This window comes from Dipodomys merriami, unplaced genomic scaffold (genome assembly GCF_024711535.1).
Source record: "Dipodomys merriami isolate MVZ:Mamm:240054 unplaced genomic scaffold, mDipMer1.0.p SCAF_2, whole genome shotgun sequence".
In the NCBI taxonomy this organism is placed as follows: domain Eukaryota; kingdom Metazoa; phylum Chordata; class Mammalia; order Rodentia; family Heteromyidae; genus Dipodomys; species Dipodomys merriami.
The window spans coordinates 104,082,689-104,371,046 of record NW_027203381.1 but is presented as its reverse complement, the minus strand read 5'-3'; the positions used below and the strand labels follow the sequence as shown (position 1 = coordinate 104,371,046).

Here is a 288,358-nt window from a genome sequence, read left to right as displayed (position 1 = left end):
AAAGAACCCTAACAAAACGGAAGAGTCCTTCATTGAGTTTTGGCAAGATCATCACAAACCATACAAAATGGATTGTGTGATTCTCAGCATTTCTAATCAGGAGCAGTGTAATAGTGTGTTATTTTTTTTTCTAGAGAGCTGATTCTACTGTTCTACTGAACTAAGGCAGTGAGAGTCAAAACTTTTTCCTCATATTTTATTTTTGGTTAGACTTTAAAATAAAAACTGACAACAGACTAACAGGAGAAAGGCATAGTGATACCTTTAATATCAGTTTTATGTGATAGAGGAAATGAAGACCCCCAAAGACACAAAATCTCAATGCTTTTATGTTAGGTTAAACAAAGAGACACAATCATAGAGCAGGAGCAAAAGTATGTAGGAGGCTAAAGAAAGATAAGAGTTATTTGAACAGGGCCTCTTGGAACAGAGTTTTCTTGGTGTCAATTTCCTGTTCTTGATAAGAATGTTACTTTCATTCTGGTATACACAGGATATCTTCCATGTGAGAATTTTATCTCCTTTCAGGAAGGAAAAGGAGAATCAGCGCATCATTTTTGCATCTGATTTTTTTAATGCCTTCAACTCAAAATAATTCTTGGACCAAAATGATATATTTTAATGTGGTATAGTCAGTGTGCACCAGGGCTTTACTTGGTGAGGTTATTTTTCCTATAATTGCTAGGAAGCAAAATTTGTAGGCCACTACTTTAAGACACAAAAGTGTCCTCTTTATCAAATGTTTATTCATTATTTTAGAATCCAGTAGGATTACTAATGCTGGATTATTGATGTCATTACAATATTAGTTGGCACTTTAAGGAAGAATTTATCCCGCCCTTCCCTTCCCCTCTCCTCTTCATTCCCTTCTTTGCTATCTTCTCTCCTCCTTTTGCCTCTCTCCCCCTCTCTTTCCCCTTTTCTCCCCTTCACTGTCTTCCTTTCTCATCTTCAGTCTTCTGAGAAATTAGGGATTTTTTTCATTTTAATCAATGAGTTACAAATTATTATCATTATTTTTACATATTTTGAGCTGAAGGTGACCATATTTGGTCTGTAAGTCTCCTTAAATCTTTTGCTCTCTTTATGTGTTCTGATTACTTCTGAAGAACTTCCCTTCCTTCCTGGACAGAAGATGTCTTTTTTCTTTCACCAAAATATTCTGAAATCCAGACATCCTTGGCACTTCAAGCTAGTGAGCTTCTAGTCTTCTATAGCTTCTCTGTTCCCTTTCTTTTGCCTTTGTGCTGGATATCAATCAGGAGAACTCCTCATTTGAACTCTAGTTCTCCATCCTCATGAAGTCATTTCCATTACATTTAGCAGATTCAGTATACAATCTGGAAGGTTTGGGACATCTTTCTTAGAATCCTCAGAAGATGAATATTGTATTTTCTTCAAGTGCTATCACTTTTGCCACGGAGATTAAATAAGACAGACAACGTTGCTGACAGTGGTTTCTAATGGAGGACAATTAGCATCAGGTGGACCCATTGCAACAATGAGAAGTACAAGTCATTATGTCAAAAACGAACTTTACAACTTTGGTGGGGGCGGTGGGGGGGAGGGTGGGAGTGGATGGGAAGGGGAAACAAAGGAGGAGGCTACAATGCTTGATAAGAAATGTACTCATTATTTTGCCCATGTAATTGTAACCCCTCTGTACATTATTTTCACAATAAAAAAACCTGTAGCTAAAGGATTATTTTATTCAAGTGAGCATATATTAAAAGAAGGAAGAGAGAAAGGAAGGATAGGAAGAAAATAAGGGAAAGACAATGAAAAGAAGGAAAATGAAGAAGGGAAGGAAGGAAAGTAAGCAGTAAGGCAGACAGACGTGGTTGTGTTCTCTGTTATTAAAGTCCAGGAAGACATAGTATGCATTTCAGATGATTACATAAAACAGTTTAAGGGAGGAACAGTGTATAGAGTGTGAGCAGGGATAGGAAGCGAATAAAATCTGATGAGACTCACCAGTACTAGTAAAAGTAGAGAGATATAGTTCTCTGAGGACAAAGGGACATAGGAAACTCTCAGAGCTGGGGTGGATTAGTAGAATGAGTACTATAGAGGATGACTGTCTGGTGCAAACATTAGTTTTGGAGAGACACAATCACTGTCACATTAGTGGCCCAGATACAGAAGGAAGGCAGAGTTAATGTAGATTATTCTCAGGCTTTTCTGCCTGGAGTTCTTATTGGCCACACCTAACTGAAGGGCAGCTGAAAAAGAGATGAAAACAGGAAGTTCCTAGCAGTCGTATCCAAGAACACCAAGAAAACACAGAGGGGAAAGTGGTTCAATGGGCAACAGCGGCTGAGCAGATGCATATTTTCCCACCTAGCCCCCTTCACTATTATGCCTTCTTCAGCCTCTTTCTTTCTTTCTCTTTCTCTCTCTCTCTTTCTTTCTTTCTTTCTTTCTTTCTTTCTTTCTTTCTTTCTTTCTTTCTTTCTTTCTTTCTTTCTTTCTTTCTTTCTTCTCTCTCTCTCTCTCTCTCTCTTCTCTCTCTCTCTCTCTCTCTCTCTTTCTTTCTTTCTTTCTTTCTTTCTTTCTTTCTTTCTTTCTTTCTTTCTTTCTTTCTTTCTTTCTTTCTTTCTTTCTTTCTTTCTTTCTTTCCACTTGTGGGACTTGAACTCTGGGCCTGGGCTCTGTCCCTCAGCTCTTCAGCTCAAGGCAAGTGCTATGCCACTTGAGCCATAGCACCACTTGAGCCATAGCGCCACTTCCAGTGGTTTACTGGAGATAAGAGTCTTGCAAACTTTCCTGACCAGGCTGGCTTTGAACTGTGATCCTGAGAACTCAGCCTCCTGAGTAGCTAGGATTACAGACATGAGCCACCAGCACCTGGCATAGATGCTAAGTTTTCTTATGCTTAATGCCTTAAAAATACACTTAAACATACATAATTCAGCTCCAAACTTCTGCTATTCACAAGTGAAATCCCATCTACTTTATTAGATAGTGCTGGTACCTCTTTCCTGCTCTTGAAAAATCCAATTTGTTATTCCGTGGAGAGAAAATATGTCAGGTGCATATGTGGATAAGGCAGTCATCAGCAAGTCTGCATTCAGCTCACACAGTCTAACCCTGTTAGAGACTATCAGTTAGGGTATTTTCAAGGGGACTGAAGTTGATTATGAGAGAACAAAGAAGAAGCAGCAAAAGTCATGCAACATAATAAAAATGGAAATTAGTTTAAATTCTCAATTCTGTTTTCTTTGCCAATGAACATAAAGTTCATGTTCTGCACATCTGTTTGCAGAGATGGAAGCTACAGTTATGTGAGAGTAAACTAAAATAAACCCTAAATAGATTTCTCAGATCTTCTTCAGTAATGAAAATCTATATCTTGGTTCATCTGTGGATAGATTTTTTTGAGACATGCTACTTGGAGTTTTCATGCTGGCTGCAATTTTCTTCTTTTTCACCTGAACTATGAAATCACACTGTTTTCCTCTTATGTTTTTCCTTCTTAAGCACGGCTAGCAAGCTATCCTGATCTGGTGACAATATTACTTCTGTAAGATATTTACAGGCACACATCTGCATTAAAAACATTATAAAATTAGTATAAAGAAAATATAAAATATTATAAAGAAGAGATTTTATAAAAGTCTGCTACAGATAGAGCGTTTCTAAGTACATTTTCACTAGACTATAAGCAAGGTCCTTTTTTATTCTGTTTATTTTTCCTTCTCGTTCTCTGAACCATTTTGCTGCTGTCTGCAGCCTGAGACTGCAACGCCGCGAAAGGCGACTAGCAAGCAGACGTGACTAGACACAAAGGTGATAAAGGCACGTCTCATTTCAATGTTCACCCAGAGTGGAATGCAAATGGTAAGCAGTGCATGACAAAAAGTAAATTAGATCTTTCAAACCTCCCTTTAAAAAATATAATCTTAGATTGTATTGGCAGTCTGGTAGGGCTTTTCTGTGAATATAGGATTTTTAGCTCAGCAAAATCCCCTTAAAAGCCAGAGAAGAAGTAATACAACTCTGTCCCTTCCACATATATATATATTTATATATTTATGTATTATTTATATTTTTATATAATATGTATTTCTTCCATTTCACACAGCTTTATGAAATCCATATCTATATATGTTTTTCTGATAGATTCTTTTGAATGTATCACTTAATTACTCATTCTCATAGCTATACCTTTTTATATCTACTAGTCTAAAATACCTAACTCCATGTTGTAAATTTGAAGGTCAACAAGAAATTTCTTTGTTCTTGGGTGATCACCAGTGGCAGGGAGCCATATTAGGAGACACATGATCTAGATCTAGACAAATGACTTAGACAATATGGCATACCTGCTTTATTACAGGTATGTGTATAGCATCTGGAGGTTGTAACTAGTTCTGCCTTTTGGAATTAAAGTGTTTCCAAAACAAACACATTAGAATTAGATTTTGGAAGATAAGATGGAAGGAATTTGTCAGATGCATTGTAGAGAGAAATACATTCTAGGCAGAAGGCACAAAATGTTCCAACACATTACTTTCTTGAGTTCAATTCAGTAGGAGTTTTAGACAAATATTGAGATATGTGTTAAGGTAAAAACATGTTTGAATTTTGACTGAGTCTTGGACAAGCTGTCTGCTAAAAGCTTTAGTGTTTTAATATCTGAAATAAGACATCATCAGTACATTTATACTGCGTTGATTAAATGATAACAACTGTACCAGTTAAGGTATGAAGGAATGAAGGTAAAACAGTGCAGTGTGATTAGGACAGGCTTTGCCATGAGATCATCAAAAGTGTTAAATTGTTCTTATACTTACTTGCAGAGTGATCTTTGACAACTCATCTGCTGTGAATTTCAGTATTCTCATCTGTAAGATGAACACAGTGGAGCCTTGTAGAACTGCTGGAAGATTGGCTTATAGCACATGGTCTAGCTCATATCAGCTGCTCAATAACTAATAGTACAAAGAAGAAAGTTAATCTAAAGCCACAGGGCAGGGACTGTTCTATTTATAGAAGAAGTTGTCCATTTCACTTTTTAACAAATCAAGACCTTCCTACTTTATAAAATAGTATTTTGCAGTCGCCATCACTTGAGATATGCAATTTTCATATATTCCCTCTGTATGCCATAATTCGTGGGTACAGTGGGACAAGTGGGTATGAAGGGACAGGTGGGTATGAAGTGTTAAGTAGAGGCAAAGGGAAGACATGTGCATAAAAAGCAAGTTCTTTATGCCATTCTAGAACCTTTATCCCGATGCCCACTTTCAGCAAAGGTTTCCAATATAAGACAATGTAATTACAATATAGCAAGTCCTAAAACATGCATCTGAGATAGATTGAAATCAGGATGAGGCTAGTGTTTTTCTCATGGAACAGATTTCTTTGTCTCCTGCCACCATACACAAGCAGAGCACGTCAGCAGTAGCAGAGGGAGATTTGTGATCTGAATCTCCAGCATGAAGTTGTTTACTGTTGAGTATAGTCAAGCATCATTGCGTTTTCTTCTCTCTTTAATACAGTACTGGCAGTCAGATGGCTTAAAGCATCTCTGTCCAAATGGAATCTTTCTTTGCTTTGTTCTCTCTTCCCTCTGGCTCAGACACATGGCCACCTGGCATATGCTGTGTGTTCTCTGGGCAGAGACTGCCAGCAAGCAAACAAAGCCTGTATGGACATGCAGGATAGATTTGCCTTGATGGCTGTGAATTCAGTCAAACCACTGGTCATTCGGTCAGACCTGCCTGCAGATCAAATGTTTTCTTTGACAGAACTAATGGTAGGAACAGTAGAGCTTGTCATGTAGAGACACAGAAAAGAAGGCTAGTAATTCACAAGTTTCCCTTCAATGTCCCACATCTCTAAAACACAATTCCTTAACAACTTTGATATTTTTTTAATTTCTAATTAGATAATTATTGGCCTAAGCTATCCAATTACTTTAGACTTCAGAGGAGAGAGGAAAAAAATCAAAACCTCTATCTGTCCTTAGACATTACAGTGTTTTTTAAAAAACAATAGCTATTTTAGATATAACAAGCAGTACTTAAGATTAGTATAATCCAGGAGGTCATTTCTTGATATATCTAAATTACAATAAAAACAATTTAGAAGGAGAAAGAGAAAACTTGCAAATAGAAATGGCTAATAGGCCTTTTTTAAAAGTTGTAGAAGTTGTAGTCTTTCATATTTTTGCATTCTATCTCTTTCTCTCTTTTTTTTTTGGTGAGGGGATACTCCATGGATCTTTCTTTCTAAAAAGTACCAAACAGTATAAAGGACAGAAAAGAGTCAGTTTCTTAATTTCATGAGTTTTCTAAAATGATAAAATGTTTAAATGCATGATTATTGCTGCTGTTATCTCTGTGGGTTTACCAAAAACCAATATATTTATGGTTATGAGAGAACAGTGACTCCCCAAGCTGGTTCCTTTTCTGTTGTTTTCCATACACAATACATGGCTACCTGTTACATGAACACACTGAAATTAAAGGGTGCTCTTTCTTCAGAGGTACAGTGTATACATTTGATTTGTGATATAAATTTCAGAGGACAGACTACAGAGAATTGGAGGTATTTCAGCTTCTGAGACAACTAATCCAAAGCACAATATTATATAGTATTTTTATATGATGTAGGATATCCAAATATTTTAAAGCCAGGTATTGTGGTACACACAAGCTCTATGCCGACTCAGGCAGTGGTACCAAGGCTACTTCAAAATAAAGGCAGAACAAAACAGCTAAAGTTCAAGCTGTAGAACTCTACCACTTCAAATATATATACTAAAATATGATATTAAAATTGAATTATCTCCAATTTATATTTATACATGTATATAATTGAAATCACACAGAAATGGAACTAATTGGGAACATTTATGTAGGAAATTCTGATTCAAATTGTAACATAAGATTTAGTTACTTGCCTACATAAAAGGTCACAGTTTCAGGGAGATCTTCTTGGGAAAGAGAATATTTAGATTAAAGAAAGAAGAAATGTAGTAAGACAGTCTACCCCAAAGGGCACATATCCACCATTTTCACTGCTTCAGAGAGTAAATGGATGAATGTCGCCATCATACTCTCCAGGAACTTCTTCATTCTGCATCTTGAGACAAAGGCTATTCATAAAAATCAGTTGTTCTGCTCTTGATTTGATGGGAAATACCTGGACATCAAATTCTCCTTTGTTCGGACAGTGAAAACATTCTATTTTGTGATCCAGTTTCATTGGGTAAATGGTAGGTTCTCCAAGTTGGTGTACTGATTCTCTTTAGGAAGGGCTATTGATCTTGTAGATCAAAAAGACTTTGCTTATTTTTCTCACGTACTCATTTGCATCAAGGAAGGAGTATTTAATAGTCATTAACTTCTAAGAGTCATGCACCTGACCTCTCTTCCTCATATCTATGGTTATACCAAAAGCCAGTCAAGTTAGGAACACATTTGAGCAAATATTAGAATAGAATCCTGTTGTATGTGTATGCAAGTACTCAAAGAAGGAAATGAGACCTTACTGTAAAGAATTCATTCCCCCAAATGCAAATATGTGGTCCAAACTTGACATAAATAACTTCTAGGCTAATATAAGTCCTATCGTATCATGAATTGCTAGGTAGCATAAAGGGAAGGAATACTTTACTCACAGTTTTAATTGAATTTAGTCTTATGATGAACAGAAAGTTTCCTGCTGTTTACTTAAAAGTCAGATCACAATCTAAAACATCATAAAAAGAATTTTCTTTGTAGATTGACATTAAATGTATATATTAAAATAGGTTATGAATGGCTTGCTATTCAATTTTTTGGAAACTTTCTCTAATCATTTTATTTGAATCCCTTTGAAAACATGCCATCTGTTGAATTTTCTAATATTTATTCTATACATGATTCTTATTAAATAATTTTTAAATTGGAAAGTTATTCATTTGTATGTTTCATAGAAGCAGCAGACAAGAGTGTAGATAGTAAGATTGAGTAATGGCTAGACTTCAAAACTATTTTCCCAGGTTACAGTTTAGTGAACATTATATTAAGCCAGACCCACAGAATATTAAAAGAAGGAAAAACTTGCAGGTCATTTTATCCAGATCCATCAATTTTACAGATCAAGAAACTAAGTGGAGGGAATTAGGTGGCTCATGTCTAGACAATATCAAGTTGTTAGGTGAACCTGAACCAAATCTAAATATTCTGTATCATGATACATGTTTTCTACTCAAATTATGCTAATTTTCTAATTGTTTTTAATGTTGTTTGAAATTTACTATAATCACATGATTAAAAATTTATAAAAGATATAGACTAGTCTCTTGTAACTACTTCTAACCTCTCCTTTCTCCATGTCTTCCAAGTCGTTGAAAATGTATTAAAAAAAAGTCATCTTATCAATGTCCCTTCTGAGAATCTCACTTCAAATCAAACCCCACGTCTTTACCACTCTCTAACCCACTTACTATTTTTATAATTCCAAAGTTAAGTTAAAACAAATAGAGCAACTTTTTGTTGTTTTGGGACTTGAACCCAGAGCCTGGGTGCTGTCCCTGAGCTTCTTTGCTCAAGGCTAGCACTCTGCTACTTTGAGTCACAGCTCTACTTCTGTTTTTTTAGGTCCTTAATTGGAGATAGAGTCTTAGCATGCTCAGACTGGCTTCTAATTACGATCCTTTGCTTCCTGACTCTTATGAGGTAGGCAGTTTTTATCTTCTGTGGATTTCCTGCCATAATGCTCTGCTTTGCTTTGCTGTAGGCCAGAAAGCAAGCAAGAGACTACTATAGACTGAAACCTCGAATACCAGCAGAACAACACCTTCAGATCTCTCTCAGTCTGTCACTCTAACCCTTTTCTGACTCTGATCCCTCTACTTTAAAAGGACCCTTCACATCAGATTGAGAACATGTCAAGAGAATCTCCCTATCTCAGGATGCTCAATGGAGTCAATCTCTGAAACCTCTTTTGCTATAGAATGTAAAACATTCACAGGTCATAGTAATTAGGATGCAGACCCCACATCTTATACATGGGAACAATATTTAGTAAAATTAGCCTTACTTTAAATAGAAAAAAATTATAAATGATATAGCCAGTGATTGTGTATTCCAGCCAGAATGGAAGCCTGGGGAAAATGGATTCAGGTAGAATGTAAGAAACCTATTTTGATAGTTTTCAGATACATGTGTTAAGGTACGATAAGGAAAAGATGAGCTCAGGAAAGTGAGGGTTATTTCAGGGATAACCATTGTTTACCACTGTCCTCAAAGAGTTGAAATTGTATGGAGGTGTTGTATCCAACTTTGTATAGATTATTTCACTTTCTTTTGTATTACCCATCACTAAATGAAGTGAAATTCTCTGGAAAAGTTATTTGTAAGAGATACCTATAGGGTTAGACATGTGGAATATATTCTAGATTTCAAACCCTCATCTATTCTGCTGATCAATGTCTCTCAAGTTTGCTTCTTACTAAAATTCTTATAAATCTACAAGTAAACACACTAGATGGTAAAGGATAAAAAAATTGTACTTCGACATGATAAACAGGGCTCTAAACATTCACACATTGAGATCAAAGGAGGCTATTTTAGGAAAAGATCAAAAGGCTCAATAGCTATGTACATATGATCATATAAAACGTTGTTTATCAAAATGATCTCCAAAAAAGGGAAACGAGAGGTTTTTTATTATTTTGCTTTTTTTTTCTTTTTATAAAAAATCTTTTTTTTATTTTGCTTTTCTTCTTTTTGGTTTTTTTCCTTTTTTTCCTTTGTCATTGTTTCGATTTCTGTCTTTTGGATGTAAGTTTATGCGTTTTGGGGAAGGGAAAGGGAAGCAAAAAAATGGGAGGACAAAGGGTGAACAAATTGCAGCAGTGATACTCACTAGACACTGTGGAAAATGTACTATACCACTTGTAGGGGAGGGGCCAGAAGGGAAAAACTAGGAGAAAATGAGGGAAGAGGTGACACTATATCCAACTGTAACCTGTCTGTACATCACCTTTACAATAAAAATAAATAAATAAATAGTTCTATGAGACTGTGTGTGTGTGTGTGTGTGTGTGTGTGTGTGTGTGTGTGTGTGTGTGTGTTCCAAACTTTAGCGAGCTAAATAACACCCTTTCCACCAGCACTACTCAGACCAGTTACCATTCCTGTGGATGCAGAGAAGGGATCTAATTCATGATTCACAGTGAGCATCTCACCTGCAGGAAATATGCTTTGGTTGGTATTTTCTGAAATATGCCTCCATTGAGCAATTTTATTACTTCCATATTATTTCTTGCAATTTCTTCTATGTAGTTTCTACTCGACACATACATTTCAGTCTGCACTCAAGAATACTTGCAAATGTGGTTAGAGTCAGTTTTATTTTCCTTGTGGCTTTTGCATGATTTCTAAAAGAGGAAAAGGAATGGTACTGACTTATGCAAAGAAATCCCCTTAATAGTTTCTTATATAAGATCCAGAAAGTAATATGTTTCAAGTTGGGGAACAAATAACCCTCACGTGATGGTATATATTATTGAGGTAAGTTTCCATTATACATAGTGTGATTCATCCGTAGCTTTGCGAATTACCTTTGTGTCTTTTTATTTATTGCATTATCCACTGAGTTCCTACAACAGTATCCACTGAATATTAAGAACGTCACCAATATTTTCTGAAATCTAATGGATAAATTCAGAGTGAAATTGAATATCAAAAGAATAGTGTGATTCTTTTTCTGCTAAAATTACATAAAATATATGGAAGTGCTAGTTATTCAATATTTTTTTGCCTACTCAATAAATCTCTCTACTCAGTCAGCACTTTATCTACTCACTTGTTTCTGAAATAATTTTGTTAAACATTAAGGCAATAATTTTAAATACAACTATTGATAGACAACATATTTCTACAGTACTGGTAATATACAAAGATATTACCTATGTGTTACCTCATCATATGTAATTAATTGAATATACAGAATAGCTTGATAAAATAATGTTGCAAATGTTTCGATCTAGATCAGAATATTGGCACAATGATTTATTTGCAGTGTTTCAATATGTCTGTTCTTTTTACCTAGTTCAACATTTTATCATTATAGAAATTAGCTGATCAATAAAGAATTAGAACTTTTCAATAATTTCTTAATAGAAAGGACAGTATGTTAGAAAGTTATGTCTTTTTTTTTTTTAAAAAAAAACAACTTTAGTTTTGTTGTTTTATCTTCCTGAAACATTAAAAGTGACATGATATTAGAGAGGCAATTCATGTAATTACAAAGAGTTTTCTAATCTCTGAATTTACTCTGATATGTAATCTTCTCAAGATGAAATAAAAGCCTTGGGTTAGTATGCTGGTTAAGAAGACATCAATTTTCAATTATTATCCAGTATACAGTAACCCTACTGAGCATGAATACTGTACTTTGTATTAATTATCTTAATTGCTCTTTTATTAATCTTAACAACTAGGATGATATCTACAATGAATTTATAAGAAGATTTACATAAGTTTATTTTCATTCCCCTTGGAATTTTATTATATCAGATAAGAAATATAAAAATATCTCACATTCTTCATTTGCCTTTGATTTTTTTGCAAAGTATTTCAATTATTTCTTAAAAATAATTGTTTTATTTAGTTGTAAAAACATAGAAGAGAAATTCTCAAATATTATTTATATTTATTGCTTTTAGAACATTCACATTGCCAAATATAGACATTATTTTCTTTATCTTCAAGGAAGGAGAAAAGTATTTTCTCACCTCTCATTTTGTAATATGGAAAAAATATATACCAATTTGCACACATCTATGGATTCAGCTATAACTGCATTTATATATCTGATAGCAATTGTTCCTTCCTTCTATTGATCTGTCTGTAAGATCTAATACTAGTTGACATTTGAAATTGAGAAATTCATAGCCCCGTTGTTTTAGTGGGCAGTCCTAGAAGTCTAATTCCATATTTATATTCATGTCCTATAAAATATTTATTTTAATTTAATGGGAATTATAACTTGCCAAAAATTTAGAAATGGACTACTTGAAGAATCATCCTAAAGCCACATTCTTAAAATGGTTCTTGGTTACTGCAGAAGTCAGCCTCAACTTTGGTGGGCTCCCAATAATCCTACAGTCTTTGTCGATCTTATCTTCTCAAGGGAGCAGAGTTGTCTCACTCATTTTAATAAGCAGAGCATAGCAGAAACAATGGGTTAGTAGCTTCACATTTAGGTGTTTTAAAAAAGCTACATGCTAATAAAAATCATCAAAAATTTCCCCATGAACATCTAATTATCCCTACTTGTTACATATCAAAGTTAATAGCTCCTCAATGTAGTCAAGTTGAAGTATTCTCACAATATCAGTCCGTGTATGATGTTGTACTAAGAAGACTAAGAGGTACTTTTAACTGTTCTGATGCTGTCCAAACAGAATTTTGTTTCACTGTCTCTGGAAATATAAGCAGACGTATCACTTTCCTTCTTAATAGTCCTTTGAGAACAATCTTTCTCATGAGCACCAAAGCATTTCCTTAAACAGTTTGTAGCAAATGTCCTCCTTGTTGGCAGAAGACATCACATGGAGCCTTTCCGATATTTTTTCTAAGTCATAAATATATTGTGAGTTCTTATACTATTCATCTGCAAGTGCTTTTGTGTTTTCTCTTCTTCAAGTCTGATTTCTGAATTTCCAACTGCCTTCTTCCCTTTTCTGTCTTTTCATTTTATAAGGCTTTATGAATCTGGTTACTGAGCATAGATCCTGTAACCAATGTATGTTGTATCCGATACGTTCTCTTTTAAACAGACAAGAATGTATTTCTCTTTGGAGCGATCAAAGGGACAAAGCAGTTCAGAAATTTCAGACAATGATTGTGAAGAAGTACATTTATAACATATACAATTATGGGTTGAACATTTTCCTGTTCCTTCTCTGGACAAATACTGAAAAAAATATTGGTTAAGAAAGAGTCTTAGGTACTTTGTTTGGATGAAGCTCATATTTTATTTATTTGGGCAGTTATAAAATGCAATTCTTTCTTGTGGTTCATGAAATAATAAATTTCAAATCTATATGTCAATGGGAAATGAAAACATTAAAATATATATTACATTTTCTGGGAACCAAGGAGCTGGCATTTTGCTGAGGTATCCATTGTTCAAAGCCACAGCTTAAACTTCTCTGGTGATTCTTAGTCAGAAGCAAATGCTAACACATTTTCCTAGAAAAGGCAAATTCTTCAGAAAAGACAGATGTAGGGCTCTTCATTATTGTAGATCCCTACTTACCTTTGTAGAAGAATCTGGAAAGAATCAGTAGCACCAAAGTAATCACACATTTAATTTATATGACTAAAAATAAAATAACAACAAGGAGGCAACAATGCCTGATAAGAAATGTACTTGTTATCTTGCCCATGTAATTGTAACTCCTCTGTATGGTATTCTCACAATAAAATAAAATAAAATAAAATAGTATACCCTTCTTGAGCCTAAGATAAGTCAGACATATTGCATCTTACTAGGCAGGTGGATAGTGACTCCTAGTCCTTATCTGGTAATGTTTTACCTCCCTTTACAAATCATGGATGGATTTATAAACTAAGAAAAATGAAAAGATTATTACTTATGCTTCTTATTTTTTTCCCTAAAAACAAAACAAACAAAAAAGTAAAGAGAAGTTGAGTAGGAATATCTTGTTAATGTGCCAAACTCATTTATAGTCATTTAATGTCATTTTACTCCTCATCTTTTAAGGGAAAGCGGTGTTACTTGTTGACATTGTTATTTGTGTCAAGTAGTAAAGTCTAGAATTTGAATCTACAGAGGTGCAAGAATAGAAGCTAGAAGGATCTGTGTCTGGATGTGCATTTATCTCTATGGGAAATAGTACACATATTTATGTGGTTGACTAATTCACTCAAAAATGGAAAAAAAATAGAAGTGATTGCAAATCTAGACTTTCATGTTTGGAGTCAGCATAGCCTGGAATCAAATCCTGGGTTATTCGATAGGAGTCCAGCATGGCTTGGGATCTGTTACTTAGGTTCTTCAGGCCCTATTTGCTCTCTCCCTATAAGGAGGATCAGGTTACATATTTCTCATGGTGACTATGAATATTTCACTATTGGAGTAAAAAAAGAAATCAGAAATATGCTTTCCATGACTAATGATGTATTTAAGTTATAAAAACTTTAGCTAAACTGATGTGGACCTGACCACACCTTACTAAAAAATTCATAGCTCAATTCAGAAAATACTTCCTTAAATGTTAGCATTTCCCAGAATAGAAGTTTTACTACATCTAAATTGTCAAGTTATTACAAAGAATATGCATCTGGCTAAGCCAGGTTAAAATTTTAAGACAAAACTTTAGAAACATTTTAAGATGATTTGTACTTTTCCTGGTGTGAGGCTGTGTAGCTACTATGAGATGTTTAAGTGTCCACTTAGATATGAGTATTTTGTTCATCACAAAGACACATGTTTGGAATCAAACAAAACTAACTGCAACTTTCTGAATTTCCTGGACTTACTTTATTTGAAAAGAGACCTTATGAAAGGCTAATAAAATGCAATGTAATGATGGCATTTTAATTTGAACAAATTATAACCCAATGGTGCCTGCATCTTTTGTATAATGGTACTCAAATCACAAGTTATACTGTAAACATAGAAGGTATAAAAACATTGTCCATATGATCATTAGAAAGGGCACTTTCTAATAGTATCACATTCTGCTTCCTGATTATGCTTAGTATTTAATTTACTGCATTTAGTTCTATAAGGTTATTTAAGAGAGTTATTAAATATCTGTATATATATATATTTTTTGAAACTCCACTAAAGGATTAAAATTCAACACTGGAAATACCTATGCTAAAATAAAATAATGTCATTTTTTTCTGATGGAGGTGTAGAATTCCATTGTATTTCCTCTTTTGTTAGGAAACGGAAAGACTTGGAAACAATCATATTAAGTGAAGTAAGCCAGGCCCAAAGAAACATAGGACCCATGGTTTCCCTTGTTTGCAGCGACTAGTACATGTCTAGGACAAGCAGAGTAGGTCAAAGGCTATGCACATATGACCACATGAGATAATGTTAAGCAAAATGTACACCAAGACAGGGACACAAGAGGTTTTTTTGTTTTTGTTTTTGTTTTCTTGCTAGTGTTTTGAATGTACTGACAGTACACTAGGTGATTCTTTTGTTTCTATTGTATGTTCTTCAGCCATGGTATAACCCCTGTTTTCACTGTATTTTTGCTAGTGCTCTGCACCTTGTATATATTTTTGTAATTTGGGGAGCGGAAGGAATATTGCAGAACGCTTAAATGAGGATGCAGCCTGACCCAGTGTGACGACGAGTTGTACAGGACAGTATATTGAAAACGAACTTTACAATGTCGAGATGGAGGGCGGCGGGAGGAGTTGGGGAGGAGGGGTGGGAATTGATGGTAGGGGGATAATAAAGGAGGAGGTAACAATGTTCTCTATGAAATGTACTCATTACTAAAACAAGTAGTTTAAATAAGGATACAGGCGGACCCGTTGCAACAATGAGAAGTACAAGTTGATATGTCGAAAAACGAACTTTACAACTTTGGTAGTGGGGTGGGGGGCGGGAGATTGAGTGGGAGGGCAGGGGGAGGATGGGAAGGGATGGGAAGGGGAAACAAAGGAGGATGCTACAATGCTTGATAAGAAATGTACTCATTATCTTGCCCATGTAATTGTAACCCCTCTGTACAGTATTTTCACAATAATAAATAAATAAATATTAAAAAATGTACTCATTACCCTACTCATGTAACTGTAACCCCTTTGTACAACATTTTTACAATAAAAATTAATAAAAATAAAATGGCAGGAAAAGCAAAATGTTGACAGGAACAAAAGTATTGATATATTTCTCTATATTTAGTATATTTCTATGGGAAGTGGCTGGAAATTTTGTATCTGATGAGCTTGTCCTTACTAACATGATGATAGGTTGGAGACCTTTAAACCTAGGAATTACGCTCTATTACTTAAGCCACTAGCCAAAACAAAATATTACATGAGCACATATATTAGTAACAGCAGACACAACCCATACCTCTTTAGTTAATTGCAATCTCTATTTGCTTATTACTTTTCCCCAAAGCTAGAAAGGAATAAGAAACAGGCAGGGTGTATAGGCACATTCTAGTAAAAGACAAAAAACAATACACTGAGACATGATAAACTAGACAGGACTCTAGGCATTCACACAGTGAGACAAAAAGTAGGATATTCTTAGAAAAGGATCCCATAAGCCCTATAGCTATGTGCATCTGACCATATAAAATATATCTATCAAAATGAATTCCAGGAAATGGAAACAAGAGGCTTTTTCTTTCCTTCCCTCTGTTTCTGTTTCTGTTTTCGTTTCCTTTTATCTTGCTTGTTCATTCATCTGCTTGGGGGAGGGTAAGGAGAGGCACAGAAATGACAGGACAGAGTGACCAAATGTAGCAGTGATTCTCACTAGACATTATGATAAAAATGAACTGTAAAACTCGTGGATGGAAACAGGAGGGAAAAACTGGGGAACAGGGAGTAGGGGTGACATTGTTCAAAAAGGAAATTTATTCCTAATCTGACTTCTGTAGCTAACTGTAACCCCTCTGCACATCATCTTTAAAATAACAATAAATAACTCAAAAAAAGCAATAGGCAGGACAGGTGAATGACTGGTGAACGATAGAAGTTCCTCTATTAATTAAACTATGGTTTAATTGAAATCTAATCTTATAACAAAAATTTGGAAAGTTTCTATCACTTTGGGGAAATACTTGACTCAGAGAATAACAATTTGTTATATGAGAAATATGTTATATAGAGAAAAATGAATAATAAAATACACAACTTTTTGGAAATTTTCATTTATCCATCAACCACTAAGAAATGGGTTCATTATACAATACTCCGCTGAAAGAAATGTCGTTTTTTTTTTTTTTTTAAGAATCAGAAAAAGAAACCAGCCTAACTTAGATTTACAACTAGTAAGTTGGAAGGATGACAAACTAAATTTCCAATGTTTGAATTTGGGCAAATGGCAATAATTGCTTTGTAAATTTGGATTCAACTACTGAAAGTAAAATTGACTGGGTTAACATATCAAATGTAACTATAATACAAAAATAGCAATAATAAAATGTATATGTGTTTTATTAATTTGAAAATAAGTGCTAATGTTAAATTATAAAGGTATTTTTAATGAACAATTTACTTATTTATGCATATAAAAGACAGAAGGATATTTCCATCTCCTTAAAAGAAGATGGTTATATAGAAAATCAAGTCAGAAAAAAAAGAAATCAAGTCAGGAAAGATTGGTCACAAAATAATCAGGCACCAAAAGGTTTTAAGCTTGTAAAGTCATTTTAGGAAGATGACTATTAAAAGTTGAAACTCAGGTATAAGCATTATTCTTATAGCTACATGTTTAAAGGATTTCAGTGAACAAACAAACAATAAACTGGCACAAACATCATTTGAATAGTTGTTGACATGTGGTCAAGACAAAAGGAAACAGTAAGGAAAGAACCACTGGAGAGAGAAAGCTGGAGACCTCTAAGCAGATGGGTCATGGACCAGCTGAATTTCTCCATGGCGCAGTGACTCTCAGAGGGATGTTAGGCATCTTAGTAGTAATGGAAATCAGGAAAGCCAAGCTCTCCGTCAGTGTTTTTGTTTGGTTAGTAGGGGAGAAGCTGGATTAAATCAGGTCTGTGGAAAAGAAGTCTATGGTTTAATTTGGTAGTGGAGTTTTCAAGCTTTCTAATTGTGCTGTGTTTGGAAAAGATAGTATGTGATTGGGAGATGATATGAAGTGTCATTTAAAAAATATTTACCTCACCTTGGTACAGAGGTACCTAATTTCTAACATCTTCATCTATTTGCTATATCAGTTAGCCTTTAGTAGCCTATGGTGATAGGTTCTAGGAAATCCCAGAGATATAAAGACCTTTACAAAGATGACATAATATTTCACTATACCCTACACACTTCTATATACTTTAAATTATCTCTACATTTTAATGTCTATGAACTCATATGAAACTATAAAGAGGTCTGACTTTGTATACATGCACACTTAGAAATGTGCATACATACATATATGTACATGAATATACACAACATAGCTGTGCATTTACTTCTCGCTATACATGTGCATAATATATATGTATGTGTTAAATCATCTAAGGATTCCTTAATTTCTTCATATAAAAGTGATGTGATTATTTATGGTGTTTTGTTATGAATAAAATATATGGCAGTTTTTAAGGATTAATGTATGAAAATGCATTGTGTTTCTCCCCAAAAAGATCACTTTAAGATTGCTTGGATTGTATTTTTAAAAATATCTTCTTGCCTTTGTAAGATTTTTTAAAAATATAAACTGAAGTGAAGACAAAAAAGGAAAATAATGATCTAAACAGCAAAAGCCTTAGCTCCATTATGTTACTTAAGGTTTCTCATCTTAGAGAAATAGGCATCAAAATAGTACAAAACTATCTCGACATTAAAGGATCATACAATATTCATTACCCTGGCTAAAATAATGCATAATGGAGGCATTCAGCAGTTTTTACCCTAGTACACTTTCAGTTTTACTGATAGCTTTTGAGTCATTGTTTATGCAAGTGTACCAACTTTGAAGTAGATAATTCGTATCATTAAGCCATTATTTGTGTATCTGTGTAAGCCACCCAGTGGGGAAGGTATATTGGGACATCTCAATTAAATTAATTATTTTGAAACCTACTCTAAATAATAGTTATCTGAAAAATCATGTACTGAAAAATATCTGTTCTTTTCAATTTTTCCCTTTAATTTCAGAAGAAAGATTCCAATTGTAGAAAGGACCATGTTTTTAAATCATTTAGTCCACTAATAGCCAGGGTGTAGCTCTGTTCAGGTTCAGTGCCATCTAATATTAAACATAGGGAAAGAACACTAAATAATTTCACCCTTACTTATCAATTTAATGTATAATAAAGAAATAGAAAAACACAATTAAATGCACTTAAAATGTATCATTACCTTTTACAAATCAAATAATGTGGAAAGTAAATAATGATGAACAATTCCTCTTTATTCACTTATTAGTAAACATATTTTTCACTTATTAATAAATGTATTCCTTGATCACAGAAATCCTAACATTTTAAACTGCATCTAAAACCTGTACTAACACATCAAATACACCTAGGTGTAGGTTTTATTTTTCAGCAAGAGAGATATGCAGAGCAATGTAAATTGGCTTTAATTCTGTTGAACTTAATGTCTGGATATTGTGTAATGAAATGGAAGCAGAGAAGGAAATTATAAATGGGCTTTTTTGGCCAGTCTGGTAGGATGAATGAGGCTATAAATATTGATGCTGGCAATACTGACAACTAACTGCATTTAAAACAGGAAGCAACAGAAACAAAACAATCAAGAATTGGGTGCAAAAGTTAAGATCAGGCATTTTAGGTCAAAATTTATAAACCTAAGCTTTTCTCTCTATTTGATCCAATGTATTATATTAGAGTCAGAATAGTTCCCCTGAAAAATGTAGTTAATCTGAAGGTGGCTGGGAAACTCAGCTGTAACAAAAATATTTGGAATGTAGTATCCACAGAGAACGTAATTAGGAGAGAGTTTTGTGTTCAATTTGTGGGGAAAAAAGATGAGGTGAACCTAGTAAATAGAGCATAGAGAGAAAAATAATTTTATGAGATATTAGCAACATGTCATCTTATATATATTCTATTATCAGGATAGGCTGGACTACAGTAAGTGCTAGAAATAATGGCAATATTTTGCATCCATACTCAATTTATGTACAATCAGATTCATATACATAGGTTTTCAGGGAAAGAATGGTAAAAATTGTGGATTATATTTTTTAGAAGAATATTAGAAACTCTGACAAGATCATACTATTCAATCCTAAATTCATTCTTTCATTAAAAATTAAGCTTTCAGGCCCTGGAATGCTAATTTGTATTTGTTAAAGAAGCCTCAACTTCATGACTGCTAAGATGTCACAAATTTTTTTGTATAAATAGAACAAACATAACCATGTTTTGTTAAAAGTAACTTAATGCTTTAATAATAGCAATACATAAAAATTTTAAAACTCTTAAATTCAATTAAATCATGAAAAAATGTTTCTTGAATATTCTCATTAATCTTGCAGTACATGGTACATCACAAAATGTACTATATTTGATGTTGGTATAATTTGTGGAGGGGAAGGGAAAATTGTTTAAGTGGGGATATAGGTGGACCCATTGCAACAATGAGATGTATAAGATGTATAAGATGGAAAAACGAACTTTACAACTTTGACGTGGGTGGTGGGAGGCAATGGTAAGGGATGGTAAGGGGAAACAAAGGAGGAGGTAACAATGCTTGATAAGAAATGTACTCATTACCTTGCTCATGTAATTGTCTGTACAGTATTTTCACAATAAAAAAATTTAAAAAATTTAAAAAAATGGTGAAGACTTCCAGTTTAATGTACAGTGTCCAAATCCCAAGTATTAAATCAATGAATTCTATGGTCTGCTGGGAAGTACTAAATTTAAAGATATTTTATGAAAGTGCATTTTGCTTTTCACCAGTTTTCAGTTTCCAATGAAATTAAACAGTATTTGGAAGATTATGTACTACATTGCAGAGAATTTATTTAAAAAATTGAGACAGGTGCTTATGGCTATAATCCAATCTACTCAGGATCTGTTCTTATTAGAGTTCTTGATTCTAGCCATTTTAACTGGGGTAAGGTGGTATCTCAATGTTGTTTTGATTTGCATTTCTTTTATGGCTAAGGAGGTTGAGCATTTCTTCATGTGTCTATTGGCCATCCTCCTTTCCTCTTCAGAGAAGTTTCTCTTTAAGTCTTTAGCCCACTTATTTATTGGGCAGTTGTTTCTTTGAGGACAGAAGGGAACCTTATTGCATTGTTGGTAGTGTAAACTTTTTTTTTTTTAATTGTGAAATACTGTACAGAGGAGTTACAATTACATGGGCAAGAAAATGAGTATATTTCTTATCAAGCATTGTAGCCTCCTCCTTTGTTTCTCCTTCCCATCCCTTCCTATCCTCCTCCCGCCCCCTCTACCCAATCCTCCCCCCCCCCCCCCCCCCCCCCCCCCCGCCCGCACGAAAGTTGTAAAGTTCGTTTTCGACATAACGACTTGTACATCTCATTGTTGCAATGGGTCCACCTGTATCCCTATTTAAACGATTTGTTTTTCCCCTTCCCCTCCACAAATTATACCAACATCAAATACAGTGAAAGCATGGGTTATACTGTGGGGGAGGGACATACAAAGCAACAAAGAAATAATATTATGAATGTGTTAGAAACAATCGCATGAAAGAAAAAAAACATTTGAATACATATCTTAGGGTTCATTTCCTTAACATCAGCTTCCCTGTGACCCAGCAATCCCACTTTTGGGCATTTACCCAAATGATCACAAACAAGACCATACTAAAGCTACCAGCACAACTATGTTTAATGCAGCCTATTTACCATAGCTAAGATATGGAACCAACCCAGATGTCCCTCAGTAGATGAATGGATCAAGAAAATGTGGTATATATACACAATGGAATTCTATGCCTCCATCAGAAAGAATGACATTGCCCCATTTATTAGGAAATGGAAAGACTTGGAAAAAATTATATCAAGTGAAGTAAGCCAAAGAAACATAGGTCCCACGGTTTCCCTCATTTACAATAACTAATATATGTCTGAGACAAGCAGAAACGGTCAGATAAGTTGATGTTAGGGAAATGAATCCTAAGATAAGGATTCAAATGTTTTTTTTCTTTCTTGCTATTGTTTCTAACATATTTATAAGATATTTCTTTGTTGCTTTGTATGTTCCTCCCCCACGGTATAACCCCTGTTTTCACTGTATTTGATGTTGGTATACTTTGTGGAGGGGTAGGGAAAAAATTTGTTTAAATAGGGATACAGGTTGGACCCATTGCAACAATGGGTACAAGACCATTATGTCAAAAAATGAACTTCACAACTTTGGCAGGGGGAGAGGGAAAGGAGAGGGTAGATAGGAGATGGGAAGGGATGGGGAGGGGAAACAAAGGAGGAGGCAACAATGCTTGATAAGAAATGTACTCATTACCTTGCCCATGTAATTGTAACCCTTCTCTACAGTATTTTCACAATAAAAAACTAAAGAACAACAACAACAAAAGATCTGAGGATTGCAATTCAAATCCAGCCTGGGCAGGAAAATCCCCATGAAACTCTTATCTCCAATTAACCACTTAAAAACCAGAAGTGGCACTGTGGCTCAAGTGGAAGAGTACTAGCCTTGAGCACAGAGAGGCTCAGGGACAGCACCCAGACCCTGAGTTCAAGCCCTACAACACACACACACACACACACACACACACACTGGAAGTGGTAGTATGTTAGCCTTGAGCAAATAAAAGAAAGAGAAAAAAGAATGAATGAATGAAAGGAAGAAAGAAAAAGAAGAAAACAAGCTCAGGGTTATCTCCCAGGCCCTGAGTTCAAGACCCAACATTGGAAAAAAAAAATTCTTCCTGAAATGGAGGTAGAGAAAGCAATGATATTAGATGAATGGTTTATTTTGATAATGCAATGAAATTCTCTGCATAGTATTGCACTTTGCATCTGTAGTCACAACTCTGTATTGTAATGCATATATGCACTCATAAATATATAAACTATTGCATCCATCACTGAACACTTTTGGGTTTTTGTTGTTGTTATTATTGTTGGTTGTGGGGTTTGAACTCTGGACTGGGTGCTGTTCCTCAGCTCTTCAGCTCAAGGTTAGCCCTCTACCACTTGAGCCAGTGTGCCACTTCTGGTTTTCTGGTGTTTAATTGGAGATAAGAGTCTCACGGATTTTCCTGCCTGGGCTGCTTTGAACTTTGATTCCCAGATCTCAGCCTCCTGAGTAGCTAAGATTATAGGGATTACAAGCATGAGCCACTGGTGCCCAGCCTGAAGGGTGTTTGTTGTTGTTGTTTGTTTGTTTTTGAGTGTATCCCAAATAACTTTTCTTTACCAACGATTTTTACTATTCATATTTATTCTTAGCGTGAGAATAGAATCTTAGGAAAGAAATCCAATGTACTTGCAAGGTTCATATCATTCATGCCATACAGTTAGCAATACAATCATAAATGAATGGAGTTGAGAATAATACCTCATAACCCTCATTAGTCCATTTAACATTGAGTCCTAACTGCAACATTCCACACAGTGAGTTATCCAGTCTCTGTCTGAACATACCCAGACAAAAATGCTCTACCCTGTGAGTGAGAAGTGTAAGTATCTGAGGTCAAGTTTCAAGCTGCCAACCTCTGACCCTTTCCTGTTGTGATCAAAGAATGTGCTGGAGAGATAACTTCTAAGATCTTGTCTGACTCATTTTATGAAAATCCCACTCTCTTGAAAGCAGAGAATCTATCCCAAACTCATACTGTTCTTATGTTAGACAGTTCTTCCTCTGGTCCGGCTGAAATTTTGTGCTCTATAATTGTAACCTCCATCCTCTGAGTTTTCTCTCAATCCTGAGAATCTCAGTCAGAATCTGAGTGTTCCCACTACTAAAGAGCAAGGTCTAAATTCTACCATTCTTTTAAGAGCCAGGGCATTTTTATTGATGTGTAACTTAATATTCTTTTGATGAAAGTGAAGTCAATCTTTGGCTCTCTTCTTAAAGAAACTAAAACAAAAGGGGCCATCAAATACACTCTCTGCTGGATTGCCTAAACTATTATGTATGATTCAGGAAACTCCCATCAGTAGGCATGGAGATTACCTGGAATGTCCAGATGGTTCCTCCGAATGGAGGTTTTCAAAAGACCATTGCTAGACATATGTGTCTGGTTAGAATGTTTAACCTTCATGGTCTTTAATCATGTAGCATTATGTGAAATGCCACCGGCTGAATGGCTTGATGGAGTGTTCTGAGGCTGTAGAGTTTCCAGTCCCCTGACCACCACCACCACCACAGGCCTTGCAACCACTGGGAACATGGTCTGTATGATCGGAGTGCTTCATGATTGGTCTGTGAGAAAAAAAAGAGCATGGGGAAAAGTAGGGTTGTGTTGCTATGAATGAGAGTTGTACAAACACAGAGAGAGACACAATACAGAGAAGACACAGAATGGGGAGAATGAGGGAAGAGAAGGAGAGAGAGACTCCATTCTACTGGAAAGCATACAGAATAGGGTTGGGAGTGATGAGCGAAAATGGTGACAGGTGACATTGATCAAGATGCATTGTGCTGGTAAACTGATGTTAAATTAAAACCCTTTTGTATATCTACTCAAAAATAATTTTTTTAAAAAGAGTACTGCTATGATAAGAGAAATAACTGGTGTGGTGATTTTGTCCTAATTCTTCCATTAATGTTGATAATCCCAAAGCTTTTTTAAAGAAACATTCTGTGAGGGTAAAATTGGCATCATCATTTGTCACGAAAGTTCATGCTAACTGCTGTTAAAAACAATGAGGATGAAAAGCCTGTAATTGCTTATCTTAAAGGCAACCGGACTGGATGGGAAGCGGGGTTGCAGGAAGGAGACACTGGAATTAGCCTGGATCTGAGTTGAAGTGCTGACTATCTACGAGAGTGTCTAAACTTCAGGATTCTCATCAAGTGACACTAGCTTCAGAATTGTGAGAATTAGACAAGCAATACAAATGCTTATCTCTGTGCCAGAAACTTAGCAAACAGTAAGGGGATGCTAACATTCTTTATTAGGGTAAGGGATGTGGAGGATATCCCTGCAGTACAATATGACCCAGGACCCTTGTTTGTATGTACACGAGGCCTATGATCATTTGGGTTCTCTCAGTATTTATCTGACAGAAGTTTTTCTGCCTTGATTGATTATTTTTAAGTGTGAATCATCAGACTTCCCCTGTGATACTTCTGCAGAGGACGGGCCTGGTGGAAACACTGCATCCTTACTTGCTTTGTATAGCCCTGGTTCTATCTAAATAGCAGCATATGAACCCCTTCTTGTATTCACTTGGGGTCAGCCTCTTTGTGTGGCTGAAACTCTGGAAAGAGAGCAGTACGTGGGGCTGTGCTGGCCAATTTGGCAGCATACATTTTCAGCCCTCTTGGCTGTGCATGGTATTCTGTCTGAGATTGGGAAGATCGTCTGCTTTATTCTTTTGTAGGGAGGCTATGAGAAATGAGGCAATGGATTTGCCTTATACAACAGCCTGGAAAAATAGGCCATGGCCTCACAAATAATGAGAGTTCCATGGCCTCCTTCCAGTGAGTTTCTGGCTGGAGACTCGAGGACAGGTTGAGACGCCTTCTGATAGATTTTTGTACTAATTGTCTTCTTCCCCAAAAGAAGTTGTATTTAAAAATGAAAGGCAGGGAATAAATGGGGAAAGTAAGAACCTTTCTACAGAAATCCTTGTATGAAGACTCAATTTTATACAAACTCCAAGGACAAAGGTCAAATCATACACTCCCAGAATATAACAGGAAATGATGCAATTCTCAAATACAGCAGTAAAGTGTGATAAACTGTAGGTTTGTGTCCCAGCACTAAAATGCTCCTCATTTGGAGATCGGCCCCAAACCTTTTCTTTGTCACAGAATTTCAAATAACCCTATAACATTCAGCTTTGCTCTGTTTATCTATATAAAAAACATTTTCTACAGAGCCTGCCTGCTTCTGAATGCTTGTAATATTTTGCTCTTTGGTCTTTCCTTTTTGAATGAGGAAGCCTCGGACATGAAGCTAAGTGGGTGTTTCCCGCTGTGTACTTAGTCTACCTCTCTACAGACTGCATTTTAATTGCCTTTCCCAATGATGTCATCTCCATTGGGCACACTGTGTCATTTTGGTTTAGAAAATGAGGAATGAGAAAGGTTGGGACATCATTTATCTTGAGAGCAGTTGAAGTGATGACTCGGCATCTGCACTGAAATTATCTGTCTGACAGAGATGTAATCCCTTCACTCTCTGGCTTCCATATTCTCTGTGCACACTTCCTATAACTCCTGGACTGCTTGTGTTGCTCATGATGGTCATAGAGTGAATCCATCTCTTCATCTCAGAATACTATTCCCCAGAGCTGCTTTATGGAGCTGTTCATAGATAAGAATAATCATGAGCCCAAGAGCATTGCTTCCTTTTCTGTATTCTGTGACATTCTCATCTCAGCCGACTGTGTCTGGCAGCCACACAATGAGGCCCTGCGTGTGTCAGAGAGATGGATGATATCTGCAGTGTGTGCATCTCCGTGCTGACTATGAGCTCCTGCTGAACCTTACCTCAGGGATGTTTGCTTCTGTGCCATTGAATTAGAAAGGCAATCCTCCCCCTTCTAAGAAATGTCTTATTTTCTCTCGATACACAAAACCTCTCCATAATGGAAATAATGGCACACATTAGAGTTTTGATGGATAGCACATCACAGTTTCATTCTCCATATTCCTGACCGTACTACTTTATGTCTTTGTCTCACTGCTCTGTTATTTTTCAAAGCTAAAACAAAGAGAACACTACTCATACAGATCATACTCTTTACATGCTACTTTTGCCTATTTTTTGCCCTCCTCTCTTTCACTGAAGGGAATTGAGAAAAATACATTATAAAGGCTTTCAAGGAGACTTTGTGTCCTCATCAACAAAATACATGGTTTACTTAGAAAAGACTGCTCTGACTTAAATTGATGAGTTTTTGTTTCAGCATGGAATCAGTTCTGAGTCGTGCTCTAATGTGTGGCAGTGGGGTCATTGGTGATGGATCATTAGCAGGAATCTCAGAAGGTCAATCATATACCTCTGCGAGAACTGGTATTAAACGGGAAGAGAACCAAAGGGCTGGCAGCAATGACCATCTGTTTTCTAGAACTGATTCTATGAGCATAAGACCTGGGCCATCGCAGAGGACTCCACACAGAGAGATAGTCCATTGGATGCTCTACTCTTAAGATCCTGAAAGTTTAATTATTTTTGAGCAAGAGGACCTGAATATTCGTTTTTGCACTTGGCCTAGCAAATTATGTAGCCAGCCTTGGTGCCAACCAAGACATGCTCTAAGCTTTGTAAATTACCACAGGATTCTAGAATGGGGCCTTTCTCCTCTGATGTACCTCTTGATGGAGGTACAATAGATAGGTATCAGAGGGAGCATGAGACCAACATCTTCCTCTATGTAATGAGTTACACTGTTAGTGACTGAGAACTTCAGTTATTGGATCCCTCAGCCAGATAAAGGGTCTAAAATAATCCAGTGAGAGCAAATGACCTGTAAATCCATTTCACAGCACCCTTTCTTTTGTGTGGAAGATATGACCTACGTGGAGCACAAATGATTGATCTTTAGCTACTGCCTGAGAGAACTGTAGTGGACAGCGGCTTCTATCTATTTCATACATGGAAAATATAGAAACCAAAGATTGATCCCCTAGTAGGGGACTCAAAGGGAGATGACCTAGTCAGTGGAAAAGTGACAATGTTTGAGATTTGGCTTTGGGCCACTGGGAAAGAGCTGTATTGTAATATCACCTTCAGTCTTGCAAGGTTTGTCTCAGGGCTTCTGAGAGCATGCATAGACCCCAGAGGAAAGATATTTAGCAGTGAGTAGGAGTTCATGTCAGGTTCTAACACCCTGAAACAGAGATGACTCTTGTAACAACTATGAGAGAGACTGGCCAAAGAAAACAACCCCAAAACCCTCGAAGTAATGTCTTAGTAAATTCTGGCAGCCATAGCAAACTACCATGGATTGGGTGGTTTAAACAACAAACATATGTTTCCCACAGTTTGGGAGACTTTCCACAGTCCAATCCAAGATAGCAATGCCAGCATGGTCAGGTTTTCACCGGGACTGAACAGGACCTGCTCCCTGATTTCCAGATAGCCATCTTCTCACTGTATCGTCATATGGCCAGGAGCAAGCACTGGGCTCTTCATTTCTTTCTATGAACCCTAATCCAGATGTGTATTCTGTGTCCTCATGACCTCATCTAAGTCTCCCAGAATCCCCACTTCCAAATACTAGTACATTGGCAATTAGGCTTTCACATAAAATTTGGCTCCTATACAAAACATTCAGACTATACCAGCAACCATGAGTCATCTATAATTATCTATATGGTTCTTTCCCTCTGAGCCACCAGATTTAATAACCTTCTGGAAACTAGAAATCTTAATGCCACCTAGGCATTCCCTCTGCTCATTAAGTCAAATTCGGATCCTTAAGTGCAGTTGAGGACAGGAAGAGATGGTGAGCAGGTAGCCAGAACAGAGTCATTATGCCATTGTAAATTCCAGCCTGACCCAGAAGCCAACAGTTGAAACGCTGAGGTTCATGGTCAATCAGGTTTGAGGTTTACAATGCTCTATCAGACTGCATATTCTGATGACTGAATTGGACATGTGTTTTTCATTTAAAATAATAGTTGGGTCTACTTTTACTTCACAATGAAATGAAAAATCAAGGGAAGCTGCCTTACTGTTTCCCTCCAGGGATAGAAGGTTATGTCTCTTTCACCATCCCATTTAGCTTTATTTATCAATCACACTTCATGCACATCATACTTGTCAACATATTGGTCATGTGACCACATCCTTATTGCTCATTCAGTTCCAAGGTTTTGCAGAAATTAACATTTTGGAATGGAGAAAAATAAGGAAGAGAGAGGTCAAGAAACTTTAGCAAATAACAAAGTAATCAAGGTAGAACTTGGTCAGATTTGTATATTTCTTAAAATTCTGTTTCTTAATTTTTATGCTTACTCATTCCTCAACTGGAAAAAAGTGCCATTAAGTACAAACTATATACCAGAAAATGAGGCTTCCAGGGTTTTATTAGTAAGTCAATAGTCTGAAGTCACAGGGAGGACTTTTGTCTGCTAGACACTCAAATGTGTTCAAGTGATTAATAGAGAGAGGGAAACAGAAAATATAAGTGTGAAATAGAGAAAAGGAGACATTTCCTCTAGTTTTCTTCTTAAATAAACCATAGCTTTGCTAAAATGAAACATACATGGACATCTTTCTAACTATGGAACCAGTAGTAAGCATAGAAACTAAAACCTAATTATTACCCATGTTCTCACCAAGAACAAAGGCTGGTAACTGCTTATTCAATATTGAAGTTACTGACAAGGTGTAATTCTAGGGAGAGGACTACTCTTTCCTGTCTTCATAATATTTAGAGAAGATTTTTTTTATCAAAAAAGTAAGATATTGATAATAGGATTCTTTCTGTAGTTCAATAAAGCAAAAATTATACAGCTAGAATATAGTAAAAGGAAAGTAAAATCATAGAGCTGGTGCTAAACACAAGTGATATGAGGAGAAGACAATGAACGAATCAACTTTCTTAAAAGCATTCTGTTTCTCTAGGATAGTGACACAAGTAGTGGCTACTTTATATATTTGGAAACCTGAAATCAGGTAAATAAATAGGTTGTACTAGGAAGTGAATGTCTTTTGTAAGTTTTTCATCAAGTAATAAAGCAATAAAACACTCAAATATAGGTCTGAGAAGGATGTGTGATCCAGATAAGAGCAGAGAACCTTGTGAGTGATTGGTACAATTGTCCTGGTTCAAAGTATTTCCTTTTTACAGAGTATAAAGTTATCAGCAATATATACACGTATGCATACATATTTGTGTATACACATACAATATAGTGGTTTCTTGGTATATAGAAAAGATTGATTTATTACAGGATTCCCTACATGGCACTAAAATCACAGATGTCCAAGTCCTTTACATAAGATGGTTGACTAGTTGCATATAACCAATTTATATCCCTCTTGTATACTTTAAATTATATAGAGAGTACCTGTAATATCCAAGAAAATGTAAAAGGAATTTAAGTAGATGTTATATCTTATTCTTTTTATTTGTACTACTTTTACTGGTATATTGTTAATATTGGGTTAGTTGTATATTGTTAATATTTTCTAGATATTTTATGTGCATTTTCATTCCATTGATTCTGAGTTGGCAAAAGGCCAACCTTATGAATAAATATATTCCACATATATGTACATATATACTACATGAATCTATATACCAACTAAAGGATAAAAACTATAGTGCTGTAACAATGTATTTATTACTATATATTACATAGTGATTATAAAACTCATTGCTTAATGAATGAAAATAATTCACAGTGAGAACAAAGGAGGATCTTCTTAGGAGAGAATCTCAAGGGCTCAATAGCTATGTGCATATGATCATATAAAATGATGCTTATCAAAATGAACTCAAAGAAATGGAAGTAAGAGGCTTTTATTATACTGTTTGTGATTCTTTGTGGTTTCTTACCTTCTGTCACTGTCTTTGCTTTCTGAACCCTCTGTCGTGATATAAGTTTATCTGATTTGGGGAGAGGAAGTAGAAGCACAGAAATGGTGGGACAAAGAGTGAACCAATTCAGCAGGGAAACCCACTAGACACTATGTGAGAAATGAATTATACAACTTTGGGGAGAGGGAAGTTAGCAGAGGAAAAACTGGAAAAGAATAGAGGAGAAGGTGACACTATTCAAGAGGAAATGTACTCATTACCTGATGTATGTAACTATAACCCCTCTGTATATCACCTTTACAATAAAAGTTTTTAAAAAAGAAAATATGACCATATTACGTAGCAAATTTCCAATATCTATTACACTGCAGAGAAAAATTGTAAAACTGCGAAGGAATAATGTGTCGAAACAGCAGTAATTTAGGAATCACATTAATGTATTTACATTCAAAGCATCATATTGCAATATAGAGGAAACTTTTCTCCTCTTCATTTTAAAACCAGAATACAATTTTAGTCTGTTAGGTGCTATGCTTGTAGGCTTTGGAATAAAATAAATCATATGATGAATACCTGTAAGCAAATAACTTGTACTGAAAATTCCTTAACAGACTTCTGGGACTTGGAATGACTGAAAATTTTCACTGAAGGCTAAACGAGTACAAGGATATGATTGAAAAAGGAAACAATGGGACAGAGAAGGGATTCAATTTGTACACATGTTTTCTTGCAGTATCTTGAGAAAAAGAAAAAAAATCTCTGGCATACTCTGGGGAAGGTAGGAGTTGGAGGAAGGTAGTTTTGTGAGTCATTGTGTGTCACATTTTCCAAACATCTCACTGGTAATATCATATCACAGTTACTGTTTGAAGTGTTGACAATAGAAGAAACGTAACTAGGAATGGCTGTGAAGGATCAGCCAATGGAGCTCACGTTACCCTTTCCTTTCATGTCCACTTGTCTAATGGGTCTCTGACAGGACACAGAATCAACTCTAAAGGGTGAAGTAAGGTTACGTAGGCTGCCAGACAAATTTCTTTTAAAGTTTGGCTTAGTCCTTTGGCAGATTTCTTAAAGATTGACCTTACTGTTGAGGCATTTTCTAGAACAGTAGGATATCTTACTGAAGTGTGCCTATTGAATCTTTGAACTACTTTTTTTTATTATTCTCACAGCTGCACAAGTCTACTTGGGCTTTTGAACAGGAAAAAAATACGTTGTAATATTTTTACTCCTCTGTAACATTTGATTTCCCTCCTCATGAATTATAATTGATTTGAAATAATGAAATAGAAAGACATTTTTAGAATCACATGTAAATTTGTGCTTGCCCTTTCAAAATCATTTTGTTTTTCTAAAAGTTTTCAGTCAGTCATATAATCATGCGGGCATAATGGATACATGGCACATTTATTCAAGGCTTTATATCTGGAATAAATATATACTGCTCTCACAAGCTTGGTTATGAGTTGATAAAATAGTCAGATATTTTGGGGACAAAGTTAAAACTTTGTCCTCAAGCCTATCTTACTGTGCAGATTTTAAAAAATCTATTGAGATTATTATGCAGTTATTTTTTAAATCAAAGAAACTTCTGATGACAACTTCTCACTATAATTTGCCCAGAGACTGTGAAGTGCCATACCCAACAAGTCTTCCTGTAGCAGTTTCAGTATAATGTAATTATTTTGGATTTTTAAAATGGCTTAATTTTTATAAGAAATTACTTTGTTTGAAGCAGTGATGTAGGCTTATTTGAATTCTATAAAATTCTACGTATAATGTTCAAAAAAAGCTTAGTGATATTGTGACTCAATATGCTATTCCTTTGAAATAGGCCATGTGACAAATGTTACTGGCATACATAGTATATTAACCACGGGAAAGGGAAAGAATACAAGTATGATGTAAGCAGAGAAGCTCGAGAACGAATTTCAGAGTGCGTTGGTCTAGGCCAAGCAGACCAAGAGTCATAACCCAGATGTGCCATTGGCTATGCATGCAATAATAAATAATTCCTTTACCCATTTTAAGTTTGGTTTCCTTATCTGTAAAGTAGTTATTAAGGTTTATTTGCCTTAGAATCATAGGAAAATTGTTTACTTATTTAAGACATTTAACATTTGAACAAGTCCCCGTCTCACCCTTTTGAGGTCATTGGCACACTGATAAATAAGAAAAAAACATGCGGTTGTATCAAATTACTACCTGACAGCTGTTTGATTTTTTTTTTTTGATTCTTGAGATGATGATAGAAAATAATTAGTAGAAGAAGAACCAACATTAGGTTAGGAAAAATAACTTTTGGTAACCAAAACAAACTAAACAAAAATATTATCAAGAAAATGGCTTAATTATTAACAATAGTTATTATTCATTCTGTATAACTATCCTGAGTTAGAAAAAATAAACCAGACTACTCCCTATCACTAAGAGATTGAGCTGGTGCCAAAAAAATCTAGTCTACAAGAGACAAAAGAAATGTTACTAAGAGATAGATAATGTAAGTATATAAAAATGTTGTTTATGCCTCACTAATATGACCTTTAAAATCAATAGATACTATATGTATATCTATCTCAGTGGTATTGTAGTATATTAGCATAGTAGTAGTTACATATCACCTATAAACATTAATGTATTACAGATATGTGCTCACATTTTAATATGAATGGATTTGCATTAAACAAAATGCTTGAATAACTATAACTAAATCCATATTATATTTGTCCTTGAATATATGTGCATATATATATTTATATAATATGTGTGTTGTTGTTGTTGTTGTTTTTGCATCTTGTTGAGTAACAATGTGATGTCAGGTAAGAGTTCTTCTTTTTCCCATAGTTGTCCATATTCTGAGTGTGGTTTCCCTTCTGTAATCTTCCTCTGAAGGAACTGAAAAATTTAGTAAAGAAAATAATGTTTACATGCTGATAATACCCTAAAAGTTTTCAAGTTCTAACTTTTTCTAGTCAGAAATAAGAGGACAATAGAAGCGGCAGATAGTGAGAGAAGAAGACAAGGACTGATATAGACCTGTTATGGGAGCTGCAGTCATTCTCTATACTGTCTTCCAATCAACTAAACACCAACGTGAATATCTGAAATAAATATCTGAAATGTGCATTTGGCCAACGTATGCAACTGTAGAGAGCATGTCTCTCTACAGTTCGATTTTTCTGCACCACATAAGCAGAAAAAGCTGGAAGTGGCTCTTTGGCTCAAGTGATAGAGCCCAAAAAAAGGAAAAGGAAAAAGAAAACAATAACTTTATTCTTCTAATTGCTATAAGAGAATATGCACGTTAAGCTATTACCTTAAGGGGCTGGGAATGTGGCTTAGTGGTAGAGTGCTTGCCTTAGCATGCGTAAAGCCCTTGGTTTGATTCCTCAGTACCACATCAAGAGAAAAAGCCAGAAGTGGTGCTGTGGTACAAGTTGTAGAATTCTAGCCTTGAGCAAAAATAGTGCCCAGGCCCTGAGTTCAAGCCCCAGGACTGGCAATGAATACATACATACAAACATACATACATACATACATACATGAAAAGATAATTACCTTAAATTTAGTTTTATACTGGAATATTAACTTTTTAATTTAATTTTATTGTCAAAGTAATGCACAGAGGGGTTACCATTACGTAATTGTATTCAATTATATGTTGACATCATGGTTTTCTCACATTCTCTCTTTTTCCTTTCTCCCACCAGAGACTTAGGCAACTGCTTCCTTCTCCTATTATGTTTCTCTTCTTGGTTATCACACACACACCTCTCAAATTCAACATGTTCAAGATGAACCAATTATGTGTTCCTCAGACTCCATCTCTAATGATTTGATAAGCTTTATTTATACTCCACCACCTTCCACCACCTCTTCTGGGCCAAGCATTCCACCATCAAGTAAGTCACCATATTATTTTTATATTTTTGTCCCAGATAGTATGTAAAATCTATCTCCATCAGGTTTCAGGCATCTATCTTTTGTGTATATGTCTCTCTCTCTCTCTCTCTCTCTCTCTCTCTCTCTCTCTCTCTCTATATATATATATATATATATATATATATAGACACACACATCTATCTATCTATCTATCTATCTATCTATCTATCTATCTATCTATCTATCTATCTATATCTATATCTATCTATCTATCTATCTATCTATCTATCTATCTATCTATCTATCTATCTATCTATCTATCTATCTATCTATCTATCTATATCTATCTATCTATATCTATCTATCTATCTATCTATCTATCTATCTATCTATCTATCTATCTATCTATCTATCTATCTATCTATCTATCTATCTATCTATCTATCTATCTATCTATGCACCCTCGGTTGCCACTTGTTAGATTCAGTTCATTTTGTGAGTGTAAGTAGCTGAATTCAACTCCAATATGGCCATCCTTTCTTTTATTCTAGCTTCACTGAGTGGTTTTATTTCTAAAAATTTGTCTCTTCTCACTAAAATCCTTCCATAGTTCCTTGGTTCTTCAGAAAAAGAAGGAAAAAAAATGAACCCGATAATACACACATTGCCCTTGCTACATTCTAGTTTCGTCTTCTCTTCCCCCCTACACTTTACATAAAGATGCAGGAATGCTTGTAATACCTGAATGTATTGAGGGCTTTTCATGTGTAAGAAGTGCTCTTCCCTGATTTGGCTTGTGTTTGATTATTGTAAAGCTCTGTTATTAATTTATCACATTCTCCATTCAATTCAGAGATGTTGAATTCCAGTTTTAATGTATTCTCTGGAGTTACTTAGAGTTTAGGTCCATAAATATATGATGGCAAAGTTACCTATAGGCTAAAGTATTTTACAAATAATGAAGATAACACCAAGTGTCAATACTCGTAACACACACACACTACATAAATCGTTGAACATACAATCTGCTTTGCTTTTTGATTAAGTAGTTGCACAAAGGCATTTTAATTCCAGCAATCAGGTTATAAGCACAATGCATTTTGATCAACATCACCTGATCAATGTCACATATTCTTGATGGTAAATTCTGACATAAGAAGGAAACTAGGTGTGCAGGCAAGACAGATTTTTCAGTGCTAAAAAGATTGAAGTTGACCTGGCCCCCCTGGATTAAGAAAAGCAGCCAGGAGGAAAAGCACATTGGAGAGAGGAGAGCACCTCTCAGCCTTCTTAGTAAGTTAGTTCTACATTATGGTCTCTAGGCTAATTCCTTCATGGCATTCAGAAAATGTACTTTTTTTTTTTTTTTTTTTTTTTTTTGCAAAATTCTCTTTGGTGCCAGAACCCTTCTCAAATGTCTTGCCTTGAGACAGATGGATATTCATAATCATGATGATTTGTGACACTTCTGACCTCCTCAAGCTACAAATAACTCAAGTATTTGGACTAAAATAAAACCTACTCAAAAATAGTTTTGATTGTCCAGAAATTTTCAAGATATTGAAAATCTTCTGTGTCATGTTGTTCTCTACTTCTCATGCTTTCGGTGTTTTAAATGTGTTACCTTAAAGAGCTATCTTCAGTAAGTATTGTTGTAGTTATCTAGAATGGCTACTTTTATCTGTGGGGAAAATGACTACAGACAAATGGGTCCCGTTGGTGTGCCTTAAAATAAGTTATACTTTACAGAAGCATGTATTTTCAAGAGCTAGCAATCTCTTACTGAGGTCAGATTTTTAAAGTCAAGTGGAATTAAATGACTGAAATATTTGGAATGTAATTGCTCTTCAGAAATCTGCAAATGGAAGCACTTTAGAACAAACAGCCAAAATTTAAAAATAAATGTTTTGCTGAAATTAGAAGTGAAGGAGTCACAATGTGAAGTATAAAACATTTGTGACAATATGTCTCTGGAGCCAAAGTATGTACTTATTATAAGGAGTTTGTGGAATGATATGACAATTTTCCCAACTATGATTATATAATTTCTGTTGTGGTTTCTGATGTAGAATAAGTTTAAAGTATTTTCTAGTCCAGAATATATGAAACATCCCAGAATCTCTCACTACTTTGTCTAAACTGAAAATGCATTTGTTGTGTAAAGATGTAAGCCTCTATCTCAGTGATGGACAAAGAATGACATGAAAAATTCCTCCAGCAACACCAGTATCACCATTGACCTTCACCTTTTCTTTTATATATACTTTATATGTATACACACATATGCATAAATATATACACACATATACAAACATGTATGCATATATTTGTATTATCCTTAAGTAATTTTACAAATGTGTTTCAATTAAACATGCTAATTTATGAGTACAATGCCTCCTTGATCATGGTCACCCAGTCCACCGTTCTTTCCCATCTTAGCTTTTCCAGAGTAAACTTTTCCCTCTATGCATTTTAAAAAATATTTGTCATAATAGAATTGAGAAAACACAAATCCCAATGTTAAATCATGTGTTTCATGAGTTCAGAAAGCATTAGTATCTTTCTTCTGTATCCTCAGAACTTTCATAATGCATTTGTACATAATGTGTACCTTCATACATTTATTGAATCATTTCTCTAAAACTATACATACTAATGCTTTCTGTCAGCTACTTCTTTTCTGTGTCTCTTGTCATTCTTCTCCTCTTGGATTCTTGAATTTTCTTTCTACATTTTCACCCATGCCTCTACCAAATTTACCCCTTGGGTCCCAAATTCACATCTGGAAAGTACAGAATTTTATTTTTGTAACAGTTCACGTTTCCTTTCCAGGTCCTAGTATATTAGGTGGTGACAATTTAATTTCTTTTGTAGAGTATTGCTGTTTCCTCTAAGGCTTTATCTAACTTCAATTAATTTCAATATTGAATCTCTAGGCTGATGGGGAAAATCTGACATGGTTTGCAGAATTTCTGCCAATGTTAGCGTTTACTGGGAGGATATTTCAGCCTGTTCTCCGCCGTGCTGACTTGTTTCACGTTTCCACATGTTGTGTTCCATTCAGAACTTTACCTTGTCACAATAACTTGGGTAACAATTTAGATACCTCAGAGAACATTCAGCAGCTCAGAGGCATCCTGGAGTAATAGAGAATTTGATAGACTGTCTTCCATTTTCATCATTCCATGTTTCCTTTTGGAGCACAGGCATCAAGCACTCTTCCTTGTGTCTGGCCAACAGAAAACCTCATGCATGCCAGGCAAACACTCTACCACTGAGCTACCTTCCCAGCCCCTAAAGTTATTGTTTTCATTAATCTTCTCTAACATTCTAAGGAGTCAGGAAAGGGAACAGTTTGAAAATATCAATAATCACCAGCGTTTCCCAGAAAAAACAAAACAGAGTACTTATTAATTAAATTTAAAAGTTAATATTTTATATTACTAAAATTATGTAAAATAATTTAGGGTACAGAATGTTCTGGTAGAATGTATATAGATCCTAGTAAAGTTTATTAGAAAGTATTATTTAAGTTGAAATCTGGAAAATGAAAAAGAGCTAGTCAAAGGCATGCAGCATTTCTACTGTTAAATTGAATATTCAACCCTAAAAAATCACACTACTTTGTGGAAATTATTCTCCCCAACCTCAAGGAAATATTTAGAAAAAAATTATTTCAGTACCATGCCTTCTAGGAATGAAAGCCAAGTGATCAAATATAAAATTCAGCTTCCTAATCCTATTCAAAGAACTGAGTGTTGGGAAAAAGACTAACCAACAACTGAAGCCTAGACTTTGGTTAATTATGAAAATGTCAAAATTCCACAGACGAAGGGATAAAAATTACCCATGGAATTCATTAGAGTAACTTGTGGTATTCATTAATCTACTGAAATGTCCTAACAGTATGGGTAAACACAAAACTAAATACATTATAAGACATACAATTTTATTTCCCAGGCTATATTCCATGGGTATAATTTATTCTATACCAAAACCAGAGGACTAGTATCAAATGAATATATAATCTATGACCTACATAATTTTTTTTTACAGCATGAAAAATTAAATAAGTCTATTACAGCCACACAAGCCAAATTTAGAGGTATAAAAATATGAAGTTTCTCCACTGCCATTTTCTTTGGCAGAGATGGTATCAGTTCTAAAATAAATACCAGTAAACAGTCTTCCCCATTAATAACATGTGTAACCACGAGCTCTTGTTCCAGAACAAATGCTACTTGCATTTGGTTTTCCATATCACAATCTCATAATCATGCAAAATAACAAGAAATAATTAAAGATAATAGAAATAAGATACTCAAATACTTCAACATAATTTTGATTAGTGAGCTCTTGAAAAATATAATGTATATGCTTTTATACTGAGCGGTAGTTTTGTCTATCAGTTATTATATTAAAATGCACATAATAATTGGTGCTGTGTGTATGTTATATGAAATGCTAAAATAAAATTACAGTATTATAGGTCTCCAGGAGGTTTCAGTCTAGTAAGCCTTCATTTGAAGTTCTTGGGGCTAATTCTTTTAAATTTAATAAGAGATGCACTAGTTATTCCCAGAATGGAAATGGTTCACTAGTCACAGAAATGTTAAGAAATAGTAAATTTACTTAGGTATTGTCCTGGTGACTGAACCATTGAAAATATCAGATTACATAATTAATGGATATGATGTTTAGAAGCAAGCAGAATGGAAAGCCAGTATATAGTTACAAGTTGTGTACATTAATTCATCTGAACCCCAAAACAAAGAATTAGTTGCTACCCATACTACAGAAAAACCTTGACCATCACAAATGTCTATTTATAAACTAATTGTTAACCTGGACTGGAAGGTATTTTTTTCAAAGAAAAAGATTTTTAAAGTTTTTATACAGAAGTAAAATTTATTTATAAATTGATCATTTTCTTATCATACTAGTAGTCATGCAAAATTTTCCTGTTTACTTCTTTAAGTAAGTTTGTGGATGCACTAGCTTCTTAATATTCTCAACAAATATTTCATTGTTTCATTTTTTCTAAAACAAATCATCTGAAAGTATTTATTCTTTTTTGTCATTTTGTTTTGTTTTCTTTAATGTTTTTTTTGTCATCATAGATTGATCCACTATGAACACATTTTGCAAAGACTAATACAGTTTAAACGTCTCATTATCCATTAATTACCACATTTCTTTATGAGAAAATGATTATACAACTATGAATATGCTCCAACAAGACTTTCAAAGGATGACATTAAACAGGAGTATCTGGAGGTCTCACCTCCAGGCCAGAGCTAAAAGTTACTTTTAAAATAATGGGCAAGTAACGAAACAACTATCGTAACTGGAGCACTGGATTAGAAAAAGAATTAGAAGCTGAATTAGAAAATGAATCTATTCCCCAGATATCAGTGAAAATATTACCTTCACAAGCCATGAATGAAATATTGTAATGGGATTATTGGGGAAGAATAAGCAGATTAAAGTTAATGTGATAGGAACATACAAAATAACTATATCATAAATCGAATATAAAGCATTTAAATCACTAAACTGGGAATAGAAGGTTAATAAGGTTTTCCTTAGCCAACTCAAGGCAATTTTAAATAAGCATTGACAAGTATGGACAGGCATTTATCAAAATGAGAATACAGATAACAGAGTGGTTCTGAAGTAATGAGAGTGGAGGATATATACTATTCTGTGATAAAAGTAAAATTTCCTAAGGCAGGATTCAGATTTGATTCCTGCTCATAGGGAAAAATGAGATGGGCTTCTATTAGCAGAAGTGAACCTCAAGGAAACAATCACAAGTTGATGAAATTGAATTTCCTTCCCTAAGGGCAAAGATTGGAAATGTCAGCAAGATTAAGAAAATTAACTTGAGGACGCTAATTGTGTCAAAATTGAAAACTAATCCAGTGAATCTCTAGATTTCTTTTAGAAAAAGGAGTTAAATGAAACTGGGTATCATAAAGAACACAGTCTTGATCATTCACCACAAACAATAGTAGGATATTTGAAAGCCAAGAAAAAAAACAAGAAGCCGATGAGCATATTTAGAACGTCACAAGTTCAGGGAGGAGTGTGAAAGTCATGCATAGTAAAATGTAGAAGGAAATCACAAAAGGAAATAGAAAAACAAAATAGATACCAAAAAATAAAATAGTTAAAGAAAATAATCTATTTTCAAAGGATGATGAAAATCACAAGTAAGATGTTTGGAAAAAATTATACTAAGCAAAGTAAGCCAGACCCAAAGAAACATTGGCTGCAGTTTCCCTCATTTGTGGTAGCTAGAATGTGCCTATAAATCTGTAAGTAAACACATTGGATAGTAAGCAAGAGGTTGCAAATGAATTAACTGAAATGTAATAGACTGTATGGAGGGTACAAATAGTATAATTCTTTGAAAAGACAAAATCAAAGCCCAACAAAATAAGTACTAGGAAATGGGTACTTAGACAATGGGAATAGAATGATGGGGAACAAAAAGAATGATAGTGGGAAGGGGGAAGGAATGCAGGCAAGAATTAATAAAGGGAAAGAATGGGCCCAAGGGGGTGTGAAGATGTTGAAGTAATGACACAGATCAAGATGCATCGTAAACACAAACTGCTTTGTTAATTAGCAAAAACAAGTCAAAAATTACGATAAATGAGGGATGGGAGAGTAGGAGGGGTGGGTGAGAATGTTGAAAGGGGTGACGTTGATCAAGATACATTATATTCAAAAACTGCCTTGATGAATTGCAACTCCTTTGTACAATTACTTAAAGCTAATAAAATTTTTCTAGATGATCTTCATTTATCCATTCCACAGATATTTACAGAGGAAAAAATTGTGTTATGTGTATCAATTTAGATCTGAGCATTCACTGTTGACAAGAAAACATTTCTTTCTTGTAATTTTTGATTTCTTAATATATCAAAAATCTCATTAAGATATTTTCTGATGTATTCATTGGTGGTTTTATATTCAGCTAAATTGTCCATACTTTCTAGATGCATATTTTTGATAAGTGTGATTCATGCTAATTCAAAATTATATCTTTTGGAAGAAAATCCTTGGTAAATTCTATTTATGTGGGAAAAAAAGAACAGCATGCAATACTTAAGGTTCAAATGAAACTATTTCACTTTGTTTTTGATAATGTTCCTTGTTCACTTAACTAGATTACCGTGACTGTTAGCAGAAACTTGTTCATCTTTAAAGTAGACATTCATTTATTTACAAGAGAGTTCTGATGTTTTTCAGTTAATCAACTTTTACCCAACATGCTCACAGCTAAATGTTTTGGTGAGGTAAATTGTATTCTTTCTCCACAAAGAGAATAAAGGATCCAATGATAACCACATGCCTCTTGCATGTGATTGACTCAAAATTAAACATGTGATTTAACATTTAACTATTTAACTATGGATGATTCCACATTCTTCATAAGAAAGGAAAAGTAAAATATAGAATTAAAAATAAAACTTTACCTTTAATCTTGTCTCTGAAAGTTCAATAAGATATTTTTCAAAACTCTACTGAGACATGAGATTTTTTTTTTCTTTTTCTTTTCCTCATCTGTTATTTAAAGTTTAAAATTTTGGTTAGCTCGTTTTGGACATGACAACTTGTACTTTTCATTGTTGCAACAGGTCCACCTGTATCCTGAAACAACTGGTTTTTCCCCATCTCCTCCACAAGTTATACTGACATCAAATATAGTGAAAGCAGGGGTTATACTGTGGGGGAGGGATATACAAAGCAACAAAGAGATAATCTTATAAATGCGTTAGAAACACAGGCATGAAAGAAAAAAAACATTAAAATACACATCTAAGGGTTCATTTTCCTGACATCACATTATCTGACCTTTTCCGCTTGACTCATACATATACTAGATATTACAAATAAGGGAAACCATGGGACCTATGTTTCTTTGGGCCTGGCTTACTTCACTTAATACAAGTTTTTCCATTTCCTAACAAGGGGGGGAAGGGGGAGGAGGAGAAGGATTGGGATTGGGGGGGAGGGGGGAGGCTGGGAAGGGATGTGAAGGGTAAACAAAGGAGGAGGCTGCAATGCTTGGTAAGAAATGTATGCATTATCCTGCCCACGTAATTGTAACTCCTCTGTACAGTATGTTCACAAATAAAATAAAATTAAATTAAAAAAAATTTTGGTTAGCTTTGGATGGTCATGATTGCTCAGAGGAATGAACAATAAGTAAATAAACAAATAAATAAACTTTAAAGTTTACTCATGTTTTGTTTGACAAAACATCATCTCAACTGCTTTTACTCACACTTTCATTTAGATTGCAGAAGACCGAGGACTCAAACGTTGGCCATTTCTTCAGTTTCCAATTAACACCATCAACTGTTTCTAGAATGTTAATAAATATTGTGCCTATATATCAAGCCTATAACACTTCAAATCGAATCTACTCTTCTATGTTCACTGGCTTTATTTTCTACTATGACATCCTCTAGACTAACCAATCAGAAACCATCATCCTTCAGGTTAACGAATCAGCTCCTTCTCTCATTGTTTTCCTGAAACATACTGGCTATAATGAGATATTTCTACACTTTGATTCTTTCTCTAATTAACCCACTTCTTTTTTTTCATAGCTATGGCTGTTTGGTCAGGAGCTTATCCACTTTCGTATGCTTGCAATAGAGATTTATCTCTGTCTCTTCTCTCTTCCACATGGTGGTTGTTCCACCATCAAGTAATTTTCTTCTTAGAGATGATGAATATGTGTGAGTATCAAAAACTTGGCAGACCATAACGGCCATCCATGACCTTTGTGCAATTTTGACAGACTTGATCTTTGTTTAATTAATTAATTAATTAATTAATTCCTCTGTATCATCAGCTCAGGACATTCAGAACTTCCAGGATATGCTTTTCCTTTGTGCCTTTGTTCACACGGTTCTCTGGATGCCATTTATTTAGGGGTTTAGTTGATAAGATATTGTAATTCCTAGCTTGTAGCCCAGGTTTTAAGCCACCTAGAGATCATTTTCAATTTCAAGGAAAATTAGAAAAAAATCATGTTTCATTGCTATTTTATGTGTTTATACCAAGTCCCCAGATCAAGCACATCTGGACATTTGCTTTTCTATTTGGCTTTGTGTATTGTTCTCTCATTGTCCATCTGCCTGGCCTGCTTCACCCTATAGGATTCAGGCTTCTACAATTTAACAGTTAGACAGATTCTGAATATTATTTTAAATATCAGAAAAGATTGTTTTTGTATGGCAGTATATAAAATTATAACTGGATATATGTAAATGTGGGTGTGAATGTGTTCCTGGACAATTTTTAAAAGAAATCTTTTCCAAGTAATCATTTTAGTAAAAATAAATCCTTTAATAAAATGCTCCCAAATGACACATTCTGGAGGGAAATATAACTTATTTTAAGAATCTGCAAAATTATATGAATTTGCTTTCCTCAGAAATACTAGGGCTGCTGGGTACCAGTAATTCTCACCTATAATCTTAACTAGTCAGGAGTTTGAAGCCAGTTTGAAGCCAGCTCAGACAGGAAAGTCCATGAGACTCTTATCTCTAATTAAGCACCAAACATTAGGAAGTAGGGCCATGGATCAAGTGGTAGCACTAGCCTTAAGAAAAAAGGTCAGGGACTGTGCCCAGCACCAACACAAAACAAAACAAGAAAAGTAATTGTCACGACCACCTCGACCAGCAAGGAAGACGCGACCCGGGATTCTTCTCAATGCGGTTTATTCAGGAACCTTGTAACAAGCTTCTCTCCCACTTCTCTCCTGCCCGCTTCTTCCTGGTTCTTCCTGCTTCTCCTTCCCCTCCACCCCCGCGCTCCGGTTATAAGCCTCCTGGATGGCCAATCCCGAAGCGCCACGTGGCATATACCAATAGGGCTGCAAACACGGAAGCAAACTAGAAGCCAAGTCATAGCCATATAAGGAGTTGTTTTTACAGAGAGCACTCGTCACAGGGAAGACGGAAGGCGGGAGCCAGCACCATCTTACCAAGGAGATACAATGTTGCTTTTGGGGCCACGCCGTCTTTGGTCGCGGCTCCCGCAGCTCTCCACAGCTCCCCCTTTTTTGTTTTGTTAAGCAACAGGTAAGAGTAGAGGTTGAGCCTCTGTCTAAAACATTAATGAGAGGACCTTGCACTGGTCTTCGCCTGAGGGGCGCCTTCCCCAGTGATGACCAGGCCTGTCCGGATGCCTTTTTTGCAGAGGTGGGATCTTGGGCATCAACCCACTTGCAACCCAACATGCTCTTCTTGGGCTCACGCCAGGGAGTGATTCCCAAGTGCAGTGCGTTTGCCTCGCATCCTGTGCTATTCCTTTAACGTGGCAAGCCACGCGTAGGGGGACTGTCCGGCCTCAAAGGCAGTGAAGGCCTGGACCACTGTAGCCATACTTCTGCGCTGCGAGCTCCTAATCCGGTATATGCACCACAGGCACAGCAAGATCACCAATGCCAGGATACCAATAAGGGAGCCCATTCCCGCCCACTCCTTCAAATGATCCACAGCTGTCAAAATCCAGGAGGAAACATCTTGTAACAGGGCATCATCCATCCGGGCAGAGTTTATCGTGACAATGGCCGATCGTAGCTGCAACATCAATTGGTCGAATTCCCCCGTCCAGTTGCCTAAAAGATAACTTGACAGTTGTTTAGACAAATTTGCTGCTTGGGTATAGTTATAATACTGAATAGCAGTAATACAAAGCCCTTCATATTTTTGAACACATCCCAGCTGAGCCAACTGCCACAGGACATCAACCTGCTCCTGCACAATGTCAACCCTTTGATTTAGCAGCATCAGTCCTCCTTTTAATTGTGCATTGGCCGCTTGTTGTAAATCCAGAGCTCTGGCTGTAGTAGCCGACAAGTTATTTAAAGTCTGAGCCGTCTGCACAGTATGTGACATGGTGACAGCGGTAGCCGTCGCACCCGCAGCAGCCACAGCTATAGCAGTTACAATGGCCTCAGTGATGCCAAAATCTCTCTTATGCCTAAACAAGGTTACAGCTTGAGAAGCATCTACTGGCACAGGCACCTAACGTGGGATGCGTGCAACTATAGCTAACGGATACTGAGAACTCCAGCAGGTAGCATAATAGCAGGTTTCATTAGTGCAAGCCCATACATCATCTGAGCACACAGAGGTATTGTTAATTACCAAAAACACAAAAGGGGAAACCACACACATGGGTGTAGGCTGATAGCTAAATACCGTATAATTCTTACTAAAATGACAATTGGCACCCACAGTACGGGCAGTACTAGTCAAATTGCAAGTCATGTTTGCTATAAAAAAGTGACCTCCTTGCAGCATAACCATAGGTTCGGCCTGCAAGCAACTTCCATTAAGACCACATAACAGCCAAATATTAAAGGGATTAATTCCAGCCCAGAATTGTACACTAGCATTGGACAAAACACTAGGGGAGAATGAAAAACGCTCAGACTCATCAGCCCAAACAGCGCATCGTGATTGGCAACCTGTCCAAGGCCAAGCCTCCCCTATACGGTCAGGCGAGCAAAAAGGGGCCCATTTAGGTTGTTTTACAATCCACGGGTCAGTACTTAGCTTTAAGCTTTCATAATGTCTGCCTAAGACAGTACCGATAAATCCAGTAACATTTGCCCAAACCTCAGTTGATCCCGGATTACCATACCAATATCTAAAATAAGCGGCCAGGGAACGAGTCAAGGCCATGCAACTACCATTAAGGGTCACATCACTTAAGTAAAAGCAAAGCGTACCCATCAAGCTAATTTTTCTAGCTTCACCTATCCCTGCTATTTGTTTATCCTCTGGGTAAAAGGGAAGGTTAAGAGTCTTATTTGTAGTGAAAAATCTAGGGAAAAGAGAGGCATCATGTCTCACGGGCATGGGCCTCGGGAATGCAGACAGGATCCCCCATCTCTCTACCGTCTGCCCCTGTTGGATCATCAGGAGCTGTATGATCAGCAACGCAATCTTTTGTTTCTTCCATGTTCCGTTCATCTTAGACTCGCCACACAAGTCGTTCAGGCACCCACACTGGATCCGAGCGATTCTGGGGAAAAACACAAACAGATCCTCGTGCCCATACCAGCATGGGGTCAGGCCCGTTCCAGAGGCCCGTTAGCACATCCTTCCACAAAGCCGATCCTAAGGCCATCCACTGCTGAGCAACCAGCGTTATGCAAATTCAAAAAATTTAGGGTGAAAAGTGTCATGGCTATTCTTTGTCTTGCTGTGGCCATCAGGGGTCCAGCTCCCCCTTTTTGTTTTATTAACATTTCCTTGATAGTACAATGAGCTCTTTCCACAATTCCTTGTCCTTGAGGGTTATAGGGCAGTCCATGCACAGAGTAACACCCATTTGAGTGCAAAAGGGCCACCAGCTGTCGCGACCACCTCGACTAGCAAGGAAGACGCGACCCGGGATTCTTCTCAATGCGGTTTATTCAGGAACCTTGTAACAAGCTTCTCTCCCACTTCTCTCCTGCCCGCTTCTTCCTGGTTCTTCCTGCTTCTCCTTCCCCTCCGCCCCCGCGCTCCTGTTATAAGCCTCCTGGATGGCCAATCCCGAAGCGCCAGGTGGCATATACCAATAGGGCTGCAAACACGGAAGCAAACTAGGAGCCAAGTCATAGCCATATAAGGAGTTGTTTTTACAGAGAGCACTCGTCACTGGGAAGATGGAAGGTGGGAGCCAGCGCCATCTTACCAAGGAGCTACAATGTTGCTTTTGCGGCCGCGCCGTCTTTGGTCGCGGCAGTCTTTGGTCGCGGCTCCCGCAGCTCTCCACAAGGAAGGAAGAAAGAAGTGAAAAAGAAATTATCTATAGTGAATACTACTGAAATAACTCAGTAATGTCAGAGGAAAAATTTGGAAAATTTGATGAATAAATTAATTAGTATTGCATACTACTAATTGATTGCAAGCAAGCAACCAATACTCATGGAAATTATGTCATAAAATTATGTCCAAGTATAAAGAGGTATTCACTCAGACTATGTCTATACTCCAGTCAGTCAGATTCCTTTTTGAATGTAGTTTATGTTTGTTTGGTGGATAGGGTTTTTCCTGGATTTTGAGCTTTTCTTGACATGTACATGGGACACTGTTAAAGGACATTTATCACAGCATCCATAAGCTGATGGTACAGTCTGGGAAAAAAAGGATGGTTTACGGTAAAAGCTTCAATGAGAGAGCCGCAGTTGCTATTTTTGTTGTTGTTATGGAAGTATGTCTAAATATACAATGTATCAATTAGCTGGATAAAAAAATGACTTAATAGGGCTGTTTCTAAGATTAAAATCTCACCTTTTTAGCATATGGAAAAAGTTCCAGTTGAAACAAAGACGGGTTTCTTAGTATTTTTAGAGTTAGAAAGAAACAACTAATTTTGGATTATTTGGTGTTCACAATTTTTGTTATATATCTAGAAAAGCTTATTTATAAAGAATCTGGTTCTTTGACAGTTCACATGAATGCTATGTACATTCTGAACAGGAATGGAATAGTATTAATCATAATTTGGCAATTTTAGAATAAAATTTGTCATTTCTCACCCACATTCTCCTCTTAACTCATCATCAGAAACAATAGAAAATACTGCAAAACAAATTTAGAGGTCATTGCTCCAGTAAGGCACTGTGTAGGGTGCATTTACATGTAAATAAAGACAAAGAGCAAATAAAAATGTTATATACTCTAGTAAGTCCACTTTCCTATGCTATAGATATTGGTTCTAACCTATACAAGAAATTTATATAAATAAATATAATGGATAAAGTTAAATGAAGATAATGGGTAAAATTAAATTTGTAAATGTCTGGGTATTGCTTTATATGGGCTAACATGTTAAGTTGTTTTTTGGGTTGTTTTTTTTTTTTGGTCATGGGGCCTGTACTCTGGGCCTGGGTGTTGTCCCTCAGCTCTCCAGCTCAAGGCTAGCACTCTACCACTTGAACCACAGCACCACTTCTTGTTTTTTCTGCTTATATAGTACTGAGGAATCAAACCAAAGGCCTCATGCATGCAAGGCAAGCATTCTACCACTGAGCCACCTTCCCAGATCCATTTTAAAATTTAAAATTTTCTCCTGTTTTATATCCTGTCACTACAATTTTATTGAAAAAAATGCCTTCCATTTAAATACTAGGAAATTGAAGAGTAATTATATTTATTTACTATCAGTTTTATGAAAGTACATGTATTTTAGCAATATTTCGCTTTCTATACTTTTATTTTCGATAGCTTCATTGCATTTTATTTTCCTTATTTCTTTGTTTTCATCTTGTAATATGCAAATTGTCCTTTCTTTCTCATGATTTCTCTTTTTTTAGGGTAAAATTTTAATGCCATGACCTTTTTGTATTGATACCTAAGTTTAAAAGTACTAATAATCTCTTTCTAAATAAAGCCACGATTTACCATACTTTTATTTGTTTTTTTATTTGATTTTTCTCCCATACCAATACTCGTGCTGCAATCCTGTTGCTTTTTTAGTTCTCGTTGATGTAGGTGGTCATTAATGTGCACCAATGTTTATCTGTATTAGGTGTGTTAGACTTTGAAAAAAATATTTTGTGGCCTACTTTGTATCCCAATTCATCTTTCTTTAATTTGTTTATTTTGTTTTCTGTAGAAATAATTTCAAGAGGTCTCTGTGCTTTTGGTACTTCTTTTTTATATTTCTTTTTCACTGTGGAATGCCCAGAATCCTTCTCTACTTATAACATTAGTATGTTCTGGCTTATTAACAATTTTTAAAGCTAAACCCAATACCAAAACCCAAGATCTAGTCAATCTCAAGATCTACTATTCAAATACATTTCAGAATTTTCATAGTCATCAGAAGAAATTCCCAAAAAGATAGTTTGATTTTTGTGAGTTAGAAGCAAGAATATAGAGCATAAAGACATAAAACCTAATTCAAATGCTCAGTATTCAAGCCAATACTGTGATACTGTGAAAATTACTTTAGACTCTTATAAATCTAAATATCCTCATATGAAAATAGATAATTTAAACTTTCTAGTATCTTCATTAATCTAAAATGGAATATAGTATCAGGGGAGGATGCTACATTATATTAAATGTTGCTTCATCTGGATGCCTAAAACTTTTGCTGCTCTAGTTTAATAATGCTCCTGTTATTTGCTAGCAGAAATACACATTATAAAGAGCACAATAAAAACATGAGACAATATCCTAGCACTCAATATTTTTACATAATATGAGTTTATGATAAGTAGTCAAGAAGGTTTTGAATAATATTTGTTTCAAATAACATTTTATTGAATATGTATGTATCATTAAATCAGTTGAAAAATTTATTAAACCTTTGACATTCTACATATATTAAAATAGTATCAGGCTCAAACCAAAAACAGAGAGCAAAAAAATACTCAAATCTTTAGTAAGGTAAAGGAAGAGAATTACCCTACAAATCTTTTTCTAGGATGAATTTGTAATACTAACATTTTCTCCTAAAAATGTGACAAAATGTATTGTATTTAACAAAGAATTAGAACAGTATGACACTTTATTTACCAGAATCCTTGTTGATCCGCAGATAGTACAAAAATGAAACAATTAGTTCTAATTAGGATTAGTTCTAACAGTATATGCATAAATTAAAGTAGAGCATGAGAGGATAGCTCTTAAAAATATCTACCCGTGTTATTTGTTTCCTTGTCATGTCTTCTCAAATATTTTCTTTAGCCAGAATGTCTGGAAAGCCTCTCATTCTATAATAAAATTGTCTGACTTTCAGCAAATCTATGCAATTTTATAATCAAAGTAAATATTACAATTTTTAATAAAGATAGACAACACCTTGTCTGAGTCATATTGGGTCATTTATACCCTTCTGAGAGTGGATAGAGCTAGTACCCTCCCAGTTTATTATATCAGAGGGTTCACAAACAAAAATAACCTAAATAGTCTCATTTCTACTTCTCTTTTCTACACCTTATTCTACACCTGTTCTGATTCTTTATTACAAATATATCAATCTGAATTTTACAATTAGTTACTTAAGTATTACAAAATGATGGCGATCTTAATCAATTTTCACTTTAAAATATTTTTAGATCTAATATTGAATACATCTAATAATTAGAATTCTCAAATTAACTTCTACTGTCATCTATTTTGTAAGCTGAAATAAAGTAAAACAACATGCCTTAAGTTTTAAATGTAACAAATAAATTTGAAATATACATTTAGTTTTCCTAACAATTTATAATAAAATAATAATATATCAATGGGAAATAGAAATATCAACACAAAACTTTTGTTTTCATTGACAAGGTCATTTTAGAAGAAGATTGAAAATGATTGGATATATTTACATGTGGATCTACTTGAATTAACTTATGAAGAATAACAAGCACAAAATTAAAAAGAATTTTATTGTAGAAGTGATGTACAGAGGCATGATAGTTACATAAATCAGGTAAAGAGTAGATTTCTTTTTGAACAGTGTCACCTCCTCCCTCATTTTCTCCCAGTTATTTTTCCTTCCCTTCCAAGTTGAATAGTTCGCTTCCAACATAGAAGAATAACATTTTTTTAAATGCTAGGAAGAATAAACTTTAAGAAAAAAATCAAATGTATTTAGAAATGTTCATCATATGGAATGGGCATTTGGGGGTAAAAATACATTAACCATAATTACATGAGATTTGAATAAGAAAAATAAAAGAGAAAGCACAATTTTACTAAATCAAAACATAAAATCTGATATCATGTGTTGCTTGCTAAAATTCAGAACTCCGGGGGAAAGATGTTGTAGGATGAGTTATATATTTTCCCTAGACTTGTTGAAGGAATACTAGAAAATTACTTCTAAATCAAGTTGCAATAAACAAGTTGTAATAAAAATTCGATCTCACTTAAAGTAACAGAGTCAGTTATTAAATGTACATTAAAATATATTCAATTACTTAATATGAGTCTTTACAAGTTAGTACATTCAGACAAATATTTAAGATTTTTACCCTAGTCTTCAACTTTTCTCTTGGGTTTATATATAGTTGATAATAATAATTAAAAACACTTCCTCCAACCAGAGCATCATTTTATTTAAAGTTTGTAATAACAATCCTCCAAATAGCAGGTACAGATTCAATTCTGCTATGTTGAAAGACTTAATTGAATATGCTAAGCATTAGATTAAAAAATTAAAAATATCATTCCCTTCATCTCACAGGGATATTCTAAATTTAATTACATGAACCAAAGAAGAAAAAAACAATCAGGCTCATCATGCATTGGAAATTGTTTCTATCAACACAAACCAGAGACTAGGAATCATGACATGTTTCATTTTGTACTACGTACAAAAATATTTGTTTGCTATCTATAGAATGTAGATTCAAACATATATTTGAATAAGAACCTAGAAAAGTTTGTTTTGTGCTAGATCCTTCTAGAAGCAAGAATGGTCTGGAAGTGAAGGAAAAGAATCCCTCTTATGCCTTCCCACAGCTGAGGGTCATCCTTGGGATGCCAAGTTTAACCATGGGACCTAAACTCATTTCAAGGGAGATGTACTTCTTTGATGTTGTTTTTTGAGACAGTGAATAAAATTTTCTCTTTGCTTTTGCATTGTTTATTTTTCATGTTTTAACATTTTATGAAAGTAATCAATACATACAGTTTTGAAGATATTAAAACCCTTGTAGTAACAACCAGCAGCCTCTTACCATTTCTACCCTTGCTTTCAAATTCTGATGATCAAAAGTGATTTGCCTTCACCAAGAGTTTTCATGAAGAAAGTTGGTATGATTCACTTTGGAATATATTGGGTTCATCTAAGGAAAACAGTACAGCAAATTATATATATATATTTATTTATTTATTTATTTATACATATAATACGCACTTCCATACATACATATATATGTATATATACATATGTACTTATATACATGTATACATACATACAAATATACATACATACATACATGTTTGATATTTGGAAGAGAAACCTTGCTGCCTATAAAGCTGAAAATTCTCAGTAGTTGAAAATTCAATATTTCTTATTTTAAGCTATGAAACATTTTTGTAACGAGATGCAAAAATATTATATAAATTTAGCACTTTCTACATCATGACCTGTAGTGAATACCTGGGTGTAATTGTGGCTATAAGAGGCCTAATAACAATAAACTTCAGCTGATTATTGGATATCCTGAATGTAAGAGAAGCCATGAGCAAAGAGAACAGAAGAATCGTACCTGGTGAAGAAAAGTGCTAGAGGTAATGACTGGATGAGGAGAAACTGTGTCCAACTCCAGATTGCTTAAGGAGACCTAATTCAGGCTTCATGCTCTACAGCAGTTCAAAATTGAAAAGAGGTATTGAAGACAATACTTCCCAATGCAGAATTCACAGAATTTTATATAAACTGAAATGTCTAAAATAGAATATTTTTACATGGGACTCAATAAGTTGTGTCTTTGCTGCTTTTATCCATAAATACTCTTTATTGTTATACTGCAGTTTCCCAGAATCCCCTCATTCAATTCTATTGCCTGAGAACACTGTCTCTCCTCTCTCCTTTGCTAGCAAAACGTGTCAAATTTCCACTACCCGTGAAAAAAATTCCTATGGAAATTATTTTTCTCTGTACCATTTTACAAGACTGGACATAATATTGGACACATTTATTTACTTATACATTGGACAATAGGCAGTGTAGAAACTATGATTTCAGAAAGTAAGAAAATACTTAGCTATGACTTACATTCACATGGCATTTGAAAATCATGATGTACCATGGATGAAGTAAAAAAGAGCTTAGATTTTTTTATCAATTAGAAAATTAAAAAATTAGCTGCATTAAAAATGTGACTGAATGGGGGGGGGATGAAACGAAAGAAAAGAAAAGAAAGAAAATATAATTACTGGACATTCTAAAAGGCCAAACCAGCTAGAAGCAAAAAGTAATAAACAGAAACAAAGCCTCATGTGACGTGAATGCCTGGGACAGCGTGCATTTGGCATCTATCAGAAATCTTACAATATGCTCATGTTAATATAAACATGATGAAGTGAGAAACAGAAGTTGCCAAGTGAGAAATTTTCAACTTCTGGAGATCAAAGAAGATATATAAAAGTTAAAAAATATACTGATACAATTAGTTACAGATCAGATGCTGCAGAATAAAACATCAATGAACTTGAAGACATTCAAATGGAAGTCATTTACAATAAAGCACAGAAAAAGAAAAGGTGGTTCATCTGAGACCTGTGAGAAAATACCAGGTTCAATTTCAGTGAAATTCCAGTACTAAAATAGAGACTAGACAGTTAAAGAAATAATGATTAAAGATTAACATATGCTAAATGAAAAAAAGACCTTTCTGGTTAAAAAGAATAATTAAGGTGAATAGTATAAGTAAAATTATCTATCACTAATTGTAATCAAGTTACTGAAAGCCAATGATTAAATGAGCCAGGAGTGGTGGGTTGCACATTCTTGTAGTCTATCAGAATTCTGGAGGTTAAGGGGAAAAAATCAAGACTTTGAAGAACTTGAAGCCAAGCTGGGTTACACATTGAGACCCAGTAGCAATCATTCAATCAATTGATCAATCAGAAAATTAAAGAGAAAACATAAAAAAGATACATCACATACTAAAATAATGAAATACAAACGTTAGAGCACACTTTTCATTGTTACCAAATAAATATGTTTAGAAACTTTTTATTGCATAACTCATTAAACAAACATCAACTCTATCATTATATACTATAAATGACTTGCAAGAAATTGAAATTAAATAGCCATAATTACATCATCACAATATGAAATACTTAGGAATAATGTATGAATTATGTAAAAGATGCATGTAAAACAAGTTCAAAACATTTTCTGAAACTTAAAAATATTGTTAAAAGGAACAAAGAAATAATCTTATAAATATGTTAGAAACAATCGCAAGAAAGAAAAAAAATTTGAATACATATCTTAGGGTTCATTTCCCTAACATCAACTTATCTGACCTTTTCTGCTTGACTCAAACATATTCTAGTTATTGCAAATAAGGGAAACCATGGGACCTATGTTTCTTTGGGCCTGGCTTACTTCACTTAATATTTTTTCCAAGTCTTTCCATTTCCTAACAAATGGGACAATGTCATTCTTTCTGTTGGAGGCATAGAATTCCATTGCGTATATATACCACATTTTCTTGATCCATTCATCTACTGAGGGGCAAAAGGAAAGACCAAAATCTAGAAGAATACATCACATTAATTCATCAGAATAATTAATATTTTTAGTATCGGTATCCTCTAAAGGGATCTACAAATACACTGCAGTTAAACTAATCACCACAGTTTTGTTATTGGCACTAAAAGTATACAAACTTGTAAAAGAAAATCTTCTTTGTGTTGAGATAAATAATGATATTTTTAGCTGACATCAAAGAGCACTAAACTTAAAATTAATTTTTACAACTTAGACTATGTCAAGAAAATGAAAGAAATAGAAAACTTGCTTTTCAGAATAACTTTTAGAAAAAAGTAAAACAGTACGCCACAAGTGGACTAAAGAAGACAGATGTCTCTAGTTAAAAGTGGACACCTATCTGAGTAGACATTTTTTTAATCAAAAGTGGAATAAAGTGGATCACAAGGTGAAAATAATCAACCTTTTTAATCACTAAGGAAATGGAAGTAAAATGAGGCGTCTATTGCCACTATCATAGAAGAGATTAAAGACAATACCAAGTATTGGTAAAAAGGCAAAGCAGCTACAATTCTCATATACTGCTGGGGGAAAAGTAAAATTGTATGGCCATGCTAGAATATAGCTTGACAGCTTTTCATAACTTTTAATATACACTTGTATGGAATATCAGTCCAATTATGGCTATTTCCCTAGAGGAATGAAAGTGAGTGAACACATACATAAGCATTCAAGAGCTTAAATTCTTATAGTTTCAATAAATGAATGAAAGCCAGCCTCTGGAATGCATAAAAGGAATCACATTTTTTGTGATGTGATTCCATTTATATATAATTCTGTGAGATATAATTCTTCAGCTGTAAAGAAGATAGCTGATTGAACCGGAAATGAGTTCATGTGTTTGAACTTCAAGAGCCAGAAGATAATAGTAACACATTTTATAAAACTCCAAATGTTATATCAAAATAGAGAAAAAACTATTTCATGTAAATTTTTTGAGTTATGGTGATCATTTAATTTTTTATTGTTCTATAGTATATAATTTTTTATCTACTTGACAAATAATTATATAAAGGACTAAGATAAACCCACATTTTCCAGAGTACTGTTATTTTCAAAGCAGATATTTTTGAGTGAATGTGCTCACCTTGAACAGACAGAAATTTTAATGGCAGTGATTTATTATGCTGAAATATTAACTGTGATAATGGTATTTAGACATAAGAGAGGTTTTCTTGTACTAATCAAGTCTCATCATAGCAAGACCTGAGACGATCTGGTCCTACAAAATAAACTGGCCAGATTAAAAATGTAGATTCAATCATAGAAAGAAAACTTAATTGAGGTGTGTTGCCACTTCTCAGTGATTTAGCTGATGAAAAACAAAGTAGTGCTAACATTTCATAACAGCCTCAGCCATAAGGTAATTTCTGTTGGGTTTTTAGTGTATCTCATGAATTTTAGTATTATTTGTCATAAACTTTAGTTTTCTAAAACAATAGGCATAGAGATATCACTCACTGTATTTGATGTTAGTATAATTTGCAGAGCCGAAGGGAAAAAAATAGTTTAAACAGGGGTACAGATTGACCCATTGCAACAATGAGTTGCACAAGATGCTATGTCGAAAAATGAACTTAACAATTTAGGCAGGGGTGGGGGGGAGTGTAGTTGTGGAGATGGGAGGGAAGGGATGGTAGGAGAAAAACAAAGGAGGAGGCAACAATGCTTGATAAGAAATGTACTCATTACCTTGCTTATGTGATTGTAACGCCTCTGTACAGTATTTTCACAATAAAAAACTTATTAAAAAAAGAGAAGGAAATGTTGTAAACAGCTTCCATCATGGGGCTTTGTGGAAAACATTGGGGATTTAAAGGAGTATTTTCTTTTCTTTTCACCCAGAGCTGAGGACTGAACTCAGGGCCTTGCACTTGCCAGGCAGGCGCTCTTCTGCTGAGCTAAACCCTCAGCCCCTAAAAGGCATAATTTCGGAATGCCATAATACTTGACACATCAAGTAAGCAAAATATGACATAGAACAAAAGGCATAGAAAACAATAATGTGTGTTTCATTTTATACAGAAGGATAGTATTACAATAGCTTAGGAAAATTGCAAAGAGAAGGCATTTCCTTGGATGACAAAACATAGATTAGAATGCCTATTTTCATTATGAATAGACATCTCTCTATGTGAAAAATTTTGTGCTCTTCCAAATCATCTTGGTATGAAACATTTACTTTACAAAATCTTCAGTATGGAAAATTTGAATTTGAATGCTCAAGAATTAGTACTCAAGTGGCAAAAATTAAATTCTGATCCAATCATGTCAGGATGTATCTATGTGACTGGAAGATAAAATTGATTATGTTTAAGACCCTGTCAACATCTACATGTACATTTTAAGATTAATTTGCAAATAGTACCAACCATACTGGAAAGACATGGTTTGTTAAATTGCAATTAAACACATAGCTATCTTCAAAGAGATGGATGCCTTATAGATGTTAAGCACAATAAGTGTGAGATAAAGTTAGCATTTGTTTCTTTTTTTTTTTCCTGCTTATGTGGTGCTGAGGAATGGAACTCAGGGCCTCAAGCATGCAAGGCAAGTGCTTTGCCACTGAGCCACCTTCCCAGACCCAGCATTTGTTTCTTTTAACAGGCTATATTTCCAAGCAAACAACTGAAAGAAACACCTTGACATTGTTGGGAGGTGGCATACAAGTATAACTTTTCTAGAATGACTTAGAGTAATGCTACAGAAAAAACATCCAGTTCATTACTGGAATGGCTTGGTTATAACATGTTTTCAAGAAATTAGCAGTCTGAGTGGAAAAATAACAGCTGAAAATTTTCAGTGTTCAGTAATGACTATGACTACAAAAAATTAGAATTTCTATCACAAAAACCTTTATCAGAAACTTGATAATACCTTTTGAGTTTAACATTCTGCTTTTCATAATATACCTAGGGTACTTAAAGAAATGACTTTTGACCTAAGTAATTTTCCTCTAAGATGATGGTAAATTGATGGCAAAGACTGGACAGAAAACATTAATTGAATTCAATTATATTCTCTGGCTTAACCAGTCTTATAAATCTAGCTATTATTCTATGTGTGATATGAGCAGCAGTTAAATTATTTAGAAAGTTTCTCAGAGTAAATATTGCTGACAGAATTAGAAAGCCACAGTGTTTCTTTTCTCTATTTTTATTATGGATTCAAAGGACTGCACATAGTTTTAGCAGGATTTCATTTGGATAAAGTAAGTAACTTATAACCCAAACCACTGATGTTATAAAACTCACTGCACACATAAAACTCACTGCACTACATATCTGCCACACATCAGGAGTTCAGCACATTTGCATAGCATACTTGCTATACACATTTACATATATAAGATCCATTCACTGAGATTTAGTAAACTTATTGACCCAACGAACATATAAAGTGTATACTGGATTTATAGAATGGATGCTTCAGTTAAGAAACAGCCTCTGGCCAAACAGTGCTGCAGGTTTACAATATGCTCACTTGACTAAAGACTTGGGTATCATTTTCCTGTCCCATGGCTGCCAGCTTGCCACAGCACAAGCAATAGAATGGTAGTAAAAAAAATAATGACAATACAAAACTTACAAATCTGGGAGTGTGGCTCAAGAGGTAGAGTGTCAACCAAGCCAGCACAAGGCCTGGAGTTAAATTCCACTACTGAAGAAAAGTGATAAAAACAAGAGAAAACCACTCCTTAGAAAACAGATTGCCCATCTGAAATTAGTTTTTGCCAAACACTGAAAAAAACTTGGATCATTGGGACTCATCTTTGTGATATGGGCCATAATTTTGAGTTTTTAAATGAAGTTTTAAAAGCACCAGAGATAATTTTAATGTGCAACAAAATAAGTAGTAGTTCTTTATCTTGTCTGCCTTTTAAAAGATCCTGGCATTCTTTAAAATGTGGATGCCAAGTTCTCCAATTTTATGGAACCGAATTGAGGAACAGGAACACCAGGACCCTCACTTCCACCCCCACTTGCTTCTACTAAACAGCAAATGCTGAGATGAGCAACAAGATTTTCACATTTATAAAGTTTATCACATTGAACTGACGCCAGGCCATTAATAAGTCCTGAAATAGACTTTCAGTCTCATTTAATAAATTGAAAGCAAAGAATAACTGACAATTATACAGAAAGATCTTTCAGAAGAAATATCTCATCTTCATTTTAAAAGGGTGACATTCAAGGTTAATGCTGTTCTACTTCAAAAGACAAAAAAACAATCATGAAAACTATAATCCAGGGGAGTTATTTCATTTGACAATTAGGATGGTCCTCGGGACAACTTAATGACTCACAAATAAAAATGAAGGAGGAAGAGAAAAGGCAGTTTTTGACAGCTTTGCAATGTTTAAAAGGAATGTGATCAGTTTTCAAATAAATGTTTTCAGACATTTAGAAGTCATTTATAAATGTTTACTCTACTTAGAATCTTTTTAAAAACACAAGTGCTTGACAACTAATGTAAACTGTCAAATGCTTAGCAGTAGAAATGTAAAAGAGGAACATCTATTTAAAGATTATAGCATGCTTCGTTATGGAAGGTACAGTGCTACACTTTCTTTTAGTGAGAGACTTGATGCACATTCAGAGAGAATCCAGGTGTTAAACTGTTAAATTCGTTCCATACTTGTGCAATGGTTTATATGGCTCTGTTGGTACAGCTTATTGAAGCATTGGGTAAACATGTGATGATTCATTTCTTATAACTTCATTGATGCAGTATTTTTACCCCTCAACTTCTCAACTACTCAAAATAACTAGTAGACAGTGCTAAATTCTTATTCTCCAAGATCAGTAAGAATTTAACACTTGGGTAGGGTGTGTATGTATGTGTATATTATTTTTCAAGATGAAGATCTCACTTCTCAAAGAGCTGGTTTTCCTTAAAATTTACACTAAAATTCTATCAATATATTGTGGAATGGATATTTTGCAATCAAAACTAATATGTTAGCACGTTAATGTCTTATTATGAATTATAAGAGTGTCTATAATACATGGTGAAATTAAAAGTTTATTTTGTACTCACAAAGAAAATGACAAAGGAAAAGAAAAAGAGTAGAGGAAAAAATAGGCAAAAGAGTATTGGCAAGTAATTTAATCAATGTTGATAAAAAATGAAGCTACAACATGATTTTGTTGAGAACATAAGTTCTCACAGAAATTTTGTATGAAAGAAAACGTACTAAAAGTGCAACTTAAATTAAGCAGAAAAAATACAAATTTGGATGAAATTCAGCCAAGATAACGACTATATTTTCATGAAAAAACGTGACAGTTACTTTGAATTTGAATAGTTTTATTTATTTATTTTTAATCCTGTCACATTGTTTATCTAGCTAGTTGGTTTAATCTAGAAAGTAACTGAAAGTACCATAATGCACCACAGTGAAATTATTGTGTATTATGGACATAATTGCAGTAACTGGAAAATGTCATAAGTTCATAATTCAATAGATGATTTTTGGTCACAAGTAGTATGCTGACACTAGAAATACAACAAGGAGATACTAGAAACCAGAAAGATTCTTCACTCAGTAAGGTCACAAGCCAATGTAGTAGAGTGAATGATGAGTAATTGCAAAGCAGAATGAGGTTCAGGGTAGACATGCTACCCTGGATCATAGAGCAAGATTAGCTAACCTAAACTGAAAGCCAATAGGAAAATTTCATGCAGGATGTAGTGGCTAAATTGGAATCTGAAACAAGTGTTTCAGAATATCCAGAAGTAACATTTCCAAGAATAAGGGAGCTTGGATATAAGAAGGTCTTAAACATTTCTCATGATAGATAAATGATGCTAGATTAATACAGAGGACTGTTTGAGAGGCATAACATATTGAAGATAGCACGGTCAAATATGCCATCATAGCAGCGAACAAATGAAAGCCATTTGTGAGAGGAAAGGTAGCAGTAATAAAAATCAATAAAAAAATCACCATCTTTGCATTTAGAAAAGACAGTTAATTCTGGTAGCAGAAGGGTGGTCAGAGAAGAGAGAGAGCTGATTGGAGGATTGTGACAAGCAGCAATTCAAAGTCCAGAATGAATCCCAAGAACACTCTCTCTTAAATAATTTTTGGTTTAGAGATATAGGTAAATGCAGTGAAATATTTATACATTATTCACCAGAGAATTTAGGAATTTTTTAGACAAAATTAAGTCTCCAAAAGGTTTTAAAAAGGGGGATTATGCTGGGTGGGCTGGACAATTTGATTGTACTCTAGGCCAGAGATTAGAAGATTAAAGTGATTGAATGACAGAAATGCTATGTTTCTGGATTTAAAGATGAAGAAGGTTACTTGGCAAGGAATGTAGGTGGCTTCTAGGATCTGAGGATGACCACCAAGATAGCCAGCAAGAGAGCAAAGACTCTCTTGGAAAGAAATCCTGACCTATCTCCGAAGAGTCAAAGTCCATTGAGTCCTGTAAGATTCTCAGCAGGGACCCTGAAGAGACCACATCCATATTTCTAACAGAACAGTGAGATAATAAATGGGGTAATAATGCTCAACAAGAAATGTATTCATACTTATAATAATGTACTATGTGATTTCTTTTGTTTCTCTTGTATGTTTTCCCCCCATGGTCTAACCCCTGTTTTCACTGTATTAGATTCCGGTACCCTGCTTCTTGTATATACGTTCTTCTAATTTGGGGAGGGGAAGGGAAATAACAAAATGCTGAAACAAGGATACAGGTTGACCCATTGTAATGATGAAATGTACAAGACACTGCTGAAAATGAACTTTACAACTTGGGGGGAAGAGCTGGAGAAGTGGGGAGCGAAGGAGTGGTAAAGAGAAAACAAAGGAAGGGATAACAATGTTCCATAGGAAATGTACTCATTACCTTACTCATCTAACTGTAACTCCTCTGTACAGTATCTTTACAATACAAATATAAATTAAAAAAAGAAAGGTACTCATTACCTTACTCATGTAACTCTAACCCCTCTGTAGAGCATCTTTACAATAAAATAAAATTTTAAAAAAGAAAAAAAATGAGAATTGTTTCATGCTACTAAATTTATAGAAAGTGTTACTCAGCAACAGACATTCACCAAGGAAAAATGACATTTACCATTCAACAAATGTGCTCTTGTTATAACTTACATCCAAATAAAGGCATTTTCAGTAGTAGTTTATAACTCATGCAAAAATTAGTCTCATCACCATTAAAATCAAAATGTAACAATATGAAAGTTCAATTGAGTTGCTCAATTACTTGTTAGATGTTTTATTTCTTCTTCTTCTTTTTTTTTTTTTGGTCCGGTCGTGGGGCCTGAACTCTGGGCCTGGGTGCTGTCCCTCAGCTCTTCAGCTCAAGGCTAGCACTCTACCACTTGAGCCACAGTGCCACTTCCGGCTTTTTTCTTTTTGCTTATGTGGTGCTGAGGAATTGAACCCAGGGTCTCAGGCATACAAGGCAAGCGCTCTACTACTGAGCCACCTTCCCAGCCCTAGATGTTTTATTTCTATGTTTAAATTTCCTTACGAATTGAAAAAATGATTAGTTTTTAATAATTTTATGTGCCTTGTCATCTCCTCCAATCAAAGCTAGTTCTAATTGTATAAAAATGCAAATAGTGTAATTCCTTAGAAAGACAAAATCAGTAAGAAAATGAACACCAATAATCAGGTACTTGAAAGAGATGGGGGGGTCAAGGGGAAAGGCTGGAGGAGGAAAAGGCATGAGGAGAAGAGGGGGAGAATGTAGGCAAGTATTCAGTGTATTATGAACGTAAATACATTGGTTATGGAAATAAGGTGATAAATGGACTTACAGTTTTAGACACAGATATTGAGTAATACAAGCAAAATGAAAATTGGTGAATTAGCAATCCCTTATTAATTTCCCTGGAGGACTTTGATATGTCTTTTAACATTATAAGTGTTACTCTCTTTCCTACCCAAGCAGTTTGGAAATAAAATACCTTCTGAAGGCTTAAAAAAAATAATGTTTATGGGGAAGGGAGAAAGTAGGAGAGGGAGCAATGGTAGAGAATGTTGAAAGGGGTGACACTGACCAAAATGCATTGGATTCATAAACTGATTTAAGTAGCAATTCCTTTGCATAATTAAAGGTTTTTTTTAAAGCAAGAAACACCCTCAGATACATATGCACTCACAACTGAAAAATAAAAATAAAAGAGTTGTTGCTAAAAACAAAACAAAACTGTATGACTTTTCACTCAAGGAGCTGCATTCATGTTTCATATTTTCATAGTTGTTTTTTTAATTGAAAAGAACTTTTTTGAAAAAATTTTTTCAGAAAGTCTTCTTATCATGTGCCTTTGAAATTAATACAAAATTTGAATTTTGTGGCACAAAAAGTCTTTCTTTTGGGATGAGACCCAGTCTTTAATTTTCTGCCCTTCCCAAGTTCTTTTCCGGTGGCAAATGACAAGAACAATTTTAAAAAGAACAAATACCACATAATCTGACATACAGAAAATATAAATGATTTTCTTCTTAATTTCTGATTTTACAAATATTTATCATTGCTATTATTACTGATGGGATATTTACTTTAACAATTTATATGCATTATATATATATATTTAATTTAAAAGCATTGCTAGGTTTTTTTTACACTACAAGGAAAGCTATTTGCTGAAATATCACAAGTTCTATTAATAGTTTTGAAAAGGATGACATTAATCAAGATGAATTCATAAATTGACATGTTGAATTAAAATCCCTTTGTATAATTGATTAAAGATAACTTAAAAATAAAGTAAAAATAATAACATTAAGGAATACATTCTAACATTTATATGATAATTGTGACATCTGTAGTATTTTGTATTTAGTTTTTGACACACAAGTTTACTTGGCTACCTTTAAATTAATATTATCACTATCCTAAGATAGCAGGATTTTACTATTCTAAAATGCTATCTCCTTTGCTTTCTTTGTAATAAAAACCTTCCCCACCATTTTTATCTGTAATCATTACATAATTTCTATTCTGTGCCAAACACTTTGCTCCATTTGGAAATCACCAGCAAATGAAATTCTTTTTAAGTGTAGCATGCACTTTAATTTTTGGCCAAATAAATTTTCCCTGAAAATAACAGACAGGCATTCTTTTTCTTTTTTCTTTTTCTTTCTTTCTTTCTTTTTTTGCTTCTTTTGCTCAAGGCTAGCATTCTACCACTTGAGCCATACTGCATTTCCGGCTTTTTCTGTTTATGCTGCCCTGAGGAATTGAATCCAGGGCTTCATGAATGTTAGGCAAGTATTGTATCACTAGCTACATTCCCAGCCCCAGACAGGCATTCTTATACATGGGGAATCAAATTATTATTAGATTTTATTGTCCAGAATAGACTTATTAAGCAAGAGACTTGGAACTAAGTAATAAAAATATGAACGAAAAGTGGAAGGATAATATCACATATATTATTTATTTTTATTTTATTTATTTATGTTTTTTGTCAGTCGTGGGGCTTGAACTCTGGGCTTGGGCACTGTCCTTGTGCTCTTCAGCTCAAGGTGAGTGCTCTACCACTTGAGTTTCAGCGCCACTTCTGGTTTTCTAGTGGTTTTATTGGAGATAAGGGTCTCACGGACTTTCCTGCATGGGCTGGCTTTGAACCATGATTCTGAGATCTCAGCCTCCTGAGTAGCTAGTATTACAGGCCTGAGCCACCGGCGCCCGGCTTTATTCATTTTATTTTTGAAGTGAACATGCTTTCGGTTTGTTACTGTGTTCAGAATAATTCATTTATCAGAGGTCTGTCACTGTATTTGGACATCTGGATCCCATCACCCTGAGCAATTTTGCCAGTGCTCATAACCAATAAATGAAGGCTTACTGTGAAGGAATAAGCATTAACAACATGATATGAGTTCTGATATGGTGCTTATGTGATGGAAATATTTTGTTTCAGATCCTTTTAATATTTGGCTGTCTGAAAAAATTGATATTGCCACTCTTTTAAAACCTAAAACATTATCAATCATTTTACTCACAAATCTAATTTATATAGATTTTTTTAAAAAAATTCATAATGATTGTATAAATGTTGTCTCATAATATCTTTCCTGCTCCCCAAAATAAGACGAATGTGGTAAGAATATTAGAACTTTAAGTAGAAGTCTTGAGTGAGAGAATTCATGCAATTAACTTCTAAAACTTTGGCTTTAGTATTTCAGGAAACCACTTAAAACAAAAGAGCTTTTTAACTGCTCTCAACAGAATTTTATTCTGCTTTTATCTCTGGAGAGGCTTTTCCTATAATTCAAGCTCTTCAGCCAGATTTGTTTGCACACGGCTGAGCAGAAATAACATATATTTTTACATCAGCATATTTAATATCACAGGTTCTTCAATGTACTGACACAATGTTGGCAGTCTTAACAATATAGACATCATTAGCTCTCCAAAAGATCCATAATTGAAAAGTCAGACAACTGAAAAATGTCACCTTGTGTGTATTATTTGAGGGGAATGGAGCTTTGCATAAGTCCTACAAAGGGCAAATAAAAACTCAATTATTGCTTGTGCTGATTCTGAAGGTAGGAAGTTCTGTTTACTCTTCCCATGCTGCTTGGAATTTTTATCCCTGATAAAGAATTCCCCCATCATAAGAAGAGTTCAACCCCCATTCCACCTCCTCTTTACATATTCTATCTATAATTTATAAGTTTCAATATGTTAAGGTCCCAAGTATAAAATGTTTGTTCACTTAGGAAGGAAAGAATTATTAGCATACATTAAATTATACATAGTAAAAGGTTTTGTCCTAACAGGAAGACATCTTTATATATTGTAAAGATTTCTATAAAGTATATCTTCATAGATTTGTTTATTAGAAGTAGAATTCTTGGCATAATTTAATTATTTGGCTGATTTAAATGATACACGATTTTAGAATTTAATCTAAAAATGAAAGGCTTTAAGACTTTAAATTGCAATTGAAGTTATACATATCTAACTATTTTAAACAGGAAAATGTGCTCTTAAGTATAATATTCAGCTTATATTTTTCCTTTTCTGTGATCACTCTTTCCTTAGATTCTCTTATCTAATTTCCCTTGTTTTATGTAAACTATACATTGATAGTAGGAAGATAGTAGAAAGTAAAATTCTCTCTAGAGAAGTTAGAATTTGGAATTTAGAAAATAACCACAGATTTCAAAGCTATTCCCCTAAAAGCTCTGTGGGTGCTCTGATTTAGAGACCTTTAAGCTTATAATCATGGTAGTTTGATTATACACGAGCTATCTGAAGACACAGGTAGGGTTGAATGAACGGAGATATGCCAGATCTAATTTCAAATATGTTTTAAAAAGGCAGAAGGTGATGGTTGCTGGTAGCTCATGATTCCAATCCTAACTACTCAGGAGGCTGAGATCTGAGGATTTCTGTTTGAATGTCCTCGGGACTCTTATCTCTAATCAGCTTCAAAAGACCAGAGCAGATCTGTGGGCTTGACTGGTGGAGTGCCAACCTAGAAAGAAAAAGCTAAGGACTCCTAGGCCCAGTACTGGCACAATGAATGAGTGAATGAATGAATGAATTTTTAAAGGAAGAAGGTATTGAATCTATCCTTTTGCTATTAATTTCACCCCCCAAATATGACATCAGTTTTTAAAAAGTGATATGTCTTGCTTCCACTGATATGAGGGAAGGGCTCCTCCACTATTGTAAATCTTTTCCCAACACTCACTATGTAAAGAGATTATTGATCTTTTTCTAAAAAAATGAACATAATGGGAACATCTAGTCATCTTTATCTGACTTGTTTATTTAGATTAATTCGACAAACCCTCACATTTAATTCAACTCAAAGTGCAATCATTTGGAGTAAAACTCACAATGTGAGTGAAAATTCAGAAATCAGGATGCGTGGGCGTACATCTTAGCTTTAACATTTACAGTTGTGTGTGTCTCTTCCTAATCAATCACTGCCACCTTCCTTCCCTTATCTGTCAAGGGGTAATGATCATTCCTATTAAATAAAGAGCAATTGATCTGAAGTAAGAAAAGAGTTGGATCTGAAGACTAAATTTAGATGAACTCATGGAGTGGTTCACACCATGCATGGGTCCTGTTCACGCCCCCAGCTCCCAGCCAAGGTGACATTCACCCATACTTGAAAATAATTTTGCTTCTCATAAATGCTGTAGGTGTGCCTGCACGCGCGCACACACACACACACTCACACACACACACACACACAAAACTGGCACTTAGGCAATGGAACTGTACACATGCGCACATCTGGCACTTAGCCAATAGAAGTGTTGTGCAGCCTGAAAGGCACCAGGTGGCCCACGCAAGAAAGAATTCTTTCTATGAACGTCAGCAGAATAGTGGTTAAGAAACCCAGGTAGAAAACACTTGAGACAGTGTCTCATGCAGATGAACAGTACAAAAAATATTAAATCTTCTTTGAAAGCTGTTGAAGTCTACTTACTTGGACTTACTGTAGACTATTTTCCCCAGTACTTTTCTGTTTTTCCATTGTTTCTATATTTCATATTTTGTTTGGGGTGTTTGATCTAGCAGAGTCCACAACTTCTTAAGCAGTTGGCTTCAAAGGAAAACATCTCCAGCATTTAAATTTTTCCCTAGAGAAATGCAGTCACAGAACACTAGAACATGGATTTAAGGGCAATAATAGCTGATTTCTACATTGACCTCTTACACTAGAAATGCTTCATAAAATTAATAAAGGAAAACCAAGCTTATATTAGTCATATTTAATCTTTCACCCTCCTTGTTGATACACAAATTCAGCACTCAGAACACTAGGAGTGATGAGGACAAAGGAAAATTGTACATCTGTATAAAAAACTTATCTATGCAAAATGAGAATTTGCCAAGTTTACATTGCCAAAATAAAATACCAGAGTCTTGGTACTTTGTAAATACAAAACATTTGTTTAGCTTATAGATTTGTAGGCTGAACGTCCAAATAGCATTGTCCTTTGTCCAATAAAGACCTCAATGGTCGGCACCAATCACAGCAGGTGGCATCCTAGTGAGAGAATATAAGAGAAGAATAGATCATAGCTGAGAAAGGAAGCTATGGAGTATGAGGGGCTAGCCTGTGCTTGCAATACAGGTCAGTTTCGTGGGATGAGATCAGTATTCTAGCTGCAGCATTTCTAGTGACTAGTCTCGTACTAGGTCTTACCTCTTATCTGCCCAATGTCGCTACACTGGGGACCAGGCTTTCAACCTATTTGAAGAGGCAAATCCAAGCCATATCCCACTCATATCAATATGAGAACAAATAATTTTTAGAAGATACGTTTTAATAATTGGTGCTTTACTTTCAAGGTGAGATATTATATGAGTTACACTTCATTGCAGGGGACACAGACAGATTCTATTCTGTACTGAAAGTGTTATCTTAAAGGGGATTTGATAGCCTGAAATTGTATGTTTTTTTTTCTTTTAAACCAGGGCTGAGAACCGAACCAAGGGCCTTGCGCGCGCCAGGCAGGTGCCCTTCCGCTGGGCTAAACCCCCAGCCCCAGCCTGAAATTGTATAGGAGCATCCAATGTACAAGAATGGGGGAAGGAGAAGGATTGGGATTGGGGGGGAGGGGGGAGGCTGGGAAGGGATGTGAAGGGTAAACAAAGGAGGAGGCTGCAATGCTTGGTAAGAAATGTACGCATTATCCTGCCCATGCAATTGTAACCCCTCTGTACAGTATGTTCACAAATAAAATAAAATTAAATTTAAAAAAAAAAGAATGAGCAAGATGAAAAAACAAGGAAACAGAATGGCCATCTCCAGATGAGTTAGTTTGGGCAAGGTAGATTATCATCAGCACCTCTGTCATGAAAATGCAAGACCACAGCTGGTATACGTTCAACCACACAGTTAACTCCTAATCCTACCACTAAGGAAATAAATAAGAAAACAAAGAAGTCAGAGATTGTATTTACTAGGATATTTAAAATAACTAAGTAAAACCTAGACTAGGTAAAACTTTCTGATCGTTATTTTCAGAAAAAAGAGATATCCGAAGAGAAGATGGGAGAAAAGTTACTTTGTAAGCTTTTAATAGGTATTTCAAGGAAAGCAAACCTAAGCACACAACATTTTAAAATGCAGTTGTAGTCTACTGGCTGGGACCATCATTTGTGTCGCTATCGCCTGTTCAGTAGATGTGCAGTGGAGACTTTCTCAAGATTGCATGAAGGGGTTGTGGTTTGCATAGATGGCTCCTTTAATTTATAGATTTGTTTCCATGTAGGGCAATTTGTGTTGTTGCTTATAAATCTGTGGATGTAAGGCAATCTATTTTTGTTTGGTTCATTTTAAAGGTCCCATGCGCTTTGTTCAACAGAAATTTCACATTGGGTGAAAAAAGGTAACAGAGTTTGACCAACCCGTTAAAGCTAGAGGAACAGATGCTGCTACCTCAGAGAAATAAGAAGACAGAGGGCCAGAAGAAATGTTGCAATGTCATTTTGCATTTTTATGTTAATTTCAGCACACGAAAACCTTTTAACCAGCTGTAAAGTTTATACAGTCTATTGCTAACAGATGTAATTGTTGGCCATCCATAAATTTTTTTAACTTGAAATGTGTCTCCAGGCAATATTAGCTATGATGATAGCCAAGGGTGTACAAATCTATCATTAGTCTCACTGGTAAAATGAAAAGGACCTTTACATAATGCTTAGCTGAAGTTGGCAAATGTGAGGAAAGGCTAGCATTCAGATTATGGTTTTAAAGAACAATTTTCCTGGACAGGTGACAAGTAATTGCTCTTAAAAGAGAGCAGTTAAAGTAAAATTTTGTCTGATGGAAATAGAGGTGTAACACTTGTTACCACCACACAGTCTGTGTGAGAGACGTTAGTTGGACTTAAAAAAATCATTTTGTATTTTGACATTTTCATCACAGTAAGAAGTATCCTAGAGGTACCGTGTTTGCAATGGCTCAAGTGTTGGCCAGCCCAAAGAAGTTACCATTCAACAAATCGTTTTACGAGTACAATGCATCTTGACCCTTTCATCATTTTCTTTCAATCCTCCCAGCCCAACCCCTCCTCTCAACTTTCTTAATTTCATAGGATATACATCCTGCTTCCTGTCTTCATTCATCTATCCCTCTCCCCTTGGCCTTCACCCTATACCTTTCCAGTGCCAGTTTCCTAGTTTTCATTTTGTTGCACTGTGAGTTAGTTATCCTAAGGAATTTTATTGTTTGAATTCTTCTCTGCACATACCATACTTTAGTTAGTACATGGGATGTTTTAATTATTAGAGGTTCTTGATATTTTACTTTTTTGCTTAGTCAATTTGCCTGAAATACTTGATAGATACATATTTTACATTAGTTTTTCTAATTACCCCATATTTGGTATCCCAATATCCTTTGTTGGGTCTTTTGTCTTTGATCACAGTAACATTTTGTTGTGTTTATTTTACATTGATTACAATGATGTTTTATTTTTGGTTTCAATCACTGAAAATTCTGTGTGAGTATATTCTGGATCTCCAGAGAAAAACTGAAGGTGGCCTTGTTATTGGAAAAGGATTTTGTTAACCCAAAACTTTAACTTCTCAACTTGAGGGGTGCTTACCCACGCAGGAAGTATCAACTAATACATAGGATACAGCTTAATAATTTCAGGGAATGCTTTTACCTCATTCAGAGCTGTACCAAAGCAGAAAGGTCTTTTTCTGACCCCACTGTCCACACACTTGTTGTTCAAACAAAGCTTATCACTAAGTTTATGATATATAAACAAGCCTTGTATAGGGATTTCAAATTGGATGTTTGTCTTATGAGAACCCATAGAAATGATTAGTAATTTCCTCAAAACTTAGGGCTCTAAATAATAGCATTTTTCTCTTAGTGCTTTGGTTTTCAGCTGTGTGTGTGTGTGTGTGTGTGTGTGTGTGTGTGTGTCTGTGTGTGTGTGTGTGTGTGTGTGCGTGTGTGTGTAGTGAGAGAGAGAGATTCTAAATGAGACAGCACTACTTTGGGTACTGGAAAATTGGGCTTGCATTTTATATTCAGGAAATAATTTTATTTAATATCAAGTAACATTCATTCATTGTGATACTTCAGCCTTTCATATATTACTTATTTTGTGATTATTCAAACTATTTATGGATAGAGAAATAAGTAAAACTTTATGCTCATGAACACATATCACATTCTTTAAGTATTTTCTTTCTTGGATGACTGTCGCTCACTTTTTATGCATAGGATTTTATTCTTATTCATGGATGCATTCTAAATGTAAGTCTAACATTCTTACATTGACATCCCTGGTAGTACTAGGAGGTAGGACATTTGGGAAGTGATTGAATCATGAAGGGTATGTTCTCATAAATGGATCAATGACCTTTAAGAAGTGGCTCATGGGAGCTCATTAGCCCTTTCCTCTATGTAAAGACACAATGACATCTTTGCACATATATAGATATACTGATATGTACTGAATCTGTATCTATGTCATGGGCATAGGAACTGTAAGTAATCATTTCTTCTCTCTCAGTCTCCTAGTATAATGTACTTTGTAACAGCATTTGAACAGATTGAGATATTTACTATATTATGATATGCTGAAAGTTGTTTGTGCTTATTCCTTTATATTATTTTTTGCCTGATATCAAGATTGTGACTCTTGATTATTATTAGATTTTTTCTGCTTTACACCTCACCTCACATTTAAACAATCCAAATCAGTTTGTTTTAGGTGACTCTCCAACACACCATTTATTCATGAATATTAATCATAATTTACATTAGATATTATCATTTTAATCAGTGAGTTAGCTTTATTTATGCTTTTAAATCAAGAGGTGTTTGCTTCATCTTAATTTTATTCGAATATACATATTTATATATATAATTCTTGAAATTATCTTTCTACATACTTACCTATATTTTGCTTATCATTTTTATTTTACTTTTGTTGCTTTGGGGCAATTTCACAATTAAGGCTATTATGCTATGATCCCATGCTGTCTAACCACTGAACAAAACAAGAAAGTTCACTATGATTAAAATGGGTGGCCACCAAACTTCTCTGCCAGCTTGAAACTAATTGTAGGACCTGAGTGAAAAATACAGAATTCTATGGGCCCAGTGATTCCATTTTGGGGCATTTATCCAACAGTGTGCAAGTCAGGAAATAATAAAGTCTCTGCACATCCATGTTCATGCAGTACTATTCACAAAAGGCCCGGATGCCCTACACTCAATGGATGAATCAAGAAAATGTATTTATATAGATATAATGGAATTTTATTCATCCATCAGGTAAAATAACATGTCATTTACAGGAAATGGATTGACCTGGAAAAAAACCATATTGAGTAAGGTAAGGCTCAGAGAGATAAAAAGCCTGTTTTCTCTCATATGGGAAAGTTAGACCTAAAATATAAACCTGTATGGGAATACGAACAGGGCCATATACATGCATCCATGATGGCAGAATAAGACATCACCTCAACTACCCAAGTGCTCATAATCCTTTCATGCATAAAACTTTAATGTTATATAAAAACAAACATTATCATTAATTTGATAAGTTATGTTTTGTTAGCTATAAGTGTAATTGGCAAAGACAACCCAAATGTGTGGGTTAAAGGAGACATGAGAATTCACACCAGAGAGTTAACAGAAAATTCTAGAAGAAACAAGCAAATGCTAGACAAAAAATAACATGTTCCAAATCTAGAGAAAAACAACATGACTGAAATGGTAACTTAACAAATTGATGATAAATGAGAATTGGTTGTTTTGGACAAAATGGCAAAGATGTGATTACAAAAGATGCTTCTTAAGATTTTTTTTTTTGTTTCTTTGTATGTTCCTCCCCACGGTATAACCCCTGTTTTCACTGAATTTGAAGTTGGTGCCCTGCATCTTGTATATACACTTCTCTAATTTGGGGAGGGGAAGGGAAAAAAGAAAATGCTTAAATAGGGATACGGGTTGACCCATTGTAACTATGAGATGTACAAAACACTAGGTTGAAAAACAAACTTTACAATTTAGGTGGGGGGAAGGGAGGGGGAGTGTAGTTGTAGAGGTGGGAGGGAAGGGATGGTAGGGGAAAAACAAAAGAGGAGGTAACAATGCTGGACAGGAAATGTACTCATTACCTTGCTCATGTAACTGTAACCCCTCTGTACAGTATTTTTACAATAAAAACGTATTAAAAAATAGCTAAACAGCTAACAGCTTTGGTGATTGATGAAGTTTTTAAAAGACTGAAAGAAACTGGGTTTTAATTGCTCACACCTGTAATCTCAGCTACTCAAGTGACAGAGATCTGAAGATACGATTGGAAGCCAGGCAGGGCAGGAAAGCTCATGAGACTCATCTCCAATTAACTGCCAAAATGCAGGAAGTGGATGTGTGTGGAGCACTAGCTTTGAGTCAAAGAAGTTCAGGGACAGAGTTCAGTCCTTAAGTTTAAGCTCTAGGACCAACACAAAACATAAAACAAAGCAAAAAAAAAAGAGAAAGGAACATGTTTTGTTTATTAAAAATTTTCCTTGAGGATTTTCACAATGAAGGATCTAGTACTTTTGCTTATAAGTTTGTAACATTTGAGGAAATTAGAAAATGATGAGCTAAATGAACTTCACAAAGGTCATGTTGGAGTACATACTGTGTTCCCTGTGATTTGGTGGTGGTGGGGAAATATAGATGTTTTTGCTTAATTTAGAGTTAAAATAAGCAAGATCTTTATTGGCAACTGTAAAATCTTATAAGGAATAGAATGTTCTGGTAACAAGCCTGGGCCTAGTAAATGGAAGACTATAAAAACATGCAAGGCTTTCAATTTTCATGACTTATGTTTAAAGACATAGTATGAAAGGAGATCTTCTTTTTAATTACTTTTGGAGATTGTAATTCATCTCAGAATTCCAGAAATCTTTTGAATTATAATGTGTGAAAATTAACACATGCTAATTACAAAGCCCTGTTTGTGTATTACTGAAAAAAATGAGGGAAATGAATATTAGCAAATGAAGACAAAATTTAACTCCTAGCATATTTTCATGACTATTTGGTTGTTCAAAGCTGCATCAGTTTAAGCAATATGATGAACAAATGATTTCAGTGACTCCATTCCAGCAATGAGCTAACATAGCACATTTCAGGTGCATTGTGGAAAAGCCCTCAGCAGAGAATCCTTAACATGAGTTTAAAACCAGAATCAAATTTTTTGAAGTGCTTTTACTACTCAGGCTTTCTTTACGTTATTATTACTGTTATTTACCATCACTTGAATTTTCCGGAAGGCCTACTTCTAAAAAGTCTACTGCCAAGTTCAGATGCAGCACTTGTGCTGTCTTTTCAATTATAAAATTTTCCTAAAGCTAATTTAACTGAATCTTTTATTTGAGAGCTCCCCTAGTCCATTATTTGACACTTTTAACACAAAATTTTATTTTTATTGTAGACTCAGATTTGTAAAAGGTTACACTGAAGGCTGTTTACAGGTATTGCACTTAGACTCTGGTATGGGTTAAGTGCAGTAGCTTACATTATTTCTCTGCTAAATTACAAAAAAATAAAAAAGAATATTATCTTTATATAGTTGATTAGAATCCAACGTTATTACCAGTACTATTTACATTTAATGAAATGTAATTTCCTTCTGTTAAGTGAAAGGTACTTGATAAAAGTCATTTGTAATCTGCCACCATTATTCAAATAAGATCATGCTGGGAAGAAAATATAAAACCACCCACTGGCTTTGGCAGGGAAGACCTTCTGACTTTTTGTATGTCTGTGTTATGAAAGTAGAAATGCCAATGATTCCTTTGTCTCTTCCTAGTAATTTCAGATGCAGGTTGTGAAAGGAAAAGGACTACAGTAAAGACAAAGAGAAAATCTGCATTCTTTTCTATAGTGTTAGGAAAAGGAGAAACTAAGGAGAATAAAGTCTTTACATATTTTGGTCCAAAACCAAATGAAAAAGAAAACAAAAGAACAAATAACCAGCCCAATTGATCAGACTCTGCCATTTCTCTAACTTTGGATGAGATCTTTATTAAAAAGAGGATCTAACTTAACTTCAAAAACTTTGGACATTTTGCAACAAATGTTCTTAAAATTAAGCCTCATTGAACACCTGAAATCCAGAGACCCAATGAATAACTTCTAACCAACTTCTTGTAGAATAAGGAAAGTTGCTAATTTCCATCTTGACAAAATCAGATTTTCCTTGAAACTGATCAAAGTTCCATTTTATGGTCTTCTTTTTTTCAGCATAGCTTCTGAAATTCTTTTCAATCTCAGATTTTGCTTGGTTGAAGTAACCAGAAATCCATCTCAAATTAGAAAAAGAATAATTTTATTCATTTATGTAGCAGGGGAAAACAGTGAAGAAATAGGAACACAGAATGGCAACTGAAAAATAAATGCCTCTTATTCCTTTATTTACCTTTCTCCTTCTCTCCCTCTGTTGTTCAATGTTTGCCTATATGTATGTAACGCATGTTCTTTTGACTTGACTATCTTGTTCCCATTCGCTTCTTCATCAAAGTGGGTGTTTCCATATGGTACTAAATATGGGCACAGATGACACCACAATTGTAAACTACCTCCATAAAAGGCAAATAATGATTTTAAATACTTCTAATTCTATCATTAGCAAATTACTCATGGAATAGTATTTAAGTGTAATTTTAGAATAATAATCAAGACTGAGAATGATCTATAAAATAATAGTGTATTTTAGCTGACAATTTACTGAGACCAGGACAATTTTGACATATATTTATTGAATAATATATGTTTTGTTGACACACAAGCTTGCAACTTTATTTTGGTGAACTGTAAAATATTGCTAACTGCTAACACAGAGGAAAATCTACTATTTCCTTTGGTGAAACTTACTGAAAGAGTAGGGTGTGTGTGTATGTGTGTGTGTGTGTGTGTGTATGTGTGTGTGTGTGTGTGTGTGTGTGTGTGTGTGTGTGTGTGTGTGAACCCACAAGTAAAAATGTAGTAAATTTACAGGAAAGAAAAGGCTGTACATTTTCTTCCACATTAATATATCTTTGATTTGCAATGCAACAAAAGCACATAAAAATATAATACTTGTGATATTATAAACAAACTAAAAGTACATATTTATCATGACTAAAGAGAACATATCTTTTAATTACCTCGAAAGATAATACATGAGAAAATGCTATAAAAGATATAAGATGCTCTTATTAAGATATCATTAACACTTTTATTTCATCTTGAAAAAAGATGTGACCTTCAATATTATCTAATGAAAATAAATGAAAGATTGCTACAAACAAAGCAATCTTTATGTTAGTTAAGACTGGGTGTTAATACAGTGGGAAATCATTGTGACTTCAATTAAAGAAACATTTGATTGATAATAGCAATAAATCACATAATGACCTTTATGTCCAAATGAACTTGATATGGTGGTAATCTTCTAAGATTATTAAAAATAGGAGAATTCTTATTCTCCAATTAAATCATAGCAATGACCCATGTGTTTCTGGTGATGTTGGTGTAAATAAATCTAACATGTTCATACCAAATATGTATAATATATGACATAGTATGTCACATTTGATAAAGACAATAACTACTTTGTTACTGCTTTATGCATATACTATATAATACTATTTTTTTTTACTGTGGTTTCAGAATGTGATTTTTTTCTATTTGTTATAAAAAGATGTGTAGTTAGGGCAATGGCATATGCCTATAGTCTCAATTTTTTGGGAGACTGAGTCAGAAAGATAGCTAAGACCAAAGAGTTAAAAGCCAGTGTGAATAATTTAATGAGATCCATTCACCAAAACAAGCCACAACATTTATTATAACAAATATGTTATAATGATGGAGGCATCAGCTCACAATTGTGTAAATGTGTTCACTGATGTTAGCACAAGGAAGAAACCAACTAATAATGCATTTCTAAAAACATGTCTTCATTGAAAACACATAGCTACTTTTCAGGAAAACGTTTTCTAAAAAAGGAAAAGGAAAAGAAGTGTACTTTAAATAATATATAAAATATAGTATGTAAATAAAAGTTTAAACTAAATGATGTTTATTACCTCAGCTAAACAATCATGTTAATAACAAGAGTTACTGGTCATGATACTGTATAATTTTGATATGATGTTCTAGAACTTTAAAGTTATCTGTGCTCTGAAGACATAGAACCACAGCCCATGAGATAAACCTAAGAACATTGAGAATTAAGGAACATTCCACAAAATACTTGATAGCAGTCATCAATTTCATCCATGACAAAAATCTCTGAAAACTGTTCTCAACTAAGAGCAGCCTAAGAAAACCTAATAGTAATGTAGTGATAACTGAGTGGCTATTGGAACATCAAAATGACATTGGAAGAAAACTATGGAAATCTAAAGTAACTATGGACATGGTATGCTAGTATTATTTTATAGGGTATGATACTATACCATGACCATAATAGTATAAGTTATTCATAATTTAATGTAAGATATTTATAATAGGGAAAATTGACTGTAGCATATAGTGAAACTCAGTGTAATATATTGAAAATATACAAAAATATCTGTTAATCTCAAGCTACTATAAAGAAAAGGCTTATTTTAAAATAAAAAATGTATTATTAAACAATCTAGTAGCAGGAATTTTGTTTTTATTACTATCAATAATCAGCTTGGTTGGTTTTAATGTTGGTCAATGGAGAATTTATTGGTGAGTTCCTGCTTTTCCAATTCAGTAGTTGCTGAGTAATTAATTCAGAAGTTTTGAGAAGTTTTAATCACATCTAATCATTCAAGATAACCCTAGTTGATACATGTAATCAAACTTGTTTCCTGGAGAAAACTCCATGTGTGTACTGGATTTCTTTTCCTTCTCCCATACTCAACAGTTAGTTTTGACTTCCTCCGACTAACTCTGTATTAAGACACATCAAAATTGAGCAGAACATTTTGACCTGATTCTGTCAGCCCAACCTCAACTGCATCTGAGCTCCCGAGTTCCAGATAGAAAAGCATACAGTTTTCAGGCAGCTCCAATATTCCACTAATCTCTTCCCAACTCTATAAAAGCACTGCTTCTATTTTATGATGCACTTTAAGCCTTCTCTCTTCCACAGGTCTAATCTTCAGTATTAACCAGTCAAATAACTGCTTAGACCTGGTGTGATTCTAGACGATTTCATGCCAGTAATAGAAAAACCTCAATATTTCTATAGTTTGTATTTAATAGCCATTGTGAGGGTTGCGGAAATTAACCACAAAACATACTGAATTCAAAGCTATCTTCTTTAAATCAAGAATTTTAAATCATATTCTCAGAGATACTGCTTTTGGATCTTAAAATAGGAGACATCCATTTACTTCCTGCATTAATTTGCAGAAAGTAAAATATTTTCACAAGAGATCCTGCAAAAACTTCTTGGAAGCCTTTTGCTCTGAGTATTTTTGTGCAGTGATGAATCTCATGATTTTCCCAGAAAATATATTTTTGTTTTATAATTATTTTTGGTACAATAGGAATACATAAAACAGGATTTTCCAACCTCCTTACCACTGATGTTTTGGTGAGCTATGTTTTGGTCTAGGGGCTGCCTTGTGTGTTGGACATTGTTCAAGAGAATTTTTGGTCTGTACTCACTAGATACCAGAAGCACCCTTTCCCCAGAAGGACCACAAAAATTTGTCAAGATGTGTCACCACATAACCTCTGGAGGAGAAAATAAAGCTAGTGAGAACTACCGCGATAGTGCAAGTATAAGAATCCAGTTTTATGGAAACTGCTGAAATACCTCGATTTGACATTTACATTCCATTCTCAACATGCAGGAAAGGTCACTAAATCATTTCCTCTGTTTGGTGAATATTCTCAGTATCTTTGCGTGTCATGAAACTTGCAAGATTGCCAGTCACATTTGTTGACTCCAAGGCAACAAACTGTTTAGAAGGATTCTTGTGAGATTTGCTCTGGTGCTCGATTTGCACTCCCACTGCACATATCCTTAAAGAGATGCTTACGACTAGAAACTAGATAGATTAGAATTTAGTCTTCTCTTTTGACAACAACATCAGCCTCTTCCATTTCTCACCCCCATCTCTAGTAAATGATATTAATAATTCAGAGTAGCTCTTGGCAGCACATATTCCATAGAAACCTAGCTGCGCCCATGATTTTACATATGTTCTGTTACTTCTTTCCTGGTCTATCAGCGGATGTCTGTATTGTGACAGATAATATCCCCCGAAAGAAAGCCTAAAACACTTACTATCTGTCTGATGGTAGACACAAATTGACAGCTCCTGTTTTTAAACATGATATCTGCAAATTATTTAAACTTCAACTTAAACCCTCATATACATGGGATCAGATTAGCCGTAACAGCAGCTGCCACATTGGTAATCGTAGCTGATTCTTTAAAATTCATGCCAGGGGCAGGATTAATTTAGACACAATCTTTATCCTCATGGGAATAAGCAGCCTGCCACTTCACATCTAAAGATGCTTTTTTCCACTCTGCTTATACTATCTTACCATAAACTCAGCAACTGCAACACCGGTTACCAATCTTGTAGTTTTCTTCCTTGGGCTCTTAGGATCATTGTTATCATTCTGAGGGAATACAGAAGGACAGAGAGGCCATGTAAGAGCCAGTTTATTGTTGCTGGATATACTTATTTGCCCTTAGGAAGGATTAGGATATGGAGAAAAGCAGGAGGTTTCTGTGCAGTCAAGAGTAGCTTCAAACGTTAATTGACCTCCAGTTAGTGGCCATTCTTACATATTTACCCATTGGTTTGTCTCTGTTATTTAAAAAGGAAAGATGAGTCTGCAAATGTTTTGTAGCAAGTTGTAGCACATTAATACTGTTTTCTTTCCTTGTGTTGGGATCATTTTCCTATTGCAACAAATCACATTACCACCTTCAATTCAAATGTGTTTGAAAATCAAAGCAAGTATATGATATCTGATTTTTGTAGTCATGTGATTTCTGATAGAATATGCTCAGTAATGGAGATACAGATATAATACAAAACATACCTCATTCCACAGATTGTGCTACCAAACTGTTTTGATTATATGAGAGATCATTAATGTGACAGTACGGTGAAAGCTTGCAATCCTCATTTGTGTTCTTTTCCAGAAATGACTACATTGGAAATACGAGACTAGACATAGTATTAAAGGCATCTTTGCATATGCTGTTTATTTCCTCTATTACTTGTATTTTTCCCAATGAACTACTAAACTGCTGAGAATATATTCCAGTGGCAGTGCTTAGAGAATAAATACATGGTAGAATCATAGGGTTTATCAGCTATTTGTGCTGCACTATTGTGTTCCTAAGGTAAATAAAGATAGCCACAGTGGACAAGACCAGCAGCAGCAAAGAGCTCAGGGCCTGTACAATGTGTATCCTACTCCCTCACCCAAAATTTCACACACAGTTCGAACAGATTTTTGCTAAATATATACTTAAATCTGTTTGCATTTCCTTAGAGTAGTAGGATTAAATTTGTATCAAATATAGAAACTCTCACAATTAATCAAAAAAAATCTTTACCATCAACATCTTAGTAGACTTAGTATGAAGGGAAAGAAAAATGTCTTTCAGGGGAACAACTGTGAACAGGCTACTTGCAAACATCAGATCTAAATGGCAATACTGTTATATTTGCAACACTGTTTAGAGAAAGAAAGAGAAGAACAGAGAGAGTTTGAGGGAGGAGCTGAGGAGATTCAAAGATGGTGGATAAATTTTGAATGAGCAAACCTAAATCTTGGAAAGACTGTCTGTGAACAGCACTGAAGGTGGAGCACATGTAGGTGAAGAAAACTCAACACAAAGAGCTAAGCTCATCCACAACTCTTTGCTCTAATCACGAGTGGATTTCCATTTCCTGTTTATTAAAGGTCCAAACCTAGACAGCATTTAATTCGAAGTGTGCTAATTCAAAGTTATCTAATTGGCTACTTTTTCTTCTTGACCTAGTTATATAAATGACTACTTTTTCCTTAGTCTTACAATCATCTTTGAGCATTAATCCATAATGGTATTTTTCCTTCTCTTCCTTCTAGAATGTTTTCAGTTCTGTCCTTTACACTATATAGTCCTTCCCAAATTTCTTATGATTTATGGAATCTTTCCAATTAAATCTATCCCTAACTTTCCTCAACCTTTTAACAACTACATAATTACTGCCTTTAAACATTTATTTATTTGCTCTGCTGAACTATGGTAATTTTTATGTGTATATTCATGATTTTTCTCAGTAAAAAAAAAGCAACTACTCCAATAGAGAATACTATGTCATTTTGTATGTGTGTGTGACTGTTATTGCATACATTAAAAACCTGTGCATAATGTTTTTTTCATGGAATTTTAGACACTTCTTGGAAAGTTGTTTTTCAGTCACAGTTTCTGGTCATTCTGGAACATAAAATTCAAAAGTCCATGCTTCCAAAAAACATGCTTCCAAAAGATTATGTCCAGAGTTTTATCTGGACATAATCTTTTGGAAGCATGTTTTTTTTAGGTTGGCCAGGTGCTGGTGGCTCATACCTGTAATCCTAGCTACTCAGGAGTCTGAGATCTGAGGATCACATTCAAAGCCAGCCCAGGCAGAAACGTCCGTGAGACTCCTATCTCCAATAAACTACTAGAAAAGCAGAAGTGGTTCTGTGGCTCAAGGGGTAGAGTGCTCGCCTTGAGCTGAAGAGCGCAGGGACAGTGCCCAGGCCCAGAGTTCAAGCCCCATGACTGACCAAAAACAAACAAACAAACAAAACTTGAGGTTGTAAATTTATTGGGAATAAAAATCTTTGTAAATATAATAAAGGAATATCAGAAACCATCCAGAGCCTAGAAGGAGTTTCCTCTAGAGTTTTCAGATTAGAGTATAGGTCTGCTGACATTTTGACTCAAATGACAGCTTTCCCAAGCATGAGCGGAAAAAAAAAATCTCTGTACATTCAAGTCAACAAGGTTGTAGTAGTTTGTCATGTTGGCTTCAGGATTAGAGCTTCTTGTTCTCAACTGGATGAGGCATTATTGTCTTTTTAAAAATGAATTGTTGGGGCTGGGAAGGTGGCTCAGTGGTACAGTGCTTGCCTTGCATGCACGAGGCCCTGGGTTCAATTCCTCAGCACCACATAAGCAAAAAGAAAAAAGCCAGAAGTGGCATTGTGTCTCAAGTGGTAGAGCGCTAGCCTTGAGCTGAAGAGCTGAGGGACAGCGCCCAGGCCCAGAGTTCAGGCCACACGACTGGACCCAAAAATAAAAATAAAAATAAAAATGAATTGTTATATGTAATGTATTTCTCTCTTTCCCGACTGCTGTAACAAAAATACCGTATGTGGGATGACTTATAGACAGCAAAAAGTGTAGTCTTAAGAGTTCTGTTTTTTTCTTAAGGATTTAAATCTTGGTTCATAGATGACTGTAAGCTGCTAGCTTTCACATAGAAAAAGAAAGGAAGAGTCTCTGATGAGTACTTATTGCAGTCATGAGTGCCTTGCTTTTGTGACCTTACCATCTTCTAGGACCCCATTTTTAATGCTATCTCAGCTTCTGGTTGATTTTAATACATAAAATCTGGAAACACATAAATACTCAGAATAGAGCAGTCTATATTGAAGAAGTTCAGGATTGTGAAAAGAAGTATAACATACCCCGACATATACTTTAAGTAAATACAAATAAGATTTATTTGAAGACACATTGCAGAACTTACCATTGGTGATTTTATAGTCACTTCTTGGAAAAGTAGGTTTCACAATCACAGCTTCTGGCCAGCTTGTAACATACAATTCAAGATGTGTCATTACTTAGAAATGCCATTTTCATTAGATGTTATAATATGTTGACTTGTTGCCTCTAAAAAATATGTTCGTGTGAAACTTCAGGATGCAATAATTTTGGAACAATTTGGCATACTCTACAAATGCAGACACATCTATGCTACACAACAACACAAAGTAGATTTCTCAAGCCTGAATGTAATAGCTACTCTTGGTGCCCAACTTGACTGGATCGGGAGACTGCTATAAAACTGATAAGGCATATTTCTGGATATATCCATACACGTGTTTCCAGAAAAGGCTTGTATGTGGTTTAGGGAACTGAGTGTGGAAGATGTGCCTTCAGTGGTAGTAGCACTTTATAATAAGCTAGGGCCCTGGATGGAACACAACCTGGAAGAGGGAATGGTCATTCTCTTGAGTGGCATTTTTTCCTATATTCTTTGCCTATAGACTTCAGAACACAAACTTGAAATAGTGACTCTGTAAAGGGGCTAACCATCTTCAGCTTTGAATGGAGGCTTCATCATCAGTTCTTATTCTGAGATGTCTAGCTTAGTTTGAGCAGCTACAGGTTTTCCTGGCTCTCTATCTTGCCAGCAGCTATTGTGGGATGAATTAGCATCTGATCATGTTAATAAACCCAATAATAAATTACCCTGTTTTCTCTGTATGTATTCTATTCATTTTATTGCCCTGGGGAACTTTGACATTCCTTTTTTCTTTTGTGTTTACACCCCCCCTATGGTTTATCCTCTGTTGTCACTGCACTCGATTTCGGTACCCTGGGTATTGTATATACGTTTATCTGAACCAGGAAAGGGAAGGGGCACAATAAAATGGTGAGACAAAGGACAAAGGGAGAACGTATTCAACAGTGATACTCAGAAGACAATATGTTGGAAATGATTTGTACAACTTGGGGGGTGAGTTGGGAGGGGGAGGGAAAAAGAGGGAAAAATGAGAGAAGAGGTAACAAGTTAGACAAGAAATGTAATCACTACCTTACTTATGTAACTCTAACCCCTCTTTACATCTCCTTGACAATAAAATAAAAAATTAAATACCTTAAAGCAGTTTCAGAAAATTATCAAGAACTTCATAAGTGTGTTTTCCAGAGCAGTGGCAGCAACAAAAGGAAAGGTAGGAGAAGAAAGAGGAGGAGGTGAAAGATGACAAGGAGAGGGTAGAAGTGTTTATAGATATGATTAAATAAAGGGCACCAAGCTTTCTCTTCTGCCCTTAACAATCAAAAAATTGGATAAAGTGCATTTAGCTACTGCTTTTGTTTATTGCACAACAGCCAATTCAAGACTAAGAGAAGCAAGACAGTTCAGATAAATTTTATGATAGCCCTGGATTTCTACCAAGAATGATATTCTAGAATCTGGAGCAGGGAATAATGAATCTGAACTATGTCTTCAGGAGCGACTGGAATTCAGGAAAAGGGTAGAAGGAGTGAATCCACAGTTCCAAAGAGGACAGAAAGAGCTATGCTCTATTAGATTTAGCTAAACACTAAGATGACATTTGGGTATCTAAAGAAACATCTAAATGGAATGTAGAGAAACAGGAGACATTTGAAAAATAGCCAAATGGAAAATCTATGACAGAAAGTTGAATGTGCTTAGTGCCAGTGTCTCATGCAGGTAAACCTAGCTACTCAGGAATCTGAGATCTGAGGAACACAGTTGGAGGCCAGTCAAGCACGACCCGCTTATCTCCACCAGAAAAGTGGAAATGACATTGTGGTTCAACACTGGCCTTCAGGGAAAAAGCTCAGGGACAACACCCAGGCCCTGAATTCAAGCCCTGCGACCAACCAAAAAACAAAGAACACAAATGGTGGGACAAAGGGTGAACCAAATCACCAGTGAAACCCACTAGACCCTAAGTTGGAAAGGAACTATACAATTTTGCTGGGTGGACAATCAAGGGGATACAAACTGGGAGGGAATTAAGGAGGGGCTGACACCTTCAAAAGATAATGTACTCATTTCCTGACTCACCTAACTGTAACCTCTCTGTACATCACATTTACCATAAAAATTTAAAAACCAAGACATAAAAATGTTACACCATACGTTTAAGAGTGGATTAAACATTGCAAAAGATAAAGACTGGAAAACCCTAAAAAACAAAACAAACAAACAAAAACGTGCCGGGCACGTTTGGCTCACTCCTGTAATCCTAGCTACTCAGGAGGCTGAGATCTGAGGATCACGGTTCAAAGCCAGCCCAGACAGGAAAGTCTGTGAGACTCTTATCTCCAATAAACCACTAGAAAACCAGAAGTGGTCCTGTGGGTCAAGCGGTAGAGTGTTCGCCTTGAGCTGAAGAGCCCAGAGAAAGTGCCCAGGCCCAGAGTTCAAGCCCCACGACTGAATAAAAATTTAACATAACCTACAGAAATGAAACACAGAGAGTGAAAACAATTTAAGTGATCCTAATGCCCTCTGGGACATAACAATCTAATGGCTGCAAAATTAAAGGGCCAGAAAAATATGGTGGCAGAGGAAATATGTGAGCTAGAACAAAACATGTTTTTCCAAACTAAAGAAAAAATTATATACATAAAAAGAAAATATACATAAAATTCTCCATGAACACTCAGGAAGAAAAATACAAAGAAAGACATACCGCATCAAAGAAAGAAGATATATGTGGATAATATAAACTTAAAAAGGTACGAAAGGGGATGGGATGGTGGCTGAGTGGTAGGGTGCTTGATTTGCATACATGAAGCCCTGGGTTCAATTCTCCAGCACCACATGAGTAGAAAAAGCTGGACGTGGTGTTATGGCTCAAATGGTAGAGTGCTAGCCTTGAACTGAAGAGCTGAGGGACAGTGCTCAGGCCCCATGACTGACAAAAATGAATAAATAAATAAGGAACAAAAATTTAAATTCTACTTTTAATAAAAGGACAATAAGAAACAACTTTGACCAGTGTTAAATAGATTAAATAATAAGTAAATAATTAAATAAAATAAAGTAGATTAAAAATGTAAAATGAATAAATTTCTTAAAAACTAAAACCTGACTCAAAAACAAATAGAAGCTGGGAGCCAGTGGCTTATGCCTATAATCGTAGCTACTCAGGAGGCTGAGATCTGAGAATTGTGGTTTGAAGCCAGTCTGGGTATAAAAGTCTCTTGAGACTCTTATCTCTCATAAACTACTTTAAAAAGCCAGAAATAGTGCTGTGGCTCAAGTGGTAGAATGCTAGCCTTGAGCACAAATAGGGTCAAGGATAGTGCCCAGGCCCAAGTTCAAGCTCCAAGACCAGCTCCTCCTCCCCCAAAAAGGAAATAGAAACAGAACACCCAAATATTACAATATTAATTAAAATTAGGAATTTTAGTTTTAAAATGTCCAACAATGTGGTATTTTCATAGGTAGTTCAAAAATCATTAATTATAACAGAAAAATAAAATGGACTGCATTCAATACAGAAACCTCTTTAATAAGTGTAAAAATAAAAATGCACATTAAAATCTGAAAAAGACTTTTAATACATATACATTACAAAAGATATTCAAAATAAGAACTCTTATGACTATAATCTAGGTGTGAAAGCGAATCCAGATATTTCACCAAAGAAAGCGTACAAAATGGTTACACAAACATAAAAAGATGCTTAACATAACTGGACCTTCTTAACCTTAAAAAACATACTGTGATCCTAGTAATTTCAATGTACAACCATTCAAGTGGTCACAATGACACTTACTGGCCCTGCCACACACTTGGGAGATATGGAGCAACAGAACTGTCATGTATAGTTGCCAATTCTTCCAAGTGTGAAACAGTGCGATCATATTGAAAGTTTCTTGTAAAGCTAAATACGTTTTTTAAATTCTGTCAATTCACAGAAATGAAATATATCCCCCTTGAATGTTCAATTTTTTCCCTCTAAATGCAAATTTTTGTCTATATTTGAATAGATAAATTTTGATGGACTCATATAATGAAGCATTACTTATTGATTTTCTTTACTCCCAAAATTATTCTGTTAAAAAAAAGAAATATCTGAAATTACCCCTCTGTGTAATTTCTTTCTGATAAATAAGGTAGTTGATTGCTGAGAGACACCCGTCTATGGGTATGGTACAAAAGATGGCAGCATCTTGCTGGCAGATATTCTGCCATTTGGGTTCTGATAAAATAAATTGCCATCTCAAATTGACTCATGTGAACAAACTGGTAGTTTTCCAGATACCTAGTACCTGCGGTCATCCATACAATGACCAGAAAGAGAGCGACTGCTGTCAACAGTCACACTATGTGAGGCTGAGCCCATCCCCCATTTACTTTCCAATGAATCCCAGGTTCTGACATAGAGACCTGTGAGCAGTCCTGGATCAGAAAAATTACACAGCCATGACCAGAATTCTGCGCCACAGAAACCAAATGGTTATATTTGCTGTTTTAATACACTGGTAACTTATTAGGAAATAATAGACAATTAATATACTAACCAATTAAAAACAATCTAAGGGCGTGTACCATATGTTAGTTTGGGGTTGAGAATCACCACATACTTTGCAGCTTCAAGTAATACTCATTTATTAAATCATAGATCTGGTTGTGATATAACTGAGTTCTCTACTCAGTTCTTACCAAGCTCAATTCCATTAACTTTCCAGAGCTGCAATTTCTTCTGAAGATGAGGGATCTTCTTCAAGTTCCTGTGATTGTTAACAGGATTTCTCTCCTTATGATTGTGAAACTATAGACTCTGCTTCCTTTTTGCCTGTCACCATAGGATTGTTCTCTCATTCTCAGCTTAGAGAAACTTTTGAGTCTCAGCTACAAGGCTTCTTCTACCATATAGAATTTTTCTCTGTATAGACATCAGATTGACTCCCATACTTCAAATGGTTCTAACTTCTCCTAAAAGCTCATTGGCTTAGGTATAGCTTATCTAGGGAAATCTCCTTAACTAAACATATTAGGAACTTCTGTTTTTACTTGAAGATTGTCTTTGTTCCATATATAGATTAATGTTGGGCTGAACAGCAGAGGACACGTGTAACAGCAGAAAAGAATCTTGAAGGCTATCTTAGATTTCTGCCTATTTTTATCAACTGTATGAATAAATTTCAGTCATCATATACTGAGTGAAGATACACTATTTGATCCTATTTATTTGAATATCTAAGAATGATAAGTAAAATCAATGGTAAGAAAAGGCAAATCAATAGTTGCCTGGACATCAGGGTTGGGCATTGTCTGGAAAAAGGCACAAGGACCTATCCTGGAGTAAGAGTATTACTAGATATACTAAGATGGAAGCTGATTGATTACACAGGCTGAAAAGCTTATCAGAAATCATCAAACTATATATTTACAATGTGCACATTGTATTATATTTTTTTAATGCCCCAGTAAAGCCCTTTAGAAACTGAGTCAGTGGGCCAAGTGAACTTTCCTTCCTAATCCTTTTCTGAATGGGATACAGGGCTATCAAACTGGCCAAACATGATCTGTGAAAGAAACCTATTTGGAAAGGAATCTAGCTAGTGAATTTAGTATTATATTCCAGGTTTCATAGTAAATAAATGTATACTAGATGGCAAATAGCGCCAGGTCTTTCAGTTGTAGCCATAAATATTTCTTCTCATTTAGTCAGCACATTCTGCAAGAGGTAATGTGTCAAACATTTATAACTATGCACACACAAGTGTACACATACACACAACCGGTCCACATGGACAGGCATGATGTTCAGAGACAATGAACTAGAATTCATCAAGGGAAGATAAACTATACAATGAGAGCTATTCATAACAAAGTTCTCCTTTATATATAGAGCAGTTCAAATCCTTTCTTTATTGTTGTACCAGCTAAGAGAAAGCTCAGATCTGGCTTCTGGTCCTGAAATTCAATATCTAGAGATGTCATCATTGTGGATATATCCACATGGATACCAGGAAGATCACCACTTCCTGCTTTCAAACTGTGCTCCAGTTTGGAAACTGTGGAATGAAATCTTCGGTTGATTCTTACTGAGAAACTTTTAAAAAACATGAGTCATACATAGACTCTGCAGAAATCTTGGAAATAATAGTTGTTTCAGGTCCATGTTTATAATCAGCTGACTTTGTCTTTATAAAGAGATTTGCTCAGTAATATCTATTTAAATAACAAGGGTGGAGTGGGGAAGGACTCAAATCGATTATTGTCAAGGCCAAATAATCCTCTGGGATTAAACAGGGAGTGTTTCTCCTTCAAGTCAAAAGCATATGTGCTTAATCACAAAGAAATGAAATAAAGTATACGAATAAATGAAAAATTTTCAGCACATCTGGAAGGGTTTTCAGATGACGAGTTGTAGGAGCACACCACTTGAGAATCCCTGGCACAATAAATCAGGCAAATAGGACAAAGAGCAAGATTTAAGCAAGTTGTCAATGTTCATTGGTTATGCCTTTGCAATGTGTAACACACCCAGAGAGGAACAAAGTAAAAATCCTATGGTGATATTATGGGAGAGATATTCTATATTTTGTGCCAAACCTTGGCATAAAATTACAATTGCGTCTATTGGCCTTTTTTTTTTTGGTTGGTCGTGGGGCCTGAACTCTGGGCCTGGTGCTGTCCCTCAGCTCTTCAGCTCAAGGCCAAGGCTAGCGCTCTACCACTTGAGCCACAGCACCACTTCCAGTTTTCTGAGTGGTTTACTGCAGAAAAGTCTCCCGGACTTTCGTGCCTGTGCTGGCTTTGAACCACGATTGCGATCCTCAAATCTCAGCCTCCTGAATTGCTAGGATTACAGGCGTGAGGCACCAGCATCCAGCACCCGGCTTATTGGCCATTCTTATTTCCTCTTCAGAGAAGTCTCCCTTTAAGTTTTTAGCCCCTTATTAGGGGGGCAGTTGTTTCCTTGAGGATTTGTTGTTGGAGAATTTAAGTTTTTTTTAAAATATATATTTTCTATTGTAAAGGTACTGTACAAAGGGGTTACAGTTACATGAGTAAGGTAATGAGTACACTTCCTATCGAGCACTGTTATCTCCTCCTTTGTTTTGCCCTACCATCCTATCCCTCCCCACCTCTGGAACCTTTCCCTTCCCCTGCCCCAAAAGCTGTAAAGTTCATTTTCAACACAGTGTCTTGTAAATCTAATTGTAACAATGGGTCAACCTGTATCCTTATTTTAGCATTTTGTTATTTCCCTTCCCCTCCCCAAATTAGAAAAATGTATATACAAGATGCAGGGCACCAGAATCAACAGGGCTAAACCTTGGGGGAAGAACATACAAAAGAAACAAAAAAAATCACACAGTACTCTATTGTCCCTATTTTGGGGTTCATTTTGCTTAGCATCATCTTATATGGTCATATGTACATAGCTTTTGAGCTTTTCTGCTTGTCCTAGACATATACTAATTATTTAAAATAAGGGAAATCATGGGGCCTATGTTTCTGGATTACTTCACTTAATAAGATTTTTTCCAAATCTTTCCATTTCCTAACAAATGGGGCAGTGTCAGGAACCCTACTGCATTGTTGGTGGTAGTGTAAACTTGTTCAACCATGCTGGAAAGCAGTATGGAGGTTCCTCAAAAGACCACATATAGAGCTCCCCTGTGACCCAGCAATCCCACTTTTGGGCATTTACCCAAATGATCACAAACAAGACCATGCTAAAGCTACCACCACGACTATGTTTATTGCAGCATTATTTACCATAGCTAAGATATGGAACCAACCCAGATGCCCCTCAGTAGATGAATGTATATATATATATATATATATATATATATATATATATATATATACTGGATATATATATTATACACACACACACACACAATGGAATTCTATGCCTCCTTCAGAAAGAATGGCATTGCTCCATTTGTTAGGAAATGGAAAGACATGGAAAAAAATATATTAAGTGAAGTAAGCCAGGCCCAAAGAAACATCCCTTATTTGCAAGAACCTATATAGGTCTAAGATCATCTTACCAGACAAGCAGAAAAGGTCAAAAGCTACGTACATATGACCATATAAAATGATGCTAAGTGAAATGAACCCTGAGATATGGACACAAGAGCTTTTTTTTCTTTGTTGTTGTTGTTTTTAATACACTATGTGATTTGTTTTGCTTCTTTTATATGTTCTTCCCCTGCCATATAACCTCTGCTGTCACTTTATTTGATTTTGATGCCCTGTACCTTGTATATACATTTTTCTAATTTGGGGAGGGGAAGGGAAATAACAAAATGCTGAAATAAGGATATAGGTTGACCCATTGTAACAATGAGTCCTATAAGACACTAGGTTGAAAACGAACTTTACAAGTTGGGGCAGTGAGAGGGAGGAATAAGGGAGGTAGGGAGGGAAGGGATGGTAGAGGAAAAACAAAGGAGGGCAGACCAATGCTCCATAGGAAATGTAGTCATTACCTTACTCTGTACAGTATCTTTACAGTAAAAAAATTAAAAAGAACATCAAGAAAGAAAAAAATATATAATGGTGCCCTTCATCAACTGAAGGCCACAAAAAATGAAAATTGTACTCTTGAGGTAACTTTTCTGGGCTTTCTAAACCTAAGTTTTAGGAAAAATCTCAAAAGAAAATGATCAGATGTCATAAGTCATTCATGGCAATCCCTTTTCACCCAGGCTACATAGTTGCTTGGCCACACAGGAACATCATCAGACAGGGAGGGCAGGCACTATTTTTTTCCCACCAGAATGGCAAAAGTATCATGTATTATGTTTCAAGAAAACTTAACAGTGAATTCAAGAAGTTAATTGCATTCATGTACGTGCACACTGGTTCACTGCCAAGAGATTTCTTCTGTATTCTTATTTAACTAACACTAATCGGAAAATGTGGTTCTACTCCTCACAATTGTAAGATGGCTACTTCAGCATCTATATTGAAGGTAATGAATGGGACTGAAAGATCATTCCACCACTTTATTTATTTATTTATTTATTTATTTATTTATTTATTTATTTATTTATTCAATAAAGCTCTCTTGGAAGTCCTATCCAGGGGTTTTCATTGTTGGCAAGAACTGAGATCTTCGACTAGTTCTTTCTGCAGTGGAGACTATGAAAAACACTTCTGAGCTCAACAAATTTCAGTTTACTTGTCATAAATCTTGAGAAAGAAAAGGGATGTGTATACTGAATAGATGTTAGGCTGTATCTATCATTGCTAGTAATTACTGAACCAAATCTGCTCTCTTGACATAACTATTTCCCATTTACCCCTCAAATTACACATACATTTGAGCCACTTCATTTGCCCATTTATATTCAGTTTCTACTAATGTTCACAATAGATTTATTCCAGAGAGGATTAGATAATCATTTAAGGAATATAAGGATAGAAGTATTTATTTTTAAAAGTTTCTACATCTTTAAATCAAGGACAGAATTTTTGAGGTTCAAATTATAGTTTAGTCTGTTGATATAATAATACTGCAGAGAAATTTGTCTTTAGCATTTTTTTTACAGTATTCATTAAGGGTTAAGTGATATGCTAGGCCCTTGTCTAATGATAGAAAATACTAGAATAGTTGTCTCCCTTCAGAGAATTCACGACCTGCTACAAAACACAGGAATGTGAGCACATAGCTACACAGAGGTCGCCACAGGAGTAAATTAGAGGATAACAGAGAAAGAAGACTTGGAAGGGGTTCAGAGAGTAAGCAGATATGTGATACCCAAATTGGATGAGTGAAATTCAGGAGCAGTTCCCATGTTTGCTGATTCTTAGCCTAGTATAATTTCCAATCTATGTAAAAATAAAGGAAATCGACAAACTATAAGTAAATAGTGTTACATTATATATAACATGTACATGTAGCCATGCATTACTTAACAATGTGTACATTTCTTAATAATGTGTACATTACTTAATAACATGCTACTAGGTGACTTTGTCATTGCGAGAACACTGAAGAATATTTATGCAAACCTAAATGGTATCACTGTCACACACCTAGGCTATATGCCAGCATACATGTACGTCTGCCATTAACCAAAACACCATTATATAGCACATAATAACTAACACATTGTCAGTGTAAAGCTTGCCTTCCAAAACATTTAAATCTACTTCCAAATATAAATACAACATAGTGTGTCAGTCTGACTTTTAATGAATTATTTTAGACTATAGCTAGAACTCATCCAGAATGTATTCTTCTATCTTCACAGTTTGTTGTAAGTTTCACAAATGCAGAACATCTCACAATATGCTTATGGCCTCCTGAAAAACAAATAGCAAAGATGATAATAATCCAAGAAATTGCTCTTCACAAAATATGGTGCACTCTTTCATGATGATCCCGAGAAATAAAAATCCTATTTTCTAACAAAGGAGGAGGCTACAATGCTTGATAAGAAATGTACTCATTATCTTGCCCATCTAATTGTAACCCCTCTGTACAGAATTTTCACAATAAAAAATAAATAAAAATTTTAAAAATCCTATTTTCTTTCTGAACTGCACTACCTGAGAATTTTACTATTTTATAATTGCCTTTACCACACAATCATATCCTAAACTTTAACTATGCTGTGGCACTGTAGTTGAACTTCTTGATGATGAAGATATACATTTTGGATGGCACATTAGTCATTTCAGGTTTGGAGGAGGGAAATGTTTCATGGCCATCTTTAATGACTAGGAATTAGGACATGTTTCCTTTCTTTCAAAAACTCATAGGTACCCTCCCCAGAATTCAATCCTGTTCCACCAGAAAAATACGAAACATTCAGCAAAATGGATCAATGTCCTTTCAAATATTTCAAATATTCTCATGACATCTCTGTAAGGTATGAGATTTTGTTTGGATTCCACAATGCCTAAAGTTATAAACCAATGCCTCAAAGTCTATTTTTCATACTCTGGTCTCAGGCTTTTTCCAGCACTTTCTATTAGTATCTATGTGGCATATTGTATACTAGAGTTTATTGTATGCTGGAGTATACTGTAGGCATATAATTTCAGGTGATTTGTATTGCAGATATGACTATTTTCAGTGATCTAAAAATAACCAAGTTTCACTAAGTTCTCTTCAAAAGGTCCTGTAGTGCAATGAATCTTCTATTTCATAAATCCACAGTTGTTAAATTTCCATTCTAATAGGTCTTCTGAAAAGTTCCTACTATTTAACTATCTTACAGATTTTAATAATCCAAGAGAGTTTATTAAACACATACTCATCTGAGTTCCCCAGTCTCTACAAAGAATAATGCAGTCACCATAAACTTCAGTTTCTGCCTTCTAGAAAATTACAGTTTACTTCACTATCAGCATAATGATGACAGTGGCTCTTATAACCACTGTGTCTAAATCCCTAGAACAGTGCCTGACACTCAATATTGTTAATCAGCAAATCAAACCACCAAAACAGCTCAGTGAATTTTCAAGATTAGAAGTATGATGCATGTAACTGTGAAGAAACAAGAATAGTCAATATAATATGGAATGTAAAACAGAAAGTCAAAATTCTGGGCAAACCGATAAAAGATTATCAGAGACACTCCTGGGAAAACTAACAATTCCTATGTGGGAGTTGGAAGCCATGCTTGAGAGATACCATACTTCCATTCAACTGTTCAAGCTATTCACATTATTTTTAGAAAAATTCTCCACAAACATGTGCTTACAGGTATGTTAAGACATACACAAGATCTCAGGCCAATCTATCTTAAAACATGATGAAATCTGAATCTATGGAAGTAGAAAAGAATTAGCTCCTCATTCTAGAAGAATACTTGAATTCAAAGGAAAAAAAATAACACAGAAGCACCATGACTATCACCTGAGTCAATGTTAGGACGAGTTTTTGGCTTTTGATGAAGGGAACTATACTAAATCTTATTGACTAAGAACTAAATTTTGCACTGGGATTGGGTATATTCTGCAATTTTTTGGAGGGGAGGTTCCGGTTGTGGGCCTGAATTCTGGGCCTGGGTGCTGTCCCTCAGCTCTTCAGCTCAAGGCTAGAGCTCTACCACGTGAGCCACAGTGCCACTTCCGGCTTTTTTCTTTTTGCTTATGTGGTGCTGAGAAATCGACCCCAGGGCCTCATACATGCAAGGCAAGCGCTCTACCACTGAGCCACCTTCCCAGTCCCCATATTCTGCAAATTTTGTAAGAACTATTCAGTGTTTACATTTCTTAGTATGAAGTTAGTCATTCCTGACCAGTTCTCTTTGTCTTCAAAATATTAACTTTAGGTATGCTTTAAGAGTTCAACATTGACTTGGTTTTCTGAGTTTTGTGTTGGGCAGAAAAAGGCTGAGGCAGAGAGTTTGCTTAACAAACATTTCTCACAGATTTAGAAACTAAAAAGTCCAAAATCAGTGTATCAGCAGAGTCAGTCTCTGATGAAGGACCATTTATTCACAGAGCCATCTTCCTAGTCTTAATTTCTCCTGACAAAAGGGAAAGGGGAATTCTCTTGGGCTTCATGGCTAAGAGCATGAATCTCATTCATGAAGTACCTCCTAAATGGTCTTGTTTGGTATTATCAAACTGAAGATTTCATAGGACTTTTGGGAAACCCAAACTCTTAGAATATAATACTCTAGTGCTATTTTATAATGAGTATTATTTACTTAAGCTGTTTCGGCACAAAAAAAGTTTTGATAATACTGCTGTGGTAGTAACACAAAGTAACTCAAGGATAAAAAAATAGGTCACATATTTTTCCAGTCATTTCTATAATGATCCTCAGAAAAAGAAACTCGTGGTGATTTAACAATGAAATCAGGAGCACAAAGCTAGCAGCCTCAAAAGTTAGGTTGTTACTAAAGTGGCTTCCACGTTTTAAGGCAGTAAAGGGGAAGAAGAAAAAGTAATTATGGTGGCTTTCACAGGGTCTTAGGTCTCCTCCACCATAACCCTGTCCCTCCTAACAATCCAATGATCTAGATCTACTGATTTCTTTTTCTTTCTTTTTTTTTTTTTTTTGATGGTTCAAATTCAGCTTTTTAATTTTTTTAAATAATCTTTAGTTGTACAAGAGTTTATGAATAAAATATATCTTCATCAATCTCATCCCTTTCAACATTCTTGTCCTTCCCTCCCTACCCACCACTTGCCTCACACTTCTTAATTTTGTAGAATATACAAGGAATTTTGGACTGAATTTTTCCCTGTTTGCTTCTCCTCATTTGCTAACTTACCTCTTTCCAGTCCCTGCTTCCCAATGTTCTATTTTACTGAAGTTCGACTTTGCCTTTATAAAGAATTACACTATTTGAGTTCTCCCTTGAATCGACTGTATTTCTTTTAATACATTTGTATATGTTGGGTGGTAACTCAATGTATGTACTTACAAGTTTATAAGCGAAATCTAGCTTCCATATATAAGACTGACTCTACTTGCTTTCTTTTCTTCTTTGTTGAGAATTGTATTTTTAAAAATCTTTTTATTATCTTTAAGTAGTTGTACAAAGGAGTTGCCATTCACCAAAGCAGTTTATGAATACAATATCCCCCTTTCAACATTTTCCACCCATCCCTCCCAACCCACCCCTTCCCTTACTTATCTTAATTTTAGGTTATGGATTGAATGGCTCATGCCACTTGACAATGCAGTTTATGTGAACAATGCATCTTGATCTGTGTCCTCATTTCGACATCTTCACCCCCACTTTCCCTCCAAACACCCCTTTCCTTCCATTTCTCAATTCTGTGGTATACACAATGACTTCTTGTCTGCAATCTCCCTGCTCTCACGTCATCTATCTATCCCTCACCCGCTAGCCCCTTCCTCCCCTCTAGCAAGTACGGATTTCCTGGTACTTATTTTGCTGGGCTTTGACTTATTTCTTCACTGTTGTTTGAGGTCAGGGTTCAGTAGGTGTAAAATCATTACCAAAACCGCCTTCGATACTGCATTGCTCATGAGTTCAGCCTTCATTATATCTACTCAGAGACATGCATTGGAAAAAGAAAAAGGAGCCAAATGTTATCATGAATGCTTTACCTTCAATCCTCTATTTCGGAGAGACACAGAAATAAACTCTGGGACTGAATTTTTTTTATGTAGTTTTGGTGCAACCGTTTAGTTAGCTTTCAAGACCCAGATTTTTAACTAAAGCTCAGAAATGAGCTTGTGATCGTCCCATGGTTCACAAGATCCCACACCGGGCAGAGGATGGCCTGGTTGGAACCAATTCTGGCACAAATCCAGCGAGAAAATAGTGTAAGCCAGGCTTGTGTTCAGTTTTCCAGTTTCTTGCTTTTAGTTCTCTGACTAAAAAAAAATTATTAAGTACAAGAAAATCTAATAAAAAGCTAAGTAATGTTATTTAGGAGAAATGTTAGCTGTTAAGCGCACCATTCTGGAACTGCACAAAGACGATTTTAAAAGCCAAGTTTGTGAGTGAGACATGCAGCTCTGGGTCTGCAACATATTCTGACAAGATTTCACACACTGTCAGAGAGGTTCTTTTCTTTTGCCTGGCTCCCCTGTAGTGGGAGAAGGGACTGAGCCAAAGCCCCAACCTCCCTGCACTTAAGGAGCCACTTTGACCCAATTCCAGAAGCCCAAGGGCTGTCCTTAATTAGCATTGTAATTTATATTGCACAATTATGCAAATTGGGTACATAAACAAAATTATCCTTTCAGTTTGGCCTTGCTACCGGGGAAATGCAAAGCCAGTTACAGATAAGAATAAAAACAACAACAAAAAAGCAGAATACATTTGCTCTAATGCAATGCACCATTTCTTAATATAGCCATTCTTTTGTTTTCTTCTTTCACCTTGTACTTGGGATTTGAATTTTTTTCCCTTTTCCCTGTTTTGATTTTTCTTTCCTTTATGCTGTTTATTTCTTCCTTTATCTATACTTGGCTCTTTTCCTTGAGAAATTTTCCATCTCATTAATTCCTCTGCAGAGATTCATAACTCTTTGGAACATTCCTTTGTTTTGGATATAGCCACTATCTGGAGTTTCCCTTTTCTCTCTCTTTTTCCTCCCCAAATCTCTCCCTTCTGCTGGCATCCCTTTTCATTTTATTCTGTTTTCTCCAGTAAGTTTGACTTGCTTTAATAGCTGCGTGAGGCTCTTTGCCAGCCATGTAGCAAACGCCCTCAGGATCCAATCGTGTTTGTGTAAGAAAGCTGAATATAAGCATGGCAAATAACAAAGCCTGGAAGACAGGAAATTTTAAAACACAAAGCTTAGTAAAATCGAACTAGAAGCCAGTGCCTAGAGGCAATAGTCAGTGTTGAAGTAGGTATTAACCACCAGGTAATCAATCAATAATTCAGCATAACAAAGATAATTTCTCCAATATTGAATCCGATGCCAATTTAGTCTGCACTTTTGAACAGCTTTAAAATGATGAGGGAAGATAAGAACATTTCAAATAGTTAAGACTCATGGAAAACACAATCTTCTAGAACAGAGCAGGCTCTGCAAGAACAGAGAGTACTGTGATTGACAGTGTGAGGGGACTAACTGCGGAGGGGATTTCTAACAGAAGTGCTTGAACAGAATGGGGACGAGAACAGAATTGTGTGCATTGCTTTATCTGCTCAGAACCACAGCTCCCAAGGGGGAACATTCCTTTTCATTTTCCAGCCCTCTGGCTGCAGCAACAGCAGTCAAATTAAAATATAACCCAAGGGGCACCCAGCCCATCTTGGGCAAATCATAGTCCTCTCCCCCTGGCTACAACTTTCTTCAGTATGAATAGCATTCAGATGTCTCCTAGAGCTTCCCATGCATATTTTTAGTCCTTGTCTGTGTTTCTGCCTCTAAATTATCTCTCATTTGCTTACTAATACTCTTACTTCCTTGCTTGACACTTTTCATCTTCTCTGCATCATTGGTCCTGCTTTTGTTTCTGTGTGTGGTGATGGGATTTGAACACAGGGCCTTGCACAGGCGAAGTAAGAGCTCTTGCACTGAGCTACGTACCCAGCCTTTTCCATTATTAATTACTATTACTATTACTATTTTGATAACTTCCTGTCACTTGGGTCTTTATTCAATTGTCATTTCAGAGAAATCTCTTACATTGCGATCTGATGTCGATCTCTACTCAGTCATCTTGTCACTTATCACTTATTCTGTTTTATATAGTAATATTTGAAATACGTGCATGTGTTTTCCTGTGTTCTTGCTTCTCAGATATTTATCCTGTATCTTAACTTATTTTGTACTGTTGTTTTCCCTAGTAGAATGTAAGATCTTGTCTGTCTGCTGCCAGCATTATTCCCAATATTCAGTGTTAGATAGATACAGATAACATTCTCAAATGATTGTTATTATTACTGGCTATTTGGCAGTACTGAGATTTGAACTTAAAGCCTTGAGCTTAGTAAGTAGTTGCTTTACCACTTAAGTCTCCTCTTGTTTCCATTTCTGGGAGCTCATTATGGTAAATATTATTTTATATATTCAGATCCATATAGAGTATCCTCCTTTGGTCTCATTGTGTATGTATACCTAGAGACTTGTATAATGATTTATCATGACCCAGTGTATTTTATTTTATTTTTATTTTATTTTATTTTGTGAACATACTGTACAGAGGGGTTACAATTACATGGGCAGGATAATGCGTACATTTCTTATCAAGCATTGCAGCCTCCTCCTTTGTTTACCCTTCACATCCCTTGACCCAGTGTATTTTAGACCTATTAGTTGCATTCTTAATTTTGATTTCTGTTAAACCCTTCAGCATCCATTTGGTGATGTATCTTTCAATTCAACTAACATGAATTGTGCTTTAGTCCTTTGTAGTCAATAAAAGAAGCATCTAACTACATAAAATACATAAGCATATTATGCTTAAAACATAAAATTTGGGGCAAATTTGGGTTTGAATCAAAATTTGAAATTAAATTTACATCAAAACCTAAACTCATCTCTTCTTTGGTTTTTGGTAATGGTTAACGTGCCTACTCTACGATGTGCTGTCTTATACTAGAAGAAAAAACTGCACACAAACATGACACTGAGAAGAGCTTGGACTGTATCAGTCCTTGTGATTGATGTTTGAGACACCACTTTCTCTACCATGGTTAAAGCCTGTATTTTAATGTATGTATAGACTGCCAAGATTGTATAAGTCAGCTAAAAGCTGGATGGCTAGATGATCTCCAGTAGCTCAGAACTGTGTGTGTGTGTGTGTGTGTGTGTGTGTGTGTGTGTGTGTGTGTGTGTGTGTGTGTGTGTGTGTGTGTGTGTGGAGGGGGGTGGTATCTGAAAGTAGATTGGGAGGTAGCAGAGTGTAGATTCATAAGGGACTAAATACCTGGTTTCTCTGCTCAGTTTGCAGTGTGGAATTCAGAGAAAGGCCAGATTATGGTTACTCTATTTTCAAGGATATCCAGTAGTGTATGGGTTAAATTTTATGACTCTCCTGATTAAGCAACAAACAGGGAAAATATATAATTAAAAACTCATTCAAACTTTTCCCAAGCCACAAGTTTAAGATATATGTTTAGGTACATGCCAGTAATCTCAGTTATTTGGGAGGTAAAGAGAAACAGACAGACAGACCAAGACAGAGACAGAGAGGGACGGAGACAGAGACACACACAGAGAGAGAGAGACAGACACAGAGATGTTTAGAAAGCATTTATGGGCCCGGTCAGTAAACTTGAATACCTAGAAAGACAGTGCTTTTTTATAAACTCAAATGTCATAAATTGGGTATTTAAATCATCTACATGTTTAGAGGCAAATTTAAGTCTTGACAGATTATTGAGTATTCTTTTAATATCTTATACAAAATGCAGTTTTAATATCCCTTCTAGAAATTTGCAATTACCTTCTTTAAAAATACTAACCAGAATACCATGTACCCATCCAGGGGCTTGAACTCAGAGCCTGGATGCTGACCCTGAGCTTTTCTGTTCAAAGCTATCACTCTACCATTTGAGCCACTTCTAAGAGTTTCACAGACTGTCCTACCTGGGCTGGCTTTGAACTGTGAACCTCAGATATCTACCTCCTGAGTAGCTAGGATTACAGGTGTGAGCCACCAGTGCCTGGCCATCATGCTATATTGTTTTCTTCTTCTGTATTCTCTTCCACTTTTTAAAATATTTATTATATTACTAACATATCCTTCACTAAACATTAATTTTTCTTCTTAAAAAGTTTAGTATTAAGGGAGACAGATGAATGAAAAGAGAAAAGGCAGGAATACACAGGCATTATATTCAATGTTTAACTATGTAACTTGAGGGTATGGATAGGTGTGGTAAAGATGGGGAGAATGTAGGAAGAGGTGACGTTGATCCAGATACATTGCAGTCATAATCTGACTTACTGAACTGAAACCGTTTGTTTTTTTTAACAACTACTTTAAACAGTTTAGTTCCATAGTTTGATTGTTGATTCTGTAATTTCTCTAATTGGATTAAACTTATAGCCCTTTAATTTTTGTCTTTGTTTTCTTGTAGTGTGGTTACATTCTTCAGATAAAAGACAGTTTGCTGGAATTTATTTTGGGTACAATAAATACCACTTATTGTCCATGAATTTGTCTCTAAGAATAGCTTTGAAAATCTGGGGCTATAATTTTCCTAGGTTCCTTAATACCTTACAACTACGGTTTTTGCCTTCCAAGTATCCTAGTAGTTATTAAAGCAAATAAGTTTCCTTATTATATTACTAACATATCCTTTTATATTTTAACATATCCTTTTATATTATATTATATTTACTAACATATCCTTATATTACTAACATATGCTTTTGTTTTGTTGTTTGCTTCTATCATTTGGGGAGACTTTTTAGAAAAATATTTCTTGGTAACTGTAAATTGTAATTAAATATTATCGCTGCAATTTCTATTATTTTTCCCCTGGAAAAATACAAATCTACTTTGGCAAAAGAAACCCCAAAACTATAGATATTTGGGGAAAAAGATGTAATTTCTGTTTGTCGTATTCAAATCTTTATACATCTGTTGTTAAATCTTTTATTGTCTTGATTTTAATTATTTAAATTCTATCATTCTCCACTGATTTGGGAGAGAGTACATAGTTCACAGTTATTATACGTTTCTCATTAAAATGTTGACATAAATATTTTGCACTTGCACAGTTATCAAAGACAAGAGTTAACTATCATAATTGGCCTCTCCCAGTTATGGCTCTTTTGTGCTCTTTCTCCTCATTCTCTTTCCAGTTTTTGTATGTATAACCTATATTTTAATGTCAAGTCAAGGTTAATTTTAACAACTTAAAGATGAGTCTCTTCTGTCAATGACTTTGGTTTTTGTATTTCACTTCCTAAATATTTCTAAAAATCTAACTTTATGCTTTGGTCACCACTGTGTTTCTGTTCTCTTCTCTATACAGGGTCTGGCACATAAAACCATTGTGGAAAAATGTGAGAAAGAAAGGAAGAACCTAAATCAATGGAAACTTCTACCTCCAAAAGAAGCATTGCTTCTGCAAGCACATCCTCTCATCAAGTATGTTACCACCAAGAATATGGTAGATACATCGAGTGGACTTCTAGTCTCAGCTCTACATAGTCAAAAATGAACATGCATGTTTTCCCTCATTTGTGGCAACTAGAATGTGCCTGTCAATGTTCAAGTAAACATGCTGGATGGCTAATAAAAGCCCTAAAGACAAACAAAAAACCACACTGGGACATGATAATATATAGGTCTTTAGGCATTCACATACAGTGAGACCGAAGGAAGATATTCTTAGGAGAGGAACACAAAGGCAGAGTATCTATGCATATCTGAACATATAAAATAATATTTACTAAAATGAGCTCCAGGAAATGGAAACAAGAGGTTTCATTCTTTGTTGCTGTTTTTGTTTTCCTTTTGTCTTTTTTATTCATTTATGTGTTTTTGGAAGGGTAAGGAGGGGCACAGAAATGTTTGGACAAAGGGTGAACAAATGCAGCAGTGTCATTCACTAGACACTATGTTAAAAATGAACTATACAACTTGTGGGTGGGGGCTGGAAGGAAAAACTGGGAGAGAGCCAGGGAAGAGGTGACTGTTCAAAAGGAAATGTACTATTTATCTGACCTATATAACTGTAACCCCTCTGTTTATAACCTTTACAATAATAATAACAAATGTACAAATGGACTATAATGAGAACACAAACTTCACTATGTATTAATACTCCAAGTATGTGAGACACATGCATTAGTTTATTGTGACTATTTCTTTTTAATGAGTTTATCTGTAAAAAAAATTTAAACATTGGCCTCAAACTCAATTGCACATTGTAATCATAGGAGGTATCTTTAAAAGATACTAATGACCTGGCTACTCACCAGCCTAATTAAATCCAAATATTTCTGGTTGAGTCCCAGACTTCAGTATTTTTTTTAAAAACTCTTCTTGTGACTGCAGAGTACAGTGAAGAATAAGACTATAGGAGAGTGAAAGAATTAAATACATAAACCCTAAGTCTAGCACTTAAATACAAGAAAGATCTTTTTCTGGACACTTAAAATTTGACCCTGGGAAATAGATCTTCGAACCAAGATGACTATCAAGATAAGCCAAAAGCACTTACATAATTGCTATACCCATTTCATCATTTCTAGCCTGCCGCTGAGCCAAGTGTTCAGCTTTGTTTGGGGATAAGAATCGAAATAACAACATTTTGTTAGAAAGTTCAGCTAAAAAAATAACATAGTAAACATAGTAAAATCCAATTTTTCAAAGCTAAGAATTCAGATATTTTATAAATTTGGCTTGACCCCTCTTTTTATTTTTTTATTTTTTTATTTTTATTTATTTATTATTGTGAAAATACTGTACAGAGGCATTACAATTACATGGGCAAGATAATGAGTACATTTCTTTTTTTCTTTTTTTTTATATTTTATTTTATTTTATTTGAGAACATACTGTACAGAGGGGTTACAATTACATGGGCAGGATAATGCATACATTTCTTACCAAGCATTGCAGCCTCCTCCTTTGTTTACCCTTCACCTCCCTTCCCAGCCTCCCCCCTCCCCCCACCCAAACATACCCCCCTCCCCCCCCCCCCCACACCGACATTGTAAAGCTGGTTTTAAGGATTCAGGTGGATCTGTTGCAACAATGAGAAGTACAAAATGAGTACATTTCTTATCAAGCATTGTAGCCTCTTCCTTTGTTTCTCCTTCCTATCCCTTCCCATCCTCCTCCCGCCCCCCCCCAATCCTCCCCTGGCTTGACCCCCCTTACACCAGAAAAATTCAAGTTATTCTTTTAATATGTGAGTTCAACAATTGTTTTTTCTTCATCGTAAGGATGCTTATCACATAGATGTTTATTGATTTTTATGGAGTGCCAGAGATTGGAGTTTAGAATTTCATTGAAACTCTAATTTTGAATGCTAGGTGAATGTAGAGACAAAATATTTTTCCCTGAAAATTTTCCTTGAATGTGAATTATTACTATAACAATTTTTATGCTTGAGTCTGGGTTAAAAATACGATTAATAACTAAAAATCAAAATTCACATATGAACTTTTTAAATGGCATTTTAATTATATGTATCTTTCTAAATATGCCAGCTGGTAACAAACTTGGAAAACTATGTAAGCTATGGTTAGCATTATTTTATAGTGATAGAAGCCAATTAGCTGTTTTATCTAAGATAATAAAGAATCTTGATTCCATTTATTTTAATATTAATATTTTTTTTAGCGAGAACCACCTTAGGAAACACAGCTAGGAAAGAGATAAAGTCTACAGATTAAAATAATCTAAATTATCCTCACAGAGCTAAAATTTCAAATTCTTTTTGTCCTCTTTCTTGGCTTTGTACCTTCTTGGTAAGTAAATTACAAAACTAGTAATGTCTAAATATGTTTAGACTATTACTTATAAATATATTCTTATAAGTATGTCCAATGTAATTGGTAGGCAGATTGCCTTAGTTGATTGTAATAGAATTTGCATTTCCACAGATACATAGTTAGAGTGAAACCTACCAAGCAGTATAGGATCCTTGGACTTCTATCTATAGAAAAATAATCAAGAAGATAATGTGAGTTGTCTTCTTCAGTGATTTTTACACAGTCCAATGATCCTCAAATAGTGCACCTGAACCAGTTGCTTCTGAGTCACTTTGAATTTTCAAACTGCAAATCTGTAGGCACAATTCAATGCTACTGATAGAAAGTCCCCATTATCTCTGACTATTTTATATCACCTAATTTGAGAATCTCTGACATACTAGAAGTTCCAAGCAAACAAGCAAGCAAACATCCTCGTTTTAGTAAGATTAAAGAAAAATCTTATCTGTATTACATGAAAGCATTTGCCCAGAAAGTTCATGTTTTTCTCCAGTAGGAATAATTGGGGTACTTCCCATCTATGTCCCTTACATGTCAGGTTTATCATTGGTTTGCACCAGCTTTCAGCACTGAAGTGATCATTAATTCATTCCACTGGCTTTCAGAAATTCTTTCAAGCAATAGAGTGTTAGATTTCACATGTGCTTTACTTACCTCATTGGGATAATGTTGCTATAATGATCTCACTTATATGTTACATAATTAGGTCTAATATCTCTCTAATGAGATACACCATGGTATTTGGTAGCAGCTGTTCTATCATGGATAGCAAAGGATCTTCTATGTTAAATTTTCCAAGAGACTAAAGAACAGCCCAAGTGGTTATTTCATGTATGAATTGTTTTATTTCCTTTTCTTTTCCAGTTGCTTTAGGATTAATATTAATATTCAAAATAACTCCAAGGACTAAAAGAGTTGTCTGGTTTGCTCAGAAAATTCAGTGTGTAATAATCATTAGACTTGGAGAATAAAAGTTTACTCGTCAATAAAATACAGTAAACAAGAAATGCAAAATGAGTTGTTGTAGTATCCTTGCATTTATCTATTTGTATTACAAGTAAATGTTTCAACAATATACTCTATGAAAGAATGTTTTTCACATAATGAATGTATTCAGTTTTTAAGAAAGTACAAGTAGCCTTAAGTATGTAGGAGTCACTTTTACAGGAAATGATTGTATTCAATTTAAAATGATGGAAATCAGTACACACGTATCCATCATCTATCTCATCTATATCTATTTCTATCTCTATCTAGCTCATCTATGTCTACCTATATACGCCTCACATCTATATCTTCTGTGTCTCTCTATCTCACTTTTATCTTTATATGTGTATCCATGATCACTCTCTGTCTGTCTGTCTGTCTGTCTGCATGGAGCTTGAGTCATTGACTTGGTCACTTACATAAACATACCTGTGTGCATTTTTTAATCTGAGCAAATGAATACACAATACACAAAGTGAACTACCCGGAGGCATACCCAGGAGTTTCCCTTTTATAGTAGTCTCCTCTCTCTGCCCAGTGTATACACATAACTGTTACCTAAGCTGTATGTGCTTGTTAATGACACCAGACCATACAGCAGTTTATGAAACTGTAGTGAATTAATGGATCGGATTACCTCACCTCCCTGCAGTCTGTCTCTCTTCAGAAGAGGAAATTAAGGGAGACAAACGGAACTGTGATGCTTAGGGACTCCCTTGATTCTGCCTGTCACTGTTTTAAAGCTGGCTGCAGGCCTCAGGGGAGTCTGGCTGCTCTAGCTTTCCTCAGCCAGCCAGACGGTAACGGCCCACTGCTTTTATTCATTACCCTGAATGTAATGCACTAAATTTAACAAGTAACACACTCAGCGGGAATTTATTGGTCTTTTGCAGCATGATTGCAAGGTAGGATATGGATATGGATTCCAATTATTGTTGACACCCAGATAAGAAGAACAAAGCCTGTGTGTAATTATTAATCAAAGGTGATATTTTAGGGAAATGAAAATAAATAAATAATTACCTTGGTGGTATTTGAAGCAAACATTTTCAGGTTTAAAGAACTCTCTCTGCTCACGTAATAGGAGCATTCCAATTAAGTATAGCAATAATGAATTGCTTTGATAAAGCAAGTTTTCACATAAAAATAGCTATATGGCGCAGATGTCCAGTACAGGAAAAGCTTACAAAGTTCAAGCATATTAAAAATATGTAAACAATTCATTTTCCACATAGTGTCTACTGCATGACTGTATTGTTTCACCTGACTTCCTCTATTTTTGTTTTTTGTTTTGGTCAGTGATGGGCTTGAATTCTGGGCCTGGGTGCTGTCCCTGAACTCTTCAGCTCAAAGCGAGCACTCTACCACTTGAGCCACAGCACCACTTCAGTATGACCCACTGCAACAATGATACCCACAAGACAGTATATGGGAAATGAACTTTACAACTTCGGGAGGGGAGGGTTTGGGGAGAATGTAAGAATGTAGGGGAGGGAAGGGATAGTGGGAGAATAACAAGGTAGGGGGTACCAATGCTCAACAAGAAATGTACTCATTACCTTACTCATGTAACCCTTCTGTACAGCATCTGTACAATAAAATAATGTTTTAAAAAAATAAGTAAATAAGTGGTACTAGTTAAATAATTTCTTACTCTTTTAATTAGCAAAATAATTCCATGTAATCTTGTTACTCCAGAAGTTAAGTATATATGCAGAACTATGAAAATATGGTTGATGTGATTTTTCTAAAATCTGGTATTTTATTTCCCTATCTATGATACTAGAATTAGCAGATGATGAACACTAAATATTATCAACCTACAGATATTTATGAATAACCTCAAAATCCTCAGGTTGCAATAATAGAAGGGAGGAGGAGACAAAATTAAGTCACTGTAGGCAGGGGTTTGTGTTATGAAGGTTTGATTTACTTACAAAGACCATAGAAGCACAATAAATACAAATGCACAAAAAGAAACTATGATTTTATTCAACTACACAGAGAGTGAGAGGAAAATGTAGGAGGGCAAAGGCATTGAAAACAAAAGCAACATCACCTTCTCCATGATTAACTCAAATGAGCAACTTCCATTATTGAAATAAAGCTAGCAGATATCACTGGAAAATGTTTGAAACCTCACATTACCCAGAATCATATCCTGATTCTAATAATTACTAGCTCTCTGACCTTGAGCCATTAATTTAATCTCTCTTAGTCTGCTTCCTCAAGAGTAAAATAGGTACAATTATAGTAACTACCTGTGTTGCTATAATAACATAAGAATAATCCTAGTATTTTGCTAAAGTGCTGTTCACAAATCAAATCAGAGATATTAAGAACTTTAGTTATTTTGCATTATTTTAACTCACTGACTTAAAATCAAGAAGAAACTATCATATTTCTTTTTCAAATTAATAGGGTTCAGTATAAATATTTCAGTGGAAAGAAGAGACATTTGGATTCGTTTTAATTTGAGGGAATTTTATGGTGTACTCTTCCCATAGGATGTGTGGATGATAAATGACACTTCTGATACTCGGCCTGTCTTTGAGGACATATAGAAAGATTAAAGAAGATGATAGATATTCAGCATGCAGCCTGGTAGCTGATGATGTTTATGTATTAGCATTCTAAAGATGCATCTCTGTATTTACTGATCAGTCCATTTTTTTCTAGAACATCAGTACAGTTCTGACAGAAATCAACCCTTTTATACAGCATATGAAATGTAAGTGGCCCTTTAAGAGCACAGGGTTAATGTACTAATAGAGCAAGAGCCCCGGTCACACTGGGTCAAAGTGACCTTAGTAACTACCCTCAATAAATGAAAAGATTAAAGTGGATAAATAACAAAATGTGTCTATGTGCATGTATGTGTGTGTGTGTGTGTGTGTGTGTGTGTGTGTGTGTGTGTGTATGTGCACATGCATGGCAAAGGATTTGTGCTGTTGTTAGCAATTGTTGGTGTAAAGTTTAGATTTTAAACTTATAACAATCAAATAAAAATCATTTATGTCATGCATTGGGTTTTCCTGCCTTCCTCAAGAATGTTATAGACCTTACTTAATTAAGACTTTAAATAATTGGAAGACTGAGATATAAATATCGGCAGAAGTATTATGAAGAACTCTATGAGACTGTCATGTACTGAAAATTTCAAGGATCTATTTCCAAAAAGCACAGGAAGCCAACAAAAGCAGTTAGGTAACATGATGCTTTTCAACTATAGGGAATTCCAGGATGAAATGAAATGATCAGTTAAACTGAAGAGCTTACACAAAACCATCAGTCAAACAGTAGTATTCTAGTCTATACATGTTTTAGTATTTTTACTATAGAATTTTTTAATTTTCTTTTTTTTAATTTAATTTAATTTTATTTGTGAACATACTGTACAGAGGGGCTACAATTACATGGGCAGGATAATGCGTACAAGCATTGCATCCTCCTCCTTTGTTAATTTTCTTTTTGACAGTATTGGGGGTTTGAACTCAGAGCCTTGTGCTTGTGAGCCTGGCACTCTATCACAAGAGCCATCTTCCAGACCATGTTGCTTTAGATTATTTTTCATTTATCTTTTCAGGTTGTTTTAAATTATTAAAAATTAAAGAGAACTTTAATCAAATAATACCTTAAATTAATCATATATAAATGCTTACATTAAAGGCAATTTGTTCATTCAATTTGTTTGTTCATTTGTTTGCTCACTCAGTCACCAACTGAAATATAAGGATTTGCATATATTTTTAACATTTGTATTATGCACATTAAAGTTAAGAATTTTCTAGTAAAACTAAATGTACAATCACCCTATGACCCTTAAACCTTAATCATTTACCTCAAATGAAAACATATGCTCACACACACACACACACACAGAGAAAACCTACACAAGAATATCTACATAAACTCTTATAATAGCAAAATGTGATACCAACCTCAGTCTTCTTTAATAAGTGAAAATTGAGAAAAATACTCATGGTACATCCATACCATGGAAAACTATATTGTCCTGGATCAATTTGCAGAGAAATTATGCTAAGGAGAAAATCATACTGTATGATTTGCTTACCATTGTTGAAATAACAAAATTTTGTAAATAAAGACTAGACTAGTAGTAGTTTCAGGCTCCTAAGCATGCGGAAGGACAGGATACAAGAAGAAGGTGGGTGCAGTTATAAAAGAGCGATTCAAGGAATCTTCCAGTGGAGAAACATTTCTGTATTTTGATGTGGTATTGGGCACACAAACCTATACTAGAACAAAATTCCATGTGAGTAAATGCATACACAAATAACTGTCAATATTTAGTAAAAATAAAATAACGACCATTTGTGACTTCTATGTATAGTTGTTTCCAACTGTATGTGAATTAAGTTAGCCTTAAAAGCTACTAATTATAAGAAAATACACATGGATTTAATTTTAGCATACTTACCCCAATATATCTGAAAAATCCATTTTTACATATTAAACAGTATAAAATTATTAAAATATCTTTTCCACTGTCCATTTGAACTTAGTCATATCCCAACTTCTCTAGGGCCATACATGCTCATAGCTCCCATGTTTTATAGAACCGTTTAGTGTAACACAAACAACAGATAAAAGGAGAGGCTTAAGGGAAAGGCCTGGCTTGGGTAACAAAGATGACACAGTATAATCCAGTCTTTCCAATAGTTCATAAGGCCTGTTGATGGAGCAACCTTCCAGGACTTCTCCCTCCCTCATCATCACAAAGTCATCCTGTATTCCTTTTCTTCTAGAAAATTCAAGCCTCAGGAATCTTGCTCTTGCTGGAATTCTCATGAACAGTGTTGCTCTAGCATGCTCTCACTCTGGGAATTGTTTCTGCTTAGGTGACTGTAACTGATTTGCACAAAAATAGTCCCCTTCTTCAACATTATCTATTACTTAATTAGACTGTTTCTTGTTCTGGATAGTACTTTACTTGTACCTCTGCTAGTCTATGTCTTTCTTCCTTTGTCTATTTGTCAGTCTCCCACAGAGGGTGGGGTTATCTGCCCATCTACATGGGTTTCTTAGAGCTTGGAATAGTTCCTGACACATAGAGTTCATTCAGTGAATATTTGATGAATGAATTGTTTTCTCTATTAATAAATGTTTTAATGTTTTCAGAGTTTGCAAACTGCAGCAAATAAAATCTGTATTTCCCTTCAATTAAAACACTGGCATGATGTATTTTAAAAACTGAATAAAGTCATCTGAATTTTATATGACACGCTGAATCCATCACTTTGTATACCCATAAAAATAGCAAGTTTTAATACAAAAGTACACTTTTAGCTACAAGTTTTTTTTAATACTACCATATATTTAGAGAGCTCTTCTTTCTCATGCATTTTTTGTATGGTTAATTTACTTGTATCTTATTGATAACTTCACCTTTCCATAAAATAAATGTCTAAGTTATGAAAAAATGGCATTCATTATTCACCAAAAATACTATCAAAACTATGCTAAACTGGGTTAGCAGTTAGCAGTTACACATTATTGGAGAATTCCTCTTTTTTTCTCTCCCCTCCTGCCCGGGATGCTATCTTCTCTCTCACACACACCAGTTATATGCTTAAATTCAGCAGCTATTCAAGCTAGTTATGTCAAAGATATTTATGAAAATGCACTCAATCTAGTAAGACAGAAGCTACCTCTTTCCTTTCTACAGTGATGTGTAGCCAGTGGGACTGGGTCAATATTTGATGAACTGAATTGAATTCTTTCTTCAGAATAATGTACGTGTACATCTAATCTAGAAGACTTAAAGGACAAATATTGTTTAAGATAACCTCTCAAACACTGTTTCATATTTGTCTCAGAAAAGAACAAATATTTATGAAGCTCCTATGATACCTTAAGGATTTTATATGTGATCTTATTTAATCTCTAGAAAATATGGAGTATTATTTATAACACTGTATCTATATGGAACTGGACAATTAGAAGGACTTTCGAGTATTTCCAGTATCCAGTGGCCATATCATCTCTCCATGTCAATGGATTCCCAGGTGCAAAGCATTCTTTTACACTTCCTACTGGTTTCCATACTTCCATAAAGAGATAGCTTCTGAAGATTAAAAAAAATAGGAGTTACATATTTTTACAGGAAAAAAACACTGATAAATTATAGGTTATCCAGAGAATGATAACAAAGAAGCCCAAGCATAGTGGCTTACGCTTGTAATGTCAGAGACTTAGGAGGCAAGAATTAGGGCAATCATAGTTTTAGGCTGGCAGAGGCAATAATTAGCAAGACTCAGTCTCAACCAGGAAGCTGGGAGTAGTGGTCATCCCTGCTCCAGCAGGTAAACTTGTGAGACCTCATTGAAAAATAAAAGCAAATAGAATGAGAGACGTGGAAGAGTGTCTGCCTGACAAGAGTGAGGCCTGGAGTTGAAACTCCAGTGCTGCCCTCCCCAAATAATAAATACAATAAAGAAAGCTAGGCTGAGATTCTGAATGATAGCTCACATGACAGGAAGGAAATGGGGGTGATTTTTGCCAAGAAAACTGCACATAATAAGGCATAGAAAGGAATTTGACCTTTGAACCTGGCTATTGGAAGGTAACTGGTTAAACACTGACATTTTCCCAAGTGATAGGAATTATCTGGTTATTTATGATATGTCATTTGGACAATCTGACATGTCTATCAATTCATCATGTTTGTATAATAAAACCCCAATATAACTGAAGACTGAAGTTTATTTAGGTGGGCTTCCTTTATTGCCCACACTCTCTCGGCATATATTGTTAAAGGCTCAAAGTGTCACACCAAAAGCAGAAATTGTATCACTGTTGGGAGAGTGTAGGTCATGAGGGTGGAGGGAAAGTACTGATAATACTATATAAATGGGTTCATGGTAAAATTAAGTCTGTCTCTCTCTTTCTCTCTCTCTCCCTCTTTATTGATGCATGATGCAAACTCTGCATCATGCAATTCTTCCTTCTAGTGATTACTGTACACATCCCTATCACAAATGGAACTGTGGGGATAAAAAGTGTCAACAAGGCTCTCTAGGAAACTAATGAACTTGAATGTGGTTTTGCAGCTCATTTGAGAACTAAGATTGTGTGGATTCTATCTGTCACTTAGAGTAGGGGCCCATATTCATTGCCATTGGACTAAAGAATTTCAGGCAGATCTTATGATTGGAAAGACTGACCTCCTTATACACACACAATGAAAAAACTATAAAGTAGACATTCTTGATAATATACCACAATAAATGAAAGGTTTGTAGGTGAGCAATGCATGGAAATTGACCTATAATATTCAAAGTACCAATTGGTTGTATCTTTGGTGTTGCTCCAGAGATAAGATTTGTTTCATTATAACAAAGACCCTTCTAAAAATTAGAGCTAAAAATTAGATGTCATTTATTTGCTTATCAAAGTATTAAGCTTGCTGTCTACCTTACAAAAATAATTCTGAGAGCAGAATACTCTTTTTGTCAGATCTATTGATAAGGGAGTTCACTCTCAGGGAGACAATGGCTGAATTTTGGGGGGATGGAGGGTCATAGTGCTGATTTGAACCCAGGACTTATTCACTAGCTTGGGGCCACATATCTGCCCCCAACACACACATTCTTTCTCTCTTTCCTTCTTTTTCTCTGTCTGTCTGTCTGTCTGTCTGTCTGTCTGTCTGTCTCTCTCTCTCTCTCTCTCTCTTTCTCTCTCTCACACACACACACACATCCTTTTTCCACAGCAACTAGGCCTACAGACACATATTATTATTTCCCACCTATTCACTGAGATAGTGGCTTGCTAAATTTTTGCCTTGGTCTGGTCTGAAACTTCTCTCATTCTCATCTCCAACTCCCAAGTAGATGGGACAACAGACACGAGCCACTCACTACATGTGACTGGTGGCTGATTTACAAAGTATCATTTATGTCCTAAAATTTTGGCGTTATTTGGTCACCATCACGCTTTCTCCCCAATGGCAAACAACCAAACCCAACTTATATATTAAATAGGGTGAAATTTTAGACATGGCTGTTACAAGGATCTTTTACATTTTATATATATAAATTATTTATATCATATATATCATATAGCTTTTATATTCTTTAAGAATGCTGGGTACAATGGCTCATGTCTGTAATTCTAGCTACCTGGAAGACTGAGATTGCTGGGAATCAAAAGTTGAAGACGGTGCAGACAGAAAAGTGTTACAGAGACCTCTTCTGAAGAAAGAGCTGGATTCAGTGGCACATGCTGTGATCCTAGTTACCAGGAAGCCTAACGTAGGTGGGTCACACCCAGGAGCCTCTGCAGGAGGAAGTGAGAATTTCTCTCAAAAAATAACCAGCAACCATCAGAGCTGGAGATGTGGCTCAGTGTGAAAGGTATTTCTCTAACAAGTGCATAGATGTCAGTTCAAAACCAAGTCTGGCCAAAGCAAACAAACAAAAACCCAACTTACTCATATTTTGATTCAATTAGCCGAATATGTGCTTACAAAAAAGAGAAAAACAGAAAACAGAAATGGAGAAGTGGTACTTCCTAGCATGTATAAGGCTCTGGGTTGGCTCCCTATTTCCTAAAAAAAGAAAAGAAATGAAAGAGTGCTGTAGGAAAGAATATTTCAAGCTGTGGATCATTGACAACATCCTATACAAATGTGTGACATTACTAGGGGAAAAGCTAAGAAATGTGTACATTCAAATATTCTAATAGTCATAGAAGATTAGACTTTCTTCTGAAAAAAATGGTGAAATTGCTTACAGAGAATTTCAATAATGTACCAGGAGAATTGGTCTTCTGTTACAAATCAATCAAATTAGAGAAAAACTTTTTTAAATGATTCATACAGGATTATTTTACTGTGAAATTTTCACACAAAAACTGAAACTACACTCTTGATAACAATTGAATTTAATGCAAAATATATTTACTTGCATATTCAAAAGGAAATTCATTTCATAAAACTTTTTTCTTGCTATAATTGCCACTAAATGCCATCACATCAAACATTTACTGAAATCTACCTTCCAAAGCTTTTAAAGTAAATGCCATTTATTTCTACTCAACTGAATTCAACATGCTTCAGTAAAAGTCTTGTGATTTTAGCTGTACTAATGCCATATTGTGTAACCTGTTTCTTCCTATAAATTAAAATCCACACATTTCAGTAAGTTTTCTATCAGTATTATCACAAAACACCTTAAGAGAGTTATTTTTCATAGATCTTATGTATTAGGAAATGTAAAATTAGAAAAATGAGTCTTCTGTGACAAGGTATTAACCACTAAAGAGTATAAGGAACTCAAACAATTCAATAAGACAACACAACGGAGAAATGACATCAGATCCCTGAATGGATGTTTTCTCAAAGACATAAAAATAGTCAACAGGTTTATGAATGATGCTATGTTCAGTGACAGGAAAATGTAAGTCAAAGTCACAATAAAATGTCACCTCACAACTGTAAAGATGATGACTCTCAAAACAAAAGGAAACAGTGTTGATGAAGACATGGAAATGTTACACCATGCCTTCACTGGCCATGAAAAATGATGCAGCTGGTATAGAATACAGTATGCAGCTTCCTTCCTGAGGTTTAAGTAAACCTAGCATAAGATCCACCAATCAGACTTTCTGCTAATTTTCCAAAGTGATGAAAATTGGGATCTAGTACTTCATTTGGGGTATTATCACTCCTGTCGTCAATATAATATTATTGATAATATGAAGGGTAAACAAAGGAGGAGGCTGCAATGCTTGATAAGAAATGTACTCATTATCTTGCCCATGTAATTGTAACCCCTCTGTACAGTATGTTCACAAAAAATAAAAATAAAAATTTAAAAAATATATATAATATTATTGATAATAGTAAAGTGTGGGGGGGGAACTAAACATGTATTAACATATGAATATAGATTGACAGCAGAGCTAATGGACAGGGTTTGACTTACTATACCACCATCAAAATGTATCTTCTAGAACAGAGGACATAGGAAGTGGAACTGTACAAATGCTATAAAACCCAATGTGTTAGGTTAATTGCATTAATATTAGAAATAAGCTATAAAGAAATAGTCCCCTTACTTTAGTTGACAGATAAGACTTGGTTATACCTTTTACACGGGTGCAAAAGCTTTATAGTTTAAATGAAATGGATGAAGGAGATTAGAGGATAGTTAAAAAATCACATTGGTAGTATTTTCTAGATAACCTTTAAGTAGTTGTACAGGAAGAGATACCATTTATTGAAGCAGTATATAAATAAATGCATCTGGATCTGTCACTCCTTTAACAATCTCATCCCCTTCTACCTATTCCTTCCCTTACATTTCCTTTTTTGAATATTTTTATTATCTTGAAGTAGTTGTATAAAAGAGTTGTCATTCACCAAAGCAGTTTATGAATATAATACCTCTTAAGTGTTCGATAAAACAAGATGTTTTTATTGTACTGTTTGCAGTTCTTTTTTTAATCCTTTGGTTTATTCTCTGTTGTCATTGTTTTTTTTTTTGCACCCTTTATCTAGTATATAAGTTTTTCAGATTTGGGGACAGGAAGGGGACTCACAGAATCAGTGGGACAAAGTGTGAACCAATTCAGCAGTGATACTCACCAGACACTATGTTGGAAATGAACTTTACCACTTGGGGGGAAGGGAGTGGGAGGGCAGTGGGAGAAAATGAGGGAGGGGTAACACTGTTCAAAAACAATGTACACATAAGATAATATACCTTATGTAACTTATGTAGTGTATATAACATAACCCCTCTATACATTACCCTTACAATAAAAGTTAAATTAAAAAGAATTCTCATCCACCCCCCCCCAACTCACTTCTTAGTTTACTGATCATAATTTTAGGTTATTCATTTATTGATTTAGGTTATGCATTTATTGATTTACTGCTTTTGAACAGTTGACGTGTACAATGCATTTTGATCTGTGTCACCACTTCAACATCTTCCCCCACTTGGCCCAACCCTTTCCTTGTATTTCTCAGGTCCATGCTATATACACTTCCCTGCTTTACTCTTCTATTCTTCTCCCCTCGGCCCCACCCTATTTATACATTTCTTAATTTCCTCCCTTCCTATCTTCATTGCCTACCACTTTCCCCTTAGCCCTGCTCCCTGGTAATATTTAAAACAGCATATTAACTGGGAGAACAACATTTCATATTAATTTCGATTGCATATATCTAGATATATATTTGTTTTCTGTCAGATCAGAGTCCATTGGAATTTGGTTATTCAAATTAGTATTTTGTCCAACATTTCACCAGTGTGGAATTACTGGGCTGGAAGGGAATTCTATGTGGGCACACAATATGAGAGCCATACATGTAACTAATTCAACCTGAATGTTTGCCTAGAGACTTGAGTGAAACTATTGCCCTTTGTTGGCCCATTCTGGATCTTGAACTCATTGGAGTGTATTTGTTTGGATTATAGTTGATGTGAACCATTCTTCAATCAATAGTTGAACTCTGCCCCTAAGATGCATTCTGCTTAACACCGAGAGAAAATAACACAGCTTGACCCTAGTGAAGTGTTATGAAGAGCTGTAGTCAAGTGGTGACTTTTTTTATTCTGCTTGGAGTATTTTATTGCTATCTTAACCTTGAGCTGGGCAGAACTGTGAATAACATATAAAATTCTTTTATCTTCATTTCAATGATGTTGAGTTCTTATTAACAGACATACTAAAATTGGATTGAGTCTGTAGCTAAACATTTAATTTTAATGCTTGCAATAACCAAGAAGATAATAGCTACCAGTTACCAAGTATATATTTTATACAAATGTTATCTACAGCAATGCATTTTCATACTTTCTCTGTATTTATTGACATTGTGAAAGGCTATCCAGACAGTTAACCTCATCAAACCTACCATTCTTTCTTCTAGTTAACATATCCAGGGGTGGACCAGAGTCAGCTTATTTTTAACTCAGGAGACTCTTTTCTTTCCCAACTCAACATTACATGACATCATACTAGTTGTCTAAAATGGTCATGGCCAATTTATCCTAGAGATGTCAATGATTGCCCTTTTCTTCCCCCTATATAGCCGTTGTATGATATTTGCCAACACCTTTCCATATACATCCTTTATTCATTCATCAAGAAGCAATTTTGTCCTTGGAAATGACTGACCTGCCCTATTTTGTGCTACTGGAAAGGAATTTAAAATGAGAAACTGACTAATATTAAGTGAGTAGGGGGGACAGAAAGAAACTGCTTCCCCTGCCACTCACATGGGAGTTAATACGTTCCATCCTCCAGCCTTCCCCAATGACTTTCATTCCTGAAAAAAAAAACAGATGAGGGAACCATGATCATTTGGGTATTATCTCTCTTAACAGTGGGAGGATTTGGGGTCAGCAAACTATAGCTCGTCTAATTCTGGTTTTTATACCTAACATTTTCTTGGAATATAGCCAGGCTCATTTGCTTATATGTGGTCTATGACTGCTTTGTGACTTCAAACAAAGTGCTGAGTACTCACAGCACAGACTGTGGATAGCAACAATATTCACTATCTGATTCTTTTCAGGAAAAGGTTTCCAGGAATGGCTAGGTTATACTGCTTTGTATATAAATAATGCTTATCTTTAGAGTTTTTAACTCATGCAAATGTACGATGTGAATAAGCTGGATTTCTTTTTCTTACTTCCATTTGATGGAAAGACCTGTAGAAACTTGTCTTTAAGTGATATCTAGATATGCTTATGTAATTCCATTTTGTAGAGAAAGAGTTTATCCATGATGTAAACATTTATCCATGATGTAAACATTTGCATCTTGTTTTCTCAAACAAGACACTTTCCTGAACCTCAACATTCAATTATGCATACATTTACTTATTCAAATACTTATTAAAGGTGTACTTGGGTCCAGTGTCATAGGTTCTAGACACTAGAGAGATTCTCATGACAATCAAAGCTCTTGTTCAAACACAGTTTATATTTTAATGGAAATTCATATACATTTTTGCTTTTCATTTAATATAATATCAAGAAGTGATAAGCACCGAGAAACAAACAAAGTAGAAAAGATGTTGGACAGTGGAGTATATACTTTTTTAAAGATGTATGTCTAAGGAGATGACATTTGAGAAGAGAGATGAGAAGGAAGAAAATCAGTAAGCCATGTGTTCCTGGTGGAAGGAAGAGCAAGCACTAAGATTCTAGAGTGAACGTATGCTTAGATTGAGAAGAGGTAGAGGTTGAGAAAAGGTAGAGTGAGTAGGGGAGAGGGGAGAGACGGGGGTTGTGAACAAGGTAGGAAAAGGCAAGGTCCTATCAGGGCATGAAATACTGTGTTGAAAAACCACGGGGAAGTTGTAAGGAGGTTTAGAATAGCACCCTCTTAACCTCTTTGCAATAGAGACCACAGTGCTAATCAAGGCGACAAGACCAGTTGCAGGGCACTGCAGTAATGCAGGCACAAGATAATCTTTGTGTAGAACTAAGGGGTTTCTTGAATTGAGAATGAGAGTGTACATAGATTTCCTAAGTGCTCTCTATAATCAAAGGCTATCTTGGTTGTTCTTGCACGTTAGAGAGAATGGGGAAGAATTCATACATGCATCAACATTTATCAATCATTAGTAAGAGAACCCCACATGCCCTGTTCGTGACATGACAGATTAAAAGCATCCTAACTAACTGGAAAATAATGTGCAACTTCCCTCTCCTACCTCTCACCTCAGCCCTGTTCACAGAGTTCCATTCACTCATGTTCTCTTGCCCCATGGCTGCTCAGAGCAGCTGAAGCTGTTGCCATTGACAAATTCTTCTCCTTTGAAGTTTATGAATAGAAGGACTAGGTTAAAATAGTGTGATCTATGAGCCACATGCACACACTCCAGTGGATAAATGTTGAATACTCTAATTTCTCATATAAAATTTACCTATTGGTATGAACACAGAGGATCCTCTGATTAAGACAAAGAATTTCATGTGTTTTGGATTACTCATTGCCTTCCTGGTACTTTATACATTTATGTAAGGGTCGAGGCAACATTAGCTAAAATTGTCAAATGTCCTGTTTTTTTCTATCACTTGGGATATAAAGACACCTTCTTTCACATACCTCACAGTTCTCTGTGTTTTCTTGAACACTGTAATTTCTATATTCATTCACAAAATTGTGCTTTTATTCCCCTTTGTTCTACACAAAGACATTTTCCAAATACTATCTGCAAGAGTAGCTAATTTCCAAGCCAGTAAGGTTCAAGGATTTGAGTGAGTGAACATTTTGGCATTTTAGAAGAGTAAACGGTGGTTCTCTCTGTCACAGGAATCTGCCTGTGACTCCAAGGCAACCTTTTCAGTATCAGCTGTAATTTGCAATACATGATACAAGGAGAGAGGGGGACAGAGGTGAGTGGCAGACAGGTTTCAGGACCATGAAGCCCTGACATTGTAAGTAATAGACTTTTTGGAATTTAAATACTTGTAGGTTCCAATTTTAAAAGCAGACACATCAGTGTGTCTTTAAAATTATTAATGGAATAGAGAAGTAATGATAGCTAGAAACAGTTTTGTCTATTTTATATAAAATATGTACATATTTATCATATTGTTGACATATTTTTTAAATTTTGAAAATGCCCAATGTGTTCAACTTTGATTTTTTTATGGTATGCGTGAGCTGTGTTGGATTCCCTTTACCTCCGAAGCTAGGTTTAGAAGTGTGCAGAGGGAGCTTGGAAGGGTTAAAGTTTTGTCTGTGACACTGAAATTGAGGCCAGCTGTAGGTCATATTCACGTCCCAGTCACAGGAAAATGAACCTGTGAGACAGAACCTAATTATCTGCTAAACCAAAAGCCAGTCTCAGTTCAATAACTTACGACAGAGCCAGCAGCCAGATATAGTGTTACCATGGCAACTTTGGAAAAAGCTCCACTGCGGTTGAGAATAAGGAGGAAGGGAAGGAGACTGTAACCCTAAATATGCTGTAGCTGTTTGATCTCAGACAAGTGGGCTTGTCTAGAAATCCAAGTAATTCCACACATGGCTACCATTGTCTATCCACCTTCATATCTGCTACAATTACCAAAAAGAAAAAGACAATTATGATACTCTCTAGGCCTAAAAGTGATCCACTTGTTCACAGATAGAGAAGGATTAAATTTTGGACAAAAAATATCTAACTTTTCACTCTCTCCTCCTACACAACATCCTCAAATACAGATAAAATAGGACAAAGAAGATTCTAGAATAGCACATCACGGTAATGAGTTAGTTTTATCCATAAAATTCCCTGCAACTCATATTTCTGTCTGATTTCCAAAAGCTAAGATTTTTTTTCAAGAGAAAACTTTAGAGAATTGTTGCAATAATGTTTGCTTTTCCACAGATTAGGAGTTGAGCTTATGAGAAGAGAAAAAGTCCCCCCCCCTTGTGAAGCTTTCCTAAAATTTCAAGTGAAAAAAATTCCTGGGATACTGAGAAGAAAAGAACCAAACATTAGAGAGAGGTAAGCCTTGCCCGGCTGGTATTTTTCTTCTTGTCAGTTCACCTATGTAGTAGTTATTTCTGGAAGGACAATGGATTTCTGAATTTTGGAATTGATAGGGTTTAATGCACATAAAATTGTACAGTACAAATAGCATCTCAGTAAAAGTATTAGCAGACAAAGAAACAAGAGTTTGCTGTAAAATAATTTGCACTTAGAGGAAGAATTCAGAAGCACATTCCTTTATTTAAAAAAAATCATTCCCAGTGGAGACAAATCACGCTAAGGGTTGTCAGCTACAATTATTGGATTTCAGCATATTTGACAATTTTAACATGTCATTAATGATGTAATAAGACACATGTAACACATGATGTTGTCACTGAAGGTTGCTATCCCGTTGTAGTACCAAAATGGAATCCCTTAGATATCTATGTACAAATATATAGATTCGGTAGCTAATAAACACATCAGTTTTGAATAAAGAGGGAAAGAAATACAGAGATGAATTTTTTTCATCTCCATGAATAACTGTGGTAATACAAATGAAAAAGCACAAAATGGAAAGTAGGTTTCTTAAGAGGGAAGCTAAAATTTGTCAATACATTAGAGTCATTTATGCTCTCTATAGATTTTCTTAAAGATGTCACATCTTTGAGAAAATACCTTATCCTGCCTTGTATATTATACATTGAAAATAGAATTTGTAACTCTGGAAATCTGAGCTCAAGTTCCATTAAGCTACCATGGTAAATAAAAGGGAGTTTTAGGATTAAAAGATAAAGGTTTGTATAAAGGATGAGGACATAGAAAAGCAACACTACATGGCCAAATGAATTTTCTGATTAATTTCCAGGTAGAAGTAACCTAACCTCCATTCATAACCCTAATGTAATTCCTTTTCAAGTAAATGGAAGTCCTTTCTAAGACAGATGTTTCTGAGATCTGATTACTAAAAGGCTTGCAAAGATGCCAACTAAAACAATAAAGTCTAATACACTATTTGGATCTTGTTACTCCTAATATAAGTATTTTTTCTTAATCATTCCACTCATGTGAATTAATGAGTTAGGAAAGAAAATGAAGCAATTTTACCAGAAAAGCATCTGCATGAACTATTGATTCAAATGCTTGTTACATTTCAGCCTTATCACACATGATTAGCTTGCAGATATGAGAGCTTAGTAATGATGCAAAACACCAAATTTCACTGAATTCTCCATTCCATTTGAATTCCCAGAGAGGATATTAGAAGCACCAACAAAGAAATCATGCTATTTTCTCACAATGTTAGTCTATGATTTTGAAGATATATGTGACAAGTACACAGTACCATCTTTTCCCACTGTTTCATCTCACAATCTCTTTAGTATTTTAGTCAATATGTTCTATATATGTAGCTATGTGTGTGAGTGTTCTGTATGTGAGATGGTTCATGCGAGTGTGCTTTGTTGATTCCTATTTGGAATTCTAAAATATGTGAGAATTGTATGAAACATATGCTTTATTCTGTATAAAGGTTTTTATGCTTTATATGTGTGAATATATATATATAGCATGTATATGATTATATGTATGCTTTATTCTGTATATTCAATTACTATCAAGTATAATAAATTATAAGTGAAAATAATTACATGACTTTAAATAATCTGCTTGCCAGATGGAATGTATTTAATGTGTTTGTTGACTGAGAATAAATAAAGGAGCCTATATGTTAAGGAGCAGGAGTTTGATTATCTGCATAAAGACAAAAGGACAGAGTAGTCGAAAAAAAAGTACAAACAGAGATTAAATCCTATAGTACTCTTGGATACACTACTTGGAAGACATTTCTCAATTTCAAAAGTCTTCATTTACTCACTAAGAAAGGAAAGGGAAAGGGAATCTAGAAGCATAGTTATTTGATCTATCATTTAAAACATAGGATGTTTTAGTTTCTACTAAAAGACACACACACACACACACACACACACACACACACACACACACACACACACACACACACACACACACACACCCCACATATATTCTACTTCCTCTCCATTAATGTTGGTTGCTAATGGGCATTGGTGGCTCACAGCTACTCAGTAGGCTGAGAATTAAGAATCTCACTTTGAAGCAAGAAGAGTAGGCAGGAAAGTCTGTTCAACTGTTATTTCCAAGTAACCATAAAAAAAAGTACAGAAGTAAAGCAGTGGCTTAAAAGTGGTAGAGCACTACCCTTGAGCAAAAAAAAATCTCAGAGACCACACCTAGGCAATAATTTCAAGTTCTAGTACTGGATCTCAAAAAAGAAAAACTAAAGTTGGCTGTTATTTCTGCTTTCTATTAACTTCATCTCAACAGTATAACTCTATACTATTGTTCTTAGGCATCTCATTTTGCTTGTTTTAGAGGTTTTGAAACTCTATAGATGTTTTCATTATTATCACTTGTCTCCATTCTATTTAAGGTCCTTATCTATTTGCTTCACTGTCCCCCAACTAAGAAGTTTTATAATTTTCCTGATGATAGGCAACTGCCTATCATTAGCCTCTATGATATGGTTAACCTTATATAAATTTATTATATCCTCAGCCTTTATTGTTTGGTTAAACTTATATAAATTCTATGATCCACATCTCTAGTTGAATATTTCTAGCCATGAACTTTAGAAATTAAAGGCAAAATCATTTCCTTTTCAAGAACTTGTTTCTTCCCAATCAGAGCTGGGTTTTTTTTGAATTCATTATATTTGATATAAATTAAAAAAATAATCTAATGGATAGTTTTATCTTGATTTTATTTTTACCTTAATTGTTCATTTCCTTTCACTGAAACAATAGATGCCATTAATGAAATTAACAAAGTAAAGTAAAAAGTATAATTTAAGGAGATGATAACAGTTTAAATTACTCAGAGAAGTCACTTGGCTCAGTCAATTCTATGGTCTAAATCTCTCTGTTGTCCATCCTGATCTTTCTCTTTCCACTTCAGTTATCTTCATTCAAGTCATTATTATGTCTCAAGTAATACTTCACAAAAATCATTTAATTAAATATGAGTATATTTATCAGAGTACTCTTTATATTATTTAAGAATGGAATATTTACACCTGTGAGCCAGATTGCTAAATAAAAGATACAGTAATACAATAACATGACTAGCATATGTTAATATAGTTGTAAAAGTATTTGTTTAGTATTTACCCATAAAATAACAAATTAAATGAAATGCTTATGTACTGACAGAAGTAAACATAAGTTCACACTGTATGACAACAGGATTTTTTCTTGGGACCTTTAAAATTAATAACTGCTTTTGCTTTTCCACTTATCTGAATTAAAAAAATTAAGGCTAATATTTGTTACCATTGTGCACTAAGAGTTTAAAATAAGATATATTGATACATTATAAAATAATGTTGTAAATAATGTGCTCCTATTTCCAAACAGAATATATTATGTAAGCAAATGACAAGGACAAAATATCCCCATATCCTACTTCTACTTCACTGATTATTCAATGCTTCCAGGTCATTAGTGTTCATTAGATTAATTTTTCTGTAATACCTATTCATCCCCCTTATCCTGTTTGTTGTTGTTGTTGTTGTTATTTTTATTGGATGAATGACTACCCAGAATAAAGTATGCATCCTAATGCACACCTATCCCACACTTGTCTGTGAATAACATTTAAACATATAGTAGATGGTGTTAATGCAAATTCCACGTATTTTCTTTTCAAAGGAAATTGAAGTGCATTGGTTTTCTCTTCTTATTCCTATTGACTGAAAGTAGACAACAAGTTGAAGATCCAATGGTTATTTTGAGGTTATTTTGGAAATGGAGATCATTCAAACAGAGCAACAAGATACAAGCTCAGATTCCCAACTTCAGCTGAGACCAAGTATATTTCTACTAGCAGAAGGATTTTAAAGCTATGAAATCACCTCTCAGTTTTTTGATACGATCTGATGTTTTTCTATAGGGTCACAGTCATACTATAGTCCCTAACTTTAAAAAATGAAAAACAAAATCATCAATTTATAAAAAGCAGAGTTTATTTTGGCTTACAATTTTGGAGGTTTTGTCCATAATCATTGCTCTTGTTGCTTTTGTGTCTCTGGCGAAAGTGCCACATCAGTGCTTGGCAGAGCTCAGCTGTTATGCCATGCCAGGAGGACACAAAAGAATGAGGGAGAGGAAGGAGCTGGGGAATTACTACCCCTTCTAATGGCAATGTCTCCAGTAACCTCGAGACCTTCCATTAGGCTATGTCTCTTAAAGGTTTCATCACATCCTAATGGCACTGAGCTGAAGACCATGTCTTTCGAATTTGAGACTTTGGGGGAAGGTCTCAGATTTAAATTACAGTATTATGATGATAACAAACTTCTGTTGATTGATATAAAAGGCCAAGAAGAGATGATGCTGGCTCATAGAAGGAACATAATAATTCCCACTCTTATAGTCTCCATAATATAGAAAAACTTTATCACTTTCTCTTCTTCAATTCCTTGTCACAATTGCATTTTTATGTGGTCTACTCAGTCATCAAAATTTCTCAGTTGTACATTCATGAGATTTCTTCCATTTATCTTATTCCTTTGATACTATCAGCCCTTGTGCTTCTTAATTTAGTAAAGATCTGATCTTCTTTTGAGCATCTTTCCAACACTATTGGATCACCTCTCTCCTTGCCAAAATGTTATCCACTCAAATTTTTAATTTTATTGAAATATGCAACCACACAAATTCAGAACTTAAGTTATACATTTATTGTTATATTCCCAATTATTTCTTGTATGGTTACAATCGTTTTTAAACATGCCTAGTAATCCCTTACACCCTCTTATTTCAGCATTCTCTACTTAGCTAATGGAAGTGTCCAGAAGTTATCCAGTCAATTTTATAAATTATACCTCAATGATCTCTAACCTAAACACACTGGATGATGAGGAAGCTTTTCAAGCGTTCTCAGTAGATGTAATACATTGTCTGGAGTTAAGGAGTCTTAAGCTACACTGACTGAAAACAGAGGAATCTTACCTCTTAGAATCTTGCATCCACACCTAAATATTTAAAGACTTCCGGTCTATCAGAACATACAATGGGCAGGATCACCCAGAAAGCCTCTGTGAACATTTGTGACCCTTTCACTAAGTCATCTCAGTTTATCTTTTAACAAGTTGTTCAAAGGAGTTGCCATTTAACAAAGCAGTTTATATCTTTGTCAATGTCACCCCTTTCAAAATTTTACCCATCTCTTTCCTACCATCCCTTCCCTCATCTTTTTAATTGTGTAGGATCTTAGAGTGGATTCTTTTTTTGTTGTTTTTTTATCGGTTGTGGGGCTTGAACTCTGAGCCTGGGTGCTTGCCCCTCAGCTCTTCAGCTCAAGGTGAGTGCCCTATCACTTGAGCCACAGCACCACTTCTAGGTCTCTGGTGGTTAATTGGAGAGAAGAGTCTCACAGACTTTCTTGCCCAGGCTGGCTCTGAACAGAGATCCTCAGATCTCAGCCTCCTGAGTAGCTAGGATTATAGGCATGAGCCACCAGCGCCCAGCTTACATTGAATTCTTAACTGCCTTTCTCCCCTTCTCTCCTCTTCATTTCTCACTCCTTTCGAGTTGTTACATTTTGCTCAACTTTGCCTTGTCCTTTCTAAGGCCTACCTTTCAATTGGTACCTATCTTTTAACTTACCAACTAATGAACTATCTTTTCAACAAAATTCCGCAAATATCAAAAGAAAGCATAAGCTTAACCCTTCTGATCCTGCACTTTGTACATGCTGAGTTTTCCCATTGAAGCATCAGCATTTCCATCTCAGGGGAAACGTTTTACCTGACTTCTCTTTAAAGAAAGAGTTAATTATAGTCTCCTTGTGGATTTTTTCCCTTGGTTTATGACTAAAGCTTCTTCTGTAATTCCAAAACCTGCTTATATCTACTTTGTGGGTCTGTCATAGTTTGAGGGCAATCGTTTTCTTCAATTATTATAAGAATATAGTATCTTGCCTGGTGTCAGTGGTTCACACCTGTTAATTAATCCTAGCTACTTGGGAGACTGAGATCTAAGGATCCTGGGTTTGGAGCCAACCTGTGAAGGAAAGTCTGTGATGCTTATTTCCAAGTAAGCACCAAAAAAAGCCAGAAGTGGAGCTGTGGCTCAAGTAGTAGAGCAGCTCAAGGCAGCTGCTGCTACTACTACTATCTTAAATAGAAAATGTTCTAATCAAACTTTCTTAACCTATCAGAAAATTATGGTTTTTTTGTATATTATGAGGTGTATGTGTATATGGATGGATAAAATGTTAAGGAATAGGAATACCCTGCCTATAACTGACCATAATTCCACTTGTTCCTTGAATTTTCTAAAAACAGTGTAGTAATAAAGGAACATGATCTGAGAGAAAATTGAGAGCTAATAACAAAGGTGAAGAAAAATAACTACTGTACATTCTGGTAGTCATTCCAGACTGGATGAAAACAGACACAAGATGGTCAAATTCCCCATTAATACTGTGCTTAGGAGATCTAGACTGAAGTGAGTTGAGTTGACATCACTTTTGGAGAGGGATCAAATAAAAATACTAAGAATGGGGGTGGGGAGTGTGTTTGTGGACATGGAAGGGAAGGGTGGGAAAAATACTAAGAATATAGAAGTTTCTTCTCCTCTGTATTTTCAAATTCATACTAGTGGTCCCTGAAAAGTAGAAGTAATGATAGAGTAAATTAAAAATTTTAAATATTCTAAAAAGCCCCAAAAGGAACTTCTTCACATTAGTTAAGTATGGAGCTTTTTCACCTGTGTTGAATGATCCAAAAAGCTGCTGCAGTTGTTTAATTCCTGCTCAAATATAATTAAATACTTGTTATTCACTATTGACTCTAGAAGCGTTAAAATTTAATAGTAAAAATATTTTTATTAATGTGTAGGATCATAAAAATACAAAGTCTAATTTTTGAGAATTTCAGTCTTCAGAATTGCTAAAATAAACCTTGAAATCATTCAATTATTGATATCAATTTTTATTATGTATACAAATCATATGAGTGTATGCACTCTGTATTTTTAAATGCATATAATATTGAACAAAAGTTTTACAAACCTGAAAAGAAAATGATGCTTTTATCACTTTCAAACCATCAATGTATCATAGCTAAAATAAATTCTAACTTAACTAGTGATATTTTCCTCACATACAACTCCAAGTAGCAATTTTACAATGTTAAGAATGAGGACTAAAGTTAGAATAAGATTTCATAGCTAGAAGAAGCCATGATATAAAATGTAAATGATTCTCTGATGAGAAGGATCGGAAGACACAAGAAAAGGCTTGAAGTTGTGACCTGAGATTTGTGAAATGAAATTGATTTCCATTCAAATCAGGTCTTTTACTCTTCTTGAAAATGTCAAGGTGTCAGCCTTGGCCATTAGAGAACTGTGATTTATAGTTGAGACAAAGTGATAGTACCAGATGACTGTCTGGAGCCACAGTATAGTGTCTGGAAAGGTACCCAGTGACAACCATCTTTCTTTAAACCAATCAGCAAGCCTTTACTGAGATCTGAATCTTTTGCTTCCATCTTGATAAGGGAATGATAAAATGCAATCTGGAAGATTTACTGAGTAGACAATAAACAAGCATCGTGAAGGGAAGTAGGTACCATCATTCCGCAGAATAAATTACTAATATTATTTATGGCAATGTATATTTTAGCCTTTTAGAAACACAAATTTATTACAGGGCTATAAACAGATGTTGCAAATATGACAACTTATTTTAATATACTAGAAACCACAGCACAATTTCACATTGTGATTAATTAGCAAGAAGAATTGTGAATGTTAAAACAAATCTTTAAAGTCTTTAAAGTATTTTATAGTTTTGTTCATCTACACCATAAAATGTTTTACATTATAATTGTTGTTCATAGTAAATTAGTATTTTCTCATAGAAGAAGACCAGTAAATAGCAGTTACTGATGGTAACATGTAAAAACTGGTTAGGGTACATCATGATAAACAACAGAGTTAAAAGGCAAATGAAGCTGTGCACTAGTGGCTCATGCCTATAATTGTAACTCCTCAGGAGGCTAAGATTTGAGGATCACACTTCAAAGCCAACCTAGGCACGAAAGTCTATGAAACGCTTACCTCTAATGCACTACCAGAAAACCAGAAGTGGTGCTGTGGCTCAAAGTAGTAGAGGACAGCTATAAGCAAAAAGAGCTCATAGATAGCATCCAGGCCCTGAGATCAAGCCCCATTACCTGTCCCCAACCTCCCCCCACCAAAAAAAAAGAGAAAGGAAAAAGCTAAAGAATCTAACATCCTCATCAGATAATTTTTAGCCATCATAAATACAACATACACATCAAAAAGGGAAAGAAATCAATTCATAACCCAAATTAAAAGATTTTTAAGAAATAGTAAGATAAATCTTCCTAACATTGAAAGTTACATCGAAAGGATATAAAACTTGCTCCCATAGAATTTTCAAATTATATGGTGGCTAAGGATCTGCAAGTGAGAATGTAGAATAAATTCATCATCCCTTATTTATGAAGTTCTCTTTTTCCAGTACTCCTAATTAAGTGATAAATATTTTAAATTCCAAAGTGAGACCAAATGCTGACTATCCTGATCTATACCACAAACAAAATGATCATAGAAACTGTTAAGAAAATAGAATTAATCTCCATGAAGTCTAGAGTTGAGATTTGGCGTAGTATTTATTTCATCGTTTTTCACCATACAGAACATGTTTGGCTGAGTAACCTAATAGCATCTACATGTTGATAAGGACTACTAAGTTTATTATGGCAACATACTTAACCAATTTGGAAACTAGTAGTGGTGGTTGTAAGTCATGGTATGTGTTTTCCTGTTATGAATTTCTCTGTCTGTATTGACAGAGCCTCCCTTGCTAGATTATTTTTCTTTTCTTGCTTTCTTACAGTGGATGTTCAGTTAAAAAGCATCCCTGATTTAGACAGAGACATGGATCTGCTGCTGGTCATGTGACCAAAACAGAGTCAATCACAGCCTTCCTGATCATTAAACTTGATGGTTAGTTTGTTTATTTTTCCTTCATGAATCTAAAGGGATAGGAATGATGTCCCATGATGTAAGTATGGAGATGCGAGAGCTATCATCTTTCCACCATGTGGCAAGACCCTACCAAAGTCTGAAATCAATACAATAGAGAAAGAAGAAAAGAGGGAGCAACATGGAGTGGGAAAGACAAAGGCAGGGGAGGCCAAGAGAGTATAGGAAGAATGGTAAATGGATAAATTAGTAAAAAGACATCTTATTTGAAGAGGATGGATTTTAATAGGTGAATTCTATGGATTTTTCTCAGGATTTATCCATAGTGGCAGGAAAGATGGGCATTGGTTGATGCTTCTGATGTGTGCCACAAACTAAATGGTCAAATTTGCAATTCCTGATGACAAACAATGCCAACCACCAATCTCAGTATTAATTTTAAAAGACGATAGGAAATATGCTATGAGGAGTTTCATCCCGGAGTCCACACTGGTCTTAAATTGACTTTATGAGCAGTTTCAATTCTTTATATTTGCATTTGCAACTAATAAAATACATATTCTTCTAGATGTGAGTATTCCTTCAGATGTATATATGTAGTAGATGAGTAACTCAAAAGGGAAATTTCCTAACAACATCTAAGAGAGATAAACTTGGGATCACTCTTCTATCTCTCAACGTCACATAGTACTATTATTTGGCAGTAATTTGCCTTTTGAGAGTTGCCTCATTACATTGATTTAAGGTGTTTTAAATCGCAGAATTGAAAGTGAACAGATGAGCTGGGGAAAAAAAACAATCAAGTTAACCACTTTCCTTCCAAGGTAGGACAATTATTAAAAAATATCCAATTGTTTTTATAAAGTACATCACTTCTTTGTTCCATGTAGATATTTAGTTGTTTTTAGCCAGTGGACCACGTGACCCTCACTAGAGTATATCCTATGAAAAGAAAACACATTTTCTTCAAAAGAATAAGATACAATTCCTTTAAGATTCTATTAACCATTTTCTCCCTTTAATTGAAGAAGTCACCACATAAATGAGAGTACCATTTTCATTCTTCTAGAAAGAACCTTAAAAGTTGACATTTCTTTGAACAATTGTTGTAGAAATCCTTTTTAAAGTACATTTTCATTTTCTGGCATAGCTTGAATTGAATTCTAAACTTTTCTGCTGCTTGTCTTCTAAGCCCCTTTGGTGAATTTAAATAGGCTTCCCTATATATTTAGTACATTCAAGAATTCTTTGTCGCGCTGCCTACCCTGCTTTATTATTAGAAGGCTGCCTCGGAAATCCAGCAGCCAGTTTGTTTTCTGCCATTAATAAAGAGTCTACTTTTTTTCCCCACTTCTTTGAAGAATTTGAAAAGGCTCCATGTTGGGTGGAGGGGGGCCAGGAAGAGAGGGAGAAATGGAGGGAACTGAGTGTGGCATAATCCCCCAACAAAAAATATTGTCTAATGTAGAAATCTCCCTAAGATTTACAAATGCCCAGGCTGGGCTTTTAGTGTGATGTGTCACATGGCAATAACTTATCCATAGCCTGGTTCCCTGTCCTATGACTAGTACATCTATTACAATGACAGACAGATTGCATTTAAAAAAATTCTACAAAATCCGTTTCTTTGGTTGACTAGTGATTCAACATCACACTCATTTCTTACTGAAGTTGTTCAGGAGCTGGAAAACAAACACAGTGAAAATCTCAAATTTCCAACACTTTATTTATATGTCTACAAAACTATCTAGAGGATTTCAAGAAAGACTTACGTTTGGATGTATAAGATATTGATGTTGACTCATGGCCTTGGGAAAGCTAATTCAAAGGCAGGGAAAGATGACTGCACAGCAAAATCACATAGAGCTCACAAATTTTCAGGCATCAAACTGACAAAGGGTTAGCAAACTTCTTAGAAAAAGAGGAATGGTTAAGTTAGCCTACATAAAAGAACCCCAAATACCTCCAAGCCTTACATGAACAAGAAGGACTCCTAGGAGTCATTAGCCCTTAATTTCTTGATAAAACAAACCCAAGATTTTTTTTAACACTTGGTTTGTTTGTTTAGGAATTAATTATTAAGGTGAGAGTCTTTCATTCACTTTATTTATATTAATAATGAAACAGTTCATATAATCAGATTTTTCCAATTTTAAAATCATCCATAAAATATGCATAGAATTAGCTGAATGACTATAGAAAATGAAGCTATTTCATCTTTAAATGCATGAATCTCAATTACCTACTTCTGCTTATCGCATATAGTTTAGTATTAGCTAGTAATGCATTTCATATGATAATACAATACACTATTTGATAAGGAGGGATGTCAAATGGAAGCTAGCTTACAAGAGTAAGGGTAGATGATTTCATGAAAATGTCTAAAATTTTAAACTGTTTTCACTAAACTGTAAAGAAATGAAGATAGGCATACGGGTGATAAATAGATTGATAGATGATAAATGGATACAGTCACAGATAATCAATAGATAGATAGATGACAGACAGACAGACAGATAGACAGACAGACAGACAGACAGACAGACAGACAGATAGATAGATAGATAGATAGATAGATAGATAGATAGATAGATAGATAGACAGACAGACAGACAGACAGACAGACAGACAGACAGACAGATAGATAGATAGATAGATAGATAGATAGATAGATAGATAGATAGATAGATAGATGTAGGTCTGCATATACAGCATAGGCATTTGTATACACATATGAATGAACCATTGTGTATTTATTTAGATATTGATAGATAAGAAAATTAAACATAGAACTAAATATGTATTGTAGAGCTACAAAAAAAGGAGAAACTATTTTCAAATGCTCATAAATGCTTGGGAAATTTGTTAAAATTTCTCTCTACCAGGAAATTTGTTTTCTTTTTTTTTTTCAAATACAGTCACTAAGGACTAAGTGGGATTGGAGTGCTCAGTTAAATGCCTAGTAAGAAATTAAACAAAAGAATTCCAAGCAATCAAAATGATGCCTGCATTTTCTGCCTACAGAAATGTAGGCTGCACTGCATGTGTAAATGGCAAATTTGGGCGTTAGATAACCTTTTAGGCACTTTTTTCCCCTCAAAACTCATACAAACGTGACAGCTTGCAAAACCATTTACATACTTAAGGTGGACTACAACAAGCTTAGGCTTTGCATATTATTTAAAGAACAAGTGAAGGTAAAATATTCTTTTTCTAATTACATTTGTAATTAATTTGTTCTATAAATCCCTTGAGATACTTTATTCCTTTTCTAGACATTATTAATGGGGCCTAATGCTCAAATGCTTTTAGAATATCTGTAACTTTTCCTGCAGGTCTACTGGAATACTGAAGTGTTTAGGACTTTCAAAGTGGGAAAAATATTGATTCCATGAACCCTGGTATGAAATATAATTGCATTTAGACTTGGCAAAATTCCAGAGCAATTTCTTTGACAAATGCTATAAAGCACTATAAAAATTGTCATTTTGGAAAATTGATGCTTTGCTTACAGAGACTTAAACATGACTATCCTGATATTATCAGAGTAACACAAAAGAAAAACGAAAAATGAATACATCATTGGTCTTTGGTAGATGCTTACGATGAGTAATGATTTTTGTTTTTAAAGGGAACTCAAAGTTTATAATAAATTGACCAAAAATATGTGTACAAGAAAGACTCAAGCAGAAGTTAGTACATTTCTGTAAAGCAGTAACTTGCTATTTCAAAATTAAAATGAACAAATAAGTTGGTGACAGAGAGAAAGTGATCCCTCATTTCCAGTGCATTGAGCAAGCTCACATCCGCAGCAGACAGCTTAATGTATGCGTCTGGCTCAGGCTAGTCTTCCAACCAAGAAGCAATCGAATTGTTAATATCACTGCTTTTGGTATGCATCACACATCATTTTCTTGCTCTTTGTTGTAGATCTCTCCTTTATTTTAAGCTCAGTATGATCTGATTTTTTAAATCATATTATAAGGCCTGAAAACAACATTATCCTATGATAGCTGTGCCAGAAATTCAGAAAAAGTGGCATTCATCTATGCATATACAGCATAAAGTAGTTTATATCACAAAGTCAATCATTTACATTCACACATACACCTTTAGGGAGCAGAAGAAAAGCTTTTTCAGTGATATTCTCACAAAAGACAGTTCACAGAGGAAATTTATATATAGAGGGCTCAAAAATGTACTATCAGCAAAATACTTGTGTAGATATGCATATATATATATAATTGGGAGTAATGAACAAATGCTATTTGCATTCTAAATTTAGCTGTGATATATTTCTTATCACAGAACATAAATTGACATAAAGATAACACAAGAGAAAATTTTTGCATTTAAAATGTTCTGCTTGACTTTCCTATAGCTAATAAACATTTTTCACATTATTTGAAAAAGCTGGTTTTGAAAATACTGAGCTATCTAGTATGTACTATGTATGATTATGCTAAAACAGGTATCAGTATATATACCTATATATAATAATTGTTTTCTACAACAGGTAGCATCTGATTCATTATGTGACATTGTTATTAAATATAATCAAGTTTCTGCATTCAAAGAGGTGCACATATACAGAGTCCTTTGCACTATGAAACTTCTGGCTTTTACAAAAGTTTTATTCCAAGAAGAATAAGGTTTAAATTTCATAAAACATGTATACATCTAGAAGTATTTACTGTTCATATTTTCTCCTTATATTTAGAGTTTTCAAACATTCATACATACAGAGATACACATAAACTTATAAAGCTCTACGTAAGTGCAATGATAATGCAAATTAAAAATCTGCATACACCGTATAAATACACACTTAAACATATTCTGTTTCTTATATAAATGGATGCTTTGTTCATAATACTGTGATATTAACAATTGGGGAAACATCTCATGCTAATTTATATTCTATCATATTTCAAATCCTAAGTAGCTATAACAAGTCAAACAGGCGAACAAAGCCTGTATACAATATTTTGTAATGCATTCACACAGATATTTTTACAGTACAGCAATTTGTGGCACTCAGGCAAAGCAGCAGTTAAAAAGAAAAGTCAATTTATTTCTTCTGTCATGGGCAGGAACTCATCTCCATTTTGAATAGTTTTAATGTTATTGTAAAGTTCATGAATAGATTTAGTATTTTTATTCTATCTCTAAAAATAGATGTTTGATCAAATAAGACACATCAATTGTGGTTGGAATAGGTTTCTACAAAGCTAAAATTCGTATAAGGCTCTGTAGTTTAGAATAAGTTGACAGATGAGTGAGGGCAGGTCCATTTCCTAGGTAGTGATACTGCTTTATCTCATATTGGTCCATAGGATTCACAAAGCAAGAGGGAAAGAAAGAAAAGGTACCCTATTTTACCAAATTCCTGATGTATATTCTTACTCTTGGCCTTTTATAACAAAGGAATACTTGACACACCTAATGATTTTTGGTTGGATAAAAGAATGAGGAAAACTCTGGCAATAAATTCCAAGTACAAAACAGCATTCTTCTTAAATCGGTAATAAAACCTAATAGGGCCAGTAAAGAAGATTGTAAATCATTTTCTTTCCAGGCCTCATGCATGGTTAGCACTGTACATTACATATTCTGAGCCACAGTTGTACGGAGACATGGAGGATTTAGTTAGGTAGTTAATGTATATACATTCCAGGCATACAAAAAAAGTTGCAAATAAACAACTCTCTTCATTAATGAAAGAGGTATTTTCTTATTCTAACCACTTCAAAATACACTCAAAGGATCATTTTAAAACACCTGTACTTTAGTTCTGCTTCTGACACAGCCACCTTCTGTTGCTTTGTATGCTCATTATAATCTCATACAAATGCTATTTCAGCGCAACTGTGTAATCACTTTAGACTACAGTTTCTGACCATGGTATATTTGGGGGTGGGTCATGAAGAAAACATTGCTGGTTATAAAGAAAAGCATTGTTCTTTTTTTCTCCTGGGCAGTCTATGTATGTTCTTTTGTTCTGGTGATAACTGCAGACAATCAATAAAGGTCCAAAGCTGCTGTTTCCCCTCCGCCTAGGTCCCAAGAGCCTGACTTGTGATGTTACTAAAATATCTCACAAGTTAGGGTCTCAGGGACTAGGAAAAGTCTGGCTTGATGCAGGAGGATTCTTCTTCCAGTAGTAAGCATAGCTTAGAAATAGCATTTGGTTTCCGATATACTTTTTCCTTCTAAATACTAATAAAATATACATAAGTAAAAACATATATATGATATATAAAAGGATTAGTCGAATTATCATGACGGGCATTTATAGATTAATTCTATACCTTACAATAATGAAAAAAGATGAGAAATCATGCAGACAACCAACAGTTAAGAGCCATTCTACTCGATCCATAGAAAGAGATGAAATAAATGGGTTAAAACTGGCTGCTCCCATACTGCACAGCAACACCATACCTTCTATTACATTAAAGAAGGGTTGTGCAGCAGTGAATGGGACCCTAACTGAAATTTTGCTTCCCAGAAATTTTGCTTTCCATTATACCTCTACACAATATAACTGTAAAGGTGGGCCCAGGACATACAACACTTTAAGCCTAATATATATCTATATATCTATATATCATATATCATATGTCATATATATATATATACTGTTGCAGTTCAGAATAAAACAAAAACTTTTTGCATGTCATAATTTAATATCTATAAACCTTGCTTTTTCTTATTAAAGCTCAAACTCCTCAGACAGCAAATATTTCCATACACCCTCTGGAACTATCTGAGGCAGACACTCAACAAGCACGTAACTTAAAATTCTGGCAACATCATAAGGAAATTAAAAAGAAAAGAATTCTATTTCTTGAATCATTGCACTAACAAGCTACTTTTGAAAACACACACTTGTAATCCCGCATATTCACTCTATCTCTCCACCGATCTTTTTGCCTTGCTTGTGGTTCGACACCAGAATTTGTACTTTAGGAATGATCCAAGGTTTAGTAGCATAGAACGCAGGGTAAAACAATCGGACCAGCCATAATAATACACAAGTCCTGGCCACAGAAGTGAATCTGGTTCTTCTGAAGTGGTTGATCTTAAAAGGGGGGGGGGGGGAAGGGAGGAAAACAAAACAAAACAAAACAGGGAAAGAATTAGAACGTTTTCCTGCAGAACAGGTGAATCATACATTTCCAAGTAAGCTGCAAAGGACAGCTATGCTGAACAAAATATTTGCTAACTGGCCCCCTCCTCCACCCTAGTACCACACCCCTTTCCAACCCCCACATCCCTGTCCAGATCTTTACTTTGCCTTCTAAGACTTTAAATAAATATTCTGCTCATGATGTAATGCATCATTATATAAGATCTCTTTCTGTTTATCATTTGCTTTCCCATACTGAATCAGTTATGACTTAAAATAGATAGTTTTATAAAACCCCAAACAAAAAGAACCAAAACAAAACCAAAAAAAGCATTCACCAAAAGAAGAAAAAGAAAACACCCCCAAATAAAAACCAATCCACATATATTATATATATATATATATATAAAATATCTATATGTCCATGCTTTTCCTTAAAACTGAATATGGCTTTACAATTTTTGACCATAGTATCCAACCAATTATTAGAATGAAAAATCTCACCCCTCCATAAATATGACATTAACATAATTATACCACCCCCATCACGGAGACCCATCCTCCTTAGGGAATACATCTGATGCTCCAAAGATGGAAATCAGTCAGATTTTAGTTGCTCTCCAACGTACCTTTGCTTCTCACTGACTGACTGGCTTTTACCCTTCACGCACTCACACGCCACCCCCTCCCCTCGGCTAGACACGGATGCCCGAGCGAGCAGGCGCGCGCACAGGCATACAGACACCCGGCGAGAGGCGAGCAAAGCATCTGATGCTGACTCAGAGCGCTTTCTGTGTGCAGGGGGTGGCAGCGGCTGGCTGGAATTTTCACTGCGCTCGCTCATCATTAACATTAACTCACAGTCTAGCATCCACCCTCTCCCAGACCTGCTGGACTGCAGCATTTGCATGACGCTGTCACTCTAGCCTTTGCAGGTCAGATGATGGAAGTGAGGGAAAGGAAGAGGAAACAAGAGGGAAATTTAAAAAGAGAGAGAGAGAGAGAGAGAAGAAAAAGGAAAAGGAAAAAAAAAGCCTCAAGACTCTCAAGAAATGCCTTCATTTCTTCCAGGGTCTCCTTAGTTTTTCCACCTTTCTAGTTCCTCTGGGGTTGTTTCTCAGTTGTTTGAACATCATTCAGGAAGAAAACGTCTGGTGCTTCAATGAGCTAGTCTTGTCAGTTAGTCCTCTGTTCCCCTCCCCTCCCCTCCCTTTCCTTCCCCCCTCCTCATCTTATCCCTCCCTCCCCACCATCCTCCCACTCCCCCCCCCCCCCCCCGCCGATCAATAAGACAAATCTCCAAATGCAGTTGTGGAAACAGGCTCCCAGTTTTCATGCTGGATTCCCTAACTCAGGGAGCAGGCAGCCAGACTCACACGTGATAGAGAAAGCAATAATGCCTGCAATTCGTTAATGGCTCTAGACTTTATTCTCTCTCTCTCTCTCTCTCTCTCTCTCTCTCTCTCTCTCTCTCTCTCTCTCTCTCTCTCTCTCTCTCTCTGTCTGTCTCTCTCTCCCTCTCCTCTCTCTCTCCCTCTCTCTCTCTCTCTCTCTCTCTCTCTCTCTCTCTCTCTCTCTCTCTCTCTCTCTCTCTCTCTCTCTCTCTCTCTCCCTCTCTCCCTCCCTCCCTCTCCTTCCCTCCCTACCTCCCTTTCTCTTTTTCTCTCCCTTTCTCTCTCTCTTTCTCTCTCTCTCTCTTCCCTCTCTCCCCGCCCTTCCTCTCTCCTTCTCCTAGGCAGAAGAAAGAGCAAAAGAGAGACCACTTTTCCTATTTCTACATGAAGGTCCCAAACAGCCAAAGAGACAGGAGTGATACTGATAGATAGATGCCGATAGTGTACCAGATCAATCGCTTCGACTAACAATAATAAATACAGCTTAAAAGTAATTGTTTCACATTTTATTAGCTATGCTCTCATCTCAGAGGAATTAGAAGACCTGCCAGGATTGAGATCATCCTTATGATTGAAATCTTTAGGGACTCGAATAAAATCAAATAACAGTAGTTTATTTTAATGTTTTGTAAATGCTTTTAAAAAATACCTGTGCTTTAGAGAATATGTAAAGGTTACTGTTTTCAGATTTTAGATATTAATGATTGAATATATATGTATGTCTGAGTAAAATATGGATTCCTGTATGTATATCAAAACAATCTAGTATATGCATTATTATTACACAAGTCAAATATTTGGCTGAACACATTCGTGGTGTTTCATAACCCGAAAGGCAGTATGTAGGAATTTCCCCATTTCCTTTGTTCTTTGATCCCTCCCTGTAGTGACAAGAGTAAAACTGCCCACCTTTCCCTTCTACATGAGCAGTATTTCTTAATTATTTGCCAGACAGACCTGACCATCGGTGACTTCAGCCCACAAGAAATACATACAAAGGGAAGAAAAGTACGCCATCCACAAGCCAACTCTAATGCTGTCTCCTGCTGTAGACTTTTCAATTTATTCTCCCAGACAGATCCCAGCATGCAGTGCAGCACTGCAGGACCAACTAAGGTAGCAATTTGGCAACAGATCTGTGGCAACAAACGTGGAGAACAACCATTTGCAGAGGTTCCAAAGAAAACATCACACAAACCCATAAAGAGAGGGAAGCATCTGTACTTAGAATATGTACTTCTAAAATCAGCTCCTACTGGGTCCTGGTTTGAAAGAAAGAGGAAAAGGAAATGGGAGGGGGGCTGGGAACCTAAAACACAAAAACAAAAATAGAAGAAAGAAATGGGCACCAGAAAGAATGGAATTTAGTACATTCTCTCACGCAGGAAGGAAAAGAACAGGAAAGAGAGAGAGAGAAGAAGAAAGGGAACCAGAAACATAAAAAAAAAGAAGGAAGAGAGGAAAAAAGGGAACACAGGTAAAAAAAGAATTACTTTGTATTGAATCAACAAATGAAATACAAAGTTTGAATTCAGAGACTAAGGCTTTAGGAAGTGTCCATGCATAGACTAATAAAAAATTAAAACAAATATCGATATGCACAGGAGAGCTTACAATACTTGTCCATAACAGCATGATGCCTGTTGAATTCTTCTGTGGGCTATATGTGTTAAATTCATCATCTCTCAATCTCTCTTTTTTACATTGTTTACTTGATTTTTATTTTTGAACCCCTCTGAATCTCTATCCTCTTGCTATTTTTAACCCTAGACAGTTGCCCACAATACTCTGAATAACTTCATGTCACGACCTCTTTATCGAACATATGCTTACAGGACTTTCTGTTGAAATCCCAGCTCCATGGATTGTCTCCATTCCTAGATCTGTGAATCCCAAGCAACAGTTGCAAAGGCAACTTTGTTCCCTTGATTTCTGCCCTTTCTTTAAATTACATCTAGAGACAGACAACCAGAGATGACTGAGCTTTACAAAAAGCATAAAAATATTAACTGACTGGGGAAAATCAAAAGCAACTAGAGTTTGAGGAAAAGCAATATTAGTAGTAGTAATAATAATAGCAACTGCATGGCCACACATTTAAAAAATTATATCCAAACTTAGTTTAGCTAGTTCCAAGTGGCCAGGCTTCTGTCCTAATCTGTTTGGGCCAACTTTAAAAAAAGCAGGTTTAATTAAGGCAATTCTTGAAAGGAGTTGTTGTAACCAATCAATTTAGTTACCAGTGTCACAGATATAATCATTAACATGAAAAGCTTCCCTAAGTCAGAGTTTATATTTCATGGAAAAAGACAAAAGATTGACTATTAATTAAGAGACAATACATGTTAATTCAACCAGTTTTATATGTTATTGGCGATTTCTATTGTTAACATACAAAGTTAGCCAAGATAGATCTGAATAGAGAGCCAATGATATATTAAGTTTAACGAAAGCAATAACTATTCTAAAATCTACCTTGCCTCCTTCTACTTTCTAAGTCAGGAATATTTTCTCTTATAAAGGCCATTTTAAATCAGTGTGATGTAAGTATCATTTAATTTAATAAGTAGGGCTGAGAATAAGGAGAGTGGAGGACAGAAAATTATCTGAAGCTGTACCTTTGACTCAAAATTTAAGGAATTGCAGAAAATACTGTTTTTCAATTGTGTAAATTTTTGTTGCTTAACCTACATTCTCCACCTACGTGTTGCTACAACCAGCTACATGCAGCTATTTAAATAAAAAAAATTAAAAATAAATAAGTTTTTTTCTGTTTCCCTAGCATTATTTCAAAGGCATAACAGTACATATAGCTGGCAACCATTATTTTGGACAAATTGGATCAAAAACATTTCCAACCTTGAAGAAAGTTTTATAGGACAATGTTGACTTAACCTGTCCTTGTGAAAAGTTTTATAGTATAGTAGATCATTGGAACCCAATATTTTCTTTCTACACCGTATTGAGAGAATGATACACAAGTCAATTGATTATCCAAAGATGTAAAAGAAAATTTCTGCTGACTGAAGAGCATCTAGTTCTTTTGTTTACTAATACCTTTGAAACATGCAAGATTACCCGAAGGGAAAGTTTATACAGAAACCAGCAGGCATATAGTTGATTTGGGGGAAAAATAGCAGATACAAAAACACTATCCAAGACTTAAAAGTCTCCAAGTACAACTGAGATGATGATTTGTTTAACTTTTCCAAAAATGAGGGTCTTCTTAGTGCCACATAACACATAGCACATATTCCTGTTTCCTTTCATAAAGAAGGGATATATTCGTGTGAGCATCAAAAATTTAAATAAAACTATTCTTTTCAAATTTCTATGCATATAAGAAAAGAATACCAGGTAGAAACCAAAATAACCATTTTTTTAGAAAAATTAAGAGAAAATGAAAAAAATGAGAGTAGAATGCATAAGAATCAGATGCCAATAAGCTGATAGTGATCTGGCTGGAATTTTTTTTGCAAACTATAATACTGAAAGGAGTGAAAATTCAGAAAGATGAGATCGGGAATGTGGCTTATTGGTAGAGTGTTTGCCTAGCATGCATGAAGCCCTGGGTTTGATTCCTCAGTACCACACAAACACTAAAAACTGGAAGTGGCACTGCGGCTCAAGTGGTAGGGTGTTCTCCTTGAGCAAAAACATAAACTAATGCTGGTTTTTAAAGAAGGGCTATAAGTAGAAAAATGATATCAAATAGCATTACAATGATTATTTTATTTAGAATTGGTATGTTATGGCAGAAGATTAATTACAATTCATATTTTAACTAGAGTGACTAGAAAAATGCTAACATTTGTATTTTAATATACATAAATACCTTGAAATAAAGTAAACAAGAGAGCAGGACACAGACCTAAGAGAAAGAAAAAAACTGGTTTTATAAATAACAGTGCCCTGGCCCTGAGTTCAAGCCCCAGGACTGGCAAAGAAATTCAGAAAGAGTATATGTATATGTATTTTGTAAGATTTTTTTGAATCATAAAACAGATTGGAGACTAATATTTAATTAAAGTTAAAGCAAAATATAAACATATGTTAGTTATTACTTTCAAAATCTTCTAGTGAAGGAGAAAGCTGGTTTTAACCAAGAAAAGAAATCTATTCTAGATAGAATTGTATATTATTGTTTAGACTACAGTGTTTCACTCAGGCAGATTATTACAAATCATGGGCAGCAATCTCTTTTTCCCTCAGCCCTTCAATCCTTTCTTCTTTCCCTCCTCTTTGTTGAAAAGGTGCAACCAACTTTCAGGTCCAGTCTACCATGAACATCCACCAGGGGATCTCATTCAAAGTCACAACACAGACACTAGCTTGTACAGAGCGTGCTTCAGACAGGGGGAATCAGGACAAGAACAGGAACTTGAAAAGATAGTGACACAAGTTTTTTTTTCTTGATTGCTATTGTTTCTAATGTATTTATAAGGTACAATTTGATTTTTTTTTGTTGCTTTGTATGTTTCTCTCCCACGGTATAACCCATTTTCACTGTATTTGATGTCAGTATAATTTGGGGAGGGGAAGGGAAAAAAACAAAATGTTTAAATAGGGATACAGGTTGACCCATTGTAACAATGAGATGTACAAGACACTATGTTGAACTTTACAATTTAGGTGGAGGGAGGTGGGAAGTGTAGTTGTGGAGGTGGGAGAAAAACAAAGGAGGAGGCAACAATGCTTGATAAGAAATGTACTCATTACCTTGTTCATGTAACTGTAACCCCTCTGTACAGTATTTTCACAATAAAAAAACATTAAAAAAAGAAAACAGTGATTTGCACCTTGTAGTGCAGCTCCTCCACACATTTGGCTCTCAGGTAGGATGGAAAAGTTTCTTTTTCATGCATATGCAGGGTATGATAAGGAGGGGGAAATTTAAAGACCACAAAGATTATCCAATTATACCCAAGTATGGAAGAGCTGTTTTCAGTACCTGGCAGGAGTATACATATTAAAAATAAGTGAATGTGATTGAAGTATTGTTATCCTACCTAAAACAAAAACAATTTAATCCTGGCTTTTAAAGAAGGGCTATAAGTAGAAAAAATTATATCAAATAGCATTACAATGATTATTTTATTTAGAATTGGTATGTTATGGCAGAAGATTAATTGCAATTCATGTTTTAACTAGACTAACTAGAAAATGCTAATTTTTGTATTTTAATATACATCAATACCTTGAAATGAAGTAAACAAGAGAGCAGGATACGGATCTAAGAGAAAGAAAAAACTGATTTTATAACTGACAGTACAATTAATAAAACTTAGTATGTTAGATAAGTCATTTAACTTTTAGAATTTTAGTTTCTCCTGTCTTTAAGCTTAGGTTATCACTAGGCATAAAATTGTTGTAAATTATGAAAGGGGAGTGAATTGTAACATGTGTTGTGATCACTATTAGTTAAGCATGTGTTTACATAATTATCTCATTTAATTTTCACAATAGGTTTCTAGTAGCATTTATTTTCAGAATGACTGGCAGATTCTCTTCTTCTTTCTCTATGATGGCTGAATAAAATCTCAAAGATACAAGCATTCATATATTAACTGCAGAACATGGCAAAATCAAAGTGCTGTAGATCTCTTGTGTGCATTAAATTAATATATTTAAAGTTTGGTTTATTTGAATAAATTCATAAAGTATTTTTATTTTGGATCTACAGAGGATAATAATTTTCTTCAATTTAAAGAACAATGTATATAGACTGCTAATGTAAGTGTACTAACACTATTTCCTTGGATAACTTAAAATACACACAGGATTCATTGGGAGAATAAACATACTTTATCTCTAATAATTTCCTTTTAAAGTCTCCTTGAGTGCATTATTGATATTTTTGAATGTAAAAGAAATCAAAATCAAGTGACTCATTGGTTAAAATATCTGTCACAGTAAGCCTTATAAAACTTTGTTCTTCAGGGTTTTTTTTTTTGAAATCCTGCTTAAGTAGATTATAATAAAGTTACTAGTGGATGGGCATTATCCTACTTGTGCATAATTAGTTTTTCTAGAGTTTTTAAGTTTTCTTTAATATAAAAAATAAGTTAATTTAGTGGGGATTATTTTATCATAAGGAAAAGTGTTTTATCTACTGATTGTGTCATATTGGAGTAAACCTTGAAAGACAAAAGAAATTATTTTAAATTAAAAAAGTGGGGCTGGGATGTAGCTCAGTGGCAAAGCGCTTGCCTAGCAAAGGCAATGTCCTGGGTTCAATCCCCAGTACCAAAAAAGAAAAGACAAAAAAAATTAGTTAAAAAAGTGTTCTCTCTTTATAAATGCATCTATTTGCTTTCCTGAGCGTTTGTTATTAAAGCAATTCATACATGTTCATTTTAAAACTGAATTTCATTTTGCTTTCTCTATGCTCAGTGATAGAAATTATTTCCTTACTAATATACCTTGTGAAGCATAAATACTATGAAGTAAATTCAACCATATGTTCAAACTCAAGTATTCAAACTCCCTGGCAGGATCTTCCATTTCTTGAGATTAGTGAGAAATGCTTTTAAGCACTGTGCACATCATTTAAATATTTCTGAGCAGTAAAGGTTCAAGTGTGTCCTACATTCCCATGAGGTGTTCTCATCATTTCCAATCTCTTATATTGATTTTGTTAAGGCTGTACTTCCATTGATCAAGGAAATAACCTGACACAGCATAACTGCCAATTGTAGCCAGATCAATCCTATGCTCATCTCTTTCTGTATACATAATGGATATTCAGAATTACTAAACTCCATTTTCCTGCATGTTATGATACAACCCTAGGTATTCCTTATACTGAGGTGCTTACTTCAGGTGGACATTGTGACACCTGCTCAAATTGTGACGCCTCATTTTCAACTGGATTGAAGTGTCTGGTCCCTATTCAGGATTGTAGAAAGCAGCTGCACAAAGAAAACACTTTTAAAGTGTTGGGCTGATTTGGAAAGTCTATTTGAGAAGATAATAGTAAAAAGATCATTGCAGCCACCTTTTCCACAGCCATATTTCATTTCTGAATGAGTTAAGGGAACTGGTTGACCTACAACCAACCCATTGATTCTGACAGCTTTCTCACTTATACTGAATGATTCAACTTAAGAAACCTTAGGAAAAAAATGAAAAAAAAAAGCCTTTCACATAATAGTGTATTAGTACAGGAAGCTTCTTGGAAGTGCTATTGATATTAGTCTCCTTAAGGATGAAACTATATATGAAAAGTACAAGAGACAGCATTTTGACTTTTGCTAATTTGAGAATTGACATGCTTTCCCAAAGACTTTAAAGTGCTATCGATAAAGCTGACTTATAGAGCAAAGAAATCCTCACAAATTCAAACCTCTCTTACTCTAAGTGGCCAAAAGCATGTTAATATTTCATAGTAATGCTTGATTGCATTTCTTTATTTAGCAATTTAATTAATTTGTATTCTTCCATGTGCCACAATTCACTAAAAAAAAGTGTTAAATTAGAACTTGTGTTTGGATACTATGACATCATAGGGAAATAACAGTGAAATTCAAGAGAAAATATTTTTCACCTCTACCCTTTGGCAGACGTATTTAAGGTGCACGTTGAACAAAAGAAAACTAGTTTTCAATTGCTAAATGCAGTGCTAAGTAGGACATAAACCATACTGCTTCTCTTAAAGGCTAGATCTTTAAAACATTTTCTGGATGACAGCTTCATAAAAAAATACAGTTTCTTCAGTACAGAATTAAAGCTGACTATGCAACATTTCTTAGGAGTGTTGAATAAGTCTATTTGTCCAGCTTACTTTGCAAAGACTGCGTAGAAAACAGCACCATAAACAGTTTCAGTCCCCACACAAGGGCTAAACAAAGAGTCCTCTTTCTAGCCATCTAATCGGGTAATTTATTTTTTCAACCATCACATAAATCGAAACACAGCTGTAACCAATGACTTGCAGATCCAGTTCCCAGCCAGCTGGAACCAGTTCTGCTGAAACAGCAAGATTTTTACATTGTTCACTTCTGTACATCTGGAGAAATCATCGAGGTTCAAAGGTGACCAAAAAAGCTCTTTAAATAAATTCAACCGACAGTGAAAATTTGCCTAAGGATCTACATTCACTTCTACAAAACGTTCCTGTCATGAAATTAATGCTTAGAGGAGCCATTTCCATCCCCATCAATATAGACCTTATGAGATGCTAATTGAATTAAGCACTTAAATGCCCATTTCTTTCAAACAACTTACTTGCTTAGACTTCTCCAAAACTTTTCCCCCCCCACTTTGGAATTGTTACTGTTTAAGGACTGTTACAGTAAAGTACTCCATTATACCACTAAGAACCTGTAGCAAAAGCAAATATAGTAGCAGGAATGCTCCTTTTCATATCTCAAGTTTAATCCTGTTCAGCTAAAGGTAATTCTTTGTTTAGATAAAATGAATGAAAAAATAGTCTCCAAAAGAAACTAAGACTGGAAGACCTTCACTGAAATAGGCAGGCACACCCCTCTGGGAGCCAGAATCCTGAAGAAATAGATTCTGGTTGGGAGTGTTCCCACAGTGTTTGAGAAGGGACAAGTCCGGCCCAACAAGGAGAGAAATTCAAAGGTAGCATCTATTTAGATCCTACCTTAGAGACATATACTTTCAAGGAACATAAAGGCCAAGACTCCTTAAAACAAAAACTAGGGCTGGGAAGGTGGCTCAGTGGTAGAGTGCTTGCCTTGCATGCATGAGGCCCTGGGTTCGATTCCCCAGCACCACATAAACAGAAAAAGCCGTAAGTAGTGCTGTGGCTCAAGAGGTAGAGCACTAGCCTTGAGCTGAAGAGCTCAGGGGCAGTGCCCAGGTCCAGAGTTCAAGCCTCATGACCGACCAAAAAAATGCCCCCAAAACACAAAAAACTAAGCAGTCAAGAGCCTGCCATAAAAGTTGTAGCTGACTTCCAGAACTAATGTATTCATAATAATATAATTGTTCACAATCTCTCAGTTCAAACAAATCATTCCACCTTGAGGGATTCTGTTTGAAACAACAAAAAAAGATACTCATCTGGAGAAAATGAAATTATCTTTCTGACTATCATATAGATAGAAATATATCAGAGACCTCTCAAGACAGCTCTTACAGGCTCATGCCTGTAATCCTAAGTACTCAGGAGGCTGAGACCTGAGGATCACAGTTCTAAGCCAGCCCAGGCAAGAAAGTCCAATTAAGCACTAAAAAAAAAAAAAAAAAAAAAAAGCCAGAAATGAAGCTGAGGCTCAAATGATAGAGTGCTAGCTTTGAGCAAATAAAAGCTCAGGGACAGCACCCAGTCTCTGAATTCAAGCCCCTGGACTGGACCACACACACACATAAAAATACATCTACAAATTACAAATACATTGTTTTTCAGTTAAATCAATATGTCACACAGCAAATTATGTTCATTAACTCTCAAAAGTGTGCCCATTTCAACTGCACTAATGAGCAATTACTAATGTCTTTACATCTACATGAAAGAGTGAAGTGATAAACAGTCACCAAGTTCAGGGTGGCAAAAGGCAGTAAGCACCCATTCCTCATTAGATAGTAAAGTCACATAAAGGCTTTACAGAACACTTGTTCTATATGTGTTTGAGCCTATGTGTCAATCACTATACGCTCTATAGTAGCATGGTCTGGAGCAATTTGAAATGTTATTTAACAAATAATGAAGTTCTCCATGCAGTGGAAAGATGTACCTAACTAGAAGTCAGACACTCTGCATTCTTATCCACCACTGCTGCGGAGTCCATGTGGAATCTAGATAAAGCACTGAACTTCACTGGAATAAAGAGCATCTTTAGAATAACGATTCTTTTTTAAAATAGTTAAAAAAAATTTGTGAATGGACAGTTTAATTTCATAATACATTATTTAAATAAATCAACCAGTTAAATGTATCCATTTTAAAAATTGACAGACAATTCCCATAGTCCATAGTCTACTGCAATATTAAAGAGCTTTTTTACAAGTAAATTCTCATGACTGAATTTTGTGCTATTTATGACCATCACAATTATATTAATTCAAAGATATCTGAGAGCCTGTGGTGGTCAAATTTGTATTATTGATAAAACTTTTGTAATGTGATGTGATTATATATATATACTTATATAAATACAGCTTTAAGAAAAATGCTGAAGACATTTTATGTGCTGTGATAGAACATCAGTCACAATCATAAACTTGCCCACCAATATTTGCTCAGATAAAAATCAAACAAGCATGAAACAACTTTCCATGACAACTTCAGACAAAGGAAAATTAGGGAACAATATGGATTTTAATCAGAAAATAGTATTTTAGATATTTTCCCAACTAATGTTGTCTTAAATATTTCCAGTTGACAACTTCACAAACTAGCTCTTTATTTAAGTTGGGTAATATCGTTTGTTTCAATTTAATGTTTTTACTAAGTTTATTTCTCCATCATCTGTCTGGACTTTAAGTTATAAAATATGTATCTAATATGTCATCTATGATTATGGGTTGTCAATATGATAGAAAACTGCTATATTGGTGTCATGCAGAGTTGGCCAAATGTTAAAAATGTAAGTCTGCCTTTATCATTCTGTAAGAGCCGTAAGTAGTTTGGGATAGATGGTTCAATATAGGCAAACATTCCACATCTATTTGTGAATATATTTTCCTCTTATTATCTAGTTGATCAATATTAGCTTGACTAAGTGCTAGAAAAAATATGGCATTTCATTAATATTTATAAGTCCTTAATGTATACAAACTTTTGTGCTAAGTTTTAATTATTTAGAGGTAGGTGTCAGATGATAAAATAAATTTGTGAGTGACTAAGTATACTTACTATTAAGCTAGCCAAAAGAATTATATTTGATTGTTACTCAGAAAAGACTTCTTAATCCTAACAACTTTTAATCCTGGTAATTTATTTGCAATCACTTCATTTAGGAAATCTGAAGATGCTTGTTTTCATAGAATGGAACTTGACTTTGCACCCTTTTCTGAGTGTATGTTTTACTATTTTACCTTGTCAAATTCCAAACCTGCTTATTTAAAAAAAAATTTTTTTTTTAGCCAAGACTGGAGTTTGAACTCAAGGCCTCACAGATGTTAAGCAGTTACTTGGCTATGATGCACCCATTTCTGCACTAAGTTGTTTTGAGATAGGGTCGCACTTGGTGTGCAGGCCATGACACTGTGGTTTCATCCTGTTTTAAGTTGCATTGAGATAGAATCTTGTGTATGTTTTTGCCCATGCTGCTCTATAACCATGATTTCCTGATCTCAGCCTTCCACATAGCTATGATAACAGTTAAGTGCCACTGTACCCAGGTATGAGTTGAGAATGGGTCTTGCAAACTTTTCTGTCTGGCCTGGAACTGCACTCGTCCTGGTCTCAGACTTCCGTGAAGCAGGAATGGCAGGCACATGTAACCAAACCCTGTTATTGGCTGAGAAGGTGTGGTGAACTTTTTTCTGCCCTGGCTTCAAACCAGGATCCTCTCCATCTCAGTCCCCCAAGTAGCGAAGAGTGTGAGCTACCAAGTTTTGCTCCAAATCTTTTTTTTTCTTTTGTTGGTTGTGGGGCCTGAACTCGGGGCCTGGGCGCTGCCCCTTAGCTCTTCAGCTCAAAGCTAGTGCTCTACCACTTGAGCCACAGCACCACTTCTGGCCTTTTCTGCTTATGTGGTGTTGAGGAACCCAGGGCCTCATGCATGCGAGGCAAGCACTCTACCACTGAGCTAACTTCCCAGCCCCCAAATCATTCTTAAATATATACAATTTACCATTACTCATGGAGGCTTGTATACTGTTTCAGGAAATATATGCTTATGAACAAATAACTCATATAAATAAATGCCAGAGAGTGTTGATCTCTTTCCTGAATTCTCATAATGCTTTGTTTTTCATGGGAGGTTTCATTACATTCTCTCTGTTCCCACAATATTATGCAAGGAATGCACTAGAAAACGTGACCACATAGATTGTTGGAGCTTGGGGGTGGAGAATGTTTAATGTGTGACTTGAAATGAACAATTTAGGCAAAAATAGCAATGGAAATGCCTTTGAGTAGCGGTTTGGTTTTAGGTAAGTATTATGATTCACAGCGGTGACAACAGTGACCATTTTTTAAATACCTAATCTCTACCTAGCTACATATCAGTAGATGCAGTGTCACTTTGTCAACACAATGACCCCTCTAGGTAAGTGCTGTAATTATTTGCAGGTTTTTGCCAAGAAATTTGAGCCTCAAAGAAGTTGGATAATGTACCCAATGTGATACAGCTGACAGCTGATTGTGGCCTATCTGATTCCAAAGTCCCCCTCTCCCCCTCTCTCTCCCTTTTTCTTTCTTCCTTCCCCTTCCTCCTCCCTCTCTCTTTCCTCTCTCCCTCTCTTCTCCCCCCCTCCCCCATCATTCTTTCTTTCTTTTTTGTAAGCTGGCTCTGGGGCTTGAACTCAGGAACTGGGCAATGTCCCTAAGCTTTTGTGCTCAGGGCTAGCACAGTACTTAACTGAAGCTAAGAGCCTCATGGACTTTCCTGCCTGGGCTGTCTTCCAACCGTGACCCTCAGATCTCAGATTTCTGAGTAGCTAGAATTACTGGTGGCTGGTGGTGAGAGCCAACAGTGCTCAGCCATCTTTCTTTTTGTGTGTGTGTGTGAAAATACTGTACAGAGTGGTTACAGTTACATGAGCAAGGTAATGAGTACATTTCTTATCAAGCATTGTTGCCTCCTCAGACATCTTTCTTGAGTGCTTGTCACCTACCTCTCAAAATCCAGTCAGTCTCTGAGAGGATAATGCTGAATGTTACTCATTCTACTAAACAGCCTACACAATGTAGATCATATAATGGAGGAAGCTACAAGATTTGAAGAAGAGGGTTTCCAGACCTGTTTTGTATTTGGAATATTTTGGTAATGTTTTACTGCAAGTGTGTCTGATCTCAGCACTCATGTTCTTTACCTTAGCCCTTAGCTTGTTATTGTTGTCAAATTAATAATTGAAGTAGGTGTACAAAATTTCATCTTGTGAAGGTGTCATAATTTACTAAACTGTTTTCTAAATGTTGAGATTCTCTAAAAGTTCTCAATTATGGCTGTTACCTGTTCAGTTGAATACCTGTTTTTAGGCCTCTTATTACTCCATTCAAATTTTGTCCTTTGCGTGACATTGCAGAAGAGGGAAGATTATAATATTTAAAAATACTTAAATACCCTTGGATTCTCTCTATAACTGATGGTCTATAGACAGTATCTCTCTTAATTTTAATTTTGCAATACATTACACATAGCTCATGACCTCGTTAGAGCCTGTGCTTGTAAGTTTCACTCATTCATTCCTTCACTTCCCATTGATATTTTATTACCCATCTAATCCTAGTCTGACTACACCTGATAATACTGAAAGTCAGCAAAAGACAAAGCTTTCCTTAATTGGATAGCCCTGTGAGAGCAGCCACTACACACTTTAATGTTTATTCATATTCTACACAGAATATCAACAAAATATTTTATTCTCCTTGAGGTAGTCAGTAGTTACATGATGCAGTGGAACACTTGGCAGAATACCACTATGTGTATTTAAGAGAATGGAGGTACCAAAGTCTGTACAACAGAAGGCCAGTGGCGATGAAATCACATCTCTCAGCCTGGAAGCATCTACTAACATTTCTATTTCATTTGTATTTCTAGCATTTGGGGGTGGGGGGGGGAGAGCACTGCAATTACATAAGAAGAAATAGAAGTGTATCATGGGACAAGTATTTCTCAAATGTCTACATTAGATTTAAAAATATATAGCACTTCAAACTTGAGACTTTAATATAGAAAAGAGAAGCAGATGTAAACAAACACTGAAATTCTAATTTTGTCTCAACCATGCTCATTGTATAAGTACTGAAAAGATACTTAAGAATTGAAAGTTTTAGATTCCTCATGTCTACATGTTGAGATACCACACTGGAATATAATGTCAAGAGTGAAACTTTAAGCCCAATAGAGACAAAGAGTGCTGTACTATTTATTGTACAATAACATTGTGAGACTGGTTTGGAATTGTTTTACCTACTATTACAGGGCACTGCTATCTTTAGTTGAAGAATAGTAAGATAAACAGAATTTCTAAACTGGAACACCATCATTAAGGTACATATCCCTCCTCACAAAGTTTTAGATCTAAAAAGCCAAACAAAAATATGAAAAACATTTTAAAACCCTCAAGAAAAGTATTTTAAAATAACTATTCACAGGGACACTGGTGGCTCATAGTTATAATCCTAATTACTCAGGAGGTTAAGATCTGAGGACTGAGGTTTGAAATTAGCCTGGGCAGACAAATCCAAGGGACTCTTATCTCTAATTAGCCAGCAAAAAGTCAGAACTAGAGGCATGACTCAAGTGTGTAGAGCACTACTATGAGTGTAAAAGCTGAGGAAGAGCATGAAGCCCAGAGTTCAAGACCCATTACTGGCAGCACACACACACACACACACACACACACACACACACACACACACACACACACACACACACACACACACACACACACACACACACACACACACACACACCACCCTCTCTCTCCCTCTTCCAAATCTTTGCACGAAGACATTAAAATATTTATGGGAAGGAGGAGGCAGTATGTCAACAGAAAAACGAGATACTTACAGCTCCTTTTCCTGTTCTTCTATGCATCAAGTTCTTTCTGTTCTGAGTAGTGGCAATGAGGACTTCTTCAAGTGAGAAGAGGATCCTTCAGGTATGTTCTCAAATAATCCAGACAATTCTTGAAATTGTGGCTTTCAGTATTTAATCCATATCTTACAAATCAGCTTTTACAAATGCAAAGTCAGAGTGCATGCCCATATATCATGAGCAATTAAAAAAATTTTATTTCCTCTTCTAGTTAGTACTTATCTAATGACTAGCATGAAGAAATAGAAGGCATCTTTCTATTTCCAGCTACTCCTATCTCTATGTGCAGTCAGCAGGGAGGGTATTTTGAGTAATCATTACCATATTCTAGACAATACTCCTACATACAAGTCCTCTAAATAAAAGAAAATTTTAAATAGCTTTATCATATTGTTTAGAAATGAACATATTTTACTGAGCTTATTTATTATGGAGAAGAAAAACATGCTGTGTAATGCATAAATTAGAAGCATATATTACACAACAAAAAGCAGCAGCAACAGAACAGCATTGGGCTTGCTGAGTAAATCATGTTTACCCATTCACTCCTTCTGGTCAAAAACCCTTTCTACAAAAGCATTAACTTGCACAATTCTTAGAAGTAGTATTTGATGTCCCTTGTTTTTAGGACAGCTACCGGAACTGTGTCCACAATTCTTTGCCAGGAAGGTATTCTAGAGTGTTTTTATACTTCAATCACGTTCGCAAGTTTGTGTTTCTTTATTTGAAATATTTTGCCTGGACAAACACTGACATTTTGAATTTAAAGAAATATTATAACTTTTTTTAGGGTTAGTATTTTTAAAACTACTCAGATGAGGAAAGAAAGTTACTGAATTGCCTGTTCTTAAAGTGAAACAATAGAGCATAATTATGAAAGAAAAATTGGATAATAGGAATCTTATTACACTTGACCCATCTACCTTGATTTCACCCACATTCAGGATGCTTTTATCTGGCGTTCTCAACATTCGTAATGGTAGTTTTGGTTTGTTTTTTGCTTTGTTTTGTTTTTGGGACAGAGCCTTGCTATATAGTCTGAGCTAATCTAACCAAGCCTTCTGATCATTCTGCATCCAGGCTTAGTTGTGTCGATCATAAGTGTCATTTTGTGACTGCCTCTTTTTTCCTTTGAGACATTTTTAGTGCTCATTTCAGAGAACACCTTAATTTTACTCTATTGTTTTCAGTTGAAGTGCAGATGGAAGTAGTTTGTCTGGTGTGTTTCAGTACAGGCTGGACCTAGTTATAATAGTAACTTTTAATAATAAGTTAGACTTTGTTTTGAAGCAGTCATATACTTATCTATCTACTTCATTTTCTTTCCTATAATAGTCCTTAGTTAAGATCTAGTCAAATTAAAGCCAAAAATCCTTTACAAGAGGAACAATAAGAGAGACATAAGGAAAAATAGCTTAAATAGGTAGAAATAGTCAGATAATTGAAGCTCACTGCATAGTAATAATTTGGGGTATAGGTCATATTAACCATATTTCTTACATGAAAGAAAGTTCAGAGACTTTCAGAGAAAATAGATTACTTCTAGGTTGGGTATAGAACAAGAAGGTTTCTATTAGCCTCATCTGAAATTAGCAATTATTTTTTTAAAAATATTATTATTTGCTTTAGAACTTTTATTGGGGCATGGAGCTAACTCAAGGATAGATGGTGTAATATGTGCATCTTTACAAACAAAAATATATCAAGGTGAACATTGAAAGCCTGTCTCTTCCATGGTGAAAATAGTAAAATGGCAAAGAAAATGACAGCTATGATGAAAAAGGTAAAATATTCATCAAGAGTGAAGGTAAGTGCCTATAGTTTACAATGTATCTCCCTAGTTCTGTTGGTGCCACATGCAGACTCAAGAAAGATGTGGGAGTCCGGATTTGGTGTACCTGAACAAATACTGGATTCTGCTACTACCATCTAATCAGCAATTGATAGAGGGTAGAATAATGTTGAAATATGTGAAAATATATAGTACTGGTAAATGTAAGGACAGCTTAAAAATCTGAGCTTCAAAAAACTATTATAAAAAATAAAACTATTATATATATATGAGCAACATCAGTCTAAATAGTCCTTTGTAACTGAACCTAACATGAGCAAAGAATAGAAAACTCAAGTTAGAAACATTATATTAAATATATTAATAAAATGTGAGGGCATAGTTTCTTCTACAAGATCATAATAACTTGGTATCTTGTCTCTGCATACTGATGATATGATATGGATTTTGGCTGCTGTAATAATATGAATATTTCTGAGCATAAGGCAACCAAACAATTAAAGCCATTCCCATATGACATTTAATCTTCTGAGTTTGTATAAAACCATAATATAGACTAGAATTTGTATATTAATATTTTGGAGGGATTACATATTTTTGTCATTGGAATATAATCTTTCGTAGCTTTATAAAAAGTGTTATGTTTTACTTGAAAAGGTAGGCCTAATATCTATTAATATCTAATATCTATTATCTCAGAAAAGGTACAAATTATACAAACAAAACAATTAAACAAAAAGGACAGAACAGATAACACAATCTAGTTCATTTGGAAACATCACTATTTCCCTGAAACTAGATAATGCATATCAAAATGCCTATTCAAAATCTCAGCATAAAATGTCAATGGAACCCAGAGAAAAGAAATAAAAATAGGATCTGGGCACCAATGCCCATGCTTATAATCCAAGCTACTCAGGAGGCTGAGATTTGAGGATTGTAGTTTGAAGCCAACTGGGACAGGAAAGTCTTTGAGACTCTCTTCTCCTTCTCCTTCCCCCCTCTCCTCCAAAGAAAGAAAACCAGAGGTGGAGTTGTTGCTGAACTGGTAGAGTGCTAGCCTTCAGCAAAAGAAGCTCAAGAACAGTATCCAGACCCTGAGTTGAAGCTCAGGATCAGCACAAAGAAGAAAAAAGAAATAAAGAATAAATAAGAATAAAAATTTCCCCCAAATCTATGCTTAAAAAGGTAGAAAACTTTGCATGTATGGTTATAATAATTACAAAATTCAATGTAAGTATTACTTACACAAAGAATCTACTATACCAGCATATTCTTACAATCCTCAGTAGATCTTATGTTTATGTAAGGACAACTTTTTATCATCTTACTGCCTTATTTCTTTTCTTTTTTTTTTTTTTGGGTCCGGTTGTGGGGCCTGAACTCTGGGCCTGGGCGCTGTCCCTCAGCTCTTCAGCTCAAGGCTAGCGCTCTACCACTTGAGCCACAGCACCACTTCCGGCTTTTTTCTTTTTGCTTATATGGTGCTGAGGAATCGAACCCAGGGCCTCAGGCTTGCAAGGCAAGCGCTCTACCACTGAGCCACCTTCCCAGCCCCTTCTTTTCTTTTTTTGAATTCAGATAGTTGCAGGTTTTTTTAAAGCTCATTAGGCAGGTTTAGGGGGGAAATATTCCTGTGAACTGATCTTTACCCTAAGATTCAGCAGAAGGAAAGTATATACAAGCAACAGTTTTTGAGGCATTGAAAGTAGCAGCCTCAGGATGGATAAACACAGACTAGGGAAGTTCACACTACATATTGTGAAGCGCTAATTGAAGAATGTTTATTTGGCACAAGACACACCCCTTTTGTGCATTCCAGAAGATGGCAGTGTCATGTTTGCATGCTATGCCACCTTGCAGCAATGCATTCTTCACAACAATTTCTAAATACTTTCCATTACTTTTCTTCCCACGTTGCCTGGGAATTCTCTCTAAATTCTACCCAATTCTCTCTAAGATTTGGAAACTGGGTGCCAACAGGATATTATCAAATAAATATGACTCTTTCTTACCTTTTGCTTATGAGATCTGGAAAGCAGACCTCAAAAGTAAACTAGAGGTGGGGAGGGAAGGGATAGTGGGATAGTCGGAGAACAATAAAAGAGGGGGTAACAATGCTCCACAAGAAATGTACTCATTACCTTACTCACGTAACTGTAACCCCTCTGCACAGCATTTTTACAGTAAAATAATTCTTTCAATATCTGGACTTTATCAGCCTTGCCGTACATGTCTATCTATGTTCAACCACCTACAGGAAAGATCTATGGCAAAATTTAAAATTTTCTTATGTGTTATACAAATCCTGGAGTCTTTGATTTATATAACTGAACAAGAAAATTAGAGGAATTCATATAAATGTGAACATACATACATCTATAAGGAGAAACTCTCCTCTACAGAGAAACTTTAATGTGCAATGCTGAAGACATTAATTTAAGGAAAAACTTTTTTATGATTTTTTTTTATTGTGAACATACTGTACAGAGAGGTTACAATTACATGGGCAAGGTAATGAGTACATTTCTTATCAAGCATTGTAGCCTCCTCCTTTGTTTCCCCTTCCCATCCCATCCTCCCACTCCCCCACCCAACCCTCCTCCCCCCTCCCTACCAAAGTTGAAGAACTTTTTATACAAATAAATTATTTTAAGGAACAGCTTCTGGTATTGATGATGTTAGTGATGAAAATGAGAAGAATAAATCTGATAGTGCTGGATTATGTGATCTCTGTGTAAATCCCTCAAGCCCTAAGGGTTACAAACTGATCACAAGTAAGATTATCTAGTAAATTTCTGGAGGTTTTCGAAATGGTTACCATAATATCTACTTCTAGTGCCCTTCTTGCCATCTCTATCAGAACCTGGGGAACATAACTTTCCTCCTGACAATGGAGGTGTGACTTTTTTCGTAATTCATGACAAAGGGATAAGAGGATGGATAACTGGCACAAATCCAGAAAAGCATCTCTATTTGGTTTGGATACTAACTTATTGATAGAATTTGCTTCTGGGTGGATAGCCACTGGGCGGAGCCATCATCAGAAAACCAGTGGAAGAAGTGTTCCTGGAATGTGCACAGCTTAGATGCTTGCAAGGGGTGACTGCCTTCTTACTGGCTTTTGAATGTTTTCATTGGTATGTTCTCTGCATTATAGCTTCTGAAATTGTTTAGTAAGTTTAAGACACTTTGTTCGTTAATCCTCCCTGACAATGCTCCAGTAGGAAACAAACCCTATTTTAAACGGTGATTTTGAGAACTATTAACTACTTTCTACTGGCTTCTCTTTGATATTTGAAATTAGGCTCTTCAAATGAGCTTAATTATATCTACATTGATTTATGTCTTTTCCATGTCTGTTGGATTTACTCTACTTTTAATCTAAAGACTGAGGCATCAGATAAGAGTCTCTCCACGTAGATGCCTTTCAACTATGAACAATCTATCAGTGAGCACTGGAAATACACTGATTAATTAGGTAAGGTCCCATTAAAAAAGCATGAAATTAAGTCATTTTGCCACCATGATTGAATGTGGGATGAATTATGTTAGATGAAATTAATCAGGCAAAGAAAGACAAACATTATATAATCTCAAACATGGGGAATTTGAGGAAATTGAACTCACTGAAGAGAATATAGCAAGTGGTTCCCTGAGGCTGTTCAGGAAGAAGCAGAAATTGGGAGATGTCCTGCTTCTGGAAAGAATCAATTCTGATGTTTTATGACAATAGAGTGAATATAGTTAATAGTAATGTAAATGTATATATGATTTATGGAAGCAAATATATTTTATATATTGATCAAAAATAAAGTGTAAAAAAATTTAAAAAGAATATTAAAAAGTCAATATCTCTTCTTTCAAAAGCTAGATAGTTTCCTAGTATGTTCATGGATTGTTCTTTAGAAATTTGTCATTTGAAACACTTGGTGATTATTGAGAAATGCAAATAGACTTATGTTGTTTCTTAATAGTTATTCATCATTATGCAATAAAATATTTTTAATTGCCTTTATTAAATTCCACATTTTCCATGGTTATTTCCTTTTGTCTGAAGAATAATTAATAAAAACTATGACAAATGAAATAAATCTATTCATATAGCTAATTCATTTTGAAAAAGATATTTTTAAAATAGCATATGAGCTTTTACTTAAAACTTGGGCCTTCAGTTGCTTTCTTCATTTTTGCAAGTTCCTGACTCATCTTTAACGAACTTCAAACCATATTGAACTTCAATTCCAGTTCTTTTACTCATCTACTTTTGTAATACATAATGATAATTCTCTTTGATAATTCTTTATAGATTCCAAAGTTACATAAATGGTAATAATCATGAAGTTTTCTAAGCAAGAAATTTAAAACTATCCTCAGTTATGCTTTACATAGACTTTTGTTTTATATTCAAATTAGCATATAATAAGAACAATAAAGAACACTAATCAGTTTAGAAATAGTATTACAATATTTAAACTTTCATTAATTTGCATAGGCCTTTGCCTACATTTTTATGAATTAAGGTGGTTATATACTAAACAATCAGCTATAAAAGGGTATTAAAATAAAATGGAACAATTTACTACGTAGTCATTTATTTCTTCCTTAAAAATCCCATAGCTCAGAGTACATTATTCTGTCAAAGCCCGTATCCCATTGTATTATAATTACTGTTTATAGTCTATCTCTCTGACAAGGCAGAGAGCTTCAAGAGATCTTAACCTATTTATCTTTGGATCTTCAGCTCTGACATAATGTCTGACAGAAAATGTTCAGCATAAATTTGCTGAATGCAAGAATAAGTGAAGAAAGGAAATGGACTTAATATCCTCCAGTCTGTCTAGGGGTATGGCCTCTTAGCCTGGCCTGACTTTCCACCCTTAACTGTCATGTGAGTGAAATTAAATGTTGCAAGAACCCTGGAAGAGCTAGGAAGGATTTACACAAAGCCTCATTAACTTCAGTATCTCAGTCAGAGTTGATTACTTAGTATGAGTGAAGCACAGAGCTAGACAATTGGACACTAGTTCCTGTCCTCATGAAGTTGAATGCCAGGTAAATAAGTCTGCTAATCATATTATGACAGCTGTTGGGCAAAGAACAGATGTTAAGGAGTATATTGGAGTTTCCTTACCACAGACATCAGGGGTCTGGAGAGATTTGTTGAAAAAGCTGATAGTTAAGAACTGATGCACATCAGGTAAATATTTCAGATAATAGAAAAAGAATGATGTACTATGAAGAAAGGAAGCATAGGGCCTTACATTCTAGTCTTATCCAAAGATGATATAATGGCCTTACTTCTACCATTTTCTAGAGTTCACCTGTCTCCAGACTGACAGATAAAAGTTCCAAATGGATTCAGTCCTTTATTTCTTCATTTAGGAAGTTTTCTATTTGCATCTCCATTTCTAAACATCAGCTAACATCAATCACCTAATTTTTTTTCTTTTTTCTTTTTGCTTATGTAATGCTGAGGAATTGAATCCAGGGCCTCATACATGCAAGGCAAGCACTCTCCCACTGAGCCACTTCCCAGCCCCAATTCATGATTTTCTACATGTTCTATTTAAATAAATAGCACAATGCCATGGTGGTAATGAGGAAAAAGAAATCCTAATGACACACCTGATTTTATATTAGTAAATTAGTTTTAAAAATTGGAAAATAATCCATCTCTTGTTAATTGCATTAATTGCTATTATGTGACTTCCTGAAGGTAAAAAGAATACTTTCACTGGGAATATTTATATTGACAAGATTAGCAGTTTGGTGAATGTTAGTCACATTACATTTCTATTTATGGTTAATCCTCACATATTGAACATCATCGTAGTGTTTATCTTTTTGGAAGTTTTAAGTACCATAGTGGCTTGGAGTGTACTTTATATTGATAAGTAGATATATAGAACAGGTCCTTACATCAGTTGGTATGAAATACTGAGTTCTTTATAATGGTGAAAACAGTGTGGGCAAACCAGGAAATCCAGATCTGATTCTTGGTACAGTCTTGAACTAGCTCTGAGTCTTCAGGTGGAACATTTAACCGCTATTATATTTAATAACCATTTTCTTTAGACTATCATTTTCACTTTAAACAACATGGGAATTCTGTTGGAAGAGATTTCAGCAAGGATTAGCTATGAAATGAATACTTAAAGTTCAGTTGTATATAAGAGATCAATTTTTTCTTTTTCTTTTTCTTTTTTGCCAGCCTGAACTCTGAGCCCGGATGCTATCCCTTCAGCTCTTCAACTCAAGGCCAGCGCTCTACCGCTTGAGCCACAGCACCACTTCTGGCTTTTTTCTGCTTATGTGGTGCTGAGGAATTGAACTCAGGGCCTCATGCATGCAAGGCAAGCACTCTACCACTGACTGAACCACCTCCTCAGCTCTGAGAGATCAATTAACTTCTTATCACCTTGCTTTTAAGGGCATGAATATATGACTAAGAAATACATGTCTTTGAGCAATATTTTCTTCTTGTTTTTTAATATATATTTTTATTGTAAGGATACTGTACAGAGGGGTTACAGTTACATGAATAGGGTAATGAGTACATTTCCTATCGAGCATCGTTACCCTCTCCTTTGTTTTTCCCCTACTATCCCTTCCCTCATTACCTCCCCAACTCCTCCCAAAGTTGTAAAGTTCATTTACAACATAGTGTCTTGTATGTCTCATAGTTACAATGGGTCAACCTATATCCTTGTTTCAGCATTTTGTTATATCCCTTCCCCTCCCCAAATTAGAAAAATGTATATACAAGATGCAGGGTACAAGAATGAAATACAATGACCACAGGAGTTCTACCATGGGGGAAGAACATGAAAAAGAAACAAAAAAATCACACAGTACATTATAAGTACATTAAAAAACAACAGCAACAAAGATAAAACCTCTTGTGTTCCTATCCTGGGGTTCATTTTGCTTAGCATCATCTTATATGCTCATAAGTACATAGCTTTTGACCTCTTCTGCTTGTCTGGAAGGATTATACTAGACATATATTAGTTATTGCAAATAGGGGAAACCATGGGACCTGTGTTTCTTTGGGCCTGGTTTACTTCACTTAATATAATTTTTCCAAGTATTTCCACTTTGGAAAGCAGTATGGACGTTCCTCAAAAGACTACACATATAGCTCCCCTGTGACCCAGCAATCCCACTTTTGGGCACTTACCCAAACGATCACAAACAAGGCCATACTAAAGCTACCAGCACAACTATGTTTATCACAGCATTATTCACCATAGCTAAGATATGGAACCAACCCAGATGCCTCCCAGTAGATGAATGGATCAAGAAAATGTGACACACATACACACACACACACACACACACATATATGTACAATGCCTCCATTAGAAAGAATGGCGTTGCCCCATATGTTAGGAAATGGAATATTTACTTCTGAACTATCCCTAGAGATCCATGTTTGAAATAGACTACAGAAAGAAATTAATAGATCTAGATATCTCACATGCCTGATTTAAATGTGATACTAAGAATGATGATGAAAATATAAGATCCTTAGCCCTTTTTCTAGAAATTCAGTTTTCAAAATATTTCTGAAAGAACAGTTTCACGGATTAAGGGGATAAGATAAATTGTGGAATGACTTCTATTATGTTTATAACATACATCAAGGAGTTCCTTTGCTCAGTTTGGCCATCAAGTATTGTAACAATTGTTCTGTGGAAATATTTTCTATTAGAAAAAAAAATCTGTTGCTTTCCTGTTTCCTGAAAAAACAGAATTACTAATTATACTGAAGAATGAATATGGCTTCAGCTCATACATTTATTACATAAACTATTATTATTTTTTCCATTTCTGAGCTTCCTAATGATAAGAAATAACCTATTTCCATCAAATTGGTTTTCTTTCTGAAACATAGGGCAAGAGACAAACCATCTGGGCCTGGAGATAATGGTGCCATGAAATGGAAATCTAACTTTTAGGCCACAGTCTAGGCAGACTGTCTAAAAACAAGTGGCCATTAAAATGCTTCCATTTCTAGTTTTGCGAATCTGTCCTCATGTAACAAATAATCATTTTTTGTGCAAAAGTTAGTCATAAAATTCTCCATTAGTGGTTAGTAATGGACCATAACATTACATGTTTTTAGAAACTGCACTTAGAAAGTGGAGTGTTGGAAATGATGGCCACATAAGGAATATTAATGTTCATATAACATAAATTTGTGATGACAGATTTTCTTTTTTTATTGGTAAATGCTGGCACATAATATATTCTACCTTTTTGAGAAGGTCCTTTGAAACCACATCAGAGGGCTGTGTTAGTTTTTTAAAAAGTTTATCACTTGTACAACTGTATTAATTTTCTGCCCTGACTGTTTTAACAGAAAAAATATGAATAATTGTTAGTTTTAGAATAGATATGATAAAAAACAGAAAGCTGTCTTGTAATGTTAAGTATATTGTAGGCAAACAATATTAACCTGTGTTTAAGTCAAATTTATATGGTTACAAGAAATTTACTTCCTTTATTATTAACACACCACTCAACAGGGATGAAATTCAAATAAGTGTGAAGGCAGAATTAAACACTTGAAATTTCACTTTCAACATAAACTTTTATATGTCCCCAAATGGGTGTTAAGGATGGTCGGCAGAGATGTGTTCCTTTTTCAACATGGCCAAACTGACAATAGTGAAAAAGTGTAAGAAACTAAAATAACCTACTTCTTAAATTTTTATTTTATTATAAAGATGCTGTACAGAGGAGTTACAGTTACATGAGTAAGGCAATGAGTATATTTCTTTTAAATAGAGAAGTTGTCAGTGTAATAAATTAAAACAATCCACTTTTATCTAAAGAAACTAATTTTATCTCTCTTATTTCCTATTTTAAAGGGAATTTGTCTTTTCTTACATAATGAAATATATCTTCATGATGAACTCAAATTGTATGAAGCTCCGTTTAATTTTCACAAAATACTCAGTAATAATAAGGATTGGTATTTAGCATTTTATTGAGCACTCCTAGGAGTCAGGTACTGTTCTATTAGATTTATTAGTTTATCTAATCTTTTCAAGAACCTATGTGGCTCATGCTACTGAAAAATGAAGCATAAAGAAGTTACACAAGTCTTCTGAAATACGTATGAGATTCAAACTCCCACTATCTGACATTGGAGCATGGTCAATCTATGTTTGGTGATCTCATCTGAGCAGAGAAATCAAAAATTCATTATAGGTTACCTCCCAGTTGAAGTGCTAATTAGTAAAGGCAAACTATCCCTAGGCCACAATTTGAGTTGTTAGATGGCGAACACCTGTGGGCTCTAGCAGAAGGACTCAATGGTCCTCTGGCTCACAGGTGTTCTAGAAACTTTGTTTGAACTTACATAGAAAATACGATGTGTGTCTCTCACAGATGTAGAATCGCTCAGGCAAAGGTCTGAAGCATCCTCCTAGAATGTCAGGAGGAATATTTGTGCCCAAGGTAAGAATGCTGAGATATAAGAGAGAAAATCTGAATTTGAACAAAGACTTAATTTCTTTATCTGTAATATGGACTCTAGTGGATACTGGTGCTCACACCTATAATGCTAGCTACTCAGGAGGCTGAGTTTTGAGGCGTGAGTTTCGAAGCTAGACTTGATAAGAAAGTTCATGAGACTCTTATCTCCAATTAACCACTGGGAGAACAAAAGTGGAGCTGTGGCTCAAAGTGGGAGAGCCCTGGCCTAGAGCAAAAAAAAGCTCACGGACAGTGCCCAGGACCACCACCAAACAAACAAACAAACAAAAGCTGTGCGCAGTGGCTCGAGCCTGTAATCCTAGCTACTCAGGAGGCTGAGATCTGAGGATCCTGTTTCAAAGCCAGCCCCAGAAGTTAAGGCCTTGTGATTCTTATTCTTTATCTCCAATAAACCACTCAAGAAATGGGAAGTGGCACTGTGGCTCAAGCGATAGAGCGCTCGCTTTGAGCTGAAGAGCACAGGCACAGCGCCCAAGCCCAGAGTTCAAGCCCAAGGACTGACCAAACAAAAACAAAACAACAACAAAAAACAAACAAACAGGTTCTATACTTTTCTTCATCTCTCTGGGTTATCATGCAGGGAAAATAAGGTGGCTATCTTTAGTCTGTTTTCCCACAGCCAAGATCAGCAGGAACTGAAACAACCAATTCTTTGCAAAAGAAGAAAACATAGACCCTAAAGAAATACAGTTTGAATTTCATTTTTTCCTTGGGCTATCACTAAGAATATGTGTCAGTAGAACCCCAAAGATAAGCCAGTGCATTATGGAATCAAAAGAATTCTTACATCTTATAATGACTAATTGTATGTGGACCACCCCTGGATGGCCAAAGGATTTCAATGAAGATCTCTGTAAGTGAATCTACAAAAAAATAAAATAAAGTGTGATGGTGGATACAATGGACACACATATAATCCCGGCCTTTGGAAGGCTGAGGCAAGAGGATTTTTAGTTTGATGGATGAAGTATATAGCATGCAAATACTGCCTAGTTTTCAGAAGTTTGGCTGGAAGTAGTTCCAAGTCATTCCTTTATTACAGAAATAACAGTTTCTGTGCTTCTATTCTGTGTCATCCATTGTGCATACTACAACAGTCAGACAGTTTATGTGTGTGTGTGGCTATGTGTGTGTATGTATATATATATATGTATATATGGAATTCAGAGATTACTAATTAGGCACACAATGTCCAAATAATCTCATAAGAATGATATTATCTGTGACTTTGAACTTCAGTTCAAAGACACTCAGTTACATTGTTGTTAAATGAGGATTTTAGTGTAAATGATTGTCAAAGTCCTCTTCACTGTTATTACCTATGACTGTTCTTTTGAAAGTTGATAATCTAGTGAGCAAGATGGAAAGAAAAGGATAAAATGTCACTGAATAAATAGAACCGGAATGACAGACCATGTGTCTTGAACAGTATTGATTACATCTTAACATGAATAGAGGAGATAAGCAAAATTTAAAGAATAAATGAATTTTGGCCAAAAACGAAATAACTGAAAAAACATTTTTGATAGAAGACAAAGTAGCAACAAAAAGTATTCATGTTCTTCATCTTATCACAATAGCTTGCACATTTTTGTCCTTTCTGCACTAAGCAACTTGTAACCTACTTTGAATGCTTTTATCTCATTTAGTTCTACAAGTGCCCTATACTATCTTAATTATGCTGGTTACAAATAAAAAATTGAAGTTCAGACAAGACCTCAGCAGCTATAAAATGACATAGTCACATCTGTATGCTAGTTGTCTCAAACCAAAGCTGAGCCATGCACATTAGTGACTATTCTTTATACCATATATATATATATATATATATATATATATATATATATACACACACACACACACACACACACACACACACACACACACACACACACACACTTTGGGCATAGATCCTCAGTGTCAGTAAAATATAGGTGATGCAAGTGTATGGGCTGAAGAAATAAGGGGCCTGGTGATGGTAGGACAGCCTGATATACACAAGTTTATGCTGGTCCACTAGAAGATGATTGCAAAGTCCTTACAGAAGACAGTGATCTTTCTTCCTTCTATAGGACATCAGTAAGGAAGCAACATTATATAACATTTATCCATAGTTATTCCTAAAACAGCTATTCTTTGAGTAAGAGAGAGAAGGAAAGGAGAGGAGCTTAATAAGTTTAAAGAAAGCACGAGTTTCACAGGACAGTCAACGTGAAATAGTATACGACTAAGAAGAAATCTAACACATCTATAGCATAAAAAATTAGAATCCAATTACTTTAGAACTGCCTATGATTTATTTTAATGTATCCATGGAAAGCATGTACTGCCTATATATCTCTCTCAAAGATGTCACTAAACAGCCAGGTTATCGTAACAACATTGGATGCTATTTACTCTTGCATTTATTAACTTGAAAATACTAAGTTACAGCTACTTACCAATTAATGAGTCAAACCCTAACCTTAAGATGAGAGAATCATGAAGTCACAGAATATTATCTAAACCATATTACCTAGGTGTTATTCACACAATATAAGTGCTAAAACAAATTTGTCACCACATACCCTAGTTCGTAAGTGACATAAAATGTGTACTCTGGAATAGGAGAGTTATGCTTCTTAGTGTTGGAGAGATTACCAATCTTAGTCCCAGTAAAAATAATGATGGGAAGAAACAACAAATATATTCTGAATGGCATTTCAGCTTGGAACTTTTAACTTCTCATTAAATTCTTAGCAACTCCCTGATCATAATCATCCTGTATCATTTCTGAAGAAAGCCTAACTGATTTTTGTGACAGTGTCTGTGGCCCAACCTTGACCTGTACCTTTGTGGCTGAAAACAAATCTCTCCATCATTATGTGTTTATATTCTTCTATTTAAATAAGGTGAATGGGACCTTGTTTATGGAATGCATTTGCTCAATGAAATCAAAGGATACACTGTGTGAACATGCAGATGAGCATATGGCTGGGGTGGCTTGATGGGTGACACTGAAAGCTTCCAAGTTCACCTCAACTTACACTGTCAAGAACAGGAGGGAACTGGGGCCGGGGATAATAAAGAAACAACCAAGCTGGGGAGCTCAGCCTTGGAAGTACAGTGGAGAAAGATGGGGGTCACTTGACTGGCAATAGTTGTCATGGCCAGAAAGAATCAAGCTGGGTAAAAGGATACATGGGACATGAACTGTGAGTTATGTGTTACATGAACACGGTGGGCCTTGCATAGTTCACAGTCCCATGTGAAAATAATTCCTTCCATCTAGGACAAGCAGACTTCGTGTAACTTACATTAAAAGTATTTGCCTTCTTATGCTTATAAATGCTCAAAAAAACAATGATTTGAGACTAGCTGACAGCAACAGATCACATGAAAAAGAAGTGGAGCTATCTATTAACTGAGAAGTGAAATGGCTTTCATCTCCTAGAAAATGTTTCTTTGTAATGCATTTAAAAGACTGTGGGAGTTATTGCAAAGACAATTTAGCATATCATGGAACCCACTAGATAATGTGACTTTTCTACTAATAATTTTTTGATCCCATAAGATTTATGTTGCTGTTATTAGATGTAATTTGTTTATTTATTTAGATGCATTTTATTATTTATTAGATGTAATTTGCTAACTACTCTGTTTATTATATGAAGTAATAGAGTCCAATATTAGTTTCATATAATACTAACATTTGGGGAGATTTTTCTTCTATTCAATTTTCTAGACACTTAATGTAAGTTATTACTTTTTGCAAATTTCCATCTATTTCATAAATTTTAGTTTATTTCTAAACCAGCTTCTAAACTCTTATTTAAGAAGGGGGCATAAATGAAAACACATTATTCTCTCTCTCTCTCTTTCTCTCTCTCACTTTCTCTCTCTCTCTACACACACACACACACACACACACACACACACACACACACACATTTTTACATATGCTTTCTTTTCTTTTAAATTGAGCTGCCAAACCAACATTTAAATACAGTCAAATTTGAAATTAAAATAAAGAAGAAAAACACAAGGCATTTTAGACATATTAATATTTTAAAAATTATCTAAAATTCAATTTTACTAGTGTTCCTTATTTTTAGTCACTAAATTTAATAGCTCTATATCTAAAGTTCATGCATTGCAATGTAACAATCTAAGGGGAAAAATTTGTCTGTCTGCTCCTGATTATCTAGCAAGAATCAGTTTGGTTGAAATTTCCCATTTCCCCAAATCTTGTCTGACAACACTAACAGGGAATTAGAAGAAGGACAAAAGTAAGTAAAGATGGGGCTGGGAAGGTGGCTCAGTGGTAGAGTGCTTGCCTTGCATGCATGAGGCCCTGGGTTCGATTCCTCAGCACCACATAAGCAAAAAAGAAAAAAGCCGGAAGTGGCCCTGTGGCTCAAGTGGTAGAGCGCTAGCCTTGAGCTGAAGAGCTGAGGGACAGCGCCCAGGCCCAGAGTTCAGGCCCCATGACCGGACCAAAAAAAAAAAAAAAAAGTAAGTAAAGATGCTATTTACTGTCCTAGGGAGGTGATATTTGTGGGCCTGGATCCTAGAAGAGATGTAAGTGCATTCTATCAAACTTTAAGTGTCTATGTTGCATCCCTATTGAAATCTGTTCTACTTTTGTCAACTATCCAATATTCAACCTGAAGAAAAGAGAGTAAAAAAAATCATGTTTAAAAACCTCACAAACTTTTGAATCTAGTTCAGAAACCCCTAGTTTATTACTTGAAATAAAAATAGTTACAATATAATTACTGAGTATATTTTAACTAGACTAGCATGGAAAATTAATTAATTTAATCTGAGAAGTATTAAGATGTAACATAGAGACACCCATTTTTCTGTGAGAAAGTTTAATGTAGTTAATCTTACTAAAAAGGCTTGGCATGCATAGCTCATATGGAAACAATTGACTTTACAAAGAAAAAAAACCCAAGTGGGGAAGAAACCTATAAGAGAAATCTAGCTTTCTCTGAGATGACTCAACCAAGATGATGAACATCTCCAAAAACTATTGTATGTTAATGACAATATAGCCATTTCCCTTTCATTTCCATAGAAATAAAATTTACTTTTCTGTAGTTTCTTATTAAGTGCCTTAATTAATTCAGCAGTTTGTTAATTTGCCCATTAATTAAACGCCATAAAATCTTACATTTACACTCGCTAGATCTGATAAAAAATGACATGCAGACATGGAACATGCAGGTAACAGAGTTAAGGAAGAGAAATATAAGCAAGATCTAGAAACAAAACACAAAGCAGGAGACAAAGGCAAATGTAAAGCAGAGTATTTGGATAGGACAGGAGAGAGGAGGGAGGGAAAAGCAGAAGGAAGGAGAGAGGGCCAGAAGGGAGGGCAGAATGAGAGGGAGGAGGAGATGGAAGGGGAGAGAGGAAGATTGAAAGAGAGAAGAGTGGAGGAAAGAGTAAAGGAGGAGAGGGGAATAGAAGGAAAGGGAGAGGAGAGGGGAGTTGAAGGGAGGGAAAGGGAAAAGGTTGAAGAATGGAGAGAAGAGTGGAGAGAAGGGGAAGGGAAGGAGGATGGAAGAATGGAGGAGAGTGGACAGAAGGACAGGCAAGAGAAGAGGGAAATGAGGTAGGGAGAAGGGAAGAGCAGAGTGGAGGAGAGAAGAGAGTGGAGGAGAAGAGAATAGAAAGGAGGGGAAAAGAGAGGAGAGGGGAGGGGGCAAGAAGGAAGAAGAGGGAAGGGGAGGTGGGGAAAGGAGCAAAGTCCCTTTCTCTGGTGATGGAGCAGTTTATATCACTTCTTCCTTCAGTGCCTATTTATAAAAACATCTGAGTCTAAATATCTTTATTTTCTGTTTATAAGATTGCTGATGCTCTTTTTTTCTCAATTGCATAATTTTATTCTCTTAGCAGCCTGCAGTTAACTAATGAGAAAAGACTATTGTTTTTATTTTAGAGTCAGGAAAATGGAGACACCTCAGCAAGTTATTATTTGACCATTTACCATATATCACGTGGCATGATTGTATGTTCCTCAGAACTATGATCAAAAAGGGAAAAAAATAAGTTTGGACACACAAAGAGAAAGTGTCCTTGCAGAAGGGAAAGGTGTGAGACTTACTGAATCTACCATGACTTGACAATGAAAGGAATGTCTGAAATGTGATCTATTTAAAACAATAAGACCAGGCATTAATACTGGGATGTTTATTTTTTTTTCAAGGAAAGTCTCAAAAATGCAACCACCTCCCTAAATTTCCTATGGCCTCCTCTGTCTACATATCTTCTGTAACCATGAACATATGGGATCTTTAAAAAAAAACCCACTTCACTCTATATTGTGTGTCATGATAATAATAATTATTCCACTATTATTACTTATGAGGGCCCATGCTTGCCAAATGCCAAATACACATAATCTTTTAATCCTTTCAAAAATCTTGTCATATTGGCATTATGCTTTCCACTTCACAGATGAAGATCACAAAGCACTGATAAAAAGTCAGATTTTCTAGCCCTGGATGATTCAGATTTGTTCTAAATCCAGAGGTGTTTGACTCCCAGGCTGGGATTAAGTCCCCGTATTAGTGCATATTACTGGGAAGAATTGCACACTTAATGTGCAATGAAATCCAAGCTATTTTGGAGGATAGCTGATCTTTGTAAGGCCTCTGAAGTTAGATCAAAAGATGAAAGTCTATCAAAATGGGTGCATTTCTTAATGAGGACTTTTGTAAACTATATTCATCCCATTCCCACTTACATTTTCCTCCTGCTTTATGGTCTCAGAAACGAAATTGAAAATAACTCTTCTGAAGAAGAGAATCATATACAAAGGCTTACCTGAACATGATTAGAAAATCAGAGAAGTGAGTTTTCCTATCTCTGAATCCTGGATTATGTGAAGGCCAACATTAGATACTTCCCAAATATAAACATGATAATCTTAAATATTCTGTAAGCCAATGCTTACTGTCTCAATCTGTTTTCAAATACTTAGGGCTAAAGGGAAATAGTCATAATATGAAAAAAGGTGAGATATTGACAATAGTTTTCTTTATCCTTTGAAAAATTTTTGCCACACTGAACTAGTAAATTCCCAGATAGATGCAACTGCTTGTAGATAGGTTACATCATTTTGTATTTCTAATTATTTAGACACAGGATTTTATTATATGAGTCTCTAAACTTAAATAGACACTAGGAAAAGTCTTTAGAAATGTGGGCAGGGTTGACCAGTTGGAACAATGATGCTTCTCTCTCCTTCCAAACAAAGTAGAATGGTTTGTGCTTTCCAACTTCAGCTGTACATGCCTAATTCTTTCAAATTGCCAAGCTTGTGTTAGCAGAGGACAAGTAGTTGAAATCAAAAGCTTTGATTTAAGACACCTCTGCCTCAGTCCTAGTAGTTTCCATTTAAGAAGCTATAAGGATTTCTTTTTTTGTTGGGGGAGGGGAGGTCAGGGCCTTTAGCTCTTTTACTCCAGGCTAGCACTCTACCAGTTTGAGCCACAGTGCCACTTCCAGTTTTCTGGTGGTTAACTGGAGATAAGAGTCTCATGGATTTTTTTTCCTGCCCAGGATGGCTTTGAACTACCATCCTGAGAACTCAGCTTCCTGAGTAGCTAGGATTACAGGCTTAAGCCACCAGTGCCTGGCCTAGGGAATATTTTATCTATACTTTCTGAACTCAGTTTTCTTACTTGGAAAACACATCTAATACACTTACACTACAAGTCACTGTATCTGATGTGTTTGAGCTATAATTTTTTTAAAGAAAGAATACATAAGGGCACAAATACATTATCTTTTCAACATAAAAATAAGATTTCTATAATTTTTCTGGTACCTTCATATGCGATATAGCCTATTATAGAGAGTAAGACTGGTGACAGCTTTGGGAAATTCATACATACAGTAATAATGTACAGTAACATGACAGTGATTTTCACTCTCTAATTTTATTGAATCCTACCAAAGAATAATTCTATTTTTTTTTCTTTTCAACATTATTCCATAAAATGGGCATTGGTGGCTCATACCTGTAAATCCCAGCTACTCAGGAGTCTGAGATCTGAGGATCATGGTTCAAAGCCAGCCCGGGTAGGAAAGTCCATGAGACTCTTACCTCCAATTGACAACCAGAAAACTGAAAGTGGTGTAGTGGCTCAAGTAGTAGAGCTCTCAACTTGAGCTGACAAGCTCAGGGACAGTGCCCAGGACGAGAGTTCAAGTCCCAGGCCCGACAAAAAAAATGTTCCATAGGTGTAGCTGATTAAATATACATCTATTATTAACAAAATTCAATTTTTTGTTTTGTGTAATATTTTAATTTTTATAATTTATTTTTTCTAATTACATAGAAATTATTTAATTTGAAATATGTGTGGCTGAAGAGGTACATGACCAGTCTATACTATTTGTAAGATTTTGTTTCAATTCTATCAGAATTGGCTACTACATTAAATTAGCAAACCTTAAAATTATTAAACAGTAATCTAACACATTTGTTTTTAACTGTTTCAGATTTTCTTATGAAAATCTAACAAGATTTGTGACTTTTTCCTACAAAAAAGATAACGTATTTAAACTAATTCAGTGTCTTACAAGGTCAAGAAATGTATTTAATAGTTTGTGTGGATCTATGATTCAAAATTAAGAATGTATGGATCTATGATTCAAAATTAAGAATAAGATCATGATTTTCTAATTACGTTTCTGTTGAATTAACTGCTACAAAAACATTTCATATCTCTGTATTCTGGTGCTTTACTATTAGACCTCAATAAATTTTTAAAATTCCAAACAGAAGATATATGGACAAAAAAGAAATAGTGCATTTCTAATCAATCTGAGTTTCCCATCCAATTTTTTATCCAAAACTTAGTTTTACAGGAAGGACCCATTTGCCACTTTTGCAGATATTGGGTTTTGCTGAATAGATACTCTAGCTTGTGAAATGCAAGGAAACTTAGGGTTCTAAGTCTAACATGTAAGCTACTAGTCACAGGTAGTAATTTAATTTTTAGTTTTGATATTTTGCCAGTCCTACAGTTTGAATTCAGGGCCTTTGCCTTGTCTCTCTGCTTTTGTACTCAATGCTAGCACTATACTACTTGTACCACATTTCCACTTCTTTTTTTTTTTTTTTTTTCTGTAGCCTATTATAGATAAGACTCTCACAGCCCTGGCTGGCTTCTAACCATCATCCTCAGATCTTAGGCTCCTGAGTAGTTAGTATTGCAGGTATGAGCCACTGATGCCCAGCTAACTTAAATTTTTTATTCCCTAAAATTCAAAACTAGTTACTCTAGACATGTAGAGAGCTGCGAGAGGCCGCACCTGGAAGATGGCGCCGGCTTCTGCCCTCTGCCTTCCCGATGGCGAGTGCTCTCTGTGGTAAACAACTCCTTATATGGCTAAGGCAAAGAATCTGGCTTGCTTTCGCGCACCTGAACCTATTGGTGGTTCCCACGTGGCGTATCAGGGTTGGCTACCCAGCGGGTACTTAAGGCTGTGGGGAATTCTTCCCGGGGTTGGGGTCAGAAGATTACTCAAAGGTCCTCAATAAACTGCAGAGAGAAGAGTTCGGTGTTGCATCTTCCTTGCTGGTCGAGGCGGTAGCGACACTCAGTTACTCAAAACCCAACAGGTAGCTAATTTTGTATAAGATATTATGGGAAAAACTCAAGAAATTACAAGGAACTTCAAGCCATTGTTTTTCATTTTTGTTCCTGTCAGGGATGATGATGGTGATGATGATAATGATGATGACAATAGTAATAATAATAATTATTATTATTTTTATTATTATTATTAGTAGTAGTAGTAGTAGGTATTTTGGAGTGCTGAAGATTGAACCCAGACTCTTAAACCTACTAGGTAAATTCACTATTTCAACCCTCCTAACACTTTACCAAATAGTTAATGTACTTGTTTGAAATCAGTTATGTCTTTATCAAACCAGTTAGGGTTATATGCCACTACATAATTTAACTATTACATAAACTAATTGAAGTGTAGGTGTAAAAAGGACTGATAGACATTGTCCTAAATACTAAAGAATTGGATTCAGATAAGGCTATTTTAAAAGATGAGAAATCGGCTGGGATCCTGTGGCTCAGGCTACTCAGGACGTTGAGATCTGAGGATCGCAGTTCCAACTTAGCCCAAGCAGGAAAATCCATGAGACTCTTATCGTCAATTAAACTTTATAAGTGAAGCTGTAGATCAAGTGTGAGCCTTGAGCACAGAAGCTCAGGCACCACATCTAGACCTTGAGTTTAAGCCCCAACACAAGCACACATACACAAAAAAGAAAAGATGAGAAAAAAATCAGACAAAATAGATTTGTTTTGCACTGAATTTCTACTTAAAGACATCATTAAGCAACCAGAAAATAGAAATCATAGATGATGTTTCATAGGATTTACAGACAGAAAGAAGATTAAGATCTATAATCTATAGATGAAGATTATTTTTAGAACTAGATAATCTTAGATATAGATATAGAATAATCTTCATCTATAGATTAAGATCTATAACCCAAACACACAAAAATTGTTCTTAGCTTACAGAAAATCAATGGCAAACAAATATATAATTAAGCACTCATGGTTTTTTAAAAAATGTACTCTGCATGAATGTGTGTTAATTTTTTTTAAATTTATTTCTTTATAAATCTCTATGGATGAAATGATCAGATATATTAAAGAGGAAAGCCTCTACTACACAGCTAAATTGCAAACACATGCATATGTTTTATTATTAGAAACATAGTATTTTCATAAATTGTCTTGTTGTCTGTTTTACAAATATAAATTCATTGAATTAAATTATGTTGAAAACTTATGAACAGGAACTTGATTTAATTTCACAATAATACAGAACTGGCCTCTTATAATGTAATAAAATATAATTAACAACAATATCAGTGCTACTTTTCTCTTGAATTCTACTCAGTAGCTAGACTTTAAAACTATATGGAGATGAGTGTACTTAAATAATAACCAGGTTCACTCTAATCTTTCAATATTTTTACTTGAAAATGTTATATTTCCATTGACTTATAGCATCAATTGCCTTAAAAATAAGAACCTTCAAATATTTTACTTTTCCACACTGAGGTTTAGAAAAAAATGTAAAACCGAAATTCATACTACAACTGAAACTATTACAATGAATATTATTACATTTATTTTATTAACATAACATCAAAATAATACTGTAATTATGATTATCACTTTATCAGTTTTGTTGGTCATGAATAGCTACTGAAAAATAACAGCCTAAGGTTGAACACATCAAGAAGAAATTTTGTCCTTGGGAATGTCTGACCTGGTCTGGTTTGTGCTACTGCAGAGGACTTTAAAATGAGGATCTGATGCTAGACATTGGTAACTTGAACCTGTAATCCTAACTACTCAGAAGGCTGAGATTTGATGGTTGTGGTTGGAAGACAACCCTAAGCAGAAAAGTCCATGAGATTCTGTCTTCTCTCCACTATGTTATCAAATAGCTGGAAGTGCAATTGTGGCTCAAGTGGTAGAGTGCTAGCCTTGAGCAAAAGAAGCTCAGGGACAGTCCCCAGGCTCCAAGTTCAAAGCCTAGAACTAGCATACACACACACACACACACACACACACACACACACACACACACACACACACCACACAGAGAGATACAAATCATGGTATTAATATAATATTATGTAAAAAATTATCATTGTTATGCATCATAGAATTACTTCAAATGTTGTAGATACTCAAATTATGTATAAGAATAGATATATTGTTAGGTTCATCAAAAGAACAGAGTAATTATTTTACTATGTGATGCACTCATATCTCAAATGGAAAACTGGTTGCCTTTGGATGTTGAATTCACAATGACTGAGAACGTCATTTTGGAATACTTCAAAAATAAGTACACTCTTTGAAGTACTATAGTTCCCATTACTTTCCCTTTTCTTAAATTCTGCTTCATTAAAGACTCCAGGATCCTATGGTTAATAAACTACATACTCTCTTGTTAAGTCATCTTACACCCATGTCTTGAAGACCTTGTTGGTGACATGAGCAAGTGAATTCTAAATTTGAACTTATTAATGGCTATCATCTTATATTAGTTTTTCTTCTCTTAAGGAAAATAGTGCTTGTAACCACCTACTAGTTTTCTTCTTTTTTCTTAAGTTAGCCATAGTACTAGACCATATTTTCTTCCCCTAGATGAGGTTTCTGGAAGAAGGGGAAATATTAGAAGGGGAAATATTAGGCTGGAATTGGGGAAGGTGACTTCCTCTTTATAACTAGAAGAGTAAGACTGCACACAAAATTGCTAAGAAATAGCTGAGAGGATAATCTAAATTATATATATATATATATATATATATATATTATACATAATGTACTTGATGCTGAAGATAAATTACTGTGTAATGTTTCAAAAGTAAAGCCAATATTATAAATTCAACTTATTAAAGTATTTTATCCACATATTAAAGTTGATACCTACCTAGAATCTTCCTGACAGAAATTGTAAAATATTTCTCCTTTGATACATCATTGACCTAGATAGAAATCTAGATTGTATCCACTATTACAAATGGATATTGGAAAAAATAATTAAATAATATGAACTGCAGTTTGCTTGTCTAAAAAATAGACAAACCTCTGAGTTTCTTGTCTTTAATCAATCCTACTTTATTCTTAATTTAGATCAAACACGTATTAAGTGACTAGGAGTAAAGATAAATAGGACTTCTACAGCTCACAATCTAACTTTACCATATATTTTATATGTTTATGTAAATTACTGGCCTCTATAAATTAACTTGAAAGAGACTCCATATGGCAAATAAATGTTCTAAGTTCAGACAGAAGAGAAAGGTCATTGGGATTTAAGAGTTGTGCAATGTAAATTGTTGTAAAAATGTTTACATTTAACTCACACTTTCCACACCAAAAGAGTAGTAAAGTGTACAAGAAGGACCATGCAGATGATGCCAACTAGCCAAGACTATGAACAAACATCAAACAGAATTCCCAAGTGAAAAAGGCTCTTCCTAAATTTTCTTAAATGCTAATCTTCTTTGAAGTCTATTCCAATATAGAATTTTTCTGTTATATCACTAAGTGTACATATTGCATTGAAAAATGTTCTCCAGAGGTCTTAACTCCGTACCATAAGCTGAACAATGTGGTAGGAAAAGTAAGATTAAAAGATCCATTGTTCTGTATACAAGGGTTGAGATTTATTATAAATGATGGTGTTGGCGTGTTTCATAAATCACCTTCAAGCAGTACACATTGCACGCTTAATCAAGACTGGCCTGTAGACCTTTCAGAAGCCATTAGAATACTCCTAACACCACAATAATGGATTCCAGAGGTCTAGAAATGCCTCATATTACACAGGACTTTGCTGTGAAATACAGGTTATTATTAAAGTTGTATGGGATGTATGGGGTTTTCACTGTTGCCCATATATAACCTAAAGTTCAACTCAATATACTAGATGTTAATTCTATTTTAGTCAATAAAATATGCATTCTAAAAAGTACAAACTGAAGTCACCGTCCCTTTGCTCATTTGTAAGTATTACTAATGGAAGCCAGAGAGAACACTGTGCAAACAGAAGTTGTGGGGATTTTGAAAAATCTCTCTTCAGGAATCAGTAGGGGCTTTTTGAGTGTGGTATCACCTTTTTTTTTTCTTTTTTAAACTCTTTTCTGAAGAGGTAGCAGTTTTTCTTGAGAATGGGGGAGGGTAGGAAAGTAAAAAGAAAAAAAAGTGAAAAATACAATAATCTACTGTGTCAAAAGTCTTCACCTAGCCATCTTTCACAGTGATTCCCAAGAGTCAAAGGGTCAAACTGAAGTATAGTCAAGGTAGTTACACCTAGTTACAAATCTTTTGTGCCATGAAGGTAATCTGGGCATGAGTGTGAAATAATAGTCAGGGATAGGATTGGATCCCCTATCATATCATCTGGGGAGCCACCTATGACCATTAGTCATCCTTTGATAATAGAGAGTAAGAGGAACCAAATGATTATTTACACAAAATGACTCATTTATTCTAACACAGTTCATGTACTGCTGGATTGTTTTCAAGAAGACTCATGCCAATTGCCAAGTCATTCATCTGAGTCCCTCATAGTTATTCTGGCCAATTTAATTCATCATATGGTGAACTAATATTATGAACTAAAATGGTCTTTTCTCAAGAGTCACAATCTATTAATTTGCGCTTGGTTTTACTTTGCTTTCTTCCCTCCTTCCTTTCCACTCTAACTTCTCCCTCATCTCATAAAGAATTTAAAATGAATAAGACCCTGTGAACATAAAAGGTATGTCTAATTAAGATGCCCAAATTACATGCTAGTAAAGTATGATTCATTGATAATTTAATACTTATTTGAATTTCCACATTTCCTCTGATACAACATGTGCAAACCTGAGCTTACAGTAAAATTCTACCACTGAAAATTTCTAAGAAAATTATTCAGTCTGAATAGTTAATGCCTTTATAACTGAATGTCAGCCCCCTAAATAAATCAGGCTTTCCTCTGTTTCTTAGATATTAATTGTATTTTCCTGCAGTACTAGGGATTGAACCCAGGGCTTTTGTACTAGTTAAGTAGGCACTCTTCCACTTGAGCCAGCTCCCAGTTGTTTCTGCTTGAGTTTGATTTTCAGATAAGCCATCCCAGTTTCTGCTCAAGATTTCTATTGTCCTACTTTGCCTTCCTAACAGCTGCAACTCTAGGCATTCTCTACCCAGATCTTCATTATTTCTAATTAGTATCAGCATTGGTCAGATGTATTGGTTTGTTTTTATTAAAAATCCTATCTGAATGAGTATTTATCATTTTTCACTTACTCAAAAACTGTAAGAATTTAAAAAGCCCCCTACGCTTATTCAGGAAATTTATTATGAATCAAAGGCAAAAGTATAATTTTTCCATGGAATGTTGTCATTCTATAGAGTCATTTAAAAATGTACCTTCACTAATGCTGTTGCTTGTCTTTCAGAATTCTTCTCACAATTTCTGTATGAGTAGCATCACGTCTCAGAGCTACATGTTTATGACTCTTCAACTGCTCTTCTGTCTAGTTTGCTTTAGAAAGCATATGAAAGAGACTGTAGTTCTATGATTTTGTGGTGGCATTTTACAATATTACTCTTAAGCTGCACTTTATAGCTGACCTTTGCAATACCCTTAACTCTACTTCATGGAGAGGAATTTACAAACATACATGTACACACGTAAAGAAATGAACTATACAACTTGGGGGAGGGGGAGGAGAATCGGAGGGGAAAAACTAGGAGAGAACTAGGAGTAGGTAACACTGTTCAATAGGAAATGCACTCATTTACCTGACTTACAATTACCTGTAATGCCTTTGTACCTCATCTTTACAATAAAATTTGTAAAAAAAAAAAAAAAAAAAAAAGAGAGAGAGAGAGAGAGAGAGAGAGACTAAAGATCCCAGAGGAATAAAACAAGAAAATGGTCTTAGGTTAGCATGAGCTAAACTATTCTAATATAGTTGTTGGCGTGTCTGCTTTTCCCACTTTGGGATTGAACGGACACCACGAAACAGTCCATATCTCTTGGCCTGACACACTTTTCCTTTCCTTCTTTTTTCCATACTTTTTCTGGGTAGATGCTTCTTGAGCAGTCCGTGCAAAACATTTTTCTTTCATAGGTATTCATAGTATACCTCGTATATATGAGTCAAATAGTTTTTCTTGAGATAATTAGTATTAGCTGATGTGTCATCACATATTAGAAGTTCCTTGCTTATTACTTTGATTAGCAAGTTTAGATAATGAGATATTTTATATGTCTGAATATTCCAGAAAGCTCACTAACATATAGCTACTGTCTTAACATCTCTAATATTAATTTCACATATGTATATATGACATATATAGTTTGTTTATAAAATTTCTGCCATGTACATTATGACTCACAGCATATAGAGAAGTTTTAATGTCAGCAGCTAAATTAGTTCCATAGCTCAAAGATGACATATGTAAGATAATATTTCCCACACAAGTTATATCACTAAATGATGTGCAAATTGACAGAAAACTAATGGATTCTAAAAAGACCTATTTGTAACATAACGGGAACAATATAGACTGTTTGTCCTTTAAACAAAACTGTGTCCACATTTTCAAATTATATTTTGTGAACTTATTTATTATTAATTTCTTTTTTTTAATGTGTGTGCCAGTCCTGGGTGGGGCTTGTACTCGGGGCCTGGGTACTATCTCTGTGTTTTGTTGATGTTGCTATTATCACTCAAGCTCTATTACTTGAGTCATGTGTCTACTTTTGTTTCTTTTGGTAGTTTATTAGAGATAAGAGTCTCATAGACTTTCTTGCCCAGGCTGGCTTTGAACAGCAATACTCAGATCTCAGCCTCTTGAGTAGCTAGAATTACAGGCGTGAGCCACTGGTGCGTGGCTATAATTAAGTTCTTGACATGTATCTGGTTTAGTTGTTTGTAGTTTTTTTTTTTTAAGATTTGTACAAAAAACTAAAGAAGATAAGTGCAACACACAAAATACAGAAATATTATTTTAAAATACATTAAGTGAAACTTAAAATCTTTAGTTAAAATTGATGTCAAAAATTCATCTGGAAATAAAGATACTTAAAAGGTATCATCTCCATTTAAGATTATAATCTAATCAAGTAATCAGTAAGACTGAATTTTTTCCATGTTTTTTACTGAGTTCTCCCAACCAAGTTTTAATTTGTATGTCTACAATGAGTTAATACACTCAAAACAGTAAAATATCAAGTCAAATACACTACTGACTAGAACCACTTTTAGAATTCAAGTTTTGCAATTTTAGGATCAATAAACAAGACTCAAATTTTAATCACTATTGCAATCATGTATTCAATAGAAACTCATATAACATTTTGAGAGCTTATATTCCATTAATTCATCCCATAAACATTTACTATTTATTATGTGTAAGACCTTTCAGGTAATACAATGAAGACCAAAGCATGTGCTTTGCCCTCAAGGGGCTTACAGTCTAGTATGGAAAAAATAAACAAATGCACAAATAGCTAAAACATAAGATAGAAAGTGATGTGTCATAAGAAAAACTACGGTGATGTACATTTGAATGTATTAACTTCAGCCTAGATAGCTAGTTAAAACAGGCCAAAGGTAGTTTGAAAACTAAATGCTCAATTTAAAAAAATCTATAGATTGTTTTTTAAATCCAGTTTAAGCCATCACCCACCATTTGTTAGAAGTGCTCAACACAGAGTAACAACCCGCTAGCAACACTATGTTACCACTGCTTGTAAGTAGATATAAATGGAATAATATAATCATTTAACTGTAATCAAGGTTAAAATAAATTGCCTAAAATGCTTATGACACATTCCTTTCTGGCACAGAAATTAGCTCAGACATATTAAAATGATGAAGAATTCCTCCTCGATGGCTCAAGTGTGCTCCAAGGAAAGCTAGAAGGTTGTACAGTTAACTCCCAGGGTGTAACTCTAAACCATACAACCTACTACCTCAACCTGGATGCACACAGCTCCCAGAGTTGCTTCAAACTCCTTATCAATCTTCAGTCAGCTCTTCCAATATGGCAGCCAGTCACCCAAGGGCTTGGCTATGTTGTAGATATAATGTTCTACCATTTTACCCATACATTTTCAATGTGTCCCTTAGGATTATTCTAACATCTTGGATTTCTAGTATAGGTAACATAAAATTTCTTCTGAGGTTTCTCTTTCCATAGTTCTACTAGTAATCAATCATGTTAAAAGTCAACAGGATCCCACCTTGTTTTTGAGGGTAAACATCCTCAATAGTAATATTCAAATGTAGTTATAGTCTCTAATTTTCTTGTTGAAGTTGATAAGGTACACTAACTGGTATGCACTGACATTTCTTGAACAGGGTTTATTCATGTCTCAGGACAAGCCCTGCTCTAAAATATTCATGTGCATAAAGTACCTCACTGCACTTGGAATCAAGCTTGAATGACAGTGCTATAAATGTTTCCAAGTGGTCAACAATCAAGGCTTGCCTTGAAAGACAGAGGAGAAGGATTCATAAATACATGAAAAATAAAGGGAAATATAAATACTTCAAGTATGGAATAAGCTAGAATCTCACAGGGATCTACTGAAATATGGAACAGCATTGTGTACATGTTTAGTCAGACCACCACACTGACACAGACCCATAGAAGCGAGCTTGTGAGGTTCACCTCACCACAAGATCGGATCTACGGGTTTATGCCAACGGGCACCATCTCACAGGGGCTTCTTATGAGTGCTTTAAGACATGTGCTGTAAATGTCTACTGCAATCCAGAATTAAAAATAATATTGGTACTATTTTAGTATAAGTATTTTCAATGTTAAACTATAAGGATATATATATATATATATATATATATATATATATATATATATATCCCCAGTTGAGGATCTTGAGACATATATATGTATATATATATATGTGTGTATATATATATATATATATATATATATACATATATATATGTTAAATACAGGTTTAGGTACATGAGGATTGAAAATTAGTTTTCAACAGATTGCTTCTGTTTTGAACAACGAGTTTTAAAAGAAAAACTCCATACATGCATGCATGCATGCATGCATGCATGCATGAACCATGTGTTTGAGAGGCATGAGTCTATCATTATGTACAATTATGAGTCTATCATTAAAAAGGCTAAATTAACTATTGTTAATTTTATATTAGTTGAATTGTTTAAGCTTTTAAACATTTTAGTTACTGACTCTAATTGGTGACATTGCTAGTTTCTCACAAAACAAATAAAATCTTGTTGACTAGGCGGGGCACACAGAAAGTTACACATCCTAAATATATACATGTCAGCAGTTGGAATGAAAGTAAATGTTGCAATGTTGGAATTAGGACCAGAAAACTAAAAACAATGACACATTAACATTGTCATTATTGCTATTCTGCCCTAATATTAATATTGGGGCATATTATATATCAAAGAGGGTATCTTGTCTCTTAACATCAAATATATTAAATTCCTTTTTTTTTTAAAAAAAAAAGAAGCTATATTCCAAACAAAATAAATGTCTACATACAACTGTCATCTGGTCAACAGGTTGGGCAAAAGTAAACTGGTCTTAGTTTTGTAAAAAGCACCAGACAATAAGCAAAAGCACGAATTAGTAACACAAGGCCAGTCATGTATACTCTTTTAAGATTCTAAAAGCAACTGCAACAAAATTATTAGTTGTATAATCATTAATCCTTTCATTCACAATATTTTAGTTTTTTATAATGATATCATCATTGTGAAAAACACTAAATAGTAATTACTTCATGATTTTGTGTGTTTTGAAATAAATAAAATAAAATGCATTTCATAGATATTATACAGATGGTTTGGTATAAATTTTCATTATTATTTATAATTTTCCCATACTTGTTAAAAACTATACTAAGCTACTAATAATGTGATTATAGTAAAATATTTCAACATATATTTAGATATTTAGATGTGAACTAAAGGGAAACATTGATTTAAGGTTTTATCCCTGGAAGAATGTAAGTTTGGGTTTTGTAATCTTATGAAATGGTGGAAAAAAATAGAATTTAAGGGGCACAATTACATACTTTTTTCTAGGTTTCAAATCCTTTATATGATAGAACAAATGAAAAATGTAATTTTTCTTTCATTAAATAGCTTTCTAGTCAACCATTATTGCATCTGTTATATGAATGGACAGATACAGATACATATTCAAAGTGATACAAATTGAACATTGATCACAAAATCAGGCCATAAACATGCACAAAGCCAGATAAGATTATAAATTCTCAATTCAAAACCATCATTGAAAAATCCCAATGCCACATTTATAAGGAATATGAAAAGACTTCTTATAAATCAACACAGTACCACGAATTTGGATCTTTTTTTTAAAGCATATATTACTGGCTCTTTTGTTTTTTATTTTTACCTGAGATGATTTTCTGCTAAGATCACTTTTCTTCACTTCTCACATCCACGTTAGGAGTTTCCCCTAAAACAATCACAAAAGAAGAAATATCAGAGCACTGCTGTCTAGAAAGAGCATCTGAGTGGATGAATGGTGGAAATGAAGGTAGACAATTGAGAAGAAAACACAATTATCAAAAGTATTTTTTAAAAAGGCTTCGAAGACTCATAAGGCCCCACCCCAGCCTACTCATATGACATGTAATATGGTTTCATAGTTTGCATTTATGGGCTCATTTTGGTTGGTGTTGTTTTTCACAGTAACAGTTTTGAAAGTGAAAGGAGATGGCTGTTAAAAGAAGCGACTAGGATTTTCACAATGAAGTAGTGAGTGCTGAAAAGGAGCTTTGGATTTGGCATGGAGCTTAATAAGATAATTAAGAGTGTAGAGATTAATGGCTCCTAAAAATAACATTTAAAATAAATGTTTTTTTAACTAAAGGATCTTGAAACATGAAAACAGGTTTATCAATATTAATTAAGCCTTTGAAAGTTGGCTTTCCATTAGCTGAGGCAGAATGGAAGAACAAGAGCAATTTCGTAAATAATTAGTGAACAGTAACCAACAAACCTGATAAAAAAAATTTATTTAAATGTTGTCAGTATATAAGTTTTTGTAATTTCCCATACTTCTTTGTAGAGTAACAAAGAAGAAACAGAATTACTGAGTTCCATAATATGTCTTTGTTTTCCTTTCATAGTTTTAGTACAACATATACAATTTTAAAAATGTAAGTTTGTTTAAGATTTATTTTTCTATTGGAAAAATATTTGAACATCAGTTTCTCATATGAAAATTTTACATTTCATTGATGTGTACTTCAAAAGCGCTTTCTTTTTAAAAATGATTTTCACACATTTTTAGAAACATGTTTTATTATAATTAAAAGAAGTGTGATGCATTTGCTAATCCTTTCACGTGGAACCAAGCAAAAATATGTTTTGTTCTAAAATGCTTAAATTGCTTAACAATTTGCTTCAACCAACAGGCAAAATAATTAGACTGCACTTAGTTTATCTGCTGAGCCAATACATTGCTTTGAACTTAAAACTAGTCTGTATGTACTTTTTCCACTAAAATACTTAATAGAATTTTCCAGCCCTCTTTGCAACTGCTGGAGGACAAATACTTCTTTTAAAATGTACTTAGCAACTGAGAAGATGATTTTTTCATTCCTGTTTCTATACTATGGAAATCTTTGTAAATAATTTAAATATAACTTCTCCAAACTATTTTTATTTATCATTACTTGAATATGTAGTCCTTCAGAAGTCCAAAAAAGTTCCTTGTTTCCCATTTTAAACTATAAGTCACATGAAAGACTTTTACTTTCATTACCAATAAGGATAAAATTCTCACTTCTATAACAAAAAGTAATATTGGACACAAAAATAACCACAGATAACACATATTAATGTCTAAAATGCTACTGGACAGGAAAAGTAAAGGTACATTTCTATAGAGATTTTCCTGCTTCTATTTTACTTTCTATTCGACTCAGGAGGAAAGCAAGAAAGCAAAAAGGAAAAAGTTTGAAGGGGATGAGGAGTTAAGCAAGAGTAAATTGAAAGGACTTAGTTTTATCTAACAGTAGGCTTTAAGAAAAACCAAAACCATAACAACAACAACAAAAAGTTATACCTGGTCTGAAAGGTGCGATTTCACCAAGTGCAATGTTTTGCTAATAATGCCATTTGCTTTTGAAATCATAAAAATATAGAAGGCTCATTTGGTTATGCTGCCTTCAAAAAGCTGCTTTACAAAGCCCGAAGTCTCTGGAGTTAAGACAAGCCAATGTTAGCTTTTTTGTTTTGTTTTGTTTTGTTTGTTTGTTTTGGATTTTTGTTTCTTTTTATATTTGTTTTTGAGCAGGAGCCCTCTCACTCTGTTTCTCTCTCTTGTTCTTGCCCTCTCTCAAAACTCTTGCATGGAGTAAGGCAAATTCAGGTATTATTATTTTTGTCTTCTTCAAGGCTGCTGCTATTTCTGAGAAGAGAAGGACCAGAGTGCTTGTCGGCATCTTCGTCCTTCATGGTATTCCAGGCACACAGCCCTGCGCAGAAGCTCACCAATCCTTGCCGTCCCTGGCAGAGAGAGGTAGAAGGTGCGAGAGACCAGGAATCCTTCCGGGCTGTGCTCTGCACACGTTTGTCTCCTGAACCAAAGGGGTGAAAAGGCAGGAGACCAGTTTGCTACACGGCTGCAATGATCTTCTACTCACTGCTGCTGTCGTCCTTTTTTTTTTTTTCCCAGTTCAAATGCCTGCTCACTATCATCCAAAATAAATAAATAAATACAGAATAGCCAACTACTTGCCTTCTCCAAGCAGGCAGAAAGAGTACGAACATTAAAAAAAATCAGTCAGAAAAAGCAGAACCAAAACCAAAGGACAGCAAAAAGAAAACCAATCAAACCCAAGTGGGGAAAAGCCCAGAGCACATCCAATTTTAGGATTCACTAGTTGCCTTATTACTATTATTATTAATATTATTTTCCTTTTCCTCCTCCCTTTCCTCCCTCCCTCTCCTCTCCTCTCCTCTCTCTTCCTCTCTTTCTCTTTCTCTCTCTCCTCTCTCTCTTTCTCTCTCTGTCTGTCTGTCTCTCTCTTTCTCTCTCTCTCCCTCTCAGAGATAAGCAGCAAAATTTATCAGGCGTGAAAGGGACAGCCTCCTGGTGGCCTGCCAAAAACCCAGAATAAAGGCGAAGTTGTGCTTCAAAGCTCAGTTGCTTGCTGAGTCTGGCTAAAGTCAAGTATTAAGATCCACCATTTTCAGAGCCATGCTAGCAAAAGAAGAAACAAGACAGGACCGTTTGCTGCTTTCCAAGTCTCCGTTGGCACCATCACAAAATCTCAGTCGTAAGGTCACATGATTCTCTGCCAAATGTAGAGTGCATTCCCATCAACCATTCTGCTGATACTGCGAAGGCAGCTATTGTCTCGTTTAGACCCAAAGTTCAGCCCACTCTTCATTGAATTAGCTGGAGAAAAAAAAAAGCATCACCTTTGGGGGCTGGGAGTCATGGAAACGTCTACCTGGCAAGCTGCCCACTTTTTCTGCCCATCAACCAGAGATGGAATTGTGCTGCCTAACGCAATGATGACTTGGAATGTTAAGAGTCGTCCAAAGTGAATCTGATTCTTGCAACGCCTGTTTCATTTGCACAGAAAACTCTGGCTTCTTGTAGTTAAAAGGGGAGGGGGGGAAGGATAAAAATCTTTCAAACTAAAAGTAGCAAATCAAGGTCTGAACATGCCTGTTCTGCAACTTTATTTCTCAACACACCCAAACGGTTCTCAAATGAAAAGGCTGAATTCAGCCCTGCAACTTTCCTCCTTCCTCTGTCTCCTTTTCCTTACAAGTGAATGTAACAAGCCAAGGACATTTGTTTTAATCTCTCACTTTAAGATTACATATATTATATATAATATATGTATATTCATATATATGTGAGTTTTTTCCCTTGCTTCTGGCACCGATTTTGCCACAATATCCACTAGCAAGAGTTAGGATGCATTATTCCTGCAATCGCCAACAAAGTGGTCCCCTGAGAGAAATTTTATTCTTCCACCCTGCAACCCTGCAACTGGGTCCTGTGGTAATCCGCATAGGCACCTAGCACAGCTGCTGTGCAAGTTTGCTGAGATTGACACATGTGAGCAGTGTTCTTTCTGTCCCTTCCCTGTCTACAGTCTGCCTGTGTGGCATGAAAGATGGCTCTGAAAGATGCAGGGAGTATACCAACAGTTCTGAGGCAAGCAAATAAAATAGTTGCCCCTCCCCAGTGAGTTTCCATTCCAGCATGCCATGAGAAGTTCCCATGTGCAAACATTTCCGTACTTCTAACAAAAGTGGAGTGAATTAAATCTTTCACAATTTCCTTGAGCAGAATCTAATGCCAAGTAGCAAAGCAAGCGTTGTTAGTATTTAAGGCAAGCATACTGAGTAGTGCTAAAAAGAAGCATGTTTTCATACTTAATTTTTTTAAAAAAAGCCTTTTGTTTTAGTGATTGGATATTCTCTATTTAAAGTACAACTGTGTTTGGGAGAAAAGAATCTAAACTTATGTCTAGTGTTGCTTTACAATGATGGATTAATGTCACTGTCGCCAGTGACTTGCCCAATAAAACTATCAAAAATTTCAGATATCGAGGAAACAACACCCAATATGGTTTGTGGTCTTTTCAGCGGCATCGCCATCAGACCTAGAGTGGCAGGAGTGGGTGTGTATGTGCCTACACATGTACGGGAACGTTTATGATATTCTCCCCCTTTGCATTTTAAAATAGACACAATTGTACATCATAAAACCTAGCCTTACATCTGTGCTGAAATTTAAAATGGCTTTCTTTCTGGATCGAAAAATCCTAGGCAAAATTTTTGCTGGTGTCCCAACCATGTGAATAAGGCATGGCGATGAATTAAGCATGACAGATACAAATGCCCTGTACTTCAGCACAGCACAAAAGAAAGTAAGTAACCCACTCATAAAAAGAGAAATTTAAATTTCCAGTATCTATTCACTTATTCAACAGATATTAAGGGCCATTATGTGGTGAGTCTTGTGATAGGCACAGGGGAATAGCAATGAACCAAATGGATAAGACTCCCATGGGGAAGTCATTCAGTAACTACTTTTAAGTGAGAAAAGCTCACTGCTAAACTGAAGCCTTGCAGGCCCTAAAAGAATATTTATTGAAGAGAAAGTCATCATGAACCAAAGTAGGAGAAACTACAAACATGGAAATGAAATGGATGTTAAAGTATAAATTATAGATGGAGATGCTTTCTCTAAATTTTCCCTTAGAAATATAAAAAAATCACCAATTCATTTTTAATGATCCTGATTAATTTCTTTCAAGAGACTAATATGAAAATTATGTGTTGTCCTTTTAATGTAAAAATTAACTGAAAAAAGAGAGAAATAAACAGGAAACTTGCTTTCAAGGGGATTGAATAGACACACTTTTCTTAATGCTCTTGCTAGATTCTAATATCTCTGGATATGTTATTTAAAACACATGTACGGAAAAAGAATGACAAACAAATTAGGGACTATAGGACCTAAGAAATGGCAAGTTGGTGAAATTCTTCATTTTCCTTTTGCCACATATATTTAATAACCTGAGCTAACAACACTATAACCCAGAAATGCCAATAGGTACAGAAGAAAACAATCACAGCTTACCACAAAAGCTTGTTCTCTTTAGCCAAGGAACCAAGAAAGTGGCTTTCCAGATGGAAAGCATTGGGACAATATCATATTTCTCTATCAAAATCCAGAGAATACATTACAATCCCATCCAACCCAAAGCTGAAAATGTCAAATGGGGAGCCTAGGTACTGTCTCTTGTCAAGCTAAAGCAGTGTCCAATTCTGCCCCACCTTCCATTCCCAAGAATGGTAGCGATAAGTACAAGTAGGTTAGCAGGAGGTCATTTCTGATATCCAGTGAAGTAAGTTAACAAGTTCTCTCTCTTCCTATGCAATGTCAACAAAGTCTACACAGACAGCTTGCTTTTCACTATTCAATCCAATAATGATGATGCAACCTAGAAAATAGCAGAGATTTTCATTTGCTGTGTACCTGATCTCAATTCATGGATAGCAAAATATACAGGTTTAAAGCACAAGAAGGAAGTCTATATCTATATCTATATCATCCAAATATTAATCAAAAGAAATAAGAATAGCATTATTATAATGTAAAATGGAATGTTGGGATTAAGAGATATCATATCAAGATTAAAGAATCCAGTAACAACACCAAAAGCAGCAATTGTGTATGTATATGCAATAAACAAAGACCTGAAAAATAGTAGAGTAAAAGCTAATATAACAGAGAAGGATAAAGGATTAGTTCACAATTATAGCTGTTTTCCCAACAAACCTTTGTTAATAATAGATTTAAAAAAAAAATTAGTAAGGATATCAAGCTCTGCAAATAATCAACCAGCAAGATCTTAGTGACTGTTTTAAAATACTCTACCAAAAGGCACCAGAAAAATAAGTCCGATTATCCTACTACACATAATTAGAAACATTTTTGTGGGCTGGGAAGGTGGCTCAGTGGTAGAGTGCTTGCCTTGCATGCATGAGGCCCTGGGTTCGATTTCTCAGCACCACAAAAGCAGGAAAAAAAAGCCAGAAGTGGTGCTGTGGCTCAAGGGGTAGAGCGCTAGCCTTGAGCTGAAGAGCTGAGGGACAGCGCCCAGGCCCAGAGTTCAGGTCTCACAACCGGCAAAAAAAAAGAGAAAGAAACATTCTTAATTGAAAATGAACTTATTAAAATGTATATCTTCAAAGATGTGAATTGGTTGATTTAGTCTATTTACTTGTTTGCTTGTGTTGAGATGGGGTCCTCTGTCACTTGAATGCTGGAGTATCATGGCCATCTCATGCAAGGGTATTTTTCATAACTCCATAGTCAAAGTAGAATTAATGATCAGAAAGATACTTTAAACAAATCAATACATTTCAACAAAAGAAATCATGGATTTGATAGAAAAATCTCCAGTAAAAAATATTTAACATATTGGGATGAATCAAAAAGAGGTTACAGGTATGGCTGTGTTCAGAGGGAAATTAATAGCATGCAAGCCAGATATTTAAAAAGAGAAATCTCAAACATATAACCAAAGTGCTAGCCTCAAAAATCAAAAGTAGTAAGAGTAAAAATAAAACTAATGGTGAAGAAGAAGAAGGAGGAGGAGGTGCAGAAGCAGGAGAAGGAGGAGGAGGGAGAGGAGGAGGAGGAGGAGGAGGAGGAGGGGGAGGAGGAGGAGGAGGGGGAGGAGGGGGGGAGGAGGAGGAGGAGGAGGAGGAGGAGGAGGAGGAGGAGGAGAGGCAGCGGCGGAGGCAGCAGCAGAGGAGGAGGAGAAAAGAGCCCAAACAAATAAAATGTAAAAATAGAGAAAAATAAAAAAACTAGAGAAAATCAATGATTCACTGGTTTGGTTATTCGATAATATTAACAAAATTAAATCCTGCAAGACTGGCAATATAAAACACACAATCAACATTATGAATATGATAATTAAAACATGGCATCATTACAGACACTGCAGATATGAGAAGATATAAAATCACAGTCAACATAAATTAGACATCTTTGTTAAAATGGATTAACACTTCAAAACATAGCCTACTGTAATTCACCCAAAATGAAATGTTTATTAAAATAGCCCTATCATATTGAGGAAATTAAATGTATAATTTAATAATTCCCTTCAAAAGAAGGCTTGGACATAGTTTCATTGGAAAATTCTAGCATACATTTAACACTAATTCAATCTAATCTTTTTGAAAATTAGAAAACAATGTCAATTGACACAGAAAATAGTCTGGTAAAATTCAGCATCTATTCATGATTTTAAAACACTCAGACAACTAAGGAGAGAGGAGACCCTTTTCAACTTCTTATAGCAACCCCTTCTGCAAAAAATAAGACAGCAACTCCAAATAAACATTGTAGTTAATATTATCCCTATACTCTCTTCCTCAAGATCAAAAAGATCAAGACAAGATACAAAAGACAAGATAGCCCACTCTGAGTCACCCTTATTCAGTAGAGTGCTAAGAGTCCCAGACATAGAAAGGAACACGGAAAGTGTGAAAGGGAGGGAAGGGGGAGAGGGAGAGAAGGAAAGAAGGAGCATGAGAGAAAGTAAGAGAACACGGTTTAACATCAGTCAAAAAATGGATGTAAATATAGACCTTAAAAAGAAGCATGAAGAAGCCTTGTATGTTGAAAAGTGCGAAATAATGTGGAGAACTCTAATGATCTGCAAGTCTCAACATATTCAGGAATTTCAAGTCTTAGCATGTTAAACATGTCATTTCTCCCAAGCTGATACACAAGTTTCATGCCATTCCTACCAAAAACTCAGTAAGATTTTTTTTTAATTTTAAAATGTAGTACTTTATATGAAATCGCATAGAAACTAGAATGTCTAAAGCAATTTAGAGGGGGGAAAATATATCATAGGAAGAATTAGTCTATCTGATTTCAGTACTGATTATATTGCTATCATACAGTTTCTGGGTATACTACATAATGCAAAAGTAATAATAAATGTAATAATCAGATATCTTTTGACACTAGTGAAGACTGTAGATGAATAGATATATCAATGAATGGAATAGAACAAGGGGTCTAGGAATAAACTCACACATACATAATTGCCCAACTGATTTTTGATCAAGTTCAAGCCTATTCAGCAAATAAGAATAGTTCCATTAATGTATTCATTACCTTACTGATGTAACTGTAACCTCTCTACAGCATCTTTACAAGAAAATAATATTTTAAAAAATTAAAAAAGAATAGTAACAGACATCCACAGGCAAAAGAAAAAAAGAAAAGAGACAAAGCAGAGAAAGAGAAATTTTTGACCCATTTCTTACCCCTATATTTAATTCAAAGTGAATCAAAGATTTAAATTTAAGACATGAGACTATAAAAATTTTAGAAAATGACATACGACAAAGTCTAACATTTTTGGTCCCTAAAAAGTCCACTAAGTGATTAAGAATATAAGCAATAGATTGGGAGAAAATATTTCAACCCCCCTATTACACTGGCTAGTATCCAGAAAATATAAAGGTATCTCATAACTCGATTTAAAAAAATCAAATATACTAGTTATTGCAAATAAGGGAAACCATGGGACCTAAGTTTCTTTGGGCCTGGCTTACTTCACTTAATATAATTTTTTCCAAATCTTTCCATTTCCTAACAAATGGGGCAATGTCATTCTTTCTGATGGAGGCATAGAATTCCATTGTGTATATATACCACATTTTCTTGATCCATTCAGCTACTGAGGGACATCTGGGTTGGTTCCATAACTTAGCTATGGTAAGTAATGATGCAATAAACATAGGTGTGCTGGTATCTTTAGTATGGTCTTGTTTGTGATCATTTGGGTAAATGCCCAAAAGTGGGATTGCTGGGTCATAGGGGAGCTCTATGTGGAGTCTTTTGAGGAACCTCCATATTGCTTTCCAGAATGGTTGAACAAATTTACACTCCCACCAACAATGCAATAAGGTTCCCTTCTGTCCACATCCCCTCCAGCAGCTGTTGTTATTAGAGTTCTTGATTATAGCCATTCTAACTGGGGTGAAGCGGTATCTCAATGTTGTTTTGATTTGCATTTCTTTTATGGCTAGGGAGGTTGAGCATTTCTTCATGTGTCTATTGTCCATCCTTCTTTCCTCTTCGAAAATGAACCCCAAGATAAGGACTCAAATGGTTTTTCTTTCTTGCTATTGTTTCTAACATATTTATAATATAATTTCTTTGTTGCTTTGTATGTCCCTCCCCCACGGTATATCCCCTGTTTTCACTGTATTTGATGTTGGTATAAAGTGGGGAGGGGAAGGGAAAAAACAAATTGTTTAAATAGGGATACAGGTGGACCCATTGCAACAATGAGATGTACAAGATGTTATGTCGAAAAACGAACTTCACAACTTTGGCGCGGGACGGGGGCGGTTGGAGGGGAGGGGGAGATGGGAAGGGATGGGAAGGGGCAACAAAAGAGGAAGCAACAATGCTTGATCAGAAATGTACTCATTACCTTGCTCATGTAATTGTAACCCCTCTATACAGTATTTTCACAATACAAAAGTGTAAAAAAATTAAATAATCCAAAAGGACAGTGAGAAAAAGAAACGAGGAGACATTACATCCTAAAGGATAAACAGATATCAAATAAATACATTGAAGAATTTTCAACATCATTAAGCATTAGGGAAAAGGAAAATTAAAACCACAATTCAATTGTATTACATCATTATTATACAGCTCAAAAATTAAACAAAACACACAGCAACAATTCTAAATGTCATTCTGGAAATGATGTTTAATAATTTTTATTATAGCACTGGGGACTTTACTTCTGCCCTACACTTGCTAACTGGCACTCTATCACTGCAACGACACTCCAGCACTGTTTGTCTTGGTTTTTTTCTAAGTAGAGTCTCATTTTGTGCAATCTTCCTACTTGTGCTTTTCCATATTACTAGGGAGGACAGGCACCCGCCACTTAGCCCAGCCACTGATTGATAAAATGTCTTGAAAACTTGTCATGCCTCATTTTGGGCAAGCCTCAACCTACAATCCCTAAATCCAAAGTAGCTAAGATTATAAACTCAATTCTTCTAAAGGCCTCTCATTATTTGCCATGTGATTTACCCATATGACTCCTTGGAATTTATTACAAAGTAGTGAAAATTTATGTGCATACCAAATCTGAATGCTTATAAAGCTTTAATCACAATAGTAAAAAAGAAAAAAAAAAACCCTGGGAAGAACACAGTTGTCCTTCAACTGGAGAAAGGTTAAATAAACTGTAGTATATCCACATAGTGGAATACTGTTCATCAATAATGAGAAAGAATCCACTGAAATATTCAACACTCTGGAGGATTTTTTTATCAGAAATATTTTTTTAAGCCACAGAAGTAGAAAGCACAAACTTTTTAAAATTGTAAAGGCAGGGACAGGAGTGGGGGGAAAGTTTGTGTGATTATAAAATGGCGTCATTAAGGACTAGTAGCATGCTTAAATGGCAAAGGATGAGAAAGCTCAGAGCCCTGAGTTCAAACTCCAGTATTGCCAAAAAATAAAAATAAAGAAAAAAAACCAAAAAGAGCAAACGTGAGGAATACTTATGGTGCTGGATTTTTTTTAGTTGCTTGTTCTTTTCTTTTCATTTTATTGTCAAGGTAATGTACAGATGGGGTTATAGTTCCATACATAGGTTAGTGAGTACATTTGTTGTCAAACTTGTTACTCCCTTCCTCATTTTTCTCCCACTTTCCTTCTCCCCCAATATGTTGACCATATCTTGATTGTAATGTTTTAACCAAGGTTCTAGTTATTAACATTGGGGATAGTTGGATAAATTAGAACATATGGTACTACTCTTTTTTCATTGCTTACAACTGTACATCTAATTTTTTACATACAGATAACTGCTTTTTGTCATTATTTCGTCTGCTTATATTATTATGAAGAAAAAGGAAAACTGAAAGGCCTGAGATGCCCACTGGCTCACTTAAATTTAAGTTACAGAGTAGTTTTAAGGAAGCATTAGGAATTTTCAAAATCAGAAACCAGAAAACTTATTTAAGGAGCTGGATAGGGAATGTCTCTCATGTTACATGGTATCTGTCTCCACTGCTCAACTCTGGTGTTGAAACTTAAATCTCATTAGCAATATACAACTGAAAGAGTGTGACAAGGTTCTTATAGACATTTACTTACGGACAACAAATTGTAACTTCATCAGTTTCCACTTATGTGAAATCATCATTATTTTTCAAGAATATTTTTAATGAATAGACTATACAAACCCAAGACCCTGAATATGTCTTCTGGGATGTAGTTTGCTGATTCCTGAGTAACACTAAAATTGGGTGAAATTATGTCTCCAAAGACTACCTTTAGTTTTAAATTTAATTTTAAATTGAGAAATAATGCTGCATTTGAAAGGGTCTCTCTGAAGCATGTCTTGGTAATAATTAAAAGAAGAAATTAAAGGAAACAAAGTGGTTAAAAATACATCCTTATTTGGACCAGAAGCTTTAAACATACAACCACATAAACACACACACAAACATACACATACACATCCCTCCCTCCACAGAAGATGGTGGACATCTGAGTAATGATGGCTAGAACAACACAGATAACATGGAAATCAGGGAAATATAGCTGGTTACAATAATACAGAGCATGAAGTTAAACCACTTGCCATGTGCAAACTAAAACCATGTTAATCCTCAAGTGAAATTCACAAGCAGAATGTAGCTGAGTCAAGTAAAGGTTAGTAACTCATATTTTTGAAGTCATAGCTCTCAATGTTTTCATAAACATAGTACAGTTGGCTTGTAAAGGATTTATATGTTTCCAAAAAATACATTTTTTCCGGAAGTTATGATTCAAGACATATATAAAAGAACTTTTTAAATTTAATTTTATTGTAACCATAATATACAGAGGGGTTACACTTACATATGTAAGGTAATGAGTGTATTTCTTGTCCAGCATTGTTATCTCCTTTCCCATTTTCCTCTCATTTTCCCTCTCCCCTCCACTCCCTTCCCCAAGTTGTAAAGTTCATTTCCAACATAGTGTCTTGTGAGTATCACCCTTTGATCTTTGTCTCACTATTTTTTGTTGCCTTTCCCTTCCCTAATTCAGATAAACACAGGGTACCAAAATTAAAGAAACAAAACAGTGATAAGGGGATAAACCAAAGGAAAAAGCAATTACTTCACACAGTATATTAAAAACAACAACAACAAAGAAACTCTCTTGTTTCCTTATCTTGGAAATCATTTCGATTAGCATCATTTTAAATGGTCATATACATAAACTATTGAAGTACTGTGATCCACTGCTAAGACTATCCTGGACATACACTAATTATTACAAATAAGGGAAACCATGGAGCCTATGTTTCTTGGGGGCTGGCTTACTTCACTTAATGACTTTTTCCAAGTCTTTCCATTTCCTTACATATGGGATGATGTCATTCTTTCTGATGGAAGCATCCTATCAATGAACATTCTACAGTCTTCCGGAAATTGTATCTTTGGATTTCTTTAGAAAGTTAGAATGACTAGACACATACTTTTTCCCCCAATTAACTGACTTCAAATAATGTAGGAAATTAAATTGCTCATTATTTTCTCTTTTATCAGCAATTAAAATCCAAGACTCATTAAGAAATCATGACTATCATTTTTCCAAAGGAAAAGATCTGATGAAAGACTTTAATTGAATGCCAACTCTTTTACCAAAGTAAAATGAGGTTTTGTTACTACTAACACAAGTTCATATGTTCACTTAAAATGTCATCCTCAACTTTTTTCAGTAGACATGAGATAACATCAAGACTTGTATGCACAGTGCTGAGCAATTTATATGTATGGATTCAATAAATGAATATAAAATTATCCTAATCCTATCTATATGAGCTTAAATAACTTCATATATGTACAGATATCTTTGCTAATGTAGCCAAATTCATTGGGAAACAAGGTGTTAACTTATCTGCGTAGTAATACTGATGTTCTAAATGGCTTGGGGTTCTAATCATTACTATGGAGTCATAAATTAAAATGTCAATGTTTTTGTTTTTCCAAAAGGGGGAAGCAATACATGATTCTTAATATAAGTGTTTCATTCAATAACTTTCAAGTAGTGCCTCTAGAGATTTAGGATTTAAACAATTAAATGTTTAAATTATATATTAAAATCAATTTGAATAATTAGCTGATTCCTTTAGGATTTGGATGGCTTAAGAATTTGGGTTATGAAGGTTACCCCTGTGAGACAAAGGAGGATTGCAATGGTGTGAAATAAATTGAATAGTTATTTTTGTATATGTTTTTATTGTAAAAATGCTGTACAGAGGAGTTACAGTTATATGAATAAGGTAATGAGTACATTTCCTATTGAGCATGGTTACCTCCTCCTTTGTTTTTCCCCTACCATCCCTTCCCTCCCCACTTCCCCAACTCCTCCTCAATCAGTTATTTATAAAACATCAAACTAATACATTCAAAGTATATATTTTATTTTTTCTATGAGTATTTATAGGTTTTACTACTATATCACATTAAAAGAGATAAATCATGTCAAATTTAAAGTTAATAAAATTAGGTACAGATGTTATAGACTAATAAAACTGTCTTCAGTTTTATTAATTTGACTTTGTTTAAGAAGAACACTATGTTAACTATGCATGGTGTTTTATTTCCTTGTTCCCATCCTTAAATGAGACTTACACATTAAGCATGACAGTCTTAGAAACCTGGCATCTTTCTTTATTATACGAAATTATGTCCTTTGTCTTAAGTGATTTCAGGTTCCATAAGGAATGGAGGGTTATAAAAATCTCCAATTACTAAAATGGAAGATTTTTATTACTAGTTAAGTATCAAAGTCATAAATATATAAGATGTTCTCTTCTCTTAACAGCTTCAGCAGTATTCCTTGACTTGATATCTAAATGTACATATAATCACAACTTCACCATCTGAAATTAGTTCTGTCTTTGGAAAGAAATAGCCAGTGGGCCAAGCCAAACATCAATACCAAATCTAAGACAATAATTTAGAAGAAAGTCATTTCTTACTATCCATTGAGGATCAATTCTAAGACCGCCTTGAAAATCTACAAATGTTTTGTGTCTTAAGAAAAATAGTGTAGAAAGCTGAGTGTGGTTATATATGACTGTAGATCTAGTACTTAGGGAACTGAGGCTGGAGAACTGTATGTGTTTAAAGCCAGTCTTGGGCTACATAGTGAAATCCTATGCTAAGGAAAACTGAATGAAAAAGAGAAGTGTGTGATTTACTTATAACACACACATTTCGTGTTATACTTTAGATCATCTCTAATGCCTAATGCAATGTAAATGTTATAAGACAGGTGTTCTACTGAATTGCCTAGAGAATAATGGGGAAAATGGCAGCATGTGTGCAGTCAAATATAATTTTTCTTAACAAATGTTCACAGTTAAAAGTTTGTTTGAATGGTATATGTAGAATTTATGGGTTCAGAGTGTTGAATATATTTCTGAGATGTGCATGAGTCTTAGAATGGAGAACACCTGCTAATTATTCCTTCTTAGTGACTGGATTATTTCATAGGAGTGTATCTCACCAATCAAATGAGTATCCTTAAAAAGAGTCTAAGTATAATGCAGGATGCTATAAAGAATCAACAAAGCAAGAATGGTTGATTAATGACATCCAAAAAGATAGAGGGAGTCACTTTAGAATCTTCTAAAGTGTTGGAAAGCTCAACTAAAGGACTGCTCACATTTGCTTCCATCTCCCCAGACTTTCTACCTCTGTTCTCAAAAGGATACAGCTAATGATATTTTTGAGAAGACATATGTGTGTGTGTGTGTGTGTGTGTGTGTGTGTGTGTGGTGTTGGTCCAGGGGCTTGAACTCAGGGCTTGGACACTATCCCTAAGCTTTTTCACTCAAGGCTCTACTCCTTGAGCCACACCACCACTTCAGAATTTTTGGTGGCAAATTGGAGATAAAAGTCTCCCAGACTTTCCTGCTTGGGCTGGTTTGAACTATGATGCTCAATTCTCACTTTCATAAATAGCAAGGATTACAGGCATGACTTACCAGAGTCAAGCCAAAGACACTTATTTTAGATGAGTGACAAAGCATACACAACATTCCCATGAATTTGTAGCTATGCTAGTGTCATCTGTCCACCACGTTTGTACTTCTCACAAGCATGGTTGAAATGAAAAGAGGAAGAGTTAACAAAGCACACAGATTATTCACATATTGCCTTCTATAGTCAATTGTTTTATGTTTATTCTGGGTCCTCAATGAGATTTCTGGAGATTATCATGATATTGGTGTCCACAACTCTGACTATACCAAATCATCTCTGCCATATCTTTAAAGTAGCCAACTGAACATCTGTTTAGATTATGTCTGTTTCATGGGGTACAGAAGGAGTTTAATATCTATATTTTCATTCACATTTCTCTTAATCATGATAATAATATGGATGACAACCTTAAATTTTATCAAATTTTATTTCATGTGTAATGCAATCATTTTTCTATCAATTTGTTTAAGGAGGCATTTGTTTACTAAAACATCATATATCAAGGGAAGGGGTGACATAGATCAAGAAGCATTGTACTCATAACCTTTTAGAGAATTATAACTTCTTTTTACAACTACTTAATTTTTTAAAGCCTTAGGAGGAGCTTGTGGCTCAATTGGTAGAGCCCAGTCTCATTTGAGAAAGCTGAGCAGAAGCACTTACATAACCTGAGTTCAAGCCCCAGTACCAGAAAAAAAAATCATACATATAACTAAGAAAGTAGACTGGAAGCATTTTGTACTTGATTGAATTCATTTCCAGCACTTCTCTCTTCTTTGTCCTTCAATAGTTCAGCTAAAAAATATATTACAGGTGTACATCTCATATGCATTATCAATAAAGAATTAAATATGCCACAAATTTTGGATTTTGATATCCTACAAACTATACCTCTAAAGGATTTTATTCTGTGGCAAAAACATTTTAATAAAATATAGATATTTAGAGAACATTATAAAAGAGAGGGAAAGTGGGAGAAAAATGAGGGAAGGGGTAACAAGTTTGAAAAGATGTATTTATTACCTCACTTAGATAACTGTAACCCCTTTGTACATCATCTTCACAATAAAAAGAAAGCATTTCTACTAAAATAAAGAAAATGTTATCATTTTAGATAGAATTTAGATATAATTAGATTAGATTTTAGATATTAGATATAATTAGATTTTTAGATCAAATTTTCTAGATAGAATTAGTTTTCTAGAGTCTGCTATTGAAGCAAGATTTTTTTCTTTATGAATTTTTTAGAGGTCTTGCCCTTGGCGGCAGGTCTGCTTCCACTTGGCATGTCTCTGCCACATAGCATTATTATGAGTTTTGGTTTGAATTCTTAAGGATGCTTTTCTATAACCTATACAGGACTCTAGACATTCACATGCCAACAATCAGAGTAAAGAAGGACTCCCTTATGATATAGGAAAAAGGAATCCAAAGGTGTAATACCTGTGGATATTTAAAATATTATTTGTCAAAACAAATTCCAGGAATTGAAAGCACTGGTTTTGGTAGTGGTGGCAGTGGTGGTAGTATTTGCTTCTGATTCAGGGGTTGTTTTTCTTTTTGGAAGTGCAAAGGGGGAATGCAGAAAGGAAGAGTGAACAAATGCAATTGTGCTATTCAGCAATTCAGGAAATTGAACTATGTAACTTTTGAGCAGGGTCAGAAGGGGGAAACTGGGAGAAAGCAAAAGAAGGGGTGGAATTTTCCAAAAAAGAAATGTATTCAGTATCTGATTTACAAAATGGTAAGCCCTCTGTATACCACCTTAATAATAACAACAAATTTGTATTTTTAAAAATACCTGCATAGCTAAGATTACAGGAGTGAGCCACTGGCGCCTGGCTTTACTTTTAGTTATTTTTAAAACGTCAGAACTATATACTCCTTTGAAAATATTTTTTCACAAGAAGCTATCTAGCAAAATTCCCCAACAGCACTTGCTATAAAGGTCAATGATGCTACCATTATTGTCTGCTTACATGATGCTGTATTTCACATCTATATGTCAGTGAATAATTAAAAGTTAAGCAAGGTAAATATTCCTTTTCTCTCCTATAACTCAATAAACTAAAGGTCAGTGTAATTAAAATGTTTACAATAATTCTTAATATTAGCCCAAGAACTCAAGGAGCCAAGCCACTTGATTCACATCCAAGAACTAGTTCTATTTTTTTTTTTAACGTAAATCTTTGTAGGCGCCAGTGGCTCATGCCTGTAATCCTTGCTACTCAGGAAGCTGAGACCTGGAGGGATCATGGTTTGAAGCCAACTGGAGAATAAGTCTGTAAAACTCCTCCAATTAACCATTAAATATTTTGGTATATTATTCTGGTATAGAATAGTATTCAAATGGCAGTAGGCCAGCCAAGAGCAAGGAAGCCAAATGAGAGTGTAGGATCTTCACTTCAAACCTAATTATTGACCCTCCCCCACAAATACAATAAAAATAAAAATTAATAAATAAAAGTAACTTAGCTTATTGCTAATGAGAGAGGGAGGCATAAAATACAACATTATTTTTCCTGAATAATTGTAATGAACACTTAGTTTAGAATATTAGATTTTTGGGAAGTAGAGAATAAAATCTAATGAAAAGCAAAACTAAGTAGTTTTCAGTTTAATGAAATGTTGGTTATTTGTATTATTTACTTTATGCAGAGTACAGGAAGAATGTATAGAGTTCTTTGTCTTTTTAATGATGTTTGGGAAATCATTGAGCTTTTAATCAAGGTAATAAACACAGACCAAAACATGCTATTTGTGATCATTTTTATTAACAAAAGCCTCATTATAAAAAGGGGGTTAATATATATTTACTGATAAAAATTTGAACATTCATAATTAAATTTTATTCCTTTCAAATATAGTTGAATACATTTTGTCAAAACTTCTCTAAATCAAATTGAATTTGTAAAACTCAACTTCCCAGGATGGGGGGCCTTTCTAATTTTAGCTATGTGAAAGTTGGAGGTCATGATTGGAGTTCTAGGACAGGACAGGCAAAAAAGGAATCTGAGAGACTCCATCTCAATCACTGACAGGGTTTGGGGGTGTAGCCTGATAGTCCCAGTGACATGGGCCTTGGGAAGCCTATAGGAGTATATAAGCCCACACCAACTCTGTGGCAATACAGATAGAAAATAACCAGTATGAAAGGGAGTAGGAGGACCACAGCACCTGCCATGCAAGATGAGGACCTGAGTACAATCCCAAGGAGAAAGAAAAGAAACGGAAAGAAGGGAAGGTAGGAGAGAAGAGGGGGAGGAAGGTGTGTTTGATGGAATTCAAGATTCATATAAAGATGAAGAGGGGAGAGGGAAAAGGAGGGAGGAGGGGAAGAAAAAGGGGAGGGGAAGGAAGTTAACTTTGGAACAAAATACAATGGAAGGGAAAGAGGGAAGGAGGAAAGAAGGGAAGGAAGAGAGGAAGGAAGAAAAAAAGAAGGAAGGAAGGAAAGAAGGAAGGAAGGAAGGAAGGACAGGAAAGGGAAATAAGGAAAAAGATGAAGGAGAGACAGAAGAAGGAAGAAAGAGAAAGAAAGGAGGATATGGGAAGAGAAGGGAAAGGAAATGAGGAAAGAGATTAAGAAAGAAAGGAGGAAAAGACAAACAGGGAAGAGAGAAGGAAAGAAAGAAGGGAAGGAAGGAGGGAGGGAAGGAAGGAAAGAGAGAGAAAGAAAGAAAGAAAGAAAGAAAGAAAGAAAGAAAGAAAGAAAGAGAAAGAAAGAAAGAAAGAAAGAAAGAAAGAAAGAAAGAAAGAAAGAAAGAAAGAAAGAAAGACAAACAAAGGGACTGTATGAATGAATGAATGAAGGCTACGTGAATTTTGATATCTACCAACCTTGGATTTCATCAATCTCCTATTATCTGTCCAGTTAAAGAAATTGATATAAATATTTAAGTTTAAGGAGCAACTATACAGGAACTTAAATGGTTAAAAGATTTTGTGTAAACTACAATCAACATGTAATATTATTAAGAACTTTCACATAAAAAAGCCTACTTCTACTTAAGTAAAATCTTATTTATTAAAAACATGCAGTGTTGTATGATATTTCATTTTTGAAGAAGTTTAATCTTTAGTGTAACATCTTTTAAACCAAATTAGAAATCTGGAAAAGCTAAAAGAAAGCATACAATTATCCTATAAGACCACACTGACATTTACTTAAATAGTAATTATAACTTAGTCTTTTGATGGAAAATTGTGACTCTGGGGTAATTATCCGAGTTTTTTCTTCCCTAGGGGAATAAAATATTCTTTCTTCTAATCTATATTAATTCAAGATGAGTGAAAACATATGGAGTCTAGATAAAATGTGTTTGCACTTGGTGGATGTCATGAAACCTCATAGTTAGATAAGATGCCACTTTATGCCTTATGACAAGCCTGGGCATTTTAGAGTCCAAATCATGAAATTAATGTAATTAATTTAGATTGTTTTAATGACTGAGAAGCCAATTATATTCAGACAGACACTGAAGGGGAATTAAATAATATAAATGACAAAGATGAATTGATTATAGAAATCTTGAGATACGGAAGTGTATAAAAGATTAAAAAAAATCATTCCAAGAATAAGCAGAACAACAATGCTCAATAGGAAATGTACTCATTACCTTACTCATGTAACTGTAACTCCATTGTATAGTATCTTTACAATAAAAATATATATTAAAAAAGAATAAACAGAACAGAAATATTTAATGGCTTGATTTCATATGGAGAGAATTATCCAGATCTTCAAATATATTTACAGGCTCTGTAGTGATTAAATCCTTTGCTTGAAAAAATAATAAATGAATGTGTTTTACCACCTTCTTCAATTCACTGAGTTAGGAAACTTTGATGTATCCGAGTTTTTTTTATTTCAACGTGGAGAGATATTTACTCAAGATATTTCAGAAGTAGAGGAATTATCTCCTCCCATTAGAAAGTTAATTCATCTAGGACAGGAATCTATGTTTCTCTCTGTTTAAGTCAAAATCTCACTGCTGAGAACCTTGTTGAACTATGGCTTTAAAGAAGACTTCCAAAATTGATTTACCAAAAATCAGTTTCTGGTGATTACCCATCAAATCATGAGAAATGCTGAGATAAAGCCAAACATTAAGGAGCTAAATACCTAAAGATAATTGTTACATAGCGCTTAAAAGATGCACAGAACTTGTTTTTCTTTTTTGAAACAGGGTAGGTCAGTATGTCACCTATTTACGTAATATTGTTGAGTTTATCATGAGTAAGCTATATAATTAACTATTTCTGCTAAATATTTAATTTTAACATGGCTTGTCACCATGAGGTATAGATGTCTGTTAGCAAAACAGAATTATGATGGCGATCTTTATTATCAGGGTGTGGAAGACATAGAGTGCAGAAAGAAATTTGGGAGAGTCTGAGGAAAGATCGCTGTATCACAGAATTGTATTGATTCTCAATAAACTTACTACCATGTGCATGATTAACTTAAGCTTCTACAACTTTTTTTTCCTACCTTTTGTCTTATACTAGCCAGTTATTTAATTTTTTAAAGTGATACTAAGACATAGCTTAGTGAAAAAGCACATGCCTTTCACGCACAATGCCTTGGGATCTGATCTACAGCACCAAAATATTAATGAATTGATTAATTTTAAAAATTGTAAGTGAAGCAGGAGTGGCAGGTATCCTTTTTTATATTTTGATTTTTAATATATTTTTCATTTTAAATTTTAAGATTTTTTTATATATTCTGGATATAAAGTTTACACCTGATACATGATTTACAACATATTTTTCAATGTCACAGACTGACTTCTTGTATTGACTATGTCCTTTGATGTAAAACAAAAAGTTATTGTTTCTTATAGTCTCCAGTTCTTCATATTTCATTGTGTTTCTTATAGTTTCAGTACAGAAATTTTGGCCAAGTCCAATGTAGCAAACATTTTCTTTTGTTTTTGTTTTTGTTGCTGTTATTGTTTCCTTTTATTCTAAATCCAAGACTGGGACTCAAACACAGTACCTGCAGATTAAGACCTAAATAAAATACCTAAAGTTTGAAACCCTAAGAAAACAAAATGGGTTGGATTTATGGCTCAGCTGGTAGAGGGCAGGTATCCTTTTTTTAAAAAATTCCAGGAGCCTAATCTGACTGATATGTTTGTAAAAAAAAAAAAAAAAAGTCCATGCATGGATAAACTCTTTTTGTTCTTAGAGAACAGAAAGATTCTTTCTATAGGAAGTATCATGGCGCAGTAAAATCCAGCCATTGAAGAGCCTCATGCTTTCCCAGTTTGAATGGATAGGTAAATTTCTCTCATTTTTAAGTTGAGTGTTATGGACCATTTATCTGTGGGTCTAAGCTACATCTTCCAAGCTGTTTTGCAAACTCCCTCAGTAATTCTTAGTATGGCATATTCTTCAATATGTCATGTGCGGCCACAGAAGGTCTCCTGTGTGTCCTCTTGTATAGAAGTAATGTGTCTCTTCATACAGGACCATCACTAACTGCATCCAAACATATAATTAGTACAGAATCAAAATTATACTAATTAGTCCTTCCTTTTCATATCCCTCCCCTCATCCATGTATAGACATATGTCAAATGTGCTGTGGCATTTATAAGCTTTCCTGTGGATGTCTATTAGTAAATGGTTGTAGTAACGATATATTTACAATCAATTCCCTTTTTCATTGTTTCTCCTGTTTATGAAACAATTACTAAAATCATCCTACAGATCTTCACATTTCATTCAAAGCTGAATTAGAATACAAAAATTCTAATTTTCAAAATTTAAGTAGAGTTCTCATTTGGTATTTATTGGCACTTATGGGAAAAATCATTTACATAAGCAATTTTCAGGTAAACATTACATTCATATTCAGGGCAAGAGTTTTATGCCTCTGATTTAAACTACACCAATTCATATAAAATGAACATAGTTGGAATTTTAAAAACTTAATCTCAAGGCTTCATCTAAAATAGCAAGCTCATTTATGGTTTTGCTTTTAGTATGGTGTAATCTACTGTAGTCCATCATTTGTCTTTGCATTTTGATCTAGTAGTTGAAATACGCTTAATGTTTTCTTCCCAATAGTTTTCAATTTCTGAAGAATTCAGGAAAAAAAAAACTATTAAAATACTTAAGTGCTGTTGTGCCCTTTATGGACCATTTGTTATCTTTAGTGTTTGTATGAGACTGTATAACCAGAATCCACTTTTTTCTTAATGGATTCGTGTGTGTGTGTGTGTGTGTGTGTGTGTGTGTGTGTGTGTGCTTACCAGTATAAGCTCTGGAACTCAGACCTGGGTGCTATGGATTTGTGTGTGTGTGTGTGTGTGTGTGTGTGTGTGTGTGTGTGTGTGTGTGTGTGTGTGTGTGTGTGTGTGTGTATGTGTGTGTGTGTGTGTGTGTGTGTGTGTGTGTGTGTGTGTGTGTGCTTACCAGTATAAGCTCTGGAACTCAGACCTGGGTGCTATCCCTTAGCTTTTTTGCTGAAAGATAGAGTGCTACCACTTAAGCTACAATTCCACTTCTGGCTTTTTTGATGGTTAATTGGAGGTTAAGTGGAGGTAAAGTCTCACAGACTTCATGCCCAGGTTGGCTTCAAACTGTGGTCCTTTGATCTCAGCCATCTGAGTAGCTAGAATATAGCTGTGAGCCTAGCTGGAGGATTCACCTTAAAGTCCTCAACTGAGCTGTTTACAACTTTCTGTCCTCATTAGGAACAAAGAAGTCTCAATTTTTTTCTTCAGCTAAGGCAATCCCCAGAATGATGATTCTGTTTAAGTTATCAGTATATCTACAAGAAAAGCATGAAAATTAGCCCAAAGAACTAAACTCTCTTTACACTTGAAGTCTATTCCTTTCAGGTTTTGTTAGGTATTCTAAAATCAAAGATGATTAGACTACTTGTCAGGATCATACGATTTTTCTTTAGGCAAGTTCAACTTAGAAAGTGAAGTTTTACTTTTCCTCTTTTGAAAATGAAAGTGTTACATTGCCCTGAGCAAATTCCTAGAGATTTTCAAATGTAGGTCCCCAGTGTCTTTCTAAAGTAGAAGCTGTAACCACAGGTTTAAAGAGCCTGTTGTTTCATTAAATAAAACAATTTACTATTTTGCATATATCTCTGGAATTTTTCCTTGATTTATAACATATTGATAATTTAAGAAAAGCAACATAGCCCATAAATATCTATTATGTAAACAGCATTATTTTCAAAAAGCTCTAAATGGCTAAAATATACAAATAGACACCCAGAGATTTGGTATACAGATATTTAAATATCCAAAGGGAAAAATATGTAACATTCAGTTTCTTCTGGGTTGGTTATTTGGATTACTTGTTAATGTATATATCTGAGGTAATCAGATGTTACAGGACAATTAGAATGAAATTAGATATTAATGATATAATTTATGTGATATTGACCTTTGAGAGCTATTTTATATTGATTTCTTCAGTCAAAGTACTTAGTAAAAGCAATATATACAATAAAAAGATTGTACAGTGGTTACAGATCTTTGACTAACCCAATTATAAAGCAACATTGGAAATATTAAAGCAGAATATTGTTTTCCCTCTATGTTCAAACTGGGCCTCATACTTTTAACAAACATGAATGAAATTTACTTTATTTAAAAAGGTTTGTACTGTTGAATTAAATAACAGGCAGACTATATGACCTCTAAAAGTCATGAATGACCTCTAACTGGTTCACCTAGTTTGAGATAAAACTTTAGAAACAGAAAATGGACAGTTTTATGGGTTTTTTTTTTTCCTGTACCAGTACTAGTCTTGAACTCAAGGCCTGGTGCTGTCTCTTAGCGTTTTTGTTCAAGGCTAGCTCTCTCCCCCTTGAGCACCTGGACTTTTGGCTTTTGGATGGTTAATTGGAGGTAAGAGTTCACAGATGTTCCTGGCTGGACTGTCTTTTTACCTTGATCCCCAGACCTCAACCACCTGAGTAATTTAGGATTACAGGCATAAACCACTGGTGTCCAGCAGAAAATGCTCTTTTACAATTGAATAAATTAATTTTGTACCTAATGAACCTTATATAGATAGTAAATTTGTTATTTGTTTAATTTGGAATTTGTGTTCCAAAATGTACCAATTAGGAAATAAATCTTTTTTATTGTTTTATTGTAATTGTGATATATAAAGGAGTTACAGTTATACACGTCAGGTAATGAGTAGATTCCTTTTTGAACAGTATTACATCTTCCTTGGCTTTCTTTCTGTTTTCTCTCCTGTTCCTACCCACAAGTTGCATAGTTTATTTTCAACTTAGTGTCTAGTGAGTATTTGTTCACCTTTTGTCCCACCATTTCTATGTCCCCTTACCCTCCTTCAAACAGATAAACTTACATATAAGGCACAAGGCACAGACAACAAAAACAGTGACAAAGAAGAATACAAAAACAAAAATTAAAAAAGGCAAAAAACTCTTGTTTCTCTTTCGTGGAGTTCATTTCAACAAAAGTCATTTTATATAATCATATGCTCATAGTCATTACACTTTTGTGATCATCTCTTAAGAATATTCTCACTGTGGTCTTACTGTCTAGAGGATATATCATTTATAATGTTCAAGTGTATTTTCTTTGGTCTTTTACCATCCAGTGTGTTTACTTGTAGATTTATAAGTACATTCTAGGTACCACAAATGAGGGACGCATGCAAACTCTGTTTTTTTGGGTCTAGCTTACTTTGCTTAATATGATTGTTTTCCAAGTCTTTCCATTTCCTTACAAATGAGCAATATCATTCTTTTTGATGGAAGCATAGAATTCCATTTCGTAGGTAAACCACATTTTTCTCAAGCCATTTGTCTATTGAGGGGCATATCTTGGTTATGGTAAACAATGCTGCAGTGAACATGGTTGTACTGGTAGATTTACTATGGCTTGCCATAGTAAATATACCACAGTATATTGGATAAATGCCCACGAGTGGAATTGCTGGGTCACAGTGAAGCTCCATGTTTAGTCTTTTGCGGAACCTCAATACTGTTCTCCAGAGTGCTTGAACAAGTTTACAACCCCACCCATAGTGTAGTAGCATTCCCTTTTGGCCAAACTCCTTGCCTCCATCCGTTATTGTTAGTTTTCTTGATAATGACCACAATACTTCCCCAAACTATTCACAAACTCAATGCAATAGTCATCAAAATCCCAACAATATTCGTCAATGATATAGAGAATGCAATCCAAAAATTCATATAGAATAACACAAGACTCCAAATAATAAAAACAATCCCTAGAAGGAAAAACAGTGTAGGAAGAATATCAATACCAAACGTCAAATTCTATGACAAAACCATAAAAACACCTTAGTACTAGCAATAAGAATAGGCCTGAGGATCAATGGAACAGAATAGAAGAAATCCTTTGGACTTTTGCCAACTTTCTGGACGACAGCTAACCTTCCCTCCTATACATGATAAGTTGGTGCAGTTGCTTAATAGGTAGCATTAATAATATTGTTGGAAAATAAGTGCCCTTTAGGTACTAGCTATATTTTGTTTGATATATACACAGGTTTCAGTTCCAGAGCATGAAATGTGCTACTCAACCTTAGCAGCAATCTCAAAAGTGAAATATTGTTTATGACTGAGAAGGAATGAGAACATGTGACTGTTTCAGCAGATTCTACTACCACTAAGAAAACAATTCTAAGTCCAAGCTCTTAGTGAATTCCTAATATAATATATTGCTATCATTATATTGGCAGAACATTCTCGATTTATAATAGTACCTTTAACTGGGAGGTAAGGAATACATTAGTGGTGACATTTTTTTTTGGGGGGGGGGGTGGTCTGGTCATGGCCCTGAACTCTGGGCCTGGGCACTGTTCCTCAGCTCTTCAGCTCAAGGTGAGTGCTCTACCACTTGAGACACAACGCCACTTCCGGCTTTTTTTCTTTTTGCTTATGTGGTGTTGAGGAATCGAACTCAGGGCCTCAGGCATGCAAGGTAAGCGCTCTACCACTGAGCCACCTTCCCAGCCCCTTAGTGGTGACATTTTGCTCACAGAACTAAACCAACAATTGTGGTGCTACTTATAAGATTAAAACACAAATACTGAGTGTTACTGTAAATTGAATGTACCAGGTATCCTCTTCTCTTATTCCTTTCCAATTCTACCTCAAGCAAAAAAATGCTTATCGCTCACTCCATACATATATTACTGGAAATGTTTTCTATAGTCAGTCTTTCCTGATTTCAGGCTGCCTCCAGACTTTCTTCACACTCTCCAACAGTCACTAATTTAAAGTGCTGCTTTTCTGGTATTATACCTCTGCCTTGTTTTCTTTTTTCTTTACGCCTGTCTTGGGGCTTGAACTCAGGCCTGGGCATTGTTCCTTAGCATTTTCTTGGTCAAGGTTAGTGCTGGGGCTCCAGCTTCATTTTCCTTTTTTTTTGGTGGTTAAAGATAAGAATCTTATGAGCTTTTCTTGCCCCAGCTAGTTTCAACCCATGTTAGTCACATCTCAGTCTCCTGACAAGCTAGAATTACAGACATGAGACATAGGTGCCCAGCTACAACTCTGCTTTAAAAAATCAATTTTGGATCCCTCTGGAGTGAGACCACACCAAACCTAAAATTTTCTATCTAGATGTCAAAGACATACAGGAATGCTTTTCACTCAATGTCATGTAAATCTTTTTACTAGCACTCATCAAAGAATATTTCTGAATTAAAATGCCTTCCAAGTCTCTCATTAATGGGTATACCCACTGGAAATTAATTAATTAATTCAATTCACAATGACCTCCACCTTTCACCTTGTTTCACTAAGAAAGTTCTATATAGTCCTTAACATTATAGTTTCAGTACTTGTTGAGCCACTTGTTCATTATTGCCACCAGCTTAAGACTTCTATCCTTGTTCCCTCCCTTCCTACTTCCTTAACGACTTCCTGGTTAATAGCTTTGTATTATTCAAGATTCTTGGGTGTGTTTTAGAGATATTCGTATAATTATATCAAATACTTGAGGAGAAATGCGACATTAATTACTTCAGTACCTTTTACTATGACAAAAGAATCCTAAAATACAGCAGCACAAAAAAATTATTGATCAATTGCAGTGCATTTCCATCAGCAATAAAATGTTAGAATATTATATTTCCACAGTTCTGAAAATGAAAATGCATTTTCTCCTTGATTTTCCAGCAATAAAGATGGTTTTTCAAAATTCAAAAATAAAATATGGTTTTGCCTTGAAAGCTACTATTTGTGACATGGTTCAGTTGAAAGTAAAACTCTTGAATTTCTATATAAATATGTAGTTCACTCTTCCAGAACCATGAGAGTCCATGTAAATAGCTTGATTTCTGTGAGCCTTGAAGAGTTCACCTACCCCTTACCTAAAAATGTAGAAAGTAAGCTCTCTATACCACGTTCCATTTAAAATGTTTGACATTTTATTTAAAATATGCATAACTTCTATTAATACTACAAAGAAATTTAGCAACAAATGTGTTTTTAACAATTCTTCATTAAAATGTTACTTTTAGATTATTGAGGACATTTTATTTTGTTCCTAATTTCTTTTCATTCTCTTCAACTAAATAAACTAGCAGCTAAAGTTTTTCAAGCTCCATGATCAGTAACTATGTCACACACCTCAGGGATGATCAATTCTTATTAAACTGAACTCATGAGTGTTGTGTAGACTTAAATGTTAACATTTTCACTGCTTTGTATAATATTCAATATATTAAATTGCCTGTCAATTTCTTTGAATGCCATTTAAGTTCTAGGAAAGAGATACAACCATAATTCTTGTATAATTTTTATAAATGTTTGAAGAAATGACATGCTAACATCAAAAGTTACAGCATTTCCATGTTTAAGTACTTAAAAGAATAGGACTCAATGGTAAATTATCCTATCAAAAATCAACACTGGTCCAATAGAAGTTCTTCTAGGTATAGTTTTCAACTTTTCTAGACCTCATTATTTCCTTGTGTCCAAACAGCTCTGCCCTGTAATGTCTACCTATTTGAATACCTTGACGTTTGTATATTTTTTGAAGAGCGAGGTGTAATGAATATAGACATTAATATGGTGAACATTGATCATGTTGCAATAATTTTTAATAATAATGATGCTATGTTTATATCTTACCATATATTCAGATGGCTAATATTCTAGAAAGAAATCCAGAGTTACAAATTATTTGAACCACAAAAAAGTGGAGGCTGGGGAATATGAGAGATCATATGAAATGAAATGGAAAGATTAAAGTCATAGACACTCTAGAGTTACTAGTAGAATGTGTTTTCATTGTGTCTGCACACAATATAAGTGTGCAAATTAAGAGGACATCTGTGAAAGCTAATTTTTTTTTTTTGGTCCGGTCGTGGGGCCTGAACTCTGGGCCTGGGCGCTGTCCCTCAGCTCTTCAGCTCAAGGCTAGCGCTCTACCACTTGAGCCACAGCGCCACTTCCGGCTTTTTTCTTTTTGCTTATGTGGTGCTGAGGAATCAAACCCAGGGCCTCAGGCATGCAAGGCAAGCGCTCTACCACTGAGCCACCTTCCCAGCCCTGAAATCTAATTTTTAATGTGTTCATTTTAGCGTTGGAAGAAATCTCATATTTTTCTCAGTTCAAAACTATCTAATGCATTTTCAATGACAAAAGGGCTATATTCTAGATCTTCATCCAATACAAAGTTTCTATTTTTGTTATATGCTACTTTACTGCATAGGAGAAGCTCAGAGCATAGAAGTAGTTCAACAACATTCCCATAATCTAAAGTATGTCTTCCTTCTATTTCTTCAAGTTATTCTAGGTATTAAATTAAGATTTCTATTTTTCTTGCTCTCAATTTTCTTACTTAAATATTATTTTATGGTAACAGGAGATACTATATGTGTTTCTATTTCACTTTCCATGAGGAAAAGCTCAACAATTAATGATGCCAGTCTCATCATCTCCTTTCTTAATCTATGTTCAGCTTGGAAGCTTTTTAATGAAAGTCCAAGTTCAATAATATGAGGGCATCCATTTCCTTGGAATTGACTACACCTAAATAATTTCTTTAATAAACTAAGTGCACTGGTGCCTGAACCTCAAGTCATTGACTTAGTATAATGACGTCTGTTATTTTTTTCCTCTTAGCAATATTGTACATAATTATATTCATGAATTCCATTTTGTGACTTCTATCTTCTACTATCCTCACGGAAGGAATAGCAGTGTTTAGTTTTGTCTTATGAATTTAGTTCCCATTTCCAAGTATCAACGTAGGAACAATGGCAGCCTTCACATAATAGATGCTGTCCTTTAGAGTGAATAAGTGCTGGTCTCCTTGCTTCAGGATCTGCATGAATCTCTAGCTCTTGTGGGAAAATTTTTATTTTATTTTTTCTAGCTAATTGGCATCAACTGTCCTTCCACAAGAAAGACATTTCTTGTTGATTGAACCACATATGCTTGATTCCAAAAATAGAGTGCCAACAAAATAAGAAATTAAAATACTTTTGGAAGATTAGGTTTTGGCTATAGAATATGGAAAAAAAAACACCAAAAGGCCTTGAGATAAAGTATATTGTGTGGTCTCAACTAGTGTGGTTTGGTGTCAACAAAGCCAGATGGGCTATTTTTTTGTACTTAGGTCCCCAGATATTTCTGTGTTCCATGACTTGAGAGAGAGTATATTTTCTGTACAGTATCTCCCTTCTTTTCATTTCCTTTGGTTTTATTTGTTTCCTTTTTTCATCTCTTTCTTTCTCTGTGCCTGTCTCTTTTCTGCCTCCCTCTGTGAGTGTGTATCTCTTTCTCTCTCTTTAGAGGCTACTGGGATCTGAAACCAAGGCTTCATGCTTGCTAGGCATGTGCTCTACATCTTGAGTCATACCACCACTGGTCTTTTTGTTCTGTTGTTCTGTTGTATTTTTGAGATTAATTCTCAGTTTTTTCTGGGTTGGGTTAGCCTATACCACAATTCCTTACTTATGGTTTCCTCTATAGCTTAGATGTCTGCACATAACATCATTTTGTTGGTTAAGATGGGATCTCAAAATTTTTGACTGGCTGACCTCAAATCATCTTTCTGATCTTAGCCTCCCAATTATCTGGGATTATAAATGAGAGGGAATGGTACCTGGTTAATATTTCTTTTCTTGAGTAAGCAAAAATAATTCACAGTGGCATGAGATAAAGTTCTATAAACACATAATTTAAAAATGGAAACTTTCACTTCTCTAAGAAATAAATGTTCTAATAGTATCCTTAATGGCGAGGATACAAATAACAGCACAAGTTGGTACTGAGAATTACAGGAGATGGAATTTATGTGTTGAGAACATTGACCTAAATTTCAGCTACTCTAGTTTCATAAGTTATGCACAAAGTGGAAGTTGAAGAAGGCACTACCTTTACTTTACCTTCACTTTTATCTGCTTATTTCAAGCAGGTAAAGTAAATTTTAGAGAGGACATCTAAACATTGGACTCAACTATGAAGATATAGGAAAGGATGTAGGAAAAAATCAGAGAGAAAAAGAAACTTCATAGGAACAAAAGAAAATTAATAGGGAATGAGATCAAAGAAAATAATAGACGCAGGAGAAAGGTTGATGAAAAGGAAAAATGCTGGCAGGAAGGAAACCAAACTCTTATAACACACAGCACTTAGATTTGGCAAACTTTGTTTAGTTTCAAATGGGAGTTACCCTGCAAAACTGAGGTTTGAACTGTTGAAAAGCCATCCAAGAGGGATTAGAATTTAATTTCAGACCTAGCTTTCCCTTATTGTCTAGCTTGGAGGTTTTCTCTCTTTATTTCTATTTTTTTTTTTTAAAAGAGACTTTGATCTTTCGCCTTAATGAGTCTGCTCAATATGTAAGGAATCAAAATCGTGAGGGCTAATGCTTGTATTTTGTCAAACCAAGTATTAAACATTGTACAATTTGTGTGGCCTGAAGACTATTGGAATTGAACCTATTGTGAATGATATGTTTGAAAAGAGCAAATAAAATGACTAACAGGAAGCCAAAGTCATAACTGTGGATAAAGACACTGTATTTTTTGATGAATTAATCTGAATAATACAAAAAAATCCATCAGTTCCCTGCAATAGGAAGTTAATCAGTAATTGCCTTTGAATAATAAAGCATGGGGTCTGAGATTCAAATGTAATATTTTACAGACTAAGTGCTACTAAACCAGTAACTTAATTGTCTTTTAGCTACCGATCAATAACTACTCTGAAAGTTCTAAATATCTAGGCAAGAGGGACAGAAATCTGCTTCAGAGTTACATAAAAGAGAAGTGTGAAAACAATGTAAAATCACCTAATTATTTTCCTATGTAAACACATTTTACAATTTACTCCTTCATTTTTTTTTTATTTTACAACGGAATGATACAGTATTTTGATTACTAGGAATAAACAGTCTGCTAAGATATAAATACAAATTCAAATGTAACATAACTATAAATGTATATATAAATATATCCAAATGAGATAGATGGAATTAACACATGGAAAAATATATCCTTGGTTTATTTTCTAGTTTTGAAGTTACAGCTTTTATACATAGCAAGAAAACTGATTGTCAAAGCAATTGGTCTATCCATTAATTATTTACATACAAATTTAGTGCATATTTTGATTATTATGTTTCTAGTTTTGTTTTTGGGAACAAACATTTGAATGCCTGTATTCTTAGAATGCTACAAACATAAATAGAATTTATTATTCTATTTGGTGATAGGCAGTGTGCATAATTTTAATTCAATTTATATATGTATATGCTTATATAGAACATAACTGATTTAGTTAAATTTGAGTTCATTCAGAAACTTATTTACATATCTGTATGCCATTTTTAAAGACTCAAATCAAAATTTTAGAAATATTTATTAAAAGTTCTGATATGCAGAGCTGAATTATTTTTAGATTTAAGGAGTCATAATTTATGACATGGTATTTGGACACTTTCAGAAGTCTTTTGAAATGTCAGAGTCAGGGACTTTCCAAGTACAAATGATCATCTAAAACAGGAAAATGGAAACTAGTGAGAATTAGAAATTTCACATGGACAGCCCAGATATGTACCAAATATATCTTTCAATTGGTAGAAATTGGAAAGATAAAAAAAGAAATTGGAAAGAAAATAGTTGTAAGTAGAAGGGAATGAAAATACACCGATCTGAAACACTTGTAATTGTGTAATTAAGAATTTAACATTTCAGTGAGAAGAAAGATTAGGGCCATAAAGGTTCTGGTGATTGAGACATCTGACATTTCTTTAGTGGCTGGCTACATCAAGATTATTTGTATTCTTTGTATAATGTAGTCAGGTGCATGCTAGAGGGTAGCCTGTGTTAATAATGTGATAGAAGGAGTGAGTAGAATGACCAGAGACAAGAAAACTATGGCCAAATGGGATCAAACATTCAAAACCTTGTTTACTCACTTGTGTAATGAAATAAATCTAGCTCAAAATAGAAAAAAATTATTTTATGCATATCAAATTAGCAGACATAAAACACTAAAACATTTTTCAATATCAACAAAAGACAAGCAATTTTGGAAGTCTCACAAATTTCTTATAGAAATATACGATTTTTCTTACTGCCATTTATTGTTGACTGAGACTATGACTCATGTCTGTCATTTTAGCAAGTAGGAATTTGGAGATTGGGAAAATTGTGGTTTGAGGCTAGCCTAAGCAAATAATTAGCAAGACCCTGTCTCAAACAATGAAAATAAAACATCCAGGAGTATGCTTACTTGCCTATCACCCCAACTATGGAAAAAATAAATAGAAGGATTTCATTGTAGGCCATTCCAGACATAATTGTGGAACTATTCAAAAAGAAAAAAAAAAGTTTATACTCCTGGTTCAAATAATATCCCTACCTACCAAGCACAAGACCCTGAATTTACTTATAAAAAAAAGTGCTCTAAAAATTTCATCTACATGCCAAATAGAAAAAAATTTCTATTTTCAACTTAAAATATCCAAAGCATTTACATTCTAATGTATGCTTGTTACCAAAAAAAAAAAAAAACTTATTTTTTTTACTTACGTAATTCTAAGCTGTTACAAGATATTTGTAATTAAATTTAAGAGCATTGAATTAATTTTGGATACTACATTAAAGACATGGGCTATAAAAGAGAATACATACCTTTTTTGCTAAATGTAAATTCAACCAATATTAAAATTAGAAATCACATTCTTAAAGTAAATATTTCTTTAAGAAGCTCATTAAAGCCAGTATGTAATTTCTTTTTACTCCCATGTATCATTAATTCATTGGTATACTTCTTAATGTTTTAGAATCAGAAGATTTGGGGGTAAAATGGGCCAGGGAAAATGTCACACACTTTGAGAGGCTTATTCTCAAGTGAGTTGAGTACTTTAGAATTACAAGCAAACAAAAGTCTGATAGGATAGTTGGGAAGATATCAGATGAAAACACAAATCTGGTCCATGTATGCTATTTTATATTTGTTCATTAATCATTTGCAGTCATTAAAACTTAGTTCAGAGTTGGTAACATTACATCAAAATCTCCTGGTAATCAGAGGCATGCCTACCCTCCACCTTCCAAAAATACTAAATCATTATTGCTTAAATGTGTTTTCCTTCCCATCCTGACTACTAAGACATTTTCAATTGTTTCTGTGCTTACAGGTGAACAAAAAGGAGTGGATATTTTTGGGTCAAATTATAAAGAATATTTTAAAAGTAAGATGTGAAGAAATATAACAAAAATGGACTGCTTTGTCGTTTATTTGGAAAAGATTTTTAACAGATCTCAACCTCTTGTCTTCCAAAATACAATTCAATCATTTCTATTAAAGACAGCATCTTGCTTTAATATTCAATATATCGAGATTATAAGATGTTCATATCAGTCTTTTTTTATTTGAAAATACTGTACAGAGGGGTTACAATTACGTGGGCAAGATAATGAGTACATTTCTTATCAAGCATTGTAGCCTCCTCCTTTGTTTCCCCTTCCCATCCCTTCCCATCCTCCCCTGCCCCCCAACTCAATCCTCCCCTCCACTCCCCCCTTCCCCCGCACCAAAGTTGTAAAATTCATTTTTCCACATAATAACTTGTACATCTCATTGTTGCAATAGGTCCACCTGTATCCCTATTTAAACGATTTGTTTTTCCCCTTCCCCTCCACAAATTATACCGACATCAAATACAGTGAAAGCAGGGATTATACTGTGGGGGAGGGACATACAAAGCAACAAAGAAACAATCTTATAAATGCGTTAGAAACAATCGCATTAAAGAAAAAAAAACATCTGAATACATATCTTAGGGTTCATTTCCCTACATATCAGTCTTACATTTACAATTTTGTGTAATTTACTGGGTTACTCCATTTATGAGCTCTGTTTACTCTGTCCCTTAAATATACTACTGGATTATTTTGCTTCTATCAATGAATTAACTTTATATTTTTTGTAGCAGTTCCATCATAGTCTCTATTTCAACTCTTTTTTGGGGGTCCGGTCGTGGGGCCTGAACTCTGGGCCTGGGCGCTGTCCCTCAGCTCTTCAGCTCAAGGTTAGCACTCTACCACTTGAGCCACAACACCACTTCCGGCTTTTTCCTTTTTGCTTATGTGGTGCTGAGTAATCAAACCCAGGACCTCAGGCATGCAAGGCAAGCACTCTACCACCGAGCCACCTTCCCGGCCCCTCTATTTCCACTCTTAAATGTCTATTGCATAGTGTACATGCATAGCTACCTAAGTGTCCCACAGATATAGTGCGACATGTTCTTAATTGAACTCACAGTCTTTTTCCAAAATCTGTTTTTCTTGTCAGTTATTGGCATTTGCATCTACTCAGCTTTTTTTTTTTTTTTTGCAAAGTTTTAGGAGTTATTCAAGACTTCTAGCTTTGACTATTTTCCCAAACACATACTGTGAAGTCCTATCAATTTTACATCTATAATTCATCTTCTGCTTGAGATTTTTCTTGGATCAGTCTTGTCTTCCTTTACCTGTTTGATTGACCAATTTACATAACGTTCATAGTTGGGAAAACTTTAAAATGAAAAAACAGATGTAAAACAAATCTGGTCCATGTATGCTAATTTTTATATTTGTTCATTAGTCATTTGCTGTCATTAAAACTTAGTTCACAGTTGTAATATTACATCAAAATCTCCTGATAATCGAAGGCATGCCTACTTATACAGCCTCCCATGTGTACTCTCTACTTCCAAGAATACTAAATCTGTATTGCTTAAATGTGTTTTCCTTCCCATCATGACTTTAACAGTGATTTGAATTACCCTATCTATTTAACAGTTATGGTGCCTAACTCTTGAAATCTCCTTCCACACCTCTCCTACTCTGGAAGCTATACTTGAAAATTAGATCATGCTCTTACATATGCCTATATACCTTTTAAGACATAATTCAATGTAACTATTCTCCAAAGCCTAGCATAGTACCTAATATCTAATATTATGTAATATAAAATCAGTGTTCATTGATTAAGTCCAGAAAGGAATAAACACATTAACAGATTTTTAAAAAATGTAATGGGCAGCAATTTACATTCTTAATGAATCTGAGCTATTAAATGAATGACTTTTAAAATGTCTATATATATCTATATATTTCTATATCAAATTCTATGCATTTTAAAAGTTTAAGTTTTAAAGTGAAACTGACTACCAAGAGTTGACATCTACTTTCAGTGTTACAGAACAAAGAAATGGCATCACATAAATTTTATCTACCCCTCTCACAAAAGATGATCCAACAAGATTATTTGAAATAATCATAATATATTCATGGACTGCCTTACCATTCTAGATTTACCACTAATTAAGGTGAAGAAAGTGAGTAAGTAAACCATATGAATGGGGCATTAAAGATAAGCTATAGCTGTGCTGTCAGGCTCTCTATCCATTTGAAATCCTTAGTACTGGAGGTGATAGAAAAACTGAGCTTGAGTGTCAGGAAGAGAAAGATTAAATAAGTCTTCTCATGGACTTTAAGCCAGTTCAAGTTTCACTGTAGATACTTCACAGCACTGACTCATGGAGAGTTTAAGAATATTTGGTCTCGTGAATGTTGGGCTGGGAAGGTGGCTCAGTGGTAGAGTGCTTGCCTTGCATGCATGAGGCCCTGGGTTTGATTCCTCAGCACCATATAAGGTGTGGCTCAAGTGGTAGAGTGCAAACCTTGAGCTGAGGAGCTGAGGGACAGCGCCCAGGCCCAGAGTTCAGACCCCACGACCAGACCAAAAAAAAAAAAAAAAAAAGGAGAAAAAAAAAAAGAATATTTGGTCTTGTGAATGTCTTAAATCCAGAGATTCACCACACTCATTACTGATAAGATTGAGATACTGGTTTTTGTTATAAAAAGGGATTAGGAGATAAGCGACCATGGTATCAGGGCAGTACATTGGTTAAATGTCTTCTATTGGCTCAGCAGATTGATTTCTACATAAAGAAAAGCTATTCAAAGTTCTATAAATCTCAAAGCATACTGCATTTTTTAAAATAATGGAACCACCAACAAAGGAAAAGTCATTTTCCTTTCTAATAATAGTAGAATGTGAGGCAAAACAGAAGACAAAGACAATTATAAGGGTAAATCAGGAACAAAAGTTGTTTTAACCTCAATAATTCAGGTAATTGAAACCAAAAGAGGTTCGGGCATGTAACAGGCATGGTTTTCCTACTATATATGATGTTCCTGCAAGTCTGGAACTAGTTTTAAGCTACAGCATTCTTCTCTGCGGTACATTTTGAAATATGAAATGAATTACTGGCGTTTCAAATGATATATTCAAACAATAAATTAATGTGACAGTAATATGCCAATGAGAAAATAAATATCTTACAGGACTGTGCACATAGCATTGGCACATAGAACTCTTGCTATATGTGCATAGAAAAATATACACATACAAATAGACAATGATCAACATGATAACATTCTACAAAGCTGAGAGCATATAAAGATCACCTGTTATCAAAAAGCCATGGCCATTCATTACACAGTCATACAATGCTTCATCACTACTAAATCTGTAGACTAGAATTATGATAACAGCAACAAAGTGGTGCTGCAGCTCTAGTGGTAGAGCATGAACTTGAGCAAAAATAGTGTCCAGGCCTGAATTCAAACTCCAGGACAGACATAAAGTAAACAGCAAGAAAAAAAATAAAGGATTTTGCCAACTGGACTGCATCTGAGGCAGAGGTGGCTTCTGCAAGAGCTGCCTCTAGTCTTCTTGCCCATTAGAGATCTGAAGCCCAGTCCTCTGTCACTCAAGCAAATTAGCAAACAGCAGGTGTTTTCTCTATATGGACTTCAAGAAGTCACTTTGCAGCACTTTCTTTATTTTAAATTTGATTCTCATTTCAGTTCAATGACTACACAAAAATGATGTTATTAGGTGGGCTTTATAAATAAGGAATAGAACACTGTAGAGGCATGATAATTTTCTGGCCCCAACTCTCCTGAACAGTGAGGAAAATATTGTCTACAAACACACAGCAAGCCTAAGAAGTCATCAACCACTGTATAAATAAATGTAGCCAGCCTTTGAAATTTTGTAAAATTACTGACTCCTTGAGCCCTGTTAATAATTATGGATTTAAAAAAATTGTGGTTTCTGTCATGTATCACTGAACTGCATCACTCTGCTCCTCTAGGCATGAAGTAGTCTGTTTTGAATTAGAAAAGAGGTGCTAGAATGTGGGAGTGGGGGTTGACCTACATCTGAACAATTTGCATATGATTCACCACAATTAAACAATTTGGTTTGAAATAGCTACAATTAAGTTATTACAGGAGAACTATTTACTAGACTAGAAACTCTAAATTTATCTTCACATCCGCCCTTACCAAGAATAGGGCCACGTTTTTCTGCTCTTTTAAGTAAAGCAAATATTAAAATAAATCCCTCCAAGTGAACGTTTATATTGCTAAATTATTGACAGCTGATTATACATATAGTTATTTGCATTACTTCCTTTAAAATTTTTGACTTAGAATAGCAAGAAAAATAGACAAGACACAGAATCTAAGAACATATAATATACATTGAAGTATGTATACATTAAGTTGCTTTCCTGATATATGCAAATTTCATAAGTATGTCAAGCTCCACAAAATTATGGAAGGTAGTAAGTATAATAGTATGGAAGAAAAATTGAAACTGACAGTTCAACACCATGTGTTGGATGATTTCAAGGTAAGCACCAAGTAGAGATAATACACACTTCATTTACACAGGATAACCAATACCACTTCTATTTGTATCATTTAAGGCAATAAATTTAACACATATTATAATAAAACATATTTCATGTTCCTACCTTTACTGGTGAATAAAATGTTCTGTGGGAATCTTTAAAGCCTTCCTGCAAAATCAAATAGAAAATAAATGACATAGAGAATAATGGAAGGTCAGGATTACATTAACATCATAGTCAACACTGAGTGTTAGTGGCCTATTTGTTGGATACCACACTCAGAGGCCAGATATCTTGTGTTCCCTCTTCACACATACATGAGCATGCCAGTACTCATGGTGATAAAGGGCACATAGCAGTGGAATAAAATCATTCTATATGGATTAGGCATTTTTACACTGTATAGAGAATGAATGTAGTCATTAAGACTCTTTCTTGATCACAATTATTACCTAATTTATTCATTGTACTTCTAACTTTTGGTAAAGGTGCAAAGGCAAAAGGAAAATTACACCATTTTATGAAATGAAGCAAAGCAACAATGAAAAAAAAACAAAATTAAAAATACTGAATCCTGATATGGTAGTATCTTTTTATATACTAAGATTATAATTAACTCTGTAGATATGAACAACTTTAGCCCAGAGTCCCCCATGTCCTGTATCTTTAGGGTTTCAGAGAGATATCATCTGCCACAAGAAAGTGTTATCAGGAAGTGTTTGCACCCTTCATTAAGGTAGACTTAGACTTAGAACTAGCAGGTAATTTTAAAAATTAACTGATCCAACTGCCTCACTATATAGATAAGCAAAGCAATGTGGCTTAGCTAGTTTTTGCAAGAACTCAGGGTAGAACTTTGGTGGGAGGGAGGAGGGGGTAGAAGGACGGGGGGGGGAGGATGGGAAGGGGAAACAAAGGAGGAGGCTACAATGCTTGATAAGAAATGTACTCATTATCTTGCCCATGTAATTGTAACCCCTCTGTACAGTATTTTCACAATAAAAAACGATTCTTTTTTTTTCCAAGCCCTGCTTTATTTTTATCTCCAAGCTTCATTCTACAGTACTGAGTTACTGAATTCATTGCACCTTCCAAAACTGAAAAGTAGGGGGTGGAGTCCTGTGGTCTGTTTTTGATAATTACAACCCTTTCCCTGAACTTTATATTCCTGCTTGAATATGAGTCATCAAGATTTATTGCATCTACCTTCTTACATAAAAACTCCTAGCCTGTGTGAAGAGAAATACCAAAGAGTCCCATGATAGGATTCTAGATATTGAAAAAAAGCAAGGGGAAAATAAAAGAAATCAAAAAGCAAATGTGCTACAAGGATGGAAAAACTAGTCAACAACACAACCATGATTTAAAGAAACCACCCATTAGATCTTCACATGAAATCTGCTTTCTGTGCAGACTTTCAGACTTTACACAAAGAAAAGCTATCATTTGCTCTTTTAATCTATGCTACCCATTGTAAATTCTAATGTGTATTATTACAGATATGAATATTTAAGTCCTTCTTTTGCTTCATGGATAGTTTTCATACATAGGAAGGTAGAGATACACATGCATATATATGTATATAGGAAAATATATTCTTTCATATATTAAATATACATATGTACTCAAGTATATATACATATACTTGAGTATTTATATTATATATACATGAATATTGAGTATTTATATATAAATACATCGGTTATAATAGAAGATATTGGATAAAAAAGTGTGAGTCTTAAAAACTTAAGAGTAAGAGCTGTATGTAGCTAGAGGAATTCCTAGCTATAAGAATATAAAACATTTTTCAATCATAAGATATATTTGTTAGATTTTATAAATTCAAATTTTTACTTCTTAAACTATTAAGAAGTAATGCAAATTTTGCATATCAATATTAAAGCAACTGAAACATATATAAGAGAAATAACATCAGAATTATCTACAAAGAAATATAATTGCCCCAAATCAGCAATAAAGTATAAAGTATTCTACATTTTTCTATAAGACATATGTTATAGCTCTTTTTACAGACACACAAATTTATACACATACATATAAACTAATGAGATGAATACAAGTTTGTTTTAGTTAAACACAAAAATATCTACTCTTAATTCATTATATATTTTATGTTGGGAAATAACTTTAAAGGGAGATTTTTGATATTTTGACTATCTCAAAAATGATGATTATGGAAATATATACATTCGTAAATGTCAAAGTAACACATATGTTGCAGATGACTACCAACTTAAGGAAAATTTACCATATTGTGAAAGCATAACATTTGCAAAGAATTGGTGAAGAGTAAAGAAGTCAGTTGTAATATTGAATATAAATTAATTAGAAACCATTTTCTCATTGACTACAATCCTCTTCTACTAAAGTATTTATCAAGACAATACACAATACAAAAATAAAATCCATTTTAGAAAAATGCAAACGATGGAATTGGTAACATTGATCAATAAGCATTGTACTTTTAAAATACAACTACTTAAAGATAAGAAAAAAGAAAAATGAAACTTGGAGAAAATTTTAAATACTATACAAATGAAAGTTGAAGTACATCCATTAAAATAAAAGGACACACAAATGTGTATTCTTTTTTTAAATCATATGATTTTTAATTTTTAAAAATCTTATTGTAAAGGTGATATATAGAGGGGTTACAGTTATGTAAGGTAATGAGCACAGTTTTTGTTGAAAATTATTATCCCCTGCCTCATTTTTCTCCCACTATCCCTCCCCCTCCCCACATTGTAGTTGATTTCCAACATAGTCTTGTGAGTACCACTGTTTCATTGGTTTACCCTTTGTCCTTTGTCTCACTATTTTGTTATTCTCCTTCCCTTCCCTACACTTCACCTTCACCAAATCAGATAACCCAATAGGGAACAATTGGGGCTAAACCAAAGGGGGGCAGGGAATGAAAGAAAAATAAAAATAACTTCATATATATTTATATGAATTTATACTTATATTTTTAAAAAAAACAGAAAAAAACAAAAACAAAAACCCTCTTATTTCCATATCTTGGAGTTCATTTTGATTAGCATCATTTCATATATTACATAGCTACTAGCTATTGTGATCTTCTGCTAGGACTATCCTAGACAAATACTAATTATTACAAAGAGGGAAACCATGGAGTCTATGTTTCTTTGGGTCTGGCTTACTTCACTTAATATGGCTTTTTTATGTTTTCCATTTTCTTATGAATTCTAAAGAGAGTAAGTTGCTCATAGAGCTCGTAAAACAGATCTTATCATTTCTTCTACAAGTACATAGAAGCAAACAATATTGATTTATCTGAAACAAAATAGCACTCTCTTAATTATGAAAATATAAAAAATTATGCTTAATATACTGATTAAAATCAAATCTAACAGATATTAACTGCATATAACAGCTTAATTCAGAACCTTTGTTAAACTAGATAAGAAATGTATTTAATAAGGTACATAATGAATTAAGGTATAGGTTTAAGTGTTTTGAGTAAACTATGATTTTATTATCATAGAATTTTTTTAATGTTTCTGCAAGGCCTTTTTGTATCATTTAGAAATAAAAATTACGGAGACCCTCCTACTTTTTAAAGTTTTGAGACATATACTTTCCATGCCTTCTTTTTTTGTACATTTTTTATTGTAAAAATGCTGTACAGAGGGGTTACAGTTACATGAGCAAGGTAATGAGTACATTTCGTATTGAGCATTGTTGCCTCCTCCTTTGTTTTCCCCCTACCATCCCTTTCCTCCCACCTCCACAACTACATCCCCACCCTCAACATCCTACTGAGTTTGTAAAGTTCCTTTTCAACATAGTGTTTTGTTACAAAGGCTCAACCTGTATCCTTATTTAAGCATTTCATTTTTTCCCTTTTCATCCCCAAATTAGAGAAGTGGATATATAAGATTCAGGGTACTGACATCAAACGCAGTGAAAACATGAGTTATACGATGGGGGAGGAACATACAAAGAAACAAAAAAATCACATGGTACATTATAAATACGTTAGAAATAATAGCAAGAAAGAAAAAAGATATTTGTGTCAATATCTTAGGGTTCATTTCACTTAACATCATCTTATATGGTCATATGTACATAGCTTTTGGCCTTTTCTGCTTGTCCTACACATGTACTAGTTATTGCAAATAAGGAAAACCACAGGACCTCTGTTTCTTTGGGCATAGCTTAAGATGCCCCTCAGCAGATGAATGGATCAAGAAAATGTAATATATATATATATGTATATATATATATATATACATATATATATATAGTGGAATTCTATGCCTCCATCCTTTCTTTTGAGTTCAAATTAAGTAATATCAAAATAGTATAGTTTTTACTTCAAAAGACATATTTTTCTATTTAATCCACACAAACCAATAAATGTAAGCCTAAAATGTATAGCTCATTGTAAAAGTGCTACTTTTCCAAATTAACAAAGGACAATTATGTATAAGAAATGAATAAATATGTATTTAAATACTAATCTTTCCTATGCATCTTTCCTATGCCTTTTATTCCCTTATACAATCTGAATTAGGAAAAGCTAATTCTATAGTTTAGATCTAAGTCGACTATGGTTAAAGTTATTGTTAGTCTCTATACTCAATGTTTACTTTATCAGGAAGTTGTGATTTAAGTCACAGAATCCACTTTGTTCTCACCAAAAGCCTACATTTTTATAACCTTACTGAATAACTACCTTCATTTCATAACTAATAATCATGATATGCAGCTTCCTTGCATGGAAATGGCATGGCATGGGAATAGAATGTTTCCAGTAGTCACTTAATATCCAAGAATTTTTTTTAAGTGTTTTCCTACAGAGTTTCTAGTAATGAGAGTGACGAGACAGATTCTCTGCCAAAAGACCTGCTGAACATGGTCTCAACTGATCGTTTCCCAAGCAATAGTTAGAACTAGAATAATTCATGAAATGTTATTAAGTGACTTGTAGAGGCCCAACGAAGGCCTTTTCAGCTGATCTGGGAAACTGGACAAATTTTTACCATGTCTATATCTCCCTGAACTGGCCAATGATGGGTGTAAATTTGAACTTTCATGAATGATGGTCACCTAATTATGAGTGTCAAACCTTTTACCTGGCTCAGAATCCATCAACATGTTCCAATGGCTCTAACAATAAAGACAGAATTTCTAAAGAGTGCCTACAAAGACCTATTGAGTCAACGCCTACATACTTGTCCAGGCTCATCTCCTATAACCGGACAATGCTAAATTGCATTTATATATGACCTGGAAATACCAAGTCTTCTCCCAGATCTGCAAATGTATGCTTTATAACATTATTTTTAAACACTTCAGAATTCACTAGTATAGAAGTAAAAGTCACAAACCAAATTTTAAGTACCAACCTATATTTGAAAAGTATTTTGAGCAGAACCCTGGTAGCTAATGCCTTCTAATCCTAGAGACTCAACATTTGAGTAAGATTTTCCCTGACAGGGAAAATCTGTGAGACTCACATCTCTCCTAAACCACCCAAAATCTGGAAGTGGAGCTGGAGCTCAAGTGGTAGAATGCTAGCCTTGTTTAAACAACAACAACAACAAACAAACAAAAAATAACTCAAAGACAGCACTCAAGCTGTGAGTTCAAGCCCCAGAACTGGTATGAGAAAAACAAAACAAAATCTTTCCAACTGGTTATGTATGATTGCTTCAATTACATTATCCTCTTCTCTAATTTACAAAAATGAAATAAAAAGCTCATATTCGACCAATCTCTTAATCTAAAATTGCATCATCAATAATATCTCAATATTCTTGGTCTGCTTTCTTATCATCCATAGCAGGCATTACTATATAACATGTCATATATTTATTTGTTCGTTAAAATGTTTATTAATTGCCAAGCTTTCCAGAATGAACACTGCATAACAAGTAATTGTTGCAGGTGAAGTTTCAATCTAACACATTCCATTTCTTCTCTACCCAGACCTTCAGCAGTCTGAAGGTTTCATCATATATGATATCAATATGTACTTTTCACCTTGCCTAAGAATATGTGTATCTATAACAGATACACCCTGTGTCTCCTTCCCCTCTCTCTTCTCCAAACTTCACCTGAAATGTTCCTTTCTCATACAAGCCCTTTCCCACCGTTCATTTACTATGTATCAGCCCTTTTTGGATATCTTGATCATGTCCATTTTACTTTAGTTCCTATTCATAATGATGAATCTACTTCTCTCTGCTACAATCAAAAACAAAACAAAACACCAAGAATGTCAAGTCCCTAACACTCAGAAATGCTTGCCATGACTTAATATATATGCTCCCCCATTCCTTTCTTTTTTTTTTAAGAACTAGCCTCATTTGCATCTCCCTTTGGGTTGATTTTATTTGTATCTCTCTTCCAGGGCCAACACAATTGTACCAACACCCAATATATGGGGAATTGGAACGTGGCTCTGGCAGAGCTTCACCCCCAATCAACCATCAGGTGCACCTGAGCGACTACATTGCACAGAAGACAGGGTGTTCAAGCACAAGCTATGGTGCTGCCAAAGTGGATGCTCATCTCTGGCAAAACTCGACCATTCTTTGGTATGTGAGGTCATTTTAAGCACCTCCCAAAAGCCACAGACCTAAATTCCTGAAATCACTGCTAAAACAGGAGCTTTGGAAGATTCATACTCTCTTTTAGGGGCTAAGAATTGATAGATGAATTGAAAAGATATGGTACACAATATTCAATTAGGCAGATCAATTTCTGCCAGTCTGTGGAGAAAGATGAAGCAATGCTCCATTTGAGAGAGGAGAGAATACCAAAAGTTTACTCTGATGGCAACCATCTGAGCATTTCAACAGCAAGGACAAAGCCAAGCCAGGGATTTGGGAACCAGTTGCCTGGAGGATTCAAAGTTGTCCCTGAAGTCATCAATGAAAGATGGAGCACCACACATTATCTGCTGTGAAAATAGCCCTAGTTGATAAATAGATCCATAAATGTACATATTTAGGAGTGTCATATTTAGGAACATATAAAAGTACAAACAATGTGATATATAGAACATACATTCTGATATACAACTCAAGATTAAATGTGTATAAAATGAGTTAATTCTGTGTTTAATGATCGTGTTTGGTGTATGATGTGCACCAAGGAGACACTAGTGGATGCACTGATTTCCCCTAAAATCTGTTCTAGAATATAGGAAATGGTTCTACCTGTATTTTTAGGTATAGTGATAAAGCCCAAGAATCAGTTAAGTCTTTGACCAAGTTTTCCTTATCCATTTTATTTTGAGTACAATTGGTTTACCCGGAATATGTAAGACAAAAATATTATTTCTACTTGCCACTAGGTTATTTTCATACCAAAATTCTTTATTATACTTCTAGAGAATCTATTATTCATTACATATTATTTCATATTTTAACAAGCAAACTTATTTAAGATATTTCATCTGTAGAAGTTATAGTCAAACACCAAAATTTTTTTTTTGCTAGTCATTGATGCCTCACTGAATCAGGTAGAAATATTTCAGATGGTTCAATTTGCCTTTTAAAAAACTAAACAAATTTCTTCTCTGTATGTGGTTTTCAATATTTTTAAAATTAATTAGCTCATCTTATAGAGTACTTGATTATATTTTAGTTACTGTGTAAGTTATCCCTAAATTGCAAAGTATAATGAAATTATTTCAAGGTGCTTGTCTGTTAATGAGTTAGACAAAAAATTAGAAAATGGTATCTGAATACAAATATAATATTAATAAGAGTAGTGCTATACCTTGATGGGAATACAATCAACTTACTATATGAGTTAAAGCCATCATCTTTGACTGGAATCAGGGAGAAGATAACAATCAGACTGATTTCATAAACATGGGTGAGAATTAATTGGAATTAAAATAAGAATTGGCAAGAACGCTGCCATGTGAAGAGAAAACTCAAACAAAGGGAACAGTGTAAGAAAAAGACATAGAGGAAAAAAATCCCATTGGAGGTTTCCATAGGCTATGGAGGCAGGGAGGAGCTAGACATGAAAAGAGACCTGGCAAAGTCCAGATCACAGATGGTGCTTCATTGTGCTTCATAAGGTCTTTATCTTATTATGGCAAGTGGATTTCTTTTATTTGGTAAATCTTATATAATATGACTCTGTAGCTTAGATTCTGAGGGATTTTTTTAGAATTAAAAAAAACAAAGGACTTCATAAAATATTTTAGTTGATTACCAGTATTTATAGGTGCAAAAATGGATGAATTGATTCTGGTTATGCATGACTGGTTGCTTCTAGTGTTGGTATAGGACTATGTGAAGAGTTTTCTAGAATGTAGCTTACTTAGGGAAGACTTGGAATGGAGAAAAGAAATAGGAGGACTTTACAGCATTTTAGATGGGAAAAGATGCCAGCCATAACCAAGTCAGTGTGAATACCTAGGGAGGAGGAGTTTCAAGAAATATTTAGAAGGGCTTATGGGAAAGAGCCCATGATGAGGATGCTGCTGCTGCTGCTGCTGCTGCTGCTGCTGCTGCTGCTGCTGCTGCTGATGATGATGATGATGATTGACATACAGAGTCACGGATTAACACCCAAATTTCAGCATTAGATTTTGTTTTGTTCTGATGCTACCATAAAAGCAACAACAAACAAGAAAACAATGCTCAGACAGAAAGTATGTCACCACCATCCTGGTGTACTTTCCCTAAATTTCATCTTCTGCATTTCCTTTACTATTTCTGAAGTTCCAGATTTTCTAATTAAATCAAATCTAATAAGGTGACAGAGCCAAACTAAATCAAACAAATTACAGATTTTAAAAGCTGGAGGTAAACTAGTTGAAGTTAGTTACAAATAGTCCCTCCCCCACGGTATAACCCCTGCTTTCACTGTATTTGATGTTGGTATAATTTGTGGAGGGGAAGGGAAAAAACAAATCATTTAAATAGGGATACAGGTGCACCCACTGCAACAATGAGATGTACAAGTCGTTATGTTGAAAATGAACTTTACAACTTTGGTGGGGGGGAGAGGGGAGGAGGACTGGTGGGGGAGTTATGGAAAGGGATGGAAGGAAAAACAAAGGAGGAGACTACAATGCTTGATAAGAAATGTACTCATTATCTTGCCCATGTAATTGTAACCCCTCTGTACAGTATATTCACAATAAAAAATGTAATTGTATGCCTTGTACCAAATTATATACTAGTACAATTTCAAATAAAAGAGGGGCTAGCACATGAATTGACTTATGTAAAATGGTCAAAATACATAAATGGTCTATTAATCATGCCTTTAGCCATATTATTCCTTTTTAAAATAATGGGATGAACCTTGAGATGGGCAGAATACTTAGTAACATCTTCTTCCATTCTCCTTAGAATTTCTGCTCATACTTTTTCCAAGGAATGCCTTCCAAATGTGACAGGTTATTCTACACCCATAGAAAAAGCCATTTGCAAAATGTGTGTGTGTGTGTGTGTGTGTGTGTGTGTGTGTGTGTGTGTGCAAGTAGCATATACACACATAACTACTGGGACATACCTTCCTTTGTGATTAAGGTAAACTGCATATCTAGTGATTACAGATGAGACAAAATAATTATAATTTATACATTTGAGAGACACAAAGGTAACCTTCTAATATTTTTGTGTCTTGCTAATCCATACATTTTAAAAGCCATGCTAGTCATTATTTCTATGAGGTTGCATCCACATACTGCTTAATCTCTGTCCCAGAGGTGAAGGCCAATGGGATAGGTTTATAGGCGAAATGACAGTGAGAACATGTAGCAGGAGGAGGCTGAGCACATTACTGGGGAAAACAATGTTCCACTTTTGGCTTGAAGGTAAACACCAGAAATAGAAGGTTATGCAGCTTTTTAAATATAGTTATCCTATTTCTGCTCCGGCACCAAACCCACAAATATCCCCTGAAGAACTGCTGTTCTAAGGAATCCAGTCCCTTCCAGAATCATCTGTTTTATATACAGATTTGTATAAGGCACTGACTGGCTCTCTCTTGGTGCTCTTGGTCTAGGTTACAATTTTGAGAACTTGGAAAAGAGAAATCAGAGAAGGATAAAATAAAAGGGCTGGGAATTGTAGCTTTGTTTGATGGAAAGAAAAGCTTAGCTATACTTATATATGAATAATGTGACCTCCAATGAGAATTAAATAAAAACTAACTATGAAATTTCAGAAGAAAAAACTAGGTTTTCAGATAAAATGACTGAGAAGCACAGGTAGATTTTAGGTCTTCAGAATGTCAGGCTCACTGGTTTCTTCACAGGGACTCTCCTCTTGTTCACTCAGATTCCAGGCTCACTATACTTGCAGCTACTTAGTAGAACTTGCTTCATTAAGACTAGGCCTTAGAATAGGTAATGGCTTTGAACCAATCATGGCTCAACCCATTCCTTCTCTTCTTACAAATTAATTATCTCCTAGGCAGACAGTCCATTTCTAGGTATTAAAGAGAGGCACTGTTACTATTGTCAGGCTATATTCTGTAAGTAGTGGCAGTATTTTTACAGTGTTTCAGGATGTCTTAAATGTGACATTCTTGGTATTTGGGCCTAGATATTTTTGTTTTTCTTCTTTTTTTTTCTTCCTTCTCCTTTCTCTTGGTTAGTGCTGGGGCTAAAAACAAGTCACACACATTAGGAAAGTGTTCAATTGCCGAGCATCCCCCGCCCCCAAGCCCCCTATATAAAATGTTTTCTATATTTATCATGTCTACATTGCTTATTCTAGAATGTTGAGCAGCAGCCCTGGCCTTTGCACATTAGATGCAAATAGCACTCCCGGAGTTATAGAAATTCCTCATGGTCTCCCCATTGTCCACTGTCCTCTAGAGTGGGAAGAAGCAAACATTACCCTTGGTGCTGAGATATTGGGTTGAATTATAAATGTAACTTAAAATTTTGTATCTATTTTAGTGTTGGTTAATATTGTCTTCTCCTACAACATAACTATTCCCATATTTTCCAATACATATTTTCCACTCTTATAGTATGTTCAGCTTCTAAGACAATAATCGCTATATACAGCCAGCATTTAAGTAAATTCCTACTCAGTGATTTAAAAAAGTCCAATGACAAACAATTTCTCTTAAGTCAGCGTCTGATGTTTTAACTCTAGCATAATTTTATTTGTCTCTCAGCAAACTTATTATAATATGTTATAATTGCCCACTTTTTATCTGTCTCATCTCTCATCACCATAATGAATATTTTTTGAGGGCAGAGGAGGTGTCATTTCCTACCCCAGCATCTAGCAGATAAATATCTAATGAGAGGGATGGATGAACTGCAACTCTACAATTACTAAGCATTCAACATCCAATGCTCTTTTGCTAGTTCGTTTGGGTGGTTCCCATTTCACCTTCACTTGAAACTTGGAAGGAAATAATATAGCCTTTATTTCTATAGAGCAGGAGCCTGAAATGCAGAAGTTAAGTAACTCATGGTCTAGACACAGCATGGATCAGTCAGAATATTGACTTTTCATGTCAGATTCTGTTACTCAAACCATCACTCTGACTATCTGTTTAAGTAGAAATTATATGTAGTTTGCCATGAGAACCAGAAAGTGGGAAATTAAGAAATGACAAAAAAGGGCACTATTGAACTCATTTTCAAATGAAAGTACCAAGTTACAACCAGATGCAAGTAGCCTACCAAGAAACAAAACAGATCACACTCCATTACCTAACTTTTGGAGATGGCCTAATTCCCATCTGAAGCCTGAGCTTTTGTTGCACAGACACCGGCACTGGAATGCCAATTTGATCAAAATTATTTTTCAAACAAACATACAATTTTAAGCAAATATTCATGCCTTATAGGACTTCACCATGCAATTTTTAAAACTGCGTTTTACCTTAAAGATTTAATCATTAATCATGACATAATCATGATTTAAGAAATCGCATGATTTAGAATCTAGTGTTTGGGCTGGGAAGGTGGCTTAGTGGTAAACTGCTTCCCTCACATGCATGAAGCCCTGGATTCAATTCCTCAATATCACATAAACAGAAAAGGCTAGAAGTGGCACTATGACTCAAGTGGTAGAATGCTAGCCTTGAGCAACAGAAACTAAGGGACAGTGCCCAGGCCCTGAGTTCAAGCCCCAGAACTGGCTAAGATTAAAAAAAAAAACAACTAGTGTTCAAAAAGTCACTAAATATTCACAAATATACACATTATATTTTGATCATTGATTTATGCGGTGTTTTCACTCTATCTCACCCTCAGTTAAAGTAAGGATTATTTTTAAGGTTATTTTTTAATTTTCCTTCTTCCCTTATCCTCCAGCCAGAATATTAGAAAAGATGCTCCCATAGTTAACTAATGTGTTTGTTATAACTAGTATCTAGGAACAAAGATTGAATCCTTCTTAATTTCTCAGCTCAAGATTTCTTTATCAAATGAATCTTATTATACCTAAGAAAAATGGAAGACTTAAAAACTATTGGATTTACATTTTACCCAAGTTAGTTTTTAAATTTTTCTACTATATTAATTATTCCTTTTTCTTTATACAATATAGAACATTTGCTCTTAATCTTAATATGGTATGAATTTAAGATTTTTATTTCATAAAAGCTAATAACCAAATAAAAGCAACTTAAAGCTTGTACCAGAATTGTCTTTATAAAGCTGTATACTTTTAATGAGATCATATCATGTATCTTCTGGAGAAATACTGTTTTTCTGTTATATCAAAAATAAATTATTGTAAGCTATTTTGCTCTAGTTCTGTCTTGATCAAGTCATCATATGTTCAGATTTCCTTTTTTCTTTTTCTCTTTTTAAAATTTTATTTCAGATTTCTTCATTTATGTTCAATGGTTGGAATAGTGGTTTGCAACTTAACATCTGTTCTGAATACACCAAATGTAAAACATCCATTATCTTGAGATCATCCTCCTTTTATTTTTATTTTTATTTTTTTGGGTCTGGTTGTGGAGCCTGAACTCTGGGCCTGGGCGCTATCCCTCAGCTCTTCAGCTCAAGGCTAGCGCTCTACCACTTGAGCCACAGCGCCACTTCTGGCTTTTTTCTTATGTGGTGCTGAGGAATCAAACCCAGGGCCTCAGGCATGCAAAGCAAGCGCTCTACCACTGAGCCAACTTCCCAGCCCCGTCTTCCTCCTTTTAGAAGCTGGTGCAGGTACCACTAGTTAACAAAGACCTTGTAATGTAAATTACTGGTTGGTGACCCATCAAGACTTCTATACTTTATCACTTATTCAGCATTTGGATATGTAAGATATTAAATTGGCTAACCTTTCAAAGATTTAATCATATATCTCAACATAAAATGTGAGTCATTGAGGTTAGAAACCTTCTTATAACATCCTTTCATCTTAGCAAAGCTCAATACTAATGAACAGTTAGTGCTCAGTAAATATTTGTTTAAAAGATTAACTAAGTTGACCATGAACTGATTTGAACAAAATAAGCTTAAACGATTCCCACTATCTCAATCATAATAAGCTCAGAATTAATGTGATTAAAGCCTAATAAATTACAAATAGATTAGGATCCAAATTCAGAGTTTAGTTCAAAATAAATTAAGATCCAAATCCACTTTTGTCATAGCTTTATAGTTTCGGACACGAGAGAAGAATGTAAGATGGAAAATGAAGTCTGGAATGCTCACGACATCCAGTTTCCCTGCAACAACAATGGCAGGATGAAATTCCGTCCTGGGCAATTCTATTCAAGGAAGAGGTCCTAGCTCCAATCTCTTCAACAGCTTTTGCAAAAATGATGGGAAAAATTTGATATTTTCTTCTGACCCTAAAGTCAAACAAAATACTTCTATTTTTGTTCCTTTTGTTGTTATTTGTTTGTTTGGGAAGACAAATCTGAGGGGCAAATGTGTGACTAGACAACAAGAAGTTTGAAGTCAGGAAAAGAAAAAGTATTACTGTGTTACTCCTCGATGTTCTCATGTTTCCCAAGCTTGTCCACACACACACACACACACACACACACACACACACACACACACACACACACACACACACACACACAATATTTCAGAAATATTTGAGATATTTCTGTTTCACACTATTTGCAATTTGTATAGGCATACATTCGGCGTTGAATACTCTCTTGCACTGTAGTCTAGAAAAACAGAACATTTATGAATCTATGAAAATATATGAACTTATGAGTCTATGGATCTACTCAAACACTGTGAATACATCAAGAATGGCATTTTATTGGTATATGAGTATATAACATTTCAATCTCTCTCTTCTCCAATGGCTGAAATACAGAAACAGTTAACATGACAGCACAATTCCTAATCTTTGTATTTCTCCATGCTTAATATATACTTTCTCATTAGGTCTTGAGTAAATTGTTAGAAGAACAAGTTTGTTTTCATATATTAATAGGAAAGAGACTGGTGAAAAATGGTAGAAACAAGCTTTCTCTAAGTTTAGAAGTTAAAACTAGCCAGTAAAATGTAAGTATATAGATGTATAAATATCCAGATATGCTTGATGTTCTCAGAATAACTGCTTTTCCACAGGCTATATACCTAAGAACATTAATAGTGTGAATCAGCCACTACTAACACTTTTCATATTCTGGAAAAGTTGAACATGAACGACTGTGAAATGGATCTTCCTGGAGGAGCTTTCTGCAGTTATTTAGTTCAAGCCACTTAGAAAAGAAGAAACTGAGGTCCAGACAGCTTCATTGACTCAATTGAAACTGCAATGCAAATGGGTCTGTGGATTCCATTTCTAATAAGTGAGGAATCTTGTTGGCAAGTCTTTAAATAGTGGTGTTATTTACAGCATCCATTTCACTGAAAGTGATGTCCGTCATCTGCCTGGAAACTTGTTTTCCAGAGTCATAGAATTTCTCTAATGCTAACCCCTGTCTGCAGTTTTTGCTTTGTTCCTGTGCCCATTCTTCAAAGGTTTGCTCAAAAGCTACTCCTTTTTAATGATGTCTTCTTTGGTCATCCCAGCTGGAAACAATCTTTATCTCCTCTGATCCACTGGGGCAATTATCACATTCTGCCTTGTAATTCAATGTAGCTTAGTTGGAGTGAAAGGCTCTGGAGTTAAGCAGAGAGGTGTTCAAATTTTGGTTTTGCCTCTCAGGGGGAAAACAACACATTGGCTATCCCAATCAGCTTTGCAAAGCCATCATTTAGGACAATTCTAATAAGCTTTACTGTATTACTTTTAGCCTTCCAGCAACAGGATAGCTGGATATACCAACTGGATAGATGGGTTTTAAATAAATATGTCATATAGTTACCAAATATTTATTGCGTCTTGAAATTGGAAAGTTAAAATTGTCCTTTGTATTTCTCTGCACATAGTATTCATATGTCAAAAGTAAGAAAAGAGGTATCATGACATAATATTTTATAGCATATGATGTTACTGTAGGTATTTGGCAGATATTTAAAACATTGATTGAATGAAGAAACACGAAAACTGAAACTGGTTATTATTCCTATTGGAAGCTTTATAGGTAATTTGATAGAAACAGTGTTGTAAATGGGTTAATAGCTAAGCAATCATTCTATACAAAAATAAGCTATATTTATTACTAGTATTAATCCATCTAAAAATGAAAAATGAGCTTGCCTACTAGATACCATACATTTATATATTTTCATCAAAAATATACATTTGATTCATTATTTTGTGCTTGAAATAGTATTAAATAAGATCGTGCTTTTATTAAAAATTGTACAAGGATTGAAGAGCTTTAATATAAATATATCTGCATTCTTTCAAAAGTGCTCAATCAGTGGGAGAGAAAATGTGATTTCTACTACGAAATGCATTTACGATTTTCACTTCTCGTTTCAGCAATCATAACCCCTTCAATGTCTAAAGCCAACTAGTAACTATGGATGAATTACAAATGTCTGCCACAGTATGGCACCATGCTTTGCATACTTAAAGGCTTCAACACTCAAACCCTACAGCTCTAAAGCGGTACAGTCAACATAAGCGGATTCATTCATCTTTATGATCGGTTTTATTCTCTAAAAGGGTTAATGCTCAAAGAATCCTTTGTTTTGTGACAAGTGTAATGTGGGGATCCTCACAACCCTGATTTATCATTGCTCCTTTCTCTCTCTGTGTCTCTTTCTCTGTCTCTCTCTTCCCCCTCCCCTCTCTTGCTTTCCTGGACTTATTTTTTTAAGTGCTTGCAATCCACATTGGATAATAAAAAGACATTTGAGGTTGAGAGCTATGGAGTTTCAGGGTGGGAGGGAGAAGGCTATTTTGAATCTTGTGACAGTGAGGTTTCCTTCACTAAGGAGCTCTCTGTGGGTTTCTGGCATTGTAAGTGTTTTGTCTGCTTGCAAGGGAGCAGCTGATGGATGGGGAAAATGTTCATTGATTTGTAGTGCCTGCACTGCAGCCAACCAGCACTAGGATGAGGAGGCACCATCATGAATCTCTCAACTATGCATATTTATATGCAGCTGCTGTACTTCTAAACCCCTAGTGAATATAAAGTACTTGTGTGGCCACCAGTTCACACAATGCCGTCCTGCCTCACGCTCTGATTTAACTACTGTATGGAAGAATAGACTAAGGCGGGGGGGGGGGGGGGGGTGCGCTCGGTGGGATGTAGAAAAGGAGAGGTAAGCATGGAGGGAGAAAAGAACCTCGTACAATTCCTTTTTCTTAAATAGTCCAGGGAATGAAATGAATGTGGGAACAAGTAAGGAACGTTCTAATAAATGCTCTCTGGGCTTGTAACTCAAATTCCACAAAATTGATTAATGGAAATTAAATCCTTTTTAAAGATTTCGTGTGTGAGAGAGAGAGAGAGAGAGAGTGAGAGAGAGCGAGAGACAGAGACAGAGACAGAGACAGAGACAAAGAGAGAGATAGAGACAGAGAGACAGAGAGACAGAGACAGAGAGAGACGGAGAGACAGAGACAGAGAGACAGAGACAGAGAGGGAGAGAGGGAGAGAGGGAGAGAGAGACACAGGGAGAGAGGAAGAGAGAGAGCACGCACAAAGCTTCAGGACTATAGAATAATGATGTGGTTAAAATATGCTGGCTGGTGAAATCATCATAGTTCAGTGAGCTGTATGTAGGAGAAAGACCCTCCCCTGGATAAATCATAACTTCAATACAGAGAAATAGATGAGCTATCATACTTGTAAGTGAGTTGGAAGTGGGGGCAGAGAAAAATAAAGAATCTTTAATAGTACTGGAAAGAAAAAAATTAATGTGCAAACATATGAAGTTTGCTAAAAAAGAAAGTATAAGAGCAGTCACTAGAATGGAAGTGGACTTAGAAGTGAAGTTTGGAAACACAAAAGCTTTGGGGTGGGAAGGGGAGATTGATAGCTCAGAGCTCAGAAGAAATAAAGAAGTCCTGGGAGCAGAAAAACAAAGTTAAGGGAATACAAGAAATAAAAAATGACTTGTCAGTGGGGGAATCTTGTCTTTCAGAAACTATAAGCTTGACTTGAGAAATACAGGTATAGATTATAGGGTAGAGTCATAGACTCTAAAGAAGTTTTATTAAAATGACTCAAAAATTATCCCATTATAACATTTAGCAATAGAGTGTATCTGTACAGTTGGTAGTTCTGCATTAGATCAATAGAGTGTATATTGAAAAATAGAAATTTTTAAAAAGAGAACAATTGGAGACAGTATTTAGGAAGTTGAAAATTACACAGAACTAACATCTACTGTGAAGTTATCTTCATTCAGAAAGTTCTAAAGTCCAAAATCAGGTAAATGTTATCAACAACAAGAGTTCCACAGAGAGATGTCTTTTATTATAAGATTATAAGATTACGACCCAAGTCTAACCTAAGCTGTGTCAAAGAAAAATATCAAATGAAAAGTCAAATTTAATATCTGAGTACAGTTTGATTTCAGCATTAAAAATAAGGTTTCTATTTTTCCATGTAGAGTTAGAGCACTAATTCAGACCAAATTGCAGCTGCTCTTTTGACCAGAATTTTTAAAAGGACAAATAATTCTCAGTGAGATTTCTAGGCAGGGTGTCAAATCTTGTCTCTCAAGGGCTTAGGGAAATGGATGGAGTCTTGAAAGTTAAAACACCAGACCATATTTAATACTGGCACTATATACTAGTCATTTGTCCTTATTAAACATATGCAGATTTTTAAAACAATACACAAAACCACAAAACTGATTAGGATTTTTCTCTTCTGGCACAAAAAAATATCACCCTACAGTTGAGTAATATTAGATGCTGGGCTAGCAGTGTACTCCACCCAGTGGTATGTCAGTGGTATGCCTAATATGGGCTAAGTCTAACTAATTTCCTTCTATTTTCAGCCCCCAAGTTGCAAAATGGTATAGAAATACATGAAATATAACATGAACTTTACTCTTTATAAAGACAAATTAAGAAAGGTATGTGTTCTTTTTTAAAAGCATGTTTTCCATTTTAAATTAAAATAATTACTATATCAAGTCTCATATGAGGATTAAACAAACAGCAATTTTTTTATACATGTCCCTGAAATTAAGATCAGAACATCATTAAAGAATAAATGTATGTATTTTGACTACAAATGGGTGATAAATGCCATTTGCATAATACTTTTGATTTATTTCCATAAACAAACCAAACCTGAGTTTAAAATAAAAATTTTAAAAAGAGCCAAACCACAAGAGACCAGAATGTATGAGGGAAAATACGGTCCTCAGATTTATTATAATGTCGGGTTCATAGTCCTAACCAGAACATCTTTCCACAACTCTGCTGAAATTTATAAAATTCTGCTCATTCCCTTGCCCTAGATGGCAGAGAATAGAGGAAGCACAAAGGGACTTTTCTTTTATGAGTTATCATTATTATGATCAATGATAATGGAGACATCAAAGATAGTGTGACTTAGATAAACAATGTTCTGAGATCAGATTTCCTCTGGGAAACTACACTTGAAAATTCCAGTTGTTATCTGCTTCTTGTAAAAACTGAGCTAATTTTATTAAAAACTAAATTATTGTTTAGATATCTAATGCTGGGTTGAAATTTTCCTTGCATGACCAAAGGTAATATTCATATTTAGCTTAACTAAAGAGATAGCCATTCTTCGAAGTAGCTATGAAATATGGAGAGTTTAATTTTGGATAAGAAGCCTATTTTTGAGATTGGTTCTTCAAATAAAAATTACAAGATAATAGTGGTCACAATAGTTGTTAAATGCCCTCATTTTCCAGACTGAAATATGGAGTACCCATTCTTGTTATTAAGCAAATATTGAGTACATAGTAACTGCTGTTTCTGTTCTTAGAATTGTGATTACTACCACACCACTAATTAAGCACTTACCAAAAATTACTTTTATTTCTACTGGGACATCAAATTATCTCCAGTAGATATCATTTATCATAAATCCATAATATGTGTCAACTAAACTAATGCTTCAAAAATAATTATATGTGGGCAAATTTAGTTCCAAAGGGGCTAACAACTGCATCTAGTATCTTTAATATGTAGAATGTCTATTTGTTTTACATGGTAATTTAATTGATTATGTAGTATATGTAGTACAGAATGTTATTCCTAAGAGAAATTACTGGATTCTAAGTATAGTATCTGCTTTCTTTAAATCAGGACCTGCTATCCCTCATAGGACTCTGCTTCAGATCAATAGTTGAGTGAACTCTTGCTTATTACAATGCCTGAGCAAAGTCTCAAGGCATTCTGACATATTCAAAAGTTGGAAATGAATGCAAATGTGTTGTATATGCCAGGATATGGCATGTGTTGAATAGCAAAGCATCGTTAATTAAAATTAAATATTTATGTAAATGAAGAATATTCTTGATACTTTTTAGTCTTATTTATAATAAAGAATGATAATAACATAGTAGTCAGACATTCTGTATTATTTTCAAATATAGAATTTGTAACTTTCCCTTTGTTTAATATCAATATACACTATACTATTTATTACTTTCATGATCTGAATCATAGTAGAAACTGGCATTTGCCTAACTTTCAATGAATTAGGATACTTGTATTGCATAAAAACAACTACAGGATTACTTTAGAAGATGTGAGAATATTAGCAGAGGTTCAGAAGGTAGAAACATTACTAGAAGATATAAAATAACTTGCTGATAGACTCCAACTGTGCCCTGCTGTGGGGCAATAATAATTTGGTCATTTTTCAAATTAGCCTAATTCTCTGGACTTCTGTTTTACCCTTGATAGAGCGTGAGGTGAGTAATCCTAAAATAAGAGAAAAAGGTTTGTGTGCAGGTATATGCACTATAAAAGGAAATCAAGGGTTATATTTTTAATCTAAATTGAAAATTCATTTTGAACAGATATCTTGGTTTGTGAAATTAAAATAAATTTGATGAGAAGAAGAGGGAGAGAATACAGACAACCATCTAATGTGTATCTTATAAAATTAAGAATTCCGGAAGGGATAAGTAGGGAAGGAATGGGTGAGAATATTGAAAGGGTTACACTCATCTAGATATACTGCATTCATTAACTGCTTGTTAAGGGACAACTCTTTTGTACAACTTCTTTTTTTGGGGGGGGGCGTTTCCGGTCGTGGGGCCTGAACTCTGAGCCTGGGCGCTGTCCCTCAGCTCTTCAGCTCAAGGCTAGCGCTCTACCACTTGAGCCGTAGCACCACTTCCGGCTTTTTTCTTTTTGCTTATGTGGTGCTGAGGAATCGAACCCAGGGCCTCATGCATGCAAGGCAAGTGCTCTACCACTAAGCCACTTTCCAAGCCCTTGTACAACTTCTTAAAGAATTAAAAAATAAAAAAAGATATGAAATAGATTTCAACTCCATTCCTAGCCTCCTGTTATTTCATCTCAGAGATAAACCACTGTTGGTCCAAAGCTAAGAATTTCCCAACACTATGTCTCTTTTTCCCACTAAAAATAACTAATTAACTAATAATAATAGTAATAACACTGTTAGGCTTCTATCACAGCTATACTAGAATAATTTTGTTGAAAACACATTATCTATCTTAAAAGGATATATGAATAACCTCCAAATTATTTCACTGCATCTATTTTGCAATTAAAGGGAATGATAAATAATTCACTTACTAGTTTCATAGCAAAACTACCAGCCATATGCAGCACAGGCCATAAAATTACCTTTCCTTTTCCTTTGTATTTTGTGCAGAATTTGAGCATGGGATATTTTCATTTGTCCAGCTTACATATGTTGTAACCTAGACTCAGCTGGAACTGAGCAAGAGACTGTAGCAAAACAACTAAAACAACATTATGTCTCTTCTCACTACCAGAGAATTGAATAGTAATAATAGCACCATCTGACATAAGGAAGTAACATTAGTACTTTTTAAATAACCTTTTATTTATTTTTGATATTTTTATTGTTATTATAAAGGTGATGTACAGAGGGGTTACAGTTACTCTTCGTTGCTTGAATGAGTTTAGTGATTACAGTTCTGTTTTATAGTTTTCAAATAATCTTTTTTGATGGTATTTTCCTCATCACTCCTGTTTCCAGATATTTTTGCCTATTATTTTAAAAATACTGTGATGACACTTGGTAAATAATCAACACCTCTTCATATTTATTGTAGCACCATTCATCACAGCCCAGATGCTCCTCAAGAGATGAATGGATCAAGAAAATGTGGTATATATACACTATGGAGTTTTATTCATCCATTAGAAAAAAATGATACTGTACTATTTGTAAAGAAATGGAAAGACCTGGAAAAATATTGTGTTAAATGAAATAAGCCAGTCTCAGAGAGACAAAGGATGCATGTTTTCCCTTATAGGTGGAAGTTTAGCTCATAAACACATCAAAGTAAATACATTAAGTGGTATGAAAGTTATTACAAGTGTATTAACTGAAGCACTGTACAGTCCAAGGAGATCGCAATGTATTTCCTTAGAAAGCCAAAATCAAAGTTCAGCAAAATAAAACACCAAGAAGCAGTGTTTTATTGTAAAGAGATGGGATAGGATCAAGGGGAAAGGAGTAGATGAACGTTAAGGTGAAGAGGAAGAGATCGTAGTCAAGGATCTAACGTATATCCTATAAAACTAAGAAGAATTAGAGAGGGAAGGGGTGTTGTAAGGAGTGACATGGATCAAGATATATTGTATTCATAAATTGCTTTGTTAAAAGGCAACTCTTTTGTACAACTACTTCAAGGTAATAATAAAGGTAAAATTTTAGTTACCATATATTAAAAAAGAATATATTTGGATTAAACTTTCTTGATGTTTAGAATTTCAAAGGGTTACTTCATATGTTAGTATGATCTTCTTGTGATAATAAGAAATATTCATAAATCACTTACAAATGTAAGGAAGATGACTGATGTTATTGTCACTTATTGGACACCAATTTTTAAATGGTTAGACTATGTGTTATGATCATCAAATCAAACAATCAAGGGTGAAAAAGAGGGTACTTACAGTAAAATAGCAAAATATGCTTGAATGGGTGTCAATGCAAAATGATTGAGTGAAAAACTAAAAAAAATGTGAAACATGTTTTGGCTGTAGTAAGATTTGAAGGCAAGGGCCTTGCATGTATTAGGCTGGCAATTACAGCTGAACTCATATCTCTATCCCTGCTTTTGTTGGTTAATTGGAGATGGAAACTAGGAAACTTTTCTGCCATACTGGCCTCAAACTAGTATTCTACAGATCTCAGCCTCTCAAGTAGCTAAGATTACAGGTATGTACAACAGGCTCTGAGCTGTTTAACTTTTTTTTCATAAACACAAAAATTTACTAAGAAAGAAATAAACAAGGTAAACCATGTGTGATTGCTACAAAAAATACCAAGGGAAACAAAGAACTTAATGAAAATTACAAAACATTAGTGAAAGGAACTAAAAGGCATACAAAAAATGGAAAGAACCCTCATGTTTATGGTCCAGAAAAAATAAATTGTAAGAATGCTTATATCACTTGAAGTGATCTACAGAGTCAATGCAATTCCCATAAAAATACTAATAGAATTCTACATAGATATGGGAAACACAAACTATTCTACTATTCACATGGAAACACAGATTTAATTTTCAAAATAATGTTGAGCTAAAAAGACAAAACTGAAGATGTCATATACTTGATCTCAAAGTATACCACAAAGAGTTCATTGAGATAGCATGTTGCTGGCATCCAAATCCACTTCAAGAAAACGGGGACAGAATACGGGCACTAAAGTAAATCCACCTGCTTAACAATTAATTCTTATCAAAGGCATCTAAAATATATTGAACAAGGAATTGGTGGCTCAAAATTATACCCCTAGCTACCCTGGAGGCTGAGACTTGGAGTACTGAAGTTTAGAGTCAGTCTGAACAGAAACTCTGGCAGATGCTACCTCCGATTAACTGGTAAGTATGCAAGCCTGGAGACATGACTCAAGAGACTGAGAAGGAAAGCCAAGCAAGAGTGTGAGACCCTGAGTTCAAGCTTGAGTTCTAAGGTAAAACACAACCTAACAAAACAGAAAAAAAGCACAGTGAAGTAAAAACAACCTGTTCAATAAACAATGATAACAAAACTGGATATTTATACACGGAAAAAGGAAATTTGACTCCTATTCCTTACTATTTGAAAAAATCAGCTCAAAACTGGCCAAAACACTAATGTAAAATTGGAAACTATGAGACTACCACAAGATAACATAAAGCAAATGTTTCAACACATTGGGATAGGCAACGTTTTTTCATAGATAATAATAGATAAATAGGACCATATCAAAGTAAGAAGCTTCTTCATGTTGAAGAAAACAGTCATCACATTTAAGACACAACCTTCAGAATGGGAGAAAATATCTACAAAGTATTCATCTGCCAAGAAATTAATATTCAGGCTATAATAGAAATTGTAATACCTTAAGAGAAAAATAGTAAGCTAAATAAAATGGACAAGGGCTGGAAAGGTGGTTCAGTGGTAGAGTGCCTGTCTCACATGCATGAGGCCCTGGGTTCCATTCCTTAGCACCACATAAACAGAAAAAGCCGGAAGTGGTGATGTGGCTCAAGTGGCAGAGTGTTAGCCTTGGGCTGAAGAGCTCAAGGACAGTGCCCAGGCCAGGGCCAGAGGTCAGGCTCCACGACCAACAAAAATAAACAAATAAATAAATAAAATAAAATGGACAAATAATCTAAATAGACATTTCTTAAAAGAATAAATGTAGTTGCTAATACACAAACTAAAAATTGCTTGCCATATACCAGTGTCTCATGTCTATAATCCTAGCTATTCAGGAGGCTAAGATCTGAGGATTGTGGTTTGAAGCACGCAGGGCAGGAAAGTTCATGAGATTCTTGTCTCCAATAAACTAATTAGAAAAAAGGCAGAAGTGGTCCTGTGGTTCAAGTGGTAGAATGCTAGCCTTGAGCCAAACAAACTCAAGGATAGTGTCCAGGTCCAGAGTTCAAGCTTCAATATCACTAGCCCCTTGGGAAATACAAATAAAAAATTACAGTGAAAAGTCATGGTCAGAATGGCTACTATTAAAAAGAAAAAAATAACATGCTGGGGAATGTCATGCACTGCTGATGGGAAAGTAAATTAATATAGTATTATAGAGAAAAGTTTGGTGATTCCTCAACTCAAAACAGAACTGATCCAGCTGCGTAGCAAAATAAAGACCTAAGGAAGACAACCAACTACCAATATCACTTATAAATTTTAATTAAAAATTACTAAATATATTCCTAGCAGACCTAATCCCAAACATATTAAGAATATATGACCAAAGAGAATATTTTAGGAATGTATGACACTTCAATATTAGGAAATCTGTCATAACATTACTAATTTAAGGAGAAGATAATCATATTTGCCTCTACAGATGCAGAAAAAACTTAAACATCCATTCATAAATTTTTCTAAAAGGAGACAAGAAAACACAAAACAAGAACTATGAGACCATTAGAACTAGGTATATAATAGGAAGCTTATTATTAAAGTATTTAGGCAGTTGTATAGGTATAGGCATTTAATCCCAGTATTAGGGAAGCTGAGGTCAGGATCAGGATGAGTTTGGGGCCAGTCTAGTATACATAGCAGAATACTGTTTTAAAAAGACAAATCGAACTAAAACAACAAAATAACTTTATAGCACTGACACATAAAGGGACACTCCAGTCCAGAAAAAAATTGCTCCCGAAGTCTAGAAGTAATCTCTATATGTATTGAAATTTGGGGTTTGGAAATAACTCATCATAGAACACAGAATACTCATAGCCCATGCAACTTATCCCTTGTACCACAAAAAGGAGGAAGAAAGGAAGGGAGTAAGGTAAGGAGGGAAAGTAGAGTAGAAGAAAGAGGGACAAAGAAGGAAGAAAGGAAAGAAGGAAGGAAGGAAGGAAGGAAGGAAGGAAGGAAGGGAGGAAGGAAGGTAGGAAGGGAGGGAGGGAGGGAGATGGTATGTACTAATGGTGGGATATCTTTAGAGTAAATACCAATTATTTAATAAATGATAAACAACTATAGAAAATTGTTCTGTGTCATTTGTTATTAAAAGTTGTATTGTTCAAGAAAACTAAAGCAAAATTTTGGAATAATTCTTTATTGTCTTAATTTCTATTGATATGCTATTCAGAATCCTCTGTATATTTTATTTAAGTTATCCAAATAAATATTTTCCAAATACATGTTGTTCTATTCCTACATTTGGTGATTTTTCCTTTGCTATTTATTTTCAATGAAACCACAGTTCAATATTTAAAAAAAAGTACAAGCAAACCCACCAAATACTACATATGTATCAAGAATTGTTTCTTAACCTAACATAGCCCAAAATTCTCATTCTTGCTTTTAATGTCTTTTAATTTTGTTCTTTAAACTTTCTTGTATACAAAAAAGATACATCTATATACAAGACTCTAGATGGACAGAAATAAGAAATAAGTTTACCTTGGAGATGAGTGTGAGAAAAACACAACCAAAAAAAGTTTATAGAGCATAGTATATTCTAAAATTGCTTCTCCCTATAAAGATCCTGTGTCACTTGAGCTGGTTTTTAGTTTACAGACATAGGGAAGTTGAAGAAGATTCTTTGTGTCATTAATCAAACTAAATATAAAATATTGTCAGAGCTCTTTCACCAGGAAAGCTTCCTGGCTGGGACAAAGGCTAGACTGTGCTTGCCAAACACTGATTCTTCCTCAGTAAGTATTTTTTTTATCATTAATTTGCTCACTGTTTATAATAATACTAAACCAATTTTTAAAAGAAAGTCTCTAGTTTCTTATGTGAAACTATCAGCAACAAACCAATGTAATCACTAAACTATTAAATACTAACTTCATCTCAAGATTCAAAAATCTAATTAAAAGAAAATACTTTCTTGAGTATGTATAAAGCTATGATGACTTATTTAAAAATGGATAATCAAAAAAGTTCCTCATTCTAATAGAAGACTTTGGACAACATATAAATAAATAGTAGTAAAACTATCACTTGGATACAAACTTCAAAAATTCCTATTTTTTTTATGAAGGTGATGCTTTACCAAAGATAAAATTGGTCATGCCATTAAAATAAATACTTAGTTTTAGGTCTAAAACATTGCTTTACAATCAAACAATTGGTATATATTCTTAAAAATACCATGCATATGACATCATGTTTTTCAGGCATTGGATATCAATGGACCATATCATGTACAAGGTAAAAGCATTATTTCTACTATGATCTAGAAGTCTGCAATCATTTCAGAATTCTCATTGCATTTGTTTTCTTTGGTTAAATCAATATTGATTTCAGATTATCATTTTCCCCTACTAATAGCATAGATAAACTACACAGCATTTTAATGTGATAGTCCTAGGTGGAAAGACAATAAGAAAACTCAGATAGTGACTTGCATTGGTGTTTAATACTGTGAGCTTTATTTTTTGTCTATTCAACCAATATAATAATTTCAAATACATATAATTTCAAAATTCTTACCTTACAGTAATAAATTTTCAAGTTTCTATTTTATTCTATCTCTATTATAGTTCTACTTTTGAACTTTCTATTATTAGAATAGTTAAAACTCTTTGTTTTCACTGGTTTCCCTATGTAATTTGCTAAAATAAATTTAAATCAAGTTCAACTTACCTATAAAAATGACTTTAAATTCATTATTCTTGATGTTATTGGCATAGAGCTTAGATAACACAAATCTTTGTTGCTATTAGTTATTGAAACAAGATAAATTTTAGCTACTGCAATTATGACATTTTTTCTTACTTTTAGTTCAACTATTAAACATAAAATCAAAACTACAACATAGACTGTTATGGTAACAATAAAGAATTCGTTTCTTTTAGTTTCCTGTATTTAAGAATATTTTTCTAGGGGCTGGGAAGGTGGCTCAGTGGTAGAGCGCTTGCCTTGCATGCCTGAGGCCCTGGGTTCGATTCCTCAGTACCACATAAGCAAAAAGAAAAAAGCGGGAAGTGGCACTTTGGTTCAAGTGGTAGAGTGCTACCCTTGAGCTGAAGAGCTGAGGGACAGTGCCCAGGCCCAGAGTTCAGGCCCCACGACCAGACCCCCCCCCCAAAAAAAAAGAATATTTTTCTAAATTTACAGACTTTTACTCTGAATTGTATTTCTGAAAATTTTTTTTAATTTTTATTTATTTTTTATTGTGAAAATACTGTACAGAGGGGTTACAATTACATGGGCAAGATAATGAGTACATTTCTTATCAAGCATTGTAGCCTCCTCCTTTGTTTCCCCTTCCCATCCCTTCCCATCCTCTCCCCGCCCCTCCACTCAACCCTCCCCCCCATCAAAGTAAATTTTAAAATATGTTTTTAGTGTGCAGAAACTTTTTAGTTTGATGTTATCTTATTTATCAATTTATCAATTCTTTGAATTGTTATGCTTCTTGATCTTTACTCAGAAAGTTTCCACCTGTGCCCAGGAGCCCTAATTTTCCTCTGTTCTTTCCTGTAATAGTTTCATGGTTGCAGGTCTTACATTCAAGTCTTTAATCAATTTTGAGTTGATGCTGGTGGAAAGTGATATAGAAGGACTTAGTGTCAGTTTCAGTTTTCTGCATGTGGACTTTCAGTTTTGTCAGCACCATTTGTGGACGATATTGTCTTTCTAACAGACTATGTTTTTGGCTCCCTTATAAAATATTAAATGGCTGTAGACCCATGGGTTTGTTTCTGGGTCTTCTAAAAGGCAGCCTATGAAATGGGCAATTTTTGCCAGCTACACATGAGACAATGGTCTAATATCCAAAAATTACAGAGAATTTAAAAAAATCAAACTCTCAGAAAAACACAACCCAATTTAAAAAAATGGGCTAATGAGCTAAAGAAAGTTGTCTTAAAAGAAAAAGTAAAAGTGGCCAATAGACAAAGAAATGTCCAACATCTCTGGCCATAAAGGAAATGCAAATCAAAACAACATTGAAATTCACCTCATCCCAGGCAGAATGACCATTATCAAGAAGAAAAACAATAACAGATGCTGGCAAGGATGTGACCAAAAGAGAACCCTAAAACACTGTTGGTGGGAATGTAAACCTGTTCAAACATTCTGCAAAGTAGTATGGAGGTTCCTCAAAAACTACCTTATGATCCAGCAATTCCACTTCTTGGAATTTATCCAGAAGATTACAAACCAGGATTTAGTATAACAACAGTATACTACAGTGCTATTGACTATAACTAAGGTATGGAATCAGCCTAGGTGCCCCTCAGTGGATAAATGGATTAAGAAAATTAGGTATAAATACACAATGGAATTTTATTCAGCCATTAGGAAGGATGATATTGTACTATGTGTGAAGAATTGGAAAGTCTTGGGAAAAAATTGGTAAGTGAAGTAAGTCAGGCCCAGAAAGACAAAGGATCCATGTTTTCCCTCATGTGTTGAAGACACACTTAGCTCACTTCTAAGTAAATATGATGGGTATTATGGAAGTGCATACAAATATATAAGCTGTAAATACAGTAGATTCAAGGGAGATCTCAAATATTGTAATTCCTTAGAAAGCCAAAATCAAAGTTTAGCAAAATAAAATGTCAGGAAGCTAGTATTGAAAGAAGTGAGGTTGAGGTCAAAGAAAAAGAGGTAAATGAATAAAGAATGTAAAAATGCAGTCAGGAGTCCAATGTATATCCTATAAAATTAAGACTGAGAGAAGGTATGAGTAAGGACCAGATGGGTGAGAATGTTGAAAGGAGTGATATTGATCAAGATATATTGCATCACAGGCAGAAAATTGAAGCTAGATTTTTATATATCTTCCTGTACCATCTTCCAAATGGATCAAACACTTCAATGTAAGGCAAGACATCCTAAAATTATTGGAGGTAGGTATGGGGAAACAGTAGGTCTCCTAAGCATGGGTTTCAACTTCTTAAGATCTAGAATCACAGCAAATCAAAGAAAAACTAGATAAATGGAATTGCATCAAACTGAAGAGTGTTTGCATGGCAAAGGACATACCTAGCAAGCTAAATACAAAGTCCACAGAATAGGAGAAGATCTTTACCCAGCTATACATTAGACAAGGGCCTCATATTTAAAATATACTTAGAGCTCAAAAATTAACCCCCCCCTAAAAAAACAAATACTCAAAGAAACAATGACTCAATTAATAAATGGACTAAAGACTTACAGAGAGACTTCTCAGAAGAAGTAAGAATGGCCAATACACACAGGAAGAGATGTTCAACATTTCTGGCTAAAAGACATACAAATCAAGACAGCATTGAGATTCTACCTCAACCCAGTTAGAATGGACATTATCAAGATAACTAACAATAACAGATTCTGGCAGGGATGTGGCCCAAAGGGAATGCTACAACACCGTTGGTGGGTATGTAAACTTATTCAACCACTCTTGAAAGTGGTATGGAGGTTCCTCAAAAGACTAAACATAGAGCTTTCCTGGGCATTTATCCAAATGACCACAAACCAGGCCACACTAAAGCCACCAGCACAACCATGCTCATTGCAGCATGCACACCATAGCTTTGTAATCAACCCAGATGCCCCTTGGAGGAATGGAGCAAGAAAATGTAGTATTTACACACTATGGAATTCTATGCTTCCATTATTAAGAATAACATTGCTTCCTTCATAAGGAAATAGAAAGACTTGGGAAAAATTATATTAAGTAAGCCAGACTCTCATTTATAATTAGAATGTGCATATAAATCTGCAAGTAAACACATGGATAGTAAAAGGCAAATAAGTTCACTTGGACATGATAAATTAAAGAACACTCTAAACATTCACATAGTGAGACAAAAGAAAGACATTCTTGAGAGAGGATCACAGGGGATCAATATTTATGTGCATATGAAATAATGCTTATAGAAATGAACTCCATGCCAGGTGCTGGTGGCTCATGCCTGTAAATCTGCTATTCAGGAGGCTGAGATATAAGGCAGGAAAGTTTGTGAAACTCATCTCCAATAAACCACCAGAAAACCAGAAGTGGCACTGTGGCACAAATGGTAGAGCACTAGCCTTGGGCTGAAGAGCTGAAGGACGGTGCCCAGGCCAAGAGTTCAAGCCCCACGACTGACAAAAGAAAAAAAAAAGAAAAAGAAATGAACTCCAAGAGATGGAAACAAGAGTTTTTGGGGGGTTCTTTTTAATTGTACCATTTACTTCTTTTTTGTTTGTATGTTTTCTTTTGTTGCTATTTTTAATTTCTGTACCCTTTGGTCTTGTATGTAAGTTTTTTCTGATTTGTGGAGGGAAAGCGTAAGCACTGAAATGGTGAACTAATTCATAAGAGATACTCACTAGACACTATGTTGGAAATGAACCATATAGCATGGCAAAGGGGCAGAAAGGGGAGAAAAGAGGGGTAGGTTGACACTGTTCACAAAAAAATGGACTTGTTACCCAACTTATGTAACTGTAACCCCTCTGTACATCACCTTTACTATTTTTTAATGAAAATGACAGAAAAACATATTTTACTATGTATTATGTACTGCTTTTTAAAATGAAAACTCCTTTATACAATTGCTGAAACATAACAGAAGAAGAAGAAGAAGGAGGAGGAGGAGGAGGAGGAGGAGGAGGAGGAGGAGGAGGAGGAGGAGGAGGAGGAGGAGAAGAAGAAGAAGAAGAAAAAGAAGAAGAAGAAGAAGAAGAAGAAGAAGAAGAAGAAGAAGAAGAAGAAGAAGAAGAAGAAGAAGAAGAAGAAGAAGAAGAAGAACAACAACAACAACAACAACAACAACAACAACAACAACAACAACAACTATGTTTTGGAGTATATGGCCACGACAGACCAATACTTGGCTTATACATAGAGCTTTTCTTGGAGATCCAACAGTATCAGTACAGTTAGAACCATTTGGAGTGGTTATGTTTTAAAGGTTGGCGTTGAGGAAAGTTCAGCTTATCCAGTAGGCCTGTTTAAAATACTACATTCTAGGTAATATATTTTCTCTTTCATTTAGACTGCCATCATTTTTCTCTCTCATCTAGGTTCTTTCCCATTTCCTCCTAGATCTTTCAGAATCCTTTTGCAAATTCCCTACTGAGCCTTACATAGGTTCCCCTGTATTATAATTTACAAATCACTAAGCAACACTAAGTAATGTGTGTTTATAGCAAATTCCTCCACCATCAGTTTAGTATTGCCAGTACATACTGTTCAATACATAAATTTGAAGGGTGCCATGCCATCAAAGAAATCACAGCTACTTGCCTATCAGCTCCTTTTCTGATTTCTGTTTAATTCCATCTTTATCTCTTTTTATTTCATCTTCCTTGTGAACTCAAAAGAACCTGACTTTTTGTGGAGTCTTTTGAGGAACCTCCATACTGGGTTCCAAAGTGGTTGAACAAGTTTACACTCCCACCAACAATGCAGTAAGGTTCCCTTCTGTCCACATCCCCTCCAGCATCTGTTGTTATTAGAGTTCTTGATTACAGTCATTCTAACTGAGGTGAGGTGTTTCGATTTGCATTTCTTTTATGGCTACGGAGGCTGAGCATTTCTTCATGTGTCTATTGGCCATCCTTCTTTCCTCTTCAGAGAAGTTTCTCTTTAAGTCTTTAGCCCACTTATTTATTGGGCAGTTGTTTCTTTGAAGATTTCTTGTTGGGGGATTTAATTTTTTGAGTTCCAAGTATATTTAAGACTCCACATAGAGCTCCCCTATGACCCAGAAATCCCACTTTTGGGCATTTACCCAAATGATCACAAACAAGGCCACAATAATGCTACCAGCACGACTATGTTTATTGCATCCTTATTTACCATAGCTAAGATATGGAACCAACCCAGATGCATAGAAATATGAAGGTTATGTGTACTCAATTAGGAAATCAAGTCAGAATCTGTTAGGTATCCTATAAAAATGGATATATTTTACTTAAAAAAAATTGAGTCCAGTAAAATTTTAAATCACATATACTTAAAGGGAAAAGAAAGTCTGATTCATTCATATTCTTAACTAGCAACTAAAATTTATTTAAAATTTAAGCAGTTTTTCTAGTAGAACTGATTTAAAAATATTTTTTGATTCTTTACATTTTATTTATGGTAAATTCAAGAATATCTCTGAAAAAGATCCCAGAAGTTAGATTACAAAAATCAAGCCTGAAAGGACTTTTATTCTCATGGCACCTTGTTGATCAGCCAGAGCTATGAACCCTGAACTAAGACAAGGTGACAATAAAGCAGAATAGAAAAGGAAATCAACACGGAACTAAAAAAATGGCAAAGCCTCCCATGCTCCTGGATTGGAATGATTAACATCGTGAAAATGGCAATACTTCCCAAGGCTATCTACAAATTCAATGCAATACCTATCAAAATTCCACCCTCATTCTTCAAGGAAATAGAAGAGGCAATCCAAAAATTCATATGGAACAATAAAAGACCCCGAATAGCAAAAACGCTCCTCAACGGAAAGAACACTGCTGGAGGAATATCAATACCAAATTTCAAACTCTACTATAAAGCCATAGTAATCAAAACAGCTTGGTATTGGCATAAGAACAGACCTCAGGACCAATGGAATAGAATTGAAAACCCAGAAATGAACCTACAGACCTATAGCCATCTAATCTTCTATAAGGGAGCTAAAACAATAGAATGGAAGAAAGACAGCCTCTTCAGTAAATGGTGCTGGCAAAATTGGTTAACTACATGTAGAAAACTAAAGCTAGATCCTTATATATCACCCTGCACCAGAATCAACTCCAAATGGATCAAAGACCTTGAACTCAAAGCAGACACTCTGAAAACATTGCAGGATGGAATAGGAGAAACCCTAGGTCTCCTTGGATCAGGCCGAAATTTTTTGAATAGAGACCCGGAAACACAACAAATCAAAGAAAGGTTGGACAAATGGGATTGCATAAAGTTGCAGAGCTTCTGCAGAGCAAATGACATAGCTGGCAAGATCAATAGAAAGCCCAAGGATTGGTAGAAGATCTTTACTAGCCATACAATGGACAAGGGTCTCATATCTAAAATATACTTGGAACTCAAAAAATTAAACCCCCCAACAACAAATCCTCAAAGAAACAACTGCCCAATAAATAAGTGGGCTAAAGACTTAAAGAAAAACTTCTCTGAAGAAGAAAGAAGGATGGCCAATAGACACATGAAGAAATGTTCAACATCCCTAGCCATAAAAGAAATGCAAATCAAAACAACATTGAGATATCACCTCACCCCAGTTAGAACGGCAAAAATCAAGAACTCTAACAACAACAGATGCTGGAGGGGATGTGGACAGAAAGGAACCTTACTTCATTGTTGGTGGGAATGTAAACTTGTTCAACCACTTTGGAAAGCAGTATGGAGGTTCCTCAAAAGACTTCACATAGATCTCCCCTATGACCCAGCAATCCCACTTTTGGGCATTTACCCAAATGTTTACAAACAAGACCACACTAAAGCTACCAGTACAACAATGTTTATTGCAGCATTATTTACCATAGCTAAGATATGGAACCAACCCAGATGTCCCTCAGCAGATGAATGGATCAAGAAAATGTGGTATATATACACAATGGAATTCTATGCCTCCATCAGAAAGAATGACATTGCCCCATTTGTTAGGAAATGGAAAAACTTGGAAAAAATTATATTAAGTGAAGTAAGCCAGGCCCAAAGAAACATAGGTCCCATGGTTTCCCTTATTTGCAATATCTAGTATATGTATGAGTCAAGCGGAAAAGCTCAGATAATGTGAGATCCGGAAAATGAACCCTTAGAAATGTATTTTAATGTTTTTTTCTTTCATGCATGTGTTTCTAAAGCATTTATAAGATTATCTCTTTGTTGCTTTGTATGTCCCTCCCCCACAGTATAACCCCTGCTTTCACTATATTTGATGTCAGTATAACTTGTGAAGAAGATGGGGAAAAACCAGTTGTTTAAGGATACAGGTGGACCTGTTGCAACAATGAGAAGTACAAGTTGTCATGTCCAAAACGAGCTTTACAACGTCGGGGGGGGGGGGAAGGAGAAGGATTGGGATTCGGGGGAGGGGGGAGGGTGGGAAGGGATGTGAAGGGTAAACCAAAGGAGGAGGGTGCAATGCTTGGTAAGAAATGTACGCATTATCCTGCCCATGTAATTGTAACCCCTCTGTACAGTATGTTCACAAATAAAATAAAATAAAATTAAAAAAAAGCAGAATAGAACTGTTCTTTTCAATAAGAGTGAAGGAAAATCTTCAATTCCATGAACTTTTAGAAAAGTATGATATGGCATATAGCAGGGATTGTAGTAAGGCTCTGAAATCCTCCCAAATTTTTGTTCCAGGAAATACTTTGCAGTGTGGAGAAGGTGGAACCAAATAATTTAAGAAAATACTAATCAAGCCAAGACTCCAGAATATAACATATTCTTAACGTTCTTATAAGAAATGCAGAACAAATTCTGATTGGCTAGATGGGGTGAATACTGCAAAAGAACTGATGTGGAATCTTATAAGACAGGTAATGATGATAGCCAAGTACATATTGATGAGTGTTTTCCATATGTAACACACTGTCACAACATTGTGTGTGTGTGTGTGTGTGTGTGTGTGTGTGTGTGTGTGTGTGTGTGTATGTGTGTGTAGTACTGGCAACTGAATTCAGAGCCACCAATTTGCTAGGAGAGTACTCTGCCACTTTGGTCATCTTCTCTTTTAATTTTTGTTTTAAATTTATCAGATAGAGTTTCAAACTTTAGCTTGGGCTGGAATAAAATCATGATCTTTTTCCCTTCACAGTATCTGGAATGTACTACAATGACTAAAAATTGTTGAACAGTATCATCCTGCTTAATCCTTATCTGAAGTTTATGATACTGTCACACATTCTTTTGAAATCTGCAGTTCTGAACCCAAATTACCTTGAAAATTAGAAGTCTTTTCAAGTTGGTGGTCAATTAATTTTTAAATAAAACATTTATCAACCTGCTTTAATGTATATATCACAGCAGGCATATTAATGTCTTGTGTTGCAGGTTGCCACCGCAGACTCAGAGGTTGTTACATAACATGTGGCATCATTGCTTTAATACTTTTCTAAAATTCCATGATGCTGCACCTGCACCCCAAGAAATCTGCCATGAGACACAAACAAACAACTTTACCAAACTCTCACAGTTAATAAGATTTGGAAGTAGAATTCTAATAAGTGAGAGGAAAAAAAAGGTAAATAAAGTTTTTGTAGTAGAGAGAGTGTGAACACATAAAAATCGATATGGTGTGTAGAGGACAGTCAGTGGTTTTCTGTATCTCTAACCACAGAAATAACCATAGGACAAATGGATGCCAAGCAGATGAGCTAAAATCAGGCTCTGAAGTACTTTATTTTTTATTTCTTTATTTTTTACGGATACATAATATTTTAAATTATAATTTAATGATTTATTATATGATTAAAATTCTAATCAGATAAATGAGTTTAAAAGTTTTTATGATTTGAACATAATTTATTCAAAGCATGTGCATGAAATTAATAATCTTTAAAATGATCATATTTGGGGAAATTTTTAATTTTTATATGATTAATAGAATTAGATGATTGAGTTGTCAAAGGAATTCTGTTACTGGAAGAAAAAGCATTTAATGTGGAGATGTCATTATTTGAATTACTCCTTAACATCCAATAATGTTTTATGATCACTTGTTTTTTTGCTTGTGGGGCTTGAATTCTGGGTATGGGTGCTGTTCCTGAGCTCTTCAGCTCATGGCTAGTGCTCTACCACTTGAGCCACAGTACCACTTCCAGTTTTCTGGTGGTTCACTGGAGATAAGAGTTTCACAGACTTTCCTGCTAAGGCTGGCTTTGAACCGTGATCCTCAGATCTCAGCCTCCTGAGTAGCTAGTATTACATGCGTGAGCCACCAGTGTGGAGCACTTTCATTGTACATGTAGGACATGGTTATTAAGACAACTTGGTCATGAAATCTTTTGGAAAAAGGAGAGAAGTGGTCTTAATTTTGGAAAGAAATCTCAGAGAAAAGAGAAAGACTGACTGCAGAACATCCCTGAAAGCAAACAACAACAACATAAACCTTGAAAATCAGTTGTGAAATGACTGCAATATGCTAGCCACATATTTAGATAAGGCATTTAAGGTGAAAAGCAAAATGGAAGCCTATCTGGGAAATGACCTGAGGCGTGTCTGAATAGATCTTGTATTTCCTGATGAGTAATAGTTACAGAGTTGCTATGAGAACAGAGCTAAAAGTGGGATTGTTTTAAAACTACATTAAATGGACTGGTGTTCTTAAGAACTGGTAAATTGATACAAGGATATTTTTGCTTAATTTTTTAAAATATATCAGAAGTACCTTTCTTCTGTGCCAGGCTTCTGCTTCATACTTGTCTAACTACAGTCAAGAATTGTGTACGCATGCCCTCTCATTTCTGAAACCTGGTTACATTAACCTAATCTGCTTTCCACCATTGCTCTGCAGAGCTTCTTCTTCTTCTTCTTCTTTTTTTAATTTATTCTCCTTCCAGTATTTGGGCTTGAACTTAGGACCTAGCACTGTCCCTTAACTTTTTTGCCCAAAGCTAGTGTTCTACCATGGGAGCCACAACTCCACTTCTTTTGATTTTTAGTTCTTTTCTTCCAATCATTTTTTAAAGTTTACATACTTTTTAGACTTTGAAAGCAATAGAAAAAAATACACAAGGCTTTTTTGTGAAAACTTGATAAGCTAAATATATTTATATTTGAAGTAAATACAAGGCAAAAACAATCTCAGATTGGAAATGTATCCACAAATTAGATCATCAGAGGTCAGATTTTGTGTTTCCCACTACTTTCATTTGAAAGAGGCCTGTCCTGTTTACAAAACAAATATATTGGTTTTACTATTATAAAGATATAAGATAAAAAACAATAGGATTCCCCACATTAGCAGCCCTCTTCTGATTTAAACGTAGAACATGAAAATAGAGTTTTTGAGGCTGAACACCGGTGATTCACACTTGTAGTCCTAGCTACTCAGGAAGCTAAGATCTGAGAATCACTGTTTGAAACCAGAACAAGCAGGAAAGTCTGTGAGACTCTCATTACCCAAAAAGTCAGAAGGGGAGCCATGACTCAAGTATAAAGTGTGACCCTTGAGCAAAAAGCTATGGGACAGTGCCTGGGTCTTAAGTTCAAGTTCCAGAACTGGCACATAAACACATACACACACACACACACACACACACACACACACACACACACACACACACACACACACACACACACACACACACACACACACACACACACACACACAAGATATTTTAAAACAGGATTACACACATACACACACACACAGGATATTTTAAAGCAGGATTAGCTAAACTGTCACTATCATATCAAGGAATACTTGATTTATTGACATTGGAACTTTATTTCATGTCTAGATAGTTGAGATAGACTGAAGGGTTGTTACAATTGTAAATATTCAGATCGATGCCTAAAAAATAAACTATGCACTAATTTATTTTCCAAACTTTAAAAATAATGCAAGGGCTGATACTAGGCTTCCATTCCTAAGTTTATCAAGTGATAGGATTGTCATGGGAAGGAGGAAAATTAATTGCAAACATCATCCAGTCTTTTGATATAAAACAAAACAACTAGTTACTCTTGGAAAGAAAACCACGAGGGGAAGGGAAAAAACAAATTGTTTAAATAGGGATACCAGTGGACCCATTGCAACAATGAGATGTACACAACATTATTTCGTGGCGGGGTGGTAGGGGGGAGGAGTAGGCTACAATGCTTGATAAGAAATGTACTCATTACCTTGCTCATGTAATTGTAACCCCTCTGCATGGTATTTTCACAATAAAAAATTAATTAAAAAAAGAAAACCACGAGAATGAGAAGATTGATTTTAGACAGAAATGGAGGTTTAAGAATGTATATTTCATCTTCTCCCAACTGGAAAGCTGAGAATATAGGAAGCTTGGATTTTAAATTAATTGCTTTCTCTTATGTGAACTTGTACTGTGCAAACTGAAGTGGATTCTTTGAAGTTTTGCCCTCATTTAATTAAGGAACTTAGAGTTCCTTGACGAAATATTTCAAAAGAAAAATCAAAATGGGAGATAAAACTGGTGACCACCCCAGTTAATGCAGATTTTTGTAAATGAAGCATCACTTTTCAATATTCTTAGAAACTTATTACTCTGTGTTCAACTCCAGGAGTAAAAGCAATATAGGATTCTCCAGTGCTTCTTCCAATAACATTAAACTAAAAGAGGTTAAATGTGCCTCCTTTCTCATTCCACTCATATTCACTCCCACACTGTTTAGGTTGACACATCTTAATTGGAAGACACCACATTGCTTTATGTTTATTTAACAAACAGTATTAAGTCTTGTTATTGTTAGCAATTTACACATAAGAAATGATAGTAAAGGAAGTGATTAATAAACCCTGAGAACTAGTCTCTGGCAAAGATGGGATTTGAACCTGGGTAATCAGGCTCTTGAGTTTATTATTAACAAGGCTCTACTGGAACTCAGTGTATTTTCTAAGAGGCAGTAGTAGTTGCTGCTGTTATTTTTTAAAGCTTTCTTCCTGTTAAAAATCATTAGCTCCCAAAGTTTATTTCTTTCTCTTTGCAGAGGGGTGGGGGTGAGGGAAAATGTGGAAACATGTCACGAGATTAAATGAAATAAGTCACTCGTACACTTAGCTTCTTCCATGACTTTAAATGTATAGTTCTTGGTAGTTAAACTAATTTTGATTAAATATTCTTGTTAGTCAGGTACACAAAAGTCTCTAGTGCTAAGTCGTCCCACAGAAAGACAAATAAAACATCTATGGTTATTAGAATCATTGTAGCAAAGGATAAAACTAGAGGATTCAGTCATTATATCCAATGGGAAAATACTTTCCCATTTTATTGTACTTTACTACACTAACTAAAACTTGCCTCAACCTAAATACTATATCAGTTCATCATGACAGATAACTCCATATGTACCTTTGGTAGACATAAACATCTCTCAATGATGATGCAAAAATATATATTGTATTTAATATATTGTATTTTTCTGCATAAATGGCAGAATAAGAATTTTCACTTTTGTGAAGTTATGATTTATATATACTATTCCCCAAAATACTTAAACACATCCATATAAAATTATCTTCTGAAAAAGCATAACAGCATATCACAAATACAATTAAAAAGAGGTTAAATATGTTTTATACCTTTTTTATACCTTGCTGTTTAAACTTCATTATAAAGTAAACAGTTATATCCTTCCTGACAGCCTTTATAATTTCCTAAGTTAAGTCCTCAATGATTTCAAGTCACTTGCATAGAATGATCCTCAGAAATTGTCATTTTTGATGAGTATAAAGGAAGACTCAGTGTCATTTCTCTGTTCTAACTAGATGTTATGTTTTGTGCAAAATAATGGAATAAAAAATGGTAACAATTCAGAGGCAGTTTTAAGGAACTTTTTGTCTTAAGGGAAAGGAACCATGTTGAGAAAAAAGACCCATTTAGAGATACAATTATTCATTTAGTAAAATTATTAATGTAATCGTAATCATTTTTCTTTGAACATGTATTTGTGGAACATCTATCATATCATGTCCTGTTTTACAATTAAAATAGAATTTCAGATGCATTGTCAGGGTAGGCTTCAGGCAGAATATTAGAGAATGGGTGTGCTGCCTCAGTTACCTCTTCTAGTTGGCACATGTGGTAATTAAAGTGTGTTTCTCATTAGAAGTTGTTCCAAAAAATTGTTTTGTTATTTCTTTCTTTTAAGTAAAGCAAAAAATCTGTTCACTTGGTTAACTTATTTCTGCCTATTTTCTTTTCTTTTTTGGTTCATTTCTATTTAATATTCCTCACCAACTTAGAATTTTTATCGGTTCAGTAATACTCTTCCCTATGTGGTTTAAAGGGAAACAGAAATGTGTATTCACTACATGAAGCACAACTGAAAGCTCACTAATGGTTCTGTTTGATTTTAGTTAATTTACTTTGATTTTAGTTTAATTTAAATTATCCTAGGAGGTACACAAATTACTATGATATATCGCTATTATAGGACTTTTCATCTTTCCTTTTCCTCATTTCCCTAGTAGTTATTTCACTCCCATATTAAATATAAAAGGGTAATTCTGAAATATTTTCTTTTAAGTTAGTTTAGTAGTAATACAATAAAGTAAGTCATGACAGATGAGATCAATAAATATTAGCTCATTTTTTACATTATTATTCAGTGCAATCCAACTTAACTATCTATCAGAATGATGGAATATTATTTTGTACCAGTGGAATATTAGAACCTACATGGACTGATAGTTTTATAGTACAGGAGAACAGTATTTCACATATGGCAATTTTCTTAGTATAGTTTGAGAATTTATTGTATTTATATTGTTCAGAAATGCCATTTGGCTTTCTATAAACTAGACTTTCTTACAAAAGATATAAAATACTAACAAAGGAGGAGGCAACAATGCTTGATAAGAAATGCACTCATTACATTGCCCATGTAATTGTAACCCCTCTCTACAGTATTTTCACAATAAAAAAGATATAAAATACCAGATACATACCAGATTTATTTCTTCCCTTTAGAGAAAATTTACTATTGAATTATATTTGTTATATAGAATTAGTTATATTAATATGATTATAACAAGACAGCTGTAAGCTCTATGCATTTATAACATGATATACGTGATTCAACATTTTGTGCTTTATCTCTACATAATTAGATTTAAAAGCATATTTTATTTTGTTTATTTATATAGATAAATATGAATTTATTTTGTATTACCAAAAAAAGTAGAGAATATTACCATCTATTGATAAATTACTTCTTGATTCTGATCAAAAAAATGAAAAAATACTGTTTTCAATGTGGTATTTACACACAATTCTATTTTCCATCAGAAAGAATGACATCGCCTCATTCATAAGGAAAAGTAAGGAGCTGGGAAAAAATCATATTAAGTGAAGTAAGCCAGACACAAAGAAACATAGGCTCCATGGTATCCCTCATTTTTAATATTTAGTATATGTTTAGGACAGTCTGAACAGAGGATCACAATAGCTCAATAGCTATGTACATATGGTCATATAAAATGATGCTAATCAAAGTAAACTCTAAGATATGGAAAAAAGAGGTCTTTTTTGTTGTTGACCCTGTTGTCATCAATGTACTGCATCAAATTATTTCTTTCTACTTTATTTTTTTCCTTTTTTTCACTTTAGTTTAACACCCATAGTCACTGTTTTTGATCCTGGTCCCCTGAGCCTTGTATGCACATTTATCTGATTTGGGGAAGGGAAGGGCAGTTACCAAAATGGTGAAACAAGGACAAAGGATGACCCAATGCAACAGTGATACTCACAAGACACTATGTTGGAAGTGAACTTTTCAACTTTGTGGGGGAAGAGTGGGAGAAAAACAAAAAAGTGAGTAACAAGGTTCAACAAGAAATTTCTTTACTCATGTTACTGTAGCCCCTCTGTACAACACCTTTACAACAAAATAAAATATAATTTAAAAATATTGTTTTCAAAACATAAACAGTATTTCCCCAAACTTATTTAAAACAATACCAAATATTTATTGTTTTCCATTCCCCCAAATAGTTTTATATTTACCAAAATAATCAAAGATTTAGGCTGGTATAAACACAAATTCCCAGTCATAAGATAATTAGTAGGAATTAAATTCAGCTGGATAAATATTTATATAATGTTATTTATACTTGTATCTCTGCAACAGTGCTAGTTTTGTAAATTATACCTATTTCTTCATGACCATGGTTCCTTATTATAGCAGTTATATTAAATCAAACATATAATTAAAGTGAAATAGCCATAGGGACTCATAACTATTGCGATATCTTCAAACTAAAATTGCTTAAGTATTACACCAAGAAAAATAGATGTGTCAACTAAGGAATTTTAAAAAGTTTCTGGCAAAAAGGTCATTTCTTTTATTATCAGAAAGTGGATTTGAATATGACAGATTTAAACAAAGAAACTAACAGGAAGCACTTAAAAAATATCCTTAAGTCAGGCGCTGGTGGCTCATGCCTGTAATGCTAGCTACTCAGGAGACCAAGATCTGAGGATGCCTGTTCAAAGCCAGCCCAGGCAGGAAAGTCTGTGAGACTCTTATCTCCTATTAACCACCAGAAAACCGGAAGTGGCACTATGACTCAAGTGGTAGAGTGTTTACCTTGAGCTGAAGAGCTCAGGGGCAGCACTCAGGCCCAGAGTTCAAGCCCCATGACTGACAAAAGAAAACAACAAGTGATATTTCCTTAAGTAATCCTTGAGTGGTTTTCTTTCTGATCCCCTACCTCTTTCTGCTGAACCCAATGCAAATAAACAGTTTCTTTCAAAAACAAAAACAGAACAAACACCAGCTTCTTCCTCTTTTGCTTTTCTAAGATCCAAGCTGTGAACCTGATCTTTTTACACAGGGAGATCAAACTAACTTCAACCTGAACATGTTCACAGGTAAGTGAAAACCCACTCATGCAACACGACAACCAGGCTAGAGGACAGTGCTTTGGAGTCACCTTCAGTTGTACCAAACCAAAGATGGATAGCACAGGATTCCTACAAACTAGTATCTTTTTAATGCCCTCATTAGTTGACTTATTCATAAGCCTTCGGACACTTCACATTTATCTTAAGAGCTAAGACAAAAATTGCATTGAAATAAAGGTTTTTTTCAACATTTATTAGTAATGTTTCTGTTTTCTTCATAGAAAACATGATTTGAACATTATATTAAAATGATAAATTTGCACCTAAATTGAACACAAGAGCACCAATTGAGGAACCATACAAAACAGCATAGAAAATAGAAAAGTCCCTCTAACCATAGCCTCATTATGTTTTGATCATATTATTTGATCATATGAAATTTTGAGATTAAATATATGAAGCATTCCAGATTATGTCATGTTAATGATAAGCTGTAATGACAAGCTCATTTGGCTTTATATCAGAAACTTTTAAGAATCTAGAAGTTTATAAAATATAAGAAGTTGATTAAGCTTATAAGTAGACTTCACCAATCGATAATTATAAGTTATTCATGGGTAATAAATTAGAAAAGTTATATAGAGTCCTGCCTTTGACCTAGCAATCCCATTTCTGGGCATTTACCCAAATGACCACAAACAAGGCCACACTAAAGCTACTAGCACAACTATGTTTATTGCAGCATTAGTCACCATAGCTAAGATAAGGAACCAACCCAGATGCCCCTCATTAGATGAATGGATCAAGAAAATGCGATATATATATGCAATATATATGAAGATAATATATATATATATGTATATATATGAATTGCATGCTTCCATCAGAAAGACTGACACCACCACATTTGAAAGGAAATGAAGGACTTGGAAAAAAATCATATTAAGTAAAGTAATCCAGACTCAAAGAAACATAGGTTCCATGGTTTCCCTTATTGTAATAATCGTTATATATCTAGGATAAACTTAGCAGATGAGCAGAATAGCTCAATAGCTATAGATAAGGTGATGCTAAGTGAAATTAACTCCAAGACATGGACACAAGAGGTTTTTCTTTGTTGTTGTTCTCAATGTACTATGTGAATTTCTTTTTTCTTTTGTGTGTTTTTTTTCCCCTTTGGCTTATCCCCTGTTGCCACTATATTGGATTTTGGTATCCTGGTATTGTATATATGTTTATCTGAATTAGGGAAGGGAAGGGCAACAAGAAAATGGTGAGACAAAGGACAAAGGGGAAACCTATGCAACAGCATTACTCACAAGACAATATGTTGGAAATGATCTGTACAACTTGGGGTGGGGACTGCATGGAGAGGGAAAGAGGGAGAAAAATGAGGGAGGGGGTAATTAGTTAGACAAAAAAATGTAACAACTCTGACTTATGTAACTGTAACTCCTTTGTACGTCACCTTGACAATAAAATTTAAAAAAACCAACAAAAAACAAAAATCACAAAACATGAAAAAAAGTTTAAATATTTCAGTAATATTTATTCTTTATCTTCTTATAACAACACATTAATAACCCAGAAATACTGAGTTTTTCTTTGTCTTTCAATTATTCATGCATTTCTGTTATCACAGGACCAGATAAAGCAAATTTTATAGTCCTTTAGTTAAAACAATCATATTTTCAATCAAGATGACATTTCTATGCAAAATCTACATTTTTAAGGTTTTATAAAATGATAATAAGAGGCAATCTTAGAGCATGTTCATCTAGTAGAATGAACAAATTGTCTCATATTTGCAAAAATGTAATACTATCAAGCACAAGAACAAAGAACAAACTAGCAATAAATGCAACATGGGAAAACAACTGAGACAAAAATATTCATAACACAAACCACTCAAAAACAAATACCTAATGTGTGATTTTTTAAATTTTGGTACATTTTTTATTTTAAAAATACTGTACAGAGGGGTTACAGTTTCATGAGCAAGGTAATGAGTACATTTCCTATGGAGCATTGTTGCCTCCTCCTTTGTTTTTCCCCTACCATCCCTTCCTTCCCACCCCCACAACTACTACTGTGTGAAGTCATTTAGATGAAATAAAAAAATTGATAAAACTATATACAATGTAGGTGTCAAGCGGGCCTGAGAAAGTCCTCAGAGGTTTTAGAAAACTTTATCTTCTGACGTTAAAGTGATTACATGTATGAATACCTATGGTTTAATAATATACGTATAGTGTAAAACATTGACCTGGTACATTCTTAAGAGTCACATCTGTTAAATAAAAGCATTTAAAAATTGTTTTCAATCTTTGATGGAATTTTAAAGAAACTATAATTCACAGGCAAATTTATTTTTGATTACATGTATACATTTATACATATGGTCCATATGCACGATTTAAGCTAAATATCCCTTCTGTTATGCTACTACACTGCTTTTTATAAAAGGAGAAAACCAGAATGCTTTCTAACTCTATGTAAGTGACTTCAAAGCTTAAATACACCTATACAGGAAGGAACATACAACTAGAAGGAAAGGGGAGTTGTGAGCATACACTAGTATTATTACCATGAAACCAAAAGCCATATTTGTTGTCCAACATTTTCTTCTGCACAAAAATAAGAGAGTTAGAGAGATGGCATTGAATAATCAGAGCTCTATGATTAATGAGTCAAACCTATGAATGCTAGGAAAGTGATTTTAGCCAAATTACCCAATGTTCATTAAGCTCTTTTGATATATAATAGCAAGCTTTTCAAGAAACAATTCTTAAACAATCAACTTTATGAAATTCATTGGACACCCACCTCTCATTTATATTTTAGACTAAAAGCAGAGACTAGAAATCTAGTTCATAAAACAGTTTCCAACCAGTGATCTCTAATAGAGTTCAAGTTTTGTTTTCTATAAGCATGAGGACATGGGCAAATTTTGAATTTTAAAGTAAACAGACACCACAGCCCAGTGGGAAAAGTTGAGTGATTCTGAAAGGATTCTGAGAATTTGATTCTGTGAGATTCCATATTACAATATTAAACACGGTGCTGGTGGTGGACACAGTGAATGCCTAGGGTGAAAACTTCACAGAACGCTCCAACTCTTGCACTTTTCTCAATTAAAGTAATGTACATGTTGACAAAACAAATTACTGTAATTTCCTGAATAAGAGATGTTTTCACCCATTATGCTGTTCCACAGCTCTTATTATTTGAAATCACTGATGTGCAAAAGGACCTCACATTCAGAATGAACTCCTTGTCCATAGATATTATCATGTTATTTTTCTGGAGAAAACATCCCTGTGACCAGAATTGTTTGTTGGTCACTGGCTGTTGATTAACTTAGAACGAAACAAAATGTGCTTCAGGAAACCTTCTGTATAAATGACGTATATCTCCCACTGTTCTCCATCTCTGGCAGATTTCAGCATCTTTCTTTAGTTTTTCAATGATTGCAGAGAGAGACAGAGACAGAGACAGAGAGACAGAGGACAGAGACAGAGAGAGAGCATGCACAAAGGAGAAAACATAAACATCATATGATGCATTAAATGTTCCTTCATTAGCTTCCAAGTCCAAGATTATAAATGTGTAGCTCAGGAGAGAACATCACGAGCTAAAATCAATAGCAACACAAGTTCAAACCCTGACATTAACATTGACTAGCACTGGAACTCAGGGAAAATTAATTAAGCATTCCAAGCTTGCCATCTGGACACTGAGATATTGTAATTATCCATACCTTTCATGGTTATTTAGAGGATGAAGTGAGATGAGACATATGAAGCACCTTTCAGAGAACCTGGCCAAGTGCATCAACGAATGACCATGGGTAATACCTTCAAGATGGGAGTCAATAACTTGAAAGAGTGCTATAGACAGTGCAGATAAAAGATTCTGTCATCATACTGATAACCAAGATCGAGTTTTCTACTTACTTCCAAGGTCAAATTTTTGAAATTCTTTCAGTAATTCTCTTAGAAAAACAAATTACTGTTGAAATACTAATGGATTGATTATGATAAATCTCTAAGCTTACAGAGATTTTAATTCTTTAATTCTCTGGTGCAACACAAGCTCACTGCCAGTCTCTACTCTCCATTTTCCTTCTTCTTTTCACCATCAACATGCATTTCCACTGAGTTGTAGATAAACATGACTATTATTAGCTCTAAAGGGAAATCTATTTCAAGCCCAATGATACTTGGCCAGGAGTAACTTATTGAGTTGGACATGTTCGAGGTTCCAAGTAAAACTGGTGGATTAATAAAATTCCAGAATTTCGGATTCACAGTTACTATGATTTGTGTAAGTGTTTTCAAAAGGTCCGAGTGTTTGAGGCTTGATGAGGGAGGGGTACAATTGGGAGGTAATAGAACCTTCAGGATGAAGGGACTTAGTAAATGGTCCTTACATTATTAGGAATAAACTCTTGAAGAGATTATATATTCCAGTCTCTTCCTCTCTACTTTTCTTTGCTTTCTGGCCATGAGCTGAACAACTCTGCTCCAGGAGATGCAAAGCAAAAAGGGACCTTCCAAAACCACAAGCCCCCAACAAATCTTTTCTCTTCATAATTTAAATACTTCAGCTTAATTACCTTAATTACACTACAATGACAAAAAGCTAACACAATGGTCACTGCTGATGATCAGATCTGAAAAAATAGTTTAACAGACTTCCATGTTTTTAGCAATTTACTTGTATCTTATTCTTGATAGTTTCTTTAACATTAGATAAAGGAAAAAACAGATATTTTCTTCTACACACATGTGCACACACACTATTTTCCAATCATGTACATACATATACACACTATTTCTCAGCTACACCTAAGCAAGTAATTTTGCATGCTGTTGGGGAAGATGAAATGGCATGAAGAAATTAAATTAATGTAGACATAGAATGATCAAGTTCTTAGAACCTCATCAGTTTGGGTCAGTTGTAATTTTCAATATTTTAATGATCCTGCTGCCACAAAAATGGAACTTATTTTATTACTCAGGTGTATTAAATCCCTTCACCTACTAAATCTAGTAATGATGAATCCTACCCCCTTTAAAAACCATTCAAATATAGTGAATTTTAAAACCATTATATTTTAGCTCATTTAGCTCATTTCTGGTTTAGAGAAAAACAGCTGTGTAGTTGAACACCTGGAAATCACTTTTAATCACATTTTTCTCAAGTGAGAAACGAGAGATCTACTTGCAGTTCAATATGTATTTCTAAACCACACAAGTGCCAGTAAACACATCTGTCTTAAATATAATTTTATTGTATGGTACATAATCGCATCTCACTATAAATCCAGACTTTTTTGTGATTTAGCTATTATGAATTTTATCTTAAGTAGGTTTTTAAAAAGGAGAATATTAATTGAAAGATATTTGATTATTCTTACTTATCTAAGAGTAAGTAAATAAATAACTGGGTACTGGTGGCTCAAGTCTATCTTGCTAGCTATTCAGAAGGCTGAAATCTGAGAATCAAAGTGTGAAGCAAGTTTAGGCAAAAACTTTGTGAGACTCCTCAATTAACCAGCAAACAGCTTGAAGTAGAGGTATGGCTCAAGATGTAGAACACCAGCTTTGAACAAAAAAGCTAAGGGAAGGTACCCTGGCCTTGACTTCAAGGCCCAGCTCTGGCATACAAAAAAGTTGAGAACAAAATTCATAGGTAGACATAGCTAATTGTGAATGTAGCAAAAACTACTATATTCATATTTAATTATTTAGGTATAGGAAATTAAGAGCAAATAGAAGGTTGCCTAATTGTTCACCTTTTATTTAAGATCTATTCATACAGTAACTGTTGGACTTAAAGTTCCTTGAACTACTGATTGCTGTCATCTAATAACAAACGCAGTATTACAATTAAACTATTTGGCACAAAAATACGTTAATAGAAAGAACATCATCAGTCTACAAATACTCTAGCCAGTAGATGTTCATCTACCAAACTGACAAATCATTCTGTTTCTATATCATCAGTGATTGATCTCTGGGTAACTGAAGATATTTTCGAAATAGTAAAATCACACAGTAGTAATTTTCTATGCATCAACCTTTTTGAATGTCAATCTGTCTAAACATATCTAAGATTGAGTTTTTTTAAAACTCTAGAGGATATTAATGACTGGACCCAAGAACAGAAAAGAAAGACCATGTGACCAGGTGACAATACCTCAGAACATCAAGCAGCAATGCACACGTAACATTCAAGAACTATTGTACTTATAAGACTCATACTTAGACCTCTATGTTCAGGATAATTTAATTGAAAAACTTGAATGGTTTTATGGCTGTTGATAAAGCCTAGTTGAGGAGCACTTGTATAGCATGCACGGGGCTCTAGATCCAGTCCTCAGCAATACACATAAATATATTTTTCAAAAAGAATATGTGGGAGACAAGTAGAATTAGAATAAAGCCCAATCCTACCAGTTAAATTTCAGAATAACTACTTCTATCATTTAAAAATATTTTGACGTACTATGTGTATGAATATATACTATTTTTAAAAGAAAGAACCACAGTTTTGTAGCTCACATTAAAAGAGGCCTGGTCTAAAATTTCAATCAGCATGACTTTTAGCAAACTGCCTAGTTTAGGGTAAAATGAAAAATTAATGATCTTTACAAAGGCTCAGCTAGTTTCATCATTATATTGATTTGTCCAACTAAATGAACTGACATTCCTATGATTTTGTAAATACCACAATACCCCATTCTGCCAAGATAACTGGATTCCAGACTCTCCAGTAAATGTCAATAGGTAGGCTCTGCTATCACTTGTCCTTCTCTGTAGAGACCTAGGATATGAAGCAGAATCTGGGACAAATGAGGGGAATAACTTTGAAGGCATAAAGTACCACAGAGCCTAGACTGGCCCAAGAATTTCTCAGTAGTTTACAGTGTTATGTAAGTGAAGGCCTATCAGAGGTCACTGTACATAGTTCCAGTTTGTTTATGTATGCACAGAAGGTTGTCATTAGTTTCTATGAAATTATACCATCCCATAAATCCTAACCTTATTTTCTATTTTAATTTTTAAGCCAAAGTCCACAGAAAGTCTGTATACTCCTCACATCTATGTAAATATTCAAATACGACAATAGTTCCTTGTGGAGATGGGAGGGAAGGGATGGTAGGGGAAAAACAAAGAAGGAGACAATGATGCTTGATGAGAAATGTACTCATTACCTTGCTCATGTAACTGTAACCCTTCTTCTGTACAGTATTTTCACAATAAAAAACTTATATAAAAAACAAACTACCAAAAAGTGAAGTAAAACAGGAAAGAAAACTTTTCAGAAACTTTATTATTATTATTATTATTATTATTATTATTATTATTATTATTATTATTTGTTTTTATTGTGAGAATACCATACAGAGGAGTTACAATTACATGGGTAATATAACGAGTACATTTCTTATCAAGCATTGTTGCCTCCTTGTTGTTTCCCTTTCCCATCCCTTCCCATACTCCTCCCCTCCTCCCACCTGATCCTCTCCCCACCCCCCACCAAAGTTGTTAAGTTCGTGTTTCGACATAACAAGTTGTACATCGCATTGTTTCAATGGGTCCACCTGTATCCCTAGTTAAATGATTTGTTTTTTTCCCTTCCCCTCCACAAATTATACCAACATCAAATACAGTGAAAATATGGGCTATACTGTGGGGGAGGGACATACAAAGCAACATAGAAATCACCTTATAAATATGATAGAAACAATTACATGAAAGGAAAAAAAACTAAAAAAAAGCATTTGAATACTTATCTTGGGGTTCATTCCTCTAACATCAACTTATCTGACCTTTTCTGCTTGACTCACACATATACTAGTTATTGCAAATAAGGGAAACCATGGGACCTATGTTTCTTTAGGCCTGGCTTCAGAAACGTTTTTATCAAACATCCCTCACAGATACTGACCATTTGTTTGGTGAGATAAATGGAAGGCCAGGCCAGAGTGTTTGTTTCCCTCTAGTTTGAAAGAGAAATAGTATGTAAAATTCCAGTAATAGCAAGTGGAGACAACAATAAATTTATCATGCATTCACACTTAGCAAAGGATGGCACTTCAGACAATCTATGAATTAGTAAATTTTAAAACCAATAATAATTAGATATTTATAATCACCCCACTAATACATAAATGACCACTAATTTATGCTGGATAATTCTGTACTTTAAATGATCCCAGCTATATTATTTGATGTGATTTTTACACTGATTTGTATTAACTCCCAATAAGAATATATTAAAATATAGATAATCAATTTTTATTTGGGATAAGAATAAACTAAGAGCTAGCCCCCAGACTTTCCAATTTAATCCTTACAGTGTGGATATCTCAGTATGCATGCAGATGCACGGATTGACAAACACACTTGAATATATGCAAGAAAAAAAATTTTTTTTTTTTAGGAAAAGATGGCCCATTTAAAAGAAAACCCTTTACTGGTTTATTCATCTTGACTTTCAAAGAACACACAGCTGGCCAAAAATCATAAGCCATATTACCTATAAAATGAACTTTGCCATTGAAAAATAAGATGTAAAAACTAATAGCTATTTTAATAGAACTTCAAAATTAAACCAACTTTCAACAAGGACAAATCACTCCTTTTATCTAAAAAAGACTTAAAATTAGAAAGCGTTATTTTTGATCAGAGCCTAACTTTTAAAAATAATGCAGTTAATCCAAGGCTATATATTGGCTCCTTGGAAATACGATAATGTTCATTTAATAAAAGAATCAAATGTTAGAGTTAATTTTATGAAAAAAGTCTGACACTTTCAATACAAATTATAACCAAGTTTTTAATGTTTCAAGATTCACTATATTAAAGAACTGACAACAGATGACTACTAATGGTTTACATGAAATGTATTATATAGTTTCTCCAAACCAACACTCCATGTCTTCACTGTGCAAGAATGGAAGCCAGCTAGGGCCATACACATGCTAGGCAAGTGCTCTACCACTGAGTTATATCCCCAGCGCCACATGATTTCTTTATCTACTTTCATTACTGTGAATCCAAGATCATCTCCCATACACTAATCTATACTAATGTCAATGAAGTTGTGTCAGAATTCAGTAATGATGTCCAATCTACTGTAGCAGTTCACTTATCTCAATGCTGGAATGTGGAGCATTTAGACCAAAGCACTTCATTGAAATGATGAAATGATCACTTAAAATGCCATATTGTAAACAATTCTCACCCAATTGAAAACTGTAGACAAAATATTGTAGTGTTCTAGCTTGCTTTTTAGTACAGAATAAAAGTTGGTACTTGATTATTTAGTGCCACTTCTAATGAGGGGAAAGTATTTTATGAGCCTATTGTATAACTAAAACAAAAATTTTAAAACTCCTATAAGTGCCCCTAGTTTAAATTTATAAGTACAAGTGAATTTCACTTTTTCTAAAGAGTGAAGTATCCATGATTTAAAATAAGTTGACATGACTAATATAATAATGAGTGAGATGTTATTCAAATGACTCTTTACAAATAGAATAAATTCAATATAGAAGTATTTTTCTCTTAAATGTATTTATAAATGTTGTTTTTTCAAAATGTTAATTTAACGAAAGAAAATATTATCCATGAGACATATTTGTGTCTCAAGGAAAATTAGCTAATGATTCTGCCAAACAGCCTAAATTATAGAAATAATTAATGATAACCCTCTGCCATAGCAAATGAAAGTACATTTCCTCACCACTTTAGTGCTCACTCATCAATACTTCAACTCAAAAATATTTGTTAGGAATCATGTACACAATTTTCTTCTGAACTCATAAATATATCATGTATATAACTCAATACCTATCATGTAATCTAAAAGTTTTATATCGCATGGTATTTATCATCATGGCCTCTAACTAAAACAACAAAACAAACAGTAATAAAAAATTACCTACAATTTTTTGAAACATTTCTCATTTGAACATTTGAGACTTTAGAAAAACATTCTCCCAATTTCAAACTAATTGATTCACATAATTTAAAGTGGTATGAGAGGGAGATTTAAAAGGAAACTAGAATTCAAAAATAATACTTTCAGTAAAATTCATGCTGAGCAAGACAAATTTATTTTTCCTGTACTTGCTTGATGATAATAAATGTAAAAATGTACCATTTTTATTCAAATTTTGAAATATCCACCTATATTAATGTCTTATTTATTAAATAGCAAAGATTACATTCATAGGAATTTAACTGTGATGTCCCACACAAACAGAACTTATCCAGGTCAATTTCTAGATAATATAGTAGATAATAATAGAATCATGTATAACTTAAATTTATTATTGACTAAAATATTAATATTGACTAATATGAACATTTCAAGCACTTCATGACACAATTCAACTATGAGCAGTATGCACAGTGCCATAATTCAAGTCAATGCAATACAAAGACATATCATATATGTAAATGAAACAACTACATAAATTGAGCATAAGAGAATCCTGATACACTTTCTCATTCTTAAAGTTAATTTAAACTTTTTCTGTGGCCCAAATGAGCAACATTATATGCTATGTAAAGAGAAGGCAGAGATATGTATCTACATATTAAGATAGCTCTAGATGAGGTTTCTTTTAAAGGATAATATATTCGTTTCTCATTAATATTTTAGAGTGAAATATCACTATCTTAAGGCAAATTATGAAGTTGCAACCTAGATTACTCTAGTCTAATTTATAAGACAAAAATCCAAGTTAGGAGAGTGATAATAGAATTTCTTCAAAATAAATACTATCAACTAAAATTCAACTTTTCCACTTTCTATTAATCTATACTGTACTCATCTTTTATGTCTAAGAATGTGACTATATAAAACCTGAGGTTGTAAATATCTACTAAAGTATTGTCTTGCAACTTGAGAATTTTTTCTCTTAAAACATTGGTGTATAAAATTACGTATCAGTTTACTTAAGAAAATTCAGATGCAGATATATCAAAAATCTGCTTCAAAACTAAGGAGTGCGTTTGAGCTTCAGAATTTCTTTCATGAAAGAAATTATTATTTTTGCGAGGCAGAAATTACATACAATTATTTTGTTACTCATCCATGTTAACGTACTTAATGTTTCTATTAAAATGGTGGTTAGAAATAATATCAAGTTAAATCTTTAGTTATTTGCCAAATGGTAATATTTTAAGTCCAAATGCCATTGCCTTCTAATATACACAAAAACTCCATTTAAGAAAATGTTAAGCTTAATTATACGCACAATGAAACTTCCAGAAAACTTCATTACTTACTGTTCACTGAGTATTACTTACAGAGATTAACACTTTTTAGAATTCATCTGTTATTTATCCCGAAGTGTTTAGAAAAATCTTTCACACTGTATACTTCTCAATGAGATGATCGCCCCTCCTCTGGTCTGTTGAGAAAAACCAAACCAAAACAAAACAAAACAAAAAAAACAACGGTAAATCTTCCTTAAGATTGTTCTTGTCCTGTGGTATTTTAGGTGGCAACAAGCCAGGAGTTCATAATGTTTAAAACAACCATGTGAAGAAAAAAAAATATTTAAATCTTGTTTCATATTTACTGTATAAAGTCATTTTGACATGCCTACACAACTGGTTGTGGCAGCTTTCAGACATGAGTTTTAATTTATAAAAAAAAAATCGCTCCAGGTTCTTTAGAGAAAGCCTGCCGCTGGGAAGTTGATTTTGGCCAAGTGCCAAAATCATGTGCACAGGGGGACTTCATTACCGATTCATGGCAGCCTTCAGCACTAACAAAAAAATGTGACCCAACAGGCTCAATCAGCGACTAAAATTAAAAAGTAAGAGACAAAGACGACTTACTTAATATTCCTTCTGAAGCAACATTAAACTTTTTTTTGTAATTAAACTCTTGTTAGTTTAATTCAGGATCTCTCTGTCTGCAAATGATTGTACAATTACTCTTTAAAACTTGTCAGTTTCCCTTCTAAATACTACTTTCTTTCTGTGACAGTTTACAATGGTCTTGATCTATAATAAAACTCTATATTCTTGGGAATTGGTTCAAAAGTAGAAAACAAAATTGGAAAAAATCCAGACTACAGCATTCCTTAAAGATTTAAACAAACAAACAGCAGCAACAACAACAACAACAAAAAAAACTCAACCAAACAATAACCGGGATATTTTAAACTTCTACAGAAGTGAACACGTACCCTATCAACTCACACTGATCGCGATTAGCCAGTCTCCACTGCCCAACTTTTCTCCCCAAGAGTAGATTCGATACACAGCCTTACCTAGATGTCTTCTGGTTTGTTCTGCAGATCAGAAAGTTTCCTGCCTAAGCACAGAGATATTCTTTCACAAACCGTAAAGCCTCTTTTATGATCCCAGCACTGTAACAGCCTGCTTTCTACTCCACGAAGAGAGACCAACGCGTCAGCTCTCAAGATAAAATATATTGCTGGTACACAATTAGTGGAGAGCTTGTCTTCTAGAAAATTTATCTTATAACGAAAGAAGCAACAGCAACAACAAAAAAAGCAGTCCTTTTTTCTCATTTTTTTTCTTTCCTTCTTTCCTTTCTTATTATTATTTATAAATAGAATGAGGGTGCGGTCAGATGTTAGGTTTATGCCTGAGAAAAGAGGCCTTCCACGGCACTAGTACCTACTAAATACTAGCAGAGCAGCCTGGGAAGGCAGCCAATGGAAGACTTTGTTTGACCCAGCTGCCAATCTCCCCTGAAGCCCTGCGCCAGACTAAACACTCACACTATTTTAACTCAAATCAGGCTACAGCAGCTGTTTGCTTTCCGGCTCTGGGCTCCGCATCCACATGGCCTGTGCAGTTCACCCACTAGCAAAGCTGCCTGACTGAAATCTGTTCTGGGGTAGAATTTTTCATTGGAGAAAAAAAAATATTAACCCTATTCCTAATGGTAAATAGGAGCTGCTTGTTGCTCAGCGTTTAAATTTAGTCACTTGAGCTAATTTCATAGTCTTTTAAATGAGTAATATTTTATATGGCATAGGAGATGTACAATTTGAAGCTGAGAGGTCTTCCTACATTTCTTTGCAGTTCTACATAGCCTCTTCTCATGAGTGTAAATACAAACTAAAAAATCCCTAGTGTGTAGCAATAACGAGGCCCAGACAATACATCTCTAAGACTAAAGATGGTGATTATTTGTATTGACTCAAAACCATCCCACCACACCAAGCTGGAAACCTGCCATCATAAAAAAGAAGAAACATCAATCTAGGAGGTATACAGTTCTCTGACTTTGGAAGCAATAATGAAAGCATGGTGTGCATCAAATCACCTGAATTAACCTTCCCTATATTCCCAAGATAACTTACTTATGACCTTTGAATGCCAAAATCACACTCTGAACTATAAAATGTTAAAACATTCCCAGTGAGGAAGAACTATAAGTGTGTGTGTATATGTGATGGTCCACATCTGAATTCCAGCACTATGGAAACTAAAGCAAGAGGATTAAGAGTTCCATCTAAGGCTATAGAAGAAGTTTAAGGACAGTTGCTTGAGCAACAGTAAAACTACCCTCCATCCCAAAAATTAGGTTGGGGGAAAGGAAAGGCAGGGAGAAGGGAAGATGAGAGGGAGGAAGAAGGAAAGAAGGAAGGAGAGAAGAGAAGGGAGGAAGGAGAGAGGGAGGGAAATGAAGGAGGGAGGGAGGGGAAAGAAAGAAAGAGAAAAAGAAAGAAAGAAAAAAGAGACAGACAGAGAGAGAAAGAAAAGAAAGAAAGAAAGAAAGAAAGAAAGAAAGAAAGAAAGAAAGAAAGAAAGAAAGAAAGAAAGAGAGAAAGAAAGAATTGATTTAGAATAAGTACAAGTTAGAAAATCAAATTTCTCTGATTTGACCATCAGAAAACAGAAGACACTGAATGCAAACACTGCATGTGAACAATCCCAACGACTTTCAACATGTAGAGGATCTAAATAGGCTGTGAAAATGTTAATGGTGGGTCTTTTCACTCCTGACCAAATACATGGTCATTGGAAAATGATGCCAGTATCCTTTAATTTGGGAATTATAGTATCTATTGTTTCAGGTATAAGAGTTTACTTTTATAATTATTTATAATTTATAACTAATTATGATCTGTGTATGATGGGCAAGCATGAAATGACTCTTAAGATACTCTAAAAGTTGGACCTTCAAGTCCTCAGAAAATAGTTTTGCATTGTTTCTACTCTTGCCCCGAATGAGATAGGTCTTTTTTTTAAACACAGAAAATAGAGATCTAATTATATAAACTATAATTGTCAAAACCTTATTTTTCCAGATACATAGTTGTAATAATCATGCTAGAAAAGACAGAACTATTCAATTTTTATGTGTTCACATAAACTGAAGGACCCAGCTCACTGGAATTTAATGTCTGTTAATGTTTCATATCAGAGGAATTACTCAGATAAACTTTCTTAATCTGAAATGGACATAGATGTGAATCCAAAAGATTTCCATTATATCTGACTTCATATGTAGCAATGTATAGCTGGATTCTCAAAGTTCTTACAAAATCAGAAAATAATCTCATTTGCACTCTTTCTTCCCATTTAAGAAAATAGTCAACATACTCTCTATATGAACTAACAGTAACCTAATTGCTACAAGTATCTCAAAAGTACCTGCAGAATGACAGCCCCTTTATAAATCCGTAATTATTCCTTCTACACTGCTTCTTTCTCTTGTCAATAAATATCTCAGGCACAAGAGAAGTTAGTTTACATCATGAACATTCTGTGCTGAATGGTACTTTCCCTAAAATTCACATATTGAAGTTCCATTTTTCAGCACATCAGAATGTGACTGTATGTCAAAGTAAGATCTAAATGAAGAGAAAATTAAACCAGCAGTGGTCATAAGGATGGATCCTAAACTAATAAGTGTAGGTAAGACAAGATAACCACATAAGAAAAAATATCATATAAAAATGTAGGAACAAATGGCCATCTGTAATGCTCAGAAGAATCAATCCTGCTATCCTAATCTAGGATTTCAAGTCCCAAGAATTATGACTAAGAAAATTTCTGTAGTAGTTGTCATTTGCAGTCAACCAATATAATGTGCATTTAAAATAAATGACAAATTGTTTTTCCAGTAGAACATGATTCATTTCCTTCCTTCCTTCCTTCCTTCCTTCCTTCCTTCCTTCCTTCCTTCCTTCCTTCCTTCCTTCCTTCCTTCTTTCCTTCCTTCCTTTCCTTCCTTCCTTGTCATTTGTGGGTTTGAATTCAAGGCCCGGGCACTGTCCCTGAACTTTTTTGTTTAAGGCTAGTGCTCTACCACTTTGGGCCACAGTGCCACTTTTGGTTTTCTAGTGATTAATTGGAGATAAGAATCTCATGGACTTTCCTGCCCTGGCTGGCTTGGCAATATGATCCTCAGGTCTCAACCTCCTGAGTAGCTAGGATTACAGTCATAAGCCACTGGTACCTGGCCACAATTCATTTCTATACTCAATATTTTTTTATGCTTCAGTGATATTGCCCAAGAGAATATATAATCTATTGAGAAAATATGTCATTATATTTTCCAGAAATGAGAGAACATTTGTGTTTAAAAGTATAACTCAATGTTTAAAAAAAAGGAAATGGGGCTGGGAATATAGCTCAGTGGTAGAGTGCTTGCCTAGCATTCATGAAACCCTGGTTCGATTCATCAGTACCACATAAACAGAAAAGGCTTGAAGTGGTGTTACAGCTCAAGTGGTAGAGCACTAGCCTTGAGAAAAAGAAGCTCGGGTACAGTGCCCAGGCCCTGAGTTCAACTTTGAGAACTGGCAAAAAATAATTAAATAAAAAAAGAAAAAGAAATGAAATGCCAGTGTTGCTATTGTCCTTTGATGCTTCTTGTTTTCCTATTTGGAATAGTTGTGCTCAACTCATACAGAAAAATCATAAAATAGCATGTTTTCTGTTGATATGTACAGATGTTGAAATTATTGTGAAACTGACCTTTCCTTGAGGGTAGTAAAAAAATGGTAGTGGAGCTTTTGATTTTTTTTTTTTTTTTGGGGTCGGTCATGGGGCTTGAACTCTGGGCCTGAGCGCTGTCCCTCAGCTCTTCAGCTCAAGGCGAGCGCTCTACCACTTTAGCTACAGCGCCACTTCCGGTTTTCTGGTGGTTTATTGGAGATAAGAGTCTCACGGTCTCTCCTGCCCGGGCTGGCTTTGAACCACGATCCTCAGATCTCAGCCTCCTGAGTAGCTAGGATTACAGGCGTGAACCACCAGCGCCCGGCTGGAGCTTTTGACTTTTAAGGACAGTTTTTATGCATGTACACTTTGCAATTGAGATCTTGTACTAGATAAAAACTTTATGTAAAGAGTTGTGACAACCAAATAAAAAGAAGTTGGCTTAATAAGAAGGGGATTCAAAAAACATTGCAAATGGAAAAGACCCTGTAGGTTAAAGAAAGAACTATGAATACCTAAAACTCAAGAGAAAGTTAATAATGAAAGACAATTTAATCAAAGGTAAAAGTCCAAAGATACAAGAATACATATCATTAAGGAAAACTATAGTGAAGGAATTGGCTATTTGTAAAGATTCCAAACAAGGAAGAAAGTTCTAGAAAATGTAGGGGAGTAAGAATATTTTACTGCGTGCAGTGAACAGAATTCCAAGACTGTTCTTAAAGTTCCTAGAACTCATGAAGAGGCTAAATAAAGCCTGTGAATTTGATAAAAGTGATTGCTTTGTTGTAAGAATCCCTGAAATTTCCATATTTATATTTCCGTTTCTATATTAAGAAAATAAAAGATCAATAGCAATTTATTGCACCTTTCCAGACAAGATAAGCAAAAGGTGATTGAAATTTACCACTGATAAAAGCTATTGTCACCCTGAACAGGTGGCTCATGCCTTTAATCCTAGCTCCTCAGGAAGCTAAGATCTGAGGATCATGGTTCACAGCAGTTCAATACCAGGAATGTCTGTGAAACTCTTAACTCCAATTAGCAACCAAAAAGTTGGAAGTAAGCTGGGCACCAGTGGCTTATACCTGTAATCCTAGTTACTCAAGAGGCTGAGATCTGAAGATAGCAATTTGAAGCCAACCCGAGCAAAAAAGTCTCTGTGAGACTTGTATCTACAATTAACCACTCAGTGGCTCAAAATGGTAGAATACTATCCTTGAGCAGAAGAGCTCAGGGTTAGTGCCAAGACCTGAGTTCAAGCCCCACAACCAACAACAACAACAAAAAGTTGAAATAGTGGTATGGCTCAACTGGTAGAGAAAAAAAACTCAAGGACAGCATCCAGGACACACACATCAACCTGACTTTTCAAAAATTCTATTTAATTAATGCTGACCTTCAGTGGGATACTGGACAAAGTGTTGGATAGTATAAAAAACACAGCCTCTGTTTTCATTTTGCTCAAGAACTAGGAAGCAAAAAGAGACCAATTCAAGCAATCCAAAAGAAAATGAGTGCCTTGTGCTCTTTAATTATTTCCCAGTGTTGAAGTCACAATGTCCAGTAGTTATATAAATGTGATAAAATATTAGGACAATGTTGACAGTTACCACACACTCAAAATAGAATAATAAAATATTGTAAAAGACACTATCATTCCACCTCACCCATTGAGAGTGGCTATTATCAAGAAAACTAATAAGAACAGATGCTGGCAAGGATGTGGCCAAAAGGGACTGCTTCTACACAGTTGGAGGGAATGTAAACTTATTCAACCACTCTAGAAAGCAGTATGAAGGTTCCAGAAAAGGCTAAACATAGAGTTTCCCTATGACCCAACAATCTCATTCGTGGGCATTTATCCAAATCACTACAAACAGGGCCACACTGAAGCCATCAGCACAACCATGTTCACTGTAGTAGTGTTTACCATAGCTAAGATATGGAATCAACTCAGATGCCACTCAATGGAGGAATGGGTCAAGAAAATGTGGTATATAAACACAATGGAATTCTATACTTCCATCAAAAGGAATGATATTGCCCCATTTGTAAGGAAAATGATATTGCCCCATTTGTAAGGAAATTGAAAGACTTAGAAAAAATTATATTAAGTGAAGTAAGCCAGGGCCAAAGAAACATAGGTCCCATGGTTTCCCTCATTTGCAATAATTAGAATGTACCTATAAATCTACAAGTAAATCAAATGGATAGTAAAAGAGAAATAATTACATTTGGACATAATTAATTAAACAGCATTCTAAACATTCACAGTGAGAACAGAGGATATTCTTAAGAGAGGATAACAAGGGCTCAATAGCTATATGTTCATATAATCATATAAAATGATGCTTATCAAAATAACTCCAAGAAATGGAAACAAAACTTTTTTATTGTATGGTTTGTAGGTTTTTTTCTTTTTCCTTCAGTTTATTCTATTTTGTCACTGTTTTTGATTTCTGTACCCTTTGTCTTTTATATAAGTTTATCTGATTTGGGGAGAGGAAGGGAAAGCACAGAAATGGTGGGACAAAGAGTGAACCAATTCATCAGTGATACTCACTAGACCCCAGGTTGGAACTATACAACTTGGGAGAGAGGGAGGTAGGGAAGGGAAAAATTGGAAGAAAATGAGGGACACTGTTAAGAAAGAAATGTACTCATTACTTGAATTATGTAACTGTAACCCTTCTGTATATCATCTTTCCAATAAAATTTATGTTCTTAAAAAGATGCTATTGTGAAAAATATCATGTTATTTGTCATGATACAAATGTACAATGTAACTCTCTTGAATTGTCTCAATCTATCATTGTTAAAGTGAAATTATTGTGGTTAACTTATTTCACTTTTTTGGTGTTAAATACTTTATTATTTCCCATGCAAGTAAGGCAAAAATATCAATATCTCATAATTCTACACCTTTTAAAATAGAATTCATGATGCTATCTTTGTGAAAACCTATTTCACTTTCAAGAAGTTATACTAATAGTATTATCATACCTTGGCCATCCTTTTTTAGTGAGAATTCTCCCAAATTATTAAGAGACAATGTTAAGTAAATGGTAAATGCAAGTTAAACATGATCATGAAACAACTGAAGTGATTTTAGGAAACTAAAACATATTTTCCAAAAGGATCATATGGAAAGAATTAAAATAAAATATGAGTCAAAATAGATTTAAAAATATTTTAACCAAGACATATAGAAACTTACATGATCATGGTATATTGAAGTATTATTGGAAAAAAATCATAATGTATTGAAGAAGAGAGTAGATATGTATTCATGTTAATCTATATTGAAGGTGTCAACAGATTTTATGCTCTTAACGTGAGATTTTTTAAACCATTCACTGCTCACTCTTTTTTGTAGATCTATAAATTTTCTTTATAGAAGCAATCCTTAGAAGCAATTTAAATATATTAAATATATTTTTATAGTTTCTAAAGATTTAAGAACATTTTGCATGCATGTAAGAAAAAGTGGGATAGCCATATTTCTGTAATTAAGTTGAGCTCATAACCAATAATTTTCTCACACACACACACACACACACACACACACACACACACACACACACACACACACAAATAACAAGTCTCCAAAGTTTCACAGGTACAAGGAAGAAATCATGTCTATCCTCTACAATCTGTTCCAAGAATAAATCAAAGCAGATGACTCCTAGTTCATTTGTCAAAGCCAGAATTACTTTGATGTCAAAACTCAGGCATAGTAATTCAAAATTTCTTATATTTATATTTGACTCTTTAAGTGGTAGAGAATACCTTTTACTCTTTCAGACATATAGTAAGATGTAACTGTGTAAATCTTCCCACAGAATACAATACTGAAAAATGGAAAGAGAAAATGAATGCTTTCAGAGTGGTCATCCTTCCCAAATCCAATATAAACGTAAGAAAAAGATCACAGAAATTCCAGTAGAGGGATATTTTAAAGAAAACCTGATTATTAAGCCCTAAAAAGGTGTCATTAGAAACAAGGAAAAGCCTAACCAACTCTCACATATAGGAATAAAAATATGACTACTAAAAGGAATGTAGTGAAAAAAATTGGAATATAGAATTTAATGTGTAATCATGTGTGCTAAACAAAACAAGCACACTTAAAGTGTGTGCTCAGGCCTTTTGTTTCTACAACTCCATTTTTCTTTTTTTATCCTTTATATTTTGGTGATAATTGTGTTTGAACTCTTGAGCTCATTTACTAGACAGGTACTCTACCAATTATCGAGTCTTTTTTGCTTTAGTTCTTTTTCAAGTAAGAGATCTCTTTTGCCAATGTTAGCTTAGACAGTAATCCTCCCATTTATACTTCCCATATAGCTTGGATGATATTCATAAATCACAGTATCCTGATAAGGACTTGCTTTTATTCTCAGGCCAGCTTTGAACTGCAATAATCCTCTTGATCTCTGTCCTGAAGTTTCTGGGATTACAGTTGTGAGTCACTACACTCAACTTTGTGTCACCACATTCAGCTCTGCATTTTGATTCTGAGTTAAGTCTCCCTAGCTTTGGCCTCGTCTGACTTCAAATTAACAATCCCTTAACCCCATCTCTTCCTCTGTAATTTGGATTAGAGGTATGTTCTACCATGCCCAGCAATGATTCAGTAATCACAACAACTACATCAATATACTGGGAAACGAGGTTTTGAGTATTTTAGAATTTTATCTTGTAAGATCTTTATAATACATCAATAAATACAAATTCAAATCAAAATTTAAGGTTTATTGAAATGCTTATTAAATAATGATATAAATAAAAAACAATTAGTCAAACACTTCATGAGTACATTATCCAAACATTTTCTTAAGCATAGAAAATCTAAGCAATAATTCCTGAGAAATACATATTAAACTAATACCCCTAGGTTTCCAGAACCTGTTTTCTTTTTCGTTTTCCTCTCAAATAATTCATATTCTTTTCAATTATTTAAATCTAAATGATCCTCAAGCGTGTCTCCTTAAAGTCCTTTTGCTCTTCTTACTTAATTTTCTCTAATCGGAAATCTCACTGACTTCCATATAGGTAGATGACCTCCAAATCTTCAGCACAGATTCCTATTCTACAGATTTCCACCCCTGTTTCTTAAATTCTGTGTCCGCATTAATGAAACCCAAATCAATCTTATGTTCAATTAATCATCAAAAAGCCAGAAGAGATGTAGATCAAGTTGGAGAGTCCAAGCTTTGAGTGAAGAAGCCAGTCTAGAGCCAGAGAAAAAATAACATCTTTTGGGAATTAATGGAACTAATCCAGATAACCCAGATACCCCTCAGTTGATAAACAGATCAAAAAATGTGATATATATATGCATATATATATTCTATGACACTGCCCCAATTGTAAGAAAGTGAAAGACTTGGAAAAATTATCTTAAATGAAGTAAGCCAGAACCAAAGAACCATAGGTCCCATGGTTTCCCTTATTTGCAATAAATAGTACATAACTAGGATAATCTTAACAGATGAGCAGAATAGCTCAATAGCTATGTACATATGACCATAGAAAATGATAAAGACACAGACACGAGTTCTTTTTTCTTTGTTGTCATTATTTTTAATTTACTATGTGATTTCTTATTTCTTTTGTATGTTCTTGCCCCTATGGTATATGGTATTGTGTATATATATATATATATATATATATATATATATATATATACATATATATAGATGTTTATCTGAATATGTTTATCTGAATTAGGGAAGGGAAGAGGAACAACAGAATGGAGAGACAAAGGACAAGGGGGAACCAATCCAACGGTGATATTCACAAGGCAAAATGTTGGAAATAATCTGTATAACTAGGAGAGGACTGTGGGGAGGAAAAGTTGGAGAAAAATCAGGGAAGTAACGGTTAATAAGTTTGACAAGAAATGTACATATTACCTTCCTTACATAACTGTAATCCCTTTGCATGTCACCTTGACAATAAAAAAGTAAAACTAAAAATATAGAAATAAATAAAGCATAACACATCTACTTTTCATTCTTTTCTCTATCCTGTTCTGAGTAGTTAAAAAATCTTCACTGCATTAAACAAAAACATACTTGTACTTGTATTTATTTTGTAAAGATAAATATATCTACATAAACATGTTTGCTTTTCATCTGACTCCTACAGTTATTTTCTCTAAAAATACCCATATATATTGCTATAATTTGACTTACTTTATTATCAAATATATGTCATTGAAAACTTTCCAAATCAGGGCAGTTAGTCCTTCATGCATTTGTAAAATGTGTACTACTATTCCTTAATAAACAATCTCTTTGATAATTTAAACATTCTTTAATACATTGTATTTTTCCAACATAGATTTTCACACATTTCTACACATTCTCTATGTAATGTGGTATTTAAGTTCTTAGTACTGTTCTTTAATTTTCCTAGAAATTCAATCTATTGTTTTATATATGTAATCATGTGAATGTTGTATATTATTTTTCTATTAACTGGCAGGTATACGATACCAAGAACTTGGAAAAGGCATTTTACCCAATTACTTCCCTTACATTTCACATTATGTATTTTGGGGTGTGGGCAAGAAAGTAGATCTGAAACCAAAGAGTTGAATTTATAATACCCTGTAGACCATAGTTAAGTATGTAAAAGTTTAATAAACTTAAATTTCCACTTACTCCAGCCAAAAGTTTATGTTCAAGAAATATTAACCGACTGTCTTAAAAGTAAATTCTAGGCACTGGAATTGGTGGTTAGTCAAAGGGTTCCTCTGAGAATTAAGGAAAAATGAAACTTGCTCTCAGAAAGAGTAGGGTCATCCATACAACAGCAAATATATTTCCATCCCCTTCTTTGTATCCTCCTTGGCACTAAAGAGAGCCCTGTACAGAGAAATTTTACAGCTGTGGAAAAGAGACAAGCATCTGGCTGAGAAATAACACCACAGCTCAGAACAAGTTTTAGCTTTCTGTATTCCAGAACAAGTTTTAGCTTTCTGTATTCATCTTATCAAATTTCAACTGTTTGTTTTCTGG

The 288,358-nt window shown here is 34.8% G+C and overlaps 1 long non-coding RNA gene across 2 annotated transcripts; it reads right to left on the bottom strand.

Moving 5' to 3' along the window:
- Positions 1-117,078: 117,078 nt before the first annotated feature.
- Positions 117,079-277,985, bottom strand: LOC138832451 (uncharacterized). Of its 2 annotated transcripts, XR_011373562.1 has the most exons (6): positions 277,676-277,985; positions 276,702-276,805; positions 273,328-273,378; positions 222,566-222,610; positions 184,037-184,099; positions 117,079-117,330 (listed from the first exon to the last, which is right to left on the bottom strand). It is a non-coding gene; the product is annotated as an uncharacterized lncRNA (long non-coding RNA). The 2 variants fall into 2 exon arrangements; XR_011373561.1 differs by lacking the exon at positions 273,328-273,378.
- Positions 277,986-288,358: the final 10,373 nt, after the last annotated feature.